Below are 247,713 nucleotides of genomic sequence, written 5' to 3' on the forward strand. Positions count from 1 at the left end.
CTCATGCCAGTGTCTCACCACCCTCATAGTGAATCATTTCTTCCTAATTTCTAGCCTAAATCTACCTTTTCCAGTTTAAAGCCATTACCCCTCATCCTGTCACTACAAGCCATTGTAAAAAGTCCCTTCCAAGCTTTCCTATAGGACCCCTTCAGGTACTAGAAAGCTGCTAGAAGATCTCCCTAGGGCCTTCTCTTCTCCAGGCTGAACAACTCCAACTGTCTCAGCCTGTCTTCATAGCAGAGGTGGTCCAACCCCCTGATCATCTTTGTGGCCCTCCTCTGGACTCGTTCCAACAGCTCCATGTCTTTCTTGTGTTGAGGGTTCCAGAGCTGTACACACTACTCCAGGTGAGTAGAGGGGGAGAATCACATCCCTTGATCTGCTGGCCACACTTCTTTTGATGCAGCCCAGGACACAGTTGGCTTTTGGGGCTGCAAGTGCACATTGCCGGCTCATGTTGAGCTTCTTGTCAACCATCACAACCAAGTCCTTTTCCTCAGGGCTGTTCTCAATCCATTCCCTGGCCAAACTGTATTTGTGCTTGGGATTGCTCTGATGCACATGCAGGACCTTGCACTCAGCCTTATTGAACTTCATAAGGTTGGCATGGGCCCACCTCTCAAGCCTGTCAAGGTCCCTCTGGATGACATCCCTTCCCTCCAGTGTGCCGACTGCACCACACAGCTTGGTGTTGTCAACAAACTAGCTTTACTTTCATTTCCTTTCATGAGACCTATTCCGCATCCTTTCAGAATTTGGACTGTATTGTAAATGCAACCTTGAAACAACTCTCAGATTGTTTTAACAAAAAATTCTGAAAATTTCTCTTCCCTACTGCTGGGCTGATCCTGGGTTCCTACTGCTTCTTCACATTGCTCTATCACCCTGCCAATTGCAGCTCATAATTATAGAAAGCCTATCACTTTGGTTTATAAGTGTAATTGGCAAATAGAATCCACCAATATCTTTAAGTGCATCAGTAGATCAAGGCCAAAGTAGCAGCACCCTGTAGGATCACACTGGGTGGGCTTTAATAATGCAGGACTCCTGGAAGCCCAGGCTGCAACTGGTAACAGGAATGCTTTTACTGACTTTCCAAAAAGCACTTTCATAGAATCATAGAATCATAGAATCCTAGGGGTTGGAAGGGACCTCGAAAGATCATCTAGTCCAACCCCCCTGCCAGAGCAGGGTCACCTAGAGTACATCACACAGGAAGGCGTCCAGGCGGGTTTTGAATGTCTCCAGCGAAGGAGACTCCACAACCTCTCTGGGCAGCCTGTTCCAGTGCTCTGTCACTCTTACAGTAAAAAATTTTTTCCTGATATTCATCTTAAACCTCCTATGCTCCAACTTGTATCCATTACTCCTTGTCCTATCACTGGTCTTCACTGAAAAAAGCTTAACTCCATCGTCTTGACACTCACCCTTTACATATTTGTAAACATTGATGAGGTCCCCCCTCAGTCTCCTTTTCTCCAAACTAAAGAGACCCAGCTCCCTCAGCCTTTCCTCATAAGGGAGATGTTCCACTCCCTTAATCATCCTTGTGGCTCTGCGCTGGACTCTTTCAAGCACTTCCCTGTCCTTCTTGAACTGAGCACTTTGGCATTTGCATGGCAGTTGAAATATGTTCCAACCTGCAAACAGAAAACAGTTTAGCCTTTCTATATATATGGTGAGGTGACTGTTTCTTCTAGCTTTTTTGGTTTGTATTTTTCCCTACACAAGAGTAAATGCTTTGGTGCAAAGGTTAATAATAATAATAATAATAATAATAATAATAATAATAATAATAATGTAATTTGCTTCAGCTGTTGTAAAGAAGCATGATTTGGGAAGGAGAAATTCCCACCAGAGTCTCAGAAGGACATTCAAACATTGTTAGGATGGGCACAAGGTTAGACATTCCATGCAGGCATGCATGCATACACAGTAAGTGAAACAGGCATTCAGCCAGTGTGAGAGCTCAGTCCTGAGAGGATGTAGAACTAACATCAAAAGGAAATTAAACAGAATTGAGCCAAAACTCAGACAGCCATACAGGTTTTTGCTTTAACTGAAATGTATGGCTTTGTGGGATGTAATTTTTTTTTTTAAGTGATGTACCAAATCAGTTGAAGATCACTGACTTACAATGCCAATGATCACTTGAGACCTTACGTAGTTTTCCTGTTTGATCCAAGAATGGTCCCTTCTACTATGGGCTCCTGACCCTATTAGGAATCGGATGCATCACAGGAAAGGGGCAGTCCCAGATTATTAGTCTGTAGAGTAGAACTTCCTGTGAATTTATGCCTTTCACAGACCCCCCCTTAACAAAATTAGCACTCATTATACTCAAGTATTTCTGATTAGTTAAGATTTAGTGTTTTTTTTGTTTTGTTTTAATTTTTAATGCAGAAACAAAGAGCAGTAAAAATCCAGCTCCATGTTTTGTTGTGCCTAAAGCTCCCCTCTGAGAAGTGCAGTACCCAGCTTCCCTGTTTTTCTGAAAGCCTTCATTCTTCAGGTCACTGCTGCTTTTGATGCATGATAAGTAATGAGTCCTCAGGAACCTACCATTAGTCTATCTGGGTGAGACATGACATCATCTGACTCTGGACAACTACCATAGAAAGTACTTCTACACTGACAAGGTCAGTATTTCTACATTCATTATTAGTTTTGAATCTTGCAAAGGAAACAAAAGGGAGGGCATGTCTCAAACAAATAAAACTAAAGTAACTATCAAATTACTACTCATTTTGTAGGCACCAACCATTCAGGTTAAATTAGGCAGGCTGTGGCAAAAATTAGATGAGATCTTGTAATTAAAGATGCTATCTTATAACATTAATTGAAAGGAGACATATCAAGATTACAAAGACTTCTAGCATTTTCCAACACTTGTGTTCTTGATTTAGCATCCTTCAAGTCCCCCAAATTAAATCTTTCATAATGCTATAGGATTGTTTTATTTCACATTTATGATTTATTTCAGAATCTGAGCATTCATATTCCACTGATGGGGCTTTCAGCTCTTCACAGGAAGTCTCTGTGCTCTTACATCTCAAAATTAGTAGAGAGTACTTACTTTGATATTTATTGTCCTGTGCTCATATGTTTTGGTCATGGAATTGAAAGAGCTTTCAATCAAGAGGTATAAATATATTCCATCATAACATGAATAATGCCAGCCTAGAGGAAAATTAATAAACTGGACTTTTGTATTCCATTAAATAGGTAAAATATGCTAATGCTAATAGACATAGAATAGTGCAATTTAGTGGAAAAAGAAACTCTATAGCCCAGATCCTCAAAAGCACTTTAGTTTCTACTTCTCATTGAAATAATTTTGCAGGGACTTTGCACCTGAATAACTTAAAAGAATTGTGCCTTTATATTTTGTTGCTATTTTGCATTTATTTTTTAAATTAGTAACTCAGATTGCTAGGCAGTAAGACCATGTTTGAGAGGGAACACACACTATTTTCCTTATGCTGCAAGACCAACATGTGGCCAACTATCTTTTGTATTGGCCACCAATTTCCATTTGGTTTACTGTAAACCTTCTGGAAGGTCAGAAGGGAGAGGAAAGCAAATTGAACGTCCAGGAAAATGACCAGCTAGAATACACAACAGTCTGGTAAATAAGTGAAAAATACCTTAAGGAGACAGAGGGAATGAATCCTCTCCCCCACTATGGCAATCAGTTTTTTTCCTGAAGGGTGTTTTTTCATAGACTGCCAAGCAATAAAAATAGTACCTGCTGTAAAGTTATCCATCCTTGTTACTTTCACTTATTCTTTTCCTGGCTAACTAGTTCAACAAAATGGGTATAATACATGCATGAATATTTTAAAATTCAACTCTCTTCTTCACCTTTTTGCTATCTGTCAATGTTTGATTATTTTAACCAAAAGTCAATGTCAATAGAATCATAGGATGGTTTAGGATGGAAGGGATGTTAAAGACTATCTAGTCCAACCCCCCTGCATTGGCAGGGACACCTGCCACTAGACCAGGTTGCTCAAAGCCCCATCCAACCTGGCCTTGAACACTTCCAGGGAGGGGGCTTCCACAACTTCCCTGGGCAAGCTGTTCCAGTGTCTCACCACCCTTACACTAAAGCATTTCCTCCTAATGTCAAGCCTAAATCTCCCCTCTTCAAGCTTAAAATCATTACCCCTTGTCCTATCAGTACATGCCTTGTAAAAAGTCCCTCCCCAGTTTCCTGTAGGCCCCCTTCAGGTACTTTAAAGCCGCTATAAGGTCTCCTCAGAGACTTTTCTTCTCCAGGCTGAACAGCCCCAACTCTCTCAGCCTGCCTTTGTGGGAGAGGTGCTCCAGTCCTCTCATCATCTTCTTGGCCCTCCTTTGGACTTGTTCCAGGAGCTTTATCTCCTTCCTGTGTTGGGGGCTCCAGAATGGGACACAGTACTGCAGGTGGGGTCTCACGAGTGTAGAATAGAGGGAAAGAATAACCTCCCTTGACCTGCTGGCCACATTTCTTTTGATGCAGCCCAGGACACTGTTGATTTTTTGGGCTGCAAGTGCACATTGCTGGCTCATGTTAAGCTTTTCATCAACCAAGCCTCTCAAGGTGTCTCTGTATGGCATCCCTTCCCTCCAGCGTGTGAACCACACCACACTGCTTGGTGTTGTCAGCAAACTTGCTGAGGGTGTACTCAATGCCACTGTCCATGTCACTGACAAAGATGCTAAACAGCACAGGTCCCCAAACCTACCCCTGAGGAATGTCACTCATCACTGGTCTCCATCTGGACATCGAGCCTTTGATCACTACTCTCTGAGTGTGACCATCCAGCCAATTCCTTATCCACCAAGTGGTCCATCCATCAAATCCACATCTTTCCAATGTTGAGACCAGGATGTCATATGGGACGGTGTCTTGCAACTCCCAATATCCCAGGAGATAAAACTTTTTCCACTTTATAAACCTGGCAACAAATATCTTGAGAAGACTAGAGAGACAATACTGTTAGGTGCCCTACTGCTCATGGAAAGTCATAAACTAAAGTTTGGCATTAGACTCCTAACCAATGCATCAAAAGAGCCTGTGATTTGTTGGATCAATGTCCTAGTCAGGACTCATTTCTAGCTAGCTGATGCTGCAGAGGTGTGCTAAGATCCACCTCTCTCTAGGGTGGAAGAAATGTTATTCTTTCTCTCTCTAACTGCATATCATGACCCCTTTACCTTCTCCTGGAGTAAAATACATCTGGAAGACAGTTGCAATGCAGTTTCTGCCTTCCTTTATCCAATGTCAGTGGTTAAAGTCCTCAGCTGGTCTGTGGGAACCTACTTTTGGTTCCTTTCTCTAATTGTGAGGAACTTGCAATTCCCAGATGCGTTTGTCTACTACGAAGCTGCATAATGTCATGATTTGTGATGTTTGTAGCACTGTCTGGTGAAGCTGCACAATTGTGATTGGCAAAATATGGAAGAAAATAGTGAGCAGGAGCATGGCTGGTTAAGTGCACTCATAAGAGGAAAAGCTATGAACCAGGTTCTGGTCCTCTGAATACTTAATACAAGAGATTTAAACATTCATTGAATTCAGATAATATTTACTTAAGCCATTATTCAATATTTTCCTCATTAAGGATGGCAGAATTTGACCCAATCTACAATCCAGTGGCGCCATGTAAATTACATAGTTTTTTTAATCTCACCTTTCATACAGAAGAATCTCTTAAGCAAATGGAATGAAATTTACAGATGCAGAACACATAATATTTAGATGTAATATTAGCTCGATCAGGAAGAAAAAATCCTGAAAGTTAACTACAATTGATTGGTGCTCCCTGACTGGAAGTGTCTGTAATTTTTTGCACAATAGCAATATGGAATGTGTTAGCTCCGTGAACACCAGTGTCTCCTTTACAACTGCTGTTGCTATTCTAACCACATTATCAACCTCACACATGTTTACCTGAGGGATATTTAGCCAGCCATAATTGACTTTTGCACAAAAAACAAAGCTGCAGGCAAGGTTTAATCCTTTTGGGCTTGCCTTCTCACTAAAATAAATAAGTATCTAAGAGAATTGTAACTAGATCAAATATAAAATCAGAAGATGGGGTGAACCTGTTCAGTCTTTTTCAATTTTGTATTTCTTAAGATTTTAATAATTAGAATGTCTGGAAGCAAAAAACCTCTTTGTGTGTAAGATGTTACAAACAGACAAGAAAACTCAGCCTTTCCACTTCCACTAACAGCATTTCTCTAATTGTTATTTAACCATGTCAGGTTCCTTCATGGAGGTGGAGTTTAGAAAAGCCTTTGTTGTACTGATATCACACTAAACCTCAGCTGATAAGGTCAATGCCAGGCAGAGCTGATTGCATATAAATTCTAGGTGAGATTAATCTTGCTTAATAGGGTAAGTGGCTAAGATTAGAGTTTGATAGATCCTTTAACCTGATTCTACCAGGGAAAGAAAGTAGTTCAGTTCTACTTTTAGTCACATTCCCTTATTCCCAGTCTTGCACAGATTTGTCTCTTTTGTTGATACAAGTGTTTGTACAACTGTGTGGCAAATTGTTTCAAGGATATGATCTGCCTGAAAACAAACTATTTTTATCCTAGGTTAGTTTTAACTCAAACCCACTCATCACACAGTGCATCTCACAGCTTGTGATGAATGCAGGAAGAGGGGAGAAGACTCCAGGACTGTTTCTTCTGACAACAGGGTCAGAGGGTCAGCTTAAACTGGTAATTCATCTTCGCCTTCAGATAGGTGGAATGAAGCATATCCTGGAATTGCATCTCTTCACTTAAAACAAAGGAAGCTTGGAAAAGCAGCTTAAGCTTAAACTTCTAATGGCAATGGTTGAAGTGAGAAAGACCTCATCCATGAGCACAGCAGTCCATACTAGGATTACAGTTTAACTGAAGTATTACATTAAGAGTTGACATCTTTGTCAGGTCAATTATCTCATGTGAAGGTAAATGCAGTGAGGGTGAGGCTATGCTGTCCAATAGACAACAAGGTAGCAGACATGGGATAAAATCATTGCTCCATGAAAACAAACAGCAAACTTCTTGTTGAAATAAAGCATGTAAGAATTTAATCCTAGTATTCTATGTTTGATTCTACTTCTATCCATTGCTTGTCTCTTAACAAATCAACTAGCTTTAAAGTGGTAAATACTGGGCCTGTACTTGAAAATCCTTCCTAATACTATGCATGAAAAAATCATTTAAATGTTAAATATAGTATCTACTAAAAACTCACATCCTGTGCTAGGAGAAAAATTACAGAAAATGTTCTATATATTTATATGCAGATAAATCTTGATTTAAATGAGAAATCTGGGGGGAGGGGGAAGAGTTTTTCCTTCATTCACACTTACATATATGAAACTCTGTGGAAAAAAAAAATGTTAAGTGTTCTCTGGCCTATGTTAAGAATTCTATTCCCTGCAGAAAAAAGAAACAGGTCATAAACTTAGTCAGGTATATGGGTAACTTTCTTGCTACAGTCAAGCACTAAAGGTAACTGTGGTCCAACTTAATACATATGCTGAAATAAGCAACAGCTTAACCAATGAATGGCGTTCTAAATTTAAAGAGACTGGAAGATGTATTTCCTAAATATAGCTATTTCAAGTGTTCCCAGCAGATATAATATTTTTGAGCAAAAATGTGTCTGGGAGGAGGTTTGTTATGAGTAATGTACTATTACTGTTTTAATCAAAAAGCAACAATCGTGGTATGGAAGCCCACAAAGAGTTCATAGATACTGTGGGCTTTTCCTACTTTGTTCATTTATCCCTGAAAATTTATTCAGTTGATGAGTAGAAGATCTTTGAACTGGATTCCTTAATGTATCACTGTTGCTTTGCAGAATAAAGAACAATTTTGCTTTACCATTAGTATATTGCCCTCCCAGGCACTGTTAGAGTAACTGAGTAGTACTGGGAGAGGGAGCAAAATGCCAGTCCCACAGGAAGTCCCTGAAAAAATTCTGCCTGCCTTTAAGGAATTTGAGTACTACTCAAAGTGTGACAGGAAAGGGTTCACAAACATTTGAATATTCAAGGCTGGAAATGGCTTAAACTAAGATGGAAGCTGTAAGAAGGCCAGTAACAACTGAACTATGGTACAGAAATAGAAATCTTTTTTAAAGGATGGAGTCATGTATGAGAAGTCCAAGATGCCAAACTGGAGAAAAAGACGTAAAAAAATGCTATCCTGTGGGTACAGATATCCTTAAGAATGTCAGCTCTAATAAAATATACATCTTCAATATGTAGTTACAGCTGAAAGCTCAGAAAATAACAAAGCTCAGTCTCATATGCATCTTTGAAGAAAATCCATGTTTCTCTGGTTGACTGTACCCAGAATCACAGAATCACAGAATCACAGAATGTTAGGGGTTGTAACGGACCTCTGAAGATCATGGAGTCCAACCCCCCTGCCTGAGCAGGACAAAAAAGAAAACCTAGGGCAGACCCCTCAGAAAGGCATCCAGACAGGTCTTGAAGGTCTCCAGACAAAGAGACTCCACAACCTCTTTGGGCAGCCTGTTCCAGTGCTCTGTAACTCTTACAATGAAGAAGTTTTTCTTCATGTTGAGGTGGAACTTCCTGTATTCTAGTTTGCATCCATTGCCACTTGTCCTATCACAGGGCACTACTGAAAAGAGATTGGTCCCTGCTTCTTGACAACCACCCTTCAGATATTTATAGACATTATAGACATATAGATCCCCTCTCACACTTCTCTTCTCTAGACTAAACAACCCCAGGTCTCTCAGCCTTCCCTCATAAGACAGGTGTTCTAGTCCCTTAATCATCCTCGTAGCCCTCTGTTGGACCTCTTTGCCCAGCATCTCTAGTCTGTCTAGATCCTGCTGACTGGCTGCACAGCCTTCAGGTGAATCAGACAATCCTCACAGTTTTGTATCACCAGCAAACCTGCTGAGGATACACTGTCCCCTCCTCCAGGCCATTGATAAAGATGTCGAATGGGACTGGACCCAGCACTGATCCCTGGGGAACTCCACTAGTTACAGGCCTCCAGCTGCACTCCACACCATTGATCACCATCCTCTGGGCTCTGTCATTTAGCCAGTTCTCAGTCCATCTCACTGTCCGCTCTTTCTAGCCCACATGAGGATGTTATGGGAGATACTGTCAAAAGCCTTGCTAAGGTCAAGGTAGACTACGTCTACTGCTCTCCTTGCATCTATCCATTCAGTCACACCACCATAGAAAGCTATAAGGTTAGTCAAGCATTATTTCCCTTGTTGAATCCATGCTGGCTACTTCTGATGACCTTTCTCTCTTCCATGTCCTTAGAGATGACCTAAGGAGGTGAGGCTGACTGGTCTGTAGTTTCCTGGATCACCCTTCTTGACTTTTTAGAAGACTGGAGTGGCATCGGCTTTCCTCCAGTCCTCAATCACCACTTCTGTTTTCTATGATCTTTCAAAAACGATGAAGAGTGGTAGGGCGACAACATCAGCCAGCTCTCTCAGCACTCATGGGTGCATCCCACTGGGGCTCATGGATTTGTGTATGTTCAGTTTACCCAACTGATCTCTAACCCAGTCCTCATTGACCAGTGGAGAGTCTTCCTCCCTCCAGGCTTTCTCTGTTACTTCCAGGGTCTGGGATTCACACGGGCTGGTCTCAGGAGTAAAGACTGAAGCAAAGAAGCTATTCAGTAACTCTGCCTTCTCTGCATCCTCTGTTACCACAGCTCCCACCTCATTCAGCAGTGGGCCCACATTTTCCCTATTCTTCCTTTTACCACCGATGTATTTGAAGGAGCCCTTCTTATTCTCTTTTACTTCCTTTCCCAGATTCAGTTCTAAGAGGGCTTTGGCCTTTCTTTTTGCCTTCCTATATAATCTGACCAAATTCACGTAGTTGTCCCAAGAGACAAATCTCTTCCACAAACTGTGAATGTGACGTTTTTCAGGAGCTCCTTGCTCCATGCTCATCCAGGTCTCCTTCCTCCTCTACCCAATTTTTAATTCAAAGAAATGCACCTATCTTCAGCTTGGAGGAAGTGATATTTGAATATTAACCAGCTCTCTTGGGCCCCTCTACCTTTTAGAGTCTTAGCCCATGGGATTCCTGCAAATAGATCATTGAAGAGCACAAATTTAGCCTTCAAAAAGTTGAAATGATCCAATCCTACTTATTGCCCTGCTTCTTCCTTGTAAAATACTAAACTACCATGTCATGATCACTGTCACCAAGGCTGTCCCCTGACCAGATCTTTATTTCTTAATACAAGGTCCAGCAGTGCACCTTTCCTCTTTAGCTCTTCCACTACCTGCACCAGGAAGTATCATCAATGCACTGCAAGAGCCTGACTGAGATTACCCTGTAATGATGAGAATCTCAAATAACCATATCTGATGAATGAAAGTAAGACAGTGTTCTTGTGAAATGTATATCCACACATAGTTAATTTCTTTCATCAAAGTAATTATAGGATCATAGAATGGTTGATGTTGCAAGGGACTGCTGGAGGTCATGTGGTCCAACACCCTGCTCATGAAAGGTGACCTAGAACTGGTTGCTGAAAACTGTGACTAGACAACTTCTAAGTATCTTCAAGGATGGAACATAGTATTTAATACTGGAGCTATGGAGCTTCTTTCCTTTCTACAGATACATTTGATTGTCAGTCGATAGAAGGGTGAGGCAGACTTTTGAAATCTCCTCAAAATCTTCTTACAGTCCTCAGAAAAATGTAGAATATATTAAAAGTCTCTGTCAAATAGTGTTGGGAAAGATGAGTAAGATTTCAGGTTCTCTCTTTCATTAATGGTGCAGCAGAACCCCCTGCAGAGTATGAATCTGGCAAATGAATGCTGTAGAACAGATGTAAGGAATTTCAATATATCTCAGTCCAAACCCTTGTACAAAAATTAGACCTGGCATATTGAAACTAGAGGGACTGAAAACACAGGAAGTTGAGCTTGCATCGATCCAAATGCTTCACAGAAAATACGAAGAGCATATACTACTAAAGATACTTCATTACAGATTAAGACAGCTTAATATTAGTCACCAACATGCAATATGTCAAGATTTTTCTCATATATTTAAGCATTTGCAGACAACTGGAAATAATTCTTGCTCAGCTTCTCCTACTTCGGAGTATTACATGTCACCATCAGTCTAAAATAATTAAGAGGTATTCACCTCTTTTATTATAGTGTTTCTATAGCAGGCCCAGAGTACTTGCAAAACTGAAATTTGTTTTCTTGTCAATGAAAAGATAACCATCTTTTTAAATAATACGTGAATTGGAATTACATTTTAAGAAGATTAAATCCAGTTGCTTAAGAATTGGTTGTACAAGTTGTTATTCACTGAACAGCTGTTATTTAGGAATGAAAAGACTGAAGCAGCCATTTAGCTAAGTAACACAAGATGTCCCTGGCTTATGAACAATACTGCAGGTCAGTAGGCTAGCAAATTAGGGCCATTTCCAACATACATTTCTAAACATCAGAAACGCATGCTGGTTGTAGCATGCAGTGACAAGTGGTGTAATGGAGTGGAGTACAAATTCTACTCAGCATCCTCCAGCAGAGTAAGTCAGGACATGACAGCATCTAAAACATCTTCTATAGCAATCCACAAAGCTTCCTCGATTCTCCTGACTAAAGTCAGTCTGCTGCCATGCTTATCACTTTATTAATAACATGGAAACTGAGGACAGTGTGGCATTGTCAGTATTTCATTTGTTATGGAAATGTAATTTTTAATAAGCAAATAAATGAGGAATTTACACTCTCTTCCCTCTCCAAACCTTCTCACATGACTGATAACTGTTATATTTTTATCTCAGTGTTGAACTGTATGTTGTGAAATGCCTAGTCCATTGGGATCTATTCTATGTATGAATAAATAATCAGTTCTCTGTATGCTACAATATATGTCTCTAATGGCACCAGAAGTCCATTGATCTCAACCTCTACTTATCAAAAGGGTTTTCTATGTCAACACGTGTGTAAAAAATTGCAGCGGAAATGGCTGGCCAACCACTTAGGACAGAGCGAGGGGAAGCTTGTTATGGATGACTGTCCTGGAATTTGCATAACTATAAGCTTCTCAAAGTGGCAAGTCTCTTTTCTCTGCTTCTCTTTTAAATTTCTGCTGCATAGCATTCTCCAGAGGTTGTGCATCTGGATCCCAGTTTTCCCATACGTTGGCCAGAGTTCTTCTATTTGTGTGGTGGCTGATGTCCTTCCCCTCCCTATCTCCTTTTATTCTACTTCCATTTGCCCCAAACAGTGATCAATAAGTTACCAGTCCATGCTGCAATCAGTTTCCCAGCTCATTTCTGCTCCTACAGAAAAAAGATCTTTTTTCCTATTCTTTTTAAATTTTTTATTACCCAGATCAATACAGTCAGAGTTCTGTGTCTGTCTAGCCTCCGCTCGCCAGAACCAGCCTGTGTGGGTCCTGCTGCTCTCTTAGTAAATGTTCATGTCAAGAGGGTGATTCTCTGCTTCCATCTCCTCCACGTTCATCTTAATTACTTCCTCTGAGATGCGAGGGGTGGTCTCACCTCCCTCCTCCATGACTTGCTGTCTCTGTCCTGCCACGTCTGTTTCATAAAACGCCGCCTTCCAATTTTAGGCCCTTTTTTTTTTCCCCCACAAGTAGTGAATGCTCTGTTAATCTTTAGGAATGATCCTCCCTGGAAGGCTGTAACTTCTATTTTAAGGAAGATTTCAGTCTGGGTGGATGATTTTTATGGCCACAGTTAGTACTATTTCTAATCTGCCTTTGTTATAGAAGGTTTGGGAGAAGGTCATGGCAGTTTAAATTCTGGACCACCTTGTCAGAAATCATCTGCCTGAAGAGTTTCAAACTGCCCATCCTATTACAGAGCTGACTCTGTATTACTCTGGGTGTGTTCTGGGTTTACAGAAGTCCTCATATTTGTATCAGAATTTTCTGTTAATATTCCAGACCCAATGTACATCTCTCCAAGCATCTGGAATTGCCACTTTTTCATAATTCCAATATAAAATTCTGCCTAATATACAAGAGAAACTGAGAAATATACTACTAAGCATTGAAGCTGATAGGTACAATGTTTTTATCAGAGAAACTGAGTAACAATAAAACCAGCTAAAAAGAATACATGGTGTTACCACTCAAAATATTCGTCAACAAAATCTCTTCCTTTCTTCCAAAGAACACTAACATAAAGCTTGTGAAAAAATGTAACTTCTTCAAGCATTAAGGGCATGTGCCTTATTTACCAGCAGCTGGGGGGGGGGGTGGGGGAGAAAAGAGAGCACTCAGAATATTTACACAAGAAGAAAAAAGTGCTTTCATTGCTGTCCCAACAAACAGTAAACAAATCACTACAGAGAAAATGTTTTTCAGTTGTGTTGAAGCACTGCCAGGATTACTTCCTGTTGTGGTTTTGGGCCCAAGTTCCTTTGTTCGCAGTTTCTTTTCCTCCTTCCCCCCAGCGGCACAGGGGACAGGGGATGGGGTTTAGAGTCAGTTCACAGGCTGGTGGTTCCTGCTGCTCCTTCCTCCTCAGGAAGAAGGATTCCTTACAGTCCTTCCCTGTTTCCCCACGGGGTCCCTCCCATGGGAGAGAGTCCTCCACAAACCTCTCCTTCATGAGTCCTTCCCACGAGGTCTGGAGCTGCTCCAGCCTGGGCTTCCCACAGAGTCACAGGCTGCTTCGGGAACAAACTCCCCTGGCACCAGGGTCTTCCAAAGCTGTGTAATCAGAGTCCACAGGCAGTAAGTCCACTGGCCACAAAATCCAAGTCCAGTGGCCAAGTTCACCCCTACTGACATCTTCAGGGAATGTTCCTCCACACTCCTCCATGAGTGCAGGGGCACAGCTGCCATCTCGCCATGGGTTGCAGGGAAACTTCTGCTTGGGCACCTTCCTCCCCTTCTTCCTCACCAACCACCAGCACAGCTCTCCTTCCACATCACAGCTCTTCTCCCCCAACACAGCTCTTCTCCCCCACATGCTTCTCTGCTCAGGTGTTATGTTGATTCTTTCCTATACTAATCCCTGAGGCAATCTATTGTCCCACTAACGGCTCCCTGGCTGGTTTTGGAAGCAGGGGGAGCTTCTCAGCTTCTTACCACTCCTGTGGCCCTTCATCCACTACCAAAAAATCCCACCAAACCAAACCAGAACAATTCCAATAACATGAAAGCCAAATTCTGAAATTAGAGTTGAAATTTGATCAGAGTATTATTTTCCCTGAAAAAAATGTACCTTTTCATTCTCTGCTAAGGAAAGGAGGAAGTAAAGTTAAAATATCTACAAATGAAAAACAAACCTGTTTGAAACAATGATCCTGGATTTTTATAAACACCATTTTCTTAAAAATGGGGTCTGATTTTCCCCTGCATCAAGTTATTCAATGAATTCTAACTCCTTTCTTCTATAGTATGTTTAAAAGAGATCAAGTTAATCTAATAAACTTATAAACACACTTTTTTTTTTTTTTCTTGGTGCTAATATGCCAATAGCATACCAACTATAGTCTATAAATCCTTGCCTGCTGTATTCCCAGATTAAATATAAGGCTATAAAAAGTAAACAGCTGACTTAATACCCAGCTTTTCTTGTACAAACTTTATGAGATTTGAATTATATTTTAAGGAAACTCATTAGAAACCCTGTAAGTTCCTAAAAAAAAAAAAAAATCAATTCAGTTCAACGTCTAATAAAAGGCAGAGCACTATTTCAAAATTTAGGAGATTAAATCTACTGGACATCTGAATCTAATCCAGTATTTACATTATTAAAATGGATACCCCCAAAAAACAAGTAATAATTTATGTACATAACTTTAGATACCAAGGTTTGAAAAATGACCCAAAACATCTATGCAAAAGGATGGAAAAAAACCCCAATCAGCATGCTTAAACCTTGGTTACCTCTGATAGATGTCTGTGATAAAACAAAGGCAATAGGTCAGGAGAATATTTTTACCCAAACCAAAAGCCCAGGTAGTGGTTTGAGAACAAGGAAGATGATTTTTTTCTGTGTCAAGTACAATTATGCACTACAGGTATTTTCATATGCATTGATCTTGGATTAACAAGTAATTGATTTTGAGATGAAAAGGGGGAAGTAACCTCCAGAGCAGCACAAGATCATTGTTTACTGCATGTCACAGTGAGCACAGGTAAACACAATTCAAAAAGTTACTCTTCCAAAATCAACTAGAATCAATCTTTAAAATTATGTCACAGGAAAAAAAAAAATCTCATGAGTGACTAGATAGGATTTCCTTTGAGTTTTATGTAATGAAAAGCAGCACCTGAACCTAGCTTCACAAAAGTGTATGTCACCACACAGGAGAAACCCACATCTAATTATTCACCAGAAAATGGCCTCTCTGACATAAACAGGGAAAATTGTTTCATAAATCAATTTTGCACTAACTTTCTAAACAAAAATGCACCACACATTTGAGATTCAATTACTTTGCCTTGTACATCACAGAATAAGGTGACTTGATATTCAAGGGAAGGAGAGGTGAGAGTTGCTCTTTGTCCTCTGCACTGAACATGACAATCTATTATCAGAGAAATTTTAAACATTCCCAATAAATAAATCGTCCTTGACCCTCATGCACAGGTTTGCCTGCAACCCTTATGTGTCGTATTTCTTCACACCAGGGCCAGTGACAAGTTCATCACCATCCTACAGCAGCAACTGCTGCCTGTGCTTTGCTTATCCCCCTCCCACTGATCATACCACTTTAATAATTTAGGCCCAGCTCTTCCTGTTGTGTATACAGTTAATGGACATTTACACCCGCTTTCCAGAAGCTTCTGTAGAGAGGACCAGTTATGTCAGAAGACCTGTCTTTTTACTATTTAATTATTATTTTTATTCTCTTACTATATTACTTAAGAAAATAAGCAGAAGGATAAATAAGTGCTTGCTTCTAAAGAAAGAAGGATGCAAGCACTACTATTTATACTGTCTTACTTCTACTGTATTGTTTTTCTGACTTCCTAAAATTATGTTAAGAAGTTTACACAGAAACAATGAAAGGCTCTTGCCTGGATTTCATAGAATGATATGAAAAGATCACCAGGGATGGGAGGTTGGAAGTCAAGCTAATGGCTTACAGCAATCATGCTCTGCAACTTTGAAGGGTCTCAAGTACTCTTGCTTCTTCCCAGTCAGTTTAGATGTATTTGTTTACTGGGAGTGCTCTAGACATCACTATCAGTTTTGCCCCCTTACACATTTCTTTACATCATACAGAAAGTTGCTTGGTTTGGTTACTCCGCATGCCAGGGACTGTTTGTCTGAGATTCACATAAAAGTGAGGTTATTTAAAACCTGATATTTTCTCACAGCACAGAGCAAGTCATGGTAAGAGCCAGTGGTGAAACCAAGCACAGCAAGTCCAAAGCTGCCTTGGGAAGGTGTTTCTTTTTTTACCAACATCTTGTAGCCAACAGAAAATAAATCAGCTCTAAAGAAGTACTTTCTTGATGAGAAGGCTATAAATCAATAAATAAAGGATTAGAAAGATATTGAAAATGAAGTTGTCAACATGGGAATGAACAGAGTCAGTGTGAATGAAGGAAGCTGTTGGGCTTACCAAAGGTGATGCTATTTCCATAATACACCAGTTTACACTTTCCTGAGGATAAACATGAACAGGGAGCTAAATGTCTGTGGAAAGCCTTGTATTTGTCTAAATACAAGCTCATTAAATAGTAAGTATCAAATTACTAATAGTTTAGGTAACATTTGTGGGGGAAGAATCAAATTTACAAAATTACTCGGCATTCTTCAGACAAATCTGACACTAGCACAGTAACTATTTCTTTATTTATTACTAATTTTTGCTTTAAAGCTCAAAGCCATGATTTCCTTAGTGCACTATTGTGATAAATCTATCACTGACTTTTAACACAGAATTCTGCATCAGACTGTATTATTTGCAAGTTATAATATTAATCTTTTTAATGCTCAAGATAAATTAATTAATACCATTGCTAATATGAAATAGGTGGATGACAAGCCTTGAAATATATGGATTGTGGCCACTTCATCATCAAGTGTCAAAGCAAAAAGCATTGTGCCTTCCTCCATAACGTCATCCTATTCCACTTTTGTCCTTATATAGATTATGGCAGCTTTTTTTGGCACGTGATATGCATTCAATTAAGTAATAGCACTCCAGATGTGGTAAGTGCTCTGCTCTTGTTTTACATCGCTGTACAATGTGCCATGTATTAGCAAACTAGACAATGACCTGATTTACTATGTGTATTACTCTAAATGTGAAAACACCTCTTACAAATTGTATTTTTTGCATTTATCACTTAGTCTTCTACTGCTATTACCTGACTTTAAAACTACAGCAATTACACAGTGAAAACAACTCGAAAGTTCATGGCATCCTGCAGGAGACAACGCATTGTAATGCATATCCTCAGTTCTCTGCAGGATTCAGCAGACTGCAAATCTGTCAGGCCGAGTCTGCAGGGAAACTACTTTTCAGCTCTCTCTGCTGTATATAATTCACATTGTATGATGCAGTATGATATAAAATTGTCAGAAGAGCCCAGAGTTCTTCTCACTTTACTTAAAATTATATGTGCAAAGACAAGGAAACTAAAGTAGATTTTGATGTTTTTGGAGCTGAAATCATATTGGCAACATGCTGCATCATAAATTCTAAGCCATCAGCTGTCATTGGTGATCTTATGCAGGTGCTGAACAGTAAGCATTTGTGCTAAACTAATACCATGTTATACATCATCCATGGGAAGTGTTTGTCCATGCTTTTATCTAGTAATAGCACACAGAAATAAATAAACAAACAAACAAATAAATAGGCCTAGAACATTGCAAACACTCACAGATACATCTTTAAGAAAATATAAATACCTGAGAAGAAAACCTTAATATTAACTTTAGGAAATCAATAAATATCTTTGCTGATCCTGGACAGATAGCATTGTCCTACAACATTTCTTCAGAAAGTACACTGACACAGCTACACCTCCAAATTTTGGTAAATACTCATCCTAACAGAATTGTCAGCTCTAGATACAACTCAGATTTTGCTCCTTTCCTGAATTCTGTCCACAGTCCCTAGCTTAAGGGGTTTTTAAGTAGGATCATCTCTCACCTTCCTTCTCAGACAAACAGTAAAGGCCACAGAACCATGACAGCTACCTTGGTACCTAGAGAAGAAATGAGCAGCAAAGTGTGGGCTAGATATGAACTGCTTGATGCATCCCTGCTGCAGTGAGAATAGTAGTGTCTTTATGCCTTTATATAAAACTTCAAATGTAAACTTGCTGGACCAGGGGGGGTGGGGTTGCTGAACCTCTACCAAGTAATGCTTTCAGAGGATAACAGTTTCAACTAAAACACCAGCCCACCTGTCACTCCATGTTGTGCACAAATTGCTCCAACTGCCCAGCAAAAGGTTATGCAGAAATATCCTGCTTCGCTTTTTCAGATCTGAATGGGTGATTTCCCTGGTGGAAAAGGACATGGGGGTGTTGACCTCTTCAGCTCACCCCAGTGCTCCTGGAAAGGGTGTACAAACACGACATGAGTCTTGATGGACTCCCAGTCCAGTTTGAAATAATTACTACACAGGCAATAAAACAATCATCATCTGATAACCATATCTGGATATTATGGATATGACTGATTCAGACAAGAGACCAGAGCTGAAATTCTCATTATTCAATAACCAAACCTCTGAGCCAGCTAATACCCTTCTGTTCGAACTGCCTACAAACACATGCGCGCACACACACACACATTTCCTCTCTCTTTTTCCTTTGTCTCACACCCTGAGCTGTAGTTGCAGATCTGGGACACGGCAGGCTGAGCACTATATCCTCTGCAATTACCCTGACATGTATCGAAACCTACCTCTAGCTATTAGGACCTGGAACATCAGTGATGGAAGCAAAATAAAAAGACTGATGTGATATTTGTCTAACCCTGGCAAGGCAAAAGCACTTCTACAGTAAAAATCTTAAAATATATAGCATCAATGAGCATAATATTTATTATATCTCTAGCCTTATTCTTTTAAGATGCAAGCACTGGGGCTCTTGTGGGTGTCTGCAAAGCAGAGTACTTAGCATAAAAAGATTATGTCCTGTTTGTGCAAGAGGAAATGGGCTGTTCTTTACTTTCCTATGGCATTACAATTGCCAGCCCTAATTGTCTATCACTTGGTGGGTAGCAAATTATTGCTTCTTTAGCAAAGATTCACCAGCCGTAGCAGCTCCCTTTTAAACTTTCAACAGTGTAATTAGCCTAAATCATATACTGAAAGTTACTTAGTGTGGTAGCACACAAGTAACAATGGCATTACTTCTACACGGCCAGGAGTTTTAGTAAAAGTAATTTTTTTAGAAGGATCCAAAACTCAGTTGCAAAAGCAAGAGGGAACCTGGATGAGGAGCTCTTGAAAGTCTCAGCTATGACACTCTAGGTAAGGAGCTTCAGCAGCTAGGAAAAATGCAGTCACCTCTCCAAATAATTTAAGAAGGTAATCTGCTCCCCAATTAAATTGAATTTAAACTTGCTCATGTGAGGAACCCAGGTTCAGTACCTCAATAGTGGCAAAATCTTTGATGATTTTTTTCCAGCTTCAGCTGAAGTCAATGAGAAAGCACTTAAAACTTGGATCCCATGTCTCTTCTCAGTCAAATGTGAGCTGGAATGCCAGAAAAGGCTTCTACTAGGAAGGAAGAAAAATACAGATCAGGTTTTCAGTAATACTAACAGAGAAAGCCCCATTACTGGTTTAAACACAAGGAAAATCAACTGGTAAGATGGTTGTAGTTGCCTGAGCTGGAAGGGAACAGAGTGATCCATGAGGCCACTCCCAGCCAATGCCATTTTATATGTGCAGGCTTAAACATACTTAATTTGTGTCTGTGAGCAACTCACTTAAGCCCATGTCTATAGCTTTACAGAATAAGGACAACAGGTTTGATTCTGCTCTCTTAAAAGCAACCAGCAGAATCTCATAGACTAAAACAGGAACAAGCTATCCCTACGACATTAAATCAAACAATCACTAAAATACTTGCAAAAGAAAAAAAAAATGCTAATTTTTCAAAGAAGTAACAAAAATAGCCATAAAAATAAATTAAAATTACTGGCAGCTTTGTTAAATAGAAAGTTGTTGGTTTTTTTAATACATATACATCAATGTCTGGCAATGTTTTCAAAAGCATTTAAGTGACTCAGGAATTTAAGATCATTACATGTTTTTTAAAACCTTTTTATTCTAAATCAGATTGCATAAAAATCTGTGACAGGCTCAAGGGATGGACAGACAGATGGCCAAATGGGCTTCTTTTCTGCATTTCTTGTCTGCAGCTTCTCCCTCTGTTAGCTGTGCCTTTTGGAATTAAAAAAAAAAAAAGGGCAAAAAAGCAGTACTGAGACACGCAGCCCATTTCAAAGTTCCAGTGGGTAGCAGGGAAATACTTTAGAGATCATGTGAAATGAATTCAAGACGAGCGAAAATGGTCTTTGGTTCTGCTCTGCTACCTTTTACTGAAGAATCACTGCAGAGATGTGAATCATTTCCATCCACACTGTGCTTCGCTTCTTGCAGGCATTTTTCACAGATCCCTCCTGCTTCTTTTGTCTCCTAGTGCCAGACATGGTGATTTTCCATTGGTCACTGTGGCATTACGGGTTTACTATCAGTTAGAACAAGTGCAAGAGAAAAAGGAGCCTGCTGCAAAATAAATAAAATAATGGCAGACACCTTGTAATAAGGAATAACAATTAGGTAATAAAGTCAGAGAAAAAATGGGAAAGCACAGCTTCTGTTCACTTGGCTTACAGCTAGAAACAACATTTTTTTACTTTAGATCAACTAAAATCTGTGCTTAAAATAAACTAAGAATGCAATTACATTCAGGCAACTGGGCTCTTTGTCTTCTTAGAAGGAAATCTTCCCAGAAAGAATGAACAACAAAACGGAAAAAGGGTAAAAAAATAATAATTATGAAACCATTAATAATCCAACTGACATAATTGTACAAGACACTTAGAGAAACCATTGTCTTCATGGGAAGAAGAGAAATATCAATCTGATACAATGCTGTTTTTATAAAGTGTATTAAACTTCAGCTCACTTCTCCTAGTTACTCCCTCAAAAAGAAATACAAATAAATACAAAGGAGCTATATGCATATCTTGAAGTTACATACATTACCTGAAAGGGAGCTTTTTCTTCTCCATTTATGTATATAGCACAGATGATCCCCTACATGATGTTAAATTTTAACGCTCAATAAAATGCTAAGAAAAGCAGGTACCACTAAATGTTAGTTTCCCATCTATATATATGTAGACACTATGGTATGGAAGAGAATCAAAATCACTTCTAAAGATCTCCCTCCTTTTTTTTTTCCCCTACACTCTGTAGTTAAGTAATCACTTTTAGAAGTGTCTCTGACATGGACTGCACAAGGGCCCGAATGGAACATTGGGTAAAATCTAAAAAAACCCATCAACCCAAGGTAGGTAATTCTTTCTGAGAAATTATATATATATATATATATGTATATATATACATATATATATATATACAAAACTAAAATTACAGATGATACCAGGTTCCATTCCAAGAAATATCATCACATTATGGGACTTTCTGATAGAGTTTTAGAAGTTTTCTGATGTTTCAAGGAAGCATGAGATAAAAAGGGCCATTGCTGGAATGTAATTAGTAGGATGGCTATTATTTTCAGGATAATTTGGGGTGCATTAAGAGGAGTGTCTCCAGCAGATCGAGGGAGGTACTCCTCCCTCTCTACTAGGCCCTGGTGAGACCCCACCTGGAGTACTGTGTCCAGTTCTAGGCTTCCCAGTTCTCAAGGGACATGGATCTATTTGAGAGAGTCCAATGGAGGGCTACGAGGATGATTAAGGGACTAGAACACCTGTCTTATGAGAAAAGGCTATGAGACTTGGGGCTATTCAGTCTAGAGAGAAGAAGACTGAGGGGGGATCTTATTAATGTCTATAAATACATGAGGGATAGGCATCAAGAAGGCAGGGACAAGCTCTTTTCACTTGTACCCTCTGATAGGACGAGGGGCAATGGATTCAAACTCAAGCACAGGAAGTTCCACCTCAACATGAGGAAGAACTTCTTTACTGTGAGGGTTACAGAGCACTGGAACAGGCCGCCCAGAGAGGTTGTGGAGTCTCCTTCTCTGGAGACCTTCAAGACCCGTCTGGATGCCTTTCTGAGGGATCTGCCCTAGGTTTTCTTTTTTGTCCTGCTCAGGCAGGGGGGTTGGACTCCATGATCTTCAGAGGTCCGTTACAACCCCTAACATTCTGTGATTCTGTGATTCTGTGATTCTGGGTACAGTCAACCAGAGAAACATGGATTTTCTTCAAAGATGCATATGAGACTGAGCTTTGTTATTTTCTGAGCTTTCAGCTGTAACTACATATTGAAGATGTATATTTTATTAGAGCTGACATTCTTAAGGATATCTGTACCCACAGGATAGCATTTTTTTACGTCTTTTTCTCCAGTTTGGCATCTTGGACTTCTCATACATGACTCCATCCTTTAAAAAAGATTTCTATTTCTGTACCATAGTTCAGTTGTTACTGGACTCCATGATCTTCAGAGGTCTGTTACAACCCCTAACATTCTGTGATTCTGTGATTAATTGTGCCTGTGACTCTTTTAAAGTGTATTTCCTGAATGATAGTCTATGTACTGTCGTTTATTCCAAGTGAAGAAATTTTGGGTGTATGAAAGAAGCTTTGTTTCACTAGCACTTTTATCATTCATGGTTCGGGCTCTTAATAAGCATGAATGACCCAAGGTTTTAGTTTATGCTGTCCCTAAACTAGGTGAAAAAACCCACAGTCCTTCATCATGTAATTACAAGGGATCTCTGAAAATCGGAAGTTAATAATTTTTGTTGTTGTCAGACCAATCCTTGACATACTTTGGGCACAGGCATGACTCAAGACAGCATCAGCCAGAAATAAGTTCCAAAGGCATTTCTGAGGCAATCTTTCTGTTCCAGAGCACAAGACACCTCTTCCTTTTTTTTTTTTTGTTTGTTTTTTTTTTTTTTGTTTGGTTTGGTTTGGTTTTGGTTGGTTGGTTGGTTTGGTTTGTTTAAAATCAGGAGGGATATGAGCTGGTCTATGCCAGATGATCTTGTGACCAAATAACAGTCCTTGCCATGTCCTTGTATTATTGTAGTAGAGTTGTGGCCAGAGGCTTCTACACATCACAGCCAAGCCCTCCCTTGGGCTTGTGACATCACTCCTGGGAGGAAGCTGTGCTGTTCCTCCCCATAATCACTTGCTTTTTTTCTGTGGACTACAGGACCTATTGCTAAAGGCTGCCACTGTGGCCTCTGCTATGGAGACACATCTGAGACTTTTGTTCAGCCATTGAATCTATTGTTCCTATTTTAGGTGATTTTCAAATTATTTCCTAACAGCAGGAAAAGTAGAAGACGGAGATTGCAACACATGGCACGTGTACATCCACTCTCAGTCCCCAGGACCCCCTTTGCAAATGAGATCTTGTACTTTATAGAGCTTTGTTTTCCCAGTAGTAAACTATTTAAATGAATAACCACATTTAAGCTCCTCCTGGGGAAGAGCCAATTTAAGAAAAACCATGTAGGAATTCACTGCAAATGAGATGCTGCCTCTCCAAAGACTCCATTCCTTACCATCATGATGACAGACTTGGGATTGGCTTCTAACAGAGAATACCAGGAAGCTGGGAATTTACCCATTATAACTTAAAATTAAGATGGTTGGAATGGCATAGACAAAAAGGGGCTTCCCCTCAAAAAAATATAACTATGTAGTATCTTTCACAGCAAATAAAAAACAGTGACTATGTTATAAATACTGACCACAGCAAAGTAGTTAAAGTTACATTTTAAAATGCCTTTCCTTAGAGAATGGAACAATGTGATTAAGGTGCACTTATTTGCTGCAGTTAGTTATATGAGATTCTTAGAGATTCTGTATTGCATATCAATCACAGAAAGGTGGTCAATGCCCCAAGCCTGTCAGATAACTTTTGGTCAGCCCTTAAGCGGCCAAGCAATTGGACCACATGATTGTTGTAGGTCCCTTCCAACTGAAACATTCCATTCTAGATATAGCTTTCTTTTTATAGTTTTCATCAGAACAATTACGTTAACAGTCTTATTATCATTATGTATTTATACTGCAGTTGATGTCAGCAGCAAAACTGTTACTGATTCAACACCTGAAATTCTGGGATATCACCTTAAAGATGTGGTTTGCATCCACAGTAGCATCTATTAACAGGTGTTCTACAAGCATTGAAACTTATGTGTCTACTGCATGACAAAAATTAAGCCTAGCATTCACACAAAAAATTTAAAGGGCACTAACTTGTTTCATCAGTGTCTGCCCATTCAGCTGTTTGAATTGCTACAATGTTCAAGAAAATGCTGTTTAACAGAATCCAGAAGTAGTTCCAAGGAGTAATTTTTCTTTTTATCTTGGAGGAACAAATGCAATGTCCGTGGTGCACTATCTGGAAACAATCTGTACAGATGCACAGAAAAGTTTATCTGAGTGGTCATGCTCACTCACGGTCACAAAATGTGTTTGTCCTGGAAAAAAACTGATGCATAAATATCTCTCAGGAACCTAGGGAAACCTCTCTGTTACAGTGATGGTTCTCATCAGCTCTGTAGGTCTTCATTCCCTCCAGCTTCCTCTTCCCAGGTGCATACAGGCATACATTATGCAAGAAATGAGAATGCTATCATCTGCTGTGGTGGTGAGGTGCCTCAAAAATTAGCCCAATGACTTAGCTTTCTGTTCTGGTTGTTCTAAATTCACAAGCCAGCCCCAATGAATATGTTTATTTTGATGGATTCAGTAGTCATTACTATTGCATTCATCAACTGGAGGCATATCAAGGGCACTGAAGTGTATTAATTGCAACAGGTTAAATCAGCAGTCATCTTTGTAATTATTTCTTTTCATTTTCTTTCTTGAACTAGCTGGCCTTGATGCCTTTGATTAAATCACTTGAACAGTATTTTATTGGTATTTTTAATTTATGCCACTATTCTGCTAACATCCATCCATAAATGATCAGGGCTAATTTCCATCTGTGGACATTTGAGAAAGACTCATTTATTCCTTACTGTTTGCTCTTCAGAATGAAGGTGCTTTTACAACGGCTTGCTAATTCTGGAAGCTTGCCAGCCTCACTACAGCATTCATGAGAAGAAGAAGAGTTGGGTATAATACATACCAAACTGGCTACAAGTCCATGCAGGAGGCCCACTGAGATTAAGAAAGCCCTTGTAGGTCAAGTGTAATTCAAACAGTCTTTCATTTCTGCACTTTCAGGGTTCTGATTACTGCTTCCTTGCCTACCAAACTGAAAACCTGCTTGGTACAAACAAAACTTCAAAAAGTAGAGCCCCTGCTTGGCATAAGTATAACATTTTTCCTTTCCTGAGCAACTACTGACCTGCTGCCCTAGTGCCAGGAAGAAATGTTAATTATATGCCCACTTACAATAGCATCAAGATAGGGGTCAAATCTTAAATAATGCCATAAACAGCTTTACACAAATCAAAGCCTCCATCTTTTAGAATCTGTTAGAAGTGTTAATTAACACATTTGAAAAAATTATTTTCTGTTTGATTGCGGAGGGAATTTGGGAATGTTGCTGTACTACTGCATGCTATAATCAAAAGAATAGTTTTACTTCTAGAGTGTTTGTCTATTGGTATATCATGATAATTAGCTAAGGATTCACCAGCTTGGCCAAAGGCAAGAGCCATCCTTGAAATTTAAGAACATCTTTGATGTTGCCATTTGACTGACCTTTCTTATCTCAATGTCACGTGAGCCAGTGAACTGAAGAGTAAATTTCAGCTTCATCCAAAACTGTGCTATGAGGACTACACATGTACTTCCTTCAATCTGTTTTTCTTCCTGCCGAGCACGATGAATTACTAGAGCACTCTGAAGTTTACTGATGCAAAGCTGTCACGTGTATTCTCTTCCAAATTCAAATAAGAGCATTTTTCTCTGAATCTTGATAACATTTTTATGAAATTCTGAAATTACTACCCTTCAGGTTTCTCTGAAATAAAGGCAAAATCAATTCAGAAATACACTTCAGTTCTCTGTGCTAAAGCCACTCAAGCCTCTCGTGCCAATCACCAAGAAGAAGGTTTATTTCAAGACCTCCCATGTCACATATATTATAAACACAGCTTATTCTTTGTCAGATATGGTAGCTGTAGGCCCAGCTCTACAGATATATACAGACTGGCAGAAGGAACCCTTGTACATGCACCTACCTGGGCAGTCACTGTCAGGCTAATTGCCAGCACCACATTATGCCCAGACCAGAAAACCTTGGATAGTAAACCCTGCTTTTTTTCAGTGTTTGTGTGTTCTGAGATACCCTCTTGAAGAATAAAGCATATATGATTAAGTGACACTAGAGAAATGAAATACTCGGCTACTATTTTATCAGGGCATGTCAGCCAGCTACTGGATTAAACTATACAAAATCCTAAAATTGAATTATCACTCTGAAATATTTTTATATTCTTCTGATTCAGACATTTTAAGAGTTCTGCAGTCTGAAAACTGAGTTGTTTGTGGGTTTTTTGTTTTTCTTCTTTAGCAGACAGGCTCACAGATGTGATACATGGAAAAACATGATCAGACTTACTGGCAATCCCATGGGAATCTGTTCTTTTGACTATTAAGTTCATGGAACTGCCTGTCACCCCAGACTAAAGATTACAATCATGAAAGCCCTAGAAGGCTTTATTCAAAGCTTGGAATCCATTTTTTTCATAAAATTGTTATAATTCAGGACTTCCTTTGTATGTTTCTTTCACTGCAGAACCTTATGTCCTAAATGTTGCCAGATATACAAGTGTGTTAAACACTCAGCGGTCCAGCGATATTAAGGGAATCAATCCTGTAACTATGCTTTCATTTGAGTTTGTTTTAGCTGGTCAAGACTGTCAGGTCTTTTCACCAGAGCTGTTCCCCAGCCAGGCAGTCCCCAGCCTGTTCTATTACAAGAGGTTTTTGCTTTCTAGGTACAGGGCTTCATATTTGTCCTGATTGAACTTCAGAAGGTTCCTGCCAGTAAGGTCAATAAAAGTGCCACAAAAACTACAACTGGTGAATTGTTTTTTCTTTTTTTCTTTCCTGAAGGTTAAGCCCTTTCTAATGTTCTCTGCTCCTACAGTTTTCATAATAAATTTAAATTGTAATTTCTTAATTTTTCAAAATACAAAGAAAACCCCCAACCAACAACACACCTTTAAAGTGAGAGGCAAACTCCTATTATTCCAAAATTACATTTAAAGTAAGATAAATGCCTTATTTGCAAACTTGCTCACAGCTGTTGTGAACTTATGCTAAGATTCCTGTTGTTTAAGGAGAGAAGACTGAGTGGTGCCCAACTCACTGCATGCAAAGAAAATACTAAAATTTTCATGGTTCTTGTAATGAAAATATTTCATGAAATGAAAACATTGAATAGCTCCACTATGGAAAACATTCAGAAACTTTCCCTTCACTTCTCAGTTTGTCTGCAGCATTTTAAATAAGGATATCTTCAAACAGGAGATATACAATCACCAAAATAAAGTTACATTTTCCAGGTACTTCTGACTTTAGCAAAATTTCATTGGTTTATTTCTGCTTCATGCTGCTTTTATCTGTCCACACTTGCGTATTTGAGCCTGAAGTTGAATTATTCTGGGGATTCCCAGTAATCACATCTCTGGGCCAGGATGGGACATGTCAAGTCCAGTTCAGAGAGCAGAGACCCTGTCTCTGTCCTTGTTGCTGACCCCAGACAGCAAGGAGAAGCTGTCTGAAGGAAGAGCTGCACCAAAGTTAGTGGGCTTTAGTAGCATTATAGTTGACTCAAAGTTTTAGATACATCAAATTGGATGCTCAAAATGAGCAAATTTCAAAGTAAAAAATTTACCTCTATTCCCCTTTATAGAAAGGCAACTGAACTGTCTTCTCACATGTTAAAATACATTCATTCTTATTGGAAAGTCATGAAATAAAGCAGTGATAAACACCACTGAAGAAACCCAATGGAATTAATAATTCTCTCTCCATAACAAGATTTGGCTAGTCAGCAGTGACTGAGGCCTGGGGATGTGTAACAGGCAGAAAGAGAGTTTTGAGTAGCTACTTTACACCCATACAGGATTGTTTGTGCTCACTGACTGGGAAAGTGCCCTGTGAAAAAAAAAAAAAATAGCCACGACTATGAAATTAAACACTCTTATCAGGATGGAAGTACACACAGGAGATGAGTTTAAACTGTGCAGGCAACCTCAATTATGATTTTTCCTGACAGACACTGCAATTTTTATATTGTTCTTTTAATCAAACACTGTATTTGTAATTTTAATGTCATTAGAACAGTAGAACTATGAAAAAATGGGCACCATGCTGCAAAACAAACTTGACCTCAGAAGAAAAGAGAAACGTAAGACAACACATTTAGGTCACTGTTTTTTATTTTTTGTAACCATACATCTAGATGAAGTAACAGTGAATACAAAATTTTAGTAAAATTTGTAAATTTATAATAAAGAAACCATCTTAAAAAATAGCAACACCAATACATCTGCATTTTCAGTCAGTTGTTTCTTTTCAAGATGTGCTTTCTTTGCTTATCTGTTCCATCTAGATAAAGTATCTTCTGGTGTCTTCATCCATTCTTGGTTCCTGCATTATGTAACTCGGTTTGTGGTCAAGAGCACAGCTAACATACAGATTTGTAAAAAACCCCAGTGAAATTAAAATACACTATTTGATTCATCTAAGGATTTATTTCCCAAATATGACTTAAATTATTTGCCAAGTATAACTGCTCTTTCTGTACAACATAGTCTTAATACTGATCAAAAGCCGTATGTACATGTTAGAGAACACAGTTGCCTCCACATCACTGTTGTCCTGGAATAGCTAATGATGGATGGACACTTCAGAAACACCTCTAAACATCCTGAATTCAGTCAGCAAGTGCATCAGCATCACCAGCGAAGGGTCACAACTACGCTCCTTCATAATTAATGAAACCTAAAGCAATGGAAAGAATGAAACATTCCGGTTTGTTTTGTGAGAATTTGGAGATGAATGTGAACCTGAACTGATTGCTTCAGGTACAGTCATGGCAAAGCTATGCTAAGTGACCATGAAAACAGTCTGAAAATGTAAAGCTGGAGACGTTCCTTACATTAGAGCAATTTGAGCACAGAAGAAAAAAAACAGTGATTAAAAAGGGAGCATCTGAAAAGAAGAAAGCACATGAGCACAGGACTGGCAGCAAAGCAGACTTGAATAGGAAACTGCTGCCTGTTTTTTCCCACTCTGCTCAGGAACCTGCTGTGGATCCTTTGCAAAGTGGGCTGCAAAGACATAGATAACTTTGTACATGAGACAATCTTTAATGGGAACATCTGAATTTACAGCTTGCAATTATTTCAGTATGTATATATATATATATACACACATATATATATGTAATCCTTTATGAAGGATTGGAAAATCTGTGATTGGCTTCTTGGTGGACAAATGCTTCTCTAAGAACGTGTATAAAAGTGAAGGGTATTTTTCTTATCTATTACAGTTTTCTGCTACTGCTGGGCCTATAAACAGCTCTAGAGATTAACTACATTTAGACCAAAAGCTGGAATTCTTTTAAAAAGAATATATATTATTGTAGCAAGAATCCATTCTGAGGCATGGTCTGAAACATACTGAAATCACAAGTGAACAACATAATCACTGAACAACAGGTGAGTTCCTCAGGTTTTGCTGCTAACAGTGTTCAGTCAGAAAGTGCAGGGTGTGCTTAGAGTAGCCTCAGGTGGGAATGCAGTCAAACCAGAATTTGTCCCAAGTCTATTTTCTAGAGGTGTTGTGATCATGTGCAAAATGTGCATGTCCCCTCTGGCTACTCCTTAATTTGGGCTGTAGCCTCTGGGGAGTGGGATGGAAATATATTTCTATTTGAATGGCAGACTTCATAGAGGAATAAATTATTCAAATTAATTAAGCTTTGTATGTTGTTGTTTTCCCCTCTCTGTGAATTAAAACCAGGAGCAGTTTACAATGTTTATGTTTTCATATAAATCACAAATGTATTCATTATTCATTGAGCAATTTCTGTAAATCAGACCTGAGCCCATATAGTTTGATTCTGAGCACGTTGGAAAAAAATTGTTTACATTCAAAATCTGCACCTTCATTACTTTTCATTGGCTGTGTCGTGAGCCGATGCCAGGGGGGCTACCGGCTGTCAGGTGCTTCTGCAACTTCCCCCCCCCAGTGTGGAGGGCTTTTTGAGCAAGACCGAGGGCTCACACGGGGCGCTCGCCTCTCACAAAGGAACGGCAGCTGCGGGATGATATTTTAGGGTGGAGGTTAGAATACCGCCCTCACCACGCTCACAAATTGCTACCGAGACCCATGGTTATTTTACAAATTAACCGGTTCATTAAGGGTTAACATAGTCTGAGGGACGAGGTTTAGGAAAAACGTTTAAATGGCAAATGGCTACCAGGGCTATCTCAGGGAAGTACCGTGTCCTTCAGGGAGGTGATGCAGGAAGCGCTGTGCTCGTACGGCGCTCTCTCCGAGAGAGGGTTGTGGATCAAAGGAGAGGGAGGGAGGAGGACAAGCCCGACGACAGTCCTCCTTAAAGAGGTCGCGCTGCGTGTGCAAGAATGGGGAGAGGAAGGAGAAGCTGTGTGGAGCTGTCACCTCCCGCGGCGCGGCGGTTCCCCTCCAGCAGCAGGCTGGTGTGGGGGTGCAGCCCCCGGCGGCGTCTTCCCCAGCGGCAGCAGCAGCGGCGACTGTGGGTGCCCCCGTCAGCAGGCAGCTACGACAGGGTCCCCAAGTCCGTGGTTCCGGGGGGCAGCGGCAGCGGTTTGGCTTCCCCGGCAACCGGTAGCAAAACAGGGGTGTGTGGAGGCGGGGGGCTCCCGCCCCAGCCCCAATGGCTGCGGGAGGGACCCGCTGCTCCAGGGCTCAGAGCCCCGGCACGCTCAGCGCTACGGCTCAGGGACAGGCAGGTCCGCAGGCAGGCAGAGTCCCGGCACCAGGCTCCCTATCAGGGCAGGTCCGAGGAAAAGCAGGGGAGTGTCCCACGCAGGCAGTGTCCGAGCAGGCCACCCTTTTCACCTGCTACACTCGCCACCTTTTATACCCCCGAGACCCCCCTGTCCATCCAGTGTCACTGTCCGGAGCCAACTGGCACCCATGAGCCCCAGGTTAGGGCGGTAACTAGCAGGGCAACGCGTAACTTGTTGCCCGTCCTTCCTGCCTTGTGTCACACCTGTGGTTTTGCTTTTGTCCTTAGCAGCAGGCCTGGTTTTGGTCCGCTAGCTGGGTATAATCAGCAGAAGGCCTTCTCTGGCTTAAAAGGCGTTTTGTTTAGACTTTTGTGGGGAAGAAGAACTGGTTCCCACAGGCTGCAAATACCGGGTTCTATTTTTGTTTGTTTGTTTGTTTGTTTTTCTGTTGCCTGAATGATTAAACATTGTAGGATGATTTTACATTTGAAAGAGATGAAGTAATTTCCACAAATACTCACTTACATGCATTTAACATTTGCTGCTTCTGCCAGCAAAGCATTTTCCAGAAGGGTGTCCAAAGTAGGTGCAGGCGGGGAGAACATATAAACTTTGCATGCAAGTAAATATCTGACAGCATTTTTATGCCATTCACCCACATTCCCTTCTTTGTAAGGGAAGGAGCTATGTGTCAGCTCTTGAGAACCATCAAGCACAACTTGTCACAGATGTCCTGCTAAGTTTTGATACATGAGATGAGCACTAAATAATTAATGACTTAGCAAAGCCATATTAAAATGCAGATGCACATTTTTAAATATTTTAATCAAAGTTTGAAAGAAACAGAGAAAGAACAACTAAACTGCCTGAACTGGCAGCCTAGGGGCTACATCCAGCTTGCAGGCAAAAAAGGTGGACCACCATAGGGAATATGCACACAACCAAAGCTGTGCCTTGTTGGAGTTCAGTAAGACAGCCTCCCTGCCACGTGTTTAGACCACACATAAGTGATGTGGGTTGTGCTTTCCAGATCAAATACTTTCAATCCATATGTTTAGATACTTATTTCAGAATTTCCCTAGCTAAGGCAACTACTAGGTATCAGCCAAAGTTGTTTTGACAAAGAATCTGCTATTTTGATATTTCATTAGCTGTGGTCTCCCCAGGTCTTTCCTGGCACATCCTAGAATACAACACTGTATTCCTCCTGGTGGCACATATCCTCCTTCTTGTCTCCCCAAAATCCTGATGCTTTTAGAAACTTTGCTTTGAGATAGTTTATTGTATGATATTATGTTCTTTCCCATGTTTCACCTGACTCTATATCAGCAAGATTAAAAGCAGATAAATAAACACGTGGGTTTTTTTAAAGCTGCTTATTATCTTACTCTTATTTAAATGATGAGCTGAAATGGCTTCATCTGAGTACTTCGGAGCAGGGTGTCTACCTACTTTTAATCAAGCTTCAAACAGATCTTGGTCACCAGTCTGCTCTTGTGGCACACTGTAGTAAGGTAGAATTTCACCCAGTCTTTTACATCACACAGCTATCCTTGCTCATTATCTAACTAGGTACATTAACCAGCCTTTCTTATATGAAATAAAGTGGTTACAGTCTCCTAGCAACTTGAACTTCTTCTTAATAAGGCATTTATTATTTTCAGGGTGTCATGAATACTTTAAATAGCCTTAATTTTCTGTATAGGTTACCTAACTAAATCAATCCTTCTCTTTTTAAGTTTGATGACCTGTGAAAATGTTTTATTATCACCATAATACCACAATACCTAGATCTCTAAATCACAATACCTTTAAATCTCTTTGTACTAATGTTCAATTTCAACACTGCACTTAACTGAAGTGGAAGGAAGTTCTTTTCTTACAGAACCAGGATTTTCTGTTTAGCCAGTTTTATGCCCATTGGCACAGGTTCTCATAAACATCTTTGTAAATTACTACAGTAGATCACAAGGAAGGGTACTGTAAAAAGAGCAGAGAGATTGATGTTGTACAAGTTTTTTCAAATAAAACCATCAATTTTTCTGGTTTTGATCAAAACATAAAAAAGTGGAAATTTAAAGGTAAATCACAATAGAAAAGAAACCACAAATCTGGGAAAATAATGGAAAAATCCCTACTGAAATGACTGAGCAGTTTGTTTTAAATTCACCACATACCTGGATAGCAAGTTTAAGATAGCAGAACACAATGTAATTGACACCTGATAGACTATTTCTTCATGTAAAGTTTTTCACTTCTTGTCTGTCTTAGAAAATTATATGTTCCCAGGGTATTTCTGGAAATCATGCAGAAAGAACTTGCAACTTTACTTGTACAGACAAATCATTCATTTGTGAGAAATGTGTTTGGGAAAAATAATGAAGATATTTATTACTTCCGCAATTTTGAAAATGGCCTAGGTGTTCTAATGCTCATATTGTTGGTGACAACATAAACCATTAGACAGTACTGGAATTGTAGTTTGCAAAAGATTGAAGATGCACCTTAAAGTTATGTATTTCATTAATGTACCTATTTGCAATGTCAATTTGCAAGCTGTCCTTAATAGACAAGGAGGCCTGAAAGTACATCTTCACAGATGGACCTAAGGGACATCAATACATTGAACAAGGCATCTGAAGAGAAGGAAAAAGCAGCTGGAGGAAAGAACTGAACTATCATCCAGCTCAACACACACACAGACTTACACTGCAAGGTTATGAAAGCCTTCTCATGGAGATAACGTTCACAGAGCATCTGAAGTATGAGGAAGTTTTGCAAGCAGGACAGTGAAAGACTAAAAATGACAGAGTGATTCCTCTGGCAGTAACTTCCTTTGGTACCTCTGATGCCTTACCAAACTGTGTTCCATTGATCCTGGAAGACCTTGGGGTTGTTGAACGAGGGGAGTATCTGGAAAGTCATGTTATAAATGCCACTTTTCCCTTGAGAAGAAGGAATTTGCTAAACCTGTAGGGCAAGCTGTGGGTGAGCTCAAATGTTGGCAGAAGGCTGAGAGGTAAGTTTTGGTTTGTGAAGTTCTGAAAAGTCTATAATGATAGAGGAAGTCTTACACTTCAGTTTGCCCCATCTTTGTGGAATCTCCCTCTCTAAAGTAATAGATTACTAGGTAGCCAGGAAGGCTTTTCATTCAATAGAATAATTACAGCACAAACACTCCATTATGTAAACTAGTCTCATAACAACATAAATCAAATCACACCTAACCTTGCAAATACCATACTTAAAAAAACACAACAAAGTGCCCATCAATGAATACTATCCACCTAAGCAACCAGCAAGAGGAATTGAGGGTGCTCATAAACAGAGAAAAAATAAAAATACAAGGAATAATAATGAAACCAGTGGAATGGATCATAACACTAAGACATTGAAATTGAGGTTTACCAGCAACACAGTACATCACTGTGTCTACATCATCTTTCCAGCAGATAATTTAGACTTTGAGGACTCTGCCTCACAACAAAATGTGATGCTGGAGTTCATCCGCTCCACTCCTTCCAAAGGGCAAATATGACTAGAAAACAGGCAAAATTTTCCTTTAACAGCTGTCCATGATGTGCAAGAAGTGGAAAAGCATACTTATATTGAAGATCAATATACTAACATTTGGAAATTGAAAAACATCTTATATCTATAGATTTAAAATAGTACACACTATTTTGTTTGTGAGCATGCTCAGCACCCAACAGAGATAACAGAATACTGAGCTTCACCAACCAAGTTAAAAACTGACTTGAAAAGTTCATGAATGAATTGAAAAAACAATTATTATCCTTCAAGCAGCATGTAGTACATCAAACACTAAAGAACACAGTAATAACTTTTAAAAGGGCCAACTTTCCAAAACTTTAGGCACCGATCACCATAGCTGTATTTTGAGAGCACAGACGTATTAGACAAGTATTGGTAAAAACTAGGAACAAGTTACTCATACATTACTAGATGTCCCAAAGGTAATTGCTAAATATAAAAACCACATATGGTAAAAACCATTTCTATTGATAGAATACTTGGATTTAAAAAAAATAATCTGACTTAGTATTAAGTGATATCTTGATTTTATATGATCTTACCATTTAAAAAATGGCAGTATACAGAAGTAGCAACATCCTCCAAAGGTATTAAAAACTACTTTGCAAGCACATCTGAAAATTAAGCGACTGGGAAAATATTAATGAATTAGGCAACTAAACAGTGAGGTTCCTCAAAGATAATTTTTGATCTAATTCTCATCAATATATTTAATTGATAATCAGAGGATATTTTTGATGAATGAGAATGGAAAGTCTTTGGCGGTTAAGTGTTTTACTTGACAAAGATTCATGGAGCAGTGAGTAATAAGGGAGCTGGTTACTGCTACAAACAATCTGAATCACTTGGCTAAATAGTCACAAAGCATGAAAATGCTTTAAATAGATACTAACGTAAAAAAAAATAAATAAACCTCTGAAGAAACAATATAGGCTATACCCACCATGCAGAATTTTCTAAGTTTGCTATTTTTATTGAGCAGAAGACAGAGGACCTGCTTTCACAGGGGTTTTTCTTGCTTCATTTTGAATAACAAGTTGCCTGTAAGGAGTTTGACAAGGACAAAAAAAAAAAAAAATCCAATTACTTAAATCTGAAGGGAGAGGAAGATAACTTCCTAGTCCCTGTCTTACAATGCAGTTGCATAAGCTTCCCATTTCCCTGAGTGTGGTGATGTTCTGGATACTATACCTTTTTTTGGGAGAGGAGTGGAGGGGGATTCCCTCACTTTGAGTGTTCCACTAAAACAAAATTACCTATTCCCATATTTTTGGCAGCTGCAGAAGAGCCAGGAGCTCTTCAGCTGAGAAGGCAGCTCTGCACAGACTTCCCATTCAATTACACATGATCTACCTGGCCAGCCTCCAGCTTGAGACAGGAGTTCAGAGCAGTTCAAGCATGAGTGCAAAAGAGCTGAGCACCAATAAAAGCACAGCACAAGAAGAACAGGATGGACAGTGTATGCAGGAGCAAACACAAAAGCTCAATGCCCAAGGCAAAAAACCCCTCAGTGCACTAAACCCAGGTGCCTGAAGTACCAACTGATAGGAAACAGTATGATTAAAATGTTAACTCTCCTGTATTGCTTAGTTAATTGCGAAGACACAAAACAATCATCTTGTTCATGCCAGCATCAGTACCATTCTTACATTTGAAAACCGGAAAAGAAATTTAACCACTTTGAGAGACTTGAGAAACTGGCTTCCTACATATTTTAGTAAGAAATTCACATTCCAAGTCAGTTTGCAAGGTGAAATGATGTCCCTGAACTTTTCCAGAAAACATAAAAGCAGTTTCAACCGCAATAATATTTACCAACTTCTGTAAGCTGTCAAGAGCTTTGAGACCTCCAAATGAGAAAGAAATAGATAGAAACCATATGCCATAAACAAGAAGTTCACCAATAAAATTACTGGAAGGCACGTCTACAGTGTTGGTAGATGGTGGTTAGACATCCAGGTCTGCCCATGCTCATTTACTTATTTTGTCCAGCACAACATCACACAGCTGAACTTACCCCGGTCCAAAAGTGTTAGTGCTGCGCTTCACTGGAGCTAACAAACCTCCTCAATCAGAGCTCGGCAGCTCAGGGGCAGAGCCGCGCTGACACGCCTGTTCTACTCCTATCCCTGGTACTAACTCAGGCATTGCTACCCTGGGTGTCCCTACACTGCAAGAGATTTATTGACTTGACCAAGAGGCCCTGTGACTTACAGTACTAAGCACTGGCTGTGAAGCAGGCAGATATGCTTCTAGCACTCAAAACCTAAATCTGCTTTCCCGTCCTTTTGTGAGCATTGCAAGAAAAAGCAGAGCTGTGTTACACTCAGGTAACCAACAAAACCCACTGGGGAACAGAACATATGCACAGATGGAAACAGCCATTGCTACCTGAGCCTGGAACATTCTCCTTTTCATTTAATGACAGTACCTGATTTCATTTCCATGTTTATTTTTAAGTATTTCTTCATCTTCCTCAAAAACAAAATCCCCGCACCACTACTGATGTGAAAAGGTGGAAGAAACCTGGGAAATCCTAGTAATTAATTCATTAGAAAAGAACAGAATTTGCCAGATAGGTATGTTATACCACAGATTTCTCTACTAAGGATGAGAATCAGCAGAGAAATAGTCATGTCACTGAGCCAGTGGCAGCCTTCTCCACCGAGAACAGTGGAACCAAGGTTTAAAACAAAATGTCTGATAATCACATGGACAGAGTAAGATTTATCATGTCTTTAATTTCTCGCTTTTTAAGACTTTGGGATTAGTTGTTGAGGAAGACACTCAATTTAAGGAAGACTGTTACTTAGCAACCATAATCGGTTTCAAAACAAAGCTTTAGCCTGTGCTTTTTTGCAATGGGGAAGTGACAGATCCATGTCCCTAAGTGTTTCTAACCAAATTAATAGCTAGAGCAAATGTCTATCTAGACCAAACATCAATGGAAGGCTGTAAGAAAACTGCTTGTCAAAGCTGCATCCTTACATAGTTTGACCCTTTCCTTGTTTTTGCATTCATAGCAAATATTTTTAAAAAGATATATATGTATATATTATTTTTCTTAAGAATTGAAAGTTTCCTCCAGCCAGTAGCTGTTTGTTGATATCCAGTAGTTAAGACTATGGATACTGGAAAAATGATGCTTTTGTAAACAAATGGTAAAAATAAATACCTGGTAGGTTTCATTCTCTGTAATAAAAATGGATAAGAAAAATCAGGGAATATGGAGTAGTTCACCCTCAAAATCAAATATCAGATCAGAATAGGTTTCTTACTGTGCCCATGTAAGACTCAGACTCCACAAAGCCGCCAATTATACTGAAGCTAAGCTGGCCCCAGTCGTGTACTCTGAAAGATTTTGGTGCTCCTAATCATTGTACGTAACATGCTGAGCTACCCAAAGGTTTCAAGAAAAGGACAAGGACACAACATATGGCCTAAACAGACTGTTCATATCTTTCCCTAAACAAGGCACAGCTTCACCTTAGACTGACCTTGCAATTAAAGGCTACTGGGAGCAGTTATGCACTTGAAAACAGTCAGCACTACAAATGGCAGGGACAGGAAAAGACTCAAATACTGAAGGCAGAGAGCCCTCAATAGGCAAGCTGTGTATCCCAGCCACATTGTCTGAGACAATCCTGCTCTGCTCGGGCCATTTACTATCTGAATCTTAAAATATAACATGGAAGCAGAAGAATCCTTTCTACTATCACTTCCTAGATGGATGAAACAATGATAAAAGCTACTCCAGAGGTGTGCTTTTAGTAATTTGAGGCCAGGTTTCTGAAAAAATCCTCCCCAAAATAATAAATGTAAGTAATTGCTAAGTAAGCAGAGTGGATTAATGTGCCAGCTTCCTCCAGCAGTGACAGCAGAATCTTAATAGTTTTTCCTGAGCAGGTATTAAGTAGCTAGGGAAAAATTGCGATGGCAACTCAAATAACTCATGCCTGTATGACTCAGTTCAGGAATATTAATAAAATCCATATATCCAGCACCTGCAATCATCAGAGTTTAGAAGATACTGGATTCTGAGCAATAACCTACCAAACTTATCATAACTATTCTGTATCCAGTGTCATTTGTGTGGGGCAAAAATAACCTGTCACTTCTTTACAAACCCCTAAATCTTAGAAATTTGCTAATTTACTTAAGCACAAAATTTTAAGTATGTCTCTGTACCACTCTTACACCACTAAGTTCATTTGATGTATGATTTCTTTTAAAAAACCACATAAATTAACACACATTTATTTGATGTGTGTGAAAGATAAACATAACAAACATTTGCCAATAGGCCAAAATTCAGACTGATCTTGTAATTTAGCGGAGAAATTTTACACACACTGACCAATCTACAGTACTACAACTAGCAACAAGTGTTACAGGCAATTTGCATTTCTTGTCAGAAAAACTCTTATTTTCTAATACCCTTGGTTTTCCCCTTCTAAATCAGAAGTGGCTTTATATCAAGGATGCAATTTCAGATCTCAGTGATTACCTTCCAAGATGGCTGCAATAGATGACAATATAAGAAAAAATATTTCAGGTTTATTAAATTTATTTTAAAATTAAAAACAAAAACAAACAAACAAACAAAACACACACACAAAAAAAAAACAACCAAAAAAAACAACAAAAAACTCGACAGCCTAGGAGAGCTAAAACATATTTTCCTTTGTCTTATCCTGGTGTTTCATTGTGAAACGGTTTTTCTTCTAGTAACACAGTAACAGCTGCTGGCTCTTTTTCCTCCATGATTTCGTATGACAGTGTTCTCACTGAAACTCTCAGTAATTTTTTCTTCATGCCTTGCTGCTTTGAATAAGGGCTTTTTTGGACAAATTCAGTATTGAACATAAAAAATTAGATATGGGGTAGGGAAAAAACCTCTTTAATTCAACAGTTTGCATTAAATGTCTCTATGCCAGAAGATGCCAAAGCCATGGCTGGGTTTTGAGTGCAGTGGAGGCATTAATTTATTTATTTATTCAAGGCATGATATGTGTGGAGACTCACCAATTTTTTTATTGCTCATGGTGAGACTACTGATTTTAAAACTGCTGTTCAGTTTCCACCTCCATCAGACCAGGTCAAGAATCTTGAAGATTTTATCTCAACAAGCAAGGAAAGAGGTCACCCCACAGGGGAAAGAAAGCCCTTAAGAAAGATTGCCACACAACCACACACTGCTGCTAACAACAGAGGCCATTAGTCAAGGTTCACTTACAGTTGTAAGGCTAAAAAACAAGGGGATAAAATTCCATCACCGACACAGTATCTTGAATTTACTTTAATCGGTTGCTGACTTTAAAAACATTAAGTGTTTGGGTTTTTACATCCTAAAATTAAAATTATAACAATGAATTAGAGCTTCAACTTTGAGGATTCTGAGTGACTGCAACCAAAGATGAGAAAGTAATCCCCAGGAGGCCACCTAACCCTCACTTGTTCATTCAGAATGCGAACACTAAATCTCATTGATTGTCTGATCACTACAAATTATTGGTAAGCTCTGCATTAAACCAGACTGCTGTAAATTGGAGCTGACAGTATTATCACTGAAAGAAATGCATGAGTTCTGTGTTTGCCAAAGTGTGACCTCCTGGACTAGTGGTGTAGCACTGTAGCACTGAAGGGACTGAGATCTCTAATCCAACTGCCATTCTCAAGCAGATTATTTCAATCACAGAGAATTAATTTTTTTTAAGAGTGTTTCTTCACACTAGATTGGCACCTTCACTTAACAAACAAAAAACCCAAAAAGGATATCAGTGCAATGTTTCCATCTCCAGGTGCAAGGTCTCAAGACTCAGATGTATCACCTTTCAGCCAGTGTCTTCAGTGAAACCATCCTCAACAGATATTCTGAGCCTAGCTTGCTTGCAAGCTGGATAAAAATTCAAAAGAATGATCCCAGAAATTAAATGTGAGTGTTAAGACCACAAGAGGAACCCTGCTAAGGTTATCAGCAAGCATTTCTATATTCTAGGAAGCAGAGATTGCAGAATGTAATTGGCAACCAATTTAGGAAGCTGGCATGATTGCTAGGTTTGCTAATTGACTAGAATGAAAACCTTTATCTGGTTTGGTCTTCTTCTTTCATATACTCAAAGATGACACATATATATTGTTCCTCAATCAGGACCCTTTTGGCATCACCTCAATAGTAAAAAAGTTGCTGAAGGAAAGAAAGCAACGGAGACAGAAGGAAAGAGTTACTTCTCCTTTTGAAGGTTATTTGTTGAATGGGCCAACGGCGACTTTCAATATGAGGCAAATTACATGGTTAAAATTATTAACAAAGAAAATTGCTTTGACTGCCAAAGCTTTTACGGAAATGTGGGGGCTGGCATACCATGTCTGAAAGGCAGGCAGGTACTTGGGAAGAAACTGAGGCCATCTGGAGCAGTTCCAACTGCAGAAGTTTTCAAATTTAGTATATTATTTTCCACTTCAAACATAATGGAAATTATGTAGCCTACTTACATACACACATGTCCACATGATTAGTGACATGTTTATGTTATATTATCTTATAATAGAAATAGATCACTTGAGCTGGAAAAGCCAGAATAAATTCTCTTGACAAGTAGCCTCAAGAGATATTTACAGATGAACTGAAGAATATTGTCTTTGGTTCATAATTAAAGGATATAGTGAATAAATGCCTTGGGAATCTGAAAGATTTTCACTGCAGTCCCTAGTTATTTTAGGCACCTGTGTTACAAAGTGAAGTCAGAAATCCTGTTACAGGTACATCTCTGTTCTTTCCTGAAGGATACCCTGAGCAGAGCCTACCAGTCATCTCAAATGACACTCAGTAGCACCTGTGCAAAAATTATTCAGCTCTTTGGGGCACAAACAGATTGGACAGAAAATAGGGCATGAATCTGCAGGCACATAGTAAGAGGCAAGGTACTACCTTCTGCCTCCTGCTACTTTGGGTTACACTAAAAACCTACCTGGCTTATTAATCTATATCCTGTTACGCCCAGTAGGCCCTAGCTGTAGTATAATATTAAGAAATGGGATGAGAATAAAGTGATCCTTCTTGGATGTGCACGGTTGATTGTCAAAAAAACCCAAACCTTCCAAGTCTAAGGTTGCAACTGTGGCCATGTTCAACAGCCAAAGTACTAATCATGAATTCTTCATTAATTCCATTATTTTGGCTTTCAGATTATACTGTGGCACCAAATTTCACAATTCCATCTGTGCACAGTAACATCTTTTAAAATTTTGTTGCCTATCAATGCTTCTAGTGTGAGCAGTGGAGAAAAAACATGTTTCTTCTGTGTTTTTGTGGGACCCTCTCAAGTGCAGTAGCATCTCCGTAACTCCTGATCATCTTTGTTACCCTTCTCTAGTTTATGTAACATTTTTTTTTAAGCAGGGAGACCAAAGCTGTGTGCAGCATTCCAGATATAACATATCACAGTGGTTTATGTGTGGATTTATACAGTGGAATAATGATGCTCTTTGTTCTGCTTTTCACTCCTAGCCTAACATTTCCTAGCATTTGATTTGTCTTTTTAACCTTTTCTGAGCAGGAAGCTGGTGTATTCAAAGGTGGTGGGGGAGAAGTCTAAAATTTCCTTTTACTTTACTGTGCTCTCTTTACCAAACACACCGTTTATGTTCAGAAAACAGTGCTAGGAATAATAATAATAATTAAAAAAAAGTAAATTACTCTTTTCATCCTGAAGTTCAGAAACTCACTACTCAAATAATTAGCCCCCACAGGCAGGAAAGCAAATAATTTTGATAATTTCTCTTTGTCAAAGCAAGGAGCATTTATAGTGATAGTCAGATATTGTCTAATAGAGCACTTCTCCATGGTAAAATGAGAATTCAACACTCAGTTTCCTCAGGAAAAAAAACAAGGGGAAGGTGACTCAGGTTCCCACTTCTGCACCTCCTACACAGCCCATCCAGCAAAAGACCTAAGGATAAGGCACAGTTTACCAGTGACAGGAGGCCAGAAAGCTTCAGAAAATAACCAGTTCAGATTCTTTCCAATTGATTTTACACAGAATTGCAGAATCTTAGGGGTTGGAAGGGACCTCGAAAGATCATCTAGTCCAACCCCCCTGACAGAGCAGGGTCACCTAGAGCACATCACACAGGAACGTGTCCACGAGGGTTTTGAATGTCTCAATTTACTTTAAAATAGTAATTAAAAAAGAAACAACAAGAAAACACCACAAAAAACCCCCAAACAACCCACCTCCTTCCCATTGAAATTCTGTATGTCAATCTTGGGCTTTTGGTTACAAGGACATTTTTACAAATACCAAGATTACATCAGTCAGCTTGACTCATCCCTTCATGGAAAGAGGAGCCCAGACTAGACTCAGGCTTGTATCTACAGCTATGAAGCCATTTGAAACATAACAACAACTTTATCGACTCAGCACATTTCTGGGCAATGCCACATATATATTGTCCCCTTACATGTCAGTAGATGGCACTCTCCATATTTACCATCTACATATTTTGCACATTTGCCAAAAAAATGCTTCTTCTCATGTAAGTGTAGAAGTAGATCACAGGTCCTTAAAAAGCTTCCCTTAGCAGGAAGCTCTGTGCTTTACCTACTCTTTGCTGAAGATTTCAGTTTTCCCTGGGCACACAAGCTGGTCAGGACCCATAAACCCATAGAAACATGAACCATATACATGGTCTGTACTTCAGACAGTTAATAGACAATCTGTCCTGCTACCCACAGTGTAATTAGCCTCAAAACTGGCCTTTTCTACAGAGACCAAAAAAGGTTCAGCATTAACAAAACATCTGCACTTGATACCAAAAGGAAGGTCTATGTTAAAACAAAGCCCTTTTCACCAACCTGGTCAGCTCAATAGTAATTTATAGAGCCTTATTGACTTTGATTAGTTGTTTGCCCTTGATATTTGTAGAGCCAGCAGAGTCACAGGAAGGCATCATGTACACCAAGTTCCTTCAAATTAAAATTATTAGTTGTAGTGTTATTTGCAAGAAGAATAACTTCTCCTGGAACTCTACAACCCAAAAATAATACAGGAGACAAAGCATATCTAGGGCTGACTGCTTGCCAGGGCATTTGGGGAACATCACCCTGCTGTGCAGAGCACTGTTTTTATGATGTGGTCAGGACTGCAGGTTTCACACCTTTGAAAGAGTCTCACATGGGGGCACTTGGTTTCTATCAAAGCCTGCTTCATACAGCGAGCTAAGTGTTATGAATACTGAGCAAGTGTAAACCCTTGTTTATCCTCACAGATCAGATGAGATCAGAAACAAAGATAAGAACATAGATGTGTTTTTTTAATTGTACACCATTACAGTAAGCACCACCCCATCAGCTCAATAGTATGAACATAAACCACTCCTTTACTTCTTTAATACTTCCTCTTTTGAAAATGTTTCTAAACCATAATATATATTAAAATTGAGAAATACAATTACTACCAACATTTAATTGATTCTTGATTACAATCAAATATATTTCTGAAACAATCAAGCATCCTACAATTAAAAATAATTGATTCATTAGCATCCCCCTACTAGACAATTACACAAATGCATTATTTATGTAATTAGATACATTTACAGTTCATTATTCCATTTTTTATTCTATTGTTGTAAAGCTACAGGAGTAGCACCTTACTTTTTAATCTTCCTTTGCCTTCTATTGACATAGAGATTGCATTTATTTACCCAATTTCAAATTATTAATCAAACCCTGAAAGAGACTCAATCCCTACAAAAACAGTAATTAAAACTAATTTATTATGGGTAAAAAGGGCAACAGAGTATTTTCAAGGGGAAATCTGCTTATGGAGTTGAAAAAGGCAGCTGCAAGCAACAGATTTTTGGAGGTTTCAAAAATATAAATTAAGATATCTACATGCCAGGCTTTTGCTTGAATGAGAATTTAAGGGTGAGCATGAAAAAGAAACTTGTCAGAAATACTGTGATCAGAGCTGCTTCCAAGCTCAAAAAAAACTAATGGCCATCTACTTACTCTATTGTGGCATCAAAACCTGTTCAGAAACCCTGACAGTCATGAAAACAGGTTAAGGATCTGATTTTTAGATGCTCTAGTCCTCCACATATTTTACTAACTTGACTTAACGGCTGTCAATGCCCAAACTTGCTAAGAAAATGTAAAAAAAAAAAAAATCCACAAACCAAATGCCACCGAAAAAAAATCTCCCTTCCCCCCAAAAAAACCCCAACAAAGCAAACTCAGACCACCCTGTTTGAGGTGAATTAAGTTGAAGTGCCCTATGTTGATCTTACTCATTCTTAATACAACAAAGGAAGGCAACATATGCTCTCAATTCCTTTTAAGATGCATAATGATATCCCTGAGTGCTAGATTACTAAACTACATACGAATGTACCTTTACTATGAAACTCAAGTTGGTGTTTCAACTGCTTGCAGAGACTAGGGCTGAGCAGACTGCCTCACACTCTTCTGAAATGAGCAGCCCACCACTGAACCAAGAATATCCTACAGTGAACCTGTATGGAGAATTTTTTTCCCTGTTGACACTGGCACTGTTCTGAAAGCTACATATTTGATTTACCTGCAACCAGGGTGTCCACCTTGGGCTTTGGTCAGCTTCTTTTCCATCTTCTCCATAATATTAAAACAATGTTTTTTATTATTTGAGAACAGCCACATTTGATCAGAGCAAAGAGGAAGGACAGATGTATGAGAACTGGAAGGGGCACCTCTGGTCTGAGAAACTGGAGAGAAGAGAGGCATGCTGAAAGCTCACTGAGCAAGGCCTCATGGCCTGCCTGCTAATTGATGTCAGTACTGCAATAATTTAGGAGAGGAAAAAAGTGAAAACGGAGAAATGCAAAGATATTTTGCCATCATAGGCACGCTACCACCATCCAATGGCCTCATCAGACTTCGGAAAACAAGTTGCTGCTTTTACCTTTCCTAAAGAAAGCTCCCAGGGTTAACACAGAAAAAGTTACAACAATTTATTTCTTATAGAGTTCCCAGGCAAGACCCAGGCAAGTTCTCCAGTCTTCCATGGTCCTGATGCATTTCTCAAAGGAGTTCACTAAGCTTCCACTCTCTTTGCTGAACAAGTGAGGACAGAGCAGGAGGATAAGACATTCAGTAATAGTCCATGCTTGCCCTCTTAAAAAAATAAATAAATACTGGAAATGGCAGAGAGTGTCAAGAAATAAGTGGTCGTTGCTCCATCCACAGATACAGTTCAAGATGCAGCTCTTGTGGTTCCTCAGATGCCATCACATATGCTTCTTCCCAACTTTTAAGATGCTTTGATGATGGTAAACCTTCGTTCATTCCTGCAAGCCTGGGTGAATGGTGTAGACCTTGGGTGTCCCGTGTGTTTCTTGTTTGGTGACAGAGCCAGCCAGTCACAGTCAGATGCAGACACTTGGAGAAAAAAAGTAGCAGGAACTCAAGGTGGAGAGGTGAAAACTACAATGATAATTGATCTCATTGTTCTCCAGCAGCCCTGGTGCTGAACAGTATGCCCCTACTCAACTTGACAGCCAAGCATGAGAAGTATCACACCAAAGAGAATCCCACTGGCTGTATTTTTGATAACAATAAAGGATTATTCAGGTCCCATGAAATTGATAAGCTACTTGAAAGCAATCAAGGACTGGTCAGCCACACACAGCAGAATCTGTCCATATATTGCATCCACATGAGGCACCACAGCTCCAAAATAGTGGAGGTCAGGAAGACAATCAAGAAAACACTCAGACAAAACAGATTTCTTGGGAATCAGCTGACTGCATTATAAAGCAATCACTGCCCAACTAAACAAATTAAACAGAAATATTTTAAATTATCATGCATCAGCCCTGAGTCTTCTGGATTGGATTGAACAGAAATTAACGTAAGTTATATTTGGTTTATGTTTATATGTGTCCAGCCTTTTTGATTGATTTGTCTCCTCACTCTTCACAAGTTATAAGCTTATCTTTTCTAATGCTTATTTCTCTATGTTTATTAAAGACTAGAAAGCAAAGGAAGAAGAATATTTATCTCACTACAACTCTTCTTTAAATCTGGTGTTTAGACTAAGGAAGACCTGCTGAGGTTCAGCGTTACGCAGTTTCTAAGAAACTAAAACATGTTGCTCTACCTCACAGTCCAATGCTGCTACTCATTTTGTCTGGACATCACTTACAAAACACTTCAAACTTCATCTGCAAAGAAGCACAGCTGCTTTCAAAGTCATTACATCTTGAAAAATCAGAGGAAAGTTATTCCGAGTGTGTTTATTTAATTCAAAACATTAACATGCTGACAGCTGTTGAGCTGCTTCATTTAGCTGTCACAACAGACCATAAAGCACCATAGCAAAATGGACACTTCTGTGTATGACATCTGCCACTCCTCTATTAACTGCTGCTTCACCACAAACATTCTACCAAATAATTAATTTGGCTAAGGGTATGCAACAGAGTAATTTTTAATGCATTAAAACATCCGGGTTTTTGCATTGCAAGGTTCTGCCTAATGTAACAAAGTCCAAATAGAAGATTTTAAACTGCCATTTTTGGCTATGACACAGGAAGGATTCCCACAGAGAGGTAACATGCCTCATCTACTCAGGAAAGTATACTTTCTGTAACATAAGTTGAAAAGCCTTTCTAAAAATATTAACAATGTAAGCTTTAATAGAAATAAAAATTCTTAGGAAAGCTTCATCTCTACAGGGCTGTTCCTGAATCCAAAGCATCTGCACCTCAGTGGGAAACATAGGTTATATGAAAGCAATTTATAATGTGCTGCTGCAGTGGAGCAGAATAGGATAGCCTTAATATCAAGGGGGGAAAAAAAAAAAAAAGTCACTGCAGATATCTTTGTAAAATTCATTCCTGAGAAACCGAGTACTTGGCACTCTCACAAGTGTCTGTAAGAATGACCGAGAAAGAGCAGTTCTCAAACACAGGCTGAAAATCAGGAATTCTACTATAAAAAAACAACAAAAAACCCTGAAGTCTGGGTTTGGAATTGACTAAAGCTTAAATGACAAAATGTCCTTGAAACAAACTTGCTGAAATCACAAGCTAGATCACAGAATGCCACCCAGATATTCACAGTAGTACCCGCAAACCATAAAGCTGCATGGCAAGAAACAACTTTTTCACCTGTAGATGAAACATAACTGACCCCAAAATGTGCATTTTCTTAGCTTTGTAGGAAGTATGTTTGTTTCCCCAGATTTAGCTGAGCATCTGAAACTACAGTCTTGCCTTCTGAAGACTAAGATGAAACAGGGTGAAGGAATATGTTGAAAATCTAAGTTCTCTCTTATTGACATCTATCTTGTCCCATGGACATACTCATAGTATTGCTTTTGGCTTTTTCCAAATGCCTGCCATTAGTCTCTAAGATAAACACCTTGCCTGGAAACAGAAACTAAACAGAGAAAACCTACAGCTTCGCTCTGTACCATTATACGTTTTACAGCAATGTTTAAATACAAAATGAAATGAAAAATGTTATGAAAAGCATTTTTTCCTAAGAAAGCAGAACATGCTTGACTTGCCATGCCTATGGAGGGCATCCCTCAGTGCTACATGATACCCCAAAGGTGCACCTAATTTGACTACTGGAATTGTATCCTTCGGGAGTTTACAACCAGCTCAGAGGGTAATTCCAAAATGGGAACTCAACAAAAGCTGATTTCCAGGTTTCAAAGGAAAAAAGGTAAGAAAAAATGAAGACTGGGATTACTGGCCCACCCATGAGAACTTTTGGTACTGGACCTCGGCAATCTCATCTAACTTTGAAGTCAGTCCTGCCCTGGGCAGGAGGTTAGGCTAGATGACCTCTAGAGCTCCCTTCTGGGGAGCATATCACAATAGGTACCAAAAATAAAGGTCTTCAACAGGGAAGTAATTCTAGTTACAGTACTACCCAAGTCCTATCAAAGTGCTGCTTATAAAGCTAGTCACATATACTTTTGAATCATTTAAGAGAATTATGCAAAGCAGTACTGGGACTGAGGCACTCCTGCATTACTATAGTCTTGCTACACTGGTTACTGCCACTCCGGGACAGACACAGTTCCAATTTAAAGGGAGGGTGCCAGGCTGTTTGATGCTAATTGGACAGCTTAGCCTTCTTAGTCCTTTCCCTTCTCCATAAATCCATGCCTGTTTTCATCAACAAAGCCACTACTTCACTTGCATTGATGAAAACTGTTCAGCAGTCATCACGGAAGAAATTCTAGGTTTATACTGGCACACATTAGAATAGAATCTGCTCCAATGTTTTTCAGAGAAGATCAACAGAGCTGAAGCTCTGCATTCATACATTTTCAAGGCTCCTGCTAGAGTGGGGGTTTTCAACAGCTGCACTGTGCTGCAAGTTGGCATAAATTCTTGTTACACTGCCACAGGCTAAATTCAAAATCCTAGTTTAACACTGGTGGCAAACTACAATTAGTGCTGTTCCTACACTAAAGAAAATAATCCATGAAATCCATCATTTTCACAGCCACACAATTTACTATGAAAATGTTCAGCTTTGCCAACTTCTGTTCACTCCTGCTGATTTCTTACTCTGGACTTCATATGAACATACCCCAAAAATACCCAGAAAATAAAATTTGTGTAAAATTTTAGATCGGGACAAAACTTGTGTAATTTTCAACTTCTCTACACATTTTTGGAAATATTAACCAAAATACAGACTGTCACTCCAGATGACAACCAGTATTCATCTAATTAAATACTGTCTTGCACATCCACTGGTATCAGACATTCAGAGAAGGACACAATAAAACCATACCTTGTAGAGATATTTTATCTTAAGCCAAATTAACAGTTGTTTATGTCCTGACACAAGAAAAGGAATTTATCCAGTGAGAATTTTCCCATTATTCCTACAGCAATGTAATATGCTTCTGACCCCTGCTTCAGTATCTTCCTGCAATAAGTAACACCACTAATATAAACTATATACTTTAAAAATACATCATGGTAATAGATTATTTATTTATTTTCCCAAATTTGCTTCAGATTATATCTTGAGTACTTTCTAAATCCTTGGTAATTTACCAAACAATCTTGCACTTCACAACAGTGAATACAAACTGTTTTCAACACATAAAGAGTCTGCACAGTAAATGCCTTTTACATGTTGCTTGAGTGTCTTGTAATAGTAATGGAGGTAACATTTCTTATAATATAACCCAGTTCTAAGTCTAAATATGTTCTTCTATGCCTGGCAGTTTCCTTCCAAGATCACAAAGGAACATTCAGAAGACATTAGTCTATTTACACATCATTCTAAACTGAACTTTTCTATGTCCTTCTTCACTGATAAGAGTCAGATCTTTTCTTTTATTGCAGATTTTCTTCTTGAAAATACAAGCAGGTAGGGCTCAGTACAGAAGGGCTGTTTGTTCGTAGGTGGAGAAGATGGGAAATTTACTAGTTGGCAACTAACACTAGCTTATTACTACTTTTCATAGCCTGATACGTTTGTGCAATAAATAGAAAAAAAAAACCTGAGGGGATATAAAGAGCAATTGATAAAGGTTAAAATACACAGACCAAAGAAGATTAGCAGTTCCACCATAACCGTCTACATGTTCTGTGTCTGCTTGCAGCTGTAAGCCATGCTCTGAGTACCTTGAACTGCACCTGACAGAAGAGACACTTTCATTTGTGCTCCAGTGAAGGCTCGAAAGGAGATGTCTGATTCAATGACACCTGCTGATATAAAATTTCAGGAAGCAAGAAGGAAAGCTAAAGGATACAGTCAGAGATACATCTGAGATCACAAGGATGTCAAAGGATACAAAGGCCGATATAATAAACAATGCAGACAATTATAAAGAATTCAAGCCAGTAGCAAAAGAATAACCTGGCAATTGCACAGGGAAGAAGCTGGTTGCTAGTATCATCTGAAAGCTAGACAATGTCAGAAGCCGTGAGATTAAGAGCAAGGGATTACTCTAGTACTCCATCCTGAAGAAAGTTGGGACTGAACCCTGAGGAAATTTCTGATCTTTCATTCTTGAAACCAAGCAGTGTAGGGAAAAAATAAAAAAAAATAGAGCTGGCAGCATGGGAAAGAATAAATTCTGCAGACAACAGATTCTGCCCATCTCCAAGTAAAAGGACAGAAGTGTTGTCAGAGACTAGCCTTGCTAAATCATTACTTTCTCATTGACCTCAAACACACAAAAGAATCTTACCAACTAGGTCAGATCACCTAAGAAAAGTATAGAAAAATGGCACAAGCAGTTGGAGCACAAGAAAAAAGGTCAAGACACAAAACATGACCATAAGAAACAAAGGAACCCTGTGATCACAGCTGAGTGGAGACCAGGTCAGGCACAGTTCTGAAGTGGATCTGACCATAACCTGCCCTTCAAGACCAAAACACCAAAGTACTTGCAATCTCCAAACATGAATTAGAACAACATAATTTTTGAAGTAGCAAAAAGTCTCAGACTGGTCAAATAAAACAGATGTAAAAAGCTTTGAAAATGAAGCTACTTTCTCCTTACCATGTCCTTACAGATGAAGTTTTTCCTCTTGTTTTGTTCCAATCCAGCAGCCACTATGCCCTTTCTAGGTGTATAAATAGTCCAGCCTTCTCCTGGCTGTTACCTAGCTGTCTTAGAAGTCTCTCATCCTCTTAATTTAAAACCTAGCTGCCACAGCCTATACCTTCCACAAATGTCCCTCCCAAGCATGTTCCTGGGAAATGAGCAATCTCCCTCTCCAGAGAGTTCCATATGATTCCAAATACAAGCAGCCATAAGACGGGAACCATATGAGCTACTAAACACAACATAAAGTATCTCTGCAGCAAGCTGTGAACAAATAAACAAAGCAGATATCAGCCTTCACAACTAGAAAGACTACATTAGCCAGCTATTCAGAGAGGATGCAGAGAGGATGCAGAGAAAGCCAGAGGGTTTAATGACTTTTTGTGTTAATCTTTACAAAATAAATCTATTGGTGTCAAGCAGAATTAGTAGCAACAAAAGTCAGAGCTCAACTGAGAACAGAGGTTATTAGATTAATTAGAGTTTTCAAATTTAGTTGGCCAATAAACAACAGCTAAGATATATAAATAAAACAGTTGAACAGATGTGAGAACTGACAGCAGCTCTATGATGTTTCATGGAAGATGGGTGAAAGGGCAAGTTTATTGCTTGTGCTTAGAATGGGAAGAAAGAGGAGCTGGGAAACCACAGACAACACAAGCTGAACTTCAGATTTGAGAATGCTTCTGGATAAAGCAAACCATTGTGTGCAGCTATATGATAACACAAGCATAAGTAGCAATCAGTATAGATTTGGTAAGAACTAAGTGATGGAACAATCCAATTTCTTCCTGTGCGTGGCTAATAGGCCTTTTTAGCAGAGGAGGAGTAATTGTCATACATCTTGACTTCATTAATCGTGTTGAAATTTGAAAATAGAAATTAAATAACTGTACCCATGGAGGACCAATGTTTCACTGTCAAATACAAAGATGTATTGAGTGGTGCTTCAAAGGGTCTGTCCGGGGTCCAATCCTTTTCAGTGTGTCTCTTAACCTAGATGATAGATAGAAATAAATATTCCTGACAGTAAGAGGCATTGCAATTATACTGAAAGACTGGAGAAAGATTCCAACAGGTTTTAAGAAGCCAGAGAGACAGTGATTACTCTGCCAAAAATTTAAGAAATGGAAGAGCTAGTTAGCAACAGTTCTGTTGAAAAAAAACCTGTTGAAAAAAAACCAAACACACACAAAAAACCCCCAAACAAACAAACAAACCCCACAAACACAAAAAAACCACCACACCTGCAGGGGGTTTCCAGTCTATGAAATCACAAGCATGACAGTGCACAATGGTGCCAGATATTCAAGGAAGCTGTGAACTAACAGGAAACATTTTAAAAAAAGGAAGAAGTAGCAGAGCTGGAAAATTTAAGCCACAAAATAAGAAATAAAGGAAGAAAATAATCTGTTCTCCATACTAGTGATGGACAGAACAATAATAGCTGTAAATGCCAACCAGAAAGATCCAAAATAGACTTTATCAAAACCACTCCATTGAGAATAGTAATGAAGCACTGGAATAGATTACCAAGGGAAGCTGAGAGTTTTCCATCCCTGATCATCTGCAAAATAGAAATGACACATTGATCCTACTCTGGGCACAAGGGTGGCTTCTCCAAGTCTATTCCAAGACAACAAATTACTTTCTCCTTTCTTAAGGGTATCCTGTCACACACATACATTTCCTCTGCATAAAGTTGTACAATGGACACTGATTCAAGATTTTTCATTCTAAAACAGCGGGTTTATGGTTGTGGTAGTCCCACATGCTGCTAAAGACTGTTTGCATCTTTAAAAGCAAAAGCAGGAAAAAAAAAACCACAGAAAAAAAACAACAAAGAAGAGAGATACTTTCAGTTTTGCTCTTTTAGCAGATTGAAACTTATGCCACATCCATTTTTACCTTTATGTGTTTTCTAGTAGGGGTTCACTTCTAACTGCTAAGTGTGAATCTCCAATATGATTCAGAGTTTCCAACCTTAAAATGGGTCTCATTAATAGACTTTACCCCAGAATTTCCCCTGATGATGGCCTGTTGCTATGAAAGTCAACCTTCATTGCAAAACTGGATGGGAGAAGTACTATAGCATTAATCACACCATTAATACAGCCCTAATAAGCTGAGGTTCATAACCTCTGGATGCTACTGAATTGGAGTCAGATAAACCTGCTCTGCCCAATGTTTTAATCAACTGCAATGTTTGCTGAAGGCCATGGTAGCATAGCTTATGAATATATAGATGCTTTATTCACTTTAAAAGTAAAAGCATGAGCTAAGAACGGAACACTCAACAGAGAAACTGTCAACATCTATCCTTGGAACATATAAAAGCCAAAGAAGTTTGTAGACAAAGATCAGATATTCCAGCAAAGCTTTCTTATTTCATTAAAATTGTCCTGAAATAATTTCCAAGTGTCAGGGAGATTCAATATGATTCCTTGTTAAGCCTCAAGAATTCTATCCCCAAAAAAATTGTGGTAGATGTCCAATTAAATATATTTAGTTCAGATTTTGCACACCATTCTGCATCGTGGCATCCATGCTGAGTACATCACAAGCAAGCAATACCATGGCACCTCAAAATAATGTGGGATAAGAATAGGAAAGAAGGAAAAATGAGTTATAGAGAAGACATGACAGGTGGAATCTAACCTCCAGGCAGAGATTCCCAGAATAATTACACTCAATTATTCAGCCATCACCAAAAGTGCCTGCCGAAGGGTATGAGAGTCCTAAGGTAAACAAATTGCTACTCAACATTTTCCTGCATGGCCAGGAGGTCAAGGGAGGTTTCACCTTCATAACATTTCCAGCATGAGCAGCAGGTCCAGGGAGATGATTCTTTCCCTCTACTCTGCTCCCTTGTGAGATCCCACCTGGAGAACTATGGCCAGCGCTGGAGCCCTCAACACAAGGACACTGACTCGCTGGACTGAGTACAGAGGAGGGCCACAAAGATGATGAGAGGGCTGGAGGACCTATCCTATGAAAACAGGCTGAGACAGCTGACATTGTTCAGCCTGGAAAAGAGAAGGCTCCGGGGAGATTTTATAGCAGCCTTCAAGTACCTGAAGAAGGACTACACGAAAGCTGTGAACGGACTTTTTACAACGGCATGTATTGATAGGGGTAATGGATTTAAACTGGAAGAGAGCGGATATTAGGAAGAAATTCTTCACTACGAGGTGGTGAGGCACTGGCACAAGTTGCCCAGGGAAGTTGTGGCTGCCCCATCCCCAGAAGTGTTCAAGACCAAGTTGGACAGGACTTTGAGCAACCTGGTTTAGTGGGAGGTGTCCCTGCTGATGCAGGGGGGTTGGAATTAGATGATCCTTAAGGTCCCTTCCAACCCAAACTGCTCTATGATTATGTATCAGACTAGAACATGCTCCATCACAACTGTACAGATATTCTCATACTAGTTTTTCCTCTCACCACTGGTCTGAGTAGCAAGCAGCCTTCTGAAAACCACCATTAGGCACCAAGTTCTTTGCTTTGTGTTTTGCTGATGACCACTGAATTCTCTCTAGTTATTCTCTACTATGGTTTAAAAGAGAAGACACTGGGCTTTTGTATGTCATCAAAGTCAGAATTTAAAATTTTCTTATTCAACTTACCTAAATAGAGAAGTGGCTTGGTCCAAAACACCTTTTCATTCAGTCATCTTCAGTGAATAATATGCGCTATCAACAATCCTGAAAACTTTTAAGAAACAGTTTCATTCCAGCAAATAACTACAGAAACACCCCAAAAAATCCCCCCAAAAATCCAAAAGGATGAGGATGTTTTCATACTGCAAGGTTTCTTTTTCAATTAGCCTTAGACTCACAAAGTAATCTGGAAATCAGCCTTTGATAGAGATGTGTTCGGAAACTTATAACAAAACAAAAATATACACTAGAAAGAGTCCAGTTCTTTCCCATGACTATATAAATCTGGCACATTTGAAAATCTTCCTCCTATTCAAATCTATTTTTTGACTGAAATGTTAATTGAAATTCCCAACACTGAAATCCATTGTTTTCTCAGCTTCCCTCTGAAGTATCTTTAAGTTCAGTTGATTTACTGGACTCTGATCATACAACAGAGGTAACCTCAGTTCCTCAGCCATCCTACACCCAATTACGAACAGGCACAGAGGGAAAAATGTTATATATTCACACCGAGATAACAAGAAAGGAGACAGCTTGCAGATCTCCCCACATTTACTCCTCCTAATATCGCTGGCTGCATTTAGGGTCAGGAGGAGGAAGCAAACTAAAGATGTCAAGTGATATCACTCTCACTCGCAAGCATCTGATAAGAATTTTGCTGGGCTGAATATGCTCTCTCCAGGTCTCACAGCAATATTAAACAGATCAGACAGCACAAGCAGTCTCACCATTCAACTTATTTCATATTCAGTGTGTACTCTCCTAATTGTTTCCAATTACTGTGCTTTTTTTCTGGAAATAGGTAGTGGCTGTCTGTGCTTGGAAGTTATTAACACTGCTGCCTGAGTCACTGGAAAGATAGCAGCTACATTTCTTTGCATGTATCTCTGGATGCAAGGCCTGATTGCATTGAAAATGTGCTCCACTCTCCTGAAACTCAGTTTCACTCTCCTCAATTAAAAGATCTGGCTCATTTTTTTTTCCAAACAATGAAGAATCACTCTTTCTTATTTTCCAATAGCATCATGGAACTTTTCTTAAAAGAAGTTGGTGGATGTTTTGACTTTGCTAATCAGGCCTTTTATATCTAGCTGGTTGTTTTTATGACAGTAGCATCTAAGTGTATTTATCAGATGTTAGCTACTTACAAATTCATCATTCTCCTCATCTGTTAAGACAAATCTATGAAATAAGCAAAGTAACTGAAACCAACCTAATAACAAAAGAATACTGTCTCAGTCTTCAAACTACTGTCTCACTCAGCATTACTAAATAACATTTAGAGATGTGATTAGGATATGTAATACTATGTTTATATTGTTTGTATCATATTTATATGGTATTGTAACTTCTATCCCTTAGTTGGATGTATTTGAATGAACTTTTGAGTCTACTGTGCTGCTTAGCAGTTGTCACTGTTTGACTCAGGTTCGAAAACAATGCTCTCGATCCCCTCCCTCTCCCACTTAGGTAGGGAAGGAGAGAGAGAAAAAGAGAGAGACTTGGCTGGATTGAAAACTAAACTACACAGCTTTAATTAAACACTAATGATATAAGAAAATATATACAATTATATACAAATGTGTTCAGATACGTGCAAAAGCCTCTTGCCTCCCCCCAACCCCAGCAACTCCCACAGCATCTCCTGAGCTGGGAAGAGTCCTGAAAAATCCCAAAGCTGCTGGAGAGAGCACAGAGTGATGAGGGTCAGGAGAGCTCGAGCCTGGGGGTCGACGGTGATGGATGGACGGAGTCCTCCCCGAATGCCAGCCATGGATGGAGGAGAAGGGAAAGAAGAAGCAGGAAGGAAGTTGTCTTCTGTGATCTCTGACCTTCCTCTGAGCTTATGTAGATACACGGAATGGAATATCTCTGGCCAATTTTGCTGTCTGTCTAACTCAGCCTCCTATGGGGGGGAGGGGGGGGTCATAGATCTCCTCATAGTGTCTGAGCCACGACAGTAAAGATGTGACCTTGAAGACCCAGCAGTTAGAAAAACATTCCACTCTTACCAATCTTAGTTGGAAGGCTCTGTGACTAGTTAAAAGAAAGCTTACTGAAGGAAAAAAAAAATATTTAAAAAAATCAGTAATAGGAAAATTGGCTTCATCCTGGCTTAAACCAGGACATTAGTGCAGGTTTGTTTATTCCATTCAGAAGATAATCTGACTGAGGCCTTAGAATGGTTATTAGAGAGACATGTTTCTAAAAAGTCTCCCTCTTTATTTTGTTCATTTTCTCTTGTATAAAATTAGTCATATACTAGCCAAGGTCTGCTTGAGACTTCTCAAGAAACTTTTAATTTCCATGTATGGCTTCAATTCACTTATTGTCCTTATAAGCCAAACAAATCTAGTAAGCAAAAAAAGCCTGTGCAATTTTGACAACAGGTAGCAGGTTTACTTTTTTTCTACACATAAATTCTCATAATATGTTACCTCCTTGAAAGAACTGTACTCTTGCTGACAATGAGCATTTTCTCACTGGCAAATTTTTATACATTTGCAAAAACAGAGACCACCAATAACAGACAAACCTTCAGGAGAGAAAAAATTACTTTACAAAGTACAGTAAGAACCACTATGATGAAAAGTATCTGAAGATAACTAATAACTTAAATACCCATGTAATTTTGTGCATAAGTATGTTTATGAAAACTTTTCCTCTAAAGTAAAAAGAGGAATCTACCAAATTCCTTTCTGACAGATTTCCAAAGGCTAAGGTAACACATCACAGTTAATTTATGTAGGAAAAAAAAAGGGTAATTTGAGAGATTTTAAACCGCTGACCACCTTCAAAGAAGGAGACCGCTACTTCAGGTATACTGTGATAATACTGTTTTTTTTGTGAGTAACACAGATTTCTGTAACACATCAGCTCAGAATTACTTATGTACAAGTAACTAAAATCCTTTTTTTCCAAGAAAGGGAATTACATTCAGATCATTTTCTTATAACTAGTCAGGCAACTGAATCTAACTTTTCATTAATTATACTCACTGCTAATACAAAACACTGAGCTGTGCTATTTTGTTCCACTTACTCTGATTAGCACACTTTAAGAAATAAAAAGTTCTCTTTTTCAGTGTCTTCTGATGAGCCATAAAAATTGCCACTTGTAAGCCACAAGACCTTTAGCTTGTCCTACACTGTCAGACATGCCAGGCAGCTTTCACCTACATATACTGCAGCAAGGCTGAAAAACAGATTACGATGACAGAGTAGTACAAATCACCACAGAGCAGCACAGCGGTCAGGGCAGTAACAAACATGCAATTGCTTTCGCTGTAACTTTGATGGCGAAGAGAGCAGAGGTTGGAGAAGGAAAAGGGGAAACATCTCTATTATTTAGCTAGTCTCAGCTTGCTAAACAAGGAAATGTTACTTGCCTTGCTTTGCCCAGTGCAGTACCTCAATATATTATTATAGCTTCACTAAAAAAATCCCACAAAAACGAAGCCAGAGTGCCTGCTCAGACTACTAGCATCAAGGGACATAATCCCTAATTCCTACACTTTCTAATGTAAATTCAGTGTCTATTCATTTACTACTGAGAATTAAGTAGCGACAAACAAGCAACCTGAAGACTGAGTGCTGTCTAAGAGGCAGGGAGCTCTGTGCCTCTCAGCAACACAGCACATGTCAATATGCCACACGATCCACTCTTTAGTACCAAAGTTATATTTTACTGTCTCAGGTAAACAGTTGCACTTTAACAGGAGCTAGCACCTCACACAGAGAAAAGAAGCAGCTGCTCAGCAGATTTCCAAGAAAACAGCAGTTCCTACCTCACATCCCTGCACCAGAGGAGCAGCCACCTCATATAGGAGTGAGATGGTACATTGCCTTTGCATGAGAAATTAACTCCTAGACATGACAGCACACTGGTTTTCCACCTCTTTGGCTCTTTTTCCACCTCTATCATGCACTAGATCTCACATGGTAGCATTCACAGTAGCAAAACCAAGATGCTGAATGGAACATGGAGTTCCTCTTCTTATTCCAGTGAGCTTGTTTAATATTATTTAAAATGCATGGCTTCCTGCTCATCTGACCTCAACTCACAATGAAAACCTCTACAATCATTCATGGGCTGCTACACCTTCTTTGGAGGACAAGGTATTCTCCACATCCTTCTCAGAATTTCTTCTTTACTCCTTACCTCCCACTTTCACTGCTTAATTGCTCATATGTCAGGCAAGATCTCAGAAAGGTTCCTCATACTACATATTAAATACTTCTAACACAGCGGTCTTTATTTACTGATACTAGCAAAGTTTTATTTCCAACACGTGGCCAAGTGCTTCTGTATTCCAAAACAGCACTTCCCATATTTAATTATGTGTCTCTCCTTCATTAACTATTAGTTTTTTTAATTGGTTAGCATGTACAACTAAAAGAAAACAACAACTGTTCTTCATTGCATGAGAATTTACCGAGCTGCACAACACACTTACTCTACAATGACTGCTCACGTAACTTTCTATTCCTGATTAATGTCAGCTGGGGCAAAAAGCTAAAGGATATGAAAACACAATGTAACTTTATTTATCCAATCAAATTAAAAAAAGTTTTTATGGGTATCCAAAGAATAAGGGCTTCTACTGATACATAAGTATTTTACCACAAAACCTGGATTCCACATCAAACCAACTGTTAAAAAAAGGTATCTTTTGTTTTTTTTAAATACAAACCCACTATTCTCAGCAAAAGTACCGCTTGCCAATTCTCCCTCGGTCCACAAGGACAGATGTTTTTGTGCATTCCAAAGAAACAGGAAAATCAATGACAGCCTGCAGAATCAGGAATCGTACAAAGAGAAATCCTAACAGAAATTAGACCCCTTGCCCTGAAAAATGCATTTGTAAGACAATGTAAGCTCTTAAATGAAGATTTTATTTTTTTAATGTTGGAAAAATATGAACAAAGATGTAAGCCAGACAGTTTCTACATACTGGCATGACAGAAATTGACCCATGTTATTTTAAACTTTTAATGTTGAGGTCCGATTTCAACTCAATTTTTAAAGTTCTATGTTTTAGGTTTTACAGAAACACTAAAATATAATAACTCTTCCTTTCATTTACTGTATTTTAATTCAGCACAGTATTTTGGAAACAAATACCAGAATGAGGATATGGATCAGAATTTTCTCACACCCTCTTTTTGCAAAGTAGAGGCAAGATTGAAATTAATCTTTAAAAGATATCAAATTTAAGCAGCCCGTTCTTCACAGAAAACTTCCCTTCCACTGTCTCATAAGCACAATCACAACCAGTGAGCAAAATTCTCCTTTAAGAATGACAGCTGTTGGCTTGGTATATCCCAGCTTGACCTAGAAGATTTGGGCTTCAGCTTGTTTGCTCTGCATTGGAGCCAAAGTTCAGGCATGCTGCTTTCTCAGAGGCTATAGCATAACTCCTGCTTAAGGCAGGACACATTAGTCTGTCTTGTACATCTGTTCCTGGCTGGTGTCCTTTTGAACCAGTTAGGGTATTTTCTGCTATAGACTTGGTTGTGCCTCCCACAGCAACACCTTCAGAGCTGGAGCAGGACCAAGTTGATACTGCAAATGCAGGTCAGCAAGTACAAGGATCAGGGTAAACCAGGAATCTGCAGAGCTCAGCAGTGCAGAAAGAACTGAATTTTGCCTCAAAAGCCTGAGGTGCTGGTTACTGATAGATCCTGCTGTGAGAAGTGAAAGAGGAGAGAATGAACAGCTAATTGAAAAGAGGACCAAAAGCACTGCTTGTCAGGCTTGTTGCTCTGCTCCCTGCTGGAGCTATGAGGGGTGCAGGTCAATGGCTCTACTTTGGGTAAGACTAGCCTCCCTCCCTCCTCTTAGTGATAATACCTTGACTCAACTCAGCTTCTGCTACCAAGAGGAGATGCAGCAAGCCTGGCTTTATGGGGCCCTAGACTACATGAAGCTGTTGGCCCCTCTAAACTGTTTTGCCATCCTCAGCAAACATCTGCTCCAGAGATCTCGTCAACACCTCATGTGCCTAGAGCCAACCCTTGGGGCAAGGCTGCAGGGGAGTGCCGGAGTTCACATTTCAGCAGCTGCCTGCTGGAAGACCAAACAAAATGATTACATCCAACAGGATTACATCCCAGAACAGTCAGCTACAGCCCCCATGAACTTTAAAGCTGGAACTAGAAGAGAGTCTTAGGGTGAGCTAGTGCGAATCCTTCACCCCAGATAGGGTATAATTATATCATTCTGCTCAACAATGTGACATAGAGGGGGCAATAAAATATCCATTTCCCATGAGGTTGGTATGACATGGCTACTATGGATGGTGAGGCTACTTAATTTATGTTTCAGAACTCATCTGAATTCATTAAGCATTTCCTACTACATTCGGCCTTGCTGTAGGTAGCTGCTTATAAAGGTGATAAGAAATAAACACTTCAGGCATGGGCAATTTGTTCCTTCCTTCAACCTATCTTTTGTGAAATTGTGTGCTATAAACCAGCAACTTCAGTATCTACAGAAAGCATGAAAACCAATGACTTCAAACTGTTGCACAGTGGTAGAGTTGCAAATATGCTAGAGGAAGAATGAAAACAAACAAACAAAAAGAAAACACTTAAGGCACTGAAGGTGTGCCAAACAGTGAAGGTTAGTGTTTTACATTGTTTATATAATTTTGAAGAATGCTTTCAAGAAAGCCACTTACCACTTTCTGTGCTTATTGCATTTGAAAAACAGTTAACCATAGGGTGGGATTTTTAAAGAAGACAACAAGGCAAACATTTCCTGAATTATTACAAAGTAAGAAGGTAAATATGTGAAGATTTTACTGGGACAAAATAGAATCCCTCAACTAGGAGCGCATTGTTTGCTGTCCTTTAAAAACAGGGTAACCCAGTGTGCAGTTCATTAGTATTCTAATTGCCAAGTAGTGCTCAGTGGTTGTCTCAGGCTGTCTGATTAAAAATTAAACAAAATTAATTTTTTTCCCTTGCCAGATGCACTGAAGTCTTTTTTTTTTTTTTTAATTAAAACTCCCTTCTCAACACTTAAGATCACATGCTATCATGGTGAAGCAGTAACTGACCACACTTTGCAGGAATAGATCATGAAAGACTATTTAATTCTGAATTACAGTGCAGAGGTTTTATTCTTATAATGCCTTGCTGTTCTGTTCATTTGAGCTGATCTTTATGTTCTCCAAGGGTGAAAGAAAAACTGATGGGACTGTGATCACAGAGCATGTCAAACAGCTCCACAACCTACAACCAGCTATGAAGCACACAAGACAGCTTGTTTCCATCTCTAAACTGACACTGTATTTGGGTAAGGACATGATCTTGGCTGCTGAACTAATTCAGATGAAGTAACACCTGGGTACTAACCATCTCACTACTCTCTTTTACATTTACCTAATATAAAACTGGACCAACAGGTATTTCCCTGATAATCATGATGGTATTAATTTCAACATCTAAATTGAAGTAAATATAAAAATAAGTATCAACAGAATGTAATGATTCTGTAATGCTTAAAAGTATGACTTAAAAACTGAGTTTCCAGACAGAATCTCAAGACTTGAGTACATTTTCAGGCACATCCACAGACACCACGAGTAAATCACTTAAACCACCTTATGCTTTTGTTTCCTGTTATTACAGCGAGGATCCTTCTTTCTCTCTGTTACAGTTTTGTATTATGCAAATAGAATTATATAATGTTATGTGTTCATACACTGTAGTTATAGAGGACTAAACAGATTCTATATTCAGAATACAAAGATTAACAGGACCCAGAGCATTCACTAGATAGGAAAAAAATATAAAATTACCACTTTAAGCTATAGACAACTAGAATAACATGCCAATCACTGTGATCAAGGACCAGAGTCATGTTAGACTCAGGCTTTATTGAAGCTTAGATCATGCCCTCTTGCTTTACTTGTGTTAAGTATGCTGTCAGTGACACTAACTATGGCATTTGTAAAACCATCGTAAAAGACAGCAGCAAAAGGAAAAGCAGTAAACATAAAAAAAGCCGTAGTGAACATGCTAAGAGTGCATTAAGAAATGTATCAAAACTTCAGAAATAATACTGAATGAACTTATGCCAATCTCCAGCAAGACATAAATACCAGTTCTCTTGTAACCAGTCTCTTCAGCTGAGAGCAAGGTACCAAGGCAAATACAGACTATGTCAATAATGTGAGAACTCTTTTGACATTTTGGAATTGTCATGCTGAAAAATCATTGGTGGCAACAAACCCGAGCTGAAGAATCACAGAATTTTTTTAATACAAATCAATTTATGCTCTCCTCCAGAAATTTTTGAGTTTTCAAGTACTGATATGATAATCAACTTTCTTGCAATACTTCCATGTGGTTTCTTCATGCTCTTAGACAGTTGCAGGTACACGGCCAGAAATACTACAGTGGGGTTCACTACCATTTTTGGGTAAAACTCAAATGAATTATTCTAACCTCATGGAAACATTGGCCTCATACACAAGATTATTAATAATTAAAAAAAAAAGTCAAAGAATAGGAAATAAAAGTAAATCCCATATTTGTCCCCTTGCAACAGGGACCATATTCTTATGAGAAGTACAAGTTATCTGCAGCGGGGGAGTGGAGCAGATGGAAGGGACAGCAAAAGAAAGAATTTAAAGAAACAGGACAACTCGTTTGAAGTAATTTCATCTATACAGATTTACATGAGATGAGGCCATGAGTCTGGGTACCATGTATTTTCTTAAAATCAAATTTATTACCCATTTAAAGTTGATCTGAAAACTGTTGGATCTTTCGTATTTTATACTTGATAGTCAGAGTCCTACCTGTTGGAACACAGAAAGTGTTCAATACTCAAAAGCTTCCACACAATCTAGGAACAAACAAGATCAGTAATATAATGTGGCAATAAAAGCTCTTCCCACTTAAGACCAGAAAATAATAACAATAATCATGGTGTTGCTTCTAAGTAAAAAAAGCTTCTACCTTCTCCTGCTTGCACCCCTAGTATGAACAATCTTGGTTGATTTGCTTTGAATCAGAGTACTGGAATCTCATGGCTTTGTATCAAAAGGAGAATTTCTATCCCCCATGTTGTAGAAGCTTTTGCTTTATACAAAAAAAGTTTTGAACCAAGTCAACAAAAAAAACCTGAATACTGGGAAAGATTGCCTTTTGGTGTGTAGGCTATTTATGAATTATTTTCTAAATTTTGTCAAGACACAATATTAAGATTTTTGTTATAAAACATGCTCTCTCTCTTGCTATTAATATTTGGTTAGGTATTCTTTTCTATTTAAACAATGTTAACGATGATTCTACCTAGTTTCATGGGTTTATTGACTCTGTAAGTGCAAGCCTCAGCTTGTACACCTTGGTAGAAGTGAGATAACTATTTTACAGATATTTTAACTCATCTAACAACTACTACAGCCATATCAAAGGTTTTGTCATCATTAATGACATTAATATCAGGCTCACCTTCCTCTAGTTGTATGTCTATGGGTGATGGTAGTTTTCATACATGCTCCAGACAGGGCTATATAGTTTCATAATCCAAATACACACATGCACTTAATAAGTCTTAGAAAAATTATTATTTAAAAAGTGGAGAAGAACATAGCTCTAAGTAAGGAAATGGTTAGTTATGGAGGTCAGATTGCACTCCTACAGAGAACCACTGCATTACATCCTATCAAAGGCATCTAACCTATTCTCTACCTCCACAACAGGCCAGTAGAAATGCTCTAGGAATATGGAAGAGCATGGCCAGTTCAGCAGTATCACCTTGGAGGCAAAAGCAGTGTGGGGATTAACTGCTATAATAGCCACCCTTGAAACTACTTGTTCATGGACATATGCCTAAGCCTTTTTTAATTCCTTTCTTCCTTGGGTTTTCACTCTATGAGTGGTGAGTTCCACTAAGAAAATGCTCTGCTATACAAAAAAGATATATATTTTTTTTAACTTCTTAACTTCTATTTTCACTGGGTGCATTGTGAGAAACAGAGGACTGCTCACTGTTCATTTTACTCCTCTGCTTTTATTTATCTTAAAATAAATCTATTTTATGAGCTGCATCTCATAGTCGCAGAGATAGTTAATACACATCTGGGGATATTGCTAAGGTTGAAAAAGTTTTCTGTATGTGTGTAGAGAGAATTAAAGTTTATCTTAGCTGTTCTTCCATTTATTCTACCTTCTCCCAAACTTTTCAGACCAAATTCTTCTCATAAATTACAATGATTTGGAAACAAGAATTTACAAACACCCCCAATCTGCAACCTAAATTACAGCTTTTACTAATTAAAAAAGCTGACTTAAATGCCCTGCCTCCTGCTGAAGTGTGGATGCCTCAGGTGAGCAGTGAGAGGAATATAAACTATGAAGAGTTTAACAGAATATCTGTGAACTTCAGAAGTGAGCCAGTGACCATGGATGCTGGCGTGTCAGGTGCTTACGAAGTAAATAACCACACATTTAAAAAGACTGCCACTTGAGATCCTTTAGAAGAGTTTCAGCAGATGAGATATCAGGCTCAAAGTCAACACAGTATTGAAAGGAAATTGAAAAGGATTTTAGTATGGAAATAATAATAGCAATTCACACAGGATATTTAGTGGTAGTTAATACTTGTACTCTCATAAAATGCCTTAGCTAAGAATAGTTGTATTAAGGTAAATGTCTTAGTGTTTAAACTTGGCTCTATGAGCTTTCATGTCTGAATGTAAAGTAGCTACTATGACCAAAATATTGCAGGTTTTAAACTAATAGCATTCTTTTCTACAATTAAATAGTCTTGACATATTATTTAAAAATTCAGCAGCTTTAAACTTCCCCAATGTCACCTAGTATGCTTAAACATTATATAATCAACAGCAAAGTTATAAAAAAACCCCAGAATCCAACCATGCCAAAGCTTAAACTTCACCCAGCTGTGACTTCATTCCCCAGGCTGTGACTTTGCAAATTCTTTTTCAGGAGGTGAACTAAAGCGAACAGTGCTGGATTTGTAGTAAAGGGCACCTCTCTAGCATTACCATTTTTCACCAGAAACACCTACAGCTTCCCATTCCACCTATAAAGGAAACTGCCTACACTGCGGAGGAAGAACCAAGAAATATTGGCCTGCCCTGATGTTAAATCATTATGGCTATGACAGGCATTCCTACAAATGATGCATGTGCAGCTGCAAATAAGGTCACCGTGTTGTTCTCCTTGGCAGTTAACACTATGTGCTGAACATCTCGACTTCCATTTTAAATTTACACTAGCTTCACTCCCTTCAAAATTAGATGAAAAATTTGCAAAGTAATTAGATTTCTGTGCCTAATTAGCAAATACTTAATTCACTACTGATATATTTCACCTTTCTGTGCACTACTTTAGCAATGACTTTCACATATTCAGAGCTTTCCATACCACTGAGCTCAAAACTAATTTACAAACTTTGGATATTATTATGTACTGTGACAGAAAATAATAGAAATCCCAAATTTAGAGGTATCTTAGATCCAGGCTTCCCTTAAAGGATCCACATTTTACATAAAATCAGAGTTGCTGGGCTCGCCACAACCAGTGTGTATGCACAAACCAGGTCAATACTGTGTGTGCAGTCCATCCTCTCTTTCTAACACACAGGCTTCATCAACAGCTTGGCACAGATAATGTTCTGGTCCTTCCTAACCATTATAATTGCCCTGAAAGCACAGAACACCTGGCAGTGCATACAAACACGTTTCTGTCATCAGTTAGAATAAATCAGCATGGCACTAATAAAAGTCAATGGCAATGAGCTTATTTAAAACAGAGACCTGGTCTTGAAGAAACTACCTCTGCCAATTACATTAATTCATTCTAGCAAAGCAGTGCTGTACCTGCTAAAAGAATTCTGTTAGTACTAGCTTAGCATTCGCTTGACTACATTTGGAAAATTAGGATTCAGTTCAGTTCCTTATTGCAGTAGTATGGCTTAGCACAGACAGGTTTCAGTAAGAACTACTGTTGAAGACAGCCTAATGAGAACATGCTGATGAAAAATATTATTTAAATAATCTCACTACAAGGCAGCATCTCTCATCATGGATGCTGGCCAAGTGCTTCCAATATTTTGTGAGTTAGTGCAGCCAGAGGCAAAAACAAAGCAAACAGTCACCAGGAGGATTTGTGGGGCTTCCCCTGGTAGCTTCCCATCCAAGTACGATGCATGCTTTGTGAGATCTGATACTACATGTGGCAGGGCTGCTGCTAAGAGGGCCACCATGGGATTATTTTAATGTTCGCTGAAATGGAAGCAATTTATTACATACCGCAGTAGCATCGCTTTCATTCAAATTATAAGAGGTTCCAAGTAGCCCTTTAAATCTGCTTTGCCTTTCCCTCTGGTACCAGCCTACCTTCAAGCTTCTTGGAAAGATGACGCTCCATGAAGCGGGCTTTGGAGGCTATCCTGAGAAGAGAGCATGCAGTAAGTACCCTGCTGACCTCCCAAAGCATGCAGGGCTAGAAACATACATCTGCATGCGTAAATTCAGTTTCCCCAATGGTCTAAGAATGGGATGCATCTGCGGAACAAGTTTTGCACTTACCTGAATATTATCATAAAACATTAACATGATTTAATTAGATTATGTAAATGCTTTACTCCAATTTGAAGCTTTGAAAATCATGTCATGCTCTAAATTATGCAAGTATTAAAAATGCTTTTCACAGCAGTAGAAGTAAAAACACAATTGAGACAGTCCTGCCACATGCCCTTCTGCTGTTCTCTACTCAAAGACCACACAGAATGCATTACTGTAATCCTGACTTTTTCTATTAACGTTTTCTGCACAGTGTAGTTATTTTGTGCCCTGATTTTATGCTAAGCCCCAAATCCAAACATAATTTGGAAAATATTGTGTGGTTTACACCCACATCTCCACTAAGCAGCGTTCTTTCACAACATCCTCCTCACCATTCTCTGACAGTGTGCACTTCATGGCAGGGAGACCTCAAAAGCAAGGAGAGTCAGTAAGATTTATCATGGAAGCATCTTCCTAACCGCTGAGCAGTGAAAGAGGGAAGTAGGTAAAACCTCAGCAAATGCTTTTTTCTTAAGTTAACTTACTTCTACTGCACTTCTAGATAGGATAGTGCTGCCACAATACTGAACAAATGTCGCTAAGAGATCCTGCACCCCACAGGACACTGCTGAAACTATACAAAACAGGCATTTATACAATCTACAGAAATAAGTTCCAGCAGATGGGGATGGTACTAAATTATCTGGAGATGAAAGGAACCATCATTACAGAGAAAAGAACCATCATGAATTAATTCCAGGAATTAACATACAGAAAAGTCACCAAACTTGGGTAGCTGAATTTTAGCAAGACATCATTATTCATAGTAACACTTATTTTCTAATACAAACTGAGTGCAGCCCTTTCTTCAGCAATACAGCTTCCTGATGTGTCTGAAAGACCTAAGTCTGATCTACCTCACCACAAAGATTGCCATAATAGTCTCTAAAGTCTGTACCACTTTAGATTAGGGTCACAAATCTTTCTATGCAATCAGAAAAGCTCATCCCTGAATCCTACTGGATCCTTCATATTCTCACACCCCCACCCCCAAACTGAGAATCATGGACAGAATTTTAATAAAAGTTTATGAAGTCCTAAAATGTTTGAGTTCCAAGGCAAGGGAACTTTGAGAATAACAGCTCAGAGAGAGACTTATTTTTTTTCCTGTGCAAGTGTAGATCTTCACCACACAGTGAAAGAACGTACCCCACAGCTCTTCAGCCATGGGTGACCAGAGAATAGTTTATATGCAGGTCAGTTTTTGTCATATGAGCATTGGTATACACATGGGGTAACATATCTCTAGTGCCAGCCTACATTCCTGGCTCACCATAGAATAAGCATGTCCATTTTTATCTTACACATATCAGGACTCCTGGGAAAGTTGCTCTCTTGGTAACCCTTTGTGATCTATGGCATGCTGCCCAGCTTTGGTTAGGGACTACTGAGAAAGCTGATGAGTTGTGAGGAAAGGCTGTATGAAAGTGCATAGGGAAAAGCCACACACGATAAGCAAAAATGCAGACAGAGGTAATACTGCTGTAGTGAGAAACATTAGCAGCTAAAGGATCCAATAGGGAAGAGACATCAAAATGCAAATGTATAAAATTCTAATTGGATAAATGGAGCTGGAAGATGGCAACTCTGCAACACTGTTCCAAGCAGCACAGAGGACAACCCTTTGACAGTCTACTTATACCTTCCTGGACATCAAAATTCACTTCAGATGTCTTACCAGGCATAGTGAATATACTAGTGCTAGACCTAGTAGCCTGTTAATTTTTTGCCTGCATCATGCTTGTGGAGTCTCTTTGCACATTTCAAAAGATACCTGAACTGACCAACACAAAGACAGACACAAGCCACTGCCTTTCCCCACATACACTCCCCTGCCTGCAGCTCTCAGATTATTATAAATATCTTGTTCATGACAACAGGAAGGTATTTGTCTGCCACACACTTGCTCCACTTCTAGGCTTTCTCATTCTCTACCAACCTCAGCCAGTCATCACCACACTGTAACCTGCTCACCTTCCTGCTTTACAGAACCCTTTACACTCAGTACTCTTTGGAGGACAATCTACCCAAAATCTCATTCTTTTTCAGCTATGTGGGAAAGTTACAGCAGACAAATAATAAGCTCATGGGGACAATTTTCTTTTTCTTTTAAGTTTCATGTAAGACTCTTCAGGGAGGCATGGACACCCCCTTAATTGTAAGGACAGGACTGATGCTGATTGCCCCTCCAGAAAAAAAAAAATAAAAAAAATCACAAAACCCAGAAGTGAAATATTGATAAAACTTGTAATCTGAAAATAAGTTGCTACAAACAAGCATAAAGAACAATGTCCTCCTAACTGAACAGTGAAGTAATTTTTCAAATACTAAACATCTCATTATCCTTCCCAGCAGACTTTATCCCACAATACATAAACCAGAACTGACTCAGCCTCTGTCATACCAGAAGAGCTTAAGGTACTTAACTCTCCAGTTCTGAGGATTCTTAAGTCAGCTTATAAGGCTGTCATACAGGCCTGGCAGCAAAATTAAATTGCTCTTATTCTAGGTTCCACAATGTCTTTCGCGTGGTAGAACCCTTGAGATTAAGCTCCCAATCCAAAATTGCACCCTCCTGTGGTTATCAGAGAAATAAATTGGGCACAGCTGACTGAAATTATTCTGACTCAATTATTTCATGAACACTTCAACTAACCACATTTATCAGCCTCCTAAACTCATAAATCATAGCAATCTCTGTTGGGAAATTTGAAATTGATGTTGCCCCGCCTGAATGAGAGAAGGCAGTAGGCATCTGACAGCCTTGAGGAGCAGCCTTGTGTGAGTTGATTGGAATTTCTAGCAGTATTAATCTTAATAACCTCAGGTAGCTTCCTCCCTGCAGCCTGTGTCTTTCTGCACAAGCAGTGAGGGAGGGAGCACTCCAACAATTACTTCCTCATTCTCTCCAGCTGACTGTTTTCTGATGAATATGAACATGTCAGTCATGCTCAGCCTTCATCTGTAGCTCTTCTCAGCCTTCAGCAATGACCAGTCCAAACCTTGTAGAATCCAAATTGTGATTTAAGCCTTGAGCTATAAGACACAGGAATAGAAACCAGAATACCTTCCAGTAAAGCAGCATGAACACTTAAAAACAAAAGGAGCTTTTCCCCGTCTTACAAGAAGTGCCTGCAACAAAAAATTGTACAACATTGATTCAAATAATTAAAACAATAGATTTAATGTATTCAAACAGCATTAACACTGAAAATAAATTATTAAAACACAGATCAGGAATATGCATCTATCTAGGCAACTGAATCCAAGTAACTGTCACTCACATCTGACAGGATGGTCAGAACAGTTGTTGAAGTTCTCTGTTATTTGCTTTGTGAAGGATTAAACAGCTCCCATTGTGACGAAGCTTTCATTTGTGATTTTTCCTACCAGACTTTCCAATAATAACTCATCTACCAGATTTTTCCCATTTTACCCAGATTGACTTATAGAAAAAAAGCGCAACTGCATCAGAGTATCTACAGCTCCATCTATCTACCAGTTGCTATCAGCAGGAATGTATGTACCCAAGCCTAACTCTTTTGTAGTTGCAAATAAATGTCTTCCATGGCTATTCTCCTGAAGATAAGGAAACATTCTTAATTTTAGGAAGATGCTTTCCTGTTTGTGCTGGTGTATCACTATCCTGAGTAGCATACTCCCTTTTTGGAAGCCATTTTAGACAGGTAACTTGTGATTAAAATAGTGATATGTGTATACTGAGACACAGCTGAAAGTCTTCAAGTATTTTCCCCCACCTAGAAAATGGATAATTCTTCACAGTCTCTGCAGAGGCAAGTTTCAGATATTTCTCACCCCATCTTGATACCTCCAGCCTCTTTCCACGCATGGACTCAAAGGATGGTCTATTGTTTTCTTTAGCAGAACCTCTTTCCCATCATAAGAAACTAAGAGAGTATGTTTGGAGTTGTTTTGTTGTTTTTTTTTCATGTGTGTTTGAAGACAAGTTAAAATTAGTATGTTTCACGCATCCTCTCTGGAAAACAGCGAGGTGTAAGGGAAATAAACATTTGGATTATAATTCTGGCAATTCTGGTAAGACAATGGATAATTCACAGCTCATTGCATGGCTGTAATCACTTCATTTCCGATATTTGCTAGTATTTTGACTGGTGTTTATAAAAAAAGAAAATCTAAGAAAAAACCCCACAGAAAACATTCATAATTTGGTAAAAATTTCCTCACTCAGAAACACATTTCCTTGTCCCACTCTATGCACTGCTGTTCCACATATTTCCAAATACCAATACCATTTATGCTATCTTCCAGTCTTCCTTGTCTTCTCAGTCCTCTGCAATTTTTGAGAAACTGGCAGTGGTTCAGAAATTTGCCTGCCAAGTCTATTGCAACCCCAGGATTCAGCTTATCTAGACTTCCTGAATAGTATGTGGTATCTTCGGATTTTCCGAGGTTTCCCATACTTTTCTAAACTCATTCTGCTTAAAAGCTTTTCCATAGCTTCTCCTGCCAAAATCCTGAACTCAGGGCAGCATCAGAATAAATGGACAATTTGCTGAGAAGGTACATTAGAGGTCCTCCCTGCTCAGCCCAGCTGCTTGGCAGCTGTTGCTATAGCTCCAGGGCAACAGCAACACACATATTTACCATGCATCTCCACACAGGGAGCTTGGCTTCTGGATTTAGTAAGGCTCATTCGTCTCTCCCCAAAGCTATCTTCTGTGATGGAGTACTAAAAGCCCTTTATGAAGCTGAGGTTGCTGTAGAACCAAAAGCTGTAACATCAAAACGGGGGTGGGATTTTCTCAGGAACAGCTCAAAATTCTTTTGTTGTAAGGTAAGTCAGTGTAGAAGGCGGGATGTTCTTCAGGGGTACTTTATTAATCACATCCAATACCTTGACTTGTTCTCACTATGAACACTCCCCTGAAATCATAAACAGGGGGATAAACAGTGCCTGTGATAAACAGATACTTTTGCAGATCTAACTAGTGACTCAAGAAACATCCCACTTTAAATTTTCTTCTGCCTCTCAGGGGACTGCTTCCTCAGGTTGATTACCCAGTCTGATAACTTCGCACTGAAACGACAAGACTACAACTGTTCACACATGCAGTTGCAACCTGACCTCTGAAAAGGATGACCAGCTGAAAGTCCTGTCCCCTAAAACTGATGAGGACTAATAATTACATATGGATCAAAAAGAACATATTTCTTTATGCAAAACCTGAAAGCGACTATCCTGCATGAACCATCTCCAACACTGGAAGTAAAATGCTGCAATGAAACCAGCAATTAAGGTTAAGGATAACACAGGGAGAGAACTGGTCCTGGAAGATTTTAAGGACCTTTAGTATCATAAAGCTAAAACAAGCCAACAAAATTGCTTCTCCTTTGTTTTCTGTTGTTGGGTTTTTTTTGGGGTTTTTTTGGTCATTCTTTATCCCTGTATCTTTCTCTTCATTTACCGCAACTTTCTTCCACCTTTCCTATTTCTGTTTTCCAAACCGATCTTTCCCTGATCTTGTCATTTTTAATTCCCTTTTCACTCTGTACTTGTCAGTCTTCCTTTTACTTTTCCTTCTTGTTTGTCCTCTTCTCCAAATCTCTGCATGTCATTTTCTTCTCACTTCACTAGTTCCTTGCTGACCAAAGTGGCAGGTGGAATGAGCAGGAGCAACGTGCAAATTGTTCTGGAGAGTGTCCACGGCTTCACACCAAGCAGCTCCCTTTATGGGAAGGCCAGGCTTCTCTAAAAAGTGCGCATTTCTCTCAGTCACTTCACTTGCTATTCCAGAAATCACAGGCTTTCTGCAGCTGCAGAATGGCATTCATACCACAGGTTCTACAACAAAGTTTTAGGAATTTTCTTCATATCCCCTAAAAAAGAAAAAAACCAAAACAAAACCCTAGACATCCTCTGTGAAGCCAGAGAGCAGCTCTATAACATTATGATTCTGTATCCAAATACTGATCTCAACAGTTATCATTACCCACTTTACTTCAATTATGTCAAAGGCATAGCTACTTCATGGTGTCTTACCACGTTAGACAATACTGTTGAAGACCATTGTAAACAAGCTGCTGAATTTGTCTCAAATACTGCAAGAGGTACTAGGCTGTAAGATTTGGGAGTTACAAACAAAGAGGCAAATACACAACTAATGCTTTCTGTTCTCAGGTGGAAAACACAATGGTCAGGCAGCTTAACTCTTTACAAAGCACTGTTTTCAACTAATTTAAGTGTTGAGTGATTCAGATCATATGGCTTCTTATTTCAACTCACCTTTGTGAAATGAAAAGGTACGAGGTAAGAATCAGTCTAGAATAAATGTCAAGTTTACCCGTGCCATCCACGTACTTCATTAGTTCCAGTGTTGACAAGCAGTTCGTTAACTTCATGGGCTTCAGTACAAGTCAAGTGAATTTTAGAACCAACATCACAGGCAAAGTTCAGGATGGCACTGAGGAGGTCTGCTTTGTGGTATTTGGTGGTATGCTTTTTCTCTTGATTTGAATTTAGCACTGTTTTTATTTCAAATGAAACATTGTTATTTTAAGCTTCTCTTTAACTGGCCAATAGTTGTATTGACTTTGGCAAGTTTAATTTAGATCATGCTCAAAACATTTTAAAAAATATTATCAATTCCTTTTTCCTTCAATAATTCATTTTCTGTGAAACAAAAATACCACATCTCAAACTATTTTTTTATTTCCATACCACGTATCTTAAGATTGGTGACAAAGTAAAAATTCTCAGCACCCAATCTGGAATTAAACAAGTTTTTAGATGGCAAAATTGACAATCTGACAGTTTTAAGGAATACCACAACTCACTTTCTCAAAACCAAAATGTATTAAACCTTCTTATCTGGTCACAGTCTACAAAGAAAGAAAAATAATTTATGAGGTATTTGAAAACACAACAACTATGTGCTTACCAATGCTGATATATAAACTGCATAAACAGTTCTCTATGAGACACTGAATGACCCAGTGCTGTGAGATCAATTAACCATTATTTGAATTTGGGAAGCGGTGATGGGACTCCTTGCTGTACAGAAATCAGCTTGCCTTCACAGTCTTACTGCCAAGAAACATTTTGCAGCAAGATAGTTTCTTGAAAAAAATACTGAGATTCTCTAAGAAGAAATTCATCTGAGGCATGAGTGTTTTCTGAAATCCCCTAAAACACAACTTGCAACCAAAGTAAACAGTTGCGAGAGAGAAAAGTGAAGGAGCAATCTGCTGTCTCAGCACTAGAGGCAAAGCTTTAGAGACTAAGTTATTCTTTTTAACCTCTATTTTCTGCCTTTACTGGTAGATAGCACATGTCCAGGGAGGTAAGCAAAGACTGGACAAGCACACAGGGGTTCTCTGCCAGTACTCTCCAGAGTGTCCAGCAGCCCATGGTTCAAAATAATTTTCTAAGCCAGAGATGCTGCCTTTATATTTAGCAGCCTCTGATGGATTCAAGTACTGTTTCAGTTACTTTCAAGTCATGTAAACTTTAACATTAATGAGATCTGGGTTTTGTTTCTTGAGGTGTGTTTTGTGTGGGTTTGGTTTTTTCTTTGCAGTGGGAAGGGGTTGCTAAAAATGAGTGCCACAGCTCACCTGCACCACTGTGGAGACCACCTCATTTTGTATGCTTTGAGCCACCACCTGCGGATTCCATCTAACAATCTCTAGTTCTGGAATCAGGAGAGACAGTGAACAATCACTGCCTATTCATCCTCTCCCTCTGCCACTTGTGATTTTATGGACTTCTATAATTCCTTCTCAACCATCTGCCCTTCAGTCTATTTAGTTATCCTCGTACAGGTGCTGCATGCTATTCATCATTCCTGTCACCCTTCTCTAAAATCTTTCCCAGTTTAATTATCTTGGATTTGAGATGGAAGAAACCAGAACTACACACAGTATTCAAGATGCACATACACCACAGATTTACAAATATCTATTATTTAATAGATGAACATTTTAATTTTTTTATGTATTTGATTTCTAGTAATTCCCATAATTTTAATTAAATTTTAACCTCTATTAAACTGACATTTTTAAAGATCTATGGAAACTCTAAGATCTTACTTTGAAGTAGTAATTGCCATACACTGGTGGTCCTCAGTAGATATGTACAACAACCGTTTTCACCCATATCTCTTACTTTACATTTCCTGCACTGAACTTCATGTACCACCATGTTAGCATGCAGCCACTCTGCGAGCTACGGCCCTTACAGAATTCTCCAGTCAGTCACCTTTACTACTTTGAACAGCATCTGCCAACTTTGCCATAGTTCTATGCAGCCTTTTTTCCAAAAAAGTTCAGAAGTATACTGTAAAGCACAGATCCTTGCAAGACTTCACTGGTAATGTCTTTTTGCCATGAAATGTGATGATTTATTCTTGCTTCCTGTTTCCTCTCTTTTTGATCAGTTATTTAACCACCTTCAATCCCTTTCTGTTACCCTTAGCAGCTTGCTTTCCCTAACAGCCCGGGATGAAACCTTGTCAAAAGCCTTCCTTTTCTGAAGGTTATTTCCATAGTGCTGCCAGTGCTGTACATGTAGCTCAGATCCTGCTTTACAGACAGATGAAAATGATTAAAACTTTGCCATTTCTGCTTTCTTGATTCTACTGTAACACATTTCATTCAAATTCACCTGCTACTCCCTCCCCTCCCAATGTTCACCCTGTCTTCAACCCTGCTTAAGTGACATTATACACATTTAACAAAACTTAAAACAAAAGAAAATATTTTTATATTATTTGCTTATAGAGATTTCCAGCTTGTGTAAGTTTACAATATTAAAAGAAATATAGCCACATCAAAGTCAGTCTGAAATCTGTCCCACATTTATTACATGTCAAAAATCAAATCCCTGTGCTGTTAAGCAATTTCCTGTCACCTCCACACTGCAAGCCATATACATTAACAGACAATGAAGTTTCATTAGGCCTTATTGCTAATGTGAAGAAAATTGTAAAGAGTTCTGCTGCATATTAAAGATATACTGCAGCGTTTTGTGGGGTTTTTTTTGGGGAAAAACCCCAACCAACAAGGTTTTGTGTCAGAAGACTGAAAGCTCTGCATATAACAGCTCCACCAAGGATTTAGATATTCAGACAAATGAAGCACTACTGAGTCAGAAATGTAATTGTTCTTACAGTATATAGGTGAATAACTCATGCCTAGGTACAGATTGAGACTTTGAAATAGCACACTTAAAATCTTATTGCAGAAAACTAGACCATCAGAATTTCCAACGAAGCCTTCCCTCTCGAGCAGACAGGCAAAAATTATAATACAAATATAACAGTACAGGTTATTTAATTAGATTACTTCACTCCTATGAATTCTTGCAAATAAGTTCTTTAAGGAATCCAGAAATAGAATTCAACTTTCATATTTTCTGTTTGTTTTGGCCTATAGCAGGCACTCACAGTCTCAAAACATGTTCTCAGAGAAGCAGCTGTGTATACACAACAAATCACATTTGGACATGTTTTGATCCAAGAGTGAGTAAGGACAAGCAGAGGTGAGCAGCAGGCTGTCCCTCAACACTAACACCAACAGTTGCCATAGCAACAAAAGGAATCATGAGAAGAGGCTGGTATTGATCTTTCCATCCTATGTTCTTGCCATTTCTTGAGTGGTCGTACACAATACTAACACAACCAATACCATCACACATACCCAGTTTAATGGGAAACAATAGTGATGAAAAGACATCAGGGAGTAATTACTGCTGCTGTTAGTCTAGGAGCAAAAAGAACAGCAGCATAACTTTCATTATCAATCAGCTATGCAAGGGAAAGGGGGCTGTCCATACGTACAGGCACATTTTGCCATGCCTTCCATCTACATCTCAAGTTTTCTGTGCATTCTCCTGCAGGGCAGCATCTGCCTGTTCTGAGCATTTGTAAAGAGTCACCAATCCCTAGGTCAGGTATTGCAGAGAGTAGGAGATAGCAAAGGTTTTTTTCTGCTTAGTTGAAAGCCCGCTACATCATGTCAGCATACTGCACAATGGCACAGAGACAAAAGGGTAAGAAAGACTACTTAGAAATATGAAAGATTTTTCAGGTTAAGAGTGGCATAGCTCCAGAGTCCCTCAAAATACTCTACAGCACAACTAAGTTACATAAACAAGGGATAATACATTATGTGAACATAAGACATTTTGCTAAAGACTAATATTAACAACATATCATTCAAAACTGCATTTAGTTTGCAAATTAAAAGATGATATTTTATTGATACTGCCATAAGGCTTAAATGAAAAAGGCTTCACTTGAAGGCTTCACTCTCACAATTAACCTTTCTTCTTAGGAAAAGCAAAATGGGAGAAAGTGTTTAAAATCTCAAACTGAATTAAGAAAGCTTTTTAAGACCATTCCCAGATATATCTATAAACACCGAAGAATGACCAGAACAGTAAGCAGAATGTAGCCCTAGCTAAGAGCAGAAGGCTGCTTATATCAGAAAGATAAAATATAATTCTTGTAAACAAGTAGATTACTTCTGCTACATGCACTATACATTGTCCCAGTTTTATGTCAGCAGAAGAACACCTCTATCATCCACTAAATTTGCATAAAGCCCAAGTAATAAAGCAAGAGTATGGGAAGTATCCAGTATCTCCAGAAACTTTATAATTCAAAAAGTGACAACTCCTCAAAAGACACCCAAAACCCAACAAAAATAACTAACTAGCACAGCCTCCAGTAAATGCATCATAGTTTTCCAAGGCAAATACAAAAGGCAAATTAAAAGTGTCTGTATTAGTACATACATTCTTCAGACATTCTTAACGAAATTTTAACATTTATACTTAATAAAAATAGATCCTTAAAAAAACCTTAAACAATACCTACCAATAGTGTACATCAAGATAACAACTCCACCATAATCCAAACAAATTATAACAGTATGTGATATTTAAGAGCTCTGGGAACCCTGTTAATAACAAGTCTCCCATCATAACTTAAAGAGGCAAATAGCCATGGGTCTGCTGAGGACCATTCAACTGCATATACACTATCTTCATGTTCTTCATAGGTAGCTATTACACTGTCCTGAAGGGGTTCTTTAATCCTAAAATTGAAGAAAGAAGAAGGGGAAAAAAAAAAAAAAGAAAATATTAAGAACCTGTTAACACACTTGATTTAAAAGGCAATACTGAGTATCACTAACATCTAGAAATGCAACCTCCCTTTTAAAGTAGAAAAATGCAGTAGTAGGCTCTAAGGAAATATTTTACACCAGATATCTGCATGTTTTAGATAACACAGCAGAGTCAAGTCAATGTTAAAGACCCCATTTGTAGGGACAAAGTACTTGCTATTCTCAACTTCAGTGTATTTCCAGGTCTCTCAGAATCTACAATAAGCATCTTTTTCTAAAGCAAGTTAAACTACAGGGTATGATCTAAATGCACTTGAACACACATTTTTATCAACAGCTTTTGTCTCACCATGCTCCATCAGCCTTTGTTGTTAACTGTATTCTTAAAATAATATATAATGATAATATCTTCTTATTAGAGACAAGTAGGTAAGTTGCAGTCGTTAAGATCATAGTCTCCCCTGTGCTGCCATCCTGGACTCATTCTCTTCAGAATAATGGCAGGGAGATGGAGGCACCATTCTGAACACTTTCTTTTTATCTAGCATTCCTAGAGGTATAACAACACTGGATTCTCATATATTATTGTATACCTCACCGCTCACTGCAACACCTAAGCTCCTCACCACCTACATCATGAGACAGAGACAGACTCTTTTCTGCATTTCAAATATTTAAGAACAGATTCAGGCAATCCTCTGAAGTCTAAATCACCCAAGAGTCATTGATTGTGCTCTGCTAGCTGAGAACAGCCCTTCTTCACTCCACTCACAGACCCAATCCCTCCCCTCACAGCAAACCACAGCACATTATTCTGTAGCTACAGGGTAGGCAAGTTTTCAGAGGATGACCTTAGAGCTCCTTCACCCACAGAGGATCACCTCTGTCTGACAGGAATCAGTCAGCCTTTCAGAAGCACCTCCCTGCCTCCCAGAAACAACCTTGTATTATAGCTGCAATCCTCCCAACAGAAAGCAAGGCCTTGTGAGTGCCACTCAATCATTTAAACAGATGCTGCTACTACAGAAATGAAGTGTTGTTACTGGCTGTCTTTGCCCTTTACCACTGGTCTCTGAAAGCAGGCATCTCCACAATCAAAGCATATATGCTAACACATTTGAATTGCTTGCGGGATACTGCTGCTCCACCTAGCCAGCCTCACCAGCTGTGAATCTAACATTGCAATTAAAATCCAATTGAATTTAATGAATAAAACAAAAGCAGCCTGATACTGTAGAGTAACTTCAGATATTTAGTTTTAAAGACTTTTGTCATCTACTTATGCTACACTTAAGGTCAACTAACAAAAAAGGTCATAGCACAAACAACATGCAGCCCCTGGTTAATTGCAAAGAGCAGGCTTGTTTTGCAGTTCTCCTAAATACGTACTTTGGTACAAACCATCTAACAGCAGAGAGCTAATAAACACACACACACAGACACTTCATCTCCTGCAATGTGTTTTTCCAACTTCCAGTTAACTGACATGCCTGGTTAAGTGAAAGTTGGTCATGTCCCCAGACGACAATGTGCTTCACACGGTGCTCACCCACTTACCCACAACTCCATTATTCTCAAGGTTTCAAATGCCTCTCTGGATAAGCACGGGAGTAATGCACAGTGCACATGGCTACCAGGGGACACGACCGACTTTCAGTTAACCAGGAGTCTCAGTGAACCAAAGGTTGGATAAACAAGGACAAATAAGCTTGTAGATGATGCCATTTTCTGCATGCTCACAGTTGCATCAGTTTCATTTAAATAACACAGTTCATCTAATTTAATTTAGAGAAGTCATGGGGGAATGAGGTTCAGGAAAGAAGACTGTAGATGAACTTCTGTTTGGCATTTCCATTTAACTACAATTCTTGAAGACAATGCCCACATTAGATGCGTAACACCAGGCACAGAAGAGGAGGGCACTCGAGGTGGATGGGGTACTGGGATAAAATTGGCAGATCTTCGGCAGGTTTTGGAACAGAGAGGAGAGCTAAGGTCCCTAAATTTCTTCCCAGTTAGAGAAGTTCAGAAACAGGAAGAGTATCTATACAGAGGAGGATACGAAGTAAACTTTCTCCTATGCTACTTTAATATGTATAATTCAGGTTGTTGCCAAAACAGAGATTTGTTTTTACATAAAAGCTGCCAGCTTTGGGTATAAAAACACAGTTGCTAGGCTATAACTAGTTTACCACACGCATAGGTGCTTGGCCTATTGATCCCTTGATAGAGCAGTCTGACTAGACTATATTTGATATGCCTACTTGGTAATCACTTGTTATGCCTAGGAAGTTTAGTAAGCTATTTTCTTCCTTGTTCTAAATCTCCCTGTGCCTTTAAAAAGTTCCTTTATTTTCTCATTTTCCTGTACTATTATAAAGACTTCCTGGCCAAACAAAAATAACTTTTTCTCTCAAACAAAAATAACTTTTTCTATCCTTATATATGTTCTTGCACTGCATCAACTGACAACCTATCAAACTCTTATGTCATCAAGAACTCACAGTAAGAAATGTTTAATTTCTATGTACATCCTGCATAAATTTAAGACCTGTGCCACACAGAGCTGAAACTGGACTGCTTTCTCGTCATAGTCTTACTCACATAGCATAAACCCTACACCAGCTTCTCCTATGAAAGGAGACAAGCTTTCATTTTACTAGGTAACTTTGAGGTTAATTGTGTTACAGACTTGAGAGCGAAGTCTGTTAAGACTTGGATAATTGTTTTCATGTAGAGGGCTGTTATTTTCAATTACTTCTCATGCTAACAACCACTTAACTTTGCAGTGCTTGTGATTCTGTTTTGTCACCACAATGTTCAATAAAATGTATTTTTCAGAGTCACCAAAAATCATTAGTACTGTATCACAGTAAAAATTAAATCCTCTTTAATTTAAAAATTACTATGAAATACATGTGATTCAATAGAGCAGCAATATGTACCGCAGCATCAAAAACAAATCCTGAAAAGCATACCATTGGATTTTAGAACAAGGCCGTTTCCCTTTAACTGCAGGAGAAAACTTAGAAGAAACAAAACCTTACAACTGCTAAGTTTAAACAGCACACTACTTCCTTTTTCACTCAGTTAAGGAAGGCAGAATTCAAAGATGTTTATATTCGAACACCTTTTTTCTATATAGCAATTGGCCATTTATACTACTGTAAACCTTTTTTTTTTTTTTTTTAACTAAAAAAAACCACCCAGTCTTCTGAACTGCTTATACAGAAGATGGAATCTTTAAAAACAGGAAATGTGTCTTTTATTGTAACATGTTTCACAGAGCTGTCCTAATATGCAAAATAAATTAAGCAGGGCATAGCTGCTGCTGAAGGTTAACAACAGAAATAATATGGAAAAAATATACGTTTTTGAAGGAAAACAGTCTAGGAATCGGAAAGTGCTGCTAGACTAGATTTGGACCAGCTTCTTACACATCCAACCAAGTCCTGAACACTGTCATTCCCCAAAACAGAACCTATTTAAGCTATTTTAATTAACTGAGTCTCTTGGTTGATTCCATAGCATAATGCTACATATAAACACCAAAGGCAAGGTATCTTTAAAATTAACATTATTGGCAGCTGTGTGAAATCAGCCTGCAAGCTTGCCTTATCATGACTGTTCGGCAAACACTTTTCAAAATATCACTGCTGACAATTCACTCTTCTGAAGCCATGGATGTTTATAAAAAGGTGCTATATTAGATCACTTATATGACATCATCACGTAGTTCACGTTAGATGGCTTAAAGCTGGAAGAGGGGAGATTTAGATTACACATTAGGAGGAAATTCTTCATTGTGAGTGTGGTAAGATACTGGAACATGTTGCCCAGAGAAGCTCTGGAAGCCTCCTCCCTGGAAATGTTCAAGGGCAGGCTGGATAGGGCTTTGAGCAACGTGGTCTAGTGGAAGGTGACCCTGCCCATGCAGAGGGGTTAGAACCTGATGATCTTTAAGTTCCTTCCAACCTTAACCATTCTATGATTGTATTATCACACAGTTCATATGTATTACCATGAAATCACGATTTACTATTCAAAAGGCTCCAAACCACATTTTTATCACAAAAACTAGAAATCACAACCTCCTTTGTGTGGAATTTTGAAGGAACTCTCTTTCTAAAGACAGACCAGTCACCATTTTCTCTATGGTCCAATCTGATTGCTGAAGGTGTTCTTACACTGAAAATCTCATTAAGAGCGTCACTATCTCAATGAGATACTCTGCACTGGAAGGACCCACCCTCAACCTCAGTCTCTCAGTTTTAAAAGCAAAATGGTGAGAAGTGCCTGTGTTAGTTCTTGTTCCATTGGAATCAAAGGACAGTGCGGCTAACATCTACAGTGAAAACAACTGAACATAACACTTCAGGAAAACACTAAAAAAATTATTTCCTAATGTGAATTTCTGGTAAAAAACTTCAATAGACAACAAATAAAAGGATAAGCTTAGGCCATGACCTCAAAAAATGTAGCATAGGGAGGAGGCAACATAGTGACCTTAGCAATCAGTTCTACCAGTAAAAAACCAGCAGACATCGTAAGCCTGTAAACCCCCAAAAGAGCAAATTGCTCATTCTGCAAAATTCAAGTATAAGGATGGATTCCTTTTTGAAGACTGATGTGCAAATTCAAAATGCTATTGACTATATAAATCTTCTCATTGGTATGGACACAGAAAAAGCTGTTTCTCTTAAAAAAGCAATTCCTTCATTATCAGTTGAGCCTTCTGCTCATAGCAGTCCTAAAGATTGAAAACACTGCTGTAGATGCAGCATCTACCTTGTTGTTGGTGCTCCTGCAGATGGTCTTCTGATGCTGTGTATCATCAGGCCTACAGTTTAAAATTCAAACCAGTAAGGCAAACAAATATGTTGCAATAGCTAAAGTAAAAGAATCCAGATTGGCGAGAAAAAATGGTTAACGCTAAGCTGCAAGAGTCTGGAACTTTTTGTTTATTATGAGAAATAGTTATGCAGAAGTAAAATGACTGTCAGACTGGTTTAATACAGCCCAGTATAGACTAATTCACTAACATAAGGATTTTGGATGACCAAAGGATGAACAAAGGATATAAGACAGTCACCAGCTCCCTTTGGAGGAAGACAGTTCTGAGTGCAGATGTCTAACAGGCAAATGACAGCTTCTGGAGCTTTAGAATTAAGGCCAATTCAGCGTTGCAGGGAGGAAACCATTGCAACACCAGAGTGCAAAAGTATTAAAGAAACAAGAGACCAAGGAGAAGCCTGTCTTAATTATTTGCATACATAAATGTGGAATGATGCCATTTTTTAAAAGTTTTGTTCCAAGTGAGGCATTCAAAGCACTCCCTATGTTTTTATCCAGGCACACCATCTTTGTTTAGGGGATTAAAGCTAAATGCACCCCAAATGCTCACCTCTGTTCTGTTTTCGTTTCGTATGCTTTTTTCTACATTTGGATCAAGGTGCTAGACATTAAACTAGGAGTTCACTTCCCAACTAATTTTTTTTTGCCATATTTGAACTGTGCATTAAGTTATTCAGACTAGGAACTTGACCAGAATACACCATAGCTCTCCCCTGGACACATTCCTGTACCTCCTTCTGTGTGGACAGCTCAATTGTCTTTTTAGACTACTTTCAACAGAGGCTTTGGACTTCCCAAACAGAAAGGGCTGAAGCCTTTCCTTATTTGGTGCAAGAAAACAAAGGCAGTTGGCGTATTTTCCCTAGACACGTTTCACAAAGACAGTGCACGCACAGGTAGCATGTTTTTGAACAAACAAAAACAGTTGTGAGAATAATAAACTCAAGAATATGGCTGATGGCAAAAGAAAATACTAAAACGAAGAACCTGAATTCTCTAAAGATTGTTCAGAAGGCAGTAAAGGTCCCTGAGTTGCAAATAGTCAGGGGTTAGATCCATACCCAGAGGAAGTATAATCCTTTTGCTGTTTTCATAATCTTTCCTCTTGGTCACGATCAGAAACATGATACTGGCTAGGGAGACCTTTGATAAGACACAGGGAGGCTGCTCTTGCATTTGTATGATTGATGAAACAACCACGATAGCAGTAAAAAAGCAGGGAAGAGAGCAAACTAGTTGCTCTGATCTGAATCAGCAGTTAAGAGGAACTGAAGGTCACCCGACTAAAATAAGAGACAGATCCCCATGAAATAGTCCTAGTTACATTCCTTATGCAAGTGTGTTCAGGTCTCCAAGACAGAAGCATATATACTCCCAAGATGTCAACACATACATGGATAAACACCCAAAGGAGAAAACTCAAAGAATAATTCCTTAGCAAGAACAGAATACAGAAACTTCTGGTTTGTCGTCTATTCATTACTCAGTGAACCTGTACTCTTCTCTTAAAAAAACAAAAAAAAACACCAAAAACCCCCCAAACAAGCAAACAAACAAACAAACAAAACCCCAAACAAACCAACCAAACAAAAAACCAAAACAAAGCAAAAAAAAAAAACAAACAAGCAAACAAAAAAACCCCACAACCCCCAAAAAAACCAACCAATCTCCAAATAGTTCTTTTCCAGTTGTGAACCTTAAAAACTAGGCATTTACTACAAAAAATCTTGCAAGAATAAACAAGTAGGTTTACTCATACATAGTTCTACCTGTTTGAACAATGAATGGTTAAATTGACAGATTACTTGGTATTGCCTCCAGCCAAGAAATATAATAAAAATTAGGAAGTTTACTCAAAAATGTATTAAAAATTAACATTAACATGAGTCTTAAAGATCTCAGAAATCTTAGCTTAGAATAGTATTACAAGTCAACATTAAAATATGGGGATTTTTGCCAAGTAGGAAAAAAAATATTGAAGATACAACTAGTAAATACTCTTAATTTTTATATTTAATCCAATAAATACTTTTACAAGTTACTTTTTTCACAACATGAAAAACAGGTAGCGTAAGAGAACTTTTTCCTTCTTTCAAGTTGGTATTTCAACCTACTCTTGAGAGAGATTTGGCTACTCACTCTGAAGGTGACTGACTGCAGATACTAGTTGTACAATCAACTGCTCCTCCTGATGTATTTCACGAGACACTCTAAAAAGACCATTTTTTTTAACTTTTACATGCTATTTAATAGCAAAGCAGATGCCCTCCAAAACAGGATAAAAATTAACCCAAAGCACATAACACTTCCTTGAAAGTTTAGCGCATATTCAAGCAAAAAAAAATAATACACACACACCCAGACTTGACCACACCATCAGTGGAAACCCCCACATTTTACAGCAGAGTACAGTAACCACAGAATGGTGCAACAGGCACTTTGAAGAGCTCTCCAGGAGGGAAATATGTACTAAAGCCTAAATACTTGGCACTAGTGGTTAACTAACAAGAACTATTCTCAAAGGATGTTACGTCCTGCTTCATCGGTGCGCTCAGAGCTAAACAGACACTCATCTGGCAACAGTTCAAAGCTGGTGAGCACCATGCAAACATCCATCCAGTTCAACTCATAGCAAGAAGGGAGGAATAAAAACCCCACACACCAAGTCTCTTCCTGTACTGAGCAAGTGTTACAAAAATTAATGTGCTTCCCCAGATTTTATAGAGAACAGATTAGCAGTTGAAAAGCATATTTAAAAAGCAAATTGTTTTGAAAAAGTATTGATACTCTTGAAGCCTCTGGGAAAAGGCAAAGGCATCATTACTATACAAATAATTAATGATTTGGTTTACACCCATGCCATAGCCAAAAGAAAATATGCATTATATTTGTTGTATTGCTGTGCATATTCTTGGTTATAAAAATTCCTATTATTCTGGAAACGATTACTCGTGTTTTAATGAGGCAACCTACACTATCTACAATCAATAGAAATTCAGAACTCCAGATAACCTGCTATACAAGATCTGCCAGAACACTGTTTACTTTCAAACTTATTTATATTAATACATTCCCACCATATACACACAGAAAACTCTAGTCTCTCTCACTCCCATTAATGTTGTTTATCTTCCATCCAGAACAGAATAAATCACAATCCCCAGCCAAAGAAAAGGCAGCAAAAGGCACATAATATTTAAAATACTGCAGTTTAGTTATGTTCTGGAAAGTAAGTATGCACCACTGATGTAACTTTCTAGGTACTTAATTTGATACTTTGATTTTCCAGACATTTACATCACCTATTGTGTCTAGAGACATTCTGTACATTTAAAATTAACCATTTTCAAATATGGGATAGCTTTCTTATTTAATATTAAAAAAACAGGTTTCCAAGCCCTTTATGTGAAGCCAAAATGTCAAAACCATTATTAATAAGATAAAGGTGCAACAGCAACCTTAAAAATGCAACTAGAGAAATAAACTATGCTTTCTTTAGAATTTTAACAGAAATACCTAGCAAACACTGCTAGGCATGGCAGATTGTTTTTCTAATTTCTTTGTTCCTCATTCGATCTCACTATTCTTCTAGTTCAGCAGGTAATCTGCCTATTTCGTTGCAGAGACCTTTGCTTATTAAAAGAAATTACCAAACATAACAAAACAACTGCTCAGTGCAGACATGTAGAACATGGATATTCTCAGTTGCAAAGAATATAAAAATATAGACTAATGCCTGTTAGCCTCAAAATATTTTACATGAGTTTCAGTATCATCATCTTCATTTTGTGAAGGAAGAGTTTGCTGAAGATCAGCGTGTAAGCTCACAGAAAAATGAGAAAGCCTCAAATCCACATATCTACAGAATGCCCTATGTATATATACATTTTTCTGAAGTGCAGAGAGGAAAACAAGCATCATATACTGCACAACAAAAAAGCATGCAAAATAGATGACTTCTCACACACCCAAGTGGGAACAGTGTTTACAAATGCTTGCAATAACATGCATTGTTCTCTACCAAGAGAGTCAAAAACAAACTTCTGTTTTGCTTGAAGCAAGACTAATGAGTTCTTGGTTTCTAGAGCAGTCAGCAATACTGAGCAAAATTTACAAAAATTCATGTATTTATACTTCCTTTCTTCTGTTTGTCCAGAAGCTGGCCATTAGACTTGTAACATTTCCTAAAGGTTAGAACACATACGAATGTGTTCTAATGCAGAAAATGCAAAAAGCAGATTTTCAACTCTCACTTAACCCAGACTATTGTACATGGTTGAATGAATTCAAAGCTCCCTTAAAGTCAATCTCTGATCCAGTGGACTTTAGGACTGGTCCTCAGCATCACCATCCCCTTCTTACCAGTGAACATACAGTGACTGTGCCAATCAGATTTAAAGAGTGGATTCCACCCAAGATTCCAAGTAAAGAAGAATGAGGTAAGAATTAGAACTACTTACCTGAAAGGCCTGTATAGAAAAATCCTAGTCCGCAAAAAAATAGCATGTTAACCATTGCAACGAAAAGAAAAACTGTAAGTATTTGCATAAAACTCAGGAAATTTCATACTTCTCTTCTTGATGCTGGTCCTCTTGGTCACTTAGTTCGTCATCATCTACCATATGCCCAAATGGTTCAGAGGAAATTGATACCATATTAGATAGGATAACTCTGCTATCACTGCTTCCGGTAAGGATCAGCTGATCGTGAGAATGGTTATATCTGACATTCCAGACCCTAAAAAATGAAATCAGAAAGAGGTTATTCTTGGCAGGTGGTACATCCATATTAATTTTTATTTTTTTTTTAATAACAAAAAAACAGCACTAAAAATTAATCTCTGACTTAAGTGTTTTAAGTATGCAAAGAAATGACATGTCTCGTTCCAAAGACTATTTTGCCATCTCCATTTGGCTTTTAAGCTTCCATGTCATCTATTTTCTACGAGGTGTCTTTAAAATTCAACAAATAAGTTTTGAAAAAAAGCAAAAAAATCAAAGTAATAAAACACACCATTCAGTAGAACATTCCTTGAGGGTACATGCCAATTCATTGTTTAGTAAGTCAGAGAAATATTCAAGTTCTAAATATAAAAATTTCCCCAAAGCAAAACAAGGATTAGAAATAACTTGTTAAACAAAAATCTCACAACATTCTTACAGTGATGTTTAAAATAGACCCTAAAACAAAAGTAGGATTATATTTCTCTTCAAATTTTTACATTCTACATACCAGGTTAATACCAAAATGTCTTATGGATCTTGTTTTATTCTTTTAATCTTCTGGGAAAAAAAAGCATCAACGCTGCTTCTGTTAATTCACATCTTCATTTCTCTCAAAGTAGCTTCAGGGTCCAGATTTCTTTTGCAAGAATTACTCCAACCCACATTTTAAAAAATATTAACTGCTCATCCTTTCTTAATCACTGAAGTCTGCAAACATCAGACAAGATTCTCTCCTTGCTCCAGCCACAGGCCAGAGTGGTAGATACAGGCTCCAAATATTATCTCTGAGAACTACTCGCTTGCACATTCTGGCTTTGGGGCCACAAAGAGCATGAAAAAATGTGGGGCTGAATTACTGAGCATTTTTGCCGTTCGGTAACAGGATAGATGGCAGCTGCTGTAACTAAAAGAGCTCAAGGGCTTTTCTGCATGTCAGGTGCAGCAGATCAGGCTCAATTTGGGAAGGCACATCTGTGTCCCAGCTGGCCCCTACAAGTCAGGCTCTGTGCTGTGCTTCTCAAAGGTGCATCCTAACTCCCAACAATGTTAACAACAGTTTCTTGCCAATTAGACTAACATTGTCTAAATTCTAAATTTACAATCACACAAGGAACATTTACATGTTGAAACCTTCCCTCTGTGCAGAAAAATGACTATTCACCACTGCACAAGCATAGTTAGTTTGCATTGTTCCTAAACAGTAAAATAATTAGCTGAATAAATTAGATAAGACATCCACCCACAAAACAGCATGCAGACAATTTGTTTTACCAGTGGGAATGCTCCTCTAGTGTCTTCACTGGTTCAGTGACATTTCTTGTGTCCCAGAATTTCACCTTGCAGTCATCTCCACAGCTAGCCAGGTAGTATTGTTTATTGGGATTAAAGTCTAGGTCTCGTACCAGCTGTCCGTGTGCATTTTCTATGCAATATATCTGTCTGTAAGACACATTAAAAAAAATTAAATGGTCTATAAAAAGCTAACTGCACTCCACTGACAGGAATCTGTTTCCCTGGAAACTTGCATAATCCCCATAGCGCCTGCAGACCTAGAGTTCTCATTGCTAGTGCAGTTTTTAGGGAAATCTCAGCTGTTATTAGTGACTTGTACAAATTTCTCAGCTTGCATTAAAGCATTGCTCTTCTCTTTTTTGCATTTGGAACATCTAGAGCTAAAAGAAAACTGCAGTTTCAGATTGTTCTAGCACAGCTCTCTAACAACTGTTATGAAATGTCTGCTACTAAACCACAATATTTTCACAGAAGATCTTCAACCCTTGAGTATTTATTCTGTATTTACGTCATCTAGTTCTCCCTGTATGAAAAGCTGAGATGCAAGGGAAGCAACATTTATGAACAACAGCTTCTTATTATTGCTCTGTTTTGAACTTACCTTTTTGAGCTCTGGCTTTTATCACTAATTTCCCTGTGGCCCTTAAACTACTCATACTCATGCCTGTGGACCACTTCAGAAAACATCTGTAGTACTGCTAACAATCTCACATCCTTATTCAAAATATCATGTTCTACCAGTTTGTTACTGTATCTTGCCTCTTAGAGTTGTTTTTTCTTTGTTTCTGCTATTGCATTATCAGTTTTCTAAAAAGGCTGTACCTCTGCCCATGTCCATTCTCAAAGCCACCATCTACCAAAGTTCTCCTTGGATCTGAGAGTTCCTACCATCTTCACAGGACTTGTAACACTTTGTAAACTTTTTCTTTTTTTAAATTAAAAATGCTTCTCTTCAGAATACATAGACTGACCAAAGCTTTGTATTTCCTGCACTCTATACATGTTCTCCTCTGAAGACCAAAGAGAGAAGTCTCTAGATGTTAATACTTAACTACTAATACTAAATAAAGTAGCTCCATAAGAAGAGATTCAAAGTATACCAGGCCTATACTAGGCACTATCCTGACAGCTATGGCAGTTACTCAGGATAGAGGATATCCCCTAGATACCCAACTTCAGCACTTGGCTCAGAGATTGAGAAGTTAAGGTTATAATTTAAGTATGCCTTTCTATCAAGTATTCTGGGATCCAAACTCAACATTTCCTCTTGATTTCTTGAAACATCCTTATGGGAAAATTTTTAAATCTCAAGCATGCTCGCAGCAATAAAACACTTTTTTCCTCTATTACTGCACTTCTTTCTTATTCTTCTTGCATTGCTCATGGAGATGTGTGTAAGGGTTTAAAAATAAATTCCACTGTACATTCAGTGGCACTTAACATGAAAACATTTAGCCCAACTTAACTATTATTCTGACCATTATTCCTTTACAAGACAATGAACAGAACTTTCAAACCTGATGACAAGCATACAGGAAGTGAGCTAATTATTATATTTGTATTTTTAGCTTTTGTTTATTAAATTAGATGAACCTTTTTGATTAAAAAAACCCACAAGACTGGTAAACACAGGGATTTATTGCTACACCCGTGAGCTGGCAGGAACCATAGAACTAAATTTAAAGTCATCCCCCTTTAAGGCAACAAAAGTTATTACAAGACATCCGTCTTCCAGGTTTAGTGATAAATTACTATGTGCTAAGGGGATAAACCGTATCTTAAAAAAGCTTGCACAGGCTTTAGTAGTCATGGCAACAGATGTGCACAACAGCACTCCTTTGCTTATCAAAATCACAGCTGAGCAGGGGGGAAATACGTTATTAGGTATATTCAAAACCTTAATTGATTTGGTTATGGTTTTGATAGACTGAAGAGTTTCCTATACCTAGCATGCTACAACCTTTGATACAGTACAGTATCGTCTTCGCTAAAATCAGGAAAGTGAACAGTGAACTTACCCTGTGAATTACCTTCAGAGATTAAAGTCACCTTTAAATAGTATGCTGTGAAGACAGTTCATGGCATAGTCGGGACTGATTTAAAATCATTTGCAGGTTGAATTAAAGAAAAGCTTCATTAAAGCAATGCCTGAGACTAGTACACATGTTCAGTAAAACTCAATATACAAGTCAGAATTCAAGCTGAGGGGAAAAAGCCGAGAAACCTTGTTACTAAACTGCGAATATATCAGCTATGCCAGCCCAACCATTCCTTTTATAAGTGATAGTGTTGCCACATTTATGACCTTTAAAAAAAATAAAATAAAAAATTATGTTAGGAGTAATGAAAAAAACATCTTCAAAGGAGATTGTCTTTTTCAGAGAACAAGACTGCAATTTCTCATTACCTCATGCTTCTTGTATCCCACCCTCGAACAGTGGTATCATTGGCTGTTGCAATCTGTGTACAGTTGTGATGTGGACTCCATCTTCCAGAAGTAAATTTTAATTGCCCTTTCCCTTCCAAGGCTGCAGAACTAGAGAGCTAAAATAAGGAAACAAAGCTGGCAACGTTTCTAGATGTAAAGCTAAAATGAAATTAGTTCCACCGAGGCCAAAAACTGCACAATAGCCTATTGTTCCAAGTATAATGGACTATCAAAGTATTAGGATAAAAAGAAAGCTGGAAAAAAAAAAAACAACTAGAGCTCATTTTATATCTCACAAAGTCTTATGCAGCATGATACGTTCAGAAATGTCAGAAGTACTGTACTACTTCATAAACTAAAATCAACATTTTCTGATCGTTTGTTGAAACAGTAGATAGACAGTAAAGGTACATTGCATGAATGTGTAGTTGCCTCAAACAGATAAATAAACACACCCATTTAGATTCATGAACAATTTCATCTTTAAGAACAGAATTATATTGTTAAAGACTCTTTGATAAATATATAATAGCTTTTAAAATAAATAAATTAATAAATATAAAATCAAGGCCCAGGTGGCCATGTAATCACATAAATGCCTATTACTATAAGAGCAAGTACTACACCACTGCACTACAATCTGTGAGAATTAAAGGTTTTGGTTCCAAAGCTAGGCTTGCATGTCATTGAGCAGACAGTTCTCCATCTCCATAGTTAATTAAAAGAATGCACAAAGTAATCAACTTTCCCTTTGAAGTTGTACAGCAAGTTACCCTCTAATTCCACATGAACTTAGGGAAAAACGAAGCAGGTGCAGACACTGCAAATTACTTTTACTTCTAAACACTTACTAAAACTGTTTAATATCTAATGTGGGAGTAAGCAAAATACTAGATTTTTAATTGGATATAAAATTTATATGAATTTCAAGCAGATACGCAGACACCACACTTATTTAGTCATCTTGCACATAATGTTCATATTTCAAAATGTTTCATTTAGATGGATTTCACAAAAGCTGATTACTGCACTAGATCTCGTTGGATCACTTCTCTACTTAAATCCTAATGCATAATAACATTCTAATAAATGGAAGATTTCTCAGCAGAAGTATTACACTTTGATGGATAAAAAGGACTGAAACATGCATGATGTTTATATAAACTTTAAATGACATCAACAGAAAAATATGCTGTCAATACAATACAACTTAATTCTATTTGCCTATGATAACAAAGTCCCTCTATGTATTTTGCTAACTTTTTATTATTACATTTGCAACAAAAATATCCGACTTAGCTTTTTGATTAACAATCTAGAAATTGAAACTTTTCCATCACTCAAGTCTATGCTACCTAAGATGTGTCATCTTCAAAAAATTTTACAGATGTTTTTCACAGAATGTCAGTTCCCAGTATGCAAGGTTATATATTGCTCATATGATAAGTAATATAACACTGCAGCCAAACACTTCTCTAGTACCATTATTCCCTAAGTACAAATACTGTCTTAAAGCTTTCCTACAACTTGTGGGTTATTAATATAAAGAAAAATATTTTATGGGACACTAGATGCAAGATATTAAACTGCACAATTTTTGGCACATACTGGATGCCAAGCAGAAGAGAATATGCAGAGCTTGAGAGGATAATTTCAAAAATTATTTTTTTTTCGTAAGCTGTCATAGTGAAATAAAGCAGACTGGGGGGGAGAGAAGGAAACGTTAATGCTGACAGCAAGAGGGTACCAACAAAAAGAGTAGCTCCTATTGGGGATTTCCAAAATCTGTTCTTGGGACAGACAGTATCACATATCCAAAATAAGACTCAGGGCAGAAGGTCAGTGTCAGAAGTAGATAATAATTTCTTCAGCACTCCAGCCATTTTTATTATTTTTTTTCAGTCTTCATTTCTACTTTTATTATGTAAACTACTATAAAAAGATGAACATGGGTTTTTTTTAGCCCGAAGTTTATGGGTGAGGCCAGCCCACACACTGTGTGTTATTTCTTAACAACACATGAAAAAATCACATATATATTATATTAGCCAAGTCATCCTTGCCTTCCAAGAAATTTTTAACTATTGGCAGGAATTAAATTACATCTTTCCACTGATGGATGTCAACCTATTGAAACAGTCAAGTTCCAAAACAACTCACGGCAGTATTCTATTAATAAAATGAAACCCCAGAAATTACTGAATAAGTATTTGTTCAATGTTTTTCTGTATGTCTTCTATGAACCTGAAAGGAACTATATGGATTTAAAGGACAGCTAAGAGGTAAGGAAAGGCACTGTTCATACATAAGAAGGAATCCTTATATAACAGAAGGAAGACTGCAAGTTACCTTCCTGGAAATCCAAAAAGTGAACTTAATGCAAACAAAGCTGGTAGTTCAGAATTGGAAATGCAAAAAACCTTAGGCTTAGTTTTAATTAATATTTATGGACAGGTAGACAAGACTTCTTTTTATCCTGAACTCCTCCCACCACTTCTTTAAAGTCAGAAAAGCTGAATACAGAAGAAAAGGAAAACATGACAAAAGAGGCATATTTTAAGACACTAATCCCACCTAACGATTTGGATTTGCACTGGCGAGCAGATGAAGACATACAGTTCTCAGGAATTTCCTGAATTGGATACTGAAGGAAAACAATTCAAAAAGATTGATCCTGTGTCTACTTTTAGACAACTGAATTAGCTGTCCTTGCATTGTGCAAGGATTACACATTGACTTTAGAAAAAAGTCTGGACAAAATGAAATCTTGAACAGTGTAAAATGGTTATCAGAATATGAATGGATTTAGCACTGTTCATAAGTGCTTAAGTGGATCAGTACCTAAAGCTGGTGACATAAGAACAACAATAAAAGGGCAGTATGATATTATACTATAATTGCATGAGAGCAATGATTTTAAGTCAAAAGAAAAGGTTCTGAGAAAAAATAAGCAATGAAATATGATTGGAATAGAATTGTATATGTTATTCTCAGTGAAGGAAGGGAATTTACGAAAGCCAAGTATCTGAATATGAAAGTCTATCCTAAATTTGAAGGACCGACTTCTGTGTCTTCAAATGAAAAAATGAATTACTACAACTTATTTTTACCAAAATATTAGTAAGGACTAAGATGCCTCTTTTTTTTTTTTTTGCTTCAAATTTTAATCTCATATGGACTGATTAGGAAAGAGAAAAGGATAGGCAGTATCCATAAAAAAAACCCCAAACAAATCCCAATGTATATTAACCTATAGAGGGTGCAGAAATTATCTAGAAAAATCACAAGCAGCATGGAGAAAGTGAACAAATTGGTCATTCTCTCTTCCAAAAAAGAGCTACTGGCCACTGAATGAAGCTTATAGAAGTCAGATTCAACAGCAAATAAAATAAAATGTTTTTCCAACTAATGGACTCCTGAACACTTGAATGCATAAAGCTTCCTTATGTTGAAGAAAAGAATTGCAAAGTACTTGGAAGAAAGATCTATTGAGGGTTATACCAAGTAGATGAACCCAACCAGGCTCAGAAAAATCTTTGGATTGAAAAGAGTAGAAGACTCTTTGAGTGTTATGAGCATATGGATCACCATAACCAGTCTTAGAACAGAGCAGCATGAAGCAGACAAATGGCAGAACACATCAAATTTTATACTGAGGGCGCCTAAGGGGGCTGTAATTTTTTTTTTTTTTCACAACATATTATGAAAAAATAATGTGAGAGGACCAGTTCTAAGGTTCCACAAATTTCTGGACTTCTATGAACTTGTTTTTTATTTTTATTAAATAGAAGGACTAAAAATTAATAAATATGTCATGCATTTGGAAGGTCAGTTGTTTCCCTCAGAGTCTTTGATGCCAGAACAAAATATTTAGAAAACAGAGAATGTTCTAATGCTGTAATTGGATTAATTTAGAAGTTCACATAGCATCTTTCTGGATAACAAAAAAACAAACAAATAAACAAAAAACAATTAAAGGCTGTATTTCTTAGTATGTATAAATGGTTACTGGTGACACTCAAATAATGTTCTTATAAGAAAATAAAGGCTAGCATAAAAATGTCAAAAAACAGGTTCTCTCTTCAGTTAGTTAAAATCAATCCACTTGGTTAAGTGCGCAATCTTAGCTCTTAGATTAGTATCTTAGTTTAAGAATTTTCTCACTTGAAAAAAAGGGATTATCAGTCATTACATATAGAGAGAGAGAAAAAAAAATATGCAAATTTCTATGTAAATGTTTAACAGCTGCAGCAATCTACTAAATACTTATCAATACATTGATATTCTTCATTTCCTTAAAGGAAATTACTTTTTTTCCTTTCTTGACAATATTAGCTGTTCCAATTTGAAGTACATAAAGTACCTTCATTTTTTAAAAAAATACAACTCAGAAATAATTTAAAAAATAAAACTCCAGACATCTTTGTTGCTTTTTTTGACTTCTGAATGTCTTTTTTTGTTTTGGTTTGGTTTTGGGTTTTTTTTTTAAGTGTTTATTTAATAATTTTAGTTTTCTTACCATACAGCAGCAGCTGTGTTTTAAACAGAATAAAACACAAAAAAACCACAAAGTGAACACTAAGGAACTCTCACATCTTACCCAAAAGGTTCTAAGACTAAAAATCTGATGGATGTCCAAGTGCATTCTAGATGAGACCAGTAAAGAAGACATTATTCCATTTATAAAATATTCATAGGCTGACAGTGCACATGCTTATTTGATCTTGACTGTCTTCTCAGTGAAGACGGGTTAGTAAAGACATCTTAAACAATTAAGTCCCTTAGAATTTTTAAAGAGCATCAAGTGAAAGAAGTTAACTCATGGTAGTAATAACTAAACTCATTGAGACAAATCACACACAACATTATTTTTTTGCTTTTTAACCATACTCTCATAAACTGGGACTGGGACAAAATTCTCTGCATGCTGAAGGTTGTGCAGAGATGTCAAGACAGCCGCAAGGAGATGTCCTTTTAATCAACCATAGTAACAAAGCCATTGAAAGACTATTTTGAGATCCACACTAAGAAGGAATGAGTGTTGTTCTGCTTTGTTATTGACAGAAACAAATAGTGATGAGGACTTCACATTCATTGAGTTCAGTTCCTCGTGTTGCAGGCAACCCCACCATAGTCTTTTCATACCTGTTTTTTTCTCCTGGACCATCTTACAATCATTTGCCTTTTCAAACAGCCTCATTATACTGGTAGCTCCAAGTCATTCTCAGAATAGCTAAGAAAGAGAATCTATGTATTTTTAAGTGCCGAGTTTCTACCTCAGAGCAAGAAAAGAACTTCATTCCCTAAATACAAGTTTTCTGCTTTATACTACAAAAACTGAACAAAACATCAAGAGCAGCTAGCTCGTCCTTTGAAATATATTGTTAGTCCTGCATATACTGATGATGCGTTCCAAGTTTGTTATCAATAATTTTCATAATGGTTCCATGCTACTGTTAAGGAGAACATTAAACAAAATTGATCCCAGCGCCAACTCTTTAAGAACTGGTCAAAATACATTGAAAAGGCAAGAAACAAACCCACAGTACTGTATAGAAGTTATGGGTAGTAAATGCTTCCTATGACAGGTTGACCAGCTATTTCAGGGAATGAATAAACCAGTAATTTTATTACAAAGTAATAAAGGTCTGAATATATCATGAATCCTAAAATTCTTCAGGCTAATTCTAATTAAACAATGTGACTTGTAACTCCCAGGCAGAGAGAAGAGATGCACCAATTAAAAGTCTGTACAGTTTTGATCAGTAAGCAAACAGAGATGTTGGCCTATGGAAAATCTTCAAGACACGTATTTTCAGTTTTTCACCAATAATACAACTGAGTTTTACATTTACTTTTTCAAAGATGAAAAGGTCCTCTTTATTAATATCCCAGAAAAGGGTGTTTTTACACTCTGATCAAAAAGCATTAAAATACAAGACGTGCTTTTTAGGGTTTAACATATTTTTGATTCAACAATCCATTATAAACAGGATATACACAGAAAGAGATCACTAGTTCACCAGCAGCTTATTGGCTAAACACTTCTTGTACACAGTGATAACCAAATGGAAAACATATTTATTGCTTACCACTACCAATGCTACCTATTACTAATCAACTTGTACTCATAGATTTGTCTCCTACATTCCAAACATGACAGCATTAAAGATGGGGTGGAGTTACAGTTTTTTGTTTGGTTTTGATTGTTTCTTTAAACAGAAACTTATCTCAATAATGAAATATTTCTTATTTTCTTTCTCATCACTTCCTGTAACTGTCAGTCCTGTGTCATTTTTGTAAATATAAAACTGCTACAGAATAAAAATTTTTGTTCTCCAGCCTTCTATGGATTCTGACAGGGAGTTAATCTCTTAGGAAGGACGTAATCTTCAAAGATTTCAGAAAGACACAGCAGTTGAAACTAGGCCTGAAAAAAGCCTATGATACTGCACTTTACATTGTCATCATTTTAATTATTAGAAAGTCTACAGTAGGCATTTTAAAGTGATGCTCATGGTTTTCTCAGAGTCTTATTCGGCTGTAGTCTGCTTAACTCAGGAACCCATCCACATGTTTGAGACATACTTGTTGCAGACAAAAATTGAACAGGAATGCAACAATACCAGTCATTTTAGAAGAGACCCACCTGGCTGCATAGAGACAAGATTACTGAGTTGAGATTTCATGAACATTCACTATTAAACTTCACTTTAAGAGTGATCACTGATTCAGTGATGAAGCAAATATTTGTTTAAGAGTAACTCAAAATTGCTTGTGCAGAAGCCTGAGAAGCCAATGTGTTATGCAGGCATTAGAAAAGAAATACTGACTAATGGAGGAATAATGCAAATCCAGTGGATACAAAGCTACAGACAGGCTCCTAGAGCCTGTCAATATCAATTTGATAAAAACAAAACAAAACAAACCTACTTTGAAGAAGCCTTGGAAGTGAAGGAACCCCAAGGGCTTTATTACGAACAAAATATTAAACTACATCACATTACATTGATACTATGCAAAATAATAATAATCCAAGAAATCATCTATTTGTGTACAGTTGGATGGTACAACAGGGAAGAGTTTACAGACATGTGTTGACTCTTTAAGCAACTGCCAGTTGAAAAATCTGATTCTGTAGCATTCAAGAAAAGAAACTAACCCTGAACAATGAGGATTTAATTCAAGAAGTGACAAGTGATCATCTGAATAATAATGTCCTTAACATAATTGTTTACTATTTTTAGGACAGATACTGACCTGAATGACTCTATAAAGAAACATCTGAAGTTTTCTATATACAATCTATGTCATTATACTGAAATAAACAGACTTCTTTGTTTATCTATAAGAGGTAACGTAATCAAACAAATCTATGCCAATGACATATTTTTATATATGTTCCTGAATAAGAAAGTTTTAACAATGAGCAAAATAATCTGAATGGAAAGTATGGTACTAGATTAAATTAATACTGAGAGCTCAAAGCAGTGCACAGTAAATAGAGAAATTTATATTATACTTACACATGCAACAAGGAGTATAAACTAAACAGAGGGCTGCATGGTATTAAGCAACATGAATTAATATACTATTATCTAAATTCAATCAGTAAAGCCAAAGGTTATTACAATTTTTTTTCTCATCTACATTTATCAAATTAGCATTGCTTTACTTTGGATTATTTACTTTAAATCCAGTAGGAAAGCACAGGCAGCTCTAGAAAAAGACAAAATAACCACTAGCAACTGATACAAAAATACCAAGTTGCCTTCTTTAAAACACTTGTATTCAAGACAACTGATAGGGTATTTAATTTTCCCCACCAGCATTAAAGGCGATATTTCTGAGTAGCCCAAAAATTAGTAAATTCCAGGCTAGTGAATGTAATTGTTTGTACTATATTCAATCTATCATGATTTGTTTTTAAAAAAATATAAAAAAAATCTTACCACAGCTTTGGCTGAACTTTCCTGCAAATCCCACAATAATATGTTATTATCAGCCAGTGAAATAATCTTTTTACCATCTCCCATTGGTTCCCACATAACACTGTAAAACAGAAGCAGAAAACGAAAAAACCACAGCTTAATATTAAAACTAGTCAGAATTTGCACTCTCTAGCCATTTTAACTCAGTGATTCTAACCTATCACAAAACACACGAAACCATATTCCTTATGGTTTTCTTCAGTTGAAATACATAATGTATTTTAAATGCAAAATCTACCTTTAACTAGCAATCCAGACGTTTTTACACATACTTGATTAACATTATTGCAGCATTGGTTACTTAAAAGCTATGTGATACAAAACTCAGACTTGCTTGTGTAATCTTTTAGTCCATGCTAACGTTCACGTTACATTCTCTCTCTTATGTGCTGTCCCCTCCAAATCTGTCAGAAAAAGAAATGCCACCCAGCTTCCCCAGATGCTAGCCTAACTGTAAAAAGGGAACTTCTCTAAATCCTCACTCCATTTGTCATCCATTCTGCATATTGGATCACACAACAATAATGCAAAACAGAGGTAAGTAATTGTAGAAGTGATTCTGCATACATACATAGAAAAGAATCAGTCCTTGATGTACACTTGAGCGCCTTAGCTTGAAACCTCAAAGGTCTCAATAAGTAACGTTGTGCATCTTTTTTGAAGGTGCACCAAAAATTGTAAGCCTTGTAATTGTAAGCTTTGATGCAAACCTCTTCTAGTTCAGCAGCTGTCATCGTGACTCAATTAACATGTACTTTTTATCTGTGATCCACCAGTTTTGTTGCTCTGTGAAGGAATGCAAGAAATCAGTCCTGATCTCTAGTTCTGCCTGTGAGAAGCAGCATATTCACGCCAGCCAGTATGGGCAGCACAGCTAAGTACATGCACTATAACCCTAAGAAATTTTTTTTGAGTTAACAGTAAAATTAAAAGAATAATACTTATTTGATGAGAATAGATTTTCATACCCAACATTTTATTTGAAATGTTGTGCAACCTCCCAGTTATGTCTTAGTGACAAAATATAGCTGAGACAGAGATCACAGCTTAGCATCAATAGTGACATGGAGAAACTTCGTGCTATCTCTAGACAAAAACTTAAGTTACTCAAAGGCATTTGATATGCTGTTCTTCTCCTTGGTGCATAGATGAAGAAATAACTCTTGAAGTTTGTCAAGAGTCAAATCTCCAGACACACACTTTTCTAGTTTGTTCAGCTTTTTCATTAATCAATTCATTATCTGGATTGAAGAGATAAAAGAAGGTTGCATGAGTAGATGCACCCTTGGATAAGTCAGCCCAACATTAGGCAGCCACTAATTATTTCCTAACTTGGTGCTGCACACTGTGCATGCTCCTATTTTATCCCAAATTTTGCATTACTCCTACTTCCTAAGACAGTGGGCATGACCTGGCTGGCCCCAGGTCTAAGTCATGGAACTCCATCTAATCTTACGGTATAAAACACAAGGAAAATAAACAATCCTGTTTTCCAAAGTGAAATTAGAAACAACCACATCATCACACAACTAAATGGGTAACTAAGCAATCTTCAAGCTGATTCTGATCACATTTGTTTATTTTAAGTCTATAAGTCTTCTTACATATTACTGTAAGTATAACTGGCATTTGGTGTAGATATATTTTTAATTACAGACAACGGAATGTGGTTTGACCAATTAACTCTTAAAGAGCTCTTCCAGCCAGAGAGAAACATTCTTTATGCCTGTTGATGTATTTGGCCCTGTCCTGCACTGATCATTGAACTCTGAGTTCAGTAAAAGCTGGATTTGAAGCACTTTATTTGTTGTTTTCAAACATAAGAAGAAATTTCATATCTTTGAGTGTCACTCAGCTTCAAGATACAGACTTTTTATAGCTGAAAACATTGTGCTAATTAGAGCCAATTATAACCCAGCTGACATACCTTCAAATGAAAAGGTCTCTCCACATTCACTCTGTCCTTGTGAGATGCCCATTTTCCTTCTATTTAATTTGTCTTTTATGAAAGTTTATTGTTTTATGGATGTGGTTGTAGTGAAAATTCAGATTTTATAATCTAAGCAAAGGTGTACTCAAATCACTCTTTCAGCTGTATTCTGTAGTCATGACTGAAAGTTAAGCATGAAATAACATGCAGAAGTGGGAAAAACATACCAGCAAGTGATAAACACTGGCTTTCAAAATTATAAATGTTAGAAATACTGAAGTTTTCATTTAGAACAATTTTCAGACACAGGAGAGGTTGTGATAATCTTGAAATAGGAAAATAGATAAACCAGGCAACACCATTTTCCTGAGTGTGCCAACAGTTGCTGATGCTTACAGTTTTTGGAAACGGACAAGATAATTGCCAAATTTACAGCTGCCACTCAGAAACAGAGTGTCAACTTCACTGCTGCTCTTTAGAGAATCTATAAACACCAGAGAAGCAAATATATTTGTTGTCTTTTACCCAATTTTGTTATCATCTGACTCCTGATGCTTCAAATTAGCTTTTAGCTAGTAGCTTTTGTTAAAAAAATTAAAACTTACAGAGAACATTTTCCTAGTAAAGAAAAAAGATAATTTAACATATTCACTCAAATACACACATGGAAGGACGATTACCTGTGTTTTATGCTGACAAGATAGTTAACACCATCATTTATTAACGTTCTCAAAATTTACAAATTAACAATTCAAAGTTCTCAATTATAGATTAAATAAGAATAAAGCAACATGCTAATGTTTTAATAGATGTGAACTCCAGTCAGCCATAATGTGTTGGACAAAACAAGCATTACCTACTGCTTCACCATAACTACAGAAGAGACAACCATCTATTTGTATAAGTGGAAAAGTTTTGCTAGACTGAACATGTTCACTACAAAATGGAAAACACCCAAACACTTGGTAACTCCACAGAACATCCTGCAGCCACCTTGTAGCCCATCAGAAAACTTTCTGTCATGAACCCAAATAGTCTGTCTTCTTTGCAGCAGAACTATTCAAATTTAAAGGTGACTCTGCTAATCTGGCAATTAGGGCATTACTCTAAGAGTAAAGAGATTAGACTGAGGACAATGTGGAACCCACAATTCTTACTCCTTATCCAAGTGCTCTACAGAGTGGCCACATTAATGGAAAACAGTTTTGACTATTTTGTAGCACATTGAAGTCTGTGCTGGTGAAAGCATATGTAAATTAAGCTGTGCCTCATAATTCTCAGTCACGGAGATAGATTTTGGCAACAGACTTCTCAAGACCCAGTAAAACAAGAACCATAGCTTCCCGAAAAAACTGACAGTTGAGTTTATTTTAAAATAAAAGGTGCCCTTTTGGCTAAGAGACTGCTGAGAAAAAGTTCTTAAGCTTGGAGGAAGTGATCCTTGAGTATTAAGCAGCTTTCTTGGACTTCTCTACCCTCTAGCACCCTATCACATGGGACTCACCCGAGCAGATACCTGAGTAGGCCAAAGTCTGCTCTCCTGAAGTCAAGGGCTGTAAGCTTCATTTTTACCCTTCTCCCTCCTCTCAGGATCTTGAACTCCACCATCTCATGTTTACTGCAGTCAAGGCTGCCTTTGACTTACACATTCACAACCATGTCTTCCTTCTTTCTAAGTGTGAGGGCCAGAAGAGCATCTCTCCTCATTGGCTCCTCTGTTACTCAGGTAAGTGGTTATTGATTCTCCCCAGGAACTGCCTGGACTGCTCTTGCCCTGCTGTGCTGGCCCTCCAGCAGATACCCATGTAATTAAAGTCCCCCACGAGGGCCAGGCCTTGCAAATATAAGGCTACTTCTAGCTGTTTGTAGAAAGCCTCACGTGACAAGGAATCACATGGTAAAGATGAAGTGCAATGGGTACAAGTTCCTCCTGGGTAGATTCCAACTGGATACAAGAAGAAAATTTTTCACATTGAGAACAGCCATTGGAATAATCTCTTCAGAGAACTGGTGGTTTCCCTAACATCACACACTTAAGATCCAGCTGACCAGGGTGCTAGGCCATCTTATCTAGACTGTGCTTTTGCCAAGAAAGGTTGAAACAGATGATCCTTGAGGTCCCTATCAACCTGGTATTCTGTAATTCATTATCTACTTGTTCTTCCTGAAGAGGTAGCCTACAGGAGACACCCATTACTGTGCCATCAGTAATGATCTGCTCTTTATTCCTTACTCACAAGCTCTCATTTGGCTCATCATCCATCCCCAGGTAGGGCACCATGAACTCCAGCAGATCTCTCACAGAGAGAACTCTCATGATCCAGGCCTGTCCTTCCTAAAAAGTCTCAGTACTATTATAATTTTTGTCTATTTTCTCTATCCAACCTGAGTAACTGACAAATTATCACATACATACAACAGATTTCATACTCTTTTAAGTGCTTTTAAATACAGTATTAATAACATCAGGGTACAAAACTCATGGCTTCCCCACTTCTCGTGATTTCCATTACACTGGAAACAGCAGCACTGGTTTGCTTTGGCGAGAGTACTATTGATAAAGACTAATTTATTAAGATAAAAAATGCACTCGTCATATAAGTTTTTCCAAAAAAACTCTCTATACTTCATCTTTTTCGCATCAGAAGTCTCTGATGAAGAATGTAAATGTGGAACAAACCAGGTGTGTATACATCAATCTTAAATGCTGATAATTTTTTATTCTGTTTGAAATTAATCAGCTTCACCACTATGTATCTTCTGATAGTGCTGAAATTTTGTGCATTATGTGAAGAAACTGAAAGGCCTACCATACAATTAGTATCAGCTCGGCATGTTACAAAACAAAAAAACCAAAAAACCTCTGGAGTTCAGTTTATATGCCAGTCCACGCAACTGGCTCTCCTGACCCTATGAAAGGAAACTCTATATCAGATGGATATCCTTCCTCACAATTATATTTCTACTACCGGGACAATATAGTATTAAGTGTTAAGATAAGATTTTCCATATAAAAAAAGTTATGACTGCATTTACTACATACCATTGCTGTAAAGCATATATATCAGCATATATATCAGTTAACAGACCATATAGTAAAGACCATATGATCCTACTACAAGGTGTCACTTTCAGATTTAAATTAGTTAGATAGAAAAAATTTAAAAGTTTTTAATTGTTTTGCTGTTTTTTTTTAATAAAACACTAAGGCAGAATTTTAACATCTATTTTCTGATGTCTACAGGATTACCATCATCACGACAGGAAACCTAAGTGGCACCTTAATGCAATGTGGAAGTGTAATGGTTACTAAAAACACCATTTTCACTTTTCTTTTGAGTCTCAGATTCTCTTACTTCTTGGCTTTTTTCCTTGAGACAACGTTTAGGATGCTTGGGGTATTTTTTTACATACTATTTTAAAGGCCAAGAAGATTAAGTAAAAAACTTCTGGACCTCATTTCCAGAATGCACCTACCTGTCTTCAGGGTAGCAATTGCAAATGTGGGTAACTTTCATCAGGTGACTTTGTAAATTAACGCAATGATATGTTATGCAGTGTCTTATGTATCTTAAATAAACTTTAATTCAACCTGAAAGGACTGTTACAGCAAATTTGTACTGTACTTTCATAGAAAATAGACCTTAATGACGTTGCTCCATACTATGTAATCACACAGCAAAAGAAGAGATGATACTTGTCAGTACTCTATTTGTATACCTTAGATGAAATACCAAAAAAAAAAAATTCCTTAAAAAAAAAAAAAAGTCAGTAGACATAGCTCATTTATAACAACTTCCGCATTTGTGAATTCAAAACTCTAGTTTAATATTTAGTGATAAACATCCCTGAGTTTTTGGAACATTTGCAACTTCTAAAGAAAATTGCAATTTCTCTTCCTCTCCATTTTCTCTTAGATGTGGCAATATTTGCACGTATCTTGAGGTTTTCACTCTGGAATTAATTCACTTGAGAATTTTGCACTTGAAATCTTTGCATTTTGGCTCACAGAAGGATGTACACAAAGTATAAAAAAGTCTTCAGCTTAAACCAAAGAGAGCAATTAATAGGCCTGTTTGTTTGCCTAATTTAAGCATCTGCTTAATTTTCTGAATTTATCTATGTTATACAAGAATTTGAGTGAAAACTCTGATGGGTCCCAGATTCAAAGCTTAGATGCAGTAGACAATCTCAGTAACTGAAAGCAAATAGTTATGCTTAATTTTTAAAGACATTAACTCATGCAATCCAAACAAAATAGACCTGTAGAAAAGCCCACTTCTTTTTCACTTGCCTGTAATGTCTTGGAAATCAGATTTTTGTTAAAGGTTCTGTAAAGACTAGACAATTATTTCAGAAGATCTTGAGCAGAAGCAGCACAGTATTCAGACACATGTGAGGAAATTTTAAGATTTTAGTCACAATCAATTGGAAATGCTATTTTGATCTTGATTCACAGATGAGAACTGGTATTTAGTATGTCCCTGCTTGTTTTTAGTAAGGAATTTTAGGCGTATTTGAGCATAGAATCCATAAAGGAGATGAGATAAAGGTAAGAAAATACAGGATTGGTTCTTCTTAATGCCAGTAACAACTGAGTAAAACCAATACTTGACACACCAGACCTGGAAAAGTATCTCCCCTTACTTTCTCTAGTACATGATACTAGAAACTGAAAAAACTGAGAAATAATTTTTCAACTATCAGGTTTTCTTAATGGAAAAGAAAAACAATACATGAAGATAAACTTTAATGAAAAGAAGATAAGAAATAAAGCAGAGCAGGGAAAATATTAACAAAAGTACAAGTAAAGCCCTGAGGTAGGCAGTGATGACAGAGTTCATAATCAGTTGCATTTTCAAGACAGCTTTGCTTTTTACTTTTCCTTTAAATTACAGTCAAATCTCAATTACTTACTATCTGCAATCCAGATCCATAAATGTTGTGATGCACCTGTGCTATGGGTGCTGAGACACATAAAATATCTCCCTGTGAAGTACTATCTAGAATTACAGAAGTTCACACTAAGAGCCAGAGAGGCAGAGATCAACATTACACACTGCATCTCTAAACTCTGTGGTCAACTACAGCACTTTCTCTGCCCAGCATATGAAGGTGTGATGAAAGCCTAGTTTATGCTTTTTAGTCTTCATTATTTATTTGAAGAATGCATTCTGACTAATTTTCAAGGTTAACTTGAAAAAAATTAAGTCGATCAAATCTAGAATGTGCAATTTCAAAATCTAACAAGAGTTAAAACTTTTCCACCCTGAATGAGGGTAGGGTTTGTGATACACTGCACTGCTGTGTTCTGTGGATTCAATAACCTCCTTAAAGTGCATGTGGTCTGCCATTGTTTTGCAAGTAAAATGAATACGATTGTGCTCTAATGGCAAGACAAATGACAAAACCAGAAGTAAGTGTTACCCTTCTTATTGCAAGTCTGTAACGCCAGACCACTGCTTATCTCATACAAAGCAATTGTGTAAACCAGCATATTAGTCTTAGATTGAAGTCTGACAAGTATTTACACTGCAAAGGAAACGGCTTTTCTGATTTATGGTTGGTTCTAACAACAATTGTACCCTAAGCGTCTCAAGTAGTTTCTTATTTTTCTAAACATCTGAAATGTCTAATAAGAAAGAATATTTAAAGTTACTATTCACAGTCAACACACCACTCAGTGGGACATGGCCTGTTCAGTGACACATATTTGGCATAGAACTTTTATTTTACTCATTTGTGTGGGCTGTTTGCACCATGATTGAGGCTGAGATGGAAAAGCCTGCCCTAGAACAAGAGTCTCTTAACTCGGCTGTGTTTCCTGAGATGATGTCAGGGGTACTAATGTCAAGTATTTTGTTTATATCTTTTATCTCTCTGTAAGACATTTTCAATCTTTACATGTACATATACACACATACTTAAGATAATGGGTATTAAATGGTAGCAGGAATTCATGAGCACTAGTACTGAACAAAGTCAGATGACAGGAGACAGAAAATTGCACATCAACTTGCTCCAAGCTCTATAAAGAGGAAAAAACTGATTCAGAAATTCACATCCCAATATAAAACACTGATATGCCCCCTATTTCTCCTCTCATGATTTTCTCCTCTGATAGCATCCCAGCATCAGAAAGAAACAGATTATGGAGAATTCCAAGACAAAAAGTACAAAACTTTAGGAGTAAAAGGTGAATATTAAAACAAACAAAAAAATAAATACATGAAACTAATTATCAAAAGGTTTCAACAATAAAAAGGCAATTGTTTAATCAAAGAGTTATAAAGAGAACTATTCATATGAAAATGAGTAGCAAAGAATTCAGAGACACTGCTATGAAGAAATATAATATTCAGGAAACTGAGATTTTAGGAAAAAGAAGCCTAGAGAACATGCTTTTGAATACACTGATATGTCCAGTCTTGTCCAAGAACATCTAATAAATATTACCTTCTATTTAATTCTGGGGTTTTTTTCATTGAAATTTAATCTACAAGGCTCAAACTAGAAATCAGTGGCTAGAAATGGATGCTTGAAACTTACTGGACAATGTATGAAAATTAAAAATTAACTGAATTAACTATCATTTTTAATGTCTACTTCTTTTTTCTTACTAACTAGCTATTGAATAGTAATTTTTATGAAGCCAGATTTTGAAGAGAAACAGACTGATTTTAAGTATTGTTCATTTTGATATAATTTAAAATTACTTGTACCAGAATATTTATCTTTGATGAGATTATGATGGATACCTTACACAGCAGGTGTCTGAATACAGAATCCAAAGACGCCCTTCTTACTCTCTTGTAAGACCCTTACAGCAATATCTGACACTGATGTTGCATTATCCTTGTTCAGTTACAGTTCAGAGTTGTCATATTTCGTTTACAAAAATCTGCTCTGTTATTCCACATTTTTTTCTTAAAATTCTCTAATAATTGTGAAAGGGACTGTACAGCTTGCACGATCACCTCCTACACAGTACTCTTTCTGACAGACAGGCATTCCTGGGACTAGAGCAGACCATATTCTTGTGGTTTCAACCTTTCCTACCCATGGAAGAAGGTCAGGTGGTCCCAAAATTATGTCAAACAACATTGTAGTTTGTAAATTATGGACTGAGCATATTGACATTTCTTTGCCCTGCATGTGTTTGGGAAGCAGTGGGAACATGTCATATACATACCCATAAAGGAAAGAACTTGCAAATACACAATAGACAAATTTAACTTTCTTTTAATTAACAGAAAGGAAAGGGAAACAAACCTCTGTAATACCTTCTGCAGTAATGCAGCTCTCCTTGCCTTTTCTTAGGCAACACAAAAAAGTAGCTAAACAGACACCATATAACAGAATGAATTCTCAGCCTTATCATGCCATAAATTACTTGCATTTATGTCAAATCAGTTAGTGAAGACTGAAACAACAAGGACCAAAGTGCAACATCAAATTTATATTCCATAAAAAACTGAATGCTAAGTATGATACCTTTGTGCAACAAAGGTTTTAGATGGGGGCAGGTGGGGAGAAAAACATTAAAACAGTACACAGGCTGTTACTCCATATGTGTTTGTAGGACTAAAATAAATGTTTTTAATCTATAAAACATCTGGGACTAAAAACCCAATTTGTATCTTTTTTTTTTTTTTTTTTTAAAGAGTTAATAGTTTTAAAGTGTATAGCCTAGCTTCTACAATGTAAATCTGCACAAAACTAATAGCACAGGTCTATCCTTTAGGCTTTTTTCTAGGAGTATAAAATATGCAGAATCCTACCAGGCCATATTGCCATGGGCTGTGTTGTCAAGGTGACAGAGTAGCTCCAGGGTTTGAGTGTTGCTTGATGAATCATCAGGGGATTCATGACTGCCTGATTCCAATTCCTTCGGCATCCTCCAAACAGCAGCACATGTCATGACTTTAGTGTCTGAAGCTAAGCAATAGAGAATAATGTCAACAGATCATTGTATGGGAGACATATTTTGTATACAGGGCATCAACATTTACACAAATCTATAAGCAATGCACATCTGCTGTTTAAAATATTTAAAAATATTATACCAAGATGAATTCAAAGAATGCAGAATGTAGATACAGACACAGACCTCGAGTAAGCAGTCAAGTTGCTGCAAAACTCATAATTAGCATGCATTTAATGTGCTTCTCCCTGTTCAAAGGCAAAATTTAGTGCTCATGAAAATATAACTCTTCAGGAGGCAAGTTTTCTAAGCTTCATTCCCCATATTGATGTTAATGAAAATGACCCACGAGTTACACTGCTCAATTCATTAACAATAAAGATTTAGACATCATTTTAACCTTTTCCTTTTCAGGGCTATCTTCAGTTGAATCTATAGCATTATGTTGTGTTCTTTACTACCAGTAATTGTTTATTACAAAATTAAGATTTCCATGTAAGTACATCCTCTAATTCTAGCACATAAAAACAGCTTCCAAAAGACAAATTGAACTTAAGACACATTTAGCAAAATATTACAATGCATGAGGAACAAGCCAACTGTAGATTGAGGAGAAAATACCATATGGTCTACGCACATATGGCATTGCCCATCATCCAATATAGCAATTTGTAGCAGTGCAAAATGGGAGGAGACCAGAGCAGCATTGCATATGTTCACGTTGTTCCAACTGCTGGTCCAGGGTTCACAGAAGACAAATAAGTCAGTATGATGCACTACAGCAGTAACAGAACCCAGCCACAACCAGGTCAGGTAACAGCAAGGGGGTGGCTGCCTGCTGGATGATGTGGTAAATGGTAAGGCCAGCAATGAACGACATGCTTTCTGTTCTGAGGTCATTTTGCATGCCTTTCTCACAGTTCTGTCTCCACGTACATTTTAGCTGATTTTAGTGCAGGGTGCCTGATTACAGAGCCATGAGCAGATGTGATCAACTTAGACCAGTGAAAAGGAAAATGGGACCAATTGTAATAAGCGTGTTTTCCAGAGGAAGGATGGTAACTCTGAAAAAAAGCCTTCTTAGGTAAAAATTATGTAATGGGGGGGGGGGGGGGGGGGGGGGGGGGGGGAGTCTATTAAAGAATGTCAGTCTGGATGTTCTACATGCAAAAAAGGCACCCAAACAAGAGAAAACAGGACAAAAGGCAAATTATGTATAGTCATACGTAGCAAGCAAGCCCAAAATGCAGATGTCTTTAAAAAGTAGCCATATTAAATAAAAACCTTAGGTAAATAGGTCAAAACAGTAACAGTAAAAGGCCATTTCTGTGAGGAGAGAGGAGGAAGAGGACTTTAAATTGAAGCACAGAATTCAGAACACAAGCACTGGGTATTCTATTCATTGTGCTAAATACAAAATGTATCTATGATGCACATAACTTTTCTACAGTAATTTGGCATGTACAAGATGAAAACAGTATCAGAAGACCATACATCTAAAGATGATGGATAATCCCTTATTTACTAACACTTACTTGAACATTTACTAATTGTAGGGCATGCTAACTGAAGAGCTATTTCCAAATAATTTGATCCAAACCTAAATACTCTAAATCCACATGCCCCTGAATGAAGAGGAGGAAGCAGCAGCAACACACAGCATGCCCTGTACATCATACAAACAATAAATAACCTAAACTGAAAGTGCAATATAGTTTAAGAAGGAGAAATACATCAAATGTATCACCTTGATAGTATTCTGTCATACATTCAATAAAAAAACCCATAATATGCATATCAAGTGTGAGCATTTCCACTATCACCAAGATCTATACAGAGAACTACAAAAGCAAATAATAGAAAACAAACTACAGGTTTCTCAAACCACTATTCCTCTCAGCACAGAATCAAAAATCAAGACAGCCTTGAAAAGCTATTTTAGCTTCTTATATAAACTGGAATATTTTTAAATTCTGATAGTGTTTTCCCATTAATAACTTTTTTAAAAAGAATGTTTCTTGGACAATCAGATTTCCAGATTGGAAATCCTAAAACAACTAAACAAGCACTGGTTTGAAGACTGAGGAGAGCTGAAGAAAGAAAAGAAAGTATGCATCCCCTAGAAATTTCAAGTGACCCAGGCTTCTATAACACTTTGGCATTTTGAAAATTACCACCAATGAAATGAATCTGCTTGTACTTTTAATCTGTGCAGCAACTCTACAGAGATTTTATATTTGTTTTCAAATTATTACTACAGATGCTGCTAAGGATTATGTACCTTGATACTTCAGGCAGAAGAGATTTGATTGAGTAGTGAAAAAAAGTTCCATATTTCCAAGTTTTGCAGACCTATGTCATTCTGTGCAGCGCAGCATACAGCATTCTCTATGGAAAGCTGTTCATCTGCTGGGATATTGTAATGTGTATTGGATGCCATGTGCTCTTCCAGAACATAAGAGAAGCTGATTTTTTGAAATGTAATTTGACTGGAGTAGACTTTTGTATTAATGGCTGTTATTATGAAGTTTGTTAGGCAAATTTTTAATATTATTTTATCAAAAATTTGCTCAAATCTTCTATAATAGCAGATTTCTTTAAAAGACAATTCTAAAATTAACCATACCTATCAAACTTACTACGGATCCCAAAAACACAGTCAAAGAGTGGCATTAGCTGTTATTTTCTTTCATCCATATTTACAGAAATAGTAATTAATCTATTTTTAATTAACATTAAGAACAGCTTAGTGAGGTAGCTGTCATTTCTTTTTGGTATAAATAGAAAAAATTTACTTCCTTCTTGTGACTACATTAATTACATTTTTATATTTAATAAAAGCTTCTTCTCACATTATCATCATACAGGTAAAAAATAAGCTTATTACCTCCACTTCCTCTTATAACATGGATATTCCTGTAAACAACTGGTAACAGTAAAAGGGCCTGAAGTGCAAGGTGGCATAGAATTTCACGTGCAGAATTCTGTGCCATTCCATGACTGTTTTACTTCATCGGGACTAGTGCTGAAGGAAAAAATTAGTTGCGCATCAGAAAGTGACAACACTAAAATCCATCACATGGAAGAACCCTCAACACTCAGCAGGGACATTATCCTCTACTTTCAGCTGGGTTTGAAGATGCTTACAGAAAATAACAGATCACTTTCCAGCTCACTGGCAGCACACACTATTTGTGGAATTCCCTATATAGCCTTATTTCCCAAGTGATAATATTAAAATTTGAAAACCCAGTATTACTAAGTACTTTCATTACCAACTCTGTAGTGCCATTGCTTACCTAGAATACCTAAAGGCAAAGAGAAACTCCAGATTTTCCCTTATTTTATTATCTTCGCATCACTCTTCTTCACATATACAATGACAATGATTTTATCTACCACCTCTCGTATTATTTCTTAAAAATGTTAGAAGGCCAATAAAAAATTAATACTTAAATGAAAATAGTGGTTATTCTGTAAAAGAAAAAAAAAAACACAAAACCAACAGTGTCTATTTAAGTCATGCTTCTACACCTTTCTTAAAGGTATTTACATAGTTGGAACCTACTTTTCCATCCCTACCTTATACTGAAACCAGAATTTTTATTTATGTCACAACACTAATGCAGAACAGAATGAGTAAGTTTAAGACAGTTTCTGTTGTAGACTTACCACTGAGCATATTAATAAAACTGTTAGTGGGTTTAACTAAGTACCATTGAAACTGTCCTGTGAACTTGAAAATTACACTATCATAGAGAACAAATGAAACGATGGCAGAAGGAAGTCCTACTGTATTCCTAAAGCACTGTTCACATAAAATGATCCAGGAATGAGACAATGAACTGTTTAATCTTTTGTCACATTTGTTCCTCCTCATTCAAGAGAAATCTCTCATCTAATCCATTGTGCATCTTCAGTAGGCCTTTTGCTAAGTTTACCTAAGGATGGACTTAGATATACTGTTCCAACTGCAACAATCCCCAGCTAGGCATTGCTTCCCCGGGTTCACCAATACTATTTCCTGGGCAGAAAACACCATCTGCTAGAGTGACTCTACAGAGCTTCATCTACCTAGGCTTAGAAACAAGAATTTAAGGAATAAGGAAATAATCCCATTTTGACAGCAGTGATTTAGGAAGCAACTACAAACTATGCTGGCAGCAATGAGGGTGCAGTAACCAACCGCAGGAAAGAAACTTTGGCAAGTTCAGTGAAAGCCTAAGAGAGATAACCACAGCTACAGAGCGTGAGGCTGTCTTTAGATGCCTACTTTACAAGTCGAGCAAGTGAGAAAACTCTCTGCATGCAGAGCGTGCAATTTGCAAAGGGTCACAACTTGGTCAAATCAATACCAATTTTCACTGCAGCACTCAAAAGGACTTCTCAATGAGGGCTATTTCCATGACAATTTTCAGCTTTCCACTACCAGCTGTTTCAACTCAGAAAAAAGTAGAAGTAGTAGACGGATGAAGCACCCTGTTTATCTTCCTCCAAACACTGTTCCCCTTGGAGATCTGCTCCAACTTCTAGTAATAGCCTCTAAGAAAGAAATAAGCCTAGGAAAAAAAAAAATAAAATCTGCCTGAAAGGTAAACATAAAAGGAAGCTATTAATGAGAGCTTGAAAAGAAATACATATGCAACTTTAACTTCAAAAACTTATTACTCCTTTATCGCATTATGTCATACACAACAGATTCAATCACTGTACTGTTGCTGCTGGAACGCAGAAGACAGCAGACATTTCTTAACAACTATTTAAAAAATACAATGCTTTTGAAACTAGATAAAAAAAGAAAAATATGTATCTAAGAACACATACCGCTGATTCCAGATAAAAAGCATTTGCTCAGGACACTGAAAGGGATGCCTGCCTTGCGGAAAATAATTGTTAATGAATTTGCAGATTTTTAAGTTAGGAGGGTTTGCCTGTGTGCTCACACAACCCTTGGTTTTGCTTCAGCAATTCTTACAGGTTAAGACTTACATAATGGAAGAAGTGAGCCATCACATTGCCAGATTTAGAGAGAAGAACCTACAATTTTAAGGACTTCAGAATTATTATAAGGATTCCTTCACAAAATGCCACGGACAGCAAAACTACAAAAAATTCAACTGAACATACTTCTTAAAAAATACATTTTATTCTCTTTAATAAATAACAGCATTAAAAAGGACACAGCATGTAACCCCAGTAAACACACCAGGAAACCAACCAATAGCTAGATGACTGATGTAATAAATCAGAATAGATGCACAACATACATGAAGTCTAGTTTGTCAGTGCAGAGAGGAAGTGGTGTCACTTAGATCTCTACTTGGTTTTATATTACTAAGAACAAAAAGCCACATTTGTTACGTTGGAGCAGTACATGATTTTCCAATATAAAACAACTCTGTAATTTCATTGTTTTCTCACACTGAATCATAGAATATCTCAAGTTGCAAGGGACCTATAAGGGTCACCAAGTCTAACTCCCTGCTCCTCACAGAACTGTGTACCACTAAACCATATGACTAAAAGTGTTGTCCAGATGCTCAATGAACTCTGACAGCCTTGCTGCCATGACCGCTTCCTCGGGGACCCCGTCCAAGTGACCAACCACCCTCTCAGCAAAGAATCTTTCATTTATCTCCAATCTAAACTTCCCCTGAAGCAGCTTAGAATTATAGAATCCCTTTAATGATATTCTCCCTTCCCCAAATATGTTTTTTTGGAAGAAAGCTAGAGAAAGAAACTTTTACTTCAATGCTTGACAGTTTGAGTTTTAACAAATAAACCCAAAAAACCCAAAGAAAAATCCCACACAACAACAAGAAAAAAACAAAACTGAAACAGAACGAAACCCACTTGAAACTACTTTGGAGACAATTCCATCAGTCAAAGATTACTAAAACAAATATGAAATAGGAAACCAAAATTAAGATATGGAATATAAAAATCAAATGCTTATTACAAGTGTGGATGCTGAATAATACTCTGCAGGTTCAGCAGAGGAGAGGTCTGAGTACATACATAAAGCCACAAGCTCTGTTTGCCTTTGTCTTCCTTGTGTGCATTGAGGCACACTCAGATCTTGATAAAAGTCAGTAAGCACTATCACTTACCTATGTTTTGCCTGCCATCAGTTCACCTACTACAGTCATTTATCCAAAATTAATGTTAGTATCTTTTACACACAGTAAAAAGATACATTAGAAAAACAAAGGAAGAAATTTATTTTAACAGGAGTGGTTAAAAATATTATCAATCTTTATTATTTGATAACAAAGTTTAAAACAGGGTTCTTAAGAAATTAACTTCCCTCTTAAGCAAAGTGTTAGGTAGATCCTGCCTTAATATAAAGGGAAAAGTATACAAATAGTTAAATGGACATAAAAGAATACTACCATCACCTGCCACACCCCCTACCCAACAGACTCAGGGGGATTTTTAGCCCAATTATACAGGTCCACATCAGCCAACATTACAGTTCACTGCTGTTCAATCCTCTGCCTTTCATTCTTCTCACACCACTTGCTGAATAAAACCTATCATGTCACTCAAGTGTGCTCTGAAATATATAACTGCAGCCTTGACCTGTCAGAGGCTTAGAAGCAGTCACCCAAAGGAGACCAGATCCAGCTCTCTCAATCCTCCCTAATTATATCATTTTACAAAACATTTTAATCTTTGTGTTCAATCATTTTTATGGTCTACTCAATTAAACACATATGATAACATCACCTTTGATTGTTTTATCCTTCTCCCAAATAATACATTGAAGCCAGTTGCTGATCTATTCTTTTTTGTATAATTTCAAAATACATTTTATATGCACATTAGTAATTCAGTATTTAAAAAATAATTTTCTATAATCAAAAGTTATACACATCAGATGGTAGTATCTACACAACGTATGTTTTAATTTTACTTTCTGCTGTCATTCTACTTCATTCCCCTGTGTTTAACCTTGAAACCCAAATGACAATGCTTCCTACATCACTGCCTGCAGACATTCACATTGAAGCTGGAGGAGCTGAAGTATCAGTGCCTGACAGGATTTGCTCTTTGATCAGCTCAGGTGGTGCAAAGCCAGCTGGCTGCAGTTATTCTGTTGCCCAGGGAACAACAACTGAAGTGTATACTTCCTAAATCTGCACAGGAGGCCCTTCTGCAGTACTGCCACAGCAGCTCTTGCTGTGCAAGACTGAAGTGGTGAAGCTGCTATAGCTACAGCCCAGCTGGTGCCCATTAATGCTCTCAGTATGACAGGAACAAGCAGCTAGTGTTCTGAAACCTCCTCCTTACCATTGACAAACAGAGATATCACTCTTGCTTATTAATGAATGTAAACATCCTTCTCCTAGTTTAATAAAATGAAGAAATAAAGCCCAAAGTGGTTCAAGTACACATCTTTTTGAAAAGAATAACCTTGTAGCCTTTTTAGTCAATCGTAAGATAAACCGTATTTCATTTATTTAACATGTCCTTCACATGAAAAGTAAGAGAGGGAAAACAACACACTATTCTTTTTCTGGGTTAAGATTTAATCTTTTGTGCTAAAAGCCTGGGTAGGCTTTCATTTCACATTTTTCTGAAATACATAAAATGAGATATATGTAGAAATAAAGAGTTTTCGGCAGTTTTATTTCTCTTTCCATCACTTAAATGCACTTTTTAGCTACCAAAAGGATGTCTTTTATTTAAAAAAATATAAACACGGAAACAGGGCAGGAACAGCACAGCAGCTCGCTGTATATCCTAATAGAAGTATGTTTTCAAGTGGAGCTGAACGCAGAAATAATTCGTAGAAAAACTAACTTGCAGTGGTTCAGACATATTCATATACAGGGCATCGTCCACACTTAGCTTTTGTCTTATTACTCTAACACACTAAATTCCACAAATTCATATGGAAGATCAACCCTAACTTCACATTTACTGCATATCAACACAACACATATACTGCTTAGGTCTCTAGACAACAGGCTCCTATGTTTGCATTGTATATACAGATGTCTAAGGAGACTTTAAAATCCTCACAAGCTGAATAGCAACACAAAAATAATCATCTAAGTGTGAAAGGCGTAGGGCATGACGTGGAGAGACAGGTAAACCCATCATGTGTATGGAAGTAAGACATAGAACCTGCAGAAAGCTGGCAGTCAGCAGTCTGAAAAATTGGAGAAGGCATAAATCACACCTTTTTTATAGTCTGATGTTTCTCATGCTATTCAGAGACTATTTGAGACAATGTTCCAGCACATACCTGTTTTTGGGACTATGCTCTGCAGATACGTATCTATTTGAGGGAGCTCGAAATTCATTGACTGTATGTCTGGAACTGTGCCATATGGGGACAGCCCAAGTGAACAACTGCAACAACCGCTATATTGATGAGCTGATTCTCTGCATATAGAATTTGGCTGTAGCACTGTCAAAGTTGCCCAGCAACACAGAGAGGCACGCTTTCTCTGACACTTCACATGACCGGACCTCGTAAGTCCCAACAATGACTTATGGCTTGTTTGATACCTCAGATACATCTCTCTAGGTATTTTAACAGAGCATAAAAGAATAGACAAACTAGCACTAACTACAAGGTTTTGTTACCACCAGCACTCCTTAACTGCAACCGTGGGAGCCATACAAGAAGCAAGGTATCAGCTATCCACATAAAAAACACCTCTGCTGAGGTGAGTGGTACAACACACCAATAAAAGCCGATGAACCATATTTACATGTTGGCTTCCATCATCACTAAGGCTAGTGAAGCTGAATACCAACTTCATACACACACACAAAAAGGGGTAGAGAGAAAGCAGGAGTGTCATGAAGGCTCTTACCTCTGTCATCAACAAAGCTGTGGCAGCTGTCAGTTAAGTAGGGCTACGCACTGAAGTTCCCACTTGATGCTTCATTAGTTATTAAAACACTTTACTCCTTAACAAGTTAATGGGAGCTGCTCCCAAGTAGAATCAGGCACCTCACAAGAAAGATGCATATTCAGTGTTCCACTAGTTTCGGTTCTGTTCTGGAAGGGTGGTTGCACTCGATTTTTGGAGGTCCCTTCCAAACCCTAATATTCTGTGATTTAAGTAAATTTTAGCATTCCCATTCTACTCCGTAGGAGTTCCAAAGACAAATGTAACCTACTTCAATGAGGACAAATGCCACTTTACTAAATGTGAGAAGCTTATGTAGCTTTCCCAGGTTTGCTGGATCAAGTTCTAACCACTATCTTGATTTGAAAAGGTGGATTCACTACCCCTTATGACAGCCTTTTGCAGTCTCCACTTCATACTTTACCTCAACAGACACACAGATGTGTGGCCACTGTATTGACATACAAACTTTCTTCCAGCAATGACCTGTGATTCAGAGCTTGTATGTGAGTCATGAACTGCTTAAATCTTTACAGTATCTGGCCGATTACCTAAAAAGGTTGGACTAGAAGATCCTTAAGCTCCCTTCCAACCTGGCATTCTATTATTCTATGATAGAAAGAAGGCCACAGAAAATGCAATGTGAAAAAGCTGAATTTGCAAAATGTGTTAATGTTTACTAGAAGGAACTTGGACTCTATACTTGGTTTCATTTGCATGATTTGTGAATAACTCTGAAGTCTAACACAAACCAGAGAAAAGCAAGCTTCTAAATTTTACTAAACTAGCTAGTTGGACAAAAATGCCTAAACACATACTAAAACCTTATATGTATCTACAAAATGTTATTTACTGCAACAATAGCAACGAGGGGCAATAAGGAAAGAACACATTTTCTTCCTGATTATTATATTAGTTCAGTTCAATACTTTAAAATTTCAATTAAAAAATCTATTTGAAATTGGAGAAGAAAAAACATTCTTGTTCTAATATTTTTTTTAAGAGGGGGGGAAGAATGAAACCTGTTAGTGCTGAAGGCTAGAGCAGCCTTATAATTCAACAGATTCTCTCCCAGTGACAGTTCTAATTCGGAAACATTTAATCCACTTTCTGCATTTTAGGAGCACTCTTTTCAATATAATGACCATCCTGTAATCCTTCAGTTTCAGTTATTTTCTCTCCCCCCTCTTCTTTCTGACAGTAGTTCTAATTTGCTTCATAGCACGAATGTTACAATTATCCTGATAACAGTTGTGAAATAAAGATTAAATCCTAAATCAAGGGATAACACGCATCTGTGCTTCCAGTTAATTATATTAAATATGCTCCCCAGTTCTTACTTTCCCTTATGTATCTGCTCTTACACCCTGGCTAAGACACTACTGAGCTTGACTCCTGCAGCATCTTACATATGAATAAGACTGCAGCACAGACTGACATAATACAGCTATGTTACTTGTTATTTGGATGGAACTCAACGTACATCTATGCAGAGGCCTTCAAACTTGAACAGCAATTAACACAGAACAATTTCCCAAGCCCTGCACCACTTCTGTAGTGGTTTTCATCATATAGATGAGATTGTCAATCATTGCACTTAAAACTTTATTAAAGAGTACTTAGAAAGGAACACTGTAAATGACGTATAACCACTAGAATTCCTAGAAAAATAACAGGTACAAACTACAGACAACACTAAGAGAACACCAAGCACATTTACTTCTTCTATCAAACTATGGGCATAAGCTTTCTTCAGTACATCCTGCCAGCATTGCCAAGAACAGCACTAGGGAATATTTAGAGAGAGGCATTCAATATCCCTCTCCCCATTTTAACGACTGTAGCACAGCACATGGCTGTGCCAATGATTTCCCTGCATGAAGTGTTTTCACTACAGCAAAGGAAAGTGAAACCAATGAGGTCAGTGTCATCTGCTGTTTTCAATACCAAGCAGTTGAGAGCATCACCAGCAGATTAATTTCCAGTACTGTTACTGATGAATTTTCTCCGTAGGAATTTTTTTAGTACACAAGTTTACTGTGTGATAAGTGCAATACACCAGCCATAACTCACAGCAGATGTTTCAAATTGATAGATTTTAAATGCAAACCTTATTTTCCTTTTCATCAAAATTTAACTGCAGTTTTGTGTTAGTTTATCTGTATGTTATGGTTCTATAAACCTAAGCTATTTGTATTAAGTTTTCATAACAACTGCAAAGTGGCACCTATCTTGTTTGGAAAAAGAAAACATAAACGTGCTCCCACATGTGCCTACCTGCATGTGTAAAGTTGCAGACAACAGCCTTCTCCATCCACACTTTCTTTTGCCCTCTGGTGGCTTTTTATGTCCCTACGTGTAATGGAAGTGCAGAACCTATTTCCGTAGGAGTTAAAAAACACATTTGCACTGGGAATATAAAGTACTTTCCACATGTATTTCAATGGATTTGAATAAGAATTTGAATTGTTAAGAGAAGCAAACAAGCATAAACACAGAAGACGACAGCAATATAGAAAAAAAAAATTTGAGTATTTAATTTCAAAATGGTCTTTGAAAGGTTTTTAAACAACTTGAAGAGTGCTGCTTTGGTTCATCACTCACTTTACACATAGAATCCATTTTTGTTGCAGTAATAACAACTTGAATTAAATTTTAAAACCCTTAATATTGTTAAACTTGATAGAAATTTTGCTTTTAATTCTTATTTTTCCTCTTCTTAGTGAGAGGAATTAATCTAGCTTTATCCTATGGTTTTAAACCAAGGATTTATCTGAAAGGATAAAATTAAAAACAGAAGTGGCATTCCATCATGAGCTCCCCAAATAATTTTGGTGTCCCAGTATCAACTACTAGTCTTACAACAGTTGACTCTTCCAGGTGCCACAAAGGACCCCAGAAAACCTGGTGATCAAAAAAGTGACAAATGAGCTTCTCTGTATACAAAAGTTAGCTAATGCACATAGAGAAAAATAATTTAAGCCACCCTGATATGATGCTGCACTTAGAACCAGTAGTTAGAACTCAGAACAAAGCTCTTTGTGTCAAGACTGGCAGTTCTCTTGAAGCAGCAGTAGCTACAGAAGCCAGCAAAACATCAGGCATCCTTACAAAGGGCTGAGAAGAAAATAGAAAGGAATTTTTCAGAGCCCCATAAAAACCTTATATGCCCTTATCTCAAATTGAGAGTGCAAGTCTAAGTCTTCTGATGTAAAGAAGGGCATAGCAGAGTTGGAGAAGGGCAATGTAAATGAAGATGATGGAACAACAATCTTATTTTATGTTCAACAGATTGGGACTATTTCATTTGGAAGGAAAAGACCTTGGAAAGAACATGACCTAAGTTTACAGAAATAGGAAAGCAGTGGCAAGGTGAAAGAATCGCTATTACAGGCTAAATCTTGCAATCTTAGAACTAAGTGGCACTCACTGAAATAGCACAAGATAAGTTTAAAAGGAAAGGGCAGGGAGTTTGGCCACTGGGTAGAGGACTGATTTTACAAACATTTGTGGCAGAAGGCAGTCTAAACTAGTTCAAAAAAGGACCAGAGACCTGTCTATAAACTTACTTATGCTGTTCTACGTGGGATCTCCTATTGCTACTGTAGGAGTCATGACACTGGTACAGATGAACTAGTCATTAGTGTGCCCAGCAGGTTGGCACTATTCCATTTGGAAAGAAAAGTTAAAGGTACTTCTTAGTTACTTAAGGTTAACTTCACAGAAACAGCAGCATGAAGGTAAAATGCCTTGCTGCATCTCACCAATCCACTCCATACAAAACCAGTTCACACTTAAAGATGGTTGTGTCATTCCTTTTTTTTTTCCCACCTCTGTAGGTTTTTCCACCAGAATTGATAGTTATGTCCAAAACTTTTTTTTTAATTCTACACAGACAAAGGTTATCCTGAAAAATCAAATGAGGATAACTAGGTTCTGTTTCCTCCTAATCTATTTTGAAGGCAAGTAGGAATGGTACCTCAACAACTCTTCATCTGCTCCTCTCAATCCCCAAAGCAGGAATGGAAGGGAATTAGTACTATGTTTTCTGATAACCAATTCTTAAATCAGCCACATTTCAAAACAAAAGGAAGGCACTGACAGGGAATAAAACATACATGGATTAACTCACAGCACCAAAGACATTCTTACTTTTCCCATCAGTTCAGGTAGTATTACTTCTACAGGCAGGTGAACTGCGAATAACCCTATTATTACGGATGAGCATGAGATAGAGAACATCGCCCATACACTGTAAACTGCAAATGTTTGTGGAAAAGTGTACTTTGTTTAAAATATCTCCAAGTTTTTCATAGTCATTGAAGCTGAATAGCTGTTCAATAAAAATGGAAATCTAAAAACAGAGTGATCAATAGCACTTCTTTCATCGGCACATACATCCCTGGGACACCAGTTTCACTAGTTGTCTAGTCATCAAGACAAGGAGATCAAATTGAAGCAGGGAAATATTGAAAGGATGAGTGAAAAATAGGATTTGGTTTGCTTGTTTTTATGAAGGGAATGAAAGAAAAAAATGATGACCCTCTTTTCCTTTCACTAACAGCTTCTCAAAATTTCTGCACTTACAAATACATGAGAAACCTTCACTGACAGCTGTTACAGATTTTGAACAGATCTGCAATTGACAGACTGCAACATTTCCCTTCTTTGATAGAAAACTCTAGTTTCAGTAGCCACAAATTCCAGGCAAAACAGATACAGTGGCATATACTGATGTCATCAGTCCAGCAGATGCTTATTAATGTAATGAGTCTGCCTAAGAATCTGCAATAGCATGTAATGAATCTTCGTTTATGTAAGTGTGCAAGTATACTGCTAAAGCACAAAAGAATTAAAAATTATCATATGGCTTACCTACTTAGGATTTTTTTTAAATTTCAAAATAGAGGAAGTAATTTGCTTCACATCTGTGAAACTAGGGTGTAATCAAGATGTACCAAATTTGAAAGAACTCTATTTACAGTTTTGAATTTATCAGAATTCTAGACCTTACAGCATCAGGGCTTAAGCCTTCTTGGGGACCCACTTTCTTGGTTGTAAGCAATTTCATTTACAAGTCAGAAAATGGAATTTGAAATCACTAATGCTTTTTGGTTGTCTAAACTGCTTAAATTGGTAATATGAATTTAACAAATAAAAATGTTAATAAATTTATAGAGCTCCATAGGAATAAACTAATCTTAAGCAAATTAAGAAATAAAAATGTTTCAAAAGGTATTACTTTTTATCAGTAAATTTTAACAAATACAGCTGGAACAAATGTTAAAACACAAGACAGAGAAAGCCAGGAATAGTCCTAAGGCAAATATTTGGTAAGACATGTTGATACACCACCAAGATAAAATAATTTTAAATTTGACTTTACACTGCCATCAGACAGTTATGTTAGCCATGTTAATACAATAATAAGTGTAGTTTCAGGTAGAACATACAAGTTAAACTATTTATGTGTTCATTTTGCTTTCACCTGATAGTGCATTTCCAGCAGCAATTGAGAGTAATCAGGTATTAATGGCCATTTAAACATTTTAGGGCTGATTTTCCTGCTAATAGTTTTCTTTATACACAATTTAAGTATTTCCTGCATGAACATCTACCCAAGACACCCAAACAACAAGGTGGCAAGTATTCTTCCAAACATTTTAAAGATCTGTGACTGTCAGCTTAAAAACCAAAACCTATGAAGAATACACACTCAGATCTTTCTTTTTGTCCCTGCATTTCCTTATGTATTTCTATACAACATGGCTTTCATTCTCTGTTCCCACAGGGATGTCTAAGAAGAAAACCCTAAGAGGAGTAAAGGGTGAGCATTCTTCTCCAAGCAGCACCGCGTAAAGCTTTCTGTGAAAAACAACCTTCCTTCAAAATAGCTGTCATTTTCCAATTGTCATGGGTTTACACACTTCAAGAATGACAGAAGTACCAGACAGCACACAACACCAGCATCTTTCCTCAGGACTGCCTATGGTCTCAATGTCATCAAGAACACTAGATGTCAGGTGTTTAAAAAAAACAAAAACAAAAAAACTCACAACCAAACAACATTCAGCTTATCCTGAAGTTCTGCTGAAGATGACTCAGTCATTAAAAGTGTGAGTAGAAGAGAAGCACAAGCAACTCCTAAAAAAGTTCTTAAGTATATTCTATATAATTTATTGACATTTCTATTTAAGAGTTCAAATCATTCTCTTTTAGTTAGTCAAGGCATGAACATTTCTTAAAACACAAATTACTCAGAACCTTTCCATAAAGTAAAAAATTACCATTCTGGAAAAGAGCTCTGGTCCACCATCTACTTCAGAATTTGGTATCTGAAAGTAGCTAAAAAAACCCAAACAACCCTGTTCAGCATCAAGAGCTCCAACATAAATTAGACAATTATAACCATTAGATAAATACCTTTTCTCAATGAATGTGCACACTTAGTACCCAGTAATTAAAAATTCACCTCCAATTAAAAAGAAAACTTCACACTTCTCAATTCATCAGCATTCTTTAAGACATACCTGCCCAATGCCTAGCTCTCCTAATCATAATATGATCATCTCTTGGCCCTAGACACTGTATAAATGCTATAGAAAAAAGATAACTCTGTTCCAAAATATCCTCTAGAAGGATAAGTATAAGATGAAAGAAGGAGGTTACATTCCAACTGTTCATAATGTTCTTGGACTACCTCTGGGCATCGTTGCCTGAAAGCCCTATGTGGCCCACACCAAAACAGCTTAACAGGACGCAGTATTGTAAGTCAGTCCCTAGGTAAATGCCATGGCTCTGGTCCAGTTACTGGAATACATAAACAACCTTAAAAATCTCAGTCCAAATAGTCTCTGAAAATATTTTACTGTACGGGTTACAGTTTTCAGCAAAAATTATTTAGCAATACTGATGCAATCAGTAAAAGGAAGAGCAGCCAGCTGGCTGATACAAAAACATTATCATTCAATGTTAAGATTCTTACAGTCAGCAGGTCTCATCCCTCACAACCCAGCAGGTAAGGGTTGTTTTGTTCTTAATTCAGGAATGCGTGATAAAGATCAAAGGCAGAAAAATGGACGGAGTCCTTTGAGGGTGCTGGCCACAGAAAGAGTTTGGCCTTCATGATCCCTCAGCTTTACACCGAGTATGAGGTGTATGGGATGGAATACTGTGTTTGGTCAGTTTTGGGTCACCTGTCTGGTCTGCTTCTCCCCACAGGAGGATCACAGGTGTGACTCCTTTTGCTTCTGGTGTACAATAAGTTTAGCAGAACCAAGCGATGGCATCGGTTTCTATACGCAAGAGCCTTTCTGCATACCACTTGTACCATTACCTCTACAACAACTATGAACTTCAAGCTTTATCCATCCTAGAAGCAGGTACTGTCTGGAAAACATGCTGCTAATTTCAGAAAGTGCAGTTACTTAGAAGAGACTTAACTGAAAAGTAAAATTATTAAAAAGGAAACTGATTCTGTCGTAGCCCAAACCAGGACATTCCACTCCCCTTATTCCGTATCACTTGCAGCATGCTCAGATCACTACTGCTTTCTGTCCTCAAATATATATACACACACACACAGAGATCAGTGGTCCATCTTTGTACACAAAAGTTCATTGAGTTCATTTAGTTCATGACTGCAGTTTTCCAAGTATCATAGCACTCTCTCAGGGTAAAAGATATGGAATGAGATTTGTCAGTCTGCTCCCACAGGTTGTGGGTTACAGATATCAACCTTGAGGAAATTACTGGATGCCACTTGATGAAGCTAGCAGAGCGAGTTAACCCAAAGAAAATTGGTTCTGTCCTGGCCCAAATGAGAACAAACTGAAATTTAATTTATACAGCACTTTCTAAATCCTTAGGAAGCATTCTGCCTCCATTTTAACAGTATCCTAAAGTGTTAGGTGAGAGTATAAAAAGGAGCGCATATTAAAGTTTTATATAAAATGCAACACACACTCAAAAACCACAGAGAGCCTGTACCCACTCCTGCACATCCACCTAATTGGTAAATTTTTCAAAGACACTATGACAGTATATTGTAAACTGGACTGACAAAGAGGACATCATTCAGGAATCAAAATATTTCCAAGTATTCCTTGGGATAACACTTTTTTCAGCCAACCCTATATTTGAGGCTTCCATTCACCTACAAAAATTATATTAGACCCACTCCGGTGTGTTGGCATTTCTCCCTGCCTTGCAAGTCCATTCAAATGGCTTTTTCATTTCCCTTCCTCTAGTCTGAAAAAATTCAATACTGTCATAATATATGGACTCTATTGCAGCAGGGTCTAGGGGTTTATCAGATTTTCATTGTTCTGGTTCCCAGGTGACTCCATGCTAGCATGATCTACAGGGTTGTAGCATTTCACCTCACCACAATGAAATATCTCTCCTCGTGCAGGCTGGGATGCTCTTTTAGATAGTGAAGCAAGGCTTCTTTCAAACTTCAGTGATACACATGTGAAATTACTTTCCCCTTACCAGGTGAACAGAGCTCTTGCATGGCTACCAATTTCTTGCACATTTGAAGATTAATTTTACTTTATTTTTAAACTTATTATTATATTCAGTGTACCATTATTCTCATTGGTTTATATAATTATTTGGAGGGTCAATTTTTGACCCTGACCCTACCATTATTCTTTTCTGACATTTAAAAGTGCAGTTCTACCAATATGCTATAATCTTAATTACTTTGTCACCTTTCTTACATTTTTAAAAGTGTCACTCCTGTCACATTTTAAATAAAGTAAAAAATTAATAGTTTATTGACTACAGCTAGTCAGAACAGCAGAAAAGAAGGAAGGTGTAAAGTTCCTAGAACTATTCTGACAGAGATCTTCCATTCAATACAGCATTCTCCTTTTTATGTCTGCGCCACTGTGAAGGTGGTTTCTGTTTAAATGCATAATTTTAAGATATTATTAAATACCAGAGAAAAAGAAGTGTCCTGGTTTGAGCCTGTGTAACTTTTCAGAGAATAAGCACTAACAAGTTAATGCCCAAGTATAGAACTCCAACTTATTGCCATCCTTATTATCATTGAAAACCATCTGGACATCATATCTCTCTTCAATCCATCCTTTTAGCTTTTTTTTTGTTAAGCCTAATCTGCACCATGGTGCACTTTAACATTCTAATTTAACTCCTAAAGCTAGAAGACTACCAAAATCACTTTCCCTTTGATTCTTACCTACTTTAAAGCTGTCAGTAGCAATCTTATCTTGTTCAAGAAAAAAAACACCTCTGTATTAATTCATAGAACAGTTTCAGTTTCCTCAGTTCATTCAGTCGACTTTCCACAATAGAGGGGAAAAACTATGCATCAATATGTCACAAAATTGACTAACAATGCTCAAATTCATCTAGGTAGCTCATGCATTAATTTTCCATAGCCTTCTCGACCCATCCCAAATATATTAATCTTTTAATCCTTTTTGCTTTTCCTCCTCTCTTATAGTTAGCATCTTGCACATATTTATGCATTCTTCTCCCTTCAGTTAGGCAATCTGGGATAAAAAAAACAGCATTCCTAATTCTAACAGTTCTCACAGTACCATGTAGCTGTCAAACACATTTGTAACAAAGTTACCTCTCAGTGTAACAACTGTCTAAAATGAGTAGCTCATGTGCTAGGGATTTTTATTTGTTTACTTTAAATTGTGGATATGGAGGATCCAATTATGTTTCTAAAACAAAGGAAAGCCACTAGGTTCACAGGTTATTATACTGGTATTTCCCTCTCCACTATCATTAAGTTTTTTTAAAAACCCTAAGAAATCATATTTATTTATTAAACCAGATGTGCATAATTAAGCTTACAAAATGTTACCCATTATAAAATCAGCTTTAATGTTTTATCATGCTTTGGCTACATCCAAGCTACCATTTCTATAGAAGACAAACAATTTTTAATGTCAAAGGTGGCAAATGACAAAAAACAGAAAAACAATCTCTTTTTTCAAGAGATCAATTACCTGATCTGCCAACTGCGTATCTCGTTTATTAGCAACATGAGTTACACAGAAATTGTCTTAATACATTTCTAGCATCCAATTTCACTGAGTACATTAGAAATGTGTAGTATGGGAGAATACTATGCCTCCAGCATAGTAAATACCTGATCTTTGCTGAAAGTTAGGCAAGGTTACACATAACTAGTTAGCTTATCACTTGGCAATAATCTTCCTGTAACATCAGTAGTAATAGTGCAAAAACCCCTAAGTGATATATCCATAATTGGTGGGAGGATCATTATAATGGAGACAGGAAGTGAGTAGAATAAGTTTTCCCTCTGCAATTATGCAGTGTTTCTAAATCAGTATTTTTAATGTGTGTGCATGGGGAGGAGTGGAGAGAGAGTTGCAAAGTTTTGTCTTTATATTAAGACAAAATGGCCTAGAAAATAAAAATACTGGTTAATATCAAAAAAATGTATTTGTTCCAATGCTACTGGAACCAGATTTATTCTAGTCAGTATTACCATTCAGAAAGAAAAGATACAAGGCTTTATTATTGATGCAATGTCAAAATTAGAAATCAAAGTAGTAAATACTAATATAAACAGGAAAGTAAGTTTTCCTGGGTTTTGACTTGAGATAAAGGAAGGGGTTTTTTTCCTTTTTAAATTCAACTTGCATAGCACTGCCCTGGTAAAATATCTTTAACATAATATAAAGCAGCATTCAAATTAACTCTATTCATTGTTTAGAGAACATAGCTCTCAAACTGCATATTTGTTAAGGATTTAAGTTTCTCTGATTTCTTCAGAACAAAAAAGCATTCTAAGCCCACTTATTTTAATTTTTAGGGAAGTTAATTGTCTTGAAAGAGCAAAAATTTAAAGAGATAGCAGAATCCCTATGCATGCAAATAGTAAATATTCCAACAGGCTTTGTGTAGAAGGGCACTATTAGTTGACTTGTCTGCCAAAAATAAGATTAAAGAATCTGCCTCCAATTGTTGAAATATGCTGTATTCATACTTACGACAGATCTTCCATAGAGTTTCTTAAAAATAAAAGCTCATCTCAAAATGGTGACTGAATTGTGGTCACTTGCAAGTTTAGCCATTTATGAGGAAAAAAAACCCCTGAATTTATCAGAAGTCAGCACTTAAATAATATTGTGAACAACTAGGGAGTTACTTTTCACTGACATGGAAGGCCAGCTATTATGTTACACCTTTTCACATGACTTAGCTCTTCAGTTGGTGTACCAATGATCTACATTTGAAGTTCTACCTCCTTATGCCTCTTTTTTGTGTTGAGGACACATCCACATACATGAAAAAGCTCCAGATCTGTAAAATCCCACACCATCACACTTAGAAGTAGCTAGAATGCCTTCTTCAAAGAAAACAAACAAAACAACAAAAAACACAAAACCAAAAAAACCAAACCCAAATACAGGAGCTTCCCCATCAAAGTAGATCTTTCAATTTTTGACATAGAGTCCCATCACATTGATTCAAGGCCCCTTTTCAATCAAAACAGTAAAAACTTCCAACCATTATTGTATCAGCATCTTTATGAAACACACACACAGAAAGCTTACTTTAATGACCTATGAAATGTAACGTTATTTCACTTTTCTTCAATGCCACATTTCATCACTTATTCAAGATAGCTAATAATAATGGACACAAAGTGCATTTCTTCAATTGCCCAGTTTCAACAGCCAAGATTCACCAGAAATACTGGGCTCAGCGACAAGAGATGGTGACAATACCTATGACTTCTTCTGATAGCATTATCTCATTTGATTGGTACTTCAATAAGGAAAACAGTCAAGAGTCTTTTTAAAATATCAAGACAAGTGTAATACATAAAAGCATAAAATACATTTTAAAGGTTTTGACTGCTTAATCTGGTTGCACTACTACTTGTTTGCTAAACTCAGCATTCCTTATTATTAGAACCCCACATTGTGTGCTTGCTATTCAATACATTGCTATTTAGAGTCACCACCAATAACTTCAGAATCAGATCTTGTCTTCTGCAGAAATTTTATGGCTGATGATTCCAAATGAAGCTGCATGAAGTACAAACAAGAAAGCTTAATGTTCAGAAACTAGGGAAATTAGATCTAGAACACAAAGAAGCTAGAGTAGAAAGCATACATACGAATTAATAGGTCAAATAATGGAAATATGCAATCTTACAGAAATTTAGTGTGTTCAGATTGAAGTTCAATTCTAGCAACCTCAGTAAACTCTCACCCAAAGAGGATTTTCAGAAGGTGAATTGCTATAAGGTATTGCTGTAACATGCTATAAGGAACATAAAACTTAAATATAGGCCTTTTTGAGAAAGTATAAAATTATTCCTTTTCACCACGCTTTCTAGAACAATGCTTCATCTTAGAAACAAATACAAATTGAATAAATTAAGACCAGTTAACATTAATGTCACATTACATACATGAAATACTGGACTTGATAAGCTACCTCATATCACCTTGCTGTTCAGTTATGCAGGGAAAAAGAGGTAAATTATTTAAAATGTTTCACACTATTCCATGCAGCACAATTTTCTTTAAGAAAAAATAAAAAATAATCAGCTCAGAAAGGCTAGAGAAAGAAACTTAGAAACTTGTTTTGGTTTTCTTTACAGGAGACTTCAGACCACTTTCTCTGATTCTCCTCTGAAACTAGCCAGAAAATTATTAAGATTACTAGAATTTCAGGCCCCATTACTGCTTTCTCATTTTTTCCACGGATCACTGGCAAGCTGAGTAAGTTATATCCAGCAAGTCAACCAGAGAGTAAGAAATAATCAAAAAACAGGCCAATACCATTTCAGTGCTTTGTCATAGTCAAAACACCCATAATAATTTTCAGTTTAGAAAACAAAAAAATGCTCTTTACTATATGTTCTTCTATAATTGTCTTTTAAAGATTCAGAGATAATTTCTGAAAGAAAACAAAATCTTAGCATGTTTACTTAAATCCAAAAGGACTAGGAAAACCAAGCAATTCTGGAACATTCTCTCTAACATAGCTTCAAGGTTGAGCAACAGGGATTCACATCTCTACATTTGTCCAGAGACGCACAAAGTCCAAGAGTCTCAACCTTACTCTTCGACTGTATTTCCATGAAAGAATGGACTAATATTTACTAGAAGAAACTATATTTATTCCAACTGACAGCACAGATTTCTTGCTTGTCAGAGAGAAAAAGTGGATTTTTCAAGTATCATGACAGAGAATCTTTACACTTGCCTCCCAGAGGAAATGCACAAAAATCCTTCATCTCAACAGTTGTGCACTTAGTGTTAGGTTACACAAAGAGCATCCCTACTGTTTCTGATGAGTTATTTAGATAGGAATTTATAGTTCCCTGTGGGCATATCTGCATTAAGCATATGATGAATAACATTATATACAAACTTCACCTGCAATTTTAAAGAGACCTTGATGCTGGCATGATGCTGTTCTGAAAGACATTTACTTCCACTTTTAAAAGCAAACATAAAACAATAAAAAGAATGAAGCTTAAAATAACAGGAATATATTTTATTTGCCATGTTTTGCATTAATCAGGTAAGCAATACTTTTATTTTGCTGCTTTCCTTGACATTAATGCATAAGAAGACTTCTAACCAAGATGATAAGAGTATATGAGACAAATGAGGAACAGTAAAGGTGCAGCAAATTTTTTTTTTTAAATATCTGTGTTGATAACTCCAATTTAAAGTGTTTACACACAGGTAGATGTGCTGATTTTGGCTGGAATAGAGTTAATATTCTTCATTGTAGCTAGTAGGGGGTGATGTTTTGGATTTGAGTTGAAAAAAGTGTTGATAATGCAGAGATGTTACTGTTATGGCTGAGCAGAGCTTATGCAGAGTCAAGGCTTTTCTGCTCCTCACACCACCCCACCAGCAAGTAGGTACACAAGAAGCTGGAAGAGGAAACAGCCAAAACAGCTGACCGCAACTGACCAAAGGAATACTCCAGGCAACATGACATAATACTTGGCAATAAAAGCTGGGGGAAGAAGGATGGAGGGGGACATTCAGAGCGATGCTGTTCATCTTCCCAAGTAACTCCACATGATGGAGCCCTGCTTTCCCGGAGATGGCGGAACACTTGCCTGCCAATGAGAAGTTGTTTTGCTTTGCTTGCATGTGCAGCTTTTGCTTTACCTAGCAAACTGTCTTCATCTCAACCCAAGAACTTTCTCACTTTTAATCTTCTGATTGTCTCCCCCACCTCATTGGAGGGAGAGTGAGCAAGTGGCTGTGTGGTGCTTTGTTGCTAGCTGGGGTTAAGCCACGACACTAGATGTCCAATCTTTACACATTCAAAAATATTAATAACACTTAAATAAGTTTAACATGGTTAGAAAAGACTTACTTTTATTGTAGCAGGTTGCTAGTACACCTTTATCTGCAGGACTGGTACTAATGTGCCAAATTTCACCCACTTGATGAAGGAGAACATTTTTGTTTATAATGTTATTTTCATCATCAAAATCTATGATGTGAATCTGCAAATACAATAAAAGAGAACATTAGGGTTTCAAATGTTTTCCTGTGGGTCTTAATTATACACAATGACTGCACAGAACAATTTAATGTGAATTTTATAACCAATATCTCCTTTAATTAATTGTTAGTATAACAATTTAGTGTATCATTGACTTCATGCAGGATGCACTTTTCTAGAAGAACACAAGCAATTTCCCCATTTTGAGAGAATACCATGTTTATTCTTCTCAATTTTGCAACTTACAGCTTGAAGGTGATTTTTCATTTTATGGCTAATAGTAAATAAGCCACTCGTATTGCAATTGAACATTTCTTATAGCAATGAACAGAAATAACAACATTGCAATCCTTAGTCTAAATGTCTGCACCAATTCTGTATCCAAGTCATTGAATTCAAACATCCTACTAAGAAACAAGGGGAGAGAGGGGAAAAACCTAATTTCAAACTAACACTGTAAACTCAGTAAGAAACTTTTAGAGAGTTCACTTCAGCAATCCCACTATCTGTACTAAGATATGAATCCACAATACTTTTTTTACTATATGGAAAAATAAAATGTTGAACTGAAGGATGAAGAAAAGCAGTAATGTTTAAATATCTAGATAAAATTTTTAAAAGACATACAGCTAGCTTTGCTTTTTGTAATTTTGATTTTTGTTTGTTGCAGAGGTTTTTTTGTTTGCTTTTTGATGTGTGTTTTTTTAAATAGGACTGTGTTGCTCTCATTTTTCTCCCTATTTTTAGTTAGTTGTTTTTCTGTAGTTGCCTCACAAATGGAAGAAATTAAGAGCCTGACACAACATACAAAAGTAACTTCACTCATGGGACTAATTCCACTCAGCTCAACAGTGAACTAATAAAGAGTATAAAGCCCACAAGTTTTACAGAACTGTAGGGTCATTAAAAATTCATTGGCAAAGTTGGGTGAACAAGGAAGAGAAAGAACTGCAAAAGTTCCTCTAATGTTTTCTGCTAATGATCATGTTAATCATGTTGCTTTGAATACCTTATAAAGTGTATTTATCATATGGAATAGTGTCTTCACTAAATACTAAGGACAAAAGGATTTTCACAGAAAATGTACTATGGAGCTTTAAGCAACCTGGTCTAGTGGCATGTGTCCCTGCCCACACAGAAGGGTTGGAACTAGATCTTCAAGGTCCCTTCCAATCCAAACAATTTGATGATGATGATTCTACTAGAACAAAATACTGCATCAGTGTGATGCCATGAAGAAAAATATTTGCAGAAAGAAATAAAATAACTGACAGAACATGACAAATTTCACTGCTGTGAAATGTTATCCTTCAGTTCCTGAATCCTGATCTTTCTAACTTTTCTTGATGCATTGTAGAAATTAGCTTTACCATGGATTAGTGTGCAGAATATGGACTCCATAGACAAGGATACAGAAAACAGTAAGTATAAGTAAGCTAAGTCCACACAGAGAACTTTCTCAATATGACTGTAGTGTAATGGTTAATGAGACATGTAATCACAGCTCTTGTGGAACACGACCCTTGTGGAAAAAACCTTCTACAAGTGACTGGTTTTATTACCAGTAACTACACAAAGGAGTTACTAATCTGCACTCATTAGACTAGGAAAAATTCCCATTGAACACAAGCCTAAATACTGAGGAAAACACAGTAAGATTTGAATTAGAATAAATAACTACTTAGTTCTCCTCAAAAACTGGAGGAATTACTAATTTCTAAAGAAATTACTAAGGAAGGGACTAAAACTAATCCATTTCAATGCAAAATATATTTTTCTTCAATTAGGCAATCTCCATAACTGATTTTCTTCATCAAACACTCATGGGCAGCAGAGACTGGGAACTGTTTAAGTTTAACCAATGCCATGCTTTGTGACTACATAATTCCATGCATTAAGGTAACTCATTAAAGTAAGTATTTTGGGTTCTGAAACATAAGACTGAAAATAACTTAAGAGTTCTGAGAATGAGAGAGATCAGAACAGAATAAGCGATGTTTACTTCCATTACCTGCTTCCAAAGCATCCAGAAAAAGCAAACTAAGAACAGTATAAAACCCCACAGTTTAGCAACAATGAAAGTACTGAGAACAAAAGTTCTAGGAGTACACTGTGGAGAACACAGATCTTGCATCAAAAAGAAACTATTAAATAATTTACAGCAAATTATGAGGAACAAATGCCAAGTGCTACACACTTAATCTCAAATATTGACAGAACATAAAAATCTTAAATATTTTCCTTTGCTTTGAAATTTTAGTCTTAATTGCAAAAGATATTCACCAGATCTCCTATGGATGCCTAAATTGCCTCCTACAGCAACAAACCCCAATTAGGCAGAAGCTACCATGCTAGCTGTACAACTACTGCTCTTCCATTTGCACTACACCTGGCCATAACCAGAAGACATGTTCTGAACATGACAGCACTGCGTAAGAAACCTCTCACTGTGCAGTACTTGGTCAAGCACTAGAGGTTGCAAAACAAATAACAAGTTAGGTTAGGTAACTGAAAAAGTTTAAGCAAATCTAGAGAACCTACTGCTGAATTAAGCAATAATGACTTGAGGCCTAGGGCGCTTCTTGGGGATTAGCAACTAGCTGAGAGACGCTGACGGCTTGAGGCACAGCTGAAGGCAAATAACCCCCAAACATTTGTTAGTACCCCAGGAAATGTCCTGCATTTCTATTATTAATGTTACTCATTGGAAAAATAAAAGCATACTCCATAAAGTTGAAATATGTGTAAATCTTTCTAAAATAAAAAGTATAAATCAAATCAGCTTACCTAAATCAGAACATCTAAAATACTGCAGATGTGATGGAATATGAACTGATAAGTGAGAATCATTTTCCAGCTACAATTTTGCATTTTATTTAGTTAGCTGAACCAAAAAGTGAAACAAACAAACAAAAAACCAAATAAAAACCCAACACCTAGAAACCACAGCAGAAACCACATTATAACCAAATGTCTAAAGAACATCTGAGACAGCACAATCAAAAATATAATTGTGCATATTCATTTTTAATTAAGTTTGTCTGCCACCTCTTTAGTGACTGGTCTCATAACTACTACCTGAAATGTAAAGAAATGGAATCCCCCTTACACCTTTCAATATTTTTTGCCTTGAGCCTCATCCAGCATGACTGAGTAACAAACTCAAAACATTGCTGGGAATTGACATCTCACATGTCCCAGAGCTATTGTTGTGTTCATTTGTGCAGTCCGTTACAGACCAGTTTCAGAGAAGTTGATGACTGTATCCATTCTGGTGGCTTCTATGACAGGTGTTAGCCTTGGCTAACAGCCAGACTCCCTCCCAGCCACCTGATTTCCCCCCAAGCAGGAGAAGAGGAGAAAACAGAAAGAAAAGGAATGAGAAAGACCATGGGCCAAGTTAAAGACAGGGAGATTGCTTACCAATTACCATTGTGGACAAAACAGGCTTGACTTGGGTAAATTAATTAATTACAATTTTAAAAATGTAATTACTAATTTGGGTAGTGGGAAAGAAAAAGACTGATCTTAAACAAGCACCGTCCCTCCCCCATTTCCCAAGCTTAACTTCACTCTAGGCTCCTCTAACCCCTTCCAAGCAGTGCAGCGGGGTACTGGGCCGTGGTGGTTATGGTCAGTACACAGTATTTTCTCTCTGACACTCTTTCCACCTTACTCTTTTCCTTTGGTCCAGCGTAGGGTCTACATGGCCCATGGCTCCTTTCAGGAACATTCACCTGCTCCGGCGCAGGTGCTCCACAGGCTGCAGCGGATACCTGCTCCCCCATGGATCACCTCTGTTCTTCCTAACCTTAGCCTTACCTCTGTCTTCTCCTTCACTGTTTCTTTCTTTGTTCCCTCCTCCTCCTTCCATTCAGCATTTTCTCCCCTTTCTTAAATGTTTTCAGAGAGGTTCTACCAGGCTGACTTTCTCAGCTCTGTCCTGTGGCTGGTTCACTGGAAATAGCCATGCCTGGCATGGGCAATTCCTGGCCACTTCTCACGGAGGCCACCACTGCAGCAGCCCTGCTACTACCAAAGCCTTGCCACCTGTATGCAGTACAGTTTCCTAACTCTCCTGGCCTTGATATCTTTTTTCCGTGACATTTAGTCACAAAAATTCAAATTGCTGTACAATTAGAAGCATTGTACCCTTAACCTCAGAAGAAACAGCCCATAGAAACTGAGCCACAAAAGGTATTTTAGTTTAAATTACTGTTAAACTTACTATCAGAAAGGACATGGCTGATTGCCAATAATTAATAATGAGAAATAGTTTATGAAGCTTCATAGAACCGTGCACATACCAGGAGTGCCATTTGTGGCAATCAAGGCTTAAGACACTTGTTTTACTTTGCATCTCTTCTGTAGTTTAGAGATAGCTCCAGAGAATCGATAGATTTTAACAAAAATACGGCAGTTCCTTTACTAAACCAATCTGATTTAGTCACACAATGTAGAAGACCAATTTAATTTTCAGAAAATACAGCTTTCATTCTCCCACATGTGTTATCAGTATCTTTACATTTTACTCACAGAAGTCTTCAACTGGACTATCACTTAGTGTACAAATTCAACAAGGGGGTAAAGGAGGAGGAATACTATTAGAAGGTTTAAAAAAAAAAAGGAAAAAAATTACAACTGACGTTTGACAGAAAAATTACCTGATTATCATATCTAAGAGACTGCGTTCCAACCAAAAATCTTATTGCATCCGTTTCTGCTGTCTGAGGCGTTAAAGCTCGTGCCTAGGGAAGAAGAAAACCAGGAAAGTCCAATTAGTACAATCCATTAATTTCAGCAAAAATCTTGAAGCTTATGAATCAATTATAAGTAAGCATTAAATTCTTACAATCTTCCTGCCCTTTATGTCTATTTTGGTTAATATGTATTTTGTACGGCTTCTTAGAATTGGGAGGTGTGTGGAACATACAAGTACTAAATACTCTATCTGGCCTTCATTACAGCATACTATTCAATATTATAGCAGTTCTTCAAAACTCCTGCTGGAGAGATTCCAGAGTGGGTCATGAAGAGGACAGGCTAAGAAAGTTGGGGTTGTTCAGCCCAGAGAAGAGAAGGCTTTGGGGAGACCTTATAGTGACCTTCTAGGACCTGAAGGGGGCCTACAGGAAAGCTGTGGAGGGACATTTTACAAGAGCATGTAGTGATAGGATAAGGGGTAATGGCTTTAAATTTTAAGATGGTGGATTAAGGTTAGACATTAGAAGGAAATTCTTCATTATGAGGGTGGTGAGACACTGGAAGATGTTGCCCAGGGAGGCTGTGGATGCCCCATCCCTGGAAGTGTTCAACGCCAGGCTGGATGGGGTTTTGAGCAACCTGGTGTCCCCTCAACCCAAGGCAGGTTGAATTAGATGATCTTTAAGGTCCCTTCAACCTAAACCATTTTATGACTCTATTAATACAATAAATTTAGGACAATTTAGTTCTAGAATAGCAAATTGAAGAGATTTGATTTTTCTTAAATAAAGCAAAACAATCCAAGCCCTTGTCTGGCAGTAACAATAAGAACCAATGAATTTTTCAGAATAAGCTCTGAGCTCCCACAGAACGAATACTCCTTATCTTGCATTTGAAATGATTGATTCAGACAGTGTAATATTTTGCTTACAACTGAGCATTAAAAGTTAAAAAAAAATGCAATGAGCTAAGTATAGGCTAGTAGTGTAACAGTTTTTTGAGAAAAAAAAAAGCACTAGAGAACATGATTCAGTAAGTAGTTTGTGTTCCCAACCTACTCATATGCAGATCAGAGATAAGTGTGAAATCATACTGGTTTGTTTGTATTCTCCTATTTACGCAGCACTTATCAACAAGCCTAACCAGTGTTTCCAATTGACAGAAACCACTAAAGCTCACCAATATGATTGCAAAACAGCTTTTTTGTTTTTTGGTTTTTTTTGAACAGTTTGTATTTGCAGATCATTGGCAAGAGCTCCTTTTTATTTCAGATCTACTTTCAATTATTTTTTAAGAAAACACTAGAAATAAGCCCGCAGCTATGTATCACTTTCAATCAAGCAAGTTTCTGTTATTTCTCTAAGTCAAATAGAGCAGGAGACTGCCAGGATCTTCAGTAAAATAAAGAAATAAAGGGGGGCTTCACCCCCTTGAAAGCCTTTTGAGTAGCTCATATTATTCTGCTTTCAAAAAAATCCATCGTGTTATACACAAAGTCCCCAAAATAATGTCAATACATGGTAACATTTATGTAATCAGCTTCTCAATCTCTTCGTTAAAGTATTTTAAATTACTTTCCCTTTTTGCCAGGGAAATAAAAAATAATCAAAGGCCTGAGAAACATATTTGAACACATTTCACAACAAGAAACATAGTATTTTTTATTCTCTGTCATAAAAGACTACAATATCCATAGCATACAAGGTTCAAACTCAGCAAGTGTTCATAAATAAAAAGCTGATTCATAACAGAAATAACAATACAATGGACTTTAGTTGTCTCCTGCAGGAAGATAGGTCTAATTTTGCCTGCTTTGAATTACTTTTAGAGAAACACAAGTTATGTCAACAGATGATGAGGACACTGAGTACCCCTTGTGATGAACTACATAACTTTAATTTGGAGTGCTGTCAACATCAAGAAGAGTGCCTTAAGTTTGTCATCTTGTACTGTAACCTGTCAGAGCAGGTTGCAAATAACATCTTTCACAAAGCATCTTGCCTCATGACTGCAGCTAGCAAAAAGCTTAATATAATGAATAGATTAATTTAGACCAATAGAGCTTATTATTTTTAATAGAAGTCAGCATGCACAGAACACTAAACTGCATATAGCCCCAAAAAGAGTTTACTAACCAAGATATTGAAGTATAAATGGCTGTGATGCATAGAAAATACTCAGAACACACATCTGAAAGATGCTAAGTCATCCTTAGTCACAGTCATAGCACAGCCCCACTTAACTGATTCTTCTAGACAACGCAACATATACAATTAAATAATTTTTAAAGAAAGCTTATGATTAGGGAAAAAATCATTAGCCAACAAACATTGAAACATCATGACTCACAAAGAACCTTTTTGGTTACATGTCCAAATTTCATATTCATCAACAGCTCTATGAGGAAATGAATCAGGCAGTTCTATAAAATAGTAGCGATACAAAGGCAACTTCATTGTGACTGATGCTCTAACAAAATATTTTAACAGTCTAGAAGAAAGTTTATAAAAGCACAGCCAAAATTCCACTCTGCTAACACAAAGGAAATCCTGTCTTTGGAAAGCGAACACCAAATACTTCTAAATACCATACAAGTCTGCCAAGGAATCTGAACAAATCACTCCTCGTTACAGGCTTTTCAAAGTGCATTTATTTATTCCGTGTAATAGTTTGTAGCTTCCCCAATTCTCATTTATTCTGTTTGTGTTGCACACCATCACAAAACAGAAAACTAAAAGAATGCAACAACTACAAAGTCATCCCTGTGTTTTCAGAAAAAAATATATCCTATGGATGACAACAGATGCTGAGCGACTATTGCAGAGATGCAGCAAATAGCATCACCATGCCCCAAAGGCACTCCTGACTAGTACTCTGTACCTCATAGGGCAAGACACTCTGACTCACACTGAATCTTTCAATCTTTCAAGGTGAATAAAAAATCAATTTGCAGAAAAGTTAGGGCTTATGCAGAAAGGAAGGGAAAAATACCTGAGGGATCCAGTGTAAGGAATAATGCATATGCTCAAATACTTCAATACATTTAACGTGCTAATGAGAAATACTAGGTCCCACATGCCACATTCAAGAGACTTCTTTTTACTTAAAAGCCAAAAAAATACCCCCTGAAAAAAAACAAACCAAAACAACAAAGAACCAAACAACAACAACAAAACATAGTGGCCTGCTACAGTACAAGTAAAACTCAAATACTCTTTTTAAAAAACTTTCTAAACCAAGATATATATTCATACTTAAACAGAAATACAAAACTGAATGGCCTACAGTAATGGTCACACTGAAGTTCCATATGGGTAAGGGAAATAGAATCTGGACAAGCAAACATAACAAAAAGGCATTTTCATTTACTGCATCCTGAAGTACTTCAGAGAGCCATAAATTACATACCTAGAGAGAAACAGCCATATGCATGCAAAAATAAAAATTAAAGAAGCATTCACAATGCATCATCTGTTCCCAAGATAGCACAGCTGCCATGCTTTTAGTAGAAGAAGCAGAAATTCTGCATGAACTTTGACTACACTATACCACAGAAGAAAGAAAATAACACTAATCCCATAGTGAAGACCACCACCACTTTGGAGGAACAGAGATCAAGAAGAGAGGGGTGAGGGTGATAATGATTCACAGAAAGCTGAGTGTAGGAAGTTTTACTGGAAAATAAAAACTTAAATTATTTAGTTGGTTTATACATGATCAAAATCCTGTGTTAGCATTTCCCACTGCAGATGGAACATCTCAGATTTCAGAATTCACACCCCTTCCCAATATGTAAATACGTAGGTAATAAATTATATGGGAAACTTTTTATCCTGCTACTATTCCTACCATGGAAACTGTAACTAGAGCATTTATAACAGAAAGCAAACATTGCCTACCCCATTACCAGAAGACAAGTCTTCCCTTTATTATGTGCATTGAGGGATTAATTAGAGACAAAGCAACATGCCTGTGCACTGCTGCACAGATGTCCACACTGATTCTCTGACTGCATCACTTCTTTGGTTAGACATTTTGTGCTTCAATTTCCTTCACTAACTCAAAATGAAAGGATATTTGTTTAGCAAACTACTTTAACTCCTTCAGCAGCAGCACTTACTGCCCGCCCTTTCCCAGTCCATTTTCATTCTAACTCTACCATTAAAGTGAAACATGGAGGACTCCTCTGTTTAACCTGCAAAGAGAAACAGAACAAAGAAACAAACAGTGGATTAGTTTAAACTATCTAAAGGGAGAATATAGAGAAGACAGCTCCGAGGTGTCCAGCAACACGAGACAATGAACCTCTTTTGCAACATAGTAAAATTCAATGTAGACACTAAGAAAAAAAAAAAAATCACTGTAATGGCAGTCAACCACTGGAGCAGCATGGTCATCTATGTTGTGGAATTAATCAACCATGAAAATACTAAAAAGTCAGGGGACAAGGACCCTGAACAACCTCATCTATTGAATCTAATTTGAGAAGAAAAACACCAAAAAACCCAAACAACCACCAAACAAATATTGACTCAAAAGGAAGTTAGTAGGATGCTCCCAGAAGTTTACGTAGTCTTGTTTCCACGAGACAAGATACAGGGAACACGACCAATCTTTTTAACCCAGTGATGGCAATGGGGGAACAATTGCAGCTACCTATTAGATAAGTCAACCCAAACAAAAAAAAAACCACAACCAACAATAATAATTAAAAAAAAACAACCCACAAAAAAACCCCACCAAACAAAAAACTGCCACAAACTGTAAGGAATCAAAGGCAGGCTTGAGCAGACTTGATCAAATTCCTACTAAAAAAAATCCCACAGATGTACTCAATCAGGGGTAACACAGTCACTCAAAAGTTATTCCTGTCAGGCACACATGCTTAACAGATCCCACTGCATACACAGTAATTATGGTCAAAAGAATAACAGACTCATACTGAATTGAGACAAGGATTTGACACCACATAAGCAAGTTGCTCCCTTGTCTTAGAAACAGGTCCTTAAACACATCACACGTAAAGGAAAGGGACAAAGACCAAACTGCAAAACCACTGCAAAAATAGACATTTATTTACGCTGTGCAAAGGGCATGAAAAACCCTAGAATACAAACATGACAAACAGCAGTATAAAGATTAAGCAGAAGAAACTGCAATCACTGTGCCAGAATGCAGAAAGACTGACAACATGGCACCGTGTCAACGTCTACACTAAGCTCTGTGCGATGTTGTGTGAAGACCACTTTCTACCTTACCCTGACAATTTAGACCACCTGCAGGATAATAAAAACCTTCAAGAGAGAAATAGGAGAGAGCCTGCAGGACCTTTACAACAGCAAGAGATGATCCAGATGAACACAATAACAAACCTCAAAAAAATAAAGAAGGTTGGCTGAAATTGTGTGTTATGAAACTGCAATGCACTGAATCTCTACACATTGGTCATCAGCTCCCCTGAAACTTTCCCTCTCCATGTCTCTTCAAATACCAGCCAATTATATAAAATTACTTTTTTAGACTGTTACTGTTTAGTGGGCAGAAGAAAAATAAGATCAGTACTTCTTCAATACATTATTTTGTCTTGCTGATGCATGGCACTGGTTTGATAACAGCAAACAAAACACACATTGACCCCAGCATTTGAATATATATATTACATTTAATCACAGAATGGTTTGGGTGGGAAGGGACCTTAAAGATCATCTAGTTCCAACCCCTCTGCATGGGCAGAGACATCTTTCACGAGACCAGGTTGCTCAAAGTCTTGTTCAACCTGGCCTTGAACACTTCCAGGGAGGGGGCATCCATAACTTCCTTGGGCACATCAATCAAACAACAAATACAATCAACAGAGTTTCTGCAACATGTATCATTTGAAATTCATAGAATTAATCTGTACTAAGCAGTAAACTTGCAATACAAATGGTAAAGGACACAGTATTTGGCTTGCAGTTCCCAAGTCTGAATTTAGAGTTATTTGACCATCTGCTTATGCTGAAAACGAGAAATAGTATACTGCTTCTTTGGGGGGAGCAGGGGCTGAAGGGCTGGCTTTGGTTATGTCTCATTCTGGAGGCAAAATACAAGTTCCTCACCTTCTCAGAGAAGCCCCAGGCTGGTCATATGATTAATATTATTTTTTCCTTCTCATATAATTTCGATTTTCAAGTAGGTACACTTTGATCTTTACTTAAGTAGGACAGCCTTGTTTCACCCAACACAGTAGAAGACCGTCTATCATTGTCAGCAATAAATTCCAGTGACTCTATCAGTGAAGAGGCCAGCAGCACACATACACAGGTGACCAGTGCTCTCAGACAGCTGCTTTCTCCAAGTTTTCCATAGCACAAGAATTCTCACTACTGACCCTATTGCAAAGGCTGACAGATTCTATAAACCCTCACAGCAACAAAAGTAACCCTCACATAAGGCCTTGCCTGGCACGATCATCCTTAGAAATCCTTCCTTCACACTGTTAATTTATCATGAACCCTAATGTTAAAAATAATCTTTCAGTATTTTCTTCAAGCTCACATGATTGTATCTTCATATTGTCACTACTCTGTACCATACATCATATTACCAAAACCCTGCTAACTGCTTGAGGGTCCTAAAAGATCTTCCACCTGATCCACTTCATCCATTAAGTGGATCTTTGGGGGATTAATTAACAGATTAGTTTACACTTATCTACCTTCCCCCCCACAGTACCCCCCTGTCCAGTAAAACTTTAAACCTAACTGTTTTAGAATAAAGTTCCATAAGAAGTTCACCCAACTGAAATGGTGCCCTCAATAAGGGTCCTGAAGAGAGAGGCATACAGGAAAACTGAGTATACACACACAGTCCGGATTAAAATCCACAGGATTTAAAATCCACTGGCAACTAACCTTAGAAAAGAAAGACTGAGACAAAACCTAGGAGTTTTACTAAGACATTTTCAGTTTCTTTAACCAATTCAATTTTCAAAATAAATCTTCCAAAGACATCTCTAAATCTGTATCAAAGTTACTCTCTGCATTCTGTTCAGGCCACAAGAGCCCTCCCAGGTAAGAGAACTCCCCTGCTAATAGGAGCTATAGGCTCCACACCTGATCCACTCCCCTAACAGGGAGAACAGCTGAGACTGAGAGGCAGCATGTGTTTCCCTGGGAACTGCACAAGTGACACACACCTTCCTACAAAGTCCGCTTTCCCCCCTCCTTCTAATAAATCTATACTTGCTTTTGACTCCATCAAAGGTAGGTCAATTGAGCTATTCTCAATGCATACTGATATACATGTAAACACATTGTATGAGACCTGTGACCAGTCTATTTCAGTTGGTATTTTGCACTGCTTTAAGATTCATATTCTAAGAAGTCACATTTGGCTTTGGGGAAATTAAGTTTCACCTTACTCTTGCAAAGAAGTAAAGTAGTCCTAAAAATCAATAGCCTCTGTTCAGATTCATAAAACCTGTTAACAACTAACTGACAACACAGCACGGGCCCAATACAGCTTATTCAAGAAATACGACATGACTACAATGCAGTACGCAAACTCTGACAAAGCATTAGTGCACTTTTTTTAAGCCTGCGCCAGCCAGACCCCATCTCAGGGTGCAGCTGGAGGTGACTGTGTGCACTAAGGTCCTGCGGTCAGCCAGCAGCCTTCCTACTGTCCTTCCCTCCTGCTTGTTATGCTTCTCCCTTGCAAGCCTACGTACTTTTGACATGTAACATCTTTAGTGTGAGGGTGGTGAAGCACTGGCACAGGTTGCCCAGGGAAGTTGTGGAAGCCCCATCCCTGAAAGCGTTCAAGGCCAGGTTGGATGGGGCTCTGAGCAACCTGATGTAGAGGGAGGTGTCCCTGCCCATGCAGGGGGTTTGGATCTAGATGATCTTTAAGGTCCCTTCCAACCCAAACCATTCTGTGATTCTATGAACATGTCTGGCATGCTGAAATTCAGCTTAGTACTGTGGTATCCCTAAAATCTATTACAAGTGCCAAACAAATACTCCATAATTACCACTGTCTGGCACAGGAAATGTTCCTTCTCCCTGCCACCATGATGCTGGCTAGCTTCTGCATGCTTGTCAACAAGCAAGATGTAGACTGTTACCCCAGGAATCACCATGCAGATGAGCCAAGTACCTATCCTGGAAAGTACCTGTCACAAAGCTCATTTCCAAGGATACAAGCATCATCCAGTCAAGCTAATCTAAGGCAAATACAGTATTTCCAAATATTCAGTAGTGCTTATACAAAACATCATTGTTTAAACTCTCAAATAATAGGATGGGGAAAATTATAAAACATTGGAAATTAATCCTATTCAATACAGGGTAAATATACTGTGAAGTGCAGATTAGACAGTAAATACAGGTCAACTCTACACTGGAAAATAGGCAGCATATAATTTCACTAACAAAAAAGAGCACCTTTGGGACCCCATTTACTGCATTCTCCTAACTCAGAATATTGGTGAAATCTACCAAGGCTCCTTTTAGAGCAATAACCATGGGAATGTTCTGCAACTAAGTCCTGTTTGTCAAAATTAATTTATTTTTATGACAAGGCAACCCACCTACTTGATAAAGGGAAGCCAGTGGATGTAGTATTTCTGGACTTGAGCAAACCTTTTTGATACTGTCTCTCATAGTATTCTCTTGGACAAAAAGTCCAGCATACAGCTGGACAAGCGCACCATACGATGGGTGAACAACTGGCTCACAGGTTGAGCACAGAGAGTGATAATGAATAGCGTAACATCAGGCTTGGCAACCTGTCACTAGCAGGGTCTTGCAAGGCTCCATCCCAGGCCAAATCCTGTTCAACATCTTCATCAATGACTTGGATGCAAGATTTGAAAGAATTCTAAGCAAGTTTGCTGATAATACAAAACTGGGAGGAGCTGTCAACTCCCTCGAGGGCAGGCAGGCCTTGAAGAGACCTCGACAGGTTAGAGATGGGCAGTCACCAACCACACGAAGTTTAACAAGGGTAAGTGCTGGATTCTGCACCTGGAACTGGGCAACCCTGGTGGTAAGTATATACTAGGGAATGAGTGGCTGGAGAGCAGTGCAGTGGAGAGAGACCTGGGAATCCTGATTGATGGCAAACTGAGTATGAGCCAGCGGTGTGCCCCAGCAGCCAGGAGGGCCAACCATGTCCTGGGGTGCATCAAGCATAGCATTGCCAGCCAGTCAAGGGAGGCAATTGCCCCACTCTACTCTGCACTGATGCGGCCTCACCTTGAGTACTGCGCTCAGTTTTGGGCACCACAATATAAAAAGGACACCAAGCTATTGGAAAGTGTCCAAAGGAGAGCCATGAGGATGGTGAAGGGTCTGGATGGGATGTTTTATGAGGAGTGGTTAAGGACACTTGGATTATTCAGCTTGGAGGAGGCTGAGGGGTGACCTCATTGCAGTCCATGGCTTCCTCACAAGGGGAAGAGATGGGGCAGGTACTGACCTCTTCACTCCTGTGACCAATGACAGAACTCAGGGAATTGGCAGGAAGCTGAATTAGGGGAGGTTTAGGTTGTATATCAGGAAAAGGTTTTTCACCCAGAGGGTGGCTGAGCACTGGAACAAGCTCCCCAGGGAAGTGGTCACAGCACCAAACCTGCCTGAGTTCAAGAAGCATTTGGATGATGCTCTCAGGCACATGGTGTGATTCTAGGGATGCCCTACATAGGGATAGGAGTTGGACTCAATGATCCTGATAGGTGCCTTCCAACTCAGCATATTCTGTGATACTGCTGTTGCCCTGTATTCCTCATAATGATCCACAGCCACATCACTCAGGCCTCAATTCAAACAGCATCTCACATTTTCATTCACCACCCATTCCTCTGTAAAAAAAAAAAAAATCACACACCCTAAAATCCACACACATTTTGTATGTCTGTGAAACGTTCATATAGCTCACAGACACAATGAAGAAACCAAAAGCCCATTTAGGAAACCATGTTTGGTGTCATCTGATCATTATGAACAGCACAAAAAGAACGAGCTGCAGCTGTCCAGTAAAAGAGGAAATCAGGTAAAAAAACCCAAACAAACTAATCATGCAGAAAATATAATTAATCACTGGTTTTAATTTTGTTTTGCTGTTAGATGTTTAGCTTCCCCCTCCACCGCAGAAAAAAATGCACAAAACTGTTTCTCACTGTTACTTGGTAAAATTTTTTTGCACAGCAGTTACATAAGCTAAGTAAGTATGCATGGTTGTATAAGGGCTCAGGATTTGTATCTTTAATTTTCATTCTTATGTGTCAGGCCTGCAAGTGGTGTGACTCTTTCAAGTAAGACTTCCCTGCTCTACTAAGCCTTTTATTGATGAAAACTGGATTCAAAAAAGAGGAATATGTAATTGTTAATTATTCTACTTATGCCAATACACCAAAACAGATTTTGAACAATGAAGAAAAATTGCGCAGAAATAATTTGAAGTTAGTTGGTCGATAGTACCTGTGGGAAACAGTCCTTCAGCTCAAAAAAGAACTCTAGGAGGACTCAGCTTTATGTTCTTCCAAACCTTACCACATCACATAAGATAAAAGGCATATCTCCACAACTATGTTTTCTTTGGCAGTGCCCAGAGAGATACTCCTATTGACTGCTGGAGGCACATCAAACTTCCTAGTCTGCAATCTCTCATGTAGCTTCTAGATAACATGGTTTTGTGACAGACAATTGTTATTCATAACAGAATTAAGAGGATCTCTCCCTCTTTTAAAATACTTCATAATTTCAAAACTCAACTTTGAATATGCTTGTCATAGAGCTGAAATAAAGATTGGAAATAAAACAAACATAAAAAATAAAATTATTCAAGCCAGGCTGAAAAATTCATCTGAAGAGATGCTTTCACAATAATTCTGATACTGGAAAGAAGAAACAGTTGTGATGATCAAGCTTGCCATTATTGTCCAGCAACATAGAAGAAACCAGGCTTAAATCATAACATTTTTTATTAGATCTGGAGATGCAAGTTGGAAAAAAACAGATCGGATTTAGGTTTAAATGTCTCCATCAGAGCTTATTTCAGAAAGCACAGAAATGCTATTTGTTTTAAAACCACACTGACAGTTAATAGAGATCAGAAATAGACTCTTCATCTCTATGCTACTTCTCTAATTTAGCCATAAACCATAATTTCTTTCCCCACCTTCTCCAAATGATCTGTATTAACTTTAATTCCCTTTCAAGCTGCTGTCTTAGTCCTTTTGCTTTATCCTCCCACAAGACAGATACTCCTGTTATATATTTGGCAGAAGAAGAAAGCTTTGCAGAAGTTGTATGATTTGGGGATCTGGGGGGCACAGGTCCACAGAGGTGCCAGAAAATACATAGACTAGCTTTCTATAATTTCTAGGAGACTTATTATAGACTATCTACTAGAAAGAAGCTATGAATTTTATCAAGTACAGGATATATATTCTGTTCTGCAAAAGAAATTTAAGTCTAAGTTTAAGGAAATGAGTATGAGTTAATAGTATAAGTTATAGTACAGCATATGAGTTACAGCCATCTCTGGCCTATCACAAAGTTATAGTGTATTATCAGACTTCAGTAGATGCAACATTTAGTACAGGTGAATATTACACACTAGCTCCTATACAAGAGGAAACAAACAAAAAATACACACTTCACTAAGAAGATCTATCAGTGTGGTCAGGATTACAGAGCACACAACTCGGTAGTCAGGACACCCAAGCCTGTTACAAAGAACCTTCATATATTACTTTCCACAAGCACTTTGGTAAAGGTGCCTAAAAAAAATAATAAAATATATGTCTATATATTTATATTATTACTTTCATTGTAGAATGAAAACATTGCTCAGTGAGCCGCAGAAGATACACAGCACCTCCTATTACTGCTATAATGGCAACAATGATAAGCCAACTGTTGCCAAAGGGAACATACAATAGCTGAGCAGGACCCTTATAGTGGGAAAGAACAATAAATTAGGTTCCCTCTCACCCATCCAGCTACCTAGCTATTTTCCCAGAACGGGTAGAAACTTTATTAAATGCAAGACTTGTGTTCTTCTCTGAGGTACATTCCCAAGTTTGGCAGTCCCACTTCCTTGTAGCCATAAGCACTAATATGATGGAAAGATCTGTCCTATGGGACAAAAGCACAGACATGGAACCCACAGAAAAAGACTCCATAAACAACAAGGAGCTTTACAGTTGGATATAACCAACTGAAATTTGCAACATACAGAAACAGTTTCATGCCGTCTTCTCACAAAATAGTTTTGAGTTTTGTTTTGATTTTAATTTATTAAAAGGAAGGAACAAAAAACCTCTTTGAGACTGCTGGCATTTTCTCACCGCCTCAGAGCCAAAGATTCCTCCAGAGGCGGACGAGAAACTGGTGACACAGCAGGAGCCCCACCACGTCCATCAGGGAAACAGCCCCTCTCTCAGCCCCTGCATCCACACTGCACACCAGCCCTGGAAACAGCAAGTTTTAGGACAGGGACCCGCTCTTGGCCCGTGCTCAGCCACCTTTAAAGACCCCAACGCGACAGGCAGGTGCCACGAACGGCCAAAAGCCAGCGGTGCAACCGGTACCGGCTCAGGAGGGCGAGGGGACCAGTCTCCTCGGGAGCGGGCCCCACAGCCCAGCCCTCCCCTGCCCCACCACACACACACGCACCCGGGTCTACAACCACCACCTTCGCGGAGGCAGGACCGACATCTGCCAGCCCTCCTTCAGCCTCCCCCCGCGCCCACCTGGAACTCCAGCCCGTAAATCACCGGCGCGTCGTCCTCCATGGCAGCTGCCCAGCACCCCCCTCGCCCTGCCTGCCGGCTTTCTGGCCCTCGGCGCTGCCCGTTGCTTGCCGCTTCCGGGAGGTGCGCGCACACATGCGCTCCCGCCCGCCCCGCTCCGCCGCGCAGGCGCGGTGGGGAGCGGGGCTCGGCGCGGCGGCGGAGCGGGCCGGTCGCCGCTGCGGCGGGGAGGTGAGCTGGGGGAGGGGAGCTGGGGGAGGGGAGCTCGGGGAGGGGAACTGAGGGAGGGGAGCTGGGGGAGGGGAGCTGGGGGAGGGGTTGCACTGGCCGGGAGACGCCCGGGTGCGCCGGTGCTGAGGCAGCTTTGGGGCCTCATCCCTGGCGGGGGGCGGCGGGCCCCCCCCGGGCTGGGCCAAGCGGAGGCTGCGGGGAAAGCCGTGACCGTCCCCGCCGCGGGGCGGTCAGGGCCGAGGGGCTCCCGCGGCGGCGCCGGAGGCAGGGCCGGTCCCCGGCGGCCGGGCCGCGGTTGCGGGGCGGGCCGGAAGCTGCCCTGGCGCCCCGCGTTTGTGCGGCGCGGCCCGCTCCCGGCCGGGCAGCCTGCGCTGCCGTGACACCCCTGAGCCCGCCCTTCTGTGGGGACCGGGCTAGTCCCTGCGAGCAGAAGAACGAGTATCGTTTCGTCTGTGTTGAGTGGGAGGCGTTTGCTCTTCAGTCCCGATGTTTTTGCGGCTTGCAAAAAGGATACAGAGAAAACCTTTTCCAGAATTAATTTATTCTCGGGTTGATGTTAAATGCAATATGTCAAATAGTGAAATGGTTCTTTTGAAAGCAAGAATTTCGGTGTTTGTATGACAGGAGTTTTGGGATACCACCCGAGTAATAAAACTAATACTTGTCTTGGTGGGGGTTTTTCCCTCTTCAGCTACCATGGAGAATAATGAAAGTAATGCTAACGATACAAAGAGCATCTTGGGTGAAGATGACAGTGGAGACATAGTTCAGCAGAAAACTCAGGAAGAAATTCTCCTTCATGAGGAAACCATTGATCTGGGTGGAGATGAATTTGAGTCTGAAGGGAATGAAACCATATCAGAAGATTCAAGTAATTTTGTAGATAAACTTAATGAACAAATGATGGAGAGTGTCATCATTTCAGATTCTCCAAACAACAGTGAAGATGACACAGGTGAACTTGGTTGTCTCCAGGAGATGGTAGAAGAAATGGAAGCTAAAGATAATAAAAAAACACAAGCAAAAGTGAATAAAGAAGAGTTTTTGAGTAATGAGAGTGAAACTGAACATGAAGAAACTCCCAAAGATATTTCTGAGATTGGAACAGATGATCAGGCGTCTTTAAAGGAAGAATCCATTCAGGAAGATGTGAAGGAGGAGCCAAGGTTGGAAAATAATGTTCCTGTTGAAACAAAACCAAATGATACTGCTGAAAGCAAACCTGAGGAACAGATATCATCACCCAGTACTAGCAAACCATCTTCTGAGGCTGAGCCTATTCCTGTGTGTACCATCTTCAGCCAAGCAAACAATGTTAATACCCAGCCACAGTTGTTCCTACCTGACGGTTTTGAGTCTCAAATGGTAAAATCCCCCAGTTTTAGTAGTATAATTGAGACTCCAGCAAAGTCCAATCCGCAGGTGGTTCAGCCAAGCCCTAGTCTAAGCAAGTTCTTTGGTGATACTTTAAATACTAATACTTTAGCTTCAGATTTTTTTGATTCATTTACCACATCTAGTTTTATTTCCGTTAGTAATCCAAATGCAAGCTCCTCAGTTCCAGAACAAACGTCCTCTCTTTCTAAAGGTGGAGACAGTTCTTGTGCTACGTCTAATGCTACTTTCTCTGTGCAAAATGGGAGACCTGAAGCAGATGGTCCTCCATCATCTTTAGAAGTAACTCAGTCTCCCAAGCCATTCTCACAAATCCAAGCTGTTTTTGATGGAAGCGATGACCCATTTGCCACAGCCTTAAATATGAGTGAACTGGATAGAAGAAATGATGCTTGGCTTCCTAGTGAGGAAACCAGAAATGTTCTCATTTCAGTTGCCACACAACAATACAGCACCGTATTCATAGATAAAGAGAATCTCACCATGCCTGGATTAAAATTTGATAATATCCAGGTAAGAGTGTACTATTATATTTTAGTCTATGATCATATTATATTTTAGAAATACTTTATAAGAGCTGTCTAATAATCAGTCTGTGTATCATAGTGCTTCATATTGTTGCCAATGGTCATTTGTGTTTATTGCTTCAGTTCTTGATTAAATCCTGACTAAATCCAAATTTACTGTTGCTGCCGACACATACAGGAAGGGGCTAAAACCAGATCTAACTTGTTCATAGTGGAATTTTTTGAGTAGGTTGAAAACTAGTGTTGTCAGTTGTCCTAGAATTCAAAGCTGGTTGTATTTTAAGAAATTCCATTAGTTTCTGGTCCTCCTAGCTAGTAAGAATAATGCTCTTATTTGGACTGTATACAAAATCATCATATTATACTACAATACTACTGTCTACTACTACAAGCAGACATCTTTGCTTATGGAATTCACTGTCACAGCCAAGTGGGCAGTAACATTTTGCGTTGGTGTTCACAGTGCTCTCAATAATGTTAACACTGACTTAAATCGCATTATTTGTGTCTTTCTAAGCAGCGTAAAGGTATAACCTGGAGTAAGGTTTGAGGGCTGGAGCAAGCTATTGGGAAGGGATAACCCTCAAATTAAAGGGAAAACTCCAGATGAGATCACAAAGGGAAAGATGTAGCGGTAACCCATTGCCTCCTCTTCTATCCAAGCTCTCAGCTAGTGTGAAAGCATAAAGCATTTTTTTCAGAGTTTGAGAAATTTCACTTGATATCTCTCATGAAGCAGTTTTATCCTTTCTGTTCAGCCAAGACTAATGATTGCAATGGATTTTTTTTTCTTGAAATAAGATAATCTTATTTCTAGTCTGTGTCTCTGGATAATAGAATTGTTATCTAGAGAGATGATGGGGCATAAACAGGAGTTATTGATGTGTGTGTGGCTGCAGAGCTATGATCTTCTTGGCATCACAGAGACCTGGTGGGATGGCTCCTATGAGTGGAGCATCAGAGTGGAGGGTTATAAACTCTTTAGGAAGGACAGGCAGGGCAGACGAGGTGGGGGTGTTACCCTTTATGTGAAAGACCAGCTGAAGTGCATGGAGCTCTCCCTGGGGATGGATGAGGAGCCAGCAGAGAGTTTATGGGTTAAGATTAAGGGGAAGGCAGCTACTGGTGACATTACAGTGGGGGTTTGCTACAGGCCACCTGACTAGAAGGACAGTATAGACAAGACACTACAATAACAGTGTCTTCACAGTGATGTTCACAAGCTGTGGTACTCATGGGGGACTTCAGCCACCCTGATATCTGTTGGAGAGACAACTTTGCAAAGCACAAACAATCCAGGAGGTTCCTAGAGTGTGTTGATGACAGCTTCCTTTTCCAAATAATTGAAGAACCAACAAGGACAGGTGCTGTGCTGGACCTGGTTCTTGCCAACAAGGAAGGGCTGGTGAGGGATGCTAGGCTCAAAGGCAGCCTTGGTTGTAGCAGCCATGAAATGGTAGAGTTCAGGATCCTTAGGATAGCAAGGAGGGCTCACAGCTTACTACCCTTGACTTCAGGAGGGCAGATTTCAGCCTCTTCAGGGATCTGCTCAAGAGAGTATCATGAGTTAACATTGTGGTGGGAAGAGGGGCCGAGGAAGGCTGGCTGATATTAAGGATCACCTTCTCCAGGCCCAAGAGTGATGGTCCCAACTGAGAGAAAGTCAGGTAAAAACTACAGGAAGCTGGTGGGGATGAGCAAGCAGCTCCTAGAAAAGCTCAAACTTAAAAGAATCATACAGGGAGTAGAAGGTAAGGCAGGTACCCTGGGAGGATTACAAAGAGGTGTCTGAGCAGGTAGGGATCAGGTAAGGAGAGCCAAATCCCAGATAGAATTAAATCTTGCTGTGGATGTAAAGAGCAATAAGAAAAGCTTCTATAGGTATGTTGGGGATAAAAGGATAACCAAGGAAAATGTAGGCCCTTTCCTGAAGGAGCCGGGAGACCTAGCTATGCAGGATATTGAGAAGGCTGAAGTTCTCAGTGACTTCTTTGCATCAGCCTTCTGTGGCTAGTGCTGCAGTATTATCACAAAGACCACAGCAGGTGATATAAGGAACTGGGAGAACGAAGCACCCCTCCATGTAGGAGAACAGATTTGTGACCACCTAAAGATCTTGAAGGTGCATAAGTCTATGGGACCTGGTGGGGTCCATCCACAGGCCCTGAGGGAGCTGCCAGTTGCATTTGCTAAGCCTTTGTTCATAATATTTGAGAGGTCATGGCAGTCTGGGGAGGTTCCTGCCAGTTGGAAAAAGGGGAACATAGCATCTATTTTTAGAAATGGGAAAAAGGAATACCCTGGGGAACTACAGGCTGGTCACTCTCACCTCTGTGCCTGGCAAGATCATGGAACAGATCCTTCTGGAAAATCTTCTAATGCACATGGAAAATACGGAGGTGATTGGTGACACCCAACATGGCTTCACTAAGGGCAAATCATGCCTGACCAATTTGGTGGCCTTCTATGACAGGGCTATAGAGATGGTGGATGGTGGCAGAGCAGCTGACATCGTTTACCTGGATGTGTGCAGGGCATTGACACTGTCCCACAGGACATCCTTGTCTCCAAACTGACAAGGCATGGATTTGACAAATGGACCACTCAGTGGATAAGTAATTGTCTGGATGGTTGCATCCAGAAAGTGGTGGTCAATGGTTCAGCATCCAGGTGGAGGCAAGTGATGTGAGTAACATTCCTCAGGGGTCAGTGTTGGGACCAGTGCTGTTCAATATCTTCATTGGAGACATGGACAGTGGGATTGAGTGTATCCTCAGCAAGTTTGCAGACGATACCAAGCTGTGTGGTGTAGTTGACACCCTAGAGGGAAGGGATGCCATCCAGAGGGACCTTGACATGCTGGAGAGGTGGGCCAATGCCAACCTCATGAAGTTCAACAAGGCCAAGTGCAAGGTCCTGCACCTGGGTCGGCACAACCCCAGGCACAAATACAGGCTGGGGAGAGAATGGCTGGAGAGCAGTCCTAAGGAAAAGGACTTGGGGGTGGCGATAGATGAGAAACTCAACATGAGCCACCAATGTGCGCTCACAGCCCTGAGAGCCAACTGCATCCTTGGCTGCACCAAAAGAAGTGTGGCCAGCAGGACCAGGGAGGTGATTCTTCCCCTCTACTCTGCTCTGGTGAGACCCCAGCTGGAGTACTGAGTACAGCTCTGGAGCCCTCAGCACAGAGAAAACATGGAGCTGTTGGAGAGGGTCCAGAGAAGGGCTATGAAGATGATCAAAGGGCTGGGGCACTTTTACTATGAAGAGAAGCTGAGGGAGTTCGGGCTGTTCAGCCTAGAGAAGAGAAGGCTCCAGGGAGACCTCATAGCAGCCTTCCAGTATCTGAAGGGGGCCTACAGGAAAGCTGAGGAGGGCCTCTTCACCAGGAAAGGTAGTGATAGGAGAAGGGGTAATGCTTTCAAACTGAAAGGATTTAGGTTAGACGTTAGGAATAAATTCTTCACCATGAGGGTAGTAAGGCACTGGAACAGGTTGCCCAGGGAGGTTGCGGATGTCCCCTTCTTGGAGATGTGTAAGGCCAGGTTGGATGAGGCCTTGAGCAGCCTGGTCTATTGTGGGGTGTCCCTCATAGTAGGGAGGTTAGAACTTGATGATCTTTAAGGTCCCTTCCAATCTCAACCGTTCTATGATGTTGGGGTTCTGGATACTTTAATCCTTAATTGTGGCGTAACAAAGATTATCAGTCAGGAGTCAAAGAACATCAGAGAGCAGTCTGTATTAATTTCCCAGCTGCAGGAAATGTCAGAAAAGTTTCTGAATCAGGTCCAGATTTGTAGCTGAATTATGTGACACATCTTAGGTTTCTGTCACAAACAACAAATTATACCAGTTTTAGACATATACCATACTGCTGCCACTTCTTAAACCATTTTGTTTGTAATCACACAGCCCAATAATTAGCAGGAAAGAAAACACTATAATAGGAAGCTACTCCTCCTCCACCCCTTAAAAAGAAATTTGAAGGGACCTTCCCTGCTGCCCTAAAAAGGCCTTAGACCTTTATGAGTAATTCAGGAGTGTGTAGTATTTCTCTCCTGAGAGCTAATGGGATGGGCAGAAGGAATGATACCTTCTTCAGGCCCAAAGGATGAGGGCCTCATTGCAGGTTGCCTTTTTTGCAGTAGTTCTCATTCCTCTGTCCTGTCAAGGATTAAAGGCTGTTTTGTGCTGATGGGTCCCTGAATCTGGGCGTGTGCACTATTTAGGGACAAGTTTTGAAGTGCTATATGCTCGCATGATTTCCCCCCCTTCCAGATAACTGCTTTTCAGTGGCCTGAATGTGTGGCTTGACTGACCTGACATCCCCTATTTTGGTATCATTGTTCCGCATTGTTCTGCAAATGGTGTATTTAACTGAAACTATAGTTGTAGAGTACTTGAAATGTCAACTGAAGCATTGTGGGAAGCATGTTTTCAATGTTAAATCATCTTCCAACAATGGTCATTAAAGCTTTGGTATGAGTAGTTTGCTGATGTTAAATGTTAGTGCAAGATGTTAAGCCCAGGCTGCATGCAGCTGACAAGTTTGCTGAAAAGTGCATTTCCAGTGAGCTGTAAGTGTGCTTAAGGGAGGACAAAAATTTTGTATGACGTGCATTGAAGAACTTATAATTTTCTTTTCCTGCTCACTCAGAAAGTGTATGTATAATGTCTGAGTGTGGGAGCAACCTGGAGTACTGCTTTTTTATGTCCTTTCCATTATGCCTTTCTCCATCAGTTACTATCTGCTGTCATTATATCCTTTTCTTGTAATGTTGAGGGGTATTAAAAATTCTTTAGTATTTATTTCATTTTGCACACACTGTTTTTTCCTAATCCTTCAGACTCCTGTGTCTGAAAGACAGAAATCTTCTTTATTCATAGAATAGGTAACAGCATTAGAGGTAAACATTTTCCATGTTGCAAAAACCAAACATATTTCCCATCACTATCCATGGTGAGAGTGCAAACATTTAATAATCAATTATCTTTATCATATCTGTATTTTACTGTATTTTATACAGCTCACTTTTTTTTTTTTTTTTTTTTTGTTTAGGCAAAAGGCTTTGTAGCTTTCTTCCTGTTCTCTCTGCTAACAATTTCTTACCTTGGTTCTTCAAGTGAACATTTTCGTGTTCCTTTAGAGGGATTTTTGACAAATATTTCATTGCATTATTACATTTTTGCATGGTCAGAATTGTAGAATTGCATTGTAGAATTCATTGCCCTTGGATGTGCTTTTTTTCAGGAAAATAGGCTGAAAAATGAGACAAAATGTCATGGGAGGTATGTCTATCAGTGAATATTTAAAAATGGTATGCAAATATGTCCTTTGGCACAGGTGAACCACAAAGTTCTGGCTTCTTTAAGTTGGGAAAGACCAGTATAAAGTTATCCTGTTAATTACACTCTTTCTGTGAACGTATGCTGTTCACAGACAGGCTAGATCTTAACTCTGGCTGAATGTGGGTTATCATAGAATCCTAGAATCCTAGGGGTTGGAAGGGACCTCGAAAGATCATCTAGTCCAACCCCCCTGCCAGAGCAGGGTCATCTAGAGCACACTGCACAGGAACGCATCCAGGTGGGTTTTGAATGTCTCCAGAGAAGAAGACTCCACAACCTCTCTGGGCAGCCTGTTCCAGTGCTCTGTCACTCTCACAGTAAAAAAATTTTTCCGAATATTCACCTTAAACCTCCTATGTTCCAATTTGATCCCATTACCCCTTGTCCTGTCACTGGTCAACACTGAGAAAAGCCTAACTCCATCTCCCTGACACTCGGCCCTTACATATTTGTAAACATTGATGAGGTCACCCCTCAGCCTCCTCTTCTCCAGGCTAAAGAGACCCAGCTCCCTCAGCCTTTCCTCATAAGGGAGATGTTCCACTCCCTTCATCATCTTTGTAGCTCTGTGCTGGACTCTTTCCAGCAGTTCCCTGTCCTTCTTGCACTGGGGGGCCCAGAACTGGACACAATACTCCAGATGCGGCCTCACCAACGCACAATAGAGGGGGAGGAGAACCTGTCTTGACCGACTAACCACACCCTTTCTGATGCGCCCCAGGATGCCATTGGCCTTAGCCATAAGGGCATATTGCTGGCTCATGGTCATCCTCCTGTCTACCAGGACCCCCAGGTCCCTTTCACCTACACTGCTCTCCAGCAGGTCAGCCCCCAACCTGTACTGGTACATGGGGTTTCTCTTCCCCAAATGCAAAACTCTACACTTGCCCTTGTTGAACTTCATCAGATTTCCCCACCCAACTCTCCAGCCTGTCCAAGTCCCTCTGAATGGCAGCACAGCCTTCTGGTGTGTCAGCCACTCCTCCCAGCTTGGTGTCATCAGCAAACTTGCTGAGAGTACATTCTATACCCTCATCCAGGTCGTTGATGAAGATGTTGAACAACACCGGTCCCAGTACTGACCCCTGAGGGACTCCACTAGTCACACACCTCCAACCAGATTCCGCCCCATTGACTACAACTCTCTGCCTCCTTCCTTTCAACCAGTTCTTGATCCACCTCACTACCTGATCACCAAACTCATTCTTGATCAACTTATCTACAAGGATGCTGTGGGAGACGGTTATAAAGTGCTTTCTGTTTAAAAACAAAAATAGGAGATTTAATTCTCTTGTTAACAATAATGTGTACAGTCCCAGCAAGACAAGGACACCATCCCCTGCATCCTGTCCTACACTCTGTCTTGGCAGACGTGGTACCTGAAGAGAGTGCATACAATAGTAGCACGGTTTTCAACATCTGCCAAGGTGTGGTCCACGGTTTTTCAGTAGCTGCTTGACATTGAGCTTGAATTCGTGATTACCTGTTGAAAATCTCTAGCACACAGAACCACAGGGTTGTCAGCCAGCAGATCATAAGGCACAGAAATCAGTAGTTGACCAAAGATTAGAGGGGGAAATTGAAGAACAGTGGATGCCATATACAGAGTTATTAGTTTTATTACTAACAAAGCTTGAAATAGATTTGGACAGTCTTCCTCTTAGCTGTTCCATGTCGTAAAATGTAGAATTAATCTTGTCAAACTTCAGAAATTTGTTTCAAATGCCTCTGTCTCAACTAGTCTTCAATTTACTGAGCTCAGATAACCCTATTTCTCTGATTGACTCCTGCATTTATTTATTTTGAAATTAAGAATACTTGTTGAAAGATTGCTATTTATTTGGTTTTATGGTCTCTCAAAGTTTATTTTCTGTGGCTAATTAATCATGCATAGATCAGTTAGCCTTCTCTTCAATCAGTAGATCGCACCTTTCAACATTAATATCCATTATGAAAATCCATAAAACTTAGTGTGTTTTGTAAGATCTCTGAGAAATGTTTTGTAAGCTCTTTGAAGGATAATAACACAAGAAGCAAAGAAACCTGAATGCTTCTGTGCTAACTGAAACCTAAACATTGAAAAAAAGAATATAGCAAATAATGTGGAGTAAATCTAGAAGTTTTATTAAATACTGTAAATGTGTATGCATTTATATTCATATATATACGGGAAAATAAACATTTCACAAGGGGAAAGAACTATGTTGCTTAGCTTGAATTCAGTGTTTTATTTTGCCAAAACAATCTTTAAAAATGTCTTGTTATGTTTCTTCTTTTCCTGTTCCATGAACACCAAGGGAGATGCAGTAAAAGACTTAATGCTTCGCTTCTTGGGGGAGCAGGCTGCAGTGAAGAGACAAGTTTTAAACGCCAACTCAGTAGAACAGTCATTTGTAGGCTTGAAACAGCTAATTGTAAGTATCAATCTTCCTAATTCAGTACGTATATATTAAATACCATGCTTCCCTTAAGATAAGCAGGAGCTACTGAGTGTGAGGAGAAACTGGGAAAAAAATCAACATATCATATCACTCTATTCATTATCTTGCCAAAGTACAGTAGTTTTTAGTGGGAATTACAGTGAGGTTTAAATACTGTGTTTTAAATGATGTAGTAAGCATTTTTATATGCAAAAGCTAGAAAAAAGATAATGTTAAGTTACTGTGAGTTTTATTGGCTGTGATTGCAAAACAGATTTTAATCACTTTTTTGTTTATCTACATATGTATTACTTATGTTTTCACCCTAGGGTTTTATAAAAGGTAAGACATACCAGTTTTAAATGGGAAGCGAAGCTGATGTGATAATTTCAGCTGCTTTAATTTTTTGTTTAAGTGCAAGAAAAGTAAACTAAATTACTTGCAAATGAAAGCTTAATTTTCTCAAAGTTAAAATCCTTTCTGTAATGTAAAGATTTTGGACATGGAAGTAGCTGCATGTACCAGCCTTGTGAAGCTCGCCTTGTCCTTTGTCTTCCTGTATGAAACTCTTTGCTGTTGCATGACTGAGCCTTACTTAATTTGCTGAAATGTCAAAATGTTTTAAGTTTATTTGATTTCTGAAAAAACTGGATGAAAAATTAGTGAGGAAAAGCAGTGAGGATTGTGTTAGGACAGTCTGTATTTAGTATTTAACATAGGTTAATTTAATTGTGTTACAATACATGTAAGGCTCCCAAAGATACTTTTTTTCATGTTACAAAGATTCTGAGAATTTAACTTGAGAGTTTAACTTGAGAGTTCGGAAGGGAAGAAAGGTCTTATGGAGAAATCTTGTCCCCATCAGTGTCTTAAGTACAAAAAGCCTATTTCTGCACTTTGTTTCTGTCACCGTTTGACTCAGATTGACAACAATGCTCTCAATCCCCTCCCCCTCCCACCCAAGTTGTTCATCTGAGTCAAACGGTGACAACAATTTATTGGCGCCCGACGTGGGGGTCGTAGATCTCCCTGTAATGTCTGAGCCGGCAGAGTAAAGGTGTGACCTTGAAGACCCAGCAGTTAGAAAAACATTCCACCGTTACCAGTTGTAGCTGGAACACTTTGCTACTAGTTAAAAGAAAGCTTACTGAAGGAAAAAAAGGTGTCTGAAAGATGTGTAGATGTGATGCTTAGGGACATGATTTTGTGGTGGACTTGGTAGTGATATGTTTATGGTTGGACTTAATCATAGAATCATAGGACGGTCTGAGTTGGAAGGGACCTTAAACCTCATCTCGTTTTAACCCTCCTGCGTGAGCAGGGACACCTCCCACTATAACCGGCCCTTGAACATTTCCAGGGAGGAGGCTTCCACAACTTCCCTGGGGAGACCTGTTCCAGTGTCTCACCACCATCATGCTGAAGAATTTCTGCCTAATGTCTAACCTAAATTTCCCCTCTTCCAGTTTTAAACCATCACCCCTTGTCCTCTCGCTACGAGCCCTGGTAAAAAGTCCTTCTCCAGCTTTTTTGTATGCTCCTTTCAGATACTGGAAGGCCACTGTGATGTCTCCAGAGCCTTCACTTGTTCAGGCTGAACAACTCCAACTCTCTCAGCCTGTGTTCATAGTAGAGGTGCTCCAGCCCTCTGATCATCTTTGTGGCCCTCCTCTGGACTCGCTCCAGGTCCTTCTTATGTTGGGGACTCCTGAACTGGATGCTGTACTCTAGGCAGGGTCTCATGAGAGCCAACTAAAAGGGTAGAATAACCTCACTTGATCTGCTGGCCATGCTTCTTTTGATGCAGTCCAGGACGTGTTTGGCTTTCTGGGCTGCAAGAGCACGTGATCTTGCACACAAGTTCATCGCTTGATGATCTTAAAGGTTTTTTCCAAACAAAATGATTCTGTGAAAGTTGGGAATATTGCTGTGTAATTTCCCAAATGTTAAGATTTTTTTTTCCTTAGCTGTTTGTTTCGTATACACATGACACATAAAGAATTTCCACTGAGTCCCCTCCTAGCTCAGCGTACTCACTGGTGGCGTGGTGTGAGGAGCAGAAAAAGCCTTGTCTCTGCATAAGGTCTGCTCAGCAATAATGAAAACACCTCTGCATTATCAACACTGTTTTCAGCACAAATCCAAAACACAGCTCCCTACTAGCTACTATGAAGGAAGTTAACTCTGTCTCAGCCAAAACCAGGACAACTACCCATAAAATGAGAATTGATGAGATCATTTTAGTCACCCAATGCAATCCCTTGCAATGATGGACAGCAACTTAAAAGAGCCTACTTCAAAGGGCTCAGTAGTACAGAAGAGAAATGCATAGAATTAAGATAGACTTAAGCTTCACACTGATACCTGCTATTTAGGTGTTTACATGCAAACTGATGTCTGAACTCTTAAGTCAAAAGAGATCTAATCAGAACAGTTGCTGGATCACATCTAAATTTAGATGTGTAAATCTAGGATCCCATTTAAAAGTGTCAGGAACTATCACATGCTGTAGGAGGACACCAGTGGAACTGAAAGCAAAAGTGAATGTTAAATTCTGTTGAGAAGAAATTTGTTGGGTTAAAATTCTCAGATAATCTTGGGTGATCTCAGTCTTACTATAGGAAGAAAAGGAAGAAAGAATAAAAAAAAAAAAAGCAATATTCCAGGATTTTTAGCTCCACAGGAAAATACTTAATTTGTATCTGGTTACTGTTTTAATCCTATGTGAATGGGAAAAACATGCTAAATGGCTCACAGTATCCCAAATCTTCATATCACAGGTCTTCAGCTACAACTCTGGAGCTTCTCTATTCTACCATACAATTGCTTCTGTTATCTTATTTGGCTGTTTTGACAAATACAGATACGTTGCTACTACCTTCAAAGGCTATTCCACAGCTTAATTCCATTGGTGGTTAATTAAAGGAATTCTAATCAATCCTCTATCAAATTTTTTTTTCTAATCAAAGATAAAGTTGTTTACAACCATTTAAGTGTTTTGATCTCATGTTGCTCTTTTAGTAATTTTTTTCTTCTCAATATTTGCTTCCTCTCCTTTGCTACTTTATATGGGTAGACAGCAGTGACATTTCCACTTCTCAGATTTTCCTCTTAAAGGGAAAAATTGCTGTTCTGTAGTCATCTCATCATGGATGACTTCATAATCATACTAGAAGCTCTTCTCAGAATCTCTTCCAATTGGTTGGAAAAGACCTTGAAGATTATCAAGTCCAACCATTAAGCTAGCACTGCCAAGACCCCACTAATCTATAACATCTCACCTGAGCCTTCTTTTTTAAAGGCTGAACAACCCCAGTTCCTTCAGCTATTTCTCAGAAGACTTGTGCTCCAGGCCCTTCACCAGCTTCATTGCCTTTCCCTGGACTCGCTCCAGCACTTCAGTGTCCGTCTTGTAGCGGGTCCCCAACACTGAACACAGTATTAAAGGTGTGGCCACACCAGTGTCAAGTACAGGGGGACAATCACTTCCCTAGCCATGCTGGCCACACTGTTTCTGATACAAGCCAGGATGCTGTTGGCCATTATTGGCCATCTGGGCACACTGCTCGCTCATATTCATCTGGCTCTTGACCACTTCCTCCAGGTCCTTTTCCTCTGGACAGCTTTCCAGCCACTCTTCCCCAAGCCTATAGCATCGCATGGGGTTGTCATAGCCCAAGTGCAGAACCCAACATTTCGCCTTGTTGAATCTCATACTGAGTTGGCCTTGGCCCATCAATGCACCCTGTCCAGATCCCTCTGCAGAGCCTTCCCACTCTAAAGCAGATGAACAGTCCTGCCCAACTTGGTGTCATCTGAAGCGTAGTGAGAGTGCACTTGATCCTGTCACCCAGATCAGTGATAAATAGAACTGGCCCCAGTACTGAGCCCCAGGGAACACCACTTGTGCTTCACAGTATAAGTTAGCTTACTTTCCATATTAATGATTATGTTTTACCTTTTCTATTATTCTGATATTGTAAATAATCTGATCCCTTTTTAGTGATGTGATCCTTACATACATTGACAAAACTTCCTAGAATACATCTACAAATGTAGATATCAGCTCTGTTCACCAGGGTTGCAAAAGAGTATCCTTGGGTGGTGACATCTCACCTTCCTTATAAAGGTTACAGTAAAAAACATTTACTTATATACATTGAATAACAATTCTGCAAGATGAAATTCGTGCTTGCAGCAAAGAGTGTTGGAGACGGAAGTCCTTTTGGGGAACCATAGTGTAAACATTCTGAGGGTTCCTCAAGTACAATTCATTGTTAGAAAACAAATAGTATCAAGAAGGTAGTAAGCTGAGCTACCGAAGGCACACCTTTTCTGATGAGGCCATTAACAGCAACATCATTTCTAGGGCAAATAATTGTTCACCAGGAACTGAACTCAGATTGTTAAACTTGGCTTAACAACATTGTTTGTTCAGTATGGATTTGGTCTCTATTATAGTGAGATTTGTACCAGTAACTCTAAGTTGGATAGTTGGTTTATTGAAGAACTGTCCTTTCACAATTTAAATTTCTGCTATGGAATGGGTAACAGTGAATTGGAACTGTTTTACTGGTAAGGTAATGGTGCAGAGGTTGTGCAATTGAACTAGTTTTACAATTTTGAGGCTTTTAAGAGACATACAAGTGCTGGAGTTGTTCAGCAAAGTAATTTTATTAATCTGTGTGCTTATTGTTGAGGTGATAACTTGCAGAGTTGCACATATATAGAGGCTAAGTGTTTACATTTTTCAACAAAACACTGAGTTTTCAGTATCTGAAAAGTTTTATTAATTTGGTGTAGGAACATGCATTTACCTCTAGGGAAAATAAATGTAAACAAGAGGTTGTTCTCACAGCGTTTCTTTGTTTCACAGCAGCACATGAATATTATACATACAAACTACAGTGATGTTAGTTCCTGTTACTCCATATTTTATATTATTTGCCCTCATTTGAACAAAAAGCACAGTATTTCATACTAGAGATCTTTCTGATGTTTTGAGTTGTAATGTGTTTACAGCCATAGGTAGATTATGTCTTTGATAGTTATCATACAAAAAAAAAAAAGATTACTGTGTCTTGGCACTATAAATACACAGTGTTTCCTCTCAGTATGCAATCATCTCTTCAAGCTACTAGACCAGGAAAGGGTTACTAACTACATTTTCTTAAGTGATGTTAAAGTGTTCTACCAATGTAATTTACAGAAGAGAAAAATGTCATAGCTAGTGGAGGAGGACATTTTAATCATTTTAATGGTGTTACCTGTAGAGTTAATGACTCCCTTTGAGTCTATTAAAAAAAAAAAAAGTCATATACTGTTACTTTTGCACATGATTAATGTTGTGCTTGTACATATATTTTCCAAATATAAAAAATTTTGAGACAGTGGTATGGCATACATACTCATACATACTCACTTTAATAAGCTAGAAATTATCCTTTAAAAGATGAGGGGGTGTGTTCCTTCCAACATTTTTTAGCTGATTTGAGAGAAGACACACAAGTAGCACAAACAGTAACTGGGGGCTTGTGGGAAAGGTTGCATTTCTATACTAAAAGGCATCAGTTTATTAGTTAAGATTTCAGTGGCTTACCTCTGAGTCAAAATTGTTTTCCTGAGAGACTGAGTAATGTTACAAGTTGTCTTCATCTATCAGGTGAGTTCCCTTTTCAGTGAACACATTTTCTGTAGACATCCAGTCTTCATGAGTCTGCTTGACAGAACAATGCCGTCTGTGTATTAGCTGCATTTGTTGCATCACCTGAGCTTCACTGCTTTCATTCAGGAAACAATGTACAGTAATGTATACAAAGAAGAAATATGAACACTTCTGCAGTCATATGTCTAGTATCTTTTTCAACAGGACCAGGCAAAATTGACTTGCACAAGGAAACTTCCAGAGAACAGTTACATATGGGAGGCAGTGTTATTTACCTATTTGGTAATATGTTTTTCAGTCCAAATCAGTCAATATCTTCATAATAGAATAAAAACACAGTCTTTCAGATATAGTGAAAACCCTATGTTCTTAAGACTTTTTATTAGAAAGAAATGTGAAAAATATTTTTCCAGACCACAATTTTGGCTTATATTGGGTCATTTTACTCATCTTGAATTTTTATTCATTTCTGAATCTAAAAAATACAACATCTTCAGTGTTATTCTTGTATTTGAATTAACATTTTAGTTTTAGTCGCTGGTATTCTTTTCTACCTTACATCCCATTCTTTCATCCTTCTTTGTAGGCTTCTTGAAAGCATTGGCAAATACAGAATATCTCAGTTAATTTTAATTTTTACCAAATGGACTAGAAGCATTACCAGATCTTTAGATGTGGATTTATCAAAATTTGTAACTCATATTATTGACTCCATTTCTGATGTTTTTTAGGCTGTTTCCTTTCATTGGTTTTAATGAAAGGGGATAATGATAATCATATTCAGGATGAACATGGTGGAATGTTAAGTCAGTAAAATGAGGAGTTGAGAGTTGATCGCCTTACACTGTGATTTTTGTCTCTTAAAGCTGCAGATACAGTACCTTATTAGGTTGGAGATGTGATCAAAAGAAGCAATAAAATAATAAACATACTGTATTTGTTCCAAAAAAGGTATGTCACGTGTGCAAGGTAAGCTCTCACTGAAGAGCCAAAAAAGAAAAAAAAAAAAAAAAAAAAGGTAGGCTCGGTAAAACATACATCTATCACCTCAAGCTACTTAAAACTTTTTGTTCCTGCCTCTATGGGATAATAGCCTGACAAAATCCTGTCACTACTGTTTACTTTCTTGATTTAAGCCTAGAGTCATTGTATTCAAATTGCAGACAGCCTAAGAAGTTAAATGAAAAGATAAAGATTTATTAGTTCTGTCTTTCTTAAAGAAGAATAGTAATACTTTTTATTTTAAACCTGTTGTACTATACAGTTTTTCCATCTCCAGGACCTCTTTGTGATTTTGCGAAGAACAGTGTTTTGCAAGGACTAATGCAGTTGCACAGTCTATTTGGTGACTAATCTGCCTGTCCTAGCTTTGGTGTGTGTGTTATCAGTCAGTACTGAAATGTTTGGGTTTTCTTTTTTAAACTTTTTTGTTCTGTTATATGGACCTCAGAAGTCCCTTCACAAGTTAAACATCTGGACTAACAGTGTGTAAAAAGCACGGGAGTAGTACAAGTTGGTCACTTTCCTTAAAAGAACAACAGCCCCATAGTTTTTCTGAAAAAGAGATTTGCTGATGTCTTGTGTGGAGAGAAGTTCTCTTCTGCCGGGCTATTACTGCATTAGTGAACTGTTTGGTGATATATTTGGTTGATGGTATTTTCTCAAGGAGAAAACAATGTTTTCACAGAATTGCTGCTGAAGGACGATGTCCTGGTCATCACAGAATAATTATTTTATTCTTTGACAATATTCTTCAATATTTTTTCATGCTGTATCTGAAGCTGTAGTATCCATATTTGCTTTGAAAATCTACTTATGACTTATAAACAAAATTTATCCCCGTTACTTTCAGGAGCAAGGGACCTAGGTTGTAAGGACTGTGTGGTTATAGACCACAGGGAATGTGACTGACCTGCAAGGTTTTGAGGGTTGTTTGAAATAGCAGTAAAGTTTTCTGGTGGACTGGCTACTCTGGCAACTGTAAATCTGGTACAATTTGCCAGAGACAATAATGTGCCCTGCTAATTTCAAATTGAGTTATACTGCCAGCAGTCTTCCAATAAGCTTCCACAGAGAATTATGCTCTGTGACCAGCTGGCAGCTCTTAATTTTGAAATCACAATGAATATTGTTTCCTTCCAGCACAGACTGTATTTACAATGGTCATCAGACTCGATTCTCCTGGCTATCTTTTTCTTTATATTGTTCTATAAAGAGAAAGTATTTTTTGTCCATACCTGAAATAGAATTTTAAAAATTGTAGCACCTAAGTTTGTCATAAATGTTCCATTGTTGTTTTTGAATCCTAACGTGTATTTGGAAAGAAAAGCTGAATGGTTTTAGAGTCTGTATGCTTCTGTTCTACGGATAATAAGAAAATAATGTGTCTCTGCAGAAAAGGAATAAATTTCAGGTAATACATGTCAGTGTCTTTCTGCTTTTCTAAGTTGATACAGATGTAAGTTGAAGGTTATTATAAATGCATTATCAATTCCTGCTCTTCCATAAGAGCGTTGCTGTCTCAGAAGCTGCTGCGCTACTTTGGGGTCTTGCTGGCAGCTCACTTCTGCGTTTTCAGTAGAACTCAAATTTTTATCTGGGATTTGGCAATGCAAAGGAGAGCGATAAGGTGGCCAGTTCATGTTGATCTCTGTAGTGGCCCTTTGAACTGGTGGCTGCAAGATGGAAACCAGAGACTATGAAAACTCTTCAGCTCTTACTGCTAGTTTTCTTATGTAACTGTTTGCTGTATTGTTGTGTTTTCTAAACTCTGAAGGCTGGAGAGGATTCAATAAAAAAACAGTTCAAAGTGAGTACCTGAACTTTGCAAGCACCTATACATTTATTTCATTGGACAACATGCCAGTTTTCTGTTATATTTATCAGTATGTTTTATATGTATTTAAGAAATTATTTGAAAAAAGTTTGCTCTCAGGAATGAGATGTACCTGTTTTCTAGTGACCTGCTTGACACATGGAAAACACTCTGTATAATGGAAAGTATAATAGCTGAAAAGCTGTGAAGCATTAGTCTGTGTTTTAAGTTTTTGGTAGTACTAGCTATTTATATGGCTGCTTTAGCATGTACAAGGCAAAAACATTAATAGGAGAACAATGTGACAGGACAGTTTGACTTGTTTAACTTGTTTTATGAAAAAAAAATATTTTGAAATTCAGGTGTTTGAGTTTTATAGGTGGCTCATTTTTTATTGTTCTGCATTTATCATATTATGTATTGTATTGTTGCTTGTCTTAATTGATAGGAATTGTGTGCTCTGGCAATGCTTCGAAAGTCTTCTCATTTAATGAATTGTACTAGGGTTCATAATCTGGAATACTGAAGTCAGTGAGGTAGAAATAGGTGTTAAAAACTTTGTAATAGTAGAGTAACTTGGATGTGATTATTGAAATATGGCTGGAGATTTTTTTCTCCTTTTGAAAAGAAAACAGAATTGTGAATATTATAGTATGTTCAAGTATATTAGCATACTTGATAGAGCTTTTAGTTAGAATCCCACATGGTGTTGTATATTCTTTTGTTTTAGTGATCGGATAATGCTAATGCTTGATTTCACTTTTTGCCTAATTAGGCATGCAGATTTGACAAATGACATTCTGTTTCTCACCAGCCAGCTCTCCTAACCTTGTCTTTGTTGCTGATGGATACATGTAGCTGCTTCAGGCAGAATAAGCGGTTGTGCATTTTAGGGACTTTATGATTTTGCTACTTACTGTTTTCTTCTTCCCAGAGCAGTAAAAACTGGAAGGCAGCAGTTGACTTGTGTGGGTGGCTTCTAACTGCACATGGTCAAGGCTATAAAAAAAGTGGACTACCTACTAACCATACAACAGATTCTTTACAGGTATGTTTGGAGATACACCCTTGTCACTTTTTTCCAACAATATTCATAGTGGCATTTTTTTTTTCACATAATCAAACTTCTTTTCTTAATTGTTACCTAAAACCTGAGCTTACTAAAGCATTGTACCAAAACATGTTTTCTGTTTGCTCAAATAAAGTAGGTCTTAATTTAAAACAAAATATATATTTTTAAAATAAAATACTATCTTGGTTGTATGTTTTTAAAGGTAATCACATTAGTAAAAAGAAATATGTTTTGCTATCTTGGAAGATTCACCGTGCTAATCTTCAGGGATGCTATCTAGATTGTGTACTTTGTAGTAAGATTTAAATGTTAGAAGTATGTTTCATGATTATAAGAAAATAAGGACCCAAATTATTAAAGGACCATGAAACATTACAAGTGTTTTACTGAGCAAAATGTCACTAGATGACAATGCATGGTTCTGACCTAGTATCTATAAAACTCACGGAATTTCACCATAATCATAACAGATTTTGAGAACTGCATAAAAGTGGAAAAAAATATGACAAATTAGGTTGATAATTCTGAGATGCTGGCTCAATTTGAAGAGCGATCCTGTAATTTTGAATGAGGCTAGTTTTTAAACTTCATCTTCAAATTCTCAGTACCTTTGAAAACAATTAAAGCATCAGTCGTCTTTTTTGTTTTAATGATCTTACGAAAAGTATTCTGTGAAAGAGCATGCAAATACAAATCCTGATTCTTATCAGTAAGTAACATAGAAACTCTGTACTCAATTTTATCAAAAAACGTTAAGAAAGTTAATTGGTTTTGGATGTGGCTTGTGAATGAAGCTAATAACAGACCTTGTCTTTTCCCTTTTTTATGTATTTAATGACTTTTAGCTGTGGTTTGTGAGACTAGCACTGCTGGTAAAACTAAATCTATTCCAAAATGCAGAAATGGAATTTGAACCATTTGGAAATTTAGACCAGCCTGATCTTTATTATGAATATTACCCTCATGTATACCCTGGACGAAAAGGTAAGGTGCTTGATTTATAAAATGCTTTTTATTTTTGCCATGTTTACCAGTCTTTATAAAGTAATGGATTCTGGTTTGGTGAACTTTGGATTCTTTCTTTTTTTTTCCCCCCAGATGAACCTGAGTAATTATGATATTATTCTTTGCATTTTGAAGGTAGTGATAAGGGTAACACCATTCTATCATGATATAGGTAGGCAATGTACTTCGTTATGCTGATACAGCATTGATTTGAAAGATCAATGTTTTTAGCAAATAATTATAATAAAGTAGTATAGTTCTAGGGTATTGACATTTTAAAACCCAAACTTTAATAGTTCATTTTATCCAGAAACAGGCTGATCACAGAAGGGTGATTGTAGAAACAGAATCTATAAACTTTTCCTCTTAAGTTAATCCAGATACTATCAGTATTATATTTTTAACCCTTGTGATTTCCTATGTGTCCCATTGTTAGGGAGAAAAAGAAGACACCACCAGCCTCAATTGTATTTAAGCAGTTTATCTCAAGTTTTAATGCACTAATTCCCACTGCTCCCAGTAGCCTGTGGGTTAACAAAATAGTTCCACTACCCAGGGTATTCTAGACATCAAGGAGTCTGAATTTGAAAAACTATGATTTTAAAGAGCAATTTCACTCCTATTCAGGCTGGTTTTTTTTTCCTATATCTGTTACGTAGAAATAAATAACTCCGATGCACCGTTCTTTGGCTTTTGTATTTGAACCACAAGGTGTAATAGAACACTTTTAAGTAACAGTTGTAGTAGGCAGCGCTAGTCTGAAAAAATACAGTCTATTTTGCATGAGATGCTTGTAGTCTCAGTGCAGAGATCTAGATACAGAGATTTTGACGTTTTTGAGGAAGGAAAGTTGGTGTCAAGAAACTTCAGGCAGAAGATAGTTTTATCTGTTTAGTGGTGCATAGGTCCACTTGTAACCCGGCAAGGCCAACATGAGCTGTCTAGAACAAGACCTTACTCATCATTTGTCAGGCAATCACATGCAAAAATTTCCTGTCCTGTGACTGGACTTCAGATCCAAACTGTCTTTGCAGCAACCACTGAAATACTGCAACTATTTCCTACAAATTATTAAAGTATCTATGGTGAAAAGGTGAGCATGAGGAAAATACTCTCTTTCATGTTGACATGCCTCAGTTCATTTTTAATAGTTGAACGTGCCGACCTGGTCCATAATCTGATCATCTGCAAGGAAAAGAAAATCAAGTTTAGATAGAATGGACCTGCTGATTGTAGATATCTCATATAAATACCATGTGATTAAGATGTGGGAACAGCTATCAAACCTTCCTTATGCAGTTTTGAGGAGAGAGAGAGAGATGCTATTTGCAAGGATATAGGAGAGAGCAAGCAGTTCTCTTCTGGCTAATATTAAACTACTCACTGCTGGTTTATGGATAAAGAAATTAAGTATACATGCATCATTAACCAGCTGATTTAAATAATAAAATAGATATAAATCATATATTTTGAATCCACAATCCACTGCTGTTTGGTAATTTTAAATATAATTTTGTGATGTAACAAGCGTGAAAGAAAGTGGTTTGTTTCAACATTTTAATTTTGATTCATGATATATAAATGGAGTAAGCATTTAAAAATCAATTCAGAAAGGAGAGTAAAGATATAAATAATGTACATGTTGATTGCAATACATATAATATTTTGCATTATTTCTTTATATTCACAATTTTCATAGTAAGAAGTGTAATAAATCAGAATGTTTTCTGTGCTTTCTATGCTTGAAGTAAGCAAAGTTTATATACTTGAGCTTTTTACAACAGTGAGGATAGTCCCTCATCTATTGATTTCTGAGAAATATGCCTCAAATAATTTAACTTCCAAGGAAATGTATGAGGACTGGAAGATGTGTTTTTTTCCATTAATTTAACAGCATGGCCAATATGGCCCTCTTAATTTTCCTCTGAAGCTCTCCCAAAGCACTTTCCCTTCTCGCAACACTACTAATCGCTGTTTCGTTCTGAGATTTTATATGGTATTTGCAGCCATGCCGTGTGCTGATTCCATTATTGTTGTCTTCATCATGGCTGATCTAATCTTTCTGAAATCTTCCTTCCCTGTTTTTTACAGTCACTTTCTTTGATCATCTCCATTGCCTGTAGGTGGGCACCATCTGAAGGGGGTGGTGTGGAAGCTGCTGGGATCCTCGTATCAGCCAGTGAAATTATTTAAGTCGCTCTGTGATAACTCCTGCTTGACATGGGGCAGAGAGCAAACCACTCTCATTATCTAGTAAAATCCTAAAATTATTCATTTACAATTTATGTGTTCCACATTCATCTGCAGATAAGAGAAGCTGAAAAGTCTGATTTTATTTGTTTGTTTGTTTGTTTGTTTATGTGTTTATTAATAGGTAGGTACTTAGATCAAGAACTCTGTTCTAGGCTGCCTTTTGCATCTCTCCGTTGTATTCTGTGGGGCATATAAGGCTGAATTTTTGTCATCATTCTCATGACTAATGGATTTTAGCATTATTTTCTTTTTTAGGGCTTTGGTTTTATATTTACACAGTCTGACCCACTTCTGTTCATATTGTTTCTTTCTGTGTTCCTAGTGGTACTTCATAAACTCTCTCATATGATAGATCAGCTAACCTGAGATAGCCTTACCATCGGGAATGCTTTATGCTTTTCTGAAAGAGAGAGAGCCAACAATAGAACATTAAAATGCTATTTCATTATTTTATGAGATAATTTGGTCTTGTTTCTGGTTAATAGACCAGAAAGTTACAGAAGAGTTAATGCTACCAAAGTCAGTGTTCTAAAGCTGCAATGATTGAGAATAATTTATTTTGAATTACAAAGGAAAAAAACCCACAACTGTATGCAAGTAAAAATAGGGCTTTTATTCCCCTCATCAGAAGTTAATATGGATAGGGTTGGATTTTTCCCTTTCCCATTTTCACTCTCCTTGTGATGATACAGCATCATCTGTATTCCTCTAATATGAAATCAGCCTTCTTTTATCTAGTGGAAAGTGACTAAATAAGAAACATATTGTTAAAGACTTTGGCTCAGTTAGAGAGGATTGGGTTAGGGATCAATCAAGTAAGCAGAACATTCACAAATCCATGGGCCTGGATAGAATGCAGTCACAAGTGCTGAGGGAGCTGGTTGAAGTCGTTGCTAGACCACTCTCCATCATCTTTGAAATGTTCTGGAGAACCAGAGAGGTGCCTGCGAGCTGGAGGAAAGCCAGTGTCACCCCAATCTTCAGAAAACTCAAGGAGGAGGACCTGGGTAACTAGGCCCGTCAGCCTTACCTCCATCCCTGGAAAGGTGATGGAACAACTTATTCTTAGTGCCATCTCAAAGCATATTGAGGAGAGGAGGGTTATCAGGAACAGTCAGCATGGATTCACCAAGGGAAAGGCATGCTTGACCAATCCGATAGCCTTTTATGATGGCACAACTAGATGGATAGACAAGGGGAGGGCAATTGATGTGGTCTACCTTGACCTGAGCAAGGCTTTCAACACTGTCTCCCATGGCATCCTTAGAACCAAACTTGAGAAGTGTGGATTGGACAAATGGGTAGTGAGATGGACTGGGAACTGACTGGTGAGGCCTCACCTGAGTAGTGTGCAGTTCTAGTCTCCCCAGTTCAAGAAGGACAAGGAACTACTGTTGAGAGTCCAGTACAGGGCCACTAAGATGATTAAGGGACTGGAACATCTACCATATGAGGAAAGGCTGAGGGAGCTAGGTGAGTTTAGCTTAGAGAAAAGGAGGCTGAGGGGCGAGTCTTATAAATGCTTATAAATATTTAAAGGGCGGGTGTCAGGAGGATGGGGCCAGACTCTTCTCAGTAGTGTCCACTGACAGAGCAAGGTGTGATGGTCACAAACTGGTACACAGTTAACCTAAATTCAAGAAAATACTTCTTTACTTAAGGGTAGCAGTGCCCTGGAACAAGCTGCCCATTGGAGGTTGTGGAGTCTCGGTCCCTGAAGACAGACATTCAAAGCCTGCCTGGGGGTGTTCCTGTGTAATCTTCTTCAGGGGTTCCTGCTCTAGGGGGTTGGACTAGATGATCTCCAGAGGTCCCTTTCAACCCCAAACATTCTGTAATTCTGTAAATATTTAGTTGCATATGCTCTGGAAACTGATTTCATACCATACACCTTCCCATGAACTCTGTTACTAATTCTAGCAGAAGTTGTTGTTTTTTTAAATAGGGCTGTGTTGTGACCATAGGATGCACCAGTGTGTGCTGCAATAGGCTGACACTTTAAGATGGATAGTTACAGTTTAAAAAAAACAAAATCTTTCTTTCAAAGTAGTGTGAGTCTAGACATCACAACTGTTTAGCACATTTCACTAGGTCTGTATATCTTCTATGACTTTACTAATGTCCACTATTGTTAAAAGAGATACATGAAAATAAATACACAAAAAATAGTTGGCTGTGTGAGATATCATGCTTTTTTTTACTCAGGCAGTGCTCTTAATTTGTTTCTTTTACTCGGTTTTGAAATTCAGATCCACCTAAAAGAATCATATGTGGTCTAGAACCGTCATTTAAACCCATGTTGTAAACCCAAGTTTTCAGTGTTGATGTCTTAAGTTGAAATGTAATAAATTCATAGACTCACTGAATCATAGAATGGCTAGGGTTTGAAGGGACCTCAAAGATCATCTAGATCCAACCCCCCTCCATGGGCAGGGACATTCCCACTAGACCATGTTGTTTAGAGCCCCATCCAACTTGCCCTTGAATATGTCCAGGGATGGGACTTCCACAACTTCCCTGCGCAACCTGTTCCATGGTCTCGCCACCCTCACAGTGAAGAGTTTACTCCTAATGTCTAATCTCAATCTCCCGTCTTCCAGTTTTAATCCATTACTCCTTGTACTCTCGCTACAAGCCTGTGTAAGATGAGACTTGCAGATACAATTTTTTCTAAAATAATGTAGCTATTTTATTTAAGAAATATGATTTTAAGGGAGTAAAGTGCTGCTAAAATATTTGTGTTTTCTTTTTCCAAGGCTATGTAGTCTTGTAGACATGACCAGTTTTATATAGTATTTCTTGAAAGTGAGCAAGTAACTAAATTCTTGCATTGCTACAGTTATCAGTAGGTAAGATTCATACCTACCTCTTCGTGGTACGGCAAGTGTTGCAAGGCTTTTCTGCTTATTTTGTCTCATGTTGTCCTTGCTTCAGTGCAGATAACTCCAGATTACTGAAAAAGAATTTTTGAAAGCTTTCAAAATCATATCTTAATTCAGAATATATATGTTCTTAGGTCATGTGCAATTAAATTGTGAAGTACATGGAAACATGCAATTTTAGATAAAATCTTCAAAACTTTTTTCAGTCGTTACAAACACTTAGGCTCCTGTCTCTTCTTCAGTCTCTCTGGAAAGAAAGTAGTAAACAGAAGCTTGAAAACTGGTTTGTTGACTCTGGATTTTTAAGTGTACATTGATAGACTAGGTTTCAACATAATTCTTAAAAAATCTCCTCATAAATTATACAAATACGCTGTTGTATGTAAAAGTCTGTGTGTGCATATAAATGCAAAGATGTATATCTCTTTGTGTAGAAGTATGTATAAAGCAGAATGTCTTTCTGAGACTGGATTTTCTGTGTTGCTCTTCTACCCAATGAAGGAAGGGCTTACTTCTTTTGTTGGTTGTTTTTTTTTTTGCTGTCATAAGATCCCACTTTATACTTACCGTAAATGATAATTTGCCCTACTGCTGCTTTTTGATATTTAAGATTTGTTGAATAGGCTGTAGAATGCAGATTAGAAATAATTTCTGTTTACTGATTTTACAACAAGTAAATAAAAAGGTAAAATGGCTCACCCTTGGAAGCCGCTTTTTTCCTCATCTAAAAGGGCTGCAGATGAGGGCTGCAGTTTGAATTTGATTGACATGAGGAAATGTTAATGTTATGACAGTTATGAAAATGTGCAGCTGTTCATAAAGAAATAAAAATTGAAATTTGTGGCCTTAGAAAATTCTACCTGATTTTACTGTTTATTCCATCTGTTCCATCTGCTTCTAGAGTGTCCGTTTTCCTTCCAGTAGACCTTTTTCACTTTTTAGTTTTGCCTTTTGTATGTTGATAATATACATATATGAAATTAATTCATGCCAAAGTGACAATCAAAAATCATACTCTTTGAACAAGATAATCCAATGCATTTAAAAGTGATAGCTAAGAAAAGAATTGTCTTAAACCATTTTTCCATTATGAGTTTATTTATAGATAAAATTATAATAAAACTTAGAATAAGACTTATTTAACTTAAAAATAAAATTTCAATACATAGCAGTTATTTTAGGGTATTGCCTTTTTTTGAAATCACCTAAGCTTAGTTGACATGCTTTTGGTGTGTAAGAGGGCATTACTTCTACAGAAATGTGCAGCATGAAGTAGAGAGAAAAATGCATTCCCTGTGCTCTTAAGTAGACATTTTAATTACTGCATGTGCTGTTTGTTTAAAATATTTTCTTGACATGTAGCCTTGTTAAATTCAGTATTGAGTGAAATATAGTAGAGCACATGGGTTTGATTCCAAATAGTTTTGCAAGGGCAGCAAATGCAAAAAAAACAATGTTTACATACTTTTGTCTTATCCCTAGTGGGATATCACAAGAATAGAGATGGCCACTTGCATATGAATCTGGTACATAAAAATATGTGTTACACTGTATGCCTCAAATATGTAGTCTAACAGTAAGCAAGTAGGTGAAACCTTTCAGACAGTATAATGTCATTCTTAATCTAACAAGCACATGTATTTCTGTTCCAGCTTAGTGTTAATGTAGACAGTCTTTGTTGTTTTATTTTTTCCCCAACGTAACTGTTTATTGAAGCAAGTATGTTTTTTTCCCTGCTGTTAATCTGTTTTTTAATTAAATTTTGTACTCTGAATTCTACAACCTGCCTTTCAGACCTTCATAACACTATTATTATTGATCTGCTAGAGTCATCAACAAATGTAATTTTCCTCTTCCCAGTGGTTTTCTTGTTAACCTAGACAATGTAAAATGAAAATTACAGTGGTTTCTAAAATCCTGGACGTCTTTCGTAGGTCTCATTTTCACCATCTTCATATCAAAATGTTAGGGAAAACTTCTCAGAAAGCTTAACTTCTGTGTCCTGCAAGAGGGAGTGGAAGCTGTGCTTTTGTAGATTCGTGTGCAGGGTTTTTTTTCTGACAGATTTTTTAACAACAGGAATGGGCTGATCTTTAGTGTTGTTCTTTCCACAGAAAAAGGCTGAATAATGAGCCTGATGAGCAACATGATAGATGATGTCATAGAAAAACAAATCCACATCCTATTGTTTAGACCAAAATTCATAGTGAGCTCAGAGTTAACTGTCAGCACTTTCTGTGATTCTCTTTATTTTTTGCTTTTTACCTTTTTGTCAGTGTCAGATGCTGATTTAATGAAGAGTCATATTACACTTTGCCTTTTTCATCTCCCATTCACCCTGTGAAGCTCTGCTGGGCAGCATTTCAACCCCATTATGCTTACTGTTCTTTTCCACCATGGTGTGCACACAGGTCACCTTGCTGAGTCTTGTGAGAATAAAGGTTCATATCCATCCACACTGTGAAAAGATTGTTAGTAGTTTGCTGTTGCTTCTTTCAGGCTGTTTCTTGACATTTTCATTTCAGACAAGTTCAAAGATGATTGTTCCATTTTCTTAAGTTGAGAAAATTCTAGATTCAGATTTTGGATGCTGGAGACAACAGTAATAGAGAACTTGGCAGGGGAGTGGTGGGATGTTGTCAATTTTACACAACTGTTAATCAGGAGTTACAGAAATACTTTGTTGAATGGATCTCTTCACATACATTTTTTATTGCATAATTCTATTTCACAATTCTGTTTCACATGTATTTCTTCCTGAGAAATGTATGTAAATTGTATTAGCACTTCATATAAGTAGCATGCGTTGACAGCTTTACCAGATCTAAAGTAAATGTATCATCATTTCTTTGAGCCAGAAAATCTGTTTATTAATGTAGGAAATGAATTAGATATTTTATCCATACTTCATATCATTTAACTAGAAAGAAGCTTACTTGGAGGCAGGAACAGATCTGGGAAAATGTACTTTTTTTAGTGACTTGGCTAAGCACTGCAGGTCTTTTAGGAGCAATTTGCTCACCTGACTTGACTTGAAGTTACAAAATAGTTTACATGGAAAGGTAAGACAGCCTTACCAGTGGTAAATACAATTTCTCTTCTGTTTTCCTCAGTTATCAGACTTGCATGAGAGCACACATGCAGCTTTGTGTGTTCTTAAAAAAAAAACATAATAATCCTCTGCTATTCAGAAGGATTACAAGGAAACTAAGGAATAGGGCAGAAGGAGTTGGCGTTTCTGGGATTTTGAATCAAGTTAGCAGCCTGTTTAATAAGCAGTAAGTAACAGAAATTCACGGATGGATTTGCTGGATGCTTACAGGAAAATTTCTTGCGGGATACAAGTTATGTCATGAGTTTCAAAAGAAGGAGAAGAAACAGATGCTAGAGTTTTGGACCCTCCTGCATGAAATAGTAATAGAAATTCAGGGTTGAAAAGTTATTACCCTGACTTCCCTTAGAGCATGGTCCTGCTTCCTTCTGGTCTTGTTTGAGCGTTCTGTCATCACACTCGATATACCTACTGAGGATCACCCTGGAGTGCTTTTTGGTTACATGCTATGAAGGAAATACTAAGTGACTGAGAAATAATATATTAATGAAGAACATTTCAAAGTAATACTGTTCTAAATGCCTGTTACAACTGAGGTCTTAGTTGTGATAGGAAATAAATCAGAGTCTTATGGAGTCTAAGTTGGCCTGGAGTTGCATTCATCATACTGACATCCTCTGACACTACTTCTGATTATGTAGGTTGGTAATGGGTTATTCCTTTCCCTCACCTAGGTCATAATAGTGTGGCTTCATTCAGCAATATGTAAGATCAATACTTGACAAAATATGCAATCCTAAAAAGTGTTTTACAAAACATTATATAAATTTTATAAAAATGGATAACATGAGACATTTCATCTGCACTCCATTAAATGCCCATCTATCTGTATTTTGAGCTGTTCTGTTACCAATTCAGATTTTCTGTATGAGTGTTTATTGAGTTGACCTTTTGCTGCATTTTACCAGAGAATGTAATGATACAAACTTGTTCAGAGTTGAAAACACTAGAACACAGTCATTAACCCAAAATGTTGCTAAAACTTTATGTTCCTTTTGCTTTATATCTCAGATTTTCTAAAGCTTTACTGATGAACAAAACTTTTTCTCTTTTGACCTTTGCCTCAGAAATCCTGTCAAGTGCAGCAGTAGGTGTGTGGTTCGTGCATTAGCAGTAAGATAAGACTACTTTCTCTAAAAGAACAGTAGCAAACTAGCTGGTTTTAGACATTGCTGTTTTGGGCAGGATTACCGTTGGATGCTGGAGCTAGAACTTCTCCAGAGGAGTGGTTGAGATAGAACCAGCTGCAGGTCATGTTTTCTGTAGGTTTGCAGGATTTGTAGGATTCTGAAATTAACAACTTGCTTATAAAGCAGTTTTGCTGTGGTGGTCTGGCAAAAAATTTACTCTTAAATTACTTTTGTCTTCCTTTTAATTGTTAGAATTTCAAAGGCAGTTTTGTTTTCTTAATCTCTATTCCATATATGATGATGCTTGAAACTTATGTGTACATCTGTTACAGGAACACAGCAGTTATGGAAACCAGGGGGAACAGTTAGCATTGGCAAAAGAGAATTTATGTAGATTTAAGTGGCTTACTCTGAAGGTCATAATTACTGAGTTTTGTGATTAAAATTTTGTCAACCTTTAAAAAAATGCCTGGAGTCAGTGACTCATTGTATATAGCATTTACCTCTGAAATACAGGTGCAAAAATCTTTCTAAAAAGCTCCCGAGTCCTATTTTTGAGAAAAGATGAGGCAAGAGGTGGCTTGAAATGGGAATCTCCTTAAAATGTCTCAAGTAAGCAACAGTATTATATTAAAATACTGAAAGTATTTTGCAAGGCTTATTTCCCAATTATGCTAGCTCTGATTTCTTTTTAATAATAGTGTTAATTTATTTTCAGTATTATTGTGTATCAGGATATGCACTTACCTGACAGGGAGATGTTGCACGTGCTAGAATTCCCTAAAGCAACTCCTGAAACTGCCCTTGAAGTCAGCCAGGATGCTTATAAGCTTAGAGGATTGAATCTTTGATGATTATGATGATAATAATATCAAAAACTAATATTAAAAGGAAGAGTTTTCTTTTTCTCCCCAATTATCACATAAAATTCTTTCCCTATTCTTTGTTGTTTTCAATAAACCAGAAAATACACAAAACATACCATCTTTATGAAGTCAGTCTCACAGTATAAAACCACTTAGTAACTCTTTGTGAAAGAGCTAACATTAATTAAGTAAAACTCAGACCTATTTAAAACATTCGACATGTTATAGCTGAGAAAAAAAGTTGCTGTTCCATCACAAGAACAAAAAATGTTAATATAAAATGGACTTTGCGTTAAGTAAACTCTGAGGAGAAATACGTTGTGTAAGGTAGGCAAATCACAAACAGATCACTATAGCAAACACATTTAATAAAATTAAATTATGGTTCCAGGTTCCATGGTTCCTTTCTCCATGCGGATTTTACATGCTGAACTTCCTCAGTACCTAGGTAATCCTCAGGAATCACTTGACAGACTGCATAGTATGAAGATAATCTGCGCCAAGGTAACGGCTTCTGTATACACTTCCTAACGTTTAAGAAATGTATTTGTAATGTTTAAGTTGTTAATGTTGTTGTTAATGGCCTTTGACCTGTCAGAAACAGTCCAAATAGCTGTTCCTGGAAACAACGGTCATTGTGAAATATAAATGCAACCTGCTGAGATTGTTGTGGGGTTTTGTTTTGTTTTGTCAAGTGATACGGTACAAAATTATGGCCTAAGTTGTAATATGGGATTTGTCAGTACTGAAAAAGGAGTGTTGGTGTTGTGAGCACTAGCCTTATCCACTAAATCCAACACCCTGACTGTTAGGCAGTCATTTAAAGTATTTTCTATGGAAATCTTTACTTAGTAGTCTAATGCAACAGTGACTATGAATGTTACAATGTGGTAAGCTTTAGAAGAAATGCAGTGTTGTTGTCTTACTTGTGACACTTGAAAGTTCAAAACTGTTTATGAGATGAATCCATGTGATTCATTTTAATTTTCAATATTCCTCAAAACCTACTGATATTTGCTCCTGAAAGTAACTTGAAGAGCAGAAATGAAAGTAATTGCCAATTGTAGAGCTATAATGGCCTTATGTATATAAAATCAACTTGCTTCTAGCACAGTAGTGACTAGGTAACCAAAGGTTTATAGTTATTTGTATATGTAAAAGGTCAAAGGTTTTGGTATAAGACATGAATTTGTCATTTGTTAAAGAGTTGGAAAAAATTTATTTGGAAACAGTTGAGAGATACACCTAACTTGGCCAAGAGGTGCTTCTTCTTCACACTTCATGAATGTTGTTAGCTGTTCATGACTGTCTCATCTAATAATACTGGCAGACTGTCCTTTTCAGCCTTTTCCTTCCTAAACAGTCCTCCTTAATTTGAAAGAATTTTTTTCTTCTAGGAAATGTCATACTCCTCCGTTGCAGAACTTCGCAGTGCTTCTACACCTGCCTCCCCTCACCCGCAGCAGATCAGCTGCTTTCTTGTTTTTATACAATGTGGTATTAAGTGAAGCATTGTCTTCCCTCAGTCATAAAGATACTACTAGATTCCAAAAACTTAACTGGTTTCTAAGTTCCTTTTTCTTGTAATGGAGAGAGAAAAAAAAATATAAATGTGAACAAGGAAGTGACTGTTGTGTGGGGCATTCGTCAGCCATCTGGCTAACATTATTGAAATGGCTATATTTCACTTACAGTGTGATCGGCCATGATTGTCCACAGGTTAAAGATTATTGGTCAATAGAGGAATGAAAGAAAAGGAAATTAACTCTCTTCCCTTTACAAGACGTTTAAGTAATCTACAGTCTTGAGGTGGCTCTGCCTGCATTCTTTTCCTTGAAGTGCATATCCTTAAAGCACACCTGATGTGCCAAGGAAGCTTTAAACTTTAGTACGTGATTTTGTTTGAATATGAACTAGGCTGATTATTTGTTTAAATGAGGGAAACTTAGAAACATATAATGGTTTGAGTTACAAGGGACCTTAAAGATCATCTAGTTCCAAACTCCTGCCATGGGCAGGGACACCTACCGCTAAACCAGACTGCTCAAAGCCCCGTTCAACCTGCCCTTGAACAACTTCAGGGATGGGGCATCCACAGCTTTTCTGGGTGACCCTTTATAGTGTCTCACCATGCTCACAGTAGACAATTACTTCCTAATATCTAATCTAAATATACCCTCTTTCAGTTTAAAACCATACCTCCCCATTCTATTACTCCATACCATTGTAAGAAGTCCGTCCCCAGCTTTCCCGTAGGCCCCCTTTCAGGTACTGGAAGGCCACCATAAGGGCTCCTTGGAGCCTTCTCTTCTCCAGGCTGAACACTGACTCTCTCAGCCTGTCTTCATGGGAGAGGTGCTCCAGCTCTCTGATTATCTTTGTGGCCCTCTGGATTCTCTCCAAGAGCTCCATGTCCTGAGGGCTTCAAGAGCTGGACACAGTACTCCAGGTGGGGTCTCACAAGAGTGGAGTAGAGGGAGAGAATCGCCTCCCTTGACCCACTTGAAATGCTTCTTTTGATGCAGCCCAGGACAGGGTTGGCTTTCTGGGCTGTGAGTGCACAGTGCCAGCTCATGTTCAGCTTTCCATCGACTTAACACCCCCAAGGCCTTCTCTTCAGGGCTATTCTCAATCCGTTCTCTGCCCAGCCTGTATTTGTGCTTTTGATTATCCTGACCCATGTGCAGGACCCTGTACTTGACCTTGTACTTCATGAGGTTGTCATGGGTTTACCTCTCAAGCCTGTGAAGATCCCTCTGGATGACATCCCTTCCCTGCTGGAGAAGATGAAATAGAAATAAAGGAGACTTACAAATTAAAATACACATTTTCCCCTTGCACATTACATTCTTGAAGAACAAGTCTATTTACTCATATTTTTGCTCCATCAGTATCTAGTGGCTTAGGTCACTACAAATCCTGTGTGATCCTTTGTGCTCTTGGGGAAAGCATCTTTGAAGCTGGCTGTACATCTCAAAGCTCTTCTGAGGAGTCTCCCCCTTCTTTGCACTTACTTTTGGTTCACAGGTTGCCATCTCTTACGCTCTGCCCTTCTGTGTCTGAATTGCCAAAGTTTATTCTGAGTATGTTCAATTGCAGTCAGAAAGAGAACCATCTCTCTTTGCTTCTGACAGCTTCCACCAGAGCCAGGATACAGTACCCAGGACAAGCCATTGTCTGTGCTGATGGATGTTCCTTTTTCAAGTACAGTACACAGAAAAGTACAAACAAATAAAAAATGCCATTCTTCTCCAGGGAATATTTCTGATTAGTTATTCTAGACACCTCGCTGCAGATTACTTCATTTGTTTGCATTCAATTAAATACTTTGTCTTTTGGAGCAATTCAAAGACAGCTGTAGAAACAAGAGTGCAAAAAAAGGTTGTAAAGAGAAACATGTTTTTAAATGACAGTTGTAAATCAGTGATAATTTAACTATTTGAAGTCAGGGTTAGCTGACAAAAAAAAACATTGTTTAGATACATGGTTCTGTTTTTTTTTGTACAGAATGCTATTAGTCTAATAATCTTGAGCTCACCTGGAGTGTTCAAGAATAAAGTGCATAGTACTTATTAAAACACATGGCATAACCAAGAAAATAACACAAAGGAAGTACACTCATTAGTCTTAATATTTGTATATGACACTTGGGAACCATTTGGGTTATAACAGAATTAATTGGGGAGCTTTCAACCAAAGGCCTCAAGTGTTTTACTTCCCTCTTTTAAAGAGTGGAAAAATAATCCTTGGTCATCTGTATTTACAGAAGGGTGTACGAATAGTCATTATGTAAATGAGATTGTCTTGGAGTCATAAAAGGTAGAAGAGAGAAAAGACCTATTCGCTCACCTAGTCTGTCTCTCTGCAATGCAAGGTTGTTTTCTAGATTTTAATGAGCCAGCCTATGGAGCTGAGGCCACGTCCCCTGGGAGGCTATTCCAGGCTAATACTAATGCATTCTTATAAGAAAATTTGTCTTCCTATTTTGTTTCTTTTCCTTAAGATAATTTTTTTTAATTTTTTTTAATTTTTTTTTCCTATCTGATACCTCCTTTTAACCTGCTAAATTTCCTCTTGCTTTTTGCTGTATACATTCTACAGACACTTGTCAATTTTGGATTAGCCATTCTACTTGGAGATCTAACCACATGTACTTTGTCAGTATTTTGGTCACTCAGTTTCTTCAGCCTCCATCTGCTTACATACATCTGGCACCTGAAGCAGGATTGGAGGTTGAGTTCAAAACCAATTGTATTTTCCCTAGATAGGCAATAATGTTTTTACATTTTCCGGGATTCCTGCAAATCTGTAATCAAGATATGGTCAGATATTTTACGTGTCTGTCTATAGGTACAGCATTTGGGAAAGAAATAATTTATAGTGCCAAATGCCTATTCTAGCCTGGGGGGGAGGGATTCAGTGTAATGGTTACTGTCTCTGTGTATTACTGGTCTTCCCAACATGAATTGCCTTAATGAATTGTTGCTCTTGTAAATCCACTTTGAAATAAGTGGTCTCCAAATAGCCAAGCAGTAACTTACTGTGATTTAAATATTAATTTAAATCACAAAAGGGGTTTTTTTTCTTTTCAAGTATTCATTTAAAAATATAAGCATGATCACTTTAGTGCTAATAGTGCTGAGGACTTGCTAATAAATGCTTACCTGGAGAAAAAAAATGTGAAAAGAGCAACAGTCAGGCTTAAACTAAACTCCTCCCTTGTTTGTACCTGCACTTCTTAGCTGATTGAGGAAGAGCTCATGGAAATGCACACATCTCATAGGGCAGTGTATTTCACTTTTTAACCCTAATCCTGCTAGTAGCATAACTGTAGTGGGCTCTTCCACCAGGTGGGCGGAGCAATGGAAAGTGGGTTAACAGTCTTCCATGCTAAAAAAGCCTCTGCAAGTGTTACCCTCTGCAGAACTTTTAAGAGCACACTTTGTGCCATTTGCCATCAGCCACTCTCTCTAGTTCCACCACTCTCCTTCATAAGTGTTATGTTCCTCCCTGGTGCTTCCATACACACTTTTCCTATCTCCTGATCCTCTGTTTTACTTCAAAATTGATGCACTTTTTTCAGTCTTTTAGCTACTGATTGTTTGGGATTTTATTTTCATTCAGTTTCCAGTTCTGGCTCTGGTACCAAGGTTATGGAAGTATTCTGTTTTTGTACATCAGTTTAGGGCGTATTTGTCTTGACAGCTTGTTTGATGGATTTATAGAAATGATGATGATCCTCCACTAGTCTGAGTACTCAGAAAGCCACAATTCCACAAGGACCAAAAAAGGTTATTTTGATTAAGAAGCTAAGGCTGGTTAAAAGTTGTGGAAGAAGTAAAGTAATAAAAAGAGACACCTAAGGATAGGAAACTAGGAATGCAAATGGTAGTGTGCACAGGTTAGTAATTACAGTATACAGGCAGTTATTAGGGAATGAAACAGAGACTCAGTGTAGTAATACCAGCCAGTGAAAATAATGAATGTGCATTTATGAATATTCAAAACAAGAAAAAGCTTAGGTCATATGTAAAACTGTTGGTTAAGTAAATGGTAGAAGAGTCTCCGATCTTACTTCTCTTTATAATAGAAACAAGTTAAACAATTGTTGGAAAATTGGGGAAATGCCCAAATACTGAAAAACTGCAGATGATGTTCCTATACTTAAGAAGGGCAAAAGGAGGTAAACCTAGGGAATAAAATAATTAGCCTCAAATCAGCACGGAGTTCTGCTGTAATTATGTTAAGCTTGAGGTGATGGCTAGATATCCCCAAGTAATGTCACAGAATGTTTAATGTAATACTCTTAATTGTATGCTAATATCTAATTCTTTATTTTTTTATGTAAGTGAGCATGTTTTCAGAGGAGGGCTTTGAAAAACAAATGCATTGTCTTTTTAAACAAGATGACGTGTCTCATTGGTGAAGACATGTTGTGTTTAGACAATTTCAAGTGTAAGAACTCAGCCTTATTAAGAATGAGAAGTGATTACTAGGTGTTTTATCAGGCTGTTTACCAAGATAAAGGTGATTTTTATACTGGACAGAAAATAGACAGTAAGGTTTTTCTGTGAGAGAAGGGTTAGTTTTTCCCTCTGACAAAGTGCCTCATTGTACACTGGGCATTTAACACTTTTAATGTGGTGCTTTGTTTTCTATGTCCCCGGAAGAGGAAGCACCTTGTATTTCCCTAATTGGCTAACCACAGCAGCTGATTGAAGAGCAAGTGGGTTTTTTTGAAGGAAATGTCAAGGAGTGTTCTATAAACAAAGTTACAAATTAGTAACAGGAATCAAAAAACAAATTTAGATCAACAGGATTAGAAAAATAAAAGCTGACTTGCATTTCAGATGTCGCCTCATGTACACAAACAAGTGCCTAAGACACAAGCTTCATTAAGTATACATTTCATTCTTCCAGTGATGAAACAAATGTTTTATCCACTCAACAATTTACATTCTTTAAAATCTATAATAAATAAAAAGAAGCAATAAAACCCAAGCTTTCAGAAGTAAATTTCAGTAAGAACTAAGAAGAGTACTTCATTAAGGACAAAAGGATGAAACCAGAGCCTATACTTAGGGTGGGGGAGAGTCAAGAGGCAGTATGAAAAGACAGTTTTACTTTCTTTGTGGTCGTTAACATTCATTCTCAGGTGAAGGATATTTCATGTTTTGCTTAACAAAATGTGCATGTCCCTAGAGTGCGTTGACATTTAATGTTCTGTAAGTATCATAAACCTGAACTCTTAACATCCTTCTACCGTACAATGGCTTTCTTTGTGTAATTGATCTAGCTGTGGTAATAATCAGTAATTTTGAACTATACCTAGGTGAAGCATTCCTGCCTGAATTGGTTTTTATAGAGACTGTCAGTTTTAGATAGTTTGCATTTAATATATAGTGCTGTTTAAACTCATGTTGGTTACTTTAAAATATTTACTACAGATATTAGAAAATTTGGAACAAGGCTTAGCTGAAGATGGAAGTATGACTAACATTACACAGGAGAACAGACAAGGTAGGTATTCTTTAAACATTTTTTCACAGACAGTGTGATTTTATTGCTAGCCTAAATATGCCAGAAGTTTTCACGACTGCCCCAGAGTTGTTAAAACAGTATTTTTGTAATCTCATAGCCGACTCAGCCTCTGAAATGAGACACTTTGTACTTTTATTTCCTAGAATTAATTTCACAGTTTTGCCCTTGATCAAACTGATGCACTAAATCAATTTTTTTCCTAGTTAGAAGAAGCAAAGAAAATGGCTACTATCCTTTATTAAAGAATATATAAGTGTATTGCTGTTGCAGCTAGATGGATGTTTTCTTCTTAAGTGTTGGCTGACTGGCTTGGTCCTCCTGTCTGAAGGCCATTAAACTTCTTTAGACCAAACTGTCACCATACAAGACTTACACTGGCCTAGGATGCTGCTACGCAGATGGCTGAATCTCACATAGCTGCATGGTACTTAGACTTCTGAAATACCTAAGTCAGTTTTTAGAGTAAGATTTAGAACATATTCATCTACATTGTTATTTTCATTATTTTATATGCAATTATGTTTTTTTTCTTGTTCCTTTTCTCTTAGTTGTTTAACTTCAATAGGATACCTTACTGCATAAAAATGGGTCATCAGAACAAATCCATTGTCCAACCTTTTTTTTTTTTAACAAACGAACAAAACAACAGAATTTATACTAAATGAGGCCATAAGTATGCTTAAAAATTGGACAAAAGGTGACATTTTAAATGTCATTAGGGATTATATGAACCATTAATGGTGCCTAACAAATTAAAAACATTACACCAAAAAAAAAACAAACCTGCCAGCTTCAGCTAACAGTCTAAGGATATCTTATCAATTTATTTCTAGGATAACATTCACCGGGAGCCTGTGGGAAGTAGAAGTCTGCCTCTGAGATACGAAGAGGCTGAGTAGAATTGTTAGCAGAGTAAAAAAAATACTAGAAACAATTTCCTAAAACAGTGTGTATATGGAAGGGTGCAGACCTATTTGAGCTTTTCTGCCTGGTCTTCAAATTGACTGGATGTAAAGCAGCCTAAATGTGTTATTTTACTTGGCTTAATATGTCATCTAGATCTGCCCTAACAAAGTGAACACACTTGTGAGCAGCATGTATCATAAAGGCATTTGCAAATACGTTAAAATGGGTACATTGACTACTCTTCTCCAAAGGGTTTAGGAAAAAGACTAGTAATCTGATATTGAAGATTTATCCACAGCACTCAAGGAGTTTCTGTTCTTCTCTTCTTGTATCTACTATTCTTCTTGCCTCTATTCTCCTACCTACTTTTCCCTTGTTATTCCTTTTCTGCCCTCTTTTTGGTCCTTATTATCTCCACATTCTTTTCCTTTTTACTCATTTAAAATCACAACACTGAATTCCCCTTCAAGGTACAAGGACTCGTTCCTAGCTGTGTCATAATCTTGCATCCTGCAGTCTGCCTCACTTGCGTGTTTCTGGCTCCTTGCTTTTCCTCTCTGTTGCTGCTTTAGAGCTCAGCTTGGCTCAGGAGGAGGCCTAGTTAGAAAAGCAGCAGCTAGTGGTTACCAAGGGGCAAGGCTGCTGAAAATTTGGAGAGATCTTTGTATGTCTACTGTGCAGCTGCCTGTAGGTTTAAGACTGCCAAAAAGCTCCTGGGACCTTTGCAGAGACTGTTGGCTGTTATTGTCTGTGGAGGTCAGCCAGGTCTGCTCCCTGGCTGATGCTTTGCTGCATTTGGAGCTCCAGGAGGCTGATAATGGGTTTGTTTTTTTTCATGTGAGACTAGCTGAAGCAAACCTTATTAACTTTGTGTGAAGACAGCCTTAATTCATTATGAGGATTACATTTTGCATGCAAGTTCCTTTTTGCTGGTGTGAGAAGGTGCCACACCAATTGACTTATCACAAACATCTCTCCTTCTAGTCTGGAACAGTGCACCTTGTTTGCCAGTTTTTCAACAGAGATGTTTAGCATTGCACCACTTGCCTGATAATGCATTCTGTGAGATGCCAATTTTGTAACTTCTCAGTGCACAGAGCTCCTATTGAAATGAATGGCACTGTGGAGTACGGAGTACTTGATAAATAACAAGGAAGAGCAAATGCCTAGACAAGGGGAAGCATGGCTGCGTGGACCTGCAGAGTAGGTTTCAGGCATTTCAGTAACATAAAATGATTGTCTGTTGGTTTTCAGTATTTCAATATTGTTTACTGCTTTGCAGATTTTCTTCAATCCTTTTTTAGCAGTTCTGGGAAGCTTCATCCCGCAGGGCTATGCAGTTTCCAGATCAGGCTCCTTTTCAGTTTATAGCACAGTCTGAAAACATGTGGTCTGTCTGCTTTGCAGTCTTTTTAGAGGACCATAGCTGGTGCTATTGGATTGTTAACAGGAAATCTGGATGTCTCCACTGCAGGAACAAACATCTAATTTGCTGTCACCTAAGTCCTAAAAAGCTGAACATGGTTACCATAAAAGAAAACTGTGAGGACATGCAAAAAGGATAAATTAATATAACTTAAATATTACAGGAGAGTTATTTATTTTTTTTCCAGGTTTTACAGACACCTTCAAGGAAAGAAAAAAAGAAACGTATCACGGTTTACGTCATCCTCTGCATTAATAGCAGCAGGAATGTGTGGTCAAAGGGGAATATTTAAAACAAAAGCTAGGAGTAATGTATAATTTTAAGGCACAGTAGATAAAATACTGGATTCAGTCTTGGGTCCCACATTATGCTCCTCTTTTGACAAAGAAAATTTGGGAATATTCATGGGTTGTTGTTTTGTTTTGTTTTGTTGTTGCAGAGGATTGAAGGAGGTTTTCAGAAGGACAGTAGGCATTTCACCAAGCTCTCTTCTTATTTGTAATGGCATTTATGTGTGCTGAAAGAATTATATATGTGACCTGGCATGCTTTCATCAGAGACTACATTATTGATACAAATAAGTGGGCTCCATTATCAGAATCTCATTGAGTTAGCCTCTTCAGCATTTCCTTCCCCCTTCTGAACTCATTACAGTGACCTTGACTGAGATTTATTTTCCAAATATACTAAAGTAATACTCCTAATTGTTACTTTTTGAGGATTAGGGGACTATTTCTAGCATTGATCTATGCTATTGTAACACAAGAGAAAGTAAGAATCTGTGGGAACCATTCTCTTACAACATCAGGAGTCTGTCTGCAAAGCAAGAGAGAGCAATCTGCCACTGCAGCTTTTAATGCCTGCAAGCTCCAGGAGCACGGGGAAAGCAGACAGCCTTGGCAGATTTTTCCAGCATATCTCTAAGCCAGAGGCAAGCACAAACAGTCCCAGACTCAGACAGTTCTCACCCTGCATGTTTTGGCTCTGAAATGAAATTTTAGCTGTGTTTGATTTTTGAGTTTATCACATTTAATGCCGTAGATTACATGTTTTTAAACTGATGCTCATTATCACTTGAATCATTTTATGCACCTTTTGTTCTGATATTAGAAAATGCCTGGCTTCTTTTAGCATTTAATATTTGGCCTGAGCTCAAAGCTGAGTGGCTGTCTATTGCTCTGTGTTGTTCTATTGTGTATGGTCCCCAGAGCCGCTTGAGCAGTTCCCTCAGAGATGCAGAATTTTCTGTCTGATGGTGCAGGATGGCTGAGAATTAAAAATTCTAGGCTAAAACCCAGTGATGTTAACAAGGGGGATGTTTCAAAATTGTAATGCATAGGACCAATAATTGATGGCAAGAAAGAACCTCTAATTTATTTGTGCAAATTCACAATCTGCTCTTACTTTGCAGCCTCTGTTCAGCTGTGGAGGTCACGTCTGGGCCGGGTGATGTACTCCATGGCAAACTGTCTGCTAATGATGAAGGTACGTGGGTGGCAGCAACTGCAGAGGTACCGTATATTCCAGAATAGAACGTTAGAGAAAGTGCAGGAGAATTACTGGTGCATAGATAAGGGAAAACTTACCTGACTGTATATGGAGGTTTTGCTTAGTGAAGAATTAATTAGATTTAATAATGTCTTATCTAATAACCATTTGCAGTAATATTCTTTGGGAACGTATCTGTACTTATTTCTGCCCAAATCATCCTAGAGAATATGCAATAACAATACAGAATTTGCATTTTTAAATTGAATTTTTCAAACACTTAATGCTGTAATTAAAAGCAATTCTGTGCTCTGTCTTTTTCAAACTGTGTATGAGGAATGTTGTTCTATTTGTGAGCATTAATAATACTGTAGCCTTTGTATATGATCAAGATCTGGAACATCTAAATACATCCTCCCTTGTCAGCTTATCTCAGTTGTAGGATATCTTCTTTCAAGTTAAATCCTCAGTAATAGATAGGAAGGGAAGAGAAAGGAATAGAAGTAAAAGGAACTGACTTCCAGTGTTGTTTGAGGTTTTTTGCCCCCATGTTTCCCCTTTACATATTTCCCACTAAGCAATATTACTCCATTTGGTGCAATGCTCTTACCTTGTGTTAAGGAAGTAGAAATAAAACTTCCGACTTTCACCTCATGGTCAGGAAAATATGGATGTCGCCATTCTGAGCTTGCAACAAACTGCTGTTATCTGAGCTTAACTGTACTTCACAAATCAATTAGCAACAGCAGCCTGGAGCAGAGCTGTCAGCAGTATAATCTCCAGAGGCCAAGATTTGCACTCCTTGCTCCCTGCTCTTTGATTGCCCAAGGTCATGCCAAACCTGACCCTCTGATGTTTACTAAGCTACTTCCCAAACGGGGCTCCATTCTTAGTATTACGATACCTCAAAAAGCATTCATTTTTTAGTTAAGATCCCCTTAACCAAATATTGCTTCATATGAAATGGAATATCCTTATGAGAATCAGGGAAAACAGAAATTCATGTTCGTAATGATACTGCAACCAGAACATTTCTGTCTTGAATCAAAATAATTGTCCATTAAACCATGAGGTGTTTTTACCGATTAGTAAGCATTCGTATTTTGAAGTAGGTGCTTGACATAGTTCAATTCTTAAGGAACTTTCTTTTCCAAAAAGCAGATGGAGAAAAGTATGAATTGCCTTCCCAAACTAAGTATAATATATAAATAAGAAAATGCTGGTAATATAGCTTTTCAAGAAGTTCACTTTGCTTTTGACTGTGAATTGTTTTTAACACTTTCAGTGTTTTACTTCTCCTGTACACACAAGTCCATTCTCATGCACAGTTCTAAACTTTCTTCTGCTTTGGTCCTGTTAGCGTTGTTTTCTTCTGGTAATAGAAATATGTTCGTGAATACTGATTGCCACCTTTTTTGGAAATTGTGCTTCAGAAATACTGAAGCTCAGATACTTCTTAATACCGATTGTATTTAGAGCCTATCTCACAGCTGTTAAGTTAGAAATTTATGGTTCCATAACAACTTCCAGATTACCCACAACTGTTTGTTAATGCGTAATTACTTACAGCTGAAATTTGTGTTCCAGTGCATTGGCTATGGAGTAATTGAGTCTCTCAGCTTTCAGAAATATCCCTATATGGAGAAGTAGAGAGGTTCTAAGAAATAATTTTCAAACTATGTTGTGTTGCAGGTATAACAGTAGTAGTATAACTGAGCAGTAAATGAAGTTCATTTTTGCACTTATGTGACAGATCTTCTGTAAGAAAATTATATTGGTTATTTATAAATTCAATAATTTCAATATCATTCTAACATGCAGCAATGCTATAATAATCTTCTCCACCTTCTACAGTATTCAGTATGAAACTGTTTCTTCAAATAATTTTTAAACACACTTTTGTTAATTGTCCCATGAACAATTATATTAATTGAACCGTTCCACATAGTTATAATATTATTTGGTGTTGTGTAGTACACTTTTAAAACTGCATTTGTTTTTATTCAAGTATTTCAAGTGTATGTAATTTTTAAAAAACCCCAACTATTTCATTCTCCAAGTCAGTGCCTTCTATTGCCATCTAGTGAACATTTACAATATTGCAATATGGTCATATTTTATCATCAAGTACTATTAGGTTAATGGAATAGCTTGTGCTATTAGCAAAGTAATAATAATAATTTATTAAAATAAAACTATGTGACATTGGCATTAAAAAAAGGAAAACTTATTATTTTATTTTTACTAACCTCTTTCTTTGGCCAAAATACTTCAGTAATATTTAAAAGGGAACAATCTTGTCAGGATTGACTCTTAAAAAAAGCCAAAACAAAAACCCTCTTTGATTTTATGTTGGGCCTAAAATTATTTAACTCTGCTTGGGTTATCCTGGACTCTGATTAGGTTTATTTCATGTCACATCTCTTCTGCATTACTTATCTGACTCAAGGAATTCTGTTTATGTAGCACAATTATTTTTGTCTTTTTAAATGTGGCCTCATGAGTTTCATAGCAAAACATCCCATTAAATGATTTATATGGAGGGGTATATTGTTTTGGAGGTGGAGAGTGAGGTGCAAAGAAGTGATTAACCCAGATTTGTGCAGGAAACCTGTAATGGAATAGATTAATGACACATCTTCCTTACTCTGGGACCATCTTCCCTAGGTACCAAATTCTGTCTGCTGTGTCCCTTTATTTGTGTGACTGATGATCCAGTTCAGTAGCAGTTTAAGGCCGTCTTACTATGCAGTCTTTTCCTATTCATGCCCTTTTTTCAACACAGCCTTTGTTAAATGTTTTCTGGCTTCCTCTGTGCTCCACTATTGGACTTGGTTAACCAAGTGAGAAAACAGAAGAAATGGTGGATCTCAGTTGTGTCAACTGAATCAGCTTTTCCCATTTCATGCAAACAAGGGGCAACTTAAGGGATGAGGTAGAAATACAGCAGGAAGAGAAGGGGAGACCACCTAACATATGTCACGGTAGGCTTCCGCTTACGAGAACTGTGGGCTTAAGGCACTAGGAAAGTGTATCCTGAATATAGCAGCCTGAGGGAAAATTAATTTAAAATGCAACTGATTATGTGCATTACTTCATTTCAGCAATCTAATTGCAGAAAGTCTGTCATTTTACTAAATTACCATGGAAGTACCTTCCAAACTTTTTAAGTTCTTTTCATCTGAGCTAAAAATCACTTTTGACATTACCTTACCAGACTCTTACCCCTCTGAGGAATAAACACTTAAGTACTTTCCATATATATTATAAATGCACTCTAATTAAAGGCACGTTTTGCACTTTTTAGAATTTTTTCAGTGTTGTCTTAGCTTTTGTACAACTTGCCCTTTATAAAAAGAAAAGCATAAGGATTGATTTTGATTTGGGTCTAATACAATTAAAACTGTACAAAGAAGGAGCTAACAGCTTCTGCTGGTGATGCAAGGAACTGATGCCTGAGGACTTTGGTTCTCTATGATTTAAAGGAGAAAGACTGCATGAATCATCGAGTCTTTTGCCTAGCTGTGCTGCAGTACTGCTCTTTGGATTCATAACACTGTGAATCTCTGCTTTCATAACCCTTCCACAAGTGCACTAGATAGAAAGGAAGGATAAGTTATCCTTGTCCTCTCTTCCCAAAATATAGTATTTATGAACTACAGACTTCATATAACTAAAGCTTATTTTTAGTCTATGGTTTATTGAACCTACTTTCAGCATTCTACACATCATGGTCACTTATGGTTATTTCTAAATATCTCCTAATTAATATTTTAAATACTTATGGTGGTGATAAGTGAAATATAAAAACATATAATGCAGTGACCATAAAGGGAATTACAGTTACACTGCAGTGCATCAAAGAAAAAAATCCTACTTGCTGTTTTTGTGCAAGTAGATCTTGTAGGCTTACTACTACTATTTTTTATGAGTATACTTCGTGTTAGCTACAAACTTGCATAATAAAAGAGATTTTTTAATTATAAAAAAAATAGGCCAGCTCTCATTCATGTCCGGAACTGTGTAACTTCCATGCTACTTTTGGGATTTTTTTACTAAGATGTGGAAAATCTGAAGGCTTGCAGTCTTTAGAAAGGCCATGACAATACATCAGCCCCACCTTTAGTCTTAACATTACAAGCTGTAGTAATTGAATTTTTTACTGGCAGTACCTAATATGTCTTACTCCTCACAACCACTTGTATCAACCAAGGCTTTCCTCCTCTGGGAGGATGTCTATTTATCATTCTCTCATGTTTTCTTGTACCATGTCACATTAGCAAAGCTGGTAATGATAGCAAAGTAAATTTTAGTAAATGAGACCAAATCTCATCTGCTTCCGGAGGAACTGTCACATCAGATGCTTTTATAACTTACTATGGAATAGTATCATTCTGTATCACATGTAAGATACTCTAGAAATCTGCTACTGCTTTTGTGATGGGGGGTGGGGAGAAGAATAAATGCATATAAAAGGCACTGTGGGATCCTGGAGTAAGTACAAAATGAGGTATTGAGAAGCAAGCCTCAATATTTTGATAATGTTTTACAGTTTCACCCTGGGGCCATCCTTGCCTGTGCTTAGGGGTGGCTTTGGACAGATATAACTTAATCTCTTATGATCTCCTGGAAGAAATGGGTCCCATGCCTGCGATAGGTACTTCAAGGCATGGGGTGGATAAGCACAGATGCTGAGTTCTGTGCCATTGCATTGGAACAGGGTGCCCCATCCACAAATAAAGTGCATAGACTCTTAACGCTTCACCTCTACTGTCTCTTTTAAGAGGTGTGAATCATAGAATATTTTGGGTTGGAAGGGACCTATCAAGGTCATCTAGTCCAACCCCCCTACAATAAGCAGGGACATCTCCAAATAGACCAGATTGCTGACCTTGAATGTCTCCAGGGATGGGGCCCCCACCACCTCCCTAGGCAACCTGTGATCTACCACCCTCATATTAAAGAACTTTTTATTAATGTCCAACTTAAATCTACTCCTCTCTAGCTTGAAACTATTATCTCTTGTCCTCTCGTTACATGCCCTAGTGAACAGCTCTTCCCCAGCCTTCTTAGAGGCACCTTTCAGGTATTGGAAGGTCACTATATGGAGTCTTCTTTTCTTCAGGTTGAACAACTCCAACTCCATCAGTCTGTCTTCATAAGAGAGGTGCTCCAGCCCCCTGGTCATTTTCATTGCACTCCTCTAGACATGCTCCCAACAGGTCCACATCCTTCTTTGATTGGGGGCTCCAGAGCTGGACACAGTGCTCCAGGTGAGGTCTCACCAGGGCAGAGTAAAGGGGCAGAATCACCTCTCTCAATCTGCTGGCCACACTTCTTTTGATGCATCCCAGGATGGAGTTGGCCTTCTGGGCTGCAATTGCACATTGGTGGCTCATGTCCAGCTTTTGATCCATTAGTACCCCTAGGTCTTTTTCCACAGGGCTGCTCTCTAGCATGTCTTCCCCCAACCTGTATTCATATCTTTTGTTGCCTGGCCCAGGTGCAGGACCCTGCACCTGGCCTTGTAGAACCTCACGAGGTTCACCTGGGCCCACTTCTCTAGCTTGTCCAGGTCACTCTGGATGGCGTCCCATCCCTCAGGCACATCCCTTGACAGACCACCCATCTTGGTGTGATCAGCAAACTTGCTGAGGGTGCTCTCAATGCCACTGTCAATTAAACAGTCCCAGTACCGACCCCTGAGGGACACCACTTGTCACTGTTTTCCATCTGGACATCAAGCCATTGACCATTACCCTCTGGATGCAACCATCCAGCCAGTTTCTTATCCACTGAGCAGTCCACCCATCAAACCCGTATCTTTTCAACTTAGAGAGAAGGATGTTGTGGGGGATCGTGTCAAAGGCCTTGCAGAAGCCCAGATAGATGACATCTATAGGTCTTCCCTTGTCTACTGATGCAGTCACTCCATTGTATGCTGTAATGTTGGTCAGGCAGGAATTTCACCTGGTAAAGCCATGCTGGCTGTCCTGAACTACCTCCGCATGCTCTATGTGCATTATCATGTCTTCTAGGAGGATCTGTTCCATGATCTTCCTAGGCACAGAGGTGTAGCTGACAGGTCAGTAGTTGCCAGGGTCCTCCTTTCTACCCCTTTTAAAAATGGGTGTAATGTTTCCTTTCTTCAAGCCACTAGGGACATTTTACATACTCCTAGTTACAACACATACGGTGATGTCCAGTGAGTTGATAGGAATGCAAAGGGGAATGAAGATTTTTTTGCCTGACAAGGCCAATTCCATGAAGCCCCCACAGCATGGACATCCAAGACACTACTTCGCTGCTTCCTTCCAAGACTGGCTACCAACTTCACTAGGGGAGCCTGTGGTGTTATTGTGCAAACAGTGCCCCCTGGTGCAGCTTCTTCTGGCCGAGACTTCTCTGCCATCAGATCATGCTAAGCTGTTAACAGAGCTGACAGAAGCACTTTTCTGTCAGTTTTAACTGCATGATCTCCTGGGAGTTGTTTATCCACCAGTTTGGGGATGTGACTGTAATGCCTCCCCTCCTTCATGGTTGTGCTTCACATCTTTGTTGTGTAGCCTAAGTCTTAGTGGGGGCACGAGACTGAGCACTGGGTAAGGGGCAGCTTTAGACCACGGAATGGAAGACATTGAGCAAAAAAGCTAAAATTGGATATAATAAAATAGTTTCTCTAGTGAGCACATTTTCTGTTTAAAGGGATAAAATTCACAGTTATAGGCAGTCCTTTAGATTTTACAAGTGACACTCTTGCAGGTATTAATAGCCACAACAAGCGTGGCTGGGGTTCCTCTACAGAGGCAGTTCAAAGGGTTCCTGTTCCAAGTTTTTTATGACTAATACAGTGGGACTCCATGATCAGTGAAGTCCTTTAGTGAAAGATGCTACAGTGAAAATGGGGCTTTATGAAAAATTCTGGTAGCATAAATTTCATCACATTTTAGTTCTGAATATTAAATAAATTAAAATTTAAATAAATATATTTTTGCATATATGGCCTGTTGTCTTTGCTCTGAACTCTTTCCATTACCAATAATAAGCATGAACATGGCATGGCACATGAGAATTGGAATAAACTTTAAATGTTAATAATTCACTCTTCAGAATTAATAATTTTACCCACAGAATACGAGTTGTTTGCAAAAGAAGGGTCCTGCAGAGCGCATCCTGGGCTGTTTAAGTCAGCCTCTGCTATTATAGGACATGTAATTTCTCTCTTACACAGATCAGCCTCCAAAGAGTTCTCTTGATATTTTTTTATGTGTATATGAAACAATTAGTATGTTCCAAATGGTGACCTAGTGCATGGGTCAAGTAGGGTTCAATCATTTTAGTTGTGACCTCAGGAAAAAAAATTCATTGCACCTCTGGCACATTGCGTCCTCAGACTAAGCAGAAGATGAAGAAAAAGTACCTTTACCAGTCGGTATGATTACGTTAGGGACAAGTTAAATGAGTACTATAATTTGACAAAGAAAAATAGTAGGGTAAAGAGTATCATAGAATCATAGAATCCTAGGGGTTGGAAGGGACCTCAAAAGATCATCTAGTCCAACCCCCCTGCCAGAGCAGGGTCTTCTAGAGCACATTACACAGGAACACATCCAGGTGAGTTTTGAATGTCTCCAGAGAAGGAGACTCCACAACCTCTCTGGGCAGCCTGTTCCAGTGCTCTGTCACTCTCACAGTAAAAAAAAAATTCCGAATATTCACCTTGAACCTCCTATGTTCCAATTTGATCCCATTACCCCTTGTCCTGTCACTGGTCAACACTGAGAAAAGCCTAACTCCATCTCCCTGGCACTCACCCCTTACATATTTGTAAACATTGATGAGGTCACCCCTCAGTCTCCTTTTCTCCAAGCTAAAGAGACCCAGCTCCCTCAGCCTTTCCTCATAAGGGAGATGTTCCACTCCCTTCATCATCTTTGTGGCTCTGCGCTGGACTCTTTCAAGCAGTTCCCTGTCCTTCTTGAACTGAGGGGCCCAGAACTGGACACAATACTCCAGATGCGGCCTCACCAATGCACAATAGAGGGGGAGGAGAACCTCTCTTGACTGACTAACCACACCCTTTCTAATGCACCCCAGGATGCCATTGGCCTTCTTAGCCACAAGGGCACATTGCTGGCTCATGGTCATCCTCCTGTCTACCAGGACCCCCAGGTCCCTTTCACCTACACTGCCCTCCAGCAGGTCAGCCCCCAACCTGTACTGGTACATGGGGTTCCTCTTCCCAAATGCAAAACTCTACACTTGCCCTTGTTGAACTTCATCAGGTTTTTCCCCGCCCAAGTCTCCAGCCTGTCCAAGTCCCTCTGAATGGCAGCACAGCCCTCCCATGTGTCAGCCACTCCTCCCAGCTTTGTGTCATCAGCAAACTTGCTGAGAGTACATTCTATACCCTCATCCAGGTCGTTGATGAAGATGTTGAACAACACCGGTCCCAGTACTGACCCCTGAGGGACTCCACTAGTCACACACCTCCAACCAGATTCCGCCCCATTGACTACAACTCTTTGCCTCCTTCCTTTCAACCAGTTCTTGATCCACCTCACTACCTGATCACCAAACCCATTCTTGATCAACTTATCTACAAGGATGCTGTGTGTATCCTAAGATGTCTGTGCAGTTTTGAAAGATTATTCTTTGATGTCTTTTGCTTCCTAACACCCACCACAAATTCTTCCATTAAGTTGAAGGGTAGGACTGTCAGGAATCACTGGATTAGTACTGCACAGAATCTTCTGTCTTTGCACATGCCTGGCTTTTATAAGAAAACGTTGACTTTCTCTGCCTCTGCTCTGAATTGCTCCAAGAAGCTATAGCTGAGGCTAGTGTTACCCTGTGCCCCATGAATGTACCTACCACATCTTCCAGTAACCAGAGAGTGCTTGCAGAGTTTCTCAGGTGTGCCTTCGAAAGACCAGGTAGCCACACTGTAAAAAGTCATTTAGTGCCTAGATCATTTTGTCACTGCTGGGCTGCATGAAACAGCCAGACTGCAGTAACCAGTCACATGGGCATTTTTTCCTGTGGGAAATGGGACCATAATTTTGTTTAATCCTCTGTCACTGGGCATTATGTAGAGGATATGGTTGCACTGCATCTTGAGCAGGCAGATCTCAGAGCTGCCACTTGCCAGCATGATCTTTGTGCAGGTGAGTGTGTGTGGGGTCACTTGTGAGGCTTCCTGGAGTTCAGAAGCAGCCCACCCCACACTTTCTTTTAGCCCAAATCCGTTTTTTATTTAGATTACCTGGTCATTTTCCTTTTAAACAGTTTGGTAGAAGGAAACAAAAGTTTGGGTGGAGGGATAGAAAAGGTCTAGTTTCCCTTGGCAGTTTTGCTAGTTGGTCATCTGAAAATGTGCATGAATTGCAGCTTCTGATGCATTATGTTTTTCACAAGTTAAGAACACATACACAAGCAGCTCCTGAAGCTTTGGAACAGGGTTTGTTAAACCATGTAAATTATACATACATTTGAAATATGTATGTATACATACATGAAACACTTCTGAAGTATGTATACCCCTGGCACACAGAAGACTTTTTACTTTCATCCTAAATAATAATCTTAGCTGAAGACTAAATGTTCAGATTTTTTGTTCTTGGCGTTTAGCTACAAATAGAATATGATCCATTTGGAAAAAAAAGCAAGACCCCCTGTATATGCAGTTCCAGTGTAACTGAGAAAAGACCAACATAGTCAACTACTAGTGTCTACAATGATAGGTAGAAATTCTGTCCCACTGGTAAGTTGTAATTACTTTAATTCTGCTTGCATATGTATTTAAAAAGAAGGCAACGTAAGGGCTGAAGAATGCTGAGCTTAAATATCTGGTCATGTGCTTTTCATCCCTTAGGACTATGTCCTTGCTGTAGATGCTTATCACACCGTCATCAAATATTACCCACAGCAAGAGCCTCAGCTGTTGAGTGGAATTGGAAGGATTTTCCTTCAGGTATGCATTTTATTCTACATCTACTAACTAAATTGCTGTTGACAGCAACTTAGTAAAGAATTGTTGCATTTAAAACTACAGCTGTTTTTATAGGGCATGGATCAAGTTGTAGAGGCAGTGGTCAAAACTAAAAAAAACTTCTACCATGTGATATTAGATAAAGTTAGGAAATATAAGGAACCTGTACATCCATGTACATTAGCAAGCAAAGTTTGATAGTCCCATAAAAAAATGGGGAAGAAATCTAGATTAACCTTAAAATGGATGTTTCCTGTATCTAAAATGTGTACTGGAAGAGCCATGCACTGGAAGACTAGAAAGATTTGCTAGATGATCCTTTCCACAAGGATCCCTTTAGAGTTTGCAGTGTTTATATTTTTCAGTTAGGTGCTTGTATGATGAAACTAGAAACGTGCTTGTAAAATTTACGAAGCTGAGAATTGTACAGACACTGTGAAGGGCAGGATCAGAATGCAAAATAATCTTGACAAGTTGAGAAACTGAAATGTTAAATTGGCTGTGATTCAAGTGGCACAGATAAAATACTACTAAAGACTGTGAGTAATACACAAATATAAAATGGGAAACAACTGATTAGACACTGTTCTGTAGAAGGGAATTAGGCAAAGGGTAAGCAACTACACATGGGTAAACAAATAGGACTTCCAAAATACTTGGACATAAAAGCAAACTTCGTGTTCACATGTGAAACATAAGTAATCCTTCCATTCTCACTGCTGGTCAGCAGGCACTCAGGGAGGATGTGAAGTAAAGAGTTCAGAGCAAGGGTGATCAGAGAATATAGAAAGAATCATCTATGAGAAAGGGGTGAGCACAGATTTGCTTGAAAATTTATTATAATTCTAGAAAAAGGAACATGGGAGAAAGTGCAATAAAAATTTTCAAGTATGTAAAAGGCTGTGAAAAAAGAGGAATTTTACTGTTCTCCCTGACCACTATGAACATGATAAAAAGTTGGGGTAAAAAGGGCAGCAAGATAGAATTAGAGTGTATTTTCTAATACGATGGGTGTGTAAGAATTCAGGAATAAGTTTCTAGGTAGGCTGTGGAATATTACCCATCTAAGAATTCTACTCTAAGAACTTCAACACAGTTGTCACAAACTTTGTTGGTAATGTTGATCCTGTTCTTGAGCTAACAGGTGATCTCCAGGGCTCCCTGAATCTCCTCAACTGAGGGTTGCCTGGTTTCCACAGCTTTATGCTCCTGAACTAGTGTAGTTTAACTCATTTTGACAGATTTATTTTACCCAATACTAAGTTTTCTTCTTCCATCTCTCCAGCCTGAAATTAGACACTGTATTGTGAAACCTTACCAAAAGTGTATCTTTCTCTGAAACACACCTTGGTAACTTATTTACTAAAGGGGCCATCTTCAAAGATTTTTTTTTCCATCTCAAATAGCAATGCATGTGATACGTACTCTTCCTTTCTAGGAATCCACTTCACTGTCCTCCCCTCCCAGCTTTTAAATCCCTCATTCCTTCAGCCTGCACAATGCATTCACCAGTATTTTTCAATCTGCAAGTGGACTGTTCCCCTGACACTGTCAGTGACCCTTTGCATTGGAGTTGTTTTATGACATGTTTGGCTCTCATGCACTGAAATCATCCTGTGGTCTCCGGCTATGACCTATAAGCTAAGGGTTAAGCAAGTATGGGTCCTATGCTTGCTACCAGGCCACTGTATTCCAGTTCTGCCTGTTGACAACTTCTGCCTATGGGCAGTTTCTCTCTTCACTTCCTGCAGAGTAACACCCAGATACACTGGAAGTAATTCTGACCATTTCTCAATATCAGCTAAGTTTATGAACTTTGGAGTCATTTACAACAAAAAGGCCGAAGGAGGATGCGGGGCATCTCTGCCCTACAATCCATGAATGCTCCACAACCCACAGCTGAGAAACACTGCCTCAGATAAAGTTGCTCAAGCTTTTGGGTCTCTTTTCAGGACCTTAATGTGGCTCTTCAGATACCCTGTTTGATAACAGATGTTACCCAGTTAGCTTGGTGCCAAACAATTAGATAATGGACTGTGATATGTTTTCATGTTCTTATCCTTTGTAACAGATATAATCAGGCTGGATCTCTTTTCTTCTTCTTGCAATAACTTTCTTATTATTTTACTGTCTAGATTGGAGACATAAAAACTGCAGAAAAATATTTTGAAGATGTTGAAAAAGTGACTCACAAATTGGATGGACTACAGAGCCAAATTATGGTTTTAATGAACAGGTAGATAATTTAATATCTAAGTGAAATTTAAAAATATGGTTTTGCAAAGTATGTGTTGTGAACATTAAACTACCCTTGAGACAATCCCATGCATTTTCTCTTTTTTATGTAAGTACATCTGTTGTAAGTGGGACTGAATGGCATATAGACCCAGGAGATCTGTATTACTTGGTACAGTCGTATTATCCTGGATTGAAATAGTGATCCTTCAGTTGATTCTACAAAGCTTTTTCTCATTCTTCCAAGCATTGCATATTTTCACTCTGCTTTTTCAATATGCATTTCCTTAAATAACTTAAGAGAGGGGAAACTATTTTGGGCCCTTAACCTATAGTCAGGTCTGCTAGTAAAGTTACTGCCTGCTAGTTTCAGAGAGTGCTGGAATACATTGTAGTAAAATGAGCTTCCTGATGAGGGGACTTCTTTTGTAACCAATAGCACATTGGCTTAATATATTTAGAAAATACTATTCAAAAGTGCTCTGAAAATGATATAGTATGGCTAATTTCATGAAGAGAGAGAATTCCAGGAAGAGAGTATCTCCATTTAAATTAATAAAAATAAAATGAAGACTCTTCCTTTGGTAGGCAGAATATGTAATAGCCAAACGCTTCAAGTTGTCATTCCATTTGTCTGTAAATCAGAGTCTCCTTGCTGGTTGTAATTACACTATGAAGAGCAAATGTCAAAAACTCTCACATACGTAACAGGAGAAATTAAAATTATGTCCTTTCTTTTAAAAATATATTATCGCCTTGGATTTTTGAGAACTCATTCGTATGTCATTTACTTTCTAGAGCATTTCTCCACCTTGGTCAAAATAATTTTGCAGAAGCTCATCGATTTTTCACAGAAATTTTAAGGATCGACTCATCAAATGCTGTGGTAAATCTCCCAATTGCTACATTCATAATGAACCCCTAAATTATTCCCAAATGCTTCATGCATGGATTTAATTAGTACCCAGAGTATGCTCAGAGCTTTACAGAAAAACTGGATGTGGCATATGTGCCAAAAGGTTTTTAGTATAGATAAGATATAAAATGGGATGGGAAATGAAAAAAGTCTACATGAAGAGCATGAATATTTCAGCATGCATGCAGGAATTCCAAAACGTGATCTTTTATAGGATCTTTTGCAGTCACTGTTTTTAGCACAGACGTGCATGTCAGAAAAAGAAATGGCAGCTGCCAACATATATAAGATTAGCTTGATTTCACACAACATTGAAGGGATATTTTAATTTTAAACATGACATTTTTAACATATTGCATATCAGAACCTTGGATTCCCATCACAAGAGGAGATAAGAGCTGTTTATTTACTTGTGGGTTTTATACATTTGGCAGCCTTCAGTGCGTGGTCATGTAACAGTGTTGCTAAGAGCTGAGACAGCTGATCCCCAAGCAGCCTGATCAAGGCCATTTAAAGACCGAAGGAACTGAGTTTAAGCAGCACATGAATTGAAACATTTTGCACACTATAAAATAGTACGTGTTACAAATCACATGGGATTGGTGAGGTTTCCTGAAGAGAGAGAAAAAGATATTTTTGTTAAAGGCTGTATTCTTCCTTTATCTGCAGCTTTCAGAAACTATGAAAGTTGCTGCTGCTAAACATGTTGTATGACTTTTTACTGTTGGAATAGTTTGGTAACTTATAAAACCTGGTTTGTGTGGAAAACTGACATGATCATTTATGATGTGTTTAGACTGCCCTATCTACTGAAAGTAGCTGAAGTCAGTTGTAGATGCCTTTGTGCTGAGACAATTTCTTCCTCTTTCTGATGTGGATCTTCTATATGTAAGCCAGAGAGAAAAACTTTTCTGAAGACACAGTAAAGTTATTAAAAAAAAAAAAACACACCACCAAACTATGAAAATAACAGCATTCAGAGGTTCATATTGTTTTTGAAATCTGTTTCAATTGACTTTCAAAATTAACTGACTAATGGCCTATACTATTTTTATTTCACTTTTAGACTCTTTTAGATTTTCAGCTCTTAGAACTCAGCAGATCCTACTGGCACAGGATAAATCTTGAAAGTAACATAAGAAAAGGATTGGATTGTATGATTGATAATGTATTTTAGTTACTTGCATGCACACACACACAAAATAGTAATTCTTAGCACACAGTAAATCTGTTGTAACTCCAGATGCCAGACTTCTTATTTTTTCCTTCTCTCTCATCTCTTGTAAATACATACATATGTATATATATACACACACAAACTTATTTATTTTTTTATTTACAATCTCTTTTTCTCTAGGCTAATAACAACGCTGCTGTTTGTCTTCTTTATCTGGGAAAACTGAAGGATTCCCTGCGGCAACTGGAAGGAATGGTTCAGCAGGACCCTAAACACTACCTACATGAGAGTGTTCTCTTCAACTTGACAACGATGTATGAACTGGAGTCATCTCGCAGCATGCAGAAGAAGCAGGCACTTTTAGAGGCTGTAGCTATCAAAGAGGGTGATAGCTTTAATACTCAGTGTCTCAAGTTAGGATAGATCATTTCCAACCAACTTTTTTCCAGCAAGGCTGATTTTTTAAATTGTATATACAATTGCTAATGTGTAAATGTGAAATAAAATCTATTCAGTTATGAATATTTGGTGGCATTTCTACAGAATCTGTTGTCTCTAATGGTCTGCTCATTGTGAAGACTGCTGAGCTAGAGCAAGCTTCACCCCTACAAGTCAATTACTGTTTAGTTTTTCCACATTACAGAGCACTATATATATATATATATATACACATACAGTCAACTACTCAAAATCTTTTTGTAAGAAAAACTGACCTTATATTGTCTTGATGATTGTTCTTTTTTCAGTAATTAGCAGAGCAAATCACATGAGCTAATTTTATCAGTTAAGAGTTACCAACAGAATATGTGTATTATAGAAATGAAATTCTGGATGCATTTCTCTTGCTTCTACTGTGTGTGTCTCATTTTGCCCCGTCAGACTACTGAGTATTATACCTTTGTATGTTCACTACTCTTAAAGGAGGTTGCTTCATAACCACCATACAGAATCACAGCACAGCTGAGGTTGGAAGGGACCTCTGGAGGTCATCTAGTCTACCTCCTCAGTCAAGCAGAGCTACCTAAAGTAAGTTGTCCTGACAGCATGTGAAGGAATCACACAGTGCCCCACAGTATGAGGGATGATACTATCTGAGTGATCAGTCTCCCTGTAGTTTCTTGGTTTGTGACACCATTAAATCTTTCAGATTAAAGTACTTGAATTCTGGAAGGCTGTTGGTGGGAGTGGACAATTTCTATTCCCAATATAGTGCCTTAAAGATAATCAGGTTCAAACCCCCCTGCATGGGCAGGGACACCTCCCACTAGACCATGTTGCTCAAAGCCCCATCCAACCTGGCTTTGAACACTTGCAGGGATGGGACATCCAAAAATTCCCTGGGTAACCTCTTCCAGTGTCTCCCCACTCCCATAGTGAATAATTTGATCTCCCCTCTTCCATTTTTAATCCATTAACCCTTGTCCTCTCACTACAGGCCCTTGTAAAATGTCACTCCCCAGCTTTCCTGTAGAGCCCCCTTCAGGTACTGGAAGGTCACTCTAAGGTCTCCCCAGAGCCTTCTCTTCTCCAGGCTGAGCAACCCCAACTCTCAGCCTGTCTTCATAAGAGAGATGCTCCAACCATCTGATCATCTTCCTGACCCTCCTCTGGACTTGTGCACCAGCAGGTCTATGTCCTTCTTGTCTTGTGGGCTCCAGAACTGGCCACAGTACTCCAGGAAGGGTCTCATGAGAGCAGAGGGGCAGAATCCCCTCTCTCAACCTCCTGGCCACACTGCTGGTGATGCAGCCCAGGACACACTTGGCACACATTCCTGGCTCACGTTGAGCTTCTCATCAACCAACACCCCCAAGTCCTTCTCCTCAGGGCTGTTCTCAGTCCGTTCTCTGCCCAGCCTGCCTTTGTGCTTGGGATTGCTCTGACCCAGGCGCAGAACCTTGCACTTGGCCTTGTTGAAATTCATGAGGTTGGCATGGACCATATCCACTTGCACGTCACCAGCTGATGCTACAAAGTTGTTCTAGGAACTGCTTTAAAGTGTGCATGATTATTTATTTCAACTCTTGTTATACTACAGCTGTCTTCCTCATGGCTACCCTGGAGCCTGTGGATTTCCCTCAGGGTAGACAGGCATAGCTGCTCTGTTGTGGCATTGTGCTGAGTAGAGAGATGGGCACTACTAGTTAGGCAGAGTGGAAACAACCCATTTCAGCTCAGTTCCTCTTCCTTCCTGTTACCAAGGCAAAACACCATGTAGAAAATATTTTCCAGGGAAACAGAGACTGAGGCAGAGGTGTGTAAGGACTAGGCCACACAGACTGAAAGCAAATGGAGTGATACTGAGCAGGACACAAGGCAGTTATCACTGAAGTGACATTATCAGCATACCATTATTTCAGCATCTCTTGGAACACAGATTTTTGGAATCACAGTATCACTGTGGTATCAGTGTATTTCACACCTCTGCCCACATTTCTCCATCTGTGTGGTGGTTGACCCTAGCTGGATGCCAATTGCCCACCAAGCTGATGTATCACTCTCCTTCTCAACAGGACAGGGAAGGGGGAGGGGCTGGGAAGTAAAATGGAAACAAAAACCTCATGGGTAAAGATAAAGGCAATTCAACAAAGCAAAAAGCAAAGGAAAACAAAAGCTTTATTCTCTATTCCCCATCAGCAGGTGATGTCCAGCCACTTCCCAGGACATAGGGCTTCAGTACACACAGCAGTTGCTCCAGAAGACAAACATCGTGATAACGGATTTCTGTCCTCCCCACCCTCGACCTCCCCTTTCTTTAGGGAATATCCCTTCAGTCAGTATGGGTCACCTGTCCTGGCTCTCTCCCCTCCCAACATCTCTTTACAGGATATATATGTTTTACAGGTGATAACTGTACACCAAAACAATGGCTAGTTATGTACCAATCAACTGAAAAAAATTAAATCCATTAGCATCTCTGTTTCTGGCTTGGTTTCTAGGTTCCACAGCTGGATCTTAATTAAACTTGTGCAGCACCATAAACTTGTGGGTAGACTTGTCCTAAGGTACCATGACTAAACTAAAAAGGCAAGATTCAACACCACCTGCTTCAGTTGGGTTTAAAAGCTATTTACAGATCTTCAGAGAGGTTTAAAATACAGTGAAATAAAAGTAGTTACTTTTGCATTGCTCTTTATGAAGTTTTACATATGTTTTACATACAGCTATGATTTTAGGCAGGGTTTAACAGTAACTGGACACATTCTCACATTATATTGTCATAGCCAAGTCAAAATCAGTGTAGTCTTCAGTTTGTCACAACTATTATCCTGATCCAGTATGTTACTCACCTTACTCATTGTAAGTAATTTTAGTAGCATATTTTCTCTGTCACAGGTCACTTTTCTTGGGCATAGGGTTTCTTAGGAGAGGAAAAAGTCCTGGTATGTAACCACCATTGTTCTCAAAGATTCTGCAAGCACTGAACAATTTACCAGAGCATGTAATGACAAGACAAGGGACAAAGGTTTTAAGCTGAAAGAGGGTAGATTTAGATTGGACATAAGGAAGAAATTACTCACTAGGAGGATGGTGAGACACTGGAACAGGCAGTCCAGGGAAGTTGTGGATGCCCCACCCTTGGAAGTGTTCAAGGCTAGGTTGGATGAAGCTTTGAGCAACCTGATCCAGTGGAAGGTGTCTCTGCCCATGGCAGGGGAGTTGGACTAGATGGTCTTCAAAGACTCCTTCCAACACAAGCCAATCTGTGATTCTTTTATTCCAGTTTAAAAAATTTACAATTATATGTAAATTAATATCTTACAACAGAGATTCCCATTTATTTAGATGAAGGTCAGGTGTCACGTTATATTGTTATACTACCATCTTATGCTTTCAAGAAGCTTGATTTGTCTTTTCCAATTCTAAGTGAAAGGAGCATGATACACCATCATCCAGCATGCTGAAGCAACTTGCCTCTTTACAATCAAGGAGCAAAACACTTCCTTTTTTGATTCAGCAGTGCCTTATATTTGGTGCATGTGTAAACTACAACCTATGTTCTACGATCAACAGAGAATAAAAATTTACAATCCCAGTCAGAGTAAAATAATCATTAAAAAAGAAACACTCTGAAAACATAATTCCCTGTTCTCCAAGATGCTCTAAATTCTAATTCATATGTATTACTTTGTAGGTCCCCCTTCAGTATATTTGCAGTGGTGTTATTAGTAGAAGCTTTTACTCAGATAAAAACACTATTAGAGGAGACTTGGATTGAGTGACCTCTAAGCTCAGTGAGCCATTAAACAAGTGACATCCTGGTAGACTTGCAGAATAATTAAAATTTAAATGCAAAGGCATGTTATCACTGCTGGATGTATGCAAATTCTTAACTGTTTATAAAATGCAAGAAAGAATGTCAATGTCACTTTATGGTATGGATTTAACATATACACAAGTTAAGCGATTGAATTTCCTATATTCAGCCAGTTACACATCTGAATGCAGTGTATGGTGTTGAAGCATTAAAGCTAAGGACAAAATTTGTCCTCAAAACATTAATTACACTATGCAATCCTGTTAAATTCAATGAATTCAGATGAATTTAATGAGGGTTCCTGGTGTAAATAAGGGCAGAGCTCAGTTCTAAAACACAGCATGCATGTGTCATCTGGCTAAGTGAGAAAAGCTGTGGTAAGTACAGCCTGAATGAGCTGATTGTAGTCAAGTCTTAAAGCTTAATGTGTCTTAAGAGAAGTTTTGCATTTAAATTTCCTCTTTTATTAAAAAAGGAGCAAAAAAGCTGTACTTCAGACAATCTGATAATGACATTATGCACAGACACCCTGATCCTCAAAGGACTTAAGCATCTATCTGTTATTTCTAGTACCTAACTGCAGTTCAGGTGATAATGGTATCCCCTAACCAGCTGGTCATTCACATTTTTCTGGTACCTCAGTTTTTGGACTGGACCTGTTAATTGTTCCCCAAAAGGCAGTGCAGACATGCCTGATACTCTATAATTGTCTTCAGCCATTATACTGGAAAGGCTGGTCATTTCTCCACCTACTCCATCCTGCATGTCAGCAAGAGCACTCATGCAGCCATGCACAAGCTGGATGAGCTCAATGACCTGGGGGAAAATCTCACCAAGCCAGCAAACAAACCTCAGATTTGTCTCCATCCTGAGGGGTTCAACACGAGGATGTGCAGGGAATAACCTGTTTTTCTGCACTATGGTGCAAGGTTTTCTGCACTACAGTGACCTAGGAAGCAGTAGAAGACAATCCTTTTTTGAAGCCTTTCTGAAGCTGCAGATTTCTTGGAGAGGGAATAAGCAGGGCATAGTCTGCAATGCATAGCTATGTCTATCTTACCTGTAGATCAGCTGAGGCACTTAGTCAATTCTATGCATTGGAGCCATCCAACAGAAGTATGCAAGATATGTGGTACCCCCTTCTCCAGTCATATTAAGCTGCAGTGAGAAACATACTCCCTCTTTGCTTCAGCTTGTAACCAAGAAATCTGAAAATGGGACTGAAGCATCAAATAGAGATTTAAATTTATTCTGAAGAGGTAGAAGCACAGCAGCTAGAGTCAACCTCTCGAGGCAGCTCCGGTAGCAACCTAGATTGTTGCTGTCCTGAGCAAAAAGCCAGGGAAACTAAAGATGGGTTTTATCCATTTACACCTATAATACGAGCTGAAAGGAAGATGTCATCCACCTCTTCCATCCTTTTTTCTATCCACTTAACAAAACATTGCGGAAAAAAGGTATTTTATCAGTGAGATACATGACATAGGAACCTGCACAGACTTTTTAACATATGAACAGCAGCTCAGTAGCACTGAAAGCACACAGGCTCCAGTTTTAACTTTCAGGCAATGATAGAAACCTGCTTTTCCACTTATTTCTGCTGGTCAGCTTGGTAATTACAAATTTAGAGTTTCTCATCTTGAAGGGGTGTGTGAGATGGTCACAATCCTGGTCTTAGGGAGGAGCAGAAAAGTGCGGGTGAGGAGGGGGGACCCAGGTGCCCGCCTGTCAGAGAAGGTTGACTTGCAAGGGTATGAAGAACCCCAACATCCCTTCTCGTGACTTAAAGTCCTGGGTTAGGCAAGTGTGAACAGTGTAGGCAGGATGGCAGGCTATCCCACTTCCTCGCCTGCCCTGCTCCTCTCCAGCTTGCCTTCCTTGCTACATGTCCAGCAGCTGCTATGCACATGTGCCAACCACCAGCACTCGCCTTGGTGACCCTTAGAAGAAGCCCCTCCCAAGCCCACTCCAGAACTCTTTGCAGACTGCACAGCCACGTATTGCCGCCCGGGGGTGGTCCCTGGAGGACAGAACGTTATAAAAGAGGTGAAAGGGGGTCACAGCCTTGTCAACCCACCGCCTGTGGACTAGGATGTGAGGCTGAAGGCTTGCACAGCAGGACAACACCCTGAAAAAGACCTTGCTGGAACAAAAGGGTGGTGATACATCTATCCTATCTTCTCATTGGTCTTTCCTTCCTTTCTCCTTCTCCTTTTCTCCTACGAGTTAGTGTTGCAAACTCCTAGCCCTTTCCCCGGTTCGCTGCATTTGCTGGTTAAAACTGCGCGCCATCAGCGCCTAAGTAGCGAGCTGTCCATCCAGCGTTGTTCTGCCGTTCCTCTAGGCCATTTGCCGTGGCTTTTTTCATCGCCCTGCCGCAGAAACGGGACTCCTGCACTTTTTCAGGTACAGAAAGATTCTCCTTCCTCAAAACCCACCACGTAGGAGGACACACCCCCTTATCCAACCTGTTACGATCAACACCTGATCCTGTCCTACCTTTGGGCCATCACTTGCAGATGTTTATTATGTATGAGTCATTAAAATGAATAAATCTTCCATCTGAAGGCCAGCGACCATGGTTGCAATTTGCTCCCAAAGAGGGAAAAAACGGGATGTGATTTGCTTGAGGCAGGGAAGGAAGGAGGGGATAGGTTCCTCCCTGGCTTTGAAAAAATGGTGAAAATGTTCAGTGTTAAACTGAAAATACTGAAGTAAAAAGCTGCAGAATAGAATTACTAGAGTTGTTTATGTGGAAAACAAAATAAAACCACTATTTGCAGTACATGGTGTGAGCAAGTACTTCAGGATGCTGCCACACACTCCACGTTTCAAAATTAATGCAGGTATTCCAGAGAACTGGAGTGGGGGAAGCCAGCATTGAAAGAGAACCACCACCCTTTCCCTGCTGAATCTTCTAAGCATTTAGGTTTTCAAAACTTTGCTTGTCTTACTTGGGTATTTATACAGTTAATAAAAAAATGGCAGCTTGTGACTCAGTCACATAAAAAATAGACTTTTCAAATTGCAGGTATAGCAGAGCATATTTTTGTAAACACACAAAATGTTTTGGTAATCAAGCTGTAAAGTCACGATAAGTGCAGTAAATCAGATCAAATCTGGATCTTTGAGCCAGGAATATTGAAGTTGTACCACTAATTCATCCTCCAAGGAGTTATATGTTGATTTGGCTTCAGGAAATAGAAGACAACCAGCAGTGATGCTATTTTGGAGAGAGGGAAGGAAATCTGAGAATTTCTACCATTTTCACAGAGACGACTCACAAGCAGATACCATTTCCAAGCATAACACAGGTCAGGCCCACAGCCCCTGCCTTGCCAAATACCTAAACCCATGATTTAGCTACTAGGGATACTCTTCAAAGCAGTGCTTGGCTGCCACCTCAGTCTATATGCAGTGGCATCTGCCAGCTGGTATGACTGTCAGGAAGTCACCCCTTCTCATAAATTTCTAGTTCAGACTAAAACCTGGAGTCAGAAATAAGGCAGGGAAGTGCCTCTTCTGCCAGCAGGACTCAGTGCTCTGAGTGCACACAGATTTTATACCTGTCAAGTTCAGTAACCAGGACAGGCAGCTACTGACTCTAACTGCCAACACACCCCCTGCTCTCAGCAGCCCAGGGAGAGACTCCCCTTACTGTCAGCATTTCCTTCCACCCGTCTGTAGGCACTCCTAAGTGCCTGGTGTGCGTGCTACTAGTTAACCGCTAACAGGCTGTGAAATGTCTTTGCATTAAGATTCCCAGCCAAGGACACTTGTTCCAGGACAGGTAACAAGGGGGCGCAGCATCACAAATTTTTACAGCCATGTTTGCCCACCTAATTTATTAAAAAGCTCACTGACCATCCACAGCTTTCTTGCCGTTTACTTGCAGAAAACAAGGCCACTTCTCTCTCAAGCTGGTCATGAGAAACTGAGCCATTTGGGAAAAGCTGGGATTGAAGTGGAAAATAATACATAGGCATCAAAAAAGCTATCTACAAACCCGTCAATTCAGTACCATTTCTCCTACGTTTTTGTGGGGTTTTTTTAAACTCTAATCCTGGAGGAGTTGAAATACTCCCTATGCCTGAGTTAATGCTGCCAGTGTGATGTTGCTGGAACCGCTTACATAAATTTTCATACAACATCAATGCACTGAGATTTTCCACTAGCTGCAGTAAAACAGGCTCATATTTTTGAACCAAAAATCGATTTCACTTTTAGATATGTGGTATGTGGGAAAAAAAAAGGAAGAAAAAAACAACATAACAAATGCAAAAAATTACCATGAAAACAAACTGCATTTTTCATCTGAAGGAACAGCATGTTCTCCTTCCCTCTTCTCCACTCTCTGGAGTGTTTTCTATTCTTATTAACATTTTTTTTCTGCCCAGCTGTTTCCTCCCAGTGTAATCTCTATGTAATCTATTCACAGGTGTAGAATCTTTATACCAGTTGTCCTGGCTGACAAACACTTGGAGAGCAAAGCTTTCACCCTTTCAAAGACACCTATGGCACTAAAGGGTATGGACTCAAAAGCATTAAGACCCCCACAGCCCCTGCCACCTCTCAGTGGCAGAATACGTTTTGCTACGAAAATGAATGATTGTCAGCAGTCTGATCATGTGTTATTCTTGACAGCCAGGAGATGGGTGCTGTACCAGGTGTATATATTCCTCTAGAGAGGCAACTAAACAAGGTGATTTAGTCCTGCTTCCCAGGTCACATACTACATCAGCGAGCTGCTGAAAGCAATTGCTGCGGGCAGCTGCTTTCCCATCCATCCCTCATCACTGCCTTCAAACTGCAAATCCCTCCCAAGGAGACTGCGTTACCTGCTCTCTTCTCTATTGCTCCTTCAGTCTGTTATGATGACTCTGCAGTAAATGGGGTTCCTGAGAGCCCATGGCCCTGCCCCCACCTCCTTCTTTTGCAGAGACATATCAAAATGGAGAGGCCCATAGGAGGAACAAACAGTCTCATGCTGACATCTGTTAAAAAAAAAAAAACAAACACAACAAAACAACCAACAAAAACAAAACCAAAAGCAGGAAGATTGGATACTAGGGACTGATACCACCACCAGCAGAAAGCAGTTATTTTACATTCAGAAACAATTTTCTGTGGCATATGACTCAAAGAAATAAAACCTGCCACAGGCATTAACTGTCATTTGCTCCTGTAGCTGTACTTCAAAAAATCCCCGAAGTTTATTCTAGGGCCAGGATGCTCCTCTGTGCTGTGTAAGAGGACACCTGAGTGCTTCTTCCATGGAAGTGGCACAAAATTCCCTGAACCAGTGAGGGTCATGACATGGCACAGCAATATCCATGCAAGCCTACCCTGTGCATGTCTGACTACAGTTAAACTTTGTGTTTGCTAGTAGCACCAATTTTTCAGCCAGGCTTATGAACTGCTACACAAAAGCCAGCTGCACAGAGCACTAGGTGGGCTTGCACTCTGTAAGCATGGGTTCTGCCTGCACACCCTCCAACACACTGTGCCCCACTGGCACCGCATCCAGCTTGCAACACAAGAAACTAAAGCAGGAAACACCTGCCTTTTTTACTCACCTTTTACAACTTCTAAGATAAAAGCTAGTGCAGTTTCGTATCAAAATTTGAACTGCATTTTCAGAAACATTTTTCAAGAAATAGTCCCTAGAAATGGTTAAAAGCAATGCTGCTAAAAAGGAGGAAAATGTTGCCTGCTGAGGGTTGTGTTGTACACCCACAAGGAAGAACAGTGGGAAAGTTCAATAATCTACTGCCTGCTACCTTAAGAATATTTGCATAAGCCCAAATTCTGTCTTATTTCTACAGTTGTGTGTATTCAGGAAACTGCAAGACAGGAGTTTGCACTGTATCTAGCCAAAATCAGCACACAAGCTGCAACCAATGCAGAGTCCATTTTCTCATCATTACCCATGAAGAGTTGGAGCAAGCAGTACATCTGCCCAGCTCATATAATATGCCACTGTAACGAGCAAATTCGTACCAAAATGCTCCTGTGCTGATTGCTGAGGAGCTGTATGTCCTGCACAACCACAAGGCATCTACTGAAAACTGGACCAGCATGACTGTGTGCCTCAGACACAATTTGTCCAGTGTTACGGAAAAGTCAGTAGCAGCACAAGGAAAAGAAGCTGAGTAACAACTACAGTAAAGCCATTGTTCAATGTGTCCTTAATGTCAGCACAAGAGGAAAAAAAAGCATACCCAAGTGAATTTATTGTGAAGAGCAAATTGCTACATGTTACTGAGAGAAAACCCCAGCTTTATGCAGGAGGGCAGAATTAGGGAAGCTGCATACAAAAATGCTGGTTATACAAATTTATCTTACGTTTTTAGACAAGAATGAAGCAAGGTTTATTTTCTTTAATTAAAAACAGAATCCTACATAGTTCATTAATATTCATTCTGTTCTGAATCCATACTAATGTACCTTACCTCTCCCAATTCCACCTGCCAGAAATATCAAGGAAAAAAAAGGTTAGAAAATGGATCCCTGAGCAATTTTAAATGCAACTGGCTAAAGTCACTGAAAGGCTGCTGGCATTGTTGAAAGGTCACAGTGATCAGGGAAATCTTTTTTGACCAGAAAGACAAATGTACAGCCACCTTCAAAAAGGTGAGAAAAAGGTTTGGAGAGCTACAGGCTGGTCAGCCTCACATCAGTCCTCGTACAAATTGAAGAATAAGCCATTATGGAAGCTGTTCCAGGCACATGAAATACCAGGTGATGGGCAACAACCAGTCAATGCCAATTTAACAAGGGCACATTCTGCCTGAACATCCTGACTGCCATCCAAGAGGCCACGACCCATGACTGGCTCTGTGGTGGAAGGGAAATGAATTTCATTCATCTTGACCACAGCAAGGCTTTCAACAGCCTGTTCCATGGTAGCCTTGCAGCTGGATGGAGGATATGAACTACAATGTGGGTGAAAAACATCTGGACGGGCAGCCTCTAAACAGTCAGTGGTTCAAGTCTAACCATCAGGTGGCATTCAAGTGGCATTCCTCAGTAGTCAAAATCACGGCAAAGTGTGTTGATCATCTTCCTTAACAATTTAGGGTGTAGAGAGCCCAGCTAAGGGCACTGGTTTTGTCTCTCCTGGAGAAGGGAAGGCTGAGAGGAGACCTAACTACAGTTTCCCACTAGAGAAGGCACTGCAGAGAACTCAGACTGTTCTCCAGCATTCAATGAAAGGGCAAGACACAACAATCACAAGTTGCAATCAGAGAGTTGTCCATGAAGAATAAATACTTGCCCAGAAGAGCAGTTAAATGCTGGAATGGGCACCCAGGCAGGCTGTGGAACCTCCACCACCGGAAGTTTCCAAACCTCTAGGTCTTGAGCTACTTGGTCTAGCTTTGAAGTTGGCTTGGACCAGATGACCTCCAAATGACCTTTCAACCTAAAATCTTCTATTATTCTGCTATTCTATGTATATAAGTATACAGAAGAAGTGTATAATCAGTGAAAAGCCACCAGTCGCATTTAAATTCACAGGGCTCCAGGCTGTTCCACCTGTCAGGTCTCAGGCACCGTTATTGTGCTTCTTCACCCAAAAACTTCATATACTGTTTCCGTGCAGGAAAATCATCAGCTGGCCTGTTGTATGCTGTCCAGACGGGTTCTCCAACAAATAGCCTCATTGCCTTCACGTAATTCTATCAAAAAACAAGAAGTCACAAGTAATTAAAGAGCTCCTCTCCATGGGATCCTAATTCTGAAGTTGTCTCATTTGCACTTCTGCAGCAATATTTGAAATGATTTCAAGGAGGACTGAAAGCATTGAGTTCTAGGACTCTGCACCATTACACTACTGTTGCTGCTCCCAGCTACACCAGTATTTTACACACAGTGACAGATTGTGTCATAAATAACACCTCCAGGTCAGGCAGACAAAGTACTTCTCCCTCTTTCAAAGGAAAAAGAAAAATCTTGACTTATGCAAATTATTTTGCATGGGATCCACAATTCTGATCAATCCAGCATGTCATTCCTACTGCTTATTTAAACAAAAGCAATCAGAATACCTAAAATGGGTACACAATGCCTGAGGAATAAAAGCCACAAGGAACATTCCACAGATAGGACTACATGTGCCGATCCTACAATCCTACTGCCAAAAATACAGTCCAAAAGCAGATGCAGATCACCTCCCTGGGAAGGCAGCCTCCAGTCTAGCACACGCTAGCCACAAGTAGTGGCTCTGGACCCTTAAAGACTTCTTTCCCTAAAGGTGAATTCAGCACTCATGGAAAATGACCCTGCTTGACGTGGATATGCTCTGTCTATGCTCATGAAGATAAACAACAAGGCAACACAGAAGGCTCCATCCACACCAACTCTACCTCAGCTGACAGCAGGGGCAATTGTAGGAGGGATAGCCACAGGGCTCAGCTCTCATGCTGCTGTCACATAAGATATGCTACAGATAACACGTGGCAATAACTTGCAGTTACAGCTGACAAGGGGAAGCCAGATTTGTGACCTGGAGATGAAAGGTTCAGATGCTGTGAATTATTTAGTATTTTTCATATTCCTACTTCATATTTAATATGTTTTGCTAATGAACTTCACGTCTCAGGGCATGTAGTTACTGATGTGATATAAACTCGTACGGATTTGTCATCACAATTTACAGTAATCTATAACAACGTACATTCTCATCCAGTGTGAATCGGTGATATATGCCAGCAGGAAGGGTTATCATGTCTCCTTTTTCCATAGAAATCCGGATCCATTTGTCATCCTTGTCTCGAACATCAAAATAACCAGATCCATCTAAGATGTAGCGAATTTCATCGTCTAGGTGTAAATGTTCTTCATAAAATGTTTTTATCTAGGAATAGCAAGTATTATCTCTTAAAACTACTGAACACACAAGAACTGCAAAGAAATTGGATAGAAACATGTGGTAAAGCAGACAAAAACTTTCAAATGGGAACTGCATAGTGATTTAACTAACAGCTGAGACTAATATGGTTAAAATGGCCAATCCAGCCAGCCAGACCGAGTCTCGGTACACTTCTAAGCAGGCTGCTGCATGTCCTTTGGAAGATATCTTCAACAAGAAACAACAGCTACAGCTGCTCAGAATCACTCTCTGATTAACAGTAATGCTTAGACCTGCTGAGAAAGGGACAGGTAAATGTTCCCACCACAGGATTTAGTCCTTACAGTTTTCAGTTTAAAAATTTTCTGCGCTTTTTTTTCCACACACCTCCCCTCTCCCCCCAAGTTGTAAAAATAATCAGACTACAGATTCTCCTACCCGCCCCACACACACCCTCTTTGACACTGGTGTAGGGCTGACTTAGACCCACAGGCTACTACAACTCTATCTGAAAATGAAGTTATTGCTAAACATGGCCCATCTATGGCAATCTGATACAAACAGCTATGTCATGCCAGCCCACACAATGGCCTGCCCCCATGCTGAGCCCCAGCTACAGGCCCTCTCCTCCCAGGAAGCAGCAGCAACATTCTCATCCTTTCTGGAATGGTGAATTCTTTGTACATTTCACAGCACAGAACAAAACATGCTTTAAAGGTTCAATTAACAGCGACCTGAGCAGGTTAGGGCACAAAGCACAGAGCAATGCCAGGTGCCATCACCTGCTCAGGCCTGGATGCTCTTTATCCACACTAGTGCAGGTGTCCCTGAGCCAGTACTGACCCAGCAGGGCAAGATGAGAAGTCTATATGCCCTGCCAATAAAGGCCCACCTTTGTGGCAGGTACAGCCCACTCAGGCAACCTGAGTTACTATTTAATTCACCTTCTCATCAATTTAAAACCAGTGTAACACAATAGGCTTAAAACAAACTGGTAAATGGAAATGCAATTAAAACATAGAAGTGCCACTAGGTTGCTGTCCTGGGGTCAGAGCAGCACACCTGCACCCAGGAGGAGAAAGCTGATTCTAAGAATCTCATGTGAGAACCTGGCATCATTTGCATTCAGCTATTATGAAATAACGACTGTACCAGTTGTCCAAGGTAAAAAACCTTCCTGGACAGAGAACGAGTCCCCCTGATTTCAGGAGGTTAACGTTCACTTTGAGAAGATGTATTCTGCAAGCAGCTGTTAAGATAATCCAAGCTTCAAAGCCCATGCACAGCTGGCAGCTGCCTGCCTTCATCTCAAGCAGGCTCTCCAAGGACAGGTCAGCATTGGTGGGGCTCTGCTGGTGGGAATCTTAGTTTTGAAATTACACTGTCCTTAAAACCTTGGAAGGCACTCAACAGACGCAAAAGACCTTTACTATTTTAAAAATTATCTCAAAACTGCCTTTTTAATGTTAAGGGCTTCAGTGCAAGGTGTATTTTACACACGCACATTTCATCTTTGTGCCCCTGCTGAGGGCGTGCAAGTGTCGGGAAGGCGGCGGCACTCTCTAGCGGCCGACCTCAGCGTCCGGACCCTCGCACAACGCAGAGTCACGTACCTTGTCCTCGTAATTGGGAAGCTTGTCTTTATGTATAGTTATTATATCCATCCAAGAATAATTTTCTGCTCTCCGAATCTCTTTCAGACACGGATCAGTCTCATAGTTATCAGCATCCAACTAAAAATTAGGCAAGCAAAAAAATAAAAATGTATGCAGACGCAATTCAGGACACTAATGTGGAAAGACCCGAGCTGCCGGAGGGCGGGTGCAGGGGCAGGTCGCTCCAGGAGCAGCCACGCTAGCTCCTATAAAGACACAAGGCGTGCCAACTTCGGGTCGCCCACACGCAGCCGCCGCCGCAGACACCGCCTGGGCCCCTCCTGCCGCCGCCCCCTGCCCGGGCCCGGCAGCGCCTGCGGGCACCGACACGGCCGGTACCTGCCGCCAGGCTCCTAGGGCGAGCACTGCCCCGGCCTGCCGCCCCCGGCCGCTTCCAGAACAGGCCTGAGCGTCACCGCCTCCAGCCCCAAACCCCTCAACAGACGCCGAGGCCCCGCACGGCCCCTGTCAGCGCCGGGCCGCCCGCGGCTGCTCCTTCTGCCCCGCGTACCTTGCGGTAGACGACGCCGAGGCGGCGCAGCTGCTCCAGGCTGACGGCGCAGTTGGGCCGCAGGCGGTGGGGTGCCCGCTGGTCCTCCTGGGACTCGTCCATGTACCAGGCCTCCACCATCCCGTCCCTGGGCGCAGCGGAGCAGCGCTGGGCCTGGCTGGGCGGGAGCGGACCGCCCCGGCCGGCCCGGGACACGGATCGGGAGCGGCCCCGCAGAGCCCGCCTATGGCGAGAGCTTTAAACGGGCGCCATTTGCAACTCAGAAATGAGTTGCGGGGCCGAGCGGGGCGTACGGGGCAGGGGAGACGGCTGTTATTTTAGTGTATAGGTTTAGGCTCAGCGGCACAGAGGATGAGTGCACAGCGGCTCTGGCCGCCCTCCGTGGAACAGGTCTGCTGGCCAAAGGGGCTCCCTCCGCAGCCGCAGCAGCCCTCTGGGGGCCCTGCCGGTCTTCCCACGCGTCGCACCGGGGTGCAGCAGCCGCAGCTGTGTTCACGTCCAGTCTGCCTCCGCAGAACGCCCTGACCGTATTACTGGCCTCAGCCTCAAAGACCCGCATTGCAACCCTGCAATATGGAGAAATAAAAAATAAAGTAGGATTAAAAAAAAAAAAAAAAAAAAGGTGGAAAAAAATAAGAGTGGTACGACATGCTGCCCTGAAAGCTCGTGTTGTCTCCACCCATAGATACTCACAGCCTACACTCCCACGCTGAGCAACCTACTCTGGGTGAGCTGCTTGTGCCGAGATGGACAAGGCACACTTCAGCAGGCCCCTCCAGCCTCCACACTCCTGCAGTTCTATATGGCTGTACAATAAACCAACAGCCAGCTAAACATGCTGGAAGGATAGAGAAGCAGCTGAAAAAGAAATTCCCTCCCTAAGTGTTTTTCTTCCTAGAAAGTGTTCTATACTTATCAAAACATCTTGTCTTAACCAGCATTTCTCAGAATCTTAGAAATGTTACCAGATCGATCCCTTTAATGTACAGTATTCATATGTAAGCACGACTCATCAATTCTGGATAAAATTTAATTGCAAGTTCCATAACATCACAGGTAAACCAATCTAATGCTGGTATTGTCCACATCCAGTTGCAGAGGCACATACAAAGCCAACCAGAAGTTCAATGCCAGTCCACTGAATTTCACAGCTGCTAAATCCCAATACCCTCCTTAAATTTTATTTCCCTGAAAAGAATTACTCAAATGGCCAACAGCCTCTGTGGGTCCTTGAGCCCCCATTGACAAGTATTACTTGCTTTCCATCCTTTAATCAGCCTTAATCTTGTAACTTTCCTCTCAGCTTTCTTTTGGCCTGAATTTCCAGAGGAAAAATTATAAACATTTGTATCAAATTAGCATAAAACTCTTTCCTATTATATTTTCTATTGTAATCTACATATTAAGATTCAGGTAGTAAAGTTGCTTAAATGCGGTATTACACTGATGTTACAATTTATCCACCACTATCTACACTTTTTTCCAAAGCTGCTGCTTAATAAATAAATAAATAGACTTCCAGATAGTAAATAGGATCTACTTGTTTAACTAGAGACATACGATAGGCAAATTATTAGATGCCACCTCTTCAGTACATCGTCACACTTTTCTGCCTCAACTATAAATCTGACCAGGGATGATGGGGTGCTTTCCTTCAAGGCAAACTTCTAAAATAAATAGACTGATAATTGCATGCATATACACAAAAGATGCAGAAGGCAAAAATCTAATCAGTGCACTACCTTACCCCTAGATGAGCTTTACTGTGCAGCTTTAAGATGGAGAGAAAACAAATTTCAAAAGCCTCACTTTCTTCATTCCGTCACAATTCATGTGACTCTAAATACATAAGAGCTCACACTTTGTCGCAGTGAAGATATAACAATGCATGAGAACTATTAAGAAATCAAGCTTCAGCAGCTCTGCCATTCTGCAGAGCATCTAAAAAAAATAATAAAAAAAGATTCATTAACTTCTAGCTTAAGCCCTACCATTCAAAGGTATGAAGGTACCTTACAGAGAAGTTAACAAAGGTAACATACCAAGCCTGTTTGCTCTTGCTGTATAGATACACAGAAAATAAAAATATGTTGATTACTGGTAATTACTCTCTAATTCAAGTGCACATTAGCCATTCCATTAATCTCATCATTGACTGGAAAAAACTGAAGTCAAACACTTGACATCCGGAAGACATTGAGAAGGTTATCATCTTCTAGTTCCATTTCAGATAAAATGGCCACTTACTACCTTTGGGACAACACTGAAGAGGAACTAACAATGCTAATGAGAACCAGTAGGCATAAAAATAATCACTTAATGGAAACACGAAGCCAGAAACAAAGACAATAAGCAGCTAGAGAGAGAACAGTAAAAATTCACTGTTCCAAGTTTTCTTGCAATTTGGCTTTTTAGTTTGTTCACATTACCTTGCAATGGTACATATCATCATAAAGCAATCTACAGATGCTGTACCTGATGATACTGTGAGGCACAGGTGAGTGTTACAAGCCCATTGGTAGAGAGGATATTGCTACTGCCAGAACACCAAAGCACATGAATGGACATCTTCATATTAGGTCACTGATCTCTTACCAAACCAACCAACCAACCTTTAAGTCCCCCCACCTCCAACTATCTTGAGCTGTTAATATATATATACACCTCTGTAAAAAAAAATAATAATTTATTTCACTAAGAGAAAATACAGAACACTTGGGATGAAGATTTAGTATTACTTCTTCAGAAGTCTGTCTTTACAGTGAATTCAGAAGTCTACAAGACAGCTAAAAACAGTGATGGCAGCTCTTCAGTCAGATGGAGAGAAAGCAAAGCAGTCAACTGAATACTGACTCGACTGTAAAACAAATGCTATAGAAGAAAATGCATTGTTGTTTTTTTTTTTCCCCCAGAAGTTGGTATATATTTAACACTTCAAGCCAGAAAGAAGTACAGTTCAAAGTTCAACTCCAAAACAATTACAGCAGTTTGAGTTGTCACTGTGATGTTACTCCTTTTCCTCCCACTTCAACAGTCTCTAGTCCCAGTATGTCAGGACATCTGTTTACTAGCTCCTTCTCTTGCCAGTCTATCAGCTTCTTCATTTCCCTGGAAGCCAGCATGACCAGGAACATGCATCTGTTAGGAGAAAAAGACAGGAGTATTAGAGATGCAAGAAATCAAGAAAAAAAAAAATAATTGATCACACGACACACTTTCATCCATAACATAGTAGCAATTTATTAGAGGCACTCTCCTCATATTTAGTCCTTAGAATGTTCTTTTCAGGAATGCTCATGGTTTCCCTTCCTCTAGGAAAGTCTTGACAAACTCTGAAAATAATCTCTAGAAGTAGTGAATTGAATAAGGACCACCTGGCCTAGCCTTTAAGAAATGCAGAGAACAGCTCCAGCTCAAAATTTCTGCTTTCAGAGGACACTGAAAAATCCTCTCTGTATTCAGTGCTTAAACTAAGTTAATCTTTTCCCAGAAAGCCACAGACCCCTATTCCACTAACAGCCTTGATGGTTTCCATCCATGGAGGACCACACTGGAGGAGATACCCACTCTGCAGCTTGTGGAGGACCCCATCCCTCTTCAGGTGATTACTGTGATAAAATGGCTGCATGTATTGCTCCTCCTGAAATAAAACATCTTCTCAAGTTTAAGAGATTCAGATGTAATAAGTGTGCACAAAGCAACAGTATCTATTGGTTTATATTACATAAAACATACTAAGGACAGCTGAACTTTGGTCTTAAGTTTTTACACTTTCTTCCAAATAGACAATAGTAGTAGTTATGTAAAATCTAGTCAGTCTTTAAATTAGAGTTGCCAACTCTGAAATACAGAACAACATGAATGGAATACTAACTGCAATGGATTTCCCACGTAAAAAGTGCACATTAAAGATCTATGCTGTCCTATTTTCTACAGAGTAGGACAGAAACCAAATAAATATGCCATTAGCAGCCACACAATGTTACAAAGGTTTCTTTCTAGAATTAGTAGTCTTACACCACAAATAAATTAAACTTTAGAAGGGAGGGAGATATTCCCTACAATTGGCACTGATGCTACAAGGTTACAGAAAAATACATTTTACCAGGAATACCTTGTAGTTGTTTTACTTCTTCACTGGAGAGCTAAACAATTTTAAAACTTAAAAATGGGTATTCTAAAGACCTTTCTGAGCCCAGTTTTCTTGTAAAAAAAACCATAAAACTACATCTAGTTCATTTGAGATTATACTCAGTTTTCCCAGTTGGAAAGACATGCATGTGACTGAGTTACACCAATGAACCAGTATGTTAAGAGTTCTGAAAAGCAAATCTAGAAATTGAGCTATGACTCAAAAAGACAGAGCTATGTTTTAAGCTTAGATTTCCAGGAGCTGTTATTTCATCTGCTAACAGTACTAACAAACTAGAAATAATTACTGCAGGCATTTTTTAAGTAGCAAAAAGAGACAGCAAGCAAATATAAATATGTATTTTAATAAATTACTGTTTCCACGAGCCTAGGTTATATTGCTTATTTGCTTTTAACAAAACAAGCAGCTTCTATTTATAGTTTTATTTATGGATGTAAAATAATATTATGCTCTAAAAAATTCTTTCTTTTGGTCACAGTTGTAAGTTTTTGCAAGAAGTGTGTTTAAGATGTCATTAAGAAACGAGGTGCTCACCCACTGAATTTCTATGCCTTTTGATAGATTATCAAGTCTTTCAAAATCTTCTTTATTTATTACACTTCCTCCTGAACTTGTTCTCCAGCCATTTGTTTTCCAGTTGTCAACCCAGCTTGTAATACCTATGCAAAGGGAACATCACCATAAAAATGCTATGAAAGAAGCCAGCAAGGATCAAGATAGAGCAAACAGCCTTTTAACAGCGCTTTGTACAAAGTGACAGGCAAAAATATTGGATAGAAGATATTCTTGTTGGGTTCTCTACCACTGTCTCAAGGATTGTATTTTTCCATTGTTACTGGAATTACTCAACCATGTTTTCCTCAACAGATATTTAAAGGCTACAATCTTATATAGACATTATGCTCAAAATTATGACATGAACTTTCATAAATTGAAGCTAAGGATTTGCCTGACAGTAGAGTAAGCTGGAACAAATCTATGGCTTTACTTGTTTTGAGAAATTGAGGAGACACACAGAGGAAAACAGATGGCCATATGTCTTATGGCTTCTGCATAACAAACAATCCTTTTGAGAAGTACCATATGAACAGATTTCTACAGAACAAGACTTAACATTCTGGCCATCCCTTGCTGACCAGAATATTTACTGTATTACTTCTTAAATAAAGATTTTATTAATTAAAATCTTTGCTGGTCTCAACAATGTAAGACATCCTTACTGCTTTCATGATGAACAGACCTAAACCAAACAGAGAATAACCAACTCTGGACACAAAACTTTCTGTGAAACAAATGAAACCACATTCATTTGAACTTAATTGCAAGCCTCCTTCTCCTGTATTTAAAAAAACCCCACTCTTAGACATATTTACAAAGTAACTTCCATTAAACAGGAGTGGACTCAAAATGCAAGAGTAAACTGCAAGTAAAACAGAGTAAGACTTGCACCTAAAGATTCTTTTCCTCCTTCATATGTAAGTTTAACAGGAATTGTATCTGATATAGCAACTTTTCCTCTTTCCTAACACCAGTTTCTCAGACAAGATGGTATAGCTTTTTCTCCCACAAAGCAAAGAATTGCAAAGATGGGTTATTTTGCTCCTTAATTATTTAACAGCAAAATATGTACTTGGATTCTTTTGAGAAGCATGCAACACAAAGTCTTGAGGGAGTACGGACTCTTCCTTTTACTATTCCCTTTCTCAGAATGTTTCTGGCAGAGACTAAAAAAACCCCACCAACAAGAAAAAAAACCTCCAAAATGAAACCTAAAATCAAAAACAACACACACATTCTGCTTCCGCAGGAAATGTTATACCTAAGTCTTCTAGGGAAAATAAGCTACTCAAATGAGAGATTTATAACATAATCCTTAGGGAGAAGCAACAGAAAACTCATTTAAGTAGTTCTTTAACAATTACTGTCCCTTCCTCAACCTTATGAACTACAAAATCAGGAGAACAGAGCACAAGCCATCAACACTTTTCACTTCTGCACACAACTTCTTTCATGCACATATAAGTCAACAGAATTTTAAATAGGCAGCAAGTGACAGCTCCAGGACACCTTCCTTGACTAGCAGTTACTTGTTCCTACTCAGTAGCTTTCTGCCCTCTCTAGGGTATTGCTACTTAAGGTGACACTGGAGTTTTTCAAGCTAAGTTCTCTTTTAATTCTAAACACAAGCCACCTGAAAAAGAAAAAGCTGATGCTCTTCCTTCATACTCCTCCATTTTCGGCAATCCTGGGAGCTTCTGAAAAGCAGAATTACTTATTTGGAGGAAAAGATATACACAGTTGTAACAAACTGTTTGCTTTATTAGTAACAAGCAATGGAACAAATCATTACTTTCAGCGTTCAAGTACAGGAAGTTACCTGAAAAACAAGATCCTTGCACCTCTCCCCAGCCCCCACAAAAATTTATTGACATGTCAAAAAGCGACATCTAATCTTCAATTAAAACTTCCAATAATGTTTTTTGGGTTTTTTTTTAAGATTTAAAAAATAAAAACCTCAAAAGTGATCTGGAAACAGGTAACACGTACTCCCTTTTTAAAAATCAGAAATACAAAGAAGAAATACATATGCAGTTTGGAATTTCCACAGGAGTAAGATACAAAGATATGGAAGAAAGGGGAAGAACCATGCAGAAATTAAGTCTTACTGGCTGCTTCACATGGTATTTCTAGGAAACAATATTTTCCAAATCTTTGGCTAAAGTAGAACCTTAAATACACACTCTGAACACATATCACCCCTGGCTAGTCTTCTAGTCTAGCCTGAAAGTTTGGAAGTGCATTCTACATGTAAAAAGGAAACTTGAGTATACTCCATGTTTGCCTATTAAGACAGCCTCTCCAAGCTAAATAAAACAAAACTGAACCCAACCCTACGGAGTCACTACACCAACTTCTAGTTACTTTCTGAGTGCATCCTTGACAGAGCACACATAAACAACATTTTTTCCTAGACTCTGTCATACTGAATGCCTTAAGACCAAAATCCTTTAGTTACTTTTGTCATTCTTTACTGTAACAGACACTTCTTGTCTCTGCTTTTATTTCATGAGTTTAACAATTGATCCCTGCAATATTCTGAAGGTTTTTCCTCAAGCAATCAAGAGTACCAAAATTATGCATCCTCTTCTTTATATCACTCTCCCGGGGCCTCAGTATGTTCATGTGCAGTGTCTTTAAAAATCAGGAAAACTAAAATTATTAACTTACCATTAATAGTGAACTTGCTATCGGTGTAGATAATCAGTTTCTTGATGTTTTGACTCTTTGCTTGTTCAATTGCTTTGCAGGCTGCCTTAAAAATATTTAAATAAATTACAGTTCAAAACAGGATTTTAAAAACATATGACCAAATTACCAAAGCACCCAACGCTAACACAGAACTACAAAGAATATTACTGTAGTATCTCCACCGATCAGTATCAACATGCTCTGGAACAGACATCTCCAAAGTTATGCATGCAGGCAACCACTTAATGCATCAGGCAAACAGGAAGCTGCTTAGGTTTCACTGGCAAAAAAAAACAACAAACATTCTGATGCTCAATCCTGTACCACACAAGCAGCTCTCTGACCTTCCTAACTATCAGAGCCTTTATCAACTGCACATCAAGTTTTAGGCTTTTTCTCCATAATTTTGGAAAGCAAAGATTCATACCAGTTCCAACAGTCTGGAACCCCTAAAAGGTGGGGGGCTTGTTGTTGCTGGTTTTTTTTCATGCTATGAAGTACAGTAAGAGAGAAGTGGCTGGGTCTGGCTATTGAGCTGAAATGCTCTCTAGCAACAACTCTGACTCCTAGCACACCACCACCTCTGCTTGTCACTCACTAGAATTAACTTCCTGTACTAAGAAAATCAATTGCCCATTTTAGTTTATCTCCAAAAACACAGTACAGGACAGCAGCAGTACCAGCATTAAGATGAGGTGAAAAGGGAAGACTAAACCTGCTGTTGCCAACAGAAGTTTACCTCAGAAATAACAGACATTACTCCTGAAAGCCTAGAATTCTTGGCTATATTTATCCAAGGATTACGATCTTCTGATCCTATCAGAGTAAGAAGCTGAATCTCCTCTTAACTGCTATTCAGCAGCCCTCACCCCAAAGTCTGAGATGTACACATTAAAAATGCAAAGGATACTATGTAGATTTAGGCTTTCCCAATGCAAGGCTGTTTTAAGTATTTGTGTTTGGCCTGGTGATATTTTGGAGTCTTCAAGGTGAATTACTCCTTGTTGAAAACAAAAAAAACCAATAGAACTTGAAGAGGAACATTTATTTCAAGGCATAATTCCTGATATTTCATGAACTCCCCTCTCAGCTCCATAGCTGGTTTCTGAGGGCCAGAGGTGAAACAGTCATAGGTGTGCTGCTGTGGTCTAACACGCAGAAGCATTTTAGGACATTTAATACTTACATGTATTTCAGCTCTTTGATTAGTCTGCCGTCCAGGAAGTCTTTCACTGGTATTTCTGTGTTGAAGGAATGAATAGCAGATTAGCTAACCAGAATATTCAAAGTGGTGTACAATACCCATACATTAGAAAAATATATACAATAGATATAATTTTGTTTTTATAAATGAGGATGGAGATTTTACCTCTAACTTCTATCTGTATAGTGCAACCTGCATAAATGGACCTGCCAACAACATGCAGTTTCTTTTGTTGTCTTCTGTGAACACCTATTTTAAAAATTTCTTCATCATTTCAATTATAGCTTCAGCCCCTAAAGTATCATTTCCAATCGATTTTCCCCACATTCTCACCTCCTAGAGAAGATTTTTTTTTTCCCCCTCAGTAACTCACTAGTTTCATAGCTCTATCATTAAGAGTCTCAATAGCAGGATTTCATATGCAAGAGGAGGATAATACTGTAAATTACACATAAACCAAAAAATACTAGTATTCAGAAGGATCTACCCAACTACTTACAAAGGGTGGCCTGGTCCCCAGTAGACACCTATTCCAGCCTTTGCTCTATTACGTCCATTACCTGAGCAACAACCATCTGTATAAACAACTGCAAAGTCACCTGCAAAAGAATTACCAAAAGCAGAAGTTCAAGCACTCCTTTAAAGACATAGTCTCTTCAAACAGAAAGAAATTTCTGTCAGCAGAATCTTCCCCCAAACTTCCATCCCCAGAAAGTCCTTCAAAATGTCAACTAACGAAGTCATCTAAATTAGTAATGCAGAACACCAGAAAGCCCACTGCAGCTTCACACCATCACTGCTCCCAGATCAGTCAGTCTTAAGGAGCATCCTTGCCCCATTTTCCATATTCTCACTACAGTTCCTGCCTCTTCAAGCCAACTTTAAGACCTCCCAGCTACATCTGTATTTAAATAGTCTGCACTCTAGGCATACCTAAAGTCACCACAAAAATTATCAGATTATGTTCTATGTTTGTATTGATTAAAGTCAATGAATGTAACACCAAAAGACAACATGAATAAGTATCTAATGGCTCACATTTCCATTTTTAAAAGAAACAATATTATACTGGGCCTGAAGCAGCTGTACACAAACATCCCTAAAAACTTTCTAATAGTTACATTTGTTACTTATGAAAGAGTAAAAAGAACTCAAAAGAATTACATGAATAATGGAAGAGCTTACCCATATACGAAAACTTATCTTCACTGACTGTTGGCACTGAGTATACCTCATCATGTTTTACACGCTTTGCAATGTGTTCTTCACTTGTAGACTGTTCATACGGTCTTTTGCATGTACTGCAACTCAAGATGTTTATTTCTGGTTCCTCGCTCAGGCTACTATTTTCCTGTGTTACAGCTGCAAGACCATGTGCCCCTTTAAAAAAAAAAAAAAAAAAAGAGAGAAAAAGTTCAACCATATACAACAACAAATTTAATTTTAAGTTATTACTTCTAACGACAACAGTTATCACCTATTAGCAATGCTAGTTTGTTAAATCGACATCCCCTTTGCTGTCATACAAAAAAAATACCAGAGTACACACCAGATATTCTTGAAGCCGTATCAAACGGAAATGGAAACACACGATTAACGGCCCTTAAAACACACACGGCGCGAGTGATGTTCTCCGAACACCCAGAGAAACATTTCCATTGCACAGACACATCCACCGCTCGGAGGGCAGGGCCAGGGCTGCACTTGCCACCCCGGCACTCCGCCAGGCACAAGCCGTCCACAGGAGGACGGGCAGAAGCCGCCCCCCATGTTTAGCCACGAGCCGCACTGTTTACACCAACGCCACCCCGAAGCCAGGCGAGCTGTGCCAGCAGCGCAGCCTCCCTTCTCCTCCCCCCGCCCCCCGGCGGGCCGCCCCTCTGTCTCGCCCGAAGGTGAGGCGGGAGGGGAGGAGCAGCTACCTGCCGGCTCGGGCTGCTGCTGCTGCTGCTGTCCCGGGTGCCCGGCGCGCACGAAGGCCCAGGCGTCCTTCTCGGTGGCGAACTTCTTGAAGCTGGCGGAGGGAAACTTGTTCACCTGCTCCTGACACTCCGCCCTGCAACACAAGGGGCTGAGGTGAGGCTGGGCCGGGGACAGCCCGCCCGGGGACAGCCCGCGCTGCCCCGGCCGCAGCCCCTTACCAGGTGCGGTAGACGCCCAGCCGCCGGCCCTTGCGCACCGCGTAGAACATGTTGCCGCCCTTGGAGACAAAGCAGGAGTGGCTGAGCACCGCCACGAGCCACCGCAACATGGCGCGGCCCCGCCTCCATCCGCGCCCCTCCCGCCGCCCCGGGCACCGCACCCGCCGCCGCCCGCGCGCCCGCCCCGCCCTGCCCGCGCATGCGCCGCGGCCTGCGAGGGAACGGCAGCCAGTGCAGAGGGCTTCCCTACGGGGCGCCGGAGGGGCCAACATTGCTGGAAAAGCCCAGGGCTTGGGGTTTTTTGTCTGGTTTTGTTTCACTCTCCACAATGACTGTATTTTAAAAGCCACCTAAATCAGCTTTTGTTTTGGGTCTGGATCATGAGATGTATGAGGTCACAGCGGTTTCATAGAAACACAGAATCACAGAATGGTTGGGTTGGAAGGCACCTCAAAGATCATCTAGTTCCAACCCCCTGCATGGGCAGGGACACCTCCCTCTAGACCAGGTTGCTCAAAGCCCCATCTAACCTGGACTTGAACACTTCCAGTGATGAGGCCTCCACAGCTTCTCTGGGCAACCTGTTCCAGTGTCTCACCACCCTCACAGTGAATCAAAGAATGGCAGAAGTTAGAAGGGACCTCTGGAGATCACCTCTAGTCCCAACCCCACTCCTGAAGCATTCATTCTGAAATCCCCAGTTACTAAAAGGCAATCTAAATCTCACAGGTGCCCTCAGCTGAGGTTCTCCTGTCAACTCTATAATGGGCCCAATCCAGTCACCAGCTCCAGCAGCCTCCTAGACCCTAATGACTCATTGAATGGCATGGAGTACCACCCAGGAGGGAACGTACCCTACAGCCTGCTGCACAGCCCCTGCTTGCCTTCTCACCTTGACCAGCACCCAAGGAAGAATTGCCACTAGGAAATAGCACAAGTGCAAATGTATTTAGTACATCCAACAATCTAGAGCTGAAATACATCATTCAGCTGCTTCTCATCCTGCTATTTCAATCAAGGTCTCTTGGTAAGCATGTTCCAAAGGGGAGGTCTGGGTATGTGTTGAATTCAGTGCCTCAGCTGAGCCTCTGATGATTAATGTACAGAAGATGGGGGCCTCCACAAACAGTCCAATGTATAAACTGTGTTTTCCCTTGTAGCTCTAATACGGTTTTGTTGTGATAAAGCCAAACTCAATACGCTAGAGCCCCAGAATGTTGTACTCGGATATACAAGGATGGCCTCGTAAAATGCCAAGAATGGCAATCCACGATGGGATTATTTTTTTTTTTTGTAAGTTAGAGATTTCGCACTCATTATTATATAATGAGGGCGGGGAGGCTGCTGACGCGGGCCTGGCCCACGGGGCAGCAAGGGGCAGCAAGGACGTGGCACAACTCCGGGAGAGAGAGCGGAGTATGCTTTTCTTTGCCCTTCCCTCGCTGTCACAGGGAGGTCTTTGGATGAGGGAGCCAGGCGCAAAGCGGCACAGCGCCCGCCCCGCTGCCCCCGGCACTGCGCATGTGCGGAGCGGCGGCTCTGGCCTGGCCCCGCCTGCCCTCCTCCCCTGCCCCGCGGCGCACAGCCGCTGCCCATGACTTCATCCGTGCGCGCCGCGCCAGGACTCTAACCGTCCGCTCGGGCTTCGCACTGGCGGAAGCTGCCGTCGGCTGGCGGCGCACGCGAGCATCCCTTTGCCCTTCTTCCTGGTCTGGCTTCAGCCGTGCGTGGGCGGGGCGAGCGCCTTCCCGGGCCGCGATCTGAGCCGCTCTCGCGAGAGCTCTCCCTTTTCCTAGGCCGGCGCGGAGCGAGGTGGGTGCCTGGCGCCGTGCGGGCCTCTGTGGCGTCGGCAGCTTTTTCCCTGCCGCTGCCGCAATACGGATCTGGGCGCCGAGCGGCGCTCCCCGCGGCAGCCCCGGCGTGGGGATACCCCCGATTACCGCTCTCCTGAGGCCCGATGGTCGCCGGGGCGCCCGGTGCTGGGGGAGGAGAGCGTCGCGGAACCAGTGGGGTTTTCCTCTGCCCTCCCCCGGTGGTGCCCCGAAAGAAGCCGCTGCGGTGGGGCAGTAGGCCTCCGAGCAGGAGGAAAGGGCCGGAGCCGAGTCCGGAGTCCTGTGGGCCGGGAATGACTGCCCAGTGGCCCGTGGGGCTCCGTGAGCAGGCGGGCAGTCTCCCCCGTGCTTCTGGGGCCTTGCAGCTGTTGCCGCCGCCTTGGGGCACCCACGGGACGCAGAGGCGGGCAGGTCTCGTTCCCTCGAACGGTTTTGTCATGTTGTGGTCGGCATCCCCTGGAGCGATGTGCTGGGGCTCGTGTGGGTCTTTCTGTCTTCACTTTAGCACATGTGGATGAGTGGCCGGATTGCAGAGTCCTGCTGTGTTTGTAGCAGAAGACGTGTTCCTTGTGACAACTGAGATGTTCTTTTGCGTTGCAGAAAGGCCATGTTCAGCTCTAGCGCAAAGATTGTGAAGCCTAATGGCGAGAAACCAGATGAGTTTGAGTCTGGTATATCCCAGGTACGTGTCTTTTCCTGCTGCTGTTTGGTAACTGCAGGTTATCGAGACAGCGTTGTGACAGTTGTCTAGGGCGAAAACTTTGCCTGTGGTCCTGGCTAAACGTGTACTCTTTCTTAGTTTTTCTTAAATGGGGACAGTCAGCCTGTATTTCCACCAGTTGAACTAGTGGCATCTATCAGTGTGGCTTACTGGAAGTTAAATCTTTGATATTGGTTGTGGTAAAAAGCATCAAACTGCTCTCTGGTGTTGTGGACAGACTCGAGTTTCAAAGGTTCTCATGGGCTGAACTGTATGTAATGGATTATTCTGCAACTTCACTTCTGTAGGCTCTGCTGGAGTTGGAAATGAACTCTGACTTAAAGGCTCAGCTGCGGGAGTTGAACATCACAGCAGCTAAGGTAGGCTAGGCCTTCACCAAGAATTGCCTGGTGACTGGCTCTGTGTTTAATTTTTGCAAGTGTTAATATTTTAGGTCAGTGCTGTCCTTAACTGGGTCTTATGGCCTATGATTGTTTTACTATATGCTGTTGTGGTTTATCTTTTAGTATTTGCTATTAACATGTAGGATTTTCTAATAGTTGTTTTTTATGAACTGGTCTGAAAATAATTGTAAAAACTTAGATAGCAGTTTGGTGTTTTAAATAAACATGTTTAAAAATGGTAGCTCTACTTTCTGTCTCTGTGAACAGGGTTTGAGTTCTAAAACTGACTTTTTATGTGTGAATTTTGGCTGGTACTGTAGGCATTGCAGAATCTTTGTCAGGAACCTAAACTGTAATAGTCTTTGGGAAATAATTTTTTATTGTAACTGCTCATTTATATGTACCAAGTAATAGAAGGTGGATCGAGGTGTTAGACAGACTTTGTTCATGTAGGTTAGCCTGTTTGTAAATTTTAGTTTTCATTTACAAAGGCAACTGAAAACTTAAGGAAGAAGAAACTACTGTTAGCTTTTGTCAGCCTTGGAGATTGAATTGGACTTTTGAAGCTAATTGCTGCAGCCAAGACTTAAGTAGGTTGCTTTTTGGTTCTTGCAAAGGCCCACCAATACAGACACAGATGCATGGCTGCTTTAGGGCTAAGTGAAAGAATCTGGAAATTCAGAAGTCAGCTTGGTATTCAGGGGCCTTCAGAAGAACTGTTTCTGCTGAAGTACAGCAATGCATACTGTCCTCAAGGAGTTTTTTTAAATGTCTTTGTTGTTTACTTAGCTACTTGGTTTTATTAGTGAGAAATCCCCTATGGGCATCTGAGTTAGCTTATGTGGGAATGTAATTGATGAAAAACAATTCAGCTTTCCATTCTATTAGAGATTAAGGATGTCTCTGTAGGTAGGTTCATGGAAGAAGTACCTTGTGAGCCTATATAAACTTCTTTGGTTTTGGTCAACTGTTGGAGAAACAAACCGGGGGAAAAAATAATCCATGTTAGTGTGATGTAAACTTGCTGCTTTGGTGGGGAAGGAAATGTTTTAGTTGAGTAGTGATGCAGGCCTTGGCAAGTGGTGTGTAGAAGACCGTTTTGATGAAGCAGCTCAAAAGTAAGAGATCTGTTACTGTAAACTTTGTCTGGAGTCTGCAGTAGAAGCAAATACTTTTTGAAGCTTTGTATCAGCCTGTAATTACCACTGCAGATGTGAGGATCAGCATTCAGTGTAGTTAGGATTTCAGCTTCTGAGTCCTGTCCCACAGAAAGAACAAGCTTTGCTATTCAGACAATACAGCTCTGAAAGGACTGGCAGGATTTATTGCCCAGTTACTCTTATAGCAAAACAAGCACTGTGACCGAGGTTTTTGTTTGTTGATCTTAAATGCTTTAAAACAGGTACTGTTTTCTGATGGTTTTTTTTATTTGTTCTTTTTTTTTTTTTCTTTTCCCAAAGTTGTAAGCAGGACTATCAAATCTCTGTGCTCAGAGGTTTCAAGATCAAACCAAACATGGCTTCTTGATCCCTGTGTAGTGTTTACTTTCTACTTCTGTTTTAGGAAATTGAAGTAGGTGGTGGCAGAAAGGCCATCATTATCTTCGTACCAGTTCCTCAGCTGAAATCCTTTCAGAAGATTCAGGTGCGGCTAGTTCGGGAGCTGGAGAAGAAATTCAGTGGAAAGCATGTGGTGTTCATTGCTCAGGTAAAACACATTAAGTGATTTAAGTGTTGATTTGAAAGGCTCCTTGGTGGTCAGCTAGTTCAGCTTTGAGCATGAAGTGGAGCTATTGCCAACATTAGATCAGGTCAGCCATGGTTTTGTCTAGTGGAGTCTCAAAAACGTCTGAGGATGGAGTTTCCGCAATCTCCGAATAACCTGTTCCAGTGCTGCAGTACCCTTCTGGTCTTGTCTATTCAAGATAACAGTGGTATAATGTGTATTTTTGTACCAGCAGGAAATACGATGAATGTCTTTCTGGATGTAAGCTAAAGTGATTTCAGGCAGTAGCCAAGGCTATGTAAACTGGGTGAGATGTTAATCTTTTTGGAGGAGGATACCACATTCTTGTTCTGGTCTCTTAGTGCTTCAGAAGTTTGAGAAGCAAAGCTTGAAAGCAAAAGGGAGGAAATACTAATTGGAGCTTTGCTATGCTTATGTAATCTAAGCATTTAAAATTTAAGTTAATAGAAATTTAAAAACTGTCTCAAATTCTGAATTTATGGAAGGAGCTAAGCTGTGAAACAGTGATAGAGGGCTTTCTGGGCAGCGCTAAGGGGTGAACACAATTCCAGAGATCTGTTTGCAAGGTGGACAGTTAGCTGTTAGATTGCATCTCTTTTTACAAAAATTCTTCATAACATAATTTTCAGTGTCAGAGCACCTTACCCTGAATCTTTATGTCAAGAAGAATTCTAATTAAGTGCCTCTGGCTCACTTCAAGTGCCTGAGAATTCCCTGTCAGCTTAGTAATACGTATTTTAGAAAGGAATGCATGTGATTCTCCTGCTGTAGGTGAAATGCTTTTGCTTTTGAATATGACATGACCTAGTTTGGGTTATAGTAAGACTGTTAGGGATGTGGTCATGGAGCAGCTGTGATGTGTTGGTAGAAAACACTGCAAGTGGCTGCAACTGCATGGACAACTCAGTGTTTGAAAACATACACCCTTGCAGATAGGGAAGTAGAAAATAAGTTTTACTGACCTAAGATGATGTCAACATCTTTAGATCCTGCTTTTGAAACAGATTACACAAACGCCAAGGTTATTCAAACTATCTTTGCAATCTCAGATTTCACCTAGCTGTCCCTGGGATTGAGATAGTTTACTACTCTGCTTCACACCAAAGGCTGTATCTAACAGAAATTGTAAAATTCTTTTGAGTGTTCTGTTCCCAAGGAAGTGTGTTCCGATTGTTGGTATGACACAGTAAACTACTGTGGTTGTAGTCATAGTGGAGGGAGTAAAAATATAAATTTTGAGTGCACTGAACACAGGATCAGTAGATTAGAAATTAAGAAATACCAGTACTTCAGCTTCTGCAGTCAATATCAGGTTCCAGTGCTGGTGTAGCTTTAAGCTTACTTGAGGCTCCTTTTTCAGTGTTACATATATGTTTCTAGTGGGGGGAAAAAAAAAGTGCATGTGTTGTGTTTTCAGTTGATTGTAAATACTAGGGTACTGATAAATGCCTTTTTTTGGTTTCTTTTGCTTCCCTAACAGAGGAGGATTCTGCCCAAGCCAACAAGAAAAAGCCGCACAAAAAACAAGCAAAAGCGTCCCAGGAGGTAAGTAAATAATACTGATTCAGTATGACAGCCTTCTTTTGTAGGTTGGTAGTTTGGTCAAGTAGTGTTTAGTTGACTTTTTGAGAAGTCATTGAAGTGATTTAGTGGTCTGGTGCTTTCTCTTACTACTTGAAATGGTATCTGGCATTTGCTGCAGGGTGCATGAAAAAGCTCATCGTTGTGCACTGTGTTGCATTTCTTAGAACTCCATCTGTATTTCCAGTTACAGCTGTAGCCAATTTTTAGCTAGCAATATTGGGTTAAGAAATCCCCACCTGTTGTCTCTGTTACCACAGTGTGCTGGCAAGAATTATATTTTTTTTAAGCTGTAGGAAGAGCAACATGACATGTCAGACTACACAAGTAAAGGCTGGTGCACTGGAAGGGGAGAGAGTGATTGAGGAGGGGTGTGGGTATGAGTGGTCCTTTGGTGTATGTCTTTAACAACAGTAGCATAATCGTGTCTTAAATGGCCTCCCTGCTCTCATCTAGTCTCTATTGCTAGACAATCAACACTACTGTGTCAATGTGGATGTCAGTGCCTCTTTTGTACTGTTCTCTATCTTTCTATATCATTATGTAGTCCATGTCTTAAAATTTGACCTTTATGACACATTCTAGTAACTTCTCCCAGCTCTAGTATTACACCTGCATTATGCCTATTATTTTATTTTTAAATCTTCAGATTTTAAAGGTGTGGTTTTATAGTACTTGTCTAGCTGCAGTCCTTTAGAGGGCTCTTTGTTACATTAAAACTGGTATTGCACAGTGGCTGGAGAAGTTGGCATCTCTGTCTGTGATTATCACACTCCCACTTCCAGCATAAGGGAAGGAGAGTGTGCAGGACTGTCCCTTTCTCAGCTTGAGACTAGATCCAGCTGGTAGTGTTGTAAAAGTGATACGTATGTTGTGAAGCGTAGAAATGTGATTGATGTTTGTCTTCCTTAGCTATCCCAATATTTGCAAGTTTGAAATCCTGCTGTAGGCACAGGTCTTAGTTACTAGTGATATTGCCTTGAAACTGCAGATGGGGAAGCTGGAAGTCTTGCTAGTTGTATAGACTCATGCACAGAATAACCTGGATTCACTTTTCTCATTTTGGCTTACTTCCACACAGTTTAAGAACACCAATGTAGTCCTAAACATGGACTAAACTTACCACTTCATGTTACTCATTGGTGTTTTAAGCTGCTTGGGTTTAGGCAGACAAAAAGAATCTGTTGTGGGGTTTTTTGGTTTTTGTTTGTTTGTTTGTTTGGGGTTTTTTTGTTTTCAAAACTGGGTCTCCTGTGAGCATACTCTGGGTAGTTAAAGGTACTTGCGCATTTCAGTGAGTGTCCCTGGAAGAACTGCAGATAGGACAACTTGGTTCTTATTTAAATAAAATCTTCCTAAAATGTATAGAAATAAAATAGCATTTAAGGGCTGTTACTGTAAATCAACATGTTATCTAAAAGGTGGGAAGCTTGCCTACTGACGCTTTCTCCTCATGCAGTCATTAAGCTTCTGTACTCAGTGTAGAATTTTGCTTTTATTTTTGCATGACCATTGTGTTGTTGTCACACAGCAGCATTAAAACAAAACACCACTGAATTTTCAGCTCAAGCATGCTGTGTAAGGTTTAAGCCTTAGTAAATGGGAAAACTTGATGAGAGAACATGTTTTAATGACACACATGTGGCATTTCAGCCGTACACTTACTGCAGTGCACGATGCCATTCTTGAAGACCTGGTCTTCCCAAGTGAAATCGTGGGCAAGAGAATCCGTGTAAAACTGGACGGCAGCAGGCTCATAAAAGTCCATTTGGACAAAGCACAACAGAACAATGTTGAACACAAGGTAAATGAAAAAGCTTTACTTATGCAAGATGGGGTGGCATTCTGACATAGCTGAGAGGCTGCTTATGTGGTACAGCAAAAGACTGCATTTTGACTTGTGGCAGTGAAGAAGCTTCTGTTTGTATTTGGAGTAAGATGCTGAAGATGAGGCAAGACAGTTTTGAACTAAAACTGTAGTTCAACCTACCAAGACTCCTGGATCATAAAGTAGCTGTATTGGTTCCTTCATGGGAACAGGCAGTGTTTTGTTGGATGTTTATTTGGGGGTTGTTTTTTGTTGTTCTATATTGGGTGAAGCACTTAGTTCTTTTCTCCATTACTTTGCTTAGGTTTTTTTCTGTGGGAACAGGTTGAGAACCACTCAACTCTCCATGTTCCCTATGGTTGCAAATCAGAGAGGTTCAAAATACTATCTTGAAAACATGTATTCTGTATAAATGCTCAGATACTTTAGAAGAAAATAATGAACCTCAGAGTGAAGATGCAGTGGGAATTAGTGTAGTACCTGAAGTATGTTAACACAGATTTTATTTGCTTACACAGCATCTATAAACAAGATTGTTTGTCTTCACAGGTGGAAACATTTTCTGGTGTCTACAAGAAGCTCACAGGCAAAGATGTGGTGTTTGAATTTCCAGAATTCCAGCTGTAAAGTGCAAAAAAATGGCTGAATAAACAACTGTTCATATAACAGAGTAATTTCAATTTTATTTTGAATTCCAGAAACACAGATGGGCATTAATTGGTTCATGGGACTTCTTTACTGTCTGGGTGAGTGACAGTTGTGTATCAAAGCATAAAGTCACCAGTACTTTATTGGTAGCCCTCTTAGGTTGTTCTAGGTGCTGTCACAACACAACTCTTGGGGAAAAAAAAAAAAGTCCAGTGTCTGCAAAAAGAATTGGCATTGAAAAATACACCTGAAGTATGTCAAGACTCACCTTTTGGGGTGAATGTGGAGCATTACTGTAGACCGGTGGAACTTCCAGGTTTTGCACACAAGAATACCAGTTGAAAACTTACATTTTTCTGACACTGAAAGAAGTCTGCATAGCAGGTGGTGTGACCTTTGAAACATGGAGCAATGGCATATGAAAAAGGGGATTGATTTTTCTGGGGAAATATTTTGAGGGAGGTATAGGTAACTCTTGCTCTAAGTGGTGAAGTTGCATACTACTAGTTTTTACCTAAGACTGTGTCCTGCAGCTTTTCACCTTCATCAGAATGAAATGGGGAGACGTTTTCACTTCTGAGTGCTTGACTGCCTTGCTGGGCAAAGACTAATTTTTAGGTATTGTTCTTGTTTTCAGAAATCATGGATTTTTGTATCTGTATATTAGCGTTAGGTGTCTGTATAACACTGTTCAGGTAACATTACTCATGGCTAATAACTGAGGGCAGGCATAGATACTCCGGCAGTCATTGCTTCATACTGGCATGTTTGGGGTTTATTTTAGATTGTGTTTTAACGGTTCAGTACACACTTGGTGATACAGGGAGAGGAGGGAAAGGACTGTGGATCAGCAGCCAAAGCCTGCGTGATGGTGTCCTGAAAACACTACATTTTTTACTTGGGTATCTATGGTTAGAAATGCTTTCAGCAGGTGAATTTTTTTTTTTCCAGCTTGGGGAGCATGGAGTCAGGCATGTAAACATTCTGAGCAATTAATGAGTTTAGTACTAAATTTTACTTAACAGCCTGCTTTCTTACTTAGGAGTAAGTGCTTCATGCAGTAAAGGCATCTAATGATGGAAGCAGCCTATAAAGTGAAGAGCTAAGTAGGTAACATTTTGTGTATTTGGAGCTCTTAATAACTTGTGTCTTCCTACCTGAGAGTAGGTGGAGAAGTGCCATTTACTGAGTGTCTTTGTACCTTTACTTCCTTATTTACTGTGGTTTTGGTTGCTTCCCATTTGATACCTCTCTTCAGTTGTGAAGAACTAGAAGATTAAAACCAGTTCTATATTGCTTTTGAATTGAACAAGTAAAGGTTTTAAGTCATGCTGTAACTTTTGTTTAGTAGGACAGGACAGGTAGCTGTGTGCTATTACTTTTGGTGCAGACATTGCAAAGAGAACAGGGAAAACACCTGCCCTGTTGCAAATAGTCAATTTCCTGCTTTTTACTGACAGTGCTTGAATGTTTGCACAAAAAAACACGCTGTATCTTGCTGGCTTGCCTTAAGGCCTTTTTTTCCTCCCTTCTCAGACTACTGTATCTTCTTACTCAACTGTTTTTCGTCCTGGATGATTCAGCAGAAGTCAATTCATCAAATTCCCTTAGAATTAGATGAGGGAAGCTGTAGGTGTATAATAACCCTGAATCCTGGCTGCCTGCTTGGAGAGTAAACACAAAAGATCTTAAAGCAGAAGGAGCACCAGAACTTCTGAATTCAAGTTTTCATTTTGAAAATTGATACTACTCAGGTTGGAAATGCCATGTCCCAGGTCCCCCCAGGTAATTCTAGTTTCAAGTCAGACATTTTAGTGAGCTTCACTACAACAGTCACAGCTGGTAGCCTGTGCAAACAGGTATTTGCTGGTGTGGGTTGAGAGAAGTAGTCTGGGGAGTATTTAGAGACTTGACTACCTTTAGTTAGAGGTTGGTGAATCTGCTGGGGCTGTGTAACATCTGCAAGAAGAGGTGATACTCAGCAGGCTTCAGTAGACCGTTTCCTGTTTCATGGTGAAATGTGACTGGGGTTTGATCTCTTCATGGTAATAAAAATGTCAGTAGAGTTTCTAGTTTTGAAGCACTGGGAAGGGAGTAAGCGGGGGAGGAAAAGTCTGGTAAACTGAATGTAAAGATTGCAAATGTTCCCAGGCATTGCCAGCTGGCTATAGATTTTTCTTGGCTCGTGTTGCAAGCCCTTTGAACTATATGAAATGCAAAGGCCCGTGGTGGCCCCATAAGCAAATTCTTTGAAAGGATAACACTGTCAAAGCCATTCATAGTTCTTACATATACTAAGCTGCAAGAAAAGGTGGATTTTTGTGGCACTAAAGTACCAGGCTACATGCTTTGCAGAAGACTTCAGTCCTAGTTTACCTTTATTCAGTCCCCTTTGTCTGTTAGTGTCAGCGATGGAGTCAGACAACTCCCTCTGTCCCTTGACAAGCATGTCAAGTGAATGCCTGCAATCTGGAAAGTCAGTTAATGCCATCTGGTGAAGTGCTAATGAGGCTGCTGGAATACTGATGTCAAATGTTACCCCATACTGAATCTGTTTAGTTTAAGGTGACTAGGCTTTCCATGCAGCTTGCATGCATTGGCACAGTTGAGCTCTGACTGCGTGGTTCCTCAGGAGTTTATCAACTGGTATGTGTGAAAATGTGGTGGGGCATTTTATACCAAGACCTTGTGCAGGAGGGGTATGTGAGTAGTGTCATTGTGAAGAGACAGTCACATACTTAAGAGTATAAAAAGGCTGGTTCTTTCCCGTAGTAGCCCAAAATGAGAGGCAAGGGCTTTAAATCAGTTAGGTGCTCTTGACACTTGGACCTGGAACTAGAGCCTTCATAGTTCATTCCATGGGAATCCTTTCACAAATGTCTTAAAATGTTTTTGTCTGTAAGGACAGCTGCTCCCTCCTGATTTTCCTTTAAAAGGTGTGTAGACATGTCACAATTACAGTGTGGCAGAACTTGTTTGAAGTTTTGGGTGGTAAGTGCTTGACCTATTTTGTATTAATATGATAATTTGATGCATAATAACATCATGTCCGATTAGCCTCTCTTGAGTGTAAGTGGGAGCATCTGGCAAGTTTTTAATGCAGTGATCCTCACACCAAGCAGTGTTAAAAGGAATCCCATCACTCCTGCATCGTGAACTGAAATAATCTTTCCTATGCCGTTGTTTTTCCTAGATTTTCTAAGTGGGAGGCCCAAATTAGATTCTCTGTTACACCTAAAAGCCAGAGCAATGCCAAAACTAGAACTTTTCCTTTTTGTGATGTGCTTTCTAGGTCTCTAGAGGTTTATCAGAATGACAGAAAAAAAATCTATTGATTATAGAAAGTCATGAAGTCTCATAAAAAGAGGTCTTGTGATTAGGCTGAAGGAGTGTGAGTTCACCATATGGGCCTGACTGCAGCATTGATCAGTATGAATGGTTGACCCCTTTGCCTGCCTTGAGAGCGCTTGTGTGGAAAACAGTGTTCTGCTGAGAGCAAGAGAAAGACGTGACACAAGCCTCTCTTTGTACTAATGCTCTGTTCCCCACAGAGAGCTACATGTAAGGGATTTTATTTATCTCTTGCCATCAAGAAGAGACATTTTGTTGGATCTGTTACAGTCTGCAAGTTTAGGTCTCCCCTGCTCTACCCTCCAGTTACTGTTACCCTTTCTTTTTTTTTCAGGAAAATTGTTCTTGAACTTAACAAAAAGCAGTTGCTGACAGGTGTTGCTAAATCATTAATAGCTAATGTTTTTCATTATTGGATATTGTGCTGACATGTCTAGCTCAGTTTTGATCTGCTCCTGGAGCAGCAAAGATAGAGTTAAAGCCAAGCACTGAAGAGATTATTATGATTTTAGGGATTGGGGGTAACAGAAAAAGCACTACTGTTGCAGTGAATACTGCTCAGGAATTTTATGGAAAAAACAATACTGCAACACCACTAGTGAAGCTGAAGGACAGATTTTACATAAAGTTACACCTGCATTGCTGTTTCTGCACTGACCTTTCCCATCACACACTAGTGTATTGTACAGAAGAGATGGTAAGGATAGCTTCTGGTGTCTCCTCTCCCGTGGAGGTACAGTGGTGGTGGTTGCTTGCTGGGGCTGAGCGAAGGGAATGAGGTTCAGGTGGGTATCTCCACAGGGGCAGCTTTACAGGCTGGTTTTTACCAGGTTTAATATATGTCAGTGTGCAGATCTGTACCATGGAGAAGCTGTGCATCTGCATCTCCTTGCCTCTTTTGAGAGTTTGCTTTGAGAGGCTTATTAAAGGTTGGTTTTTGAGGCCTCACTTATATTCAAGAACTGGAACACCTTTTGTGACAGCCTGTGATAAGCTGAGCTCTAGCAATTTTGCTCAGATATTGATTTATTAAGGAGTTTGGGTATTGGCAATTTTCATCACCTGGGAAAATCTGATTGGGAATGGTGCTGATACCATTGGATGCTTTGCCAAACCAAGGGAGTATTAGGACCTTGTCATCTTCTCATTACATTGTTTTATGATAGCCATTGTGGTTTTAAGTGGGTATTATGATTAAGTGTCCTACAGACGCAAAGATAATGCTAACTGACTATGGAAAGAGTAGAAAAATTTGCCTGAAGGCTCCTAAAATTTATCAACATTTTTTTTCCTATTTTCTGACAGACTTGTCTTTTTACCATTAGTTTGATTTTTCTCTGTGGTTTTGGTAGGTTTCAGTTCAAGACTTTTACCTATAATTGTGTCAACATGGTGTTTAACCTGAGCCTTAAAGGCTGGGTGAATGCTGGGTTGTGGGTCAAGCTGAGATAACTGGTCTAGCTGGTGTCTTGCTGCATACCCTAGCCTCTGAAGGCTGTCCCTCTCCATCTGGGAAGGGTGGCTGAAAGACTTGTGAGTCAGCTCTTGAAGTGCTGCAGCACAGACAGGCATATTAGCATAGTGAAAAACTTTAGCTCAATAGTCAACAGGTATTGTGACCTGGTCATGGCTTAAACTGCTCCTGTGTCCGTGCATCAGTAACTCAGTTTGAGTGTAGTAGTTCAAGTTATATGATGCACCAATACACTGCTTCCAGTTGCTTTTCTGAGTGCGTAAAGGATCCTTATGCCTCTCTTAAAGGGACTACACCTTCTCTCAGGTGAAAGAAAGCCATGTACTTATTTATTTTTCCCTTTCCTAGAGAAAGCACTTTAACCACATCTATAGTGTTAATCCTTTCCTTTGTAACTTTAGCCATTTATGTTTGTTTATTGCTTCTTTTTCCCTAGCTTTTAATTCTGCCTTTCCTACTAACTTTCCCTGAAATGGCTCTCTTTCTCCCTTGAATTCTGTTTCTGGCCTCGAAGTTATTTGCCTGTGTTTACAGGGAGAGTAGATATGTATGTAAATGGCCGTTGCCTTTGCCATTGTAATACGATCTTCAAAGGCTTGGACTGCAGTCACTTTGTTGCATTCTTTACATCAAGCATTCCTCTCAGCAAGTTGCTGCCAACAGAGTATTGCAAGGACACAATCCTGCTAATTGCCTTCTGCTCCCACTGAGTTAACCGGGCTTGTGTGTGTAAAACTGATAATCAAAACAGAGTCGGGTGGTCCTTACACAGTTATGTTCGTATTCTACCGTTTTGTCCTTTCTTCACTGATGTAGTCTGGAAGTGATCATCAGTTCTTAACTTGTCATGACCGTTTGGTGTGTGTTAAAATACTGGAGTTCATAGCAATGGAGGAGGGTAGCTAGGTTCCAGCCCAACATGGAAACAGGGTGTTTTAGGAGAGGTCTGCCTTTATGAAGGTAGCCCACAGTGAGTCCTGAGTATGAGGCACCATTAACTGTGCAGTGCTGTGATACCTGTAGTACCAGTTTTTGTCATCTTTGCCAGCAAAGCTGCTCATGTGGGCTTGTGAAGTGGGAGCTCTGGTGGGGAGGGAGATTGTTCACATCAGGGCTGGGGTGAGGCTTGCTCTGAGAAAGGATACAACATGTCATGAGCAAAACAGGGAAAGAGTGCATCAGTACCATGTCTCATTAACTTGTATTGCAGCCCACACCACTGCAAATCCTCAGTGAAATGGACCTACACCTCCTGCAGGAGTGGATCAGAAGGGTGGTAACGAAGTTAACACACACACATGTGATCCTGTTACAGCTTTCGCTGTTCCTTCATTCAAAAACTTTTTGGTGTTCTCATGCTTTCCTGGTCTTGGGACTATGGAAGATGGAAAAAGAAACCTCCCACTATTGGAAGCTGAGAGTGAAGCCAGTAATATCTATTAAAGTATAAATGGAAGTAACACAGGAGGTGTTTTCAAAATCCCACTTCTCACAATCAGCTGGCCCAAGTTTTTTCTGCCTGAATGTATGTGTACTGTGGTTTACCCAGGTTCAAACTAATCTAGCTGTTTAAGATGAAAACCAGAATCATGCAATTACTTGGAAGCTATGGTG

The 247,713-nt window shown here is 38.9% G+C and overlaps 5 protein-coding genes across 7 annotated transcripts; 2 read left to right on the forward strand and 3 right to left on the reverse strand.

The window, feature by feature from the left end:
- Nucleotides 1-43,988: 43,988 nt before the first annotated feature.
- EIPR1 (EARP complex and GARP complex interacting protein 1) lies at nt 43,989-150,768 on the reverse strand. Of its 2 annotated transcripts, none has more exons than XM_051613957.1 (9): nt 150,609-150,768; nt 137,827-137,910; nt 133,031-133,163; nt 109,648-109,804; nt 99,898-99,997; nt 91,925-92,061; nt 89,497-89,664; nt 88,070-88,237; nt 43,989-46,113 (listed from the first exon to the last, which is right to left on the reverse strand). In XM_051613957.1, exons 1-9 carry the CDS (start codon nt 150,648-150,650, stop codon nt 46,101-46,103), a joined length of 1,002 nt encoding a protein of 333 aa, XP_051469917.1. In that variant the 5' UTR covers nt 150,651-150,768; the 3' UTR covers nt 43,989-46,100. The 2 variants fall into 2 exon arrangements, with proteins under 2 accessions (XP_051469917.1, XP_051469916.1); XM_051613956.1 differs by lacking the exon at nt 43,989-46,113 and adding an exon at nt 76,258-78,616 and having other exon boundaries at nt 150,609-150,767.
- On the forward strand, nt 150,738-207,035 carry TRAPPC12 (trafficking protein particle complex subunit 12). Of its 2 annotated transcripts, XM_051613954.1 has the most exons (12): nt 150,749-150,839; nt 151,531-152,747; nt 160,411-160,527; nt 169,948-170,061; nt 170,931-171,069; nt 181,725-181,837; nt 188,281-188,353; nt 192,118-192,191; nt 202,069-202,167; nt 204,321-204,421; nt 205,219-205,306; nt 206,694-207,035. In XM_051613954.1, the coding sequence occupies exons 2-12, from the start codon at nt 151,536-151,538 to the stop codon at nt 206,934-206,936; spliced, it is 2,373 nt and encodes a 790-aa protein (XP_051469914.1). In that variant the 5' UTR covers nt 150,749-150,839; nt 151,531-151,535; the 3' UTR covers nt 206,937-207,035. The 2 variants fall into 2 exon arrangements, with proteins under 2 accessions (XP_051469915.1, XP_051469914.1); XM_051613955.1 differs by lacking the exon at nt 205,219-205,306 and having other exon boundaries at nt 150,738-150,839; nt 206,694-206,837.
- A 9,951-nt stretch (nt 207,036-216,986) lies between these two features.
- ADI1 (acireductone dioxygenase 1) lies at nt 216,987-222,302 on the reverse strand. Its single transcript, XM_051613963.1, has 4 exons — nt 221,789-222,302; nt 221,236-221,355; nt 219,449-219,628; nt 216,987-218,450 (listed from the first exon to the last, which is right to left on the reverse strand). The coding sequence occupies exons 1-4, from the start codon at nt 221,906-221,908 to the stop codon at nt 218,328-218,330; spliced, it is 543 nt and encodes a 180-aa protein (XP_051469923.1). The 5' UTR covers nt 221,909-222,302; the 3' UTR covers nt 216,987-218,327.
- Nucleotides 222,303-224,457: 2,155 nt separating this feature from the next.
- Nucleotides 224,458-232,681, reverse strand: RNASEH1 (ribonuclease H1). The gene is made up of 8 exons (XM_051613958.1): nt 232,536-232,681; nt 232,317-232,450; nt 231,580-231,774; nt 230,894-230,993; nt 230,377-230,431; nt 229,170-229,254; nt 226,476-226,600; nt 224,458-224,926 (listed from the first exon to the last, which is right to left on the reverse strand). The coding sequence occupies exons 1-8, from the start codon at nt 232,643-232,645 to the stop codon at nt 224,840-224,842; spliced, it is 891 nt and encodes a 296-aa protein (XP_051469918.1). The 5' UTR covers nt 232,646-232,681; the 3' UTR covers nt 224,458-224,839.
- Nucleotides 232,682-234,228: 1,547 nt separating this feature from the next.
- RPS7 (ribosomal protein S7) lies at nt 234,229-241,292 on the forward strand. Its single transcript, XM_051613962.1, has 7 exons — nt 234,229-234,347; nt 234,968-235,049; nt 235,376-235,447; nt 237,035-237,178; nt 238,698-238,762; nt 240,452-240,602; nt 241,176-241,292. The coding sequence occupies exons 2-7, from the start codon at nt 234,975-234,977 to the stop codon at nt 241,251-241,253; spliced, it is 585 nt and encodes a 194-aa protein (XP_051469922.1). The 5' UTR covers nt 234,229-234,347; nt 234,968-234,974; the 3' UTR covers nt 241,254-241,292.
- Nucleotides 241,293-247,713: the final 6,421 nt, after the last annotated feature.

This window comes from Apus apus, chromosome 3 (genome assembly GCF_020740795.1).
Source record: "Apus apus isolate bApuApu2 chromosome 3, bApuApu2.pri.cur, whole genome shotgun sequence".
NCBI classification, from domain to species: domain Eukaryota; kingdom Metazoa; phylum Chordata; class Aves; order Apodiformes; family Apodidae; genus Apus; species Apus apus.

Excerpts from the sequence above, each read along its gene's own strand:
- RNASEH1 (XM_051613958.1), bottom strand. The coding sequence starts at position 232,645 with ATGTTGCGGTGGCTCGTGGCGGTGCTCAGCCACTCCTGCTTTGTCTCC. Across the intron at positions 229,255-230,376 it reads ATCAAAGAGCTGAAATACAT|GCAGCCTGCAAAGCAATTGA; the intron begins GTAAGTATTAAA and ends AATATTTTTAAG. Across the intron at positions 224,927-226,475 it reads AAGGCATAGAAATTCAGTGG|ATGCATGTTCCTGGTCATGC; the intron begins GTGAGCACCTCG and ends TTCTCCTAACAG.
- TRAPPC12 (XM_051613954.1), top strand. The coding sequence starts at position 151,536 with ATGGAGAATAATGAAAGTAATGCTAACGATACAAAGAGCATCTTGGGT. Across the intron at positions 160,528-169,947 it reads TAGGCTTGAAACAGCTAATT|AGCAGTAAAAACTGGAAGGC; the intron begins GTAAGTATCAAT and ends TCTTCTTCCCAG. Across the intron at positions 205,307-206,693 it reads TCGACTCATCAAATGCTGTG|GCTAATAACAACGCTGCTGT; the intron begins GTAAATCTCCCA and ends CTTTTTCTCTAG.
- EIPR1 (XM_051613956.1), bottom strand. The coding sequence starts at position 150,650 with ATGGAGGACGACGCGCCGGTGATTTACGGGCTGGAGTTCCAG. Across the intron at positions 137,911-150,608 it reads TTTACGGGCTGGAGTTCCAG|GCACGAGCTTTAACGCCTCA; the intron begins GTGGGCGCGGGG and ends CTTCTTCCCTAG. Across the intron at positions 109,805-133,030 it reads AGCAACCTGCTACAATAAAA|CTTCAGACACTAAAGTCATG; the intron begins GTAAGTCTTTTC and ends TCTATTGCTTAG.
- RPS7 (XM_051613962.1), top strand. The coding sequence starts at position 234,975 with ATGTTCAGCTCTAGCGCAAAGATTGTGAAGCCTAATGGCGAGAAACCA. Across the intron at positions 235,448-237,034 it reads TGAACATCACAGCAGCTAAG|GAAATTGAAGTAGGTGGTGG; the intron begins GTAGGCTAGGCC and ends CTTCTGTTTTAG. Across the intron at positions 238,763-240,451 it reads AAGCAAAAGCGTCCCAGGAG|CCGTACACTTACTGCAGTGC; the intron begins GTAAGTAAATAA and ends GTGGCATTTCAG.
- ADI1 (XM_051613963.1), bottom strand. The coding sequence starts at position 221,908 with ATGGTGGAGGCCTGGTACATGGACGAGTCCCAGGAGGACCAGCGGGCA. Across the intron at positions 219,629-221,235 it reads TTCCCAATTACGAGGACAAG|ATAAAAACATTTTATGAAGA; the intron begins GTACGTGACTCT and ends TGCTATTCCTAG. Across the intron at positions 218,451-219,448 it reads GATTCACACTGGATGAGAAT|AATTACGTGAAGGCAATGAG; the intron begins GTACGTTGTTAT and ends GTTTTTTGATAG.